The following is a 288,358-nucleotide window of genomic DNA, read 5'->3' as shown; positions in this document are numbered from 1 at the left end:
TAGTCTTTTTAACAAATGGTGCTGGCATAACTGGATATCCATTTGCAAAAAAATGAAACAGGACCCATACCTCACACCATGCACAAAAACTAACTCCAAGTGGATCAAAGACCTAAAGACTAAAACGATAAAGATCATGGAAGAAAAAATAGGGACAACCCTAGGAGCCCTAATACAAGGCATAAACAGAATACAAAACATTACCAAAAATGATGAAGAGAAACCAGATAACTGGGAGCTCCTGAAAATCAAACACCTATGCTCATCTAAAGACTTCACCAAAAGAGTAAAAAGACCACCTACAGACTGGGAAAGAATTTTCAGCTATGACATCTCCGACCAGCGCCTGATCTCTAAAATCTTCATGATTCTGTCAAAACTCAACCACAAAAAGACAAACAACCCAATCAAGAAGTGGGCAAAGGATATGAACATACACTTCACTAAAGAAGATATTCAGGCTAACAGATACATGAGGAAATGCTCTCGATCATTAGCCATTAGAGAAATGCAAATTGAAACCACGATGAGATTCCATCTCACTCCAACAATGCTGGCATTAATCCAAAAAACACAAAATAATAAATGTTGGAGAGGCTGCGGAGAGATTGGAACTCTTACATACTGCTGGTGGGAATGTAAAATGGTACAACCACTTTGGAAATCTATCTGGCGTTATCTTAAACAGTTAGAAATAGAACTACCATACAACCCAGAAATCCCACTCCTAGGAATATACCCTAGAGAAGCAAGAGCCTTCACACAAACAGATATATGCACACCCATGTTTATTGCAGCTCTGTTTACAATAGCAAAAAGCTGGAAGCAACCAAGGTGTCCATCAACGGATGAATGGTTAAATAAATTGTGGTATATTCACACAATGGAATACTACGCATCGATAGAGAACAGTGACGAATCTGTGAAACATTTCATAACATGGAGGAACCTGGAAGGCATTATGCTGAGCGAAATTAGTCAGAGGCAAAAGGACAAATATTGTATAAGACCACTATTATAAGATCTTGAGAAATAGTATAAACTGAGAGGAATACATACTTTTGTGGTTACGAGGGGGGAGGGAGGGAGGGTGGGAGAGGGTTTTTTACTGATTAGTTATTAGATAAGAACTACTTTAGGTGAAAAAAAAAATTTAGGTGAAGGGAAGGGCAATACTCAATACACAGAAAGTCAGCTCAAATGGACTGGACCAAAAGCAAAGAAGTTTCCAGGATAAACTGAATGCTTCAAAGGTCAACGAAGCAAGGGTGGGGGTTTGGGGACTATGGCTTAAGGGGACTTCTAAGTCAATTGGCAAAATAATTCTATTATGAAAACATTCTGCATCCTACTTTGAAATGTGACATCTGAGGTCTTAAATGCTAACAAGCATCCATCTAAGATGCATCAATTGGTCTCAACTCACCTGGATCAAAGGAGAATGAAGAACACCAAGGTCACACGACAACTATGAGCCCAAGAGACAGAAAGGGCCACATGAACCAGAGACCTACATCATTCTGAGACCAGGAGAACTAGATGGTGTCCGGCCACAACTGATGACTGCCCTGACAGGGAGCACAGCAGAGAACCCCTGAGGGAGCAGGAGATCAGTGGGATGCAGACCCCAAATTCTCATAAAAAGACCAGACTTAATGGTCTGACTGAGACTAGAGGAATCCCAGCGGTCATGGTCCCCAAACCTTCTGTTGGCCCAGGACAGGAACCATTCCGGAAGACAACTCATCAGTCATGGAAGGGACTGGAGAATGGGTTGGAGAGAGATGTTGATGAAGAGTGAGCTACTTGTATCAGGTGGACACTTGAGATTGTGTTGGCATCTCCTGTCTGGAGGGGAGATGGGAGGGTAGAGAGGGTTAGAAACTGGCAAAATTGTCATGAAAGGAGAGACCGGAAGGGCTGACTCATTAGGGGGAGAGTAAGTGGGAGTATGGAGTAAGGTGTATATAAGCTTATACGTGGCAGGCTGACTTCATTTGTAAACATTCACTTAAAGCTCAATAAAAATTATTAAAAAAAAAAAAAACCATTAACCCTACAATTCAAACAAATAGAGACCAGGAAAACAAGCCCACAACCACCAGAAGAAAGGAAATTGTAAAGATTAGAGCAGAAATAAATGAAATAGAGAACAGAAAAACAATAGATAGAATCAACAAGGCCAAAAGTTGGCTCTTTGATAAAATCAACAAATTATGGGCCAAATTGATGAAAGTAAAACAGGAGAGGAAGAAAATGACCCAAATAAAAACAATTTGAGAGACATTAAAACAGGCCCAGCTGAACTAGAAAGGATCACAACAGAATACTAAGAAAAATTGTACTCCATCAAATTGAGGAACCTAGAGGAAACGGACAAATTTCTAGAAATGCACTACCTACCTAAACTAACACAAACAGATGAAAAAATCGGAAGAAATATATAACAAGAGAAGAAATTGAAGATGTAAAAAAAAAAAAAAAAAAAAACTCCCAACTAAAAAAGCCTTGGCCCGGATGGCTTCACTAGAGAATTCTACAAAACATTCGATGAAAAGTTCACGCCAGTACTACTCAAACAACTTCAGAGCATAAAAAAGGAAGGTATACTCCTGAATTCATTGTATGAACTCAGCATACCCTGTTACTAAAGCCGGGCAAAGACACCACTAAAGAAAAGAAAATTAAACACCAAAATCTCTCATGAATACAAATGAAAAAATTCTTAACTAGCCTACAGAATTCAGCATCATATTAAAAAAATAATACACCACCACCAAGTGGGATACATACCAGGTATGCAAGGATGTTTCAACATTAGAAAATCAATCATCGTAACCCATCACATAGATAAAACAAAGAAAAGAATCACATCAACATCTCAGTTGACGTAGAAAAGGAATCTGATAAAGTCCAACAACAATTCCTTTTAAAAACTCAGAGCAAAACAGGAATAGAAGGGGATCTTCTCAACATAATAAATAGCATCTATACAAAATCAATAGCCAAATTCATTCTCCATGGAGAGAGGCTGAAAATATTTCCCCTGAGAATAGGAACAAGACAAGGATGCCCTTTATCACCACTCCTACTTAACATTGTACTGGAAGTCCTAGCTAGAGCAATAAGGCAAGAAAAAGAAATAAAGGGCATACAAATTGGAAAGAAAGAAGTAAAATTATCCCTATTCATAGATGATATGATACTATACATACAGAACCCCAAATATTGCACAAGAAAATTACTGGAACTAATAGATTCAGCATAGTTTCAGGATACAAGACAAACATAAAAATCAGTTTGATTCCCATACACCAACAAAGATAAGTCCAAAAAGGAAATCAAGAAAACAATACCATTTATAATCAACCCTAAAAAATGAAATACATAGGAATAAATCTGACCAGGGACATACAAGACCTATACAAAGAAAACTACAAAATATTATTGCAAGAAACCAAAAGAGAACTACATAAATGGAAAAACATACCATGCTCATGGATAGGTAGATTTAACATTGTGAAAATGTCAATTCTACCCAAAGCAATCTACAAATATAATGCAATCCTGATCCAAATACAAACAGCATTCTTTGACAAGACAGAAAACTAATCACTAACTTTATATGAAAAGGAAAAAGGCCCCAGGTAAGTACAGATTACTGAAAAAGAAAAACAAAGTAGGAGGCCTCACACTACCTGATCCCAGAGCCAACTGTACAGCCACAGTAGCTGAATAGCCTAGTAATGGTACAGCGACAGACACACAGACCAATGGAACAGAACTGACAACCCAGGCATAAATCCTTCCACTTACAGTCAGCTGATCTTTGACAAAGGCCCAAATTCCATTAAGTGGGGAAAAGACAATCTCTTTAACAAATGGTACTGGCAAAATGGGATGTCCATCTGTAAAAAAAAAAAAAAAAAAAAATGAAACAGGACCCATACCTCATACCATAAACAAAAACTAATTCAAAATGGATCAAAACAAAATGTAAAACCTAAAACTATAAAGATCATGGAAGAAACAATAGGGACAACCTTAGGGATCTTAATAAACAGCATAAATAGGATACAAATCATAACTAAAAATGCACAAGCACCAGAAGATAAACTATATAACTAAGAGCTTCTAAAAATTAAAACTTACGCTCATCAAAAGACTTCACCAAAAGAGTAAAAAAAGAGCCTACAGACCGAAAAAAAAATTTTCACTATGACATATCTGACAAGTGTCTAAAATCTACAAGATACTGCAACAACTAAACAACAAAAAGACAAATAATCCAATTAAAAAATGGGCAAAGCATATGAATAGACACTTCACCAAAGAAGACATTCAGTCAGCTAACAGACACATGAGGAAATGCTTGCAATCATTGGCCATTAAAGAAATGCAAATCAAAATTACATTGAGACAACATCTTACCTGGACATTACTGGCACTAATAAAAAAAAGAGAAAATAACAAGTGTTGGAACTCCTGCACTGCTGTGGGAATGTAAAATGGTGCAACCAATATGGAAAACACTATTGTGCTTCCTTAAAAAGCTAGAAATACCATAGAATCCAGCAATCCCACTCCTAGGAATATATGTTAGAAAATAAGAGTTGTCACAGGAAAAGGCATATGAACACCCATGTTCATTGCAGCGTTAGTCACAATTGCAAACAGTTGAAAACAACCTAAGTGCCTATAAACAGATGAATGGATAAACAAATTATGGTACATATATACAATGGAATACTATGCAACAATGAAGAATGATGATGAACCTGCAAAACTTCTCAAAACATGGATGAATCTGGAAGGCCTTAAGCTGAGTGAAATAAGGACAAACACTGTATGAGACCACTGTAATAAAAACCATAAAAAGGTTTACACACAGGAAGAAACAACCTACAATGGTTATGAGGGAGAGGAGGGGTGGGAAGGGAAAAACACAAACTAAATAATAGATAAGTGGTAACTTTGGTGAAGGGTAGAACGGTGGACAACACTGTAAAATTCAGCACAACTTGACCAAGGCAAAGTCATAGACACATCCAAACTCCCTGAGGGACTGAATTACTGGGCTGAGGGCAGGGGACCGTGGTCTCAGGGGACATCTAGCTCAATTGGCATAACGTAGTTTATAAAGAAAATGTTCTACATGCTACGTTGGTGAGTATCATCTAGTGCCTTAAAAGCTCGTGAGTGGCCATCTAAGATACTCCACTGGTCCCACCCCATCTGGAGCAAGGGAGAATGAAGAAAACCAAAGACACAAGGGAAAGATTAGACCAAAGGACTTATGGACCACAACTACCACAGCCTCCACTAGACTAAGTCTAGCACAACTGGATGGTGCCCAGCTACCACCACCAACTACTCTGACAAGGATCACAATAGACAGTCCCTGACAGGGCAGGAGAAAAATGTAGAACAAAATTCAAATTCACACACAAAAAAAAAAAAGACCAAACTTGCTGGTCTGAGAGAGACTGCAAGAATCCCCAAGACTTTGGCCCCTGGACACCCTTTTTTATTTTACTTTATTTTATTATTAATGTGCTTTAGGTGAAAGTTTACAGAGCAAATTAGTTTCTCATTAACCAGTTAATACACATATTGTTTTGTGCCATTAGTTGCCAGCCCCATAACATGTCAACACTCTCCCATTCTCCATTTGGGTTCCCCATTTCCATTGTCCAGCTTTCCTATTCCCTCCTGCCTTCTCTTCCTTGCCCCTGGGCTTGTGCCCATGTAGTCTCAAATACACGGTTGAACTACCTGTGTTATTGTTTGTTTTATGGGCCTATCTAATCTTTGGCTGAAAGCTGAACTTCAGGAGTGACATCAGTACTGAGTTAAAAGGGTGTCTAGGGGCCCTACTCTCAGGATTTCTCCAGTTTCTGTCAGTCCAGTAAGTCCGGTCTCTTTTTTTTTTTTTTTTTTGACTTTGGTTTTTGTTCTACATTTTTCTCCTGCTCTGTCTGGAACCTTCTATTGTTATCCCTGTCAGAGCACTTGGTGGTGATAGCCAGGCACCATCTGGTTGTGCTGGACTCAGTCTGGTAGAGGCTGTGGTAGTTGTGGTCCATGAGTCCTTTGGACTAATCTTTCCTTCGTGTCTTTGGTTTTCTTCATTTTCCCTTGCTCCAGATGGAGTAGGAACAGTGGAGTATCTTAGATGGCCACTCACAAGCTTTAAAGGACCCAGATGCTACCCACCACAGTAGAATGTAGAACATTTTGTTTATAAATTAAGTTTCGCCAATTGAGCTAAATGTCCCTCAAGGCCATAGTCCCCAGCCCTCAGCCCAGTAATTTGGTCCCTCAGGGAAACTGGATGTGTCTATGGAACTTCAATGATTTTGCCTTGGTCAAGTTATTCTGACTTCCCCAGTATTGTCCACTGCCTTACCCTTCACAGAAGTTACCACTTATCTGTTATCTAGTTAGCATTTTTCCCTCCCCACCCCTCCTCTCCCTCATAACCATCCTAGGTTGTTTCTTTCTGTGTGTTAACCTTTCATGAGTTTTTATAATAGTGGTCTCATACAGTATTTGTCCTTTTGTGATTGACTTATTTCACTCAGCTTAATGCCCTCCAGATCCATCCATGTCGTGAGATGTTTCACGGATTCATCACTGTTCTTCACTGTTGCATAGTATTCCATTGTGCGTATCCACCATAGTTTGTTTATCCATTCATCTGTTTGCTATTGTGAATAATGCTGCAATGAACATGAATGTGCATATATCTATTCGTGTGATGGCTCTTATTTCTCTAGGAGATATTCCTAGGATTGGCAGATACCTTTTAACTCAGAGCTGAAGCCACTCCTGAAATTCACTCTTCAACCAAAGTTTAGACATATCTATAAAACAAACAATGACACAAGTGAGAAAGGTACTTCTTAGTTCAATCACGTATACAAGATCAAAAGGGCAACATCTGCCCAAAAGCAAAGATGAGAAGGTAGGAAGGAACAGGAAAAACTGACAGATGGAAGTGGGTTATGGGGTGTGGAAGGGGAGAGCGTCGACACATTGTGGGGATTGCAATCAATGCCGCAAAACAATTTGTGTATAAATTGTTGAATGAGAAACCAAATTGCTCTGTAAAGTTTCACCTAAAGCACAATCAGAAAAAAAAAAAAAAAATGACATGTTGCATTGGGCAAATCTGCTACAGAAGATCTTTTTAAAGTGTTAGAAAGCAAAGATGTCAGGTGCACCTGACCCAAGCCATTGTATTTTCAGTCACCTCATATGCACGCTAAAGCTGGACAATGAATAAGGAAGACTGTTATGATTTGAATTGTGGCTCCAAAAAATGTGTGTCAACTTGGCTAGGCCATGATTTCCAGTATTATGTGATTGTCCACCATTTTGTGTCTGATGTGATTCTCCTATGTTTTGTAAATCCTAACTCTATGATGTTAAAGAGGTGCGATTAGTGGCAGTTATGTTAATAAGGCAGGCCTCAATCTACAAGTTCAGCTTGTGTCTTAGAATCAATCTCTTCTGAGATATAAAAGAGATAAGCAAACAGAGAGTCAGGGAGACTCATACCACCAAGAAACAAGAGCCAGGAGAATAGCACGTCCTTTGGACCCAGGGTCCCTGCACTGAGAAGAACCTCAGCCAGGGAAGATTGATAACAAGGCCCCCCCGTCCCAGAACCCACAGAGAGAAAAAGTTTCCCTGGAGCTGACACCCAAAATTCGGACTTCTAGCCTTCTAGGCTGTGAGAGAATAAATTTCTCTTTTTTAAAGCCATCTATTTTTGGTATCCTGTTATAGTAGCAATAGATAACTACGAAAGACTGAAGAAGAAATGGTGCCTTTGAATTATGGTCTTGGCAAAGAATATTGCCAATATCATGGACTCCCAGAAGAATGAACAAATCTGTCTTGGAAGAAGTACAACCTGAATGCTCCTTAGAAGTGAGAATGGCTAGACTTCGTCTCACATACTTTGGACATGTCATCAGGGGGAACCAGTCCCTGGAGGACATCACACTTGGTAAAGTAGAGAGAAGGTCAGTGAAAATGAGGAAGATCTTTAATGAGATAGATTGACACAGTGTCCTCAACCATGGGCTCAAACATAGCAATGATTGTGAGGATGTGCAGGACCAGGCAGTGTTTCATTCTGTTGTACATATGGTCACTATGAGTCAGAATCGACTTGACGGCACCAAAAAAAAAAACAATATATGTCTACTGTTATATCAACACCAAGATGTTTTGATTATTTTAGCTGTATAATATGTTTTAAAATAAAAAAGTGTGAGTCCTCCTATTTTGTTCTTCTCTTTCAACATTGTTTTAGCTATTCAGGACCACCTGTTATTCCATACAAAGTTGAAGATTGATTTTTCCATTTCTGTAAAGAATGTTGTCTGCTGCAAAAGACCTCTTTAAAGTGTTAAAAAGCAAAGATGTAGCTTTGAGAACTAAGGCGCAGCTGACCCAAGCCATGATATTTCCAATTGCCTCATATGCATGTGAAAGCTGGACAATGAATAAAGAAGACCAAAGAAGAATTGATTCCTTTGAATTATGGTGTTGGCAAAGGATATTGAATATACCATGGACTACCAGAAGAATGAACAAGTCTGTCTTGGAGGAAATACAGCCAGAGTTCTCCTTGGAAGCAAGGATGGTGAGACTTCATCTCACGTACTTTGAACATGTTATCCGGAAGGACCAGTCCATGGAGAAGGACATCATGCTTAGTAAAGTAGTGGGTCAGAAAACAAGAGGAAGGTCCTCAACAAGATGGATTGACATAGTGGCTGCAACAATGGGCTCAACCATAACAATGATTGTGAGGGTGGCACAGGTCCAGGCAGTGTTTCATTCTGTTGCACATAGAGTCGCTATGAGTCAGAACTGACTCAACCCGTACCTAAAAACAACAACAAAAGAATGATGTTGGAATTTTTATTGGGATTGCATCGAATCTATAGTTTGCTTTGGGTAGTATTGACATTTAACAACATTAAGTCTTTCAATCCACGAACACGGAGCATCTTTCCATTTAAGTTTTCTTTAATCACTTTCAGTAGATTTTTATGATTTCATTGTACAAGGCTTTCACACCCCTAGTCAAATTTATTCATAGATATTTTATTCTCTTAGATGCTGTTTTAAATGGAATCATTTCCCTAATTTCCCTTTCAGATTTCTCATTGTTTGTATATAGAAACCCAACAGATTTTTGTTTGTTGGCCCTGTCCCCAAAACTTTGCTAAACTCCTCTATTAGCTTTAGAAGCTTTCTTGCAGACTTTTTGGGATTTTCTGTATATAGGATCATCTCATCCACGAATAGAGATAATTTTACTTCTACTTTTTCAGTCTGGATACCTTTTATTTCTTGTCCTATTTTTCTGGCTAAGACTTCTACTACAATGTTAAATAGAAGTGGTGAGAGAAGGCACACTTATCTTGTTCCTGATTTCAAAGGGAAAACTCTCACTCTCTCTCCTTTAATATGTTTGCCATTGGCTTTTCATACGTGCCCTGAATCATATTGTGCAACTTCCCTTCTTTTCCAATCTTCTTGAGGATTTCGATCAAGAAAAGGTGTTGGGTTTTATCAAACGCTTTTTCTGCATCCATAGAGATGATCATGTGGTTCTTTTCCTCTGTTCTATTGATGCAGCACATTATGTTGATTGATTTTCTAATGCTGAACCATCCCTACCCTCTTCGAATAAATCCCATTTGATTGTGGTATATGACTTTTAATATGCTGTTGAATTCTGTTCACTGGTATTTTGTTGAGGATTTTTGCATCTATATTCATAAGGGATATTAGCATGTAGTTTTCTTTTCTTTTGGTGTCATTTTCTGGTTTTGGTACCAGGGTTGTTTACTTCATAGAATGAATTAGGGAGTATTCCTTATTTCTCTATCTTTTGGGAAGGTTTAAACAGGTTGGTGTCAATTCTTCTCTAAATGTTTAGTAGAATTCCCCAGTGAATCCATCTGATCCAGGACTTTTTTTTTGTTGGTAGGTTTTTAATCGTTGATTTGATTTCTCCACTTCTTATGGGTATGTTGAGACTTTCTATTTCCTCTGGAGTCAGTTTGGGTAGGTCGTGTTCTTCTAGAAATTTTTCCTTTTCATCTAGGTTATGGAGATTGTTGCTGTACAGTTCATAATATTGTCTTAATTCTCTATCAGGTCATTTGCAATGTATCCTCCTTCATATATTATTTTGGTTATTTACATCTTTTCTCTTTTTTTTTTTGTAAGTATAGCTAAAGGTTTGTCAATTTTATTGATCATTTCAAGGAACCAACTTCTGGGTTTTTTATTATTATTATTATTCTATTTTGTTGTTGTTTGCTTGTTTTTCGCTATTATTTATTTCTGCTCTGATCTTTGTTACTCCCTTTCTTCTGGTAGGTTTAGGCTTAGTTTGTTCTTCTCTTTCTAGTTTCTCAACTCGTCAAGTCAGATTGTTGATTCGAGATCTTTTGTCCTTTTTCTCGTAGGCATTTCCACGTTTCCCTCTAATTACCACCTCTGCTGTGACCCATAGCTTTGGTATGTTGTGCTCTCATTTTCATTTGACTCTAAGAAATTTGTGATTTTTTTTTTAATTTCTTCCTTGACCCATTGGTAGTTCAATAGTGTGTTGTGTAATTTCTGTATGTTTATTTCCCAGCATTTTTTCTGTTTTTTATTTCTAGTTTCATTTCATTATGGTCAGAGAAAATACTCTATATGATTTTAATCTTTTTACTGGAGAATAATTCATGTGCACTGGAGTAGAACTTATATTGTTCTGTTGTTGAGTGAGGTATTCTATATATGCCTGTTAAGCCTAATTGGTCTATAGTGTCATTCAGGTCCTCTGTTTCCTTTTGATCTTTCTAGATGTTCTGTCCAGTACTGAAAGTGGTGTATTGAAGTCTGCAGCTATTACTGTAGTGGTATTTCTCCCTTCAATTATATCAGTGTTTGCTTTGCATATTTAGGTGCTTCAATGTTGGGTGCATATATATTTATGGTTGTTAAATCTTCTTGATTATTTGACCCTTTTATCACTCTTTAATGTTCATCTTTATCTCTTCTGACAGATTTTGTCTTAAAGTCTGCTTTGTCTGATATTAGGATTGCCACCCCAGCCCTCTTTTGGTTATTATTTGCATGAAATATTTTTTTCGTCCTTGCACTCTTGACCTATTTTTGTCTTTGGGTCTAAGATGTGTCTCTTGTAAACAGCATGTAGTTGGATCATGTTTTTATCCATTCTGCAAATCTCTGCCTTTTGATTAGAGCATTTAGTCCTTTTACAGCCACTGTAATTACCAACAAGAAGTGACTTCTGCAATTTTGTTATTTGTTTTTTGTGTATCTTAAGCCTTCTTTGTCTTTTTTTCTTTTACTACTGCTTGCTTTTGTGTTTGTAGATTCATTATCGTGAGTCATTTTGATTCCCTTCTCTTTTCCTTTTGTGTAGGGTTTTTAGATATTTCTTAGTGGTTACCACAACTATTACATTTCATAGCTTGTGTTTATAACATTCTAAGGTAAGTAGGTTCCAACTTAACTTCAGTAACATACAAGAAATTCTATACCTATACCATTCTTCCCTCCCATTGTGTTGTTGTTACTACTAATTACACCTTTATATTCCATGTGCTCTGCAACATAATTTTACCCTTGATTTTTATACATTTGCCATTAAAAAGCATGAAGGACAAAATAATTAGAATTACCAAGCATAAATACACCTTATTACTAGACCTAATACTTGTGCATTCAGTTCTCTTTATTAGGTGTCTTTCTTTTTATATATGGCTTTGAATTGCTTTCTAGTGTCTTTTCCATTCCATCTTCAGAACTCCCATTAGCATTTTTCATAGGGCTGGTCTGGTAGATATGAACTCTCTTAGGTTCTGTTTGCCCAGGAATGTTTTAATTTCAACCTACCTCACTCTTGAAGGAGAGTTTCACAGGGTATAGTATTCTTTGTTGACAGTTTTTTTTTTTCCTTTCAGCACTTTAAATATATTATTCCACTGCCTTCTGGCCACCAATGTTTCTGAGGAAAAACAGACACTTAATTTTATTGGAGATTCTTTGTATGCAACTGTTTGCTTCTCTCTCACTTCTTTCAGGATTCTTTCTTTATCATAACTTTTTGAGAGCCTGACTATGACGTGTCTTGGTGTAGATCACCTTGGGTCTATCCTGCTTTGAGTTGAGCATCTTGGATTTGTTAATTCATGTTCTTCCTTAGATTGGGGAAATCTGTCATTATTTACTCAAATGGTCTTTCTGTTCCTTTCTGTCTCTCATCTCCTTCTGAAATTCCCACGATGCATATATTAGGTCTCTTGACATTGTCCTATAATTTCATTAAACTGTGCTCAGCCTTCTTGGGCCTCCCTTCTTTTTGCTCTTCAACCTCTGTAATTTTACTATCTTATCCTCTAATTCACGATTCTTTCTTCAGCCTAATTAAATCTTCCATTGTGTTTCTCATTTCAGTTATTGTCCCTCTCAGTTGTAATATTTCTGTTTGTTTCTTTTTTTTTTAGATCATCATTTTGTTCATGCATTGTTTTCTTTATTTCTTTTAGATCTTTGTCTGTGTTTTCCTTTAATTCTTTAATTATGTTTAAGATTGTTGTATTATATTCTTCCCTTCTTTCATTATTTGGTCTTCCATAGATGCACTTTTGCTCTCCTCATCAAGTTCATCTGAATGGGCCATCACTTCTTTTTCCTTTGTGTGTCTTGTAATTTTTTTGTTGGGGCATTGGAATTTTCAGGGGTGTTAACTTTCTCAGGTCTCCCTGGTATTTGGTGCTTTTGCTTGCATTATTTTCTGCAAAAAAAAAAAAAAAAAAAAACTCTCAGGCAGCAGAATTTTCAGCCCTTGCTTACCATTTCCTCTCCTCTCTGTGATAGCTCTTTCTCCGTCAATGGTTTAATTAGGATTCAAAAGTTCCAGATCTCAGCTTTTGACTTTCAATGCCTCTCAAAATGCTTCAGAGAATAGTCTGTGATCAATTTGTTCACCAGCAGACACTGCCACTTAGGTGAAATATCACACACTAATCAATCTGTCCACCAGAGGGCGAGGTCCTCTCTCTCAATTTCTGGTTGCTCCCTGCCCTTCTCTGTTTCTGGAACCACGTTTTCAATCAGAAAATCCACACCCAGTGAGCCCACTTCAGGGCCACATGTTGACCCCTGTTTTTTCCCAAGGTTCCCTTCCCTGCTCTGTGGGAGCTTCTTACATCTGAGCTGGCATTCATGGAAAGCAAAGGCAGCCTTTCCTCTATTTCAGGAGGAGTATGGGCTGATGCTCCTCAAAAGAACTTCCAAGAGATCTGTCTTATTGGTTTCAGACCCCCAGAGGCCCTGTGGTCATAGGGGAAGCAGTCTCCATTTTGGTGATTCACCTCCTGGCTCCACTATAGGTAACTTTCTGTAAGAGTTTATACCAGTTCAGCAGCTGACAGTTACCAGGTGGAGAGGGGTTGTGACACTCTGAATGGACCCTCAGGTGGGGTCTGCCTTGATGCTATCAGAGCTCTCCCATATTATGTTGGCTTTTGGTGTAGCCTCCATTCAAGATATCTGTTTCCTAGCACACAGTGGCCTCAGTCAGCAGTCCTCAGTGCTCATAAAAAGTGGGAGCAGACAGACCCAAACTGACTCACAAGGAGGTCTGTCCTGTCAGCTTCAGAGTCCTGAGCTATGGGGCATGCATGGAGGCAGGTAGAGTGCTGACTATGGGAGCAGAGTCCACTACAGGGCACCTTCTGCTAGAATCAGAAGCCTGAGCTATGAGGTGCACGGGGAGGCAGCTAGAGTGTTGACTACAGAGTAGACTCCACTCCAATTTGCAGCAGCTTTGCAGCCAACAGTGTCCAGACTGCTGAGGTGCTGGCACACTCCAAACGGACCCCCAGGGAGGTCTGTCTTGTTAATTTTTGAACAGAAGCTTGGGGTCCTCTGTCTTGGTACAGGCAGGGGGTGTGATGGCCAGGGAAGCAGGCTATTTAGCTGGGGTTGCTTCCCCAATTCACAGTAGCCAGCAGTGCATGTGACTGGGGGGAGGAGCAGGGACAGAGAGAGAGGCAATTTTCCTACCATATGACTCACAGTTGATTTGTTGGTTCTTTCCTGTCTGCAGTTCCCTGCTGCTGTCCTTTGCTCCCCAGTTCAGAGTCCCTCAAGGCCAAGCACCATTTCCTTGTTGTACTTCTTGTTGTATTTGTGGGGGAGGGGGCAGAACAATGGTCTGTTTACACTGCCATCTTCCGAGAATTCCTAATTGCATAGTTTTAAAACCCCACAAGACATCATTATTATACTTTTACAATATAATTAATGGTCATTTAGATTCATCCACATATTTACCACCATCTTTACCCTCCTAGTCTTGATTACCATTGCTTTTTAGTAAGTTTTGAAATTAGGAATATACATTCTTCTACTTTGTTCTTTTTCAGGATTGTTTTTCCTATTCTGGGTTCTCTGAAATTCCATATGAATTTTAGAATCAGCTTGTCAATTTGTACAAAGAAGTCAGCTGGAATTCTTATGGAGATTGTGTTGAGCTTGTAGATCAGTTTGGGGAGTATTGCCATCTTAACAGTTCTGTCTTTCAATCTGTAAGCATGGACTGTCTTTCCATTTATTTAGATTCCTTAATTTCTTTCAACAATTTTAGTAGCTTTTAGAGCATAAATTTTGTACTTCTTTTGTTAAATTTATCCCTAAGTATGTTACTCTTTTTTATGCTATTGTGAGTGGAATTATTTTCTCAACTCCATTTTCAGGGTGTTCAGTATTAGTGTATAGATATGCAACTAATTTTTTATATTGATCTTATATCCTGCAACCCTGTTGAATTGCTTTATTTTCAAGAATATACAGTGAATTCCTCAGGATTTTCTACATACAAGATCATGTCATCTGCAAATACAGATAGTTTTACTTCTTCCTTTCCAATCTGGATACCTTTTATTTCTTTTTTGTTTTATTTTGCCTAATTTCCTTGTCTAGACCCTCCTCTACAGTGTTAAACAGAAGTTGTGAGAGTTGACATTCTTCTTTTGTTCCTAATACCAGGGTGAAAGCATTCAGTGTCACTCTTAACAATATCCAGTTTGTTACTGAATTTTTTAAGCTCAGATCTTATCTCCATGAACATAGTAAAAATAGGAGTTTTATAGTCCATATCTGATAATTCTAATATCTGATGTCCTTGTGGGTCCATTTTCCTGCTGGTTCTGTTTTATATTACCTCTTGGTGAATCTCATTGTATCTGATTGTTTTCAGGCCATTTTTAAATTGCTTATAGAAATAACTTGAGGCTTAAGATAGTGTTATCTTCATTCAGAGAGGAAATTTTCCTTCTACCAGGTACCTGAGGGCTCTAGCTGTTGAGACTAAGGTTTGAGGTTTTATAAATCACCGAGATGACCCACCAAGTATTGTCCATATCTTCATTCCCAGAGCACATCTCTTTCAGGTCTGAATCATGAGCAGGGAGTGTTTCAACTGTTTTTTCACTTTCAGAGTGTGCTGGACTCCAATCTTTGTCTCTGTCAAAAGTGTAGCTCAACCTTTCAGTATTTTATCTGGAGTGTAAAAAACCCCCAAGGCAAAAATGTTTGAATGGTGTAGCTCTTGAGGATCTCAACCTCCTGACTCCAATTTTTGTCTTCTTCCCACACTAAATTCCCAAAAGCATAGCTCTGTCCCAACAGTTGAACACCCCCAGGACAGAAGCAGCTGAAACTCCTCCCTGCAATCTCTGTCTCAAGCTGATCTCAACCCTGGTAATGTTTCAATATTGTTTTCCTTCACTGATGCTTTTAAGATGTTTTTTTTCTATCCAGGTTTTTAGTTGTTTTCAGTGACAGGATTATTAACAAAGCCAGAAGTTTCTAATTTTTATTTTAGTAAAGCATTGCTCTCCAAATAGTAGATATGGGGATATTTCTCTTCATAGATGTAGTCCAACTAATTAATGGAAAAGGAATGACAGAATTTGAATATCATTATTTTGCAATCCCTAATGAAGTAAGGGTCTAGGCATTGAATCAATAGCTGTTAATATCACAAAAAGAGGAAACCAGACATTAAAAAAAAAAAAAAAACTACTTAATGGAAAAACACAATGCTACCTATGAAGTGGTCATCCCCCCCCAAAAAATAAAATCAAACCTGAATCTAATGAAGTCTCTAGATCCATCTATCAACCTGCAGGAAACACTGAGGACAAATGGACATTTTAAAATATACCATGGGTATAAAAAAAATATCCAGATTGTGAACACTCCAGAAAAGCAATTCAATTTATTTAACAAATAAATTACAAGGAAAAAAAGAGGAGAGGAAAGCCTAGAGATTAAAATAAATTTATGAGATGTATCAACCAATCACAATGCATATTATGTGGGTCCTGACTTTTTAAAAACTGTTAAAAGTTTATGATAAAATCGCTAATTTAAACACTGACTCAAAAATATTTGATGACATTAAATATCTATGTTATTAATGCTTTAAGTGTGATAATGTTATGTTACATTTATCAAAAAGGAGAGAGTAGGAAGTGGGTGGGGTTGTGGATACATTTAAAAATGTCTATTGTATGGAGGATAGGTGAATGGATTATTGGGGAGCAAGAATGCAGACAAGGAGACCATTTAGGAGTTTTTGTAGTGTCCAGGTGAGTAGTGATGGTGGCCTGGACTAAAATGATAATGCAAAATGCAAGGATTTGGGGCATGTTTGGAGGTGGCTGTGATGAGGAATTGGATGTCTAATTAAGGAAAAGGAAGATCAAAAGTGACTTCTACATTTCCAGTTTGAATAACTGGGTAGATGCGGTGTCACTTACTGAGACAGAGGAAACTCAGTGATGGGAGCCAGGAAGGACAGGTTAGGAGGGATGGTTACTGAAGGTTTCTGTTGACATTTTTGACATTTTGACCTTGAGGTTTCTGAGATATGTATGAATGTGTGAGATATCACTTGTGACAAAATTATATTGATGAAAAGATGATTTTTAAATCTAGCAGGATTCATGAGCTAAGTCAAGAAGAGTATGTAGAGGCAATATATATTGAACCCTAATATAGCAAGTGTAGTCACTGGGTGGTGCAAATATTTAACTATCTCAGCTGCTAACCAAAAGGTTGGAGGTTCAAGTCTACCCAGAGATGCCTCAGGAGAAATCTACTACTGGAAAATCAGACATTGAAAACCCTGTGGGGTTACAGAATTGTATAAGATTTGTTGGCAGAAAACTTCCCTGGTATCTATTCAAGATGCTCATCGAGCCGCACAAGTTAGATCCCAAAAGAAATTCATCAAGACATATTATAATCAGACTTGCCAAAATCAAAGACAAAGAGAGAATTTTAAGAGTGGCTACCAACCCCTGAGGGAGCAGGAGATCAGTGGGATGCAGACCCCAAATTTGCATAAAAAGACCATACTTAATGGTCTGACTGAGACTAGAGGAATCCCGGCGGTCATGGTCCCCAAACCTTCTGTTGGCACAGGACAGGAACCATCCCTGAAGACAACTCATCAGACATGAAAGGGACTGGACAGTGGGTAGGTGAGAGATGCTGATGAAAAGTGAGCTAATTATATCAAGTGGTCACTTGAGACGGTGCTGGCATCTCCTGTCTGGAGGGGGGATGGGAGGATAGAGAGAGTTGGAAGCTGGCAAAATTGTCACGAAAGGAGAGACTGGAAGGGCTGACTCATTAGGGGGAGAGCAAGCGGGAGTACGGAGTAAGGTGTATATAAACTTATATGTGACAGTCTGACTTGATTTGTAAACGTTCACTTGAAGCTCAATAAAAGTTAATAAAAAAAAAAAAAGAGTGGCTAGGGATAAAAGAAAATTCACCTACAAAAGAGAGTCAATAAGAAAACCCTGTGGGTTACAGTTCTAGTATGATACACATGGGGTCACCATGAGTTGAAATCAACTTGATGGCAACTGTTTTTGTTGTTGTTGTTTTGTTTTTTATTTTAATATATCAGACACACTATAGAAGGAGAATACAAACAAGTCAATGGTAAATTCTGTGATAAAACGTGGGCAAAGTAGTATGGCGGGAGGAAGGATCCCTCTCTATCCTAGCTCTCCAGCCAGTAACAGAGGACAGACTATGAATAAAAATTTAAAATTTACACTGAATGATGCCTGAATATTGTCAGAAAGTGACAAAGAATGCCAGCATTTTTATTGATAACATCATTTTTCCTGCCTCATCTTCTCAAAGACTGGATTTAAGGAGCTTCAGACACTGAGTAAAATGCAATGTCCAGCATTTGGGTGCCCTCAGTATAAGGAATAGATTGGGCCTGAAGCTACCAGTCACAGCAGCCGTGAGTGAACTAGGCTTCAATTTTCCCTGGTCGAGGGGAGCTGAAACAGCCAAGCAGTCTGAAGGGAAAGGCCTGACTGAGAGTACATTCTCCCTGGTTCACAAGGCATGTTTGTGCAGCCCTCCAAGCCCTTCAAGTTTTCTCCCACCCTGAAAGCACAGGCTGTAAGTGAGCTCTAGTTTATAGGCACAGCTGATTCCAATCTTTTACTTGTCATGTTCTAATGTTTTATGATGTGCTGAGAAAGCCCCTGGCAAAAAGACTCTGTATAAATGCCTTTTATTATTTTCTTGTTTGTGATGTGTTGGGCTAGAGGATGTGTGTAATCTGATCAACCCAGTAAAATTTTTAATCCTTTCTATTTTTATGGCCTTCCAGGAAAAGTTCCATTTAGGTGAAAAGTACTGTACAAATATATAAATATATTCATATATATAATAAAGCACATTGGTAATGACTTTTAGAACTAATTCTTAAACATCTTACCAACATGTTACCAAAAATGGAGCCCAGCCCTGTCAGGGATCTCAACCCCTTTAAAAGTTTTCTTAATAATTTTTGTTTGGAAAGTCATGAGTTCGAATATTGGGAAACAGGGGTTTGGGCAGTGGAGGAAATGAGAGAGTCCAGGACAGTGTGTGTCTGTGTGTGGGTGAGATGGGAGAAAATACTTATTGTTAAGGGCATTCTAGTATGCCGTTAAGATGTCAATACTATGTGAAGCAATCTATAGATATAATGCAACCCTGATCCAAACTTCAACATTCTTTACTGAAATGGAAAACAAAACATATCACCAACTTTAAGTGGAAAGGAAGAGGCCTCAAATAGCCAAAGCAATACTGAAGAAGAAAAACAAAGTAGGAGGCCTCACACTCCCTAATCTCAAAACATACTACATGGTCACAGTCTGGTACCTGGTACCAATTCAATAACAGACACATAGACCAATAGAAGAGAACTGAGAACCCAGAAGTAATCTATCCATCTATGCACAGCGATTTTCAACAAGGGGTCAAAGCCCGTTCAGTGCGAGAAAGTCCATTCATCTTTAACAAATGGTGCTGGCAAAACTGGATATCCATTTGCAGAAAAATGAAACAGCATCCATACCTAATACCACATACACAAAAACTAACTCAAAATGGATCAAAGACCTAAAAGTTAAAGCTAAAATTATAAAGTTCCTGAAAGATAATATATGGACAAAACTACAGGACCTAATTTTTTTTTTCAGTAATAGAATACCAAACACAACTACAAATGCATGAGCAACAGAAAGCAAATTAGATAATTGGGACCTCCAAAAAATTAAATATTTATGCTCATCAAAAGACTAAGAGAGTTTAAAAACAACCTACAGATTGGAAAAAAAAATCTTTGGGAATGATATATCTGATAAGGGTCTAATCTCTAAAATAAAGAAAGCTTCAACAACTCAACAACAATAAGACACACAATCCAATTAAAAAATGGAGAAAGGACATGAACAGACACTTCACCAAAGAGGACATTCAAGCAGCCAACCAACGCATGAACAGATGCTTACGATCATTAACCATTAGAGAGAGGCAAATCAAAACTACAAGGAGATACCAACTCACCCCTGCAAAAATGGCACTGATTAAAAAAAAAAAAAAACCGGAAAACAACAAACTGCTGGTGAGGTTGTAGGGAGATTAGAACCCTTCTACACTGCTGGTGGGATTGTAAAATAGTACAACCACTATGAAAAATGGTATGGTGCTTCCTCAAAAAGCTATAAATAAAAATACCTTATGACCCAGCAATCCCACTCCTAGATATATACCCTAGAGATCTAATAGCAGTGTCACAAATAGACATATGCATGCCTATGTTCATTGCAGCATTATTCACGATAGCAAAAGATGGAAACAACCTAAGTGCCAATCAGTGGAGGAATGGATAAGCAAAATGTGGTATATATATATATACAATGGAATCTACACAGCTATAAAGAATAATGATGAGTTAGCAAAACATCTTATAACATGGATGAATCTGGAGGACTTTATGCCAAATGAAATAATTAAAGCAGAAAAGGACAAATATTGTATAACACCACTTTTAATAAAAGAAAAAATAGGTAGACATACAGAAATCAACTTACTTTGATGGGTACCAGGGATGGGAGGGTGAGGGAGTTGGAATCACTCTCTAGACAGCAGACACTTGTTATTTTTGGTGATGGGAAAGGCAACACTGAAGTGGGTGAAGTGTGCACAATTTAACCAAGGTAAATGATGACAATAAGAAATACACAAGATTAAGAGGCCTTATTGGTAAATGCTGTAACACATACAATTTGGCAACAACAGGAGTAACAACCAAAAAATATGTTAGTGGTTACATAGGTAGATATATATATATATGAATTTATGTGCATAGCAAGGTACATGTGTGCCTATCTGTGGGCATAGCTATATACATGTTTATGTATGTATAATATATATATATATATTCACATATATAATAAAGCACATAGGAGGCACAGTTACAGATACCTCCCAGAGATAGCCAAACACCTCACAAGTTTGGTTTACTGAGTTTGAAGGCTTTAGGCCCATAGTCTCAGGGAATATCTAGTTTGGCAAGTAGCATTTGGGGTCTTAAAAGCTTGTGAGTAGCCATCTAAGATAAAACTATTGGTCTCTTATTTATCTGGAGCAAAAGAGAAAGAAGGAAACCAAAGTCTCAGAGAAGAAACTAGTCTACAGGGCGATTGCCTACACGAACCATGGCCTCACCAGAAGAACTAGATGGTGCCCAGCTACCACTACTGACCATTCTGGTGGGCGCCACAATAGACAGAATGGGAGAAAATTTTAGAACAAAAGGGCCAGGCTTACTGGACCAGTGGAGACTAGAGGAGCTCTCAAGACTATCATCCTGAGGTACCCTTTAAGCTTTCAACTGAAACTACTCTCAGAGGTCACCTTTCAGCTAAACAAGAGATTGGCTCATAAAATAAACAATATCACCCATGAGTACTGTGATGCTATAAAAAAAAAATCTATATGAGACCAAATGGTCAACATTTACCCTAAAGCAAAGAAGATTAGGCAGTGCAAGAAACGTGAATTAATGGAAGCGAAACAACCAGAACTGAAATAATGAAAATGTTAACACAATGTGGAAAATGTAACCAATGTCACTGAACAATATGCATAGAAATTGTTAAATGGAAATGTATTTTGCTGGGTAAACTTATGCCAAAAACTCAATTAAAAAAAACTTTAAAGATGTTATTTTCCAAGGTCGTTAAGCCCACTAAAACTACACGAAGACTTTGGTCTTCATTCTCCTTTGTTCTGGTTGGGATGGGACCAATAGATGCATCTTAGATGGCAGCTCAAAAGCTTTTAAGGCCCCAGACACTACTCACCAGAGACTTTACCAGCCTGAGACAGAAGAATTAGATGGTGCCAATCTACTACCAACTACCACTCAGACAGGGATCACAACAGAAAGTCCCAGACAGAGCTGGAGAAAAGTATAGAACAGAACTCAACCAAAAGTGATCTATAGATAAAATGCAATTTGGATCTAAATTCCAACATTTTTTAATGAGATGGAGAAACAAATCACTAACTTCCTATGGAAGAGGAAGAGGAACTGGACAAGTAACCCATTACTGAAAAAGAACAAAGTGGGAGCCCTCACACTACCTGATTTTAGAATATATTATACTACCACAGTAGTCAAAAAAGCCTGGTATTGGCGCAACAACAGATACATAGACCAATGGAACAGAATTGAGAATCCAGACACAAATCCATCACATACAAGCAGCTGATATTTCACAAAGGCCTAAAGTCAGTTAAATGGGGAGAAGACAGTGTCTTTAACAAATGGTACTGGCATAACTGGATATCCACCTGCGAAAAAATGAAACAAGACCATACTTTACACTATGCACAAAAACTAACTCAAAATGGATCAAAGACCTAAATATAAAATCTAAAATGATAAAGATCATGGAAGAAAAAATAGGGACAATGCTAGGAGCCCTAATACATGGCATAAACAGTATACAAAACATTACAAATTTTAACAATCCACAAACACCAGAAGAGAAACTAGATAGCTGGGAGCTCCAAAAAATCAAAGATCTATGCGCATCCAAAGACTTCACCAAAAGAGTAAAAAGATTACCTACAGACTGGGAAAAAGTTTTTAGCTATGACATTTCCGATCAGTGTCTGATATCTAAAATCCACATGGTCCTTCAAAAACTCAACTACAAAAGGACAAATAACTCAGTTGAAAATGGGAAAATGCTCACAATCATTAGCCATTAGAGAAATGCAAATAAAAACTACAATGAGATACCATCTCACTCCCACAAGGCTGGCATTAATCCAAAAAACACAAAATAATAAATGTTGAAGAGGTTGTGGAGAGAATGGAACACTTATACACTGCTGGTGGGAATGTCAAATGGTGCAACTACTTTGGAAATCGATTAGGCACTTCCTTAAAAAGCTAGAAATAGAACTATACGATCCAGCAGTCTCACTCCTTGGAATATACCCAAGAGAAATAAGAGCCTTCACACAAACAGATATATGCACACCCATGTTTATTGCAGCACTGTTTAGAATAGCAAAAAGATGGAAGCAACCAAGGTGCCCATCAATGGATGAATAGATAAATAAATTATGGTATAGTCACACAGTGGAATATAAGCATCGAAAAAGAACAGTGATGAATCTGTGAAACATTTCATAACATGGAGGAATCTGGAAGGCATTATGCTGAGTTGCAAAAGGACAAGTATTATATAAGACCACTATTATAAGAACTCAAGAAATAGTTTAAACAGAGAAGAAAATATTCTTTGATGGTGCTGAGAGTAGGGAAGGAGGGAGGGAGAGAGGTATTCACCAATTAGATAACAGACAAGAACTATTTGATGTGAAGGGAAAGACAACACACAATACAGGAGAGGTCAACACAACTGGACTAAACCAAAAGCAAAGAAAGAAGTTTCCTGAATAAACCAAATGCTTTGAAGGCCAGCGTAGCAGGGGTGGAGGTTTGGGGACCATGGTTTCAGGGGACATCTAGGTCAACTGGCGTAATAAAATTTATTAAGAAAACATTCTGCATCCCACTTTGGAGAGGGGTGTCTGGGGTCTTAAACGTTAGCAAGAAGCCATCTAAGATGCATCAATTGGTCTCAACCCACCTGGACCAAAGGAGAATGAAGGACACCAAAGACACAATGTAATTATGAGCCCAACAGACAGAAAGTGCCACATAAATCAGAGACTACATCAGCCTGAGACCAGAAGAAGTAGATGGTGCCAAGCTACAACCTATGCCTGCCCTGACAGGGGACACAACAGAGAATCTCTGAAGGACCAGGAGAGCAGGAGAGTGGGATGCAGACCTCAAATTCTCATAAAAAGACCAGACTTAATGATCTGACCGAAACTAGAAGGACCTTGGAGGTCATGGTCCCCAGACTTTCTGTTAGCCCAAGACAGGAACCATTCCCAAAGCCAACTCTTCAGACAGAGATTGGACTGGACTATAAGAAAACGATACTGGTGAGGAGTGGGCTTCTTGGATCAAGTAGACACATGAGACTATGTGGGCAGCTCCTGTCTGGAGCGGAGATGAGAAGGCAGAGGGGAACAGAAGCTGGCTGAATGGACATGGAAATAGAGGGTAGAGAGAAGTGTGCTGTCTCATTAGGGGAAGAACAACTAGGAGTATATAGCAAAAAGGTGTATATAAATTTTTGTATGAGAGACTGACTTGATTTGTAAACTTTCACTTAAAGCACAATAAAAATTTATTTTAAAAACATAAAACAGAATTCAAATTCATTAAAAAAGACCAGACTTACTGGCCTGACAAAGACTGGAAGAACATCCGAAACTGTTGTCCCCAGACACTCTGCTAACCTAGAGCTGAAACCATTCCCAAAACCCACTTTTCAGACAAAGATTAGACAGGCCTATAAAACAAAAAATATATGAGACCAAATGGGTAACTCCTGTCCAAAAGCAAGATGAGAAGGCAGGAAGGAACTGAAACTGGATAAATAGACACAGGAAACCTGAGTCGGAAATGCGGAGCATGCTGGCACATTGTGAGGATCACAACCAATGTCACAAAACAATATGTGTATAAATTTTTGAGTGAGAAATTAACTTAAGCTGTAAACTTTGACCTAAAGTACAATAAAAAAAACTAAAGGTCTTGCTTGCCACCAGATCTCTTAAAATAGTAATCACAGCTAAACTCACAAACTCATTTGGTCCTCACAATAACCCTATGAAGTAGACACACCACATTTTAAAACCCTCACTTTACAGATAAGGGAACTAAGTTTGGGAGAAGTTAAGTGACTTGACCAGGGCCATGTAGCTCAGCGGGCAAAAGCTTTGACCTGGTTGCTTCTGACCTCCATGTCTACTTTGGCCTTGCCCTGTCCGTAGACTAAACTATCTCTCCAGCATAAAAGTTTGCTTCCATACATAAACATCCCACACTTCTATTCAAAGAGCTTGGGAACCAAAGGAGAGGGCTTTGGGAGTTGCAACACCCATCATGTATAGCATTCTCAATCTAGTTGCTTTCACCTTGTTTCCACCTCAATCCCATGACAGTTGATGTACACTTATTATCAGTATAGGAACACCTACTTCTTTCTCTCTCACTTAAAGAAAAGCATATCAGAATTCAAGTAAGTGACATTAAATCTGTTCTAATTTATTTTTGCATAAGTCATTCATAAAAAATTCATTATTAGTAATAATGAATTATTAATAGTGCAAATAACTTAAAATCTAGTGTCAAACTGTCACCAAAAGTAATACCTGTTGTTCCATCCCTATGATAACCACTATTCTTTCTCACACCTTAGACTGCTGTTACCAATCCATGACCACCAACACTCACCTCCATCTACCAACATCTCAGCATCTCATGGAGGTTAGGAGCGTAGGTCTTAGAGTCAGATATATTTGGGTTTGAACCCTGACTTTAACACTTATTAATTGGCCTTGGCAAGTTACTAAGCTTCTCTAAGACTCACTTTTTTCATCTGTAAAATGGAAATAATAATAGTATCTGCCTCATATGCTATTGTAAAAATTAAACGGAGATAGATGATAGATATAACTTACATATAAACATTATCACAATGTCTAGCACACATTAGTCACTGAATAATGTTAACCATATCTTTTATTACTTTATCCCTTATCTATCTACTCCACATCCTCCATCCCCCTTTCTGTCAAATTTTCATGGACCTGTATTTATGGTGGATAGTAACTTATATTCTGAGCTCACTGGTGAAGAAAGCAGTAAGATATTATAAACAGAAATAGAATGGGAGCCTGCTGAAATTACTTATATAACCTCTCCTGAAACCCTGCCATCCTAAATTAACTGAGTTTACCTTATGGATAAACACATGAGTAATAAAGACAGGTTGTAAGTTCATTCATCAGCATTCATTTTAGGCACTGTTGGTGCATTGGTTCCCAGTTGCATTTTCACAGAACGCTTATCCACAAGGACATCCACTGGGTTAGTCTTCTAGACTTTGGAAGGACTGCCCAGAAGCCAAAAGGCCAGGCCACACTGTTTCCTCTCCACTGACTAGCATCAGCACTTCAGTCCTGGGCTCAAACATTTGATGAGACACTGAGCAAGCAGAGAGTAGCTTCGCAATTTGATTAGTCAAGAACGCTAATCAAGGTCAGATCACACACCTGCCTTCAGATCATCCCCAAAAAGGAAAGAGAGGCCTATCCCCATTGAGAAGGATATGCAGACATGTGTCAGAGGAACTACAATGGTGAATGGCTCATAGACTGTGAATCCCATCACTGTAAAGGCAAATGTGTCAACAAGAGATAAATCAGTGATATACAAGGCAAAAGCCCAATGAAAAGTGAGGAAATCTCAGAAGCACATATTAGTGAGTCATCAAAAAGATTCATGAGACTCTGCCAGAAAGTTAGCTGTATCAGATCCATTTTTTTTTAAGGCTGATACTGATCCTCACTGCTCATTCAAAATCTATAGCAGTACCATACTGTTATACAAGGGGCTCCCTACCCAGTGTTACCCACATCAAAGATGAGGGTATGCTACCCAGCCTCAGCTGGCCCCCATGGCAGCTCTCCCACCATTTCACTCTCTTCCTTGGTTTACCTTGCAGCCCAGTTCCTACAATCATCACTCCAGTATTTTTTCACTCTCTTTAAGCCTTCATTTAGAAACCCACACCACACTCTTCTGCTTCCAAATTCACAGATGACTTATCCTCCTGTTAGGAAGTTTTATGAAGTCTGAAGCTTAAACAATTTGAGGAGAGGAGCTCTTTAAGGAAAAAGTATAAAATTATCAATACAAAGTTTTGTATTAATTAGAAATAATAAGGTACATTTTTTTTAAGCTATCAAATAACCGCAACAGCATAAAACACAGAAAAATGGCATGTTTTTAGTAATAAACTGTCTGACATGTTTCTGCAATGCTTTTTCTAATAAAATTTTTGCCTGCACCCTCTTTGATCATCTCTTCATATGACAATGACTTTATAGTATATTCTATGGAGGGAACAAATATAATTCGACTTTTCTTCTAGCATGGTTGATCAAAATTTGTGTTCTTTTAATTTACACACTTTTTAAATTTCTTTCAGATTCCCAATTCTATGATTGCTAATGTCATGAAGTCTTTGGGATTATTGTCAAATTTAGGAAACCTCTATTAAGCTACTGTCATAAATAATCTATAATATTTGAAAGAAGTTTCCATGCATTAGCTTTTGGCCCCATATTTTTCAAACCTTGTTTCTTCTCTATTACCCACACACTTATGACACCAGGCATTGTAGAAAATGTCCATGTAATGATATGACTGTTGGCCCTGTTCCTTCATGTCTTGACACCATGGTAAGTCAGCCCAGTTGGCAGTAGAATATTCTTCTACCATAACGGGGAGAAATGACTTAACTATACACAGAAATGACTGAGAACAAAATAAATATGTCCCATGATACCAAAATAAATATATCTCACTAAAACCAAATAATCCAAGAAGCCAGACTATCTGAAGAAGAATGCGGCATCAGGATTGGAAGAAGACTTATTAACAACCTGTGATACGCAGATGACACAATCTTTCTTGCTGAAAGTGAATAGGACATGACTCACTTGATGATGAAGATCAAAGACTACAGCCTTCAGTATAAATTACACTTCCTCAACATAAAGAAAAAAAAATTCTTACAGCTGGACCAATAAGAACCATCATGATAGAAAGAGAAAAGACTGAAGTTGTCAAGGGTTTCATCGATGCCCATGGAAGCAGCAGTCAAGAAATTAAACGACGTATTGCATTGGGCAAACCTGCTATAAAAGATCTCTTTAAAGTCTTAAGTTGGGCCTGACACAAGCCATGGTATTTTCAATCACTTCATATGGATGGAAAAGACCAAAGAACTGATGTCTTTGAACTACGGTGTTGAAGAATATTGAACCTTGGACGAAGTACAGCCAGAGTGTTCCTGGGAGGTGAGGATGGAAAGATTTTCTCTCACATAATTCAGAAATGTTATCCAGAGAAACCAGTACCTAGAGAAGGTCATCATGCTCGGTAAAGTAAAGGAAATCAAAAAACCAAACCCAGTGCCGTCGAGTCGATTTTGACTCATAGCGACTCAACAAAAAAGAGGAAGACCCTCAACGAGATGGATTGGTACAGTGGCTGCAACAATGGGCTCAAACATAGCAATAATTGTGAGGATGGTGCAGCACTGTTGTGCATAGGGTCGCTATGAGTTGGAACTGACTCTACGGCACGTAACGACAACAAACCCAAAATAAATATATCCCCAACTCAACTTTCCCTTAGCCAGATCCCCAAATTGTCCTCGCCACTCCACTGCCAACCCACATGAAGGAAAAGAGAAAGTTTGAATGAAAAGAGACAATAATCTTAACAAACTGCAGTTTAAATATCTACTTTTGCAAATGTTATTAAGAGCATATGACCATGTGAACACATTTCTAGGAAAGGAAGGGGCCCACGAAAGTAAAGGGCCACTAAAGATTTAAGTTTCATTAGCTTCACTTCTGTGAAGAAATTTGATGTCATCCTACATGAACTTCCTCGATTCCCCTCCCTTCTATTTCAAGTGTTCCTGTATCTTTAGCTACTCTCTGCCCCTTCATTTTTGTTTCTAGAGAAAAAGTATCCCAATTTCTTTTCATCACCAATTCTTCCATCCATATTTTTGCTTCCATTTTATCCCAGTCCTCTGAGATCTTGTCCTATCAGTTATCTCTTCTTTTTTATCCTTATCCTTTCTATCTCTGTTAGCTTCTTTGATTAAGCCTGAAAATATTCCAAAGCCCCAAAACACCTTAAGATGTTTAGATTGCTCTCATTATCTTAACCCCACACCTGCTCCTCCTTTGTGTTCTTTAATTTTATTATGATTCCCATCATTATCCCAGACCCCCAGACTAGAACACTTGATATCTTTTACTCCCGTGTCAATTCTTTTGCCAAATTTGGTCATTTCTACATCCGTTTCTCTCTCATCGGACCTTCCATTTTTAGATGGTCCATTGTAAATTAATTAGGTTCCCATCTTTAGTCTTTCCTCATTCTTACTCAACCAAACACTGCTGTCAATAGAGTGCACAGCTATTGTTTTTGTTTTCCCCACATCTACCCTACTTCCTTATTGTAAGTAGCAATACCCCAATTTTCTATTAAGGAACTACTCCTCCCACATTTTCAGCCCATCCATGGGCACAAACCCCAACATGAATAATTAGAGCATTCCATTTACCTGGTCACCATAATTGGTTCAAATATAGGTATATATTACCTAAGCCAGACCATTCTGAGTTTTTTTAATTTTAATTACAGGAAATGAGGAACCCAGTAATATCTTAATACTTCCCTCATTAATGCAATAAATAAAATCTTTGGCCATGTTCATTTTACATTTGTATTAGAGTCATGACTTTATCTCTTTTTTGAAAATTATCTTTTAGGAAGCCATCCACCAAGATGCCCGATGAATTCATCTGACAAGGCCAAGTAAACAGCATTGATAGGAAAGTGCACCCCATGGATGGCTTTAGCCTAGGCACAAATTTACTGGGGTCCCAGAGATGAACCCCGAATGACAATAGAACTTTAACTTTGCTGACTCTCTGTTTCTCTAATTTGTATTTTCTCTGTAATAACTCTGCGTGTACTCTGTGTGTGTGTACTCTGTGTGTGTGTGTGTGTGTGTGTGTGTGTGTGTGTGTGTGTGTGTTATATTTATGACTAGTAAATTATTCCCCATTGGCGGCAGCAAAGATTAGGAATTTCATTTTAAGGTATAATCATTTGGTGATCTTCAAAAAAAGGTTAATAGGTTATAGAGATTTATTTTTGTTAAATAAGAGAAAACAGAGAATTTGGTTACTCTTTTTTTGTTTGTTTCTCTATATGTCTAGGGCTCAGATCAGTCAAGATTTGCATGCCTGAGAGGTGGGGCCAAGATGGCAGAGTAGTCAGACGATTCTGGTGAATCCTCTTAAAACAAAGACCCAAAAAAACAAGTTAAATGATTACATTTATGACAAGCTAGGAGTGCCGAACATCAAAGGCAAAGTTAGAAATTGGACTGAGTGGCAGGGGGAGGGAGAGATGATTCAGAAGCAGAGAGGAATTGCTGGACCTGAATCACCGGGAACCCTCAGGCACCACTCCTGGAAGTGGCTGCAGTGGGCTGGTGGTAGCAGTCGGCCACAGTACCCTCAGGGAGAAAAAGCCAGCCACACTGCCTACTCACACGTCCAGAAACTGAGAAGAATGATGCTGTAAGCAAAAGCTAACTACTTCAGTATATTTAACTGCACCCCCAGCCCCTAAGCCAGCTTCACTGGCTGTCAATTTACCTCGGCCTGAGATAGGTCCTGCTGCACACTCTGAGCCATTCTCCCAGTCTTGAAAAAGAATAAATTCACAACTGGGGAAAAGATAAAGATTCTGCCAGCTACACTAACCTGGAGAACTCAGGGCAGAAGCAGCTCCTGCAGAGGCATATGTGGACTTTGAATGCCTTTCTCCCCTGCATGGACCTGCGTGGGCCTATTTCAGGAGAATAGACCCTTGTTGGAAGACTGCAACTGTTTCAGCTGTGCATTGGAGAGGTGGGCGTTTGATGTTTGACACTGCTTTGCCTATTAAACAGAGTCCTCACCTACCCACATCAGGGGACAAAGGACTGGTAGGTCCACTCAGGTCACCCAGCCACCCATGACAGGAGTCCAAGAATAACTGGTACCTCCAAGTCCTTACAACCAAAAGCATTGAGTGTCCATGGTCTGTCTGCAGAACACATCCACCTGTGCACTCTAGGGAACGGGGACATACTTTCCTGACAGACACTTGGGGAATTGTTGTCAGCCCCTATCTTGCTCAGAGTATGTCCCCCTACTGCAACCAGATACTGGTACCTACACCAATCACCCCTGCCCCTTTGACACTGTAGGGAAGAGCCTGTACCACACACTTGATGACCAACTACCTGGACACCTGAGCTGAAACCATACAAGAAAAGTGAATGGACTCCTAGGCTCATATACCTGGAAACAGATCCAGCAATCTGGTGACAGGACTTTATAGCTTCAAAGGTGAAAATAATCAAGCTACATCACTCTAGCAGCCTATTTGAATGTATCAAAACAAAACAAAGCAAGAAGCTAGGATACAGTAAGCAAACATAAAATAAACTAATGCAATAACTTATAGATGGCTCGGAGACAACAGTCAATATCAAATCACTTAAAGAAACAGACCATGATCGCTTCAACAAGCTCTCAAAACAAAGAATCAAGGGATCTTCTGGGTGAAGGTGCCTTCCTGGGCTTACCGGTTGCAGAATAAAAAAGATTAATATACAGAACACTTCGAGACATCTGGAAGGAGATAAGGCAATATGCAGAACAAACCAAGGAATACAGAGATAAAGCAGTTAAAGGAATTTAAAAGGTTATTCAAGAATATAATGAAAAATTTAATAAGGAAGAACCATAGAGAGACAACAATCAAAAATACAGAAGACTAAAAATAAAATTTCAGAAGTAGACAACTCAATAGAAAGTCAGAGGAGTAGAATTGAGCAAGTGGAAGGCACAATTGGTGAGCTTGAAGATAAAGCACTTGGCACCAATATATTTGAAGAAAAATCAGATAAAAGAATTTTAAAAAATGAAGAAACCCTAAGAATCATGTGGGACTCTATCAAGAGAAATAACATATGAATGATTGAGGTACCATAACAGGGAGGGATAACAAAAAATACAAAGAGAACTGTTGAAGATTTGTTGGCAGAAAACTTCTGTAATAATGTGAAAAATGGGAAGATATCTATCCAAGATACTCATTGAACTCCACATAGGTAGATGTTAAAAGAAAGTCATCAAGACATATTGTAATCAAACTTGCCAAAACCAAAGATAAAGAAATAAATTTAAGAGCAGCTAAGGATAAAAAAAAGTCACCTATAAAGGAGGATCAATAAGAATAAGCTTGGACTACTCAGCAGAAACTAGGCAGGCAAGAAGGGAATATAATGACTTATATAAAGCACTGAAGGAAAAAAATTGCCAGCCAAGATTCATATACCCAGCAAAACGGTCTCTCAAATATGAAGGCGATATTAGGACATTTCCAGATAAACAGAAGTTTAGGGAATTTGTAAAAACCAAGCCTGAACTACACGACATAATAAAGGCAGTTCTCTGGTTAGAAAATCAATAATATCAGGTATCTACCACAGACTAGAACACTGGACAGAGTAATCAGAAGTTAACCCAGATAGGGAAATCACAAAAACAAATCAAGACAAAAGAACACTCAAAACAGGGAAACAGTGATGTCATTATGCAAAAGATGACAACATTAAAACAATAAAGAGGGACTAAGAAATGTAGTCATAGATCATTCATATGGAGAAGAAGACAAGGCGATATAAAGAAATAAAAGTTAGGTTTAAACTTAAAATAATAGAGGTAAATATTAAGGTAACCACAAAGGAGACTAACAATCCTACTCATCAAAATAAAATACAAGAAAAGAATACTCAGCAGGAAAAAAAATCAACAAAAAAGAATAAGAGGAAAAGACGATATATAAAGATAAACTACTCAGCACAAAAAATTAAGTGGGAAAAAGAAAATGTCAATAACACACAAAAAAGAAATCAAAATGACACCACTAAACTCATACCTATCCATAATTACGCTGAATCTAAATGGACTAAATGCACCAATAAAGAGAAAGAAAGTGGCAGAATGTATTAAAAAAACACAATCTGTCTATGCTGACTACAAGAGTCACACCATAGACTTAGAAACACAAACAAACTAAATCTCAAAGGACAGAAAAAAATGTATCCAGCAAACAACAATCAAAAAAGAGCAGGAGTGGCAATATTAAGTTCTGACAAAATAGACTTTAAAGTTAAATCCACCAGAAAGGATAAGGAAGGATATATAATAATTAAAGGAACAATATCCCAGGAGGATATAACCTTATTAAATATTTATGCACCCAATGACAGGACTACAAGATACATAAAAGAAACTCTACCAGCATAGAAAAGTGAGATAGTGCCACAATTATAGCAGGAGGCTTCAACACACCACTTTTGGTGAAGGACAGAACATCCCGAAAGAAGCTAAATAAAGACAAAGAAGCTCTAAATGCAACAATCAATCAACTTGACCTCATAAACATATACACATTTTTTTTCACTCCACCCAACAACAGCCAAGTATACTTTTTTTCTAGTGTACATGGAACATTCTCTAGAATAGACCACATATTAGGTCATAAACCAAGCCTTAGCAGAATCCAAAACATTGAAATATTACAAAGCATCTTCTCTGATCATAAGGCCATAAAAGTAGAAATCAGTAACAGAAAAAGCAGGGAAAAGAAATCAAACACTTGGAAATTGAACAATACCCTGCTCGAAAATGACTCAGTTATACAAGACATGAAGGATGGCATAAAGACATTCATAGAAACCAATGAGAATCAAAACACATCTTTTTAGAACCTTTGGGACACAGCGAAAGCAGTGCACATAGGTCAGTTTAAACCAATAAATGCACACATACTAAAAGAAGAAAGGGCCAAAATCAAAGAATTGTCCCCAGAACTCGAACAAATAAAAACAGAACAACAAAAGAAACCCTTAGGCACCAGAAGAAAGCAAATAATAAAAATTAGAGCAGAATTAAATGAAATGGAGTACAGAAAAACAATTGAAAGAGCTACCAAGATCAAAAGATGGTTCTTTGAAAAAAATAACAAAATTGATAAACCATTGGCCAAACTGACTAAAGAAAAACAGGAAAGGAAGCAAAAAAGCCAAACAAGAAATGAGATGGGCGATATTGCAACAGACCCAATTGAAATTTAAAGAATCATAACAGATTACTAAAAAAATTATACTCCAACAAATTTGAAAACCTAGAAGAAATGGATGAATTCTTAGAAACACACTACCTACCTAAACTAACACAAATAGAGGTAGAACAACTAAATAGACCCATAACAAAAGAAGAGATTGAAAAGGTAATCAAAAAACTCCCAACCAAAAAAAAAAAAAAACCCTGGCCTGGACGACTTCGATGCAGAGTTCTACCAAACTTTCAGAGAAGAGTTAATACCACTACTACTAAAGGTATTTCAGAGCATAGAAAAGAACAGAATACTCCCAAACTCATCCCATGAAGCCAGCATATCCTTGATACCAAAACCAGGTAAAGACAACACAAAAAAAGAAAATTACAAACCTATATACCTCATGAACATAAATGCAAAAATCCTCAACAAAATTTTAGCCAATAGAATTCAACAATATATCAAAAAAATAATTCAATATTAGAAAAACAATTAATGGAATCCACCATATAAATAAAACAAAAGACAAGAACCACATAATCTTATCAATTAATGCAGAAAAGGCATTTGACAAAGTTCAAAACCCATTCCTGATAAAAACTCTCAGCAAAATAGGAATAGAAGGAAAATTCCTCAACATAATAAAGGGCATTTAGACAAAGACAACAGCCAACATCATCCTAAATGGAGAGAGTCTGAAAGCATTCCCCTTGAGATAGGGAATCAGACAAGGATGCCCTTTATCATCACTCTTATTCAATATTGTGCTGGAGGTCCTAGCCAAAGCAATTAGGCTAGATAAAGAAATATAGGACATACAGATTTGTAAGGAAGAAGTAAAAGTATCTCTATTTGTAGAGATCAGCATCTGATCTCTAAAACCTATGTGATACTGCAAAAACTCAACAACAAAAAGTCAAATAACCCAACTGAAAAATGGGAAAAGGATATGAACAGACACTTCACTAAAGAAGACATTCAGGTAGCTAAAAGATACATAAGGAAATAGTCATGATCATTAGCCATTAGAGAAATGCAAATCAAACTGCAATGAGATTCCATCTCACTCCAACGAGGATGGCATTAATCCAAAAAACATAAATTAATAAATATTGGAGAGGTTTTGGAGAGTCTGGAACACTTACACACTGCTGGTGGGAATGTAAAATGGCACAACCACTTTGGAAACCGATTTGGCACTTCCTTAAAAAGCTAGAAATAGAACTACCATACGATCCAGCAACCCCACTCCTTGGAATATATCCATGTTCATTGCAGAATTGTTTACAATAGCAAAAAGTTGGAAACAACCAAGGTACCCGTCAACAAATGAATGAATAAATAAATTATGATATATTCACACAACGGAATACTTGTTGTTGTCATTAGGTGCCGTCGAGTCGGTTCCAACCCATAGTGACCCCATGCGCAACAGAACAAAACACTGCCTGGTCCTGAGCCATCCTTACAATCATTGTTATGCTTGAGCTCATTGTTGCAGCCACTGCGTCAATCCACCTGGTTAAAGGTTTTTCTCTTTTCCACCAACCCTGTACTCTGCCAAGCTTGATGTCCTTCTCCAGAGACTGATCCTTCCTGACATGTCCAAAGTATGTAAGACACAGTCTCGCCATCCTTGCTTCTAAGGAGCATTCTGATTGTACTTCTTCTAAGACAGATTTGTTCGTTCTTTTGGCAATCCATGGTATATTCAGTGGAATACCATGCATTGATAAAGAACAATGACGAATCCGTGAAACATTTCATAACATGGAGGAACCTGGAAGGCATTATGCTGAGCGAAATTAGTCAGTTGTAAAAGGACAAATATTGTATGAGACCACTATTATAAGAATTCAAGGAATAGTTTAAACAGTTAAGAAAATATTCTTTGAATGTTACAAGAGTGGGGAGGGAGGGAGGGAGAGCTGCATTCACTAGTTAGTAGACAAGAACTATTTTAGGTGAAGGGAAAGACAACACACAATACAGAAAAAGTCACCACAACTGGACTAACCCAAAAGCAAAGAAGTTTCCTGAATAAACTGAATGCTTCGAAGGCCAGCACAGCAGGGGCGGGGTTTTTGAGACCATGTTTCAGGGGACATCTAAGTTAATTGGTATAATAAAATCTATTAAGAAAACACTCTGCATTCCACTTTGGAGAGTGGTGTCTGAGATCTTAAAAGCTAGCAAGCAGCTATCTAAGATGCATCACTTGATCTCAGCCCACCTGGAGCAAAGGAGAATGAAGAACACCAAAGACACTAGGCAATTATGAGCCCATTAGACAGAAAGGTCTACATAAACCAAAGACTACATCAGTCTGAGACCAGAAGAACTAGATGGCACCTAGCTACAACCAATGACTGCCCTGACAGGGAACACAACAGAGAAACCTTCAGGGAGCAGGAGAGCAGTGGGATGCAGATCTCAAATTCTCATAAGAAGACCAGACTTAATGGTCTGACTGAGACTAGAAGGACCCCAGTGGTCATGGTCCCCAGACCTTCAGTTAGCCCAAGATAGGAACCACTCCCAAAGCCAACTCTTCAAACAGGTATTGGACTGGACTATGGGATAGAAAATGATACTGGTGAAGAGTGAGCTTCTTGGATCAAGTAGACACATGAGGCTATGTGGGCAGCTCCTGTCTGGAGAGGAGATGAGAGGGCAGAGGGGGTCAGAAGCTGGCTGAATGGACACAAAAATAGAGTGGAGCAAAGCAGTGTGCTGTCTCATTAGAGAGCAAGTAGGAGTATATAGCAAGGTGTATATATATATAAGTTTTTGTATGAGAGAATGACTTGGTTTGTAAACTTTCACTTAAAGCACAATAAAAATTAAAAAAAAAGAATTTCATGCTCATTGGGAAGGAGAACATCTCTTTAATATCTAAATCAGAGTGTCTGGGTGTTTTGGTATTTACTCTTGGTCTGTAGTAGAAATCATAGAACTGAAGTTTCAAACTCTCTATGTGTCTGTATGTCTATGTCCCTCTAATTCGGAAAGGCTTATAACTCTCTTTGTGAGTATGTAATGTTTTTCTATCTCCAGATAGTACTAAGAAATTAGATCATAAAATCTCTTAAATTAAAGGAGCTCTGCTCTGATTAATTTATAGAAGAAAGAAATAAATAAATAAATGCTTATATAAATGGGCTATTTCTAAGGTTCCCAGAAAATTAGACATCTAATACTTTAAATACTTCATTTAATACTCAAGATGTATGGTTTTAAATAAAACTCTCACAGAAAATAACTCAGAAATGTTTTAAGAATTGAAATGCATATAATTATGCTAAACCTTTTATAAACAAGACTAGTTTGATTTTGATTTGATAAAAAACAGCTTTGCCTACTCTAATTTGTCACTTTACATACAAATATAAGCATTCTTTCTATTCTACTCGGGTGTAATTTTTCCTAAATGTATAAAGGTTACTGAAAATAAGATATCACCTGTAAAATCTAATTGTCATCAAGTTGACTGTAATTCATGGAGACCCCTTGTGTTTCAGAATAGAACTGTGCTCCATATGGTTTTCAAAGGTTGTGAACTTTCAGTAGATTGTGAGGCCTTTCTTCTGAGGCACCTCTGGGTGGATTTGAACCATAAACCTTTCAATTAAAAGCTGAGTGCTTAACAGGTTGCACCACTCAAGGAATCCAAGCTATCATTACATCTACATGATGTTTAAAATTATAAAAAATGTAAATATGTGTTCAGCTAAAGTGAACCATTCTGGCTAATTTCGTTCCAGGAGTAATTATGGTTTATAGTAAATCAACTTGAAATTAATTTCCAAGATCTCCAGTTAGTTTAAAACCATAAACTTATATTACCTTCAGACAAATAATGAATAATCATTGGAGCTTTATATAATATCTAAGTAAGATAGAATATGGAAATATTGATTACTAAGCATCTTACTCATCATCCTCTGATCTCCAATACTTGGAACATGAACCAGCAGCCTTCCATCTGTCCTGTTTATTTTGGGTTTGTCAGCCCCTTCAACCACATCAGTCAAGAGAAGCCTCCAGCCTGATGTCTGGCATGAACTTAGGACTTGCCAGCCTGCACATGTCTGTCAGTTTGTCATGCTGTGGCGGCTTGCGTATTGCTGTGATACTGGAAGCTTTGACACCAGCATTTCAAATACCAGTAGGGTCATCCTTGGTGGACAGGATTTAGCAGAGCTTCCAGACTAAGACAGACTAGGAAGAAAGACCTGGAAATCTACTTCTCAAAAAATTGGCCAGTAAAAACCTTACGAATAGCAGAGGAACATTATCTGGTACAGTGCGAGAAGATTAGCCCCACAGCTTGGAAAGCACTCAAAATATGACTGGGAAATGCTTGCCTCCTCAAAGGAAATTCGATATGGAGGGAGTCAAGCTTTCCAGACCTTCATCTGCTGATATGGCACACCTCAAAATGAGAACAAACAGTTGCAAACATTCATTAATAGTCACAACATGGAATGTACAAAGTATGAGCCTAGGAAAATTGGCAACCATCAAAAATAAAATGGAACACATACAGATTGATATCCTAGGCGTTAGTAACCTCAAATGGACTGGTATTGGCCATTTTGAATAAAACAATCATATGGTCTACTGCCCCAGGAATCACAAATTGAAGAAGAATGGCATTGCATTCATCATCAAAAGGAATATTTCAAGATCTATCCTGAAGTGACAGGTTAATATTGACACACCTACAAGGAAGACCAGTTAATACGACTATTATTCAAATTTATGCACCAACCACTAAGGTCAAAGATGAAGAAATTTAAGGTTTTCACAAACTTCTGCAGTATGAAATTTATGCAATCAAAATGAAGTGATAATTACTGGTGATTGGACTGCGAAAGTTGGAAACAAAGAAGAGAGATCAGTAGTTGGAAAATGCAGCCTTTGGTGATAGAAACAACACTGGAGATCACATGACAAATTTTGCAAGAACAATGACCTCTTCATTGCAAATGCCTTTTTTCAACAACGCAAACAGCAACTATACAGGAATCAAATCGACTACATCTGTGGAAGGAGATGAGGGAAAACGTCAATATCACCAGTCAGAACAAGGCCAGTGGCCAACTGTGGAACAGACTATCAACTGCCCATATGCAAATTCAAGCTGAATCAAACGAAAATTAAAACAAGTCTATGAGAGCCAAAGTATGACCTCAAGTATAACCCACCTGAATTTAGAGACCAACTAAAAAATAGGTTTGACCCATTGAACTCTAATGACCAAAGATCAGATGAGTGTGGAATGACGTCAAGGACATCATACATGAAGAAAGCAAGAGGTCATTAAAAAGACAAGAAAGAAAGACCAAAATGGATGTCAGAAGAGACTCTGAAACTTGCTCTTGAACATAGAATAGCTAAAGTGAATGGAAGAAATGATGAAGTAAAAGAGCTGAACAGAAACTTCAAAGGGTTGCTCAAGAAGACAAAGTATTATAATGAAATGTGCAAGACCTGGAGATAGAAAGCCTAAAGGGAGGAACGCACTCAGCATTTCTCAAGCCGAAAGAACTGAGGAAAAAATTCAAGCCTCGAGTTGCAATATTAAAGGATTCTATGGGAAAAACATTAAATGACAAAGGAAGCATCTGAAGAAGATGAAAGGAATACACAGAGTCAATGGACCAAAAAGAATTGGTCAAAGTTCAGCTATTACAGGAGGTGCATATAATCAAGAATCTATTGGTACTGAAGGAAGAAATCCAAGCTGCACTGAAGGCACTGGCGAAAAACAAAGCTCCATGAATTGATGGAATATCGATTGAGATGTTTCAACAAACGGATGCAGTGCTGGAAGCACTCACTCGTCTATGCAAAAAAAAATTGGAAGACAGCTACCTGGTAAACCAATTAGAAGCGATCCATATTTGTACCCATTCCAAAGGAAGATGATCCAACAGAATGTGGAAATTATCAAACAACATCATTAATATAACACACAAGTAAAATTTTGCTGACAATCATTCAATAGTGGTTGCTGCAGTATATCTACAGGGAACTGCCAGAAATTCAGGCTAGATTCAGAAGAGGATGTGGAACCAGGGATACCACTGCTGATGTCAGATGGATCCTGGCCGAAAGCAGAGAATACCAGAAGGATGTTTACCTATGTTTTCTTGACTGTGCAAAGGCATTCGACTGTGTGGATAATAACAAACTATGGATAACACTGTGAAGAATGGGAATTCCGGAACATTTAATTGTGCTCATGAGGAACCTTTACATAGGTCAAGAGGCAATTGTTTGGACAGAACAAGGGCATACTGATTGGTTTAAAATCAGGAAAGGTGTGTAGCAGGGTTGTAGTCTTTCACCATACCTATTCAATCAGTATGCTGAGCAAATAATATGAGAAGCTGGACTATATGAAGAAGAACGGGGCATCAGGATTGGAGGAAGACTCATTAACAACCTGCGTTATGCAGATGACACAACCTTGCTTGCTGAAAGTGAAGAGGACTTGAAGCACTTACTAATGAAGATCAAAGACCACAGCCTTCAGTATGGATTACACCTCAGCATAAAGAAAACAAAAATCCTCACAACCGGACCAATGAGCAACATCATGATAAATGGAGAAAAGATTGAAGTCGTCAAGGATTTCATTTGACTTGGATCCACAATCAACAGCCATGGAAGCAGCAGTCAAGAGATCAAAAGATGCATTGCATTGGGCAAATCTGCTGCAAAGGGCCTCTTCAAAGTGTTGAAGAGCAAAGATGTCACGCTGAAGACTGAGGTGCGCCTGACCCAAGCCATGGTATTTTCAAGTGCATCATATGCATATGAAAGCGGTACAATGAATAAGGAAGATTGAAGAAGAATTGACACCTTCGATTTGTGGTGTTTGTGAAGGATGTTGAATATACCGTGGACTGCCAAAAGAATGAACAAATCTGTCTTAGAAGAAGTACATCCAGAATGCTCCTTAGAGACAAGTGTGGCGAAACTGCATCTTACATACTTTGGACAGGTTTTTAGAGGGGGATCAGTCCCTGGAAAAGGACATCATGATTGGCAGAGTACAGGGTCAGTGGAAAAGAGGAAGACTCTCAACGAAGTGGATTGATACAGTAGCTGCAACAATGAGCTCAAGCATAACAACTGTAAGGATGGCTCAGGACTGGGCAGTGTTTCCTTGTGTTGTGCATAGGGTCACTATGAGTCGGAACCAACTCAACAGTACGTAACAACAACAACAGACAACAGATAAGTGGTAACTTTGGTGAAGGGTAAGACACTACACAATACTGGGGGAGCCAGCACAGCCTATACAAGGTAAGGTCATGGAAGCTCCATAGATAGATACATCCAAACTCCCTGAGAGACTGAATTGCTGGGCTGAGTGCTGTGGGGACCATGGTCTCCAGGAACATGTAGCTTAACTGGTACAACTCATTTTATAAAGAAAATGTTCTACATTCTACTTTGGTGAGTAGTGTCTAGGGCCTTAAAAGCCTGTGAGCAGCTATCTAAGATACTCCACTGGTCTCACCCTTTTGGGAGCAAGACAGAATGAAGAAAACTAAAGATACAAGGGAAAGATTAGTCCAAAGGAATAATGGGCCACATCTACCACAGCTTCCACCAGACTGAGTTCAGTAGAACTACATGATGCCCAGCTACCACCACTGACTGCTCTGACAGGATCAAAATAGAGGCTCCCGAACAGAGCTGGAGGAAAATGTAGAACAAAATTCTAACTCACAAAAAAAGACCAGACTTACTGGCCTCACAGAGAATGGAAAAACCCCGAGAGTATGGCCCCCAGACACCCTTTTAGCTCAGTAATGAAGTCACTGCCAAGTTTCACCTTTCAGCCAAAGATTAGACCGGCCCATAAAACAAAACAAGATTAAAGGGGCACAACAGCCCAGGGTCAAGGACAGGAAGGCAAGAGGGGACAGGAATGCTGGTAGTAGGGAACCCAAGGTAGAGAAGGGGGTGTTAACATGTCTTGGGGTTGTTAACCCATGTCATAAAACAATATGAATACTAACTGTTTAATGAGAAACTAGTTTGTTCTATAAATCTTCATCTAAAGTACAGTAAAAAAAAAAAAAATTGGATGCCAAAATGTTATCAACATTAAAAAAAAATAAAAAGAATAACCAGGAAATCCTGATAGAGAAGAGCAATGGGGGAGGGATAATTCTATCTGATATTAAAACAAAGTATCAGCAATTTAAAGAGTATTTTAATGATGCTTCTAAAAGAGACAGATAGACCAATGGATCAGGATACAGTGTCCAGAAATAAACTCAAACACATACAAAAATTTAGCTTATGATACACATGACAAATTTAGCATATGATAAGGCCAGTGGCACCACGGGTCTAGCGATCTTCTTCTGTAAACCCTACAGCCAAGAAAATCCTATGGAGTGGAGCAGTTCTACTCTGTAACTCATAAAGGTCATCATGAGTCTGAATTGACTCAACAGCACTGAGTATATATAATACATGTTATTGGCATTGTCAAGTGCCATTGAGTCAATTCCAACTTCTAGCAGCCTCACTGACAGAGTAGAAATGCCCCCAGAGGGTTTTCTTGGCTGTAATTTTTACAGAAGTCTAGCGCCAGACTTTCTCCCATGGAGCCGCTGGTTGTGTTTGAACCACATACCTTTCAGGATATCAGCCAAATGCTTAATTGTTGTATTACTAGGGCTCCTTATATATATTAAATATATTACATATATTATGTTGTTATTTTTAGGTGCTGCCAAGTCAGTTCTGACTCATAGTGACCCTATGAACAACAAAATGAAACACTGTCCTATCCTGCGCCATCCTCACAATCATTGCTATGTTTCAGCCCTTTGTTGCAGGCACTGTATCAATCCATCTCTTTGTGGGTCTTCCTCTTTTTCCCTGACCCTCTCCTTTATCAAGCATGATGCCCTTCTCCAGGGACTGGTCCCCCTGATGACACGTCCACAGCATGTAAGATGAAGTTTCACCATCCTTGCTTCTAAGGAGCATTCTGGCTGTTCTTCTTCCAAGACAGACTTGTTTGCTCTTCTGGCAGTCCATGGTATAGTCAATATTCTTTGCCAACACCATAATTCAAAGGCATCAATTCTTCCTTACTCACTGTCCAGCTTTCACATGCATATGAGATCACTGAAAACACCATGGCTTGTGCTGGGTGCACCTTAGTCTTCAAAGTAACATCTTTGCTTTTTAACACTTTAAAGGGATCTTTAAACAGATTTGTCTGATGCAAAATGTCGTTTGATTTCTCGTCTGTTGCTTCCATGGGTGTTGTTTGTGGATCCAAGTAAAATTAAATCCCTGACAACTTCAATATTTTCTCCATTTATCATGATGGTGCTTACAGGACGAGTTGTGAGGATTTTCGTTTTCTCTATGTTGAGATGTAATCGCTACCAAAGGCTGCAGTCTTTGATCTTCATCACTAAGAATTTCAAGTCTTCTTCTCTTTCAGCAGCAAGGTTGTACCATCTGCATATCACACATTGTGAATGAGTCTTCCTGCAATCCCCATTCCACCTTTTTCTTCATACAGTCCAGCTTCTCAGATTATTTGCTCAGCATATAGATTGAATAAGTACGGTTAAAAGATACAACCCTGACACACACATTTCCTGATTTTTAACCACACAGTATCCCCTTGTTCTGTTCAAATGACTGCATCTTGGTCTACGTACTGGTTCTGCATAAGCACAATTAAGTGTTCTGAAATTCCCATTCCTCAATGTTATCCATAATTTGTTATGATCCACACAGTCGAATGCCTTTGTCTTTGCTAGTCAATAAAACACAGGTAGGAGACAGAGCCAACATGGTGCTATAGACAGAAGCACCACGCTATCCCTCTACAGTAAAGACCCAAAAAACTAAGTAAAACAGATAAAAATGTCAGTCCTGGAACACTAAGCATCAAATGAAGGGATAAAGAACTAGATTAATCACGGATTTGAAGAAGAAACTGACAGAGGACATAGAATGAGGAGAGCTGCAGAGTAGAGATCCTCTGCCAGCTAACATGGCACAGCTTTGCCATCTTGGAGGACAGTCACCAAAGACCACAGACAGGGAGTTAAGGTTGGCAACTTCACAGAGCTCCCAACAGGAGACAGAGCACCCTCTAACCAGAGATACGCACTTTCCTACCCCTCACCTTCTGCCCTGTATACTACCTAAGCCACTCTCCAGCAGGACATGGTCACTCTGCGAGAGAGACACCGGCTCACTGCTGCCCTCAGTCCTCCCCGCCCCCACTAGCCATCTCCCTCAGGGCCATATACATATATTTTTATATTTCTTCTCTTTCCCTTTCTCTCTTTTCCTTCTCCCCCCACCAATATCCTGACCTGCCTCCACCCCTTCCTGATGGGACATGCCATGCTGCCTGGCAAGAAAGACACCAACCCTGTTCCACCCCACCAGCAATGGCCAGTTTCCTCAGTGCCATATTTTGTTTCTTCTCGCTCTTTTCCTTCCTTCCTGTCCTTTCTCCCCCTCCCCCACCTAGCCTTGAGCACCTCCTCCACCCCTTCTCAATAGGCTGTGCCACGCCACTCAGATAGAGAGCCTCCCCAGGTCTACCCTGCTCCCACCCACCGGCTTTCAAGGCACCATTTTCTTTTCTTTTGCTTTTGTTTCTCTCTTTTCCCTCCTTTATTCTCCCTCCCACCCTCCTCCACACATCACATTGTGTCCCTTCCCTTCTGCCTCTCTGCAATGCCCACATAGCACCACAGCTCTAACAGCAATGGAACAAACCTCTGGACTTCTGGACTCTGCTGCACGCCACTGCACAGCCCCATGCCACCAAGTGCAGCACTCCTGAGTGCCACCAGCACAGACCTCCAAACCACTGGACCCTGACTTCCAATGCAACCAGCCCCACCCCACTGAGCACCACGCCCCTGAGTAGCACTGGCACAGACCCACCAACCACAGGACCCAGAAATGGGCAATGTGATAAAAGGTCACAGGAGGAAATTTGAAACAATGGGAGACAGGATCAGCAAAAACAAGGACAAATCTATGGATATCACTTTGTTTGAGGAAAAATCAGAGAAAACCATGAAGAAAACCTAAGAACTATGTGGGATACAATCAAGAGGAAAATTTGCATGTGATCAGAGTTCCAGAACAGGCGGAGAAAACAGAAAACACAGAATCACTGAAGATTTGTTGACAGGAAATTTCCATAATATCATGAAAGATGAAAAGCTGATCACCTAAAAAAGCTCAGTGAATCCCATATAGGATAGACCCCAAGAGAATATCACCAAGACATATGATAATCACTTTTGCTAAAACCGAAAACAAAGAATCCTGAGAGCAACTCAAGAAAAACAAAAAGTCACATACACAGAGGAAACAATAAGACTAAGCTCTGATTATTTGGCAGAAACCATTCAGGCAAGAACACAATGGGATGACATATACAAAAATTTGAAAGAAAAAAATTGCCATTAAGAATAACATATCCTGAAAAATTCTCACTCAAATATGATGGCAAAATTAGGACATTTCCATATAAACAGAAATCAAGAGAATATGTAAAAACCAGAACAAATTTACAAGGATTATTAAAGGAAGTCTTTGAGTAGAGAATCAACATCAGACTACAACCTGAATCTAGGACATAAAACAGTACCACCCAGATACCTTCCTAGGTAATGAACTCTCAAGGATAAAACAAAATGAAAAGATTTAAAAAAGGGAATCAGAGACATCAATCTGTAAATGACAACAAATTCAGAACAATAAAAGGTGAAGTAAACAGTGTAGGTTTCCTTTCAAATGGAGAGGAAATCAAGGTGATATCAAGTAATAAAAGGCTCTTGTAAACTTAGGAAGATAGGGAAAAATTTCAAAGTAACCACTAAGAAAGTTAACAAACCTACTCATCAAAATAAAGAAGAAAAACATAAAGTCTTGGAAAAACCAAAATTTACAAAAAATGAAATTTCAAGAACAAAAGGAACACAGCTCAAGAGAGTAAAAGGAACAAACAAAATGTCAGCACCACAAAAAAGCTCTACGACTGGTCTGACAGAGACTGAAGAAACCCCAAGAGCATGGCCCCCAGACACCATTTTAGCTCAGTACCAAAATCACTCCTGAGGTTCACCCTTCAGCCAAAGATTAGACAGTCTCATAAAAAAAAAATGAGACTAAATGGGCACACAGCCCAAGAGCAAGACGAGAAGGCAGGAGGGCCAGGAAAGCTGGTAATGGGGAACTCACATTTGAGAAAAGGAGAGTGCTGACATGTTGTGGGGTTGACAACAAATGTCACAAAACAATACATGTACTAATTGTTCAATGAGAAGTTAGTTTGCTCTGTGAACCTTCATCTAAAGTGCAATATAAAAGAAAGAAAAGAATAAGGGACAATTTCAGTAAATGTTATAGTATACAATAAAAAATATGTGCATGGTTACATCAGTAGATATATATATATATACACATTCATGTGCATGTATAGGTGTATCCGTAGGCATATGTATATACATGTTCAAGTGTGCTGCATATATATTCACATATATAATAAAGCACATAGGAGGCACTGTTACAGAGAGTTCCTAGACACATCCAAACACCTCACAGGACTGGGTTACTGGGTTGAAAGGCTTAGGACCACAGCTTCATGGGACAACTTGGTCAATTGGCATAACACAGATCATAAAGATAATGTTTCACATCCTAGTTTGGTGAGTAGCTTCTAGGGTCTTAAAAGATTGCAAGTGGCCATCTAAGATGGAAATATTGGTCTCTACTCATCAGGAACAAAATAGAATGAAGGAAACCAAAGACTCAAAGAAAAAACTAGTCCACAAGATAAATAACCATGGCCTCATCAAGCCTGAGACTGGAAGAACTAAATGGTACCTGGCTGCATCTACTGACAGTTCTGACCAGGGACATAAGAGAAAGTCCTAGGTAGAATGGGAGAAAAATGTAGAATAAAGCCCAAATTCCTTAAAAACAAAACAAAAAAAGCCAGAATTAATGAAACGATCGAGAATAGAGGAACCTCTGAGACTATTCCCCTAAGACACCCTTTGAACGTGGAACTGAAGCCACACCCAGAGGAGATAACCTTTTACCCAAGTAATAGATTGGCTTATAAAATAAACAATATCACTCACGGGTACTATGCTCTCTTAAATAATCAACTATATGAGACCAAATGAACAACATTTACCCTAAAGCAAAGATGAGAAGGTAAAGATGGGCAGGGAAGCTAGATTGATGGAAACAGAACAAACAGAATGGAAATAATGAGAATGTTAACACATTAAAAAAAAAAAATGTAACCAACGTCATGGAACAATTTGTATAAAAATTGTTAAATGGGAATCTAACTTGCTGTGTAAACTTTCACCTAAAACACAATAAAACATTATTTAAAAAAAAAAGCACTACAAAGTGACAGCAATAAACTCACACCTATCAATAATCACGCTGAACATCAGTGGCTTAAATGCACCTGTAAAGAGACAGAGAGTGAGAGAATGGATTTAAAAAAAAAATGACCCATCAGTATGCTGTCCACAAGAGACACACCTTAGAAACAAAGACATAAATATATAAAAAATGAAAGGATGGAAAAAATATCAAAAAAACAGCAACCAAAAAAGAGCAGGAAAAGCAAATAACATAATCTCAAAGAACATAGACCTTAAGGCAAAAACAACAATAAAAGACAAGGAATGACATTACATGATGATTAAAGGGACAATCTGCCATGAGGGTGTAACCATAATAAATATCTACACACCCAACAACAGTGCTGCAAGGTACATAAAACAAATTCTAACCGCACTGAAAAGAGAAACTGGCAGTTCCACAATAACAGTAGGAGACTTCAACACATGACTCTTGGTAAAGGACAGAACATTTAGAAAGAAATTAATGAAGATACAGAAGATCTAAAGGCCACAATCAACCAACTTTATCTCATAGACATATATAGAACACTTCACCTGAAAGCACTAAAGTATACATTATTTTTCAAAACACACGGAACGTTCTCCAGAACAGACCACATCTTAGGCCACAAAGCAACCCTCAAGATCCAAAACACTGAGATAATACAAAGCATCTACTCTGATCACAAAGTCATAAAAGAAGAAATATAACAGGAAAAGCAAGGAAAAAAATAATCAAATACATGGAAACTGAATAACACCTTGCTTAAAAATCACTGAGCAATAGAAGAAATCAAAGATGGAATCAAAAAATTCCTAGAATCAAACAACAATGAAAACACACCATACCAAAACCTTTGGGACACAGCAAAGGCAGCGCTACTCAGAGGTCAATGCATTGCAATAGATGCACACGACAAAAAAGAAGAAAGGGATAAAATCAAAATGTTAGCTATACAACTCAAACAAATAGAAGGAGAACCACAAAAGAAGCCCACGGCCACCAGAAGAAAGGAAATAGTAATCATCAGAACAGAAATAAACAAAATAGAGAATAGAAAAACAATAAAAAAAAAAAATAGAATCGACAAAATCAGAAATTGGTTCTTTGAAAGGATCAACAAAACACTGGCCAAACTAACAAAAGTAAAACCGGAGAGGAAGCAAATAACTCAAATAAGAAATGAGACGGTGGACATTACAACAGACTCACCTGAAATAAAATTGATTATACCAGAGTACTATGAAAAACTGTACTTCAATAAATTTGAAAATCTAGAGGAAATGGACAAATTTTTAGAAACATACTATCTATCTAAACTAACACAAACTGAGGTAGAAAATATAAACAGACCCATAACAAGAGATTGAAAAGGTAACAACAACAACAACAAAAAAAATCCCAACAACAACAACAAAATCTCCTGGCCCAGGTGGGTTCAGCAGAGAATTCTACCAAACATTCAGAGAAGAGCACACACCAGTACCACTCAAACTATTTCAGAATATAGAAAAGGAAGGAATACTTCCAAATTCATTCTGTGAAGCCAGGATAACCCTGACAAAGACATAAACACACAAAAAAAATTACAGATCAATATCTCTCATGAATATAGATGCAAAAATTCTCCACAAAAATCTAGTCATCAGATTCCGGATCATAAATAATAATGATGCACCATGACCAAATGGGATTCATACCAGCTATGCAAAGATGGTTCAACATTAGAAAATCGATCAACATAACCCACCATACAAATGAAACAAAAGAAAAGAATCACATGACCATCTCAATCGACACAGAAAAATCATTTGATAAAGTCCAACACCCATTCCTGATTTTAAAAACTTTCAATAGTAGTAGAAAGGAAATTCCTCAACATAAGAAAGCGCGTCTACATAAAACCAACAGCCAACATCATGCTCAGTGGAGAGAGGCTGAAACATTCCCACTGATAATGGGAACAAGAAAGGATGCCCCTTACCATTACGCCTATTTAATATTGTGCTGGAAGTCTTAGCTAGAGCAATAAAGCAAGAAGAAGAAATAAAGGGCATCCAAATTGGTAAACCAGAAACCAAACCCATTGCTATCAACTCAACTCTGACTCATGGCAACCCTAAAGGACATAGTAGAACTGCACCATAGTGTTTCCGAGGAGTGGCTGTTGGATTTGAACTACCAACCTTTTGGCTAGCAGCCTGAGCTCTTAATCACTGTGTGAGGGTTCTCCAAATTGGTAAGGAAGAAGTAAAACTATCCCTATTTGCAGATGATATGATACTATACATACAGAACTCTAAAAATTCCACAAGAAAACTATTGGAACTTATAGAAAGATTCAGCAGATTAGCAAGATACAAGATAAATATACAAAACCTGGTTGGATCTCTATACACCAATAAAGAGAACTACAAAAAGGAAATCAGGAAAGCAATGCCATTTATGATCTCCCCTAAAAAAAATAAAATACTTAGGAAAAAATCTAACCAGGGATGCACAAAGAAAACTATAAAACACTATTGCAAGAAACCAAAAAAGACCTACCTAATGGAAAAACTTACCATGCTCAGGAATAGATAGACTCAACATTGTGAAAATGTCAATTCTACCCAAAAAACCCAAAGCAATCTATACCAAGAGCATTCTTTAAAGAGATGGATAAACTAATCATTAACTTTATATGGAAAGGAAAGAAGCCCTGGATAAGTAAAACACTATTGAGGAAGAAGAATAAAGTAGGAGGATTCACACTACCTGACTTCAGAACCTTCTATACAGCTAAGGTAGTCAAAACAGCCTGGTACTGGTACAATGACAGACACATCGACCAAAGGAACAGAATTAAGAACCAGAGGTAAGTCCATCCACCTATGGTCACCTGATCTTTGACAAAGGCCCAAAATCCATTAAGTGGGGAAAAAACAGTCGTTTTAACAAATGATGATGGCAGAACTGGATGTCCATCTGTAAAAACATTAAGACAACAGAAAAATGATCACTTTGTTAAAGTGTAAGTACACCATTCTCACAATCACTGTTATGTTTGAGCCTATTGTTGCAGCCACTGTGTCAATCGATCTCAAGGAGGGTTTTTCCCCTTTTCACTGGCCCTCTGCTTTACCAAGCATGATGTCCTTTTCTGGGGACTGGTTTCTCATGATAACATTTTCAAAGTACATGAGATGAAGTCTTGCCATTTTTGCTTCCAAGAAGCATTCTGGCTACATTTCTTCCAAAACAAACTTGCTTGTTCTTCTTCTCCAGAACCATCATTCAAAGGCATCAATTCTTCTTCGTTCTTCCTTATTCATTGTCCAACTTCCACATGCATATGAGGCGATTGAAAATATTATGGTCTTGGTGAGTCACATATTAGACCTCAAAACAACATCTTTCCTTTTGAACGATTTAAAGAGGTCTTTTTTGCAATAGATTTGCCCAATACCTCGTTTGGTTTCCTGAGTGCTGCTTCCATGGGCTCTGATTGTGAATCCAAGTAATACGAACTTCTTGGCAGTTTCAAATTTTCTCCCTTATATCATGATGTAGCTTATTGGTCCAGTTATAAAAACTTTTGTTTTCTTTATGTTGAGGTTAATCCATATTGAAGTCTGTAGTCTTTGATCTTCATCAGCAAGTGCTTCAAGTCCTTTTCACTTTCAGCAAGCAAGGTTGTGTCATTTGCATATCACAGGTTGTTAATGAGTCTTCCTCCATTCCTGATGCCATGTTCTTCTTCATATAGTCCAGGTTCTCTGATTATTTGCTCAGCATACAGATTGAATAAGTGAAAGGACACAACCCCGGCACATATCTTTCCTGATTTTAAACCATGGAGTATCCCTTTGCTTTGTTCGAATGACTGCCTCTTAGTCTATGTACAGGTTCCACATGAGCACAATTAAGTTTTCTGGAATTCTCACTCTTTGCAGTGTTATCCATAATTTGTTATGATCCGCAGAGTCGAATGCCTTTGCATAGTCAATAAAACACAGATAAACATCCTTCTGGTATTCTCTGCTTTCAGCCAAGATCCATCTGACGTTACCAATGATATTCCTCGTCCCACATCCTCTTCTGAATCCGGCTTGAATTTCTGGCATTTCCCTGTCGATATACTGCTGCTGCCACTTTTGAGTGATCTTCAGCAAAATTTTATTTGCATGTGATATTAATGATATTGTGCTATAATTTCCACATTCGGTTGGGTCACCTTTTTTGGGAATAGGAATAAATATGGATCTCTTCCAGTCAGTTGGCCAAGTAGCTGTCTTCCAAATTTCTTGGCAAGACAAATGAGCACCTCCAGCACTGGACCCATTTGCTGAAATATCTCAGTTGGTATTCCGTCATTTCCTGGAGTCTTGTTTTTTGCCAATGCCTTCAGTGAGGCTTGGACTTCTTCCTTCAGTACCATTGGTTCTTGATCATATGCTACCTCCTGAAATGGCTGAATGTCAACCAATTCTTTTTGGTACAGTGACTGTACATTCCTTCTATCTGCTTTTGATACTTCTGTCATTCAATATCTTGCCCATAGAATCCTTCAAAAACTGTAACTCAAACCTTGAATTTTTTCTTCAGTTCTTTCAGCTTGAGAAATGCCAAGCGTGTTCTTCCCTTTTGGAAAGAACTAACTCTAGATCTTTGCACATTTCATTATAATATTTTACTTTGTCTTCTTTAGCTGTCCTTTGAAATCTTCCATTCCACTCTTTAACTTCATCATTTTTTCCAACCACTTTAGCTACTCTATGTTCAAGAGTAAGTTTCAGAGTCTCTTCTGACATTTATTTTGTCTTTTCTCTCCTTCCTGTCTTTTAATGACCTTTTGCTTTCTTCATATATGATGTCCTTGATATCTTCCCACAACTTGTCTGGTCTTTGGCCATACTGTTTAATGCATCAAATATATTTTTGAGGTGTTCTCCAAATTCGGGTAGGATATACTCAAAGTCATATTTTGGCTCTCATGGACTTGTTTGAATTTTCTTCAGCTTCAACTTGAATTTGCACATGAGCAATTGATGGTTTGTTCCACAGTCAGTCCCTGATCTTGTTCTGACTGCTGAAATTGAGCTTTTCTATTGTCTGTTTCCACAAATGTAGTCAATTTGATACCTGCATTTTCCATCCAGTGAGACCATGCATATAGTTGCCATTTATGTTGTTGAAAAAAGTATTTGCAATGAAGAAGTATGCGGTCTCTGGTATTGTTTCTATGACCAAGGTCATATTTTCTGACTACCGATCCTTCTTCTTTGTTTCCGACTTTCACATTCCAATCACCAGTAATTATCTATGCATCTTGATTGCATGTTTGATCAATTTCAGACTGCAGAAACTGGTAAAATCATCAGTTTATTCATCTTTGGCATTAGAGGTTGTTGCGTAAATTTGAATAATACTTGTAGTAACTGGTCTTCCTTGTAGGCATATGGATATTATCCTATCACTGACAGCATTGTACTTCAGGATAGATCTTGAAATATTCTTTTTATAAAATTTTTTTTAACTTTAGATGAAGATTTACAGAACAAACTAGTTTCTCATCAAACAATTGGTTAACAACCCCCACGACATGTTAACATTCTCCCTTCTAAGCCCTGGGTTCCCTATTACCAGCTTCCCTGTTTCTTCCTGCCTTCCAGTCCCTACCCAAGGGCTGGTGTGCCACTTTAGTCTTGTTTTCTTCCACGGGCCTGTTCAATCTTTGGCTGAAGGGCGAACCTCAGGAGTGGCCTCATCACTGAGCTGAAAGGGTGTCCAGGGGCCATACTCTTAGGGTTTCTCCAATCTCTGTCAGGCCAGCAAATCTGGTCTTTCTTCTTGAGTTAGAGTCTCCAGCTCTGTCCAGGACCCTCTAATGTGATCCCTGTCAGAGCAATCAGTGGTGGTAGCCAGGCACCATCTCACTGTACTGGACTCAGTCTGGTGGGGGCCTTGGTAGATGTGATCCATTAGCCCTTTGGACTAATCTTTCCCTTGTGTCTTTAGTTTCCTTCATTCTTCCTTGCTCTGGAAGGGGTGAGCCCAGTGGTTTCCTAGATGGCCGCTCACAGGCTTTTAAGAACCCAGACACTACTCACCAAAGTAGAATGTAGAGCATTTTCTTTATAAACTTTTTTATGCCAATTGAGCTATATATTCCCAGAGACCACGATCCCCACAGCCCTCGGCCCAGCAATTTGATCCCTCAGGGAGTTTGGATGTGCCTGTGGAGCTACCATGGCCTTGCCTTGTACAGGTTGTGCTGGCTTCCCCAGTATTGCATACAGTCTCACCCTTCACCCAAGTTACTGCTTAACTATTGTCTCCCTGACTGGAGTCCAAGGTGGCGGATAGGTGCTGTGTTATACCGACGGTGCCTTTGTACGTATCTCTCCTTGCTCTCCATCCTCTGTCAGTTTCTTGTTCCATTCGGTGCTTGGCTGAATTTTCTATCCTTCATTTGGCACTTCAGGTTCCAGGAATGATGTTTGTCTCTGTTTTACTTAGTTTTTCAGGTCTTTGCTGTGGAGGGAAAGCATGGTACTTCTGTCTATGGCACCCTGTTAGCTGGAAGTCCAAAATGTTCTTTTTGATGATGAATGTGATACCGTTCCTCTTCAATTTGTCATTCCTGGCATAGTAGACAATATGATTGTCCAATTCAAAGTGGCCAATAACACTCTATTTCAGCTCACTAATGCCTAACCAAAACCAACCAACCCAATGCCTAGGATATTAATATTTATGCCTTCCATTTCATTTCGACAATTTCAAATTTTCCTAGAGTCATACTTCATACCATCTACATTCCAATTATTAATGGATGTTTTCAGCTGTTTCTTCTCATTTCATGTCGTGCCACCTTAGCAAATGGAGGTCTAAAAAGCTTGGCTCCATCAACTTCATTAAGGTCAACCCTACTTTGAGGAAGTAGCTCTTCCCAGTTGTATTTTGAGGGCCTTCCAACCTGAGGGGCTCATCTTTTGTCACTATATCAGGCAACGTTCCACTGCTATTCATAGGCCAATTTTTTTAGGCCTGCATCGCCAAGTCTTTCTTCCTAGTCTGTCTTAGTCCAGAAGCTCCACTGAAACTTGTCCGCCATTGATGTCCCTCCTGGTATTTAAAACATTAGTGCCATAACTTCTAGCATTATAGCAATATGAAAGACACCACAGTATGGCAAACTGACAGATGAGTAGTGGATGTATAATACACACACACACACAGAGGCACACACACACTGTATATACTGATATGCCTGTATTAATTTTGTGTGCTTCTATCTTACTGAATTATATTATTGTTTGGCACAGTTTTTAATTGATCTCATAATTTAAAAGTATAAAATTGTATTATCTCTATAATAATTTTATCTCCTCCTTCACAATTTCTATATCCCTAATATCTTTGCTTTCCTAATTACTTTGGCTAGTACTTCCAGCACATTGGAAAACAACAGTGGTGGTAACAGACACCTGTTCCTGATTTTAGCAGACATACTAAATGATGCCTATACTTGAGCAGCTATTTAATTTTTTATGTCAACAAAGTATCCACTGTTTCCCTATTTTATGCCTCTTGTTTATTAAAAATGTTTGTTGGTTTTCTAATAACATTTCATTGCATTCCTGGACCACATCCCACTTTGTCAAAATGCCTTTTTCTTTTAAGGGGCCCCTGGATTTTATTTATTAATTTCATTGATAGTTATAAATAAGATTAGTCTGAGATTTTTTCTTCTAATGTATGCTCCCTGTCATGGATTGAATTGTGTACCACCAAAAATGTGTGTATCAACTTGGTTAGGCCATGATTCCCAGTATTGTGTGGTTGTCCTCATTTTGTGATTGTAATTTTATGTTGAGAGGATTAGGGTGGGATTGTAACACCATCCTCACTCAGGTCACCTCCCTGATTCAAGGTAAAGGGAGTTTTCCTAGGGTGTAGCCTACACTGCCTTTTAACTCTTAAGAGGTAAAAGGAAAAGGAAGCAAAGAGAGAGTTGCAGACCTCTTACCACCAAGAAAGGAGCACCAGGAGCAGAGCTCATCCTTTGGACCTGGGGTCCCTGTGCCTTAGAAGCTCCTCGACCAGGAGAATATTGAGAACTAGGACCTTCCTCCATAGCTGACAGAGAGAGAAAGCCTTCCCCTGGGAGTGGAAGCCCTGAATTTAGACTTGTAACCTACTAGACGTTGAGAAGATAAATTTCCCTTGTTAAAGCCATCCACTTGTGGTATTTCTGTTATGGCTGCACTAGATAACTAAAACACTCCCTTTTTCAAGTTGTATTAATTATTATGTTCTCTTTAAGAATTTGTCATTTTTCCTTCTATTTGCTTGTTCTGGAACAGTTTAAATAGTATCAGAAGTATATGTTATTTGTGAAATCATTGAGCCAAATGCTTTATGAGAGTGTAGCTCTTTGTCATTTTTATTTCTTCTTCGAAACTGTTGTTGTTGCTGTTAGGTGCCGTGGAGTAGGTTCTGACTCATAGCGACCCTATGCACAACAGTACGAAACACTGCCCAGTCCTGCACCATCCTTACAATTGTGGCTATGCTTGAGCTCATTGTTGCAGCCACTGTGTCAATCCACCTTGTTGAAGGTCTTCCTCTTTTCCTCTGACCCTGTACTTTGCCAAGCATGATGTCCTTCTCCAGGGACTGATCCCCCCCTAACAACATGTCCAAAGTATGTAAGATGCAGTCTTGCCACTGTTGCTTCTAAGGAGCATTCTGGCCGTACTTCTTCCAAGACAGATTTGTTTGTTCTTTTGGCAGCCCGTAGTATATTCAATATTCTTCTTCAGCACTACAATTCAAATGCGTCAATTCTTCTTCAGTCTTCCTTATTCACTGTCCAGCTTTCACATGCATATAATGTAATTGAAAATACCATGGCTTGGGTCAGGTGCACCTTAGTCTTCAAGGTGACATTCTTTGCAGCAGATCTACACGATGCAATGTGTTATTTCATTTCTGGACTGCTGCTTCCATGGCTGTTGATTGTGGATCCAAGTAAAATGAAATCCTTGACAACTCTAATCTTATCTCCTTTCACCATGATGTTGCTCATTGGTCCAGTTGTAAAGATTTTTGTTTTCTTTACATTGAGCTGCAATCCATACTCAAGGCTTTGAAAATGAGTCTGCTTATATTTTCTACCTCTTTTAGTTTTTGTTAAAATATCCTTTCCTATAAAATCATCTATTTTATCCAGCTTTTCAAATTTATTTTCTTATGGTTGAGGAAGTATCCTATTACGATTCTTTTAATTTCCTTGGATTCTGTGATTATTTTCTCCTTCTCATTTTGTGTTGTGTATTTTTGCTTTCTCCCTTTCTTTCTTGATGAGGTTAGCCAGTATCTATTTAATTGGGCCTTTTTCTCAAAGAATTAATTTTCAAATTTATTAATACAACTGTTTTTCTGTTTCCTAATTCATTTTGCTCTTGTATTTATTAATTTCTTCCTTCTGTTTTCCACCAGTTTATTTCATTATTTTGAGTCTTTTAGATATGTTATCTTGAATCAAATAACTGATTCATTTCTTTTTGTTCTTTTTTCTTAATAGTAAAATATTTGGGGCTAAGAATTTTCCTCCAAATTTTACTTTAGTTAATACCATAAGTTTTGATATGTGTTTTTATTATGATTTTTCCCCAAATTTCTGTATATTGGGATTGTATTTCCCCTTTGACCCAAGAGATGTTTAAAAGATGAGACTTTTTTTTTTTTTTTTTTTAATTTCCAGGTAGAAAAGCCTTTTTGTTTTCTGATTTTATTATTCTATTCTAGGTTTATTGCATTGTAACCAAAGAAAGTTATCAGTACTCTTTATACTCTTTGGGCTTTATTAAGATTTTCTCCATGGCCAAAATATAGTTAGCTTTTGTGAGTATTTTGTAAGCACTTGAAAAAAAAAAAAAGCATGTTCATTAGGATTAAAGTTTAGAGTTTTAAATACATATGTTTAGTTATTCATAATATGTTTAGATATGTGTTACTGTTAGCTGCTGTCAAGTTGACTCTGACTTATGGTGACAAAAGAACAAAGTATTGCCCCGTCGTGTGGAATCTTCGCAATCATTGGTATGTTGAGTCCATTGTTGTAGCCATGGTGTATTTTGAGTTCCTTTCAACCTAGGGGGCTCATCTTCCAGCACTCTGTTCCACAATATTCTATTGTGATCGATAGAGTTTTCATTGGCTAATTTTTAGAAGTAGGCCTTTTTTCCTAGTCTTCCTTAGTCTGGAAGCTCTGCTGAAACCTATTTGCTATGGGTGACCCTGTTGGTATTTGAAATATCAATGGCATATCTTCCACCATCACAGCAACACACGAGCTACCAAAATATGAAAAACTGACAGATTGTTGGAAAATTTGATACATAGATATTCGTAACCAACAACTATTATTGTCTCATTAGAATTGCACCATTTAACATTATAAAGTTCTCTTTGTCTAATCAATAGTTTTTGGCTTGAATTCTACTTTTAAAAAAACATTATTTTTTAATTTTCAAAAGTTTATTGAGATATAATTTATATGCCATAAAGTTCACTCAATAATGTGTACAATACATTGGTTTTTACGTAATTATAGAGTTGTGTTACCATCACCATAATCTAATTCTAGAGTATTTTCATCACTCCAAAAAGAAATGTGTGCATAGGCAGTCATCTCCTATTCCCCTAACTCTTCACTTCACTCCATTGCCCCTCGACCTTCCACCAGCACCAGCTGCCGTTGAGTCATTTCTACTCATGGCAATCCCTCAACCTTAGGCGACTAGTAATCTATTTTCTGGCTTTATAAATTTCTCTGTTCTGAACATTTCATATTAATGATGTCATACAATATGTGGTCTTTTGTGACTGGCTTCTTTCACTTAGCATAATATTCATGATCATGATTTGGGGTTCATTCATGATGTATTAATACTTTATTCCTTTTTACTGTTAATATTTCATTGTATGGGCTGGTACTCATACAACAGGTACATAGACTAATGAAACGGAATTGAGAATCCAGACATAAATCCATCCACATATGAGCAGCTGATATTTGACAAAGTCCTGAAGTCAGTTAAATGGGGAAACGATAGTCTCTTTAACAAATGGTGCTGGCATAACTGGATCCATCTGCAAAAAAATAAAACAAGACCCTTACTTCACTCCATGCACAAAAACTAACTCAAAATGAGTCAAAAACCTAAATATAATATCTGAAATGCTACAGATCACAGAAAAAAATAGGGAAACACTGGGAGCCCTAATACATGGCAGAAACAGTATACTAAACACTACTAACAATGCACAAAAACCAGAAGAGAAACTAGACAACTGGGAGCTCCTAAAAATCAAACACCTATGCTCATCCAAAGACTTCACCAAAAGAGTAAAAAGATTACCTACAGACTGAGAAAAAGTTTTGAGCTATGACATTTCCGATCAGTGTCTGATCTCTAAAATCTACATGATACTGCAAAAACTTAACAACAAAAAGACAAATAACCCAATTAAAAAATGGGCAAAGGATATGAACAGACACTTCACTAAAGAAGATATTCAGGTAGCTAACAAATACATGAGGAAATGTTCACGATCATTAGCCATTAGAGAAATGCAAATCAAAACTACAATGAGATTCCATCTCACTCCAACAAGGCTGGCATTAATCCAAAAAACACAAAATAATAAATGTTGGAAAGATTGTGGTGAGACTGGAACACTTATACACTGCTGGTGGAATGTAAAATGGTAGAACCACTTTGGAAATTGATTTGGCACTTCCTTAAAAAGAACTACCATGTGATCCGGCAATCCCACTCCTTGGAATATATACTAGAGAAATAAGAACTTTTACACGAACAGATATATGGACACACTTGTTCATTGCAGTACTGTTTACAATAGCAAAAAATGGAAGCAACCAAGGTGCCCATCAACGGATGAATGGATAAACGAATTGTGGTATATTCACACAATGGAATACTACACATTGATAAAGAATAATGATGAATCCGTGAACTCATAACATGGAGGAATCTGGAAGGCATTATGCTGAGTGAAATTAGTCAGTTGCAAAAGGACAAATATTGTATGAGACCACTATTATAAGAACTCAAGAAATAGTCCAAATAGAGAAGAAAATATTCTTTGATGGTTACCAGAGTAGGGAGAGAGGGAGGAAAAGGGGTATTCACTAATTAGATAGTAGGCAAGAACTATTTTAGGTGAAGGGAAAGAAACACGCAATACAGGAGAGGTCAGCACAACTGGACTAAACCAAAAACAAAGAAGTTTCCTGAATAAACCGAGTGCTTCGAAGGCCAGAGTAGAAGGGGCAGGGGCTTGGGGACCATGGTTTCAAGGGACATCTAAATCAATTTGGCATAATAAAATCTATTAAGAAAACATTCTGCATCCCACTTTGGTAAGTGGTGTCTGGGGTCTTAAAAGCTAACAAGCGGCCATCTAAGATGCATCAATTGGTCTCAACCCACCTGGAGCAAAGGAAAATGAAGAACACCAAAGACACAAGGTAATTATGAGCCCAAGAGGCAGAAAGGGCCACATAAATCAGACACTATGTCAGCCTGAAACCAGAAGAACTAGATGGTGCCCAGCTATAACCGATGATTGCCCTGACAGGGAACACAACAGAGAATCCCTGATGGAGCAGGTGAGCAGTGGGATGCAGACCTCAAATTCTCGTAAAAAAGACCAGACTTAATGATCTGGCTGAGACTAGAAGAACCCTGGAAGTCATGGTCCCCGGACCTTCTGTTAGCCCAAGGCAGGAACCATTCCCAAAGCCAACTCTTCACACAGGAATTGGACTGGTCTAGAAGATAGAAAATTATACTGGTGAGGAGTGGGCTTCTTGGCCCAAGTAGACACATGAGACTATGTGGAGAGCTCCTGTCTGGATGGGAGATGAGAAGGTACCAGCAGCATAAGCTGCTGAATGGACATGGGGAGTACAGGGTGAAGAGAAGGAGTGTGCTGTCTCATTAGGGGGAGAGCAACTAGGAATACATAGCAAGGTATATATAAATTTTTGTATGAGGGTCTGACTTGATTTGTAAACTTTCACTTAAAGCACAAAAAAGAAACCAGTAAAAAGAAAACAAAATATTCCACTGTATGAATATGTGATAGTTTATTTATTCTTTCATCCATCAATGGATATTGGGTTATTTCCACGTTTTGGATATTACAAATAATGCCGTTATGAATATTTATGTAAAAATTTTTGTGTGGACAGTTGTTTTCATTCTCTTGGGTAGGTACATACCTAGGAGTGCAACTGCTGGGTCATAGGGTAACTCTGTGGCCCTAGTAGCCCAGTGGTTAAGTGTTTGGCTGCTAACCAAAAGGTCAGCAGTTTGAATCACAAGCCGCTCCTTGGAAACCCTATGGGACAATTCTATTCTGTCCAATAGGGTCACTATGAGTCAGAATCCACTCGATACCAATGGGTTTAGTTTTTTTGGTTTATGGTAACTCTGTGTTAAATATTTTGAGGAACTGCCAAACTGTTTTTGAAAGTAATGGCATCATTTTACATTCCCACAAGCAATGAATAAGAGTTCCATTTTTTCTGCATCCTCACAAACTGCATCTTGTTATTGTCTGTCTTTTTTATTATAGACATTCTAGTGGGTGGGATGGAAACCCTGGTGGTGCAGTGGTTAAGAGCTACAGCTGCTAACCAAAAGGTCGACAGTTCAAATCCACCAGGGGCTCCTTGAAAACTCTGTGGGGCAGTTCTACTCTGTCCTATAGGGTCACTATGAGTCTGAATTGACTCGATGGCAAAGGCTTTGGTTTTTGGTAGTGAGTGTGACGTGGTAGTTTATTATGGTTTTGATTGCATTTTCTGATGGGTAATGATGTTAACTATCTTTTCACGTGATTATTGGTCATTTGTATATCTTCTTTGGAGAAATAACTACTAAAATATTTTGTCCTTTTTTAAAATTTGGTTATAAGACTTCATATTATTGGGTTGTAAGGTTTCTTTACATATTCTGGATACCAGTCCCTTATCAGATACATGATTTACAAATATTTTCTTCCATTCTATGATTTGTCTTTTTACATTTTGATTATATCCTTTGAACTACAAAAGCTCTTAATTTTTATGATGTCCAAATTATCAATCTTCTTTTATCACTTGTACTTTTGGTATCATATCTAGGAAAGCCTTGGCTAATCCAAGATTATGAAGATTTACTCTTGTGTTTTCTTCTAAGAGTTTTATAGTTCTCACTATTAATATTTAGGTCTATGATCTACTTTGAGTTTATTCTTGTGGATTGTGTGAGATAGGGATCTAAATTCATACTTTTGCATGCAGATATCTGGTTATCCCAGGATCATTTGTTGAAAAGACTATTCTTTCTGCCATTGAATTATTTTGGCTGTTTAGTCAAAGATCAATTGACCATAAAAGTTAGGGCTAATTTCTGGATTCTCAGTCCTCTTCTATTCATCTATATGTCTTGATTACTGTAGCTTTTTAGTAAATTTTGAAATTGAAAGTGTGAGCCTCCAATTTTGTTGTTCTTTTCAAGATTGTTTTGGCTATTCTAGGCTATTCACATTTCAATATAAACTTTAAGATCAACTCAACAATTTCTACAAAAAAGCCAACTGGAATTTTGATACAGGTTGCGTTGAATCTGTAGATCAATTTAGAGTGTATTGTCATTTTAACATATTATCTTCCAATCCAACAATGTGAGATGTCTTTCCCTTTATCTTCTTGAGCTTATTTAATTTCTTTCAATAACATTTTGTAGATTTCAATATACAAATCTCACAATTCTTTTGTTAAAATTATTCCTAAGTATTTAATTCTTTTTGATGCTATTGCAAAAAAATTGTTTGATTTGAAATTCAGATCGCTTATTGCTAGTGTATAGAAATACAATTGATTTTTTATATTAATCTTGTATCCTGCAACCTTGTCAAAACTGTTTATTAGTTTGAGTAGGTTTTTAGTGGATACCTTGGGATTTTCTACATACAAGACCACAACATCTGCAAATAGATAATATTACTTCATTTCCAGTCTAAATGCCTTTTATTTCTTTTTCTTGCCCAATTACCTCTGGCTAGAGCACTAGTACAATGTTGAATAGTAGTGGTTAGAGTGGACTTCTTTTTCTTGTTCTCAATCTTGGAGGGAAAGCATTCGGTCTTGCACCATTACGTATGCTGGTAGCTGTAGGTATTACATAGATCACCTCTATAGGGTTGAGATAATTCACTTCTATTTTTGGTTTGTTGATTATCTTTATCATGAAAAGTATTGGGGTTTTTTCGTGAATTTTTGTGTGTGTCTATTGAAATAATCACTATTTTTGTCCTTTGTTAATGTGGTATATTAGTTGATTTTTAGATATTAAACCAATCTTGCATTCCTGGGGTAAATCCCACTTGATTATGGTATATAAACTTTTATATTTGTTGATAGATTTGGTTTGCTATTATTTTGTCGAGAATGATTTTGCATCTACATTCATAAGAGATTTTGGTCTGTAGGTTAGCTTTCCTGTGATGTCTTTTTCTAGTTTTGGTATCAGAGTAATACTAGCTTCAGAGAAAGAGTTAGGAAGTGCTCCCTCCCCTTTATTTTCTAAACAAATTTGTGAATTGAATTCTAATTTATCTGAAAATAAGATTAAAAACCTCACATTGTTTTGTTTGCCCATTATATTTCTAATCCTTTTGAAACACTTTGTTTTTAAAATGTCTCTCGTAAGAATATAGTAAAGTTTTGTTTTGTGATCCCAAATAAAAGTCATTTGTTATTAATGATAAGTAAAGGTTTAGGGCCATTTTGAACAAGATCTTCATCAACTCAATTCCACGTAGCACTGGCTGTAACATAAAGCACTAATTTGGGGAAGTAGAACTGGGATGGGCCCTGAATTATTTGTACGCAGCTTTCTGTGAATCTGATTATGCCACACAAATATGGAAGTGACCCAGAGAAAACTAGTGCTGAAGAAACTTGCAGAAAGAGGAGAGCAAGCTTGTGAGCTGGGTAGGAACAAAACAGGGAACGAGAAGGATAAGGCATTTACATTTGTGGTAAACCACCTTATGGTCAAATGCTTCAACTCATTGATTCATTTAATGCTCCTAACAATCTTCCCAGATAGTAATTACCATCCCTATTTTACAAATAAGAACAATAAGGCTTGGATAGTTTAAGTCCCTACCACTCAAAGTGTGATTCCCAGACCACCAGCATCAGCATCACCTGGGAGCTTGTTAAAATTTATCAGGCCTCACTGCACACCTACTGAATAAGAATCCACATTTTAACAAGATCCCCAGGTGATTTATATGCACATTAAGTTTGAGAATCACTAGTGATTTTCCAAAGGCCACAAATGTAATAAATAACAAAACCCAACTCCACAGCCTCTGCTTCTTGCTCTGTGGCTGCTCTAGAGCCAAGTCACTAGAGAGTCATAGATTAGACTCTTTGCTATAGCTGAATAGAGGAGTTCATGTTTTAACAACAGCCCTCAATTTTCTCATCTGTTGAAGAGTTAATTACCACCACAAAATGCATTCTATGTCTCTCAGAATAAAGAAGGTGCTTTGAATACCTAGAACAACAAATAAATTCTAAGGGAATAAAATTTTGTCATGTTGAATAAAAGTCACCAGCTTAAGTTTAAAATTCTCTAATTACATAAGAATTTATTTGTTGCAATGAAATCTAAGCTTATTTCTGAGATGTTAACAACTTTGTACACAAGCATGTCCATCCATGGTAGCCAGTCCATTCACATCGAAATGAGAACTCTATTGCACTTCTACCACTCATCTCTCAGTTTCTCATTCTCTGATGGTTTGCATGTTGCTATGATGTTGGAAGCTATGCCACTAATATTTTAAATACCAGCCACCCATGGTAGATCGGTTTCATTGGAGCTTCCAGACTAAGACAGACTAGGAAGAAAGGCCTGGTGATCTACATCCAAAAATCAGCAAATGAAAATCTTATGAATCACAACAGAACATGGCCCAACTTGCTTGCTTTGGGTACATCATAGGAGGGATCATCACTAGAGGAGGATATCATGTTTGGTGAAGTAGAGGGACAATGAGGGCAAGGGAGACCTTTGGTGAGATGGATTGGTACAATGGCCACAGCAATGGACTTGGACATGCCAGCGATCATGAAAATGACACAGGACTAGGCAACATTTTGTTCTGTTGTACATAAGGTCATCTTGAGTCAGAATTGACTGGATGGCAGCTATCTACTAATCTATCTCACCTATTGCCAAACTTAAGTGTGAATAACGAAGGAAATTCTTCCATAGAACATTGTAGTAACTCTTGGAGACCTTGACCTAGGCCTTTAAATGTGAATAAAATTAAAACAGATACTATTCACATTGAGTTCAAATTTTGAGTGAAAGTTCATTTCTTGCAAAATCCCAAATTGTCCTTCCTTCTTTGCCTGTTTCTCAGACTATTCCCTCCTGACTTTTCTTTTTCAATTTTAGAGGAAATATTATTTATTTACTTTTGTTTTGCTAAGAAAAAGTTGATGCACTTTTGATTTGGCCCTGGTGCTCTGAGATGGGCCAGCTTGTCCTGCTCTGTCAGGTTAAAAGAGCTTTTTAAAGAGCAAAACCATAAAATAATTCAGTATCATAACTGCTCCCAATGAGACCTCCTTACTTGAGAAGACTGGATCATTCATCTGAGAGAACCACGCTGTACTCTTCTTGCTTCCTTTGGAATTTTAAAAATTGAAGAGCACTTCACAATAAGGTTCATAGATAATTAATGCAGCTCTATTCATTTAGTTGCAAAAAAAAAAAAAAGCTTCAATTTTTGGTTATTTCATCCTCTTAGTCAGATGTAACTGTTTTTAAAACACAAGTTTTATGAGGACACACCGTACTTACTGATGTTACAGGGTGTTTTATATCTTTTTCCCAGCTGGCAAGATTCTTGTAACGACATCCTAGGGATGAGACAATAAGAGATAGATCACATCTCAGGATTTACATGGGAAATAATCTTTTAAATTAGTACTTACCAGGCCACGATACTTTTCTTCAAGGGAAAAAAAGGCAGGTAAATATAGTTGATAAAGTGCCTAACAGCTCTTAAATAAATCATATCTGGACTCTGATACTGACCCTGTCATTTACTATGTTGCTTTGCACAAATCCTAACACTTGTACAAGTTTCAGTTTTCTCACAAGGCTGTTGTGAGAACTGAGTGAGTTAATGGATGTTAAAGCGTGTGGCATTTAGCAAATATGTAACACATGGTTATTATTATAGTAAATAACTACCCTCCACAAGGTGGCAGAAGGAGGTGTGAAGTATAAAGACAAAGTAAAATAACTATTTTAGGTGAAGGGAAAGACAACACACAATACAGGAGAAGTCAGCACAATTGGATTAAACGAAAAGCAAAGAGTTTCCTGAATAAACTGAACTCTTAGAAGGCCAGTGTAGCAGGGGTGGCGGTTTGGAAACCACGGTTTTAGGGGACATCTAGGTCAATTGGCACAATAAAGTCTATTAAGAAAACATTCTGCATCCCACTTTGGTGAGTGGCACCTGGGGTCTTAAATGCTAGCAAGAAGCCATCTAAGATGCATCAATTGGTCTCAACCCACCTGGAACAAAGGAGAATGAAGAACACCAAAGACACAAGGTAATTATGAGCCCAGGAGACAGAAAGGACCAATAAACTAGAGACTACATCAGCCTGAGACCAAAGAACTAGAAGGTGCCCAGCTACAACCGATAACTGCCCTGACGGAACACAACAGAGAACCCCTGAGGGAGCAGGAGAACAGTAGGATGCAGACCTCAAATTCTCATAAAAAGACCAGACTTAATGGTCTGAGGCTAGAAGCACCCCGGAGGTCATGGTCCTCAGACGTCCTGTTAGCCCAAGATAGGACGTATTCCCAAAGCCAACTCTTCAGACAGGGATTGCACTGGAGTATGGGATAGAAAATAATACTGGTGAAGAGAGAGCTTCTTGGATCAAGTGGACACATGAGACTATGTGGGCAGCTCCTGTCTGGATGGGAGATGAGAGGGCATAGTGGGTCAGAATCTGGCTGAATGGACACAAAGATATGAGAGGAAGGAAGGAGTGTGCTGTCTCACTAGGGGGAGAGCAAGTAGGAGCATATAGCAAGGTATATATAAATTTTTATATGAGAGGCTGACTTGAAAAAGACAAAGTAAAAATCAAAAGCCAGAACAGAAGCATCTCTCTTTTGGAATACAACTTCTCCTCTCCTTTAATATTGAAGCCCAGACAACTCCCAGATAGAAAGCAGGCATTTAGAAGGCTAGCGAAGCCTGACTGTCATGGAGAGGACAACTGCCTGAACCAAGACTTGGAAAGTCCAGGTTGGAGCCCCCCATGGAGCTTGCCAACTCACATCTAGTGTCTTTCACTGTTACTATCCCATGACAAGATGACTGAACACTACAGCCTGGCTTTGCCACAGCACCGAAACTGCTGCCATGTGGAAGCACTGCTAAGGGCATGGGACAGTGCAAAAGAACTCAGACAGGTCACTCTCCTCGATACCGCCACCAAAACTTGTACATCAAAAGGAAGGAGACCTCTCTCATTCACACTCCAAAAGAAGGTATGATTGAACAATATGATGTACATAATGTCACTGAACTAAACATGTAAAGATTGTTAAAATGTCATACTTTTGTTACATATCTACCACAATTAAAAAAAAAAAATGGTACAGGGCAGAAGTAGCAAATAAAAAAAAAAAGCAAATAAGGGGAGATAAATTGATTTACACACAGCAGCAACTTACCTGCACCCTGAACTGTGTCAGCCCAGGTTGTACTTTCAGTAGGAGGGAAGGAAACTAAACAATCACTTATGAGTATTCTGGGCCAGGCACTCTGCCGTAGATCACTTCTGCCACTCCTTACCACATCTTTGTTCGTAAGGTAGGTACTATGGTCCCTCTGTTACAGAGGAGGAGAGGCTCAGAGAGACTAACAATGTGTATGAAGTCACATAGCTAACCAGAATTAGAATAGAGATTGGAACACAGGTCTATCTGACACCTTACAAATTGGTCAGTGTAGAATGTCGTATTTGGTATGTGGAGTTTTTGTAATTCTTAGCTTGAGTTTCGTTTTTCTGGTGAGTTGGTTGGTTTTTGTTCAGTTCTTGTTCTTCCTTAACCCTGTTTCCTGAAAACTGTTAACTTGTCATGGGTACAAAACCCAGCCCACTTTTTTCTAAAGACTTTGGATAAGATACTTTAACTGACCTAAATATTAAATCTGTCCTGGAAAGTCTTCAGATGTTAACAATCATTTCTTGATTACAGTAAGAAATTTAAACATTATAAGAAAGCAGAAGTTCTAACTCCACTGGGTTCATCTCCACATGTGCCTGGTTGGGGGTTTCGTTTTTGTGCTTTGTTGTTTTTAACAATATATTGCTCCATCAGAAATAATTTCTCCTTGGTGCCTTCATGTTATACAAATCCAAGAGCTGAGCAATCTTTAGAAATTACTATCAGGCTTTCTCAGGCAGGAGAAACAGGAAAGGCTGAAAGTCATCTCAAAGGGTCTGCAGCCAGGATACCCATTTGTATGTTTGTATGTAATTTACTTCTTTTTTTTTTTTTTTACTCTTGTTCTATGAAATCTGAGTATCCCTGGTGGCACAGTAGTTAAAGCACTCAGCTGCTAACCATAAGGTCAGCAGTTTGAACCCACCAGCCGCTCTATGGGAGAAAGATATGGCAGTCTGCTTCTGTAAAGATTTATAGCCTTGGAAACCCTATGGGGCCATTCTATTCCGCTGACAGTATATGAAATACTAACTGACTTCATTAAAAAAAAAAACCCAAACGCACTGCCAACTCAATGATAGTGGGTTTGGTTTTTGTTTTTGTTTTGTTTTGTTTTTGTTTGGTTCTCTGTGAAACTTTTAAAATTTCGCCCGTTTTATACCACACAGTGAGGGGTAAACTGCTACACCTCTTTAAAGACTCCCAGCGTTTCATGTGGTCTGAATTATGAAAACAGAAGATGCAGGTTCCAAGAAAATAATTATTTTGCTTTGTTGAGCTAGGTGAAGTTACATGTGAAATGGCTCCCATGTGCCAAGGATATCAGTTTAACTGAGGGTTTAGTTTTGTGCTTTGTTTTGTTTTTAACATTACACCATCAGAAACAACAGAATAGTAACCCACACAGTCTTGTGTTTGTTTGTTCTTTATCCCAGTGGAAATGTTCTTGAGCCCTGGAAAGACGGATTAACATTTACAGAAATAGTACCAAGCAAAAACACATTGTAGACCATACATTCTCATCTCTCATTAATCAGCAAGTGCTTTCAAAATACTGTGAGTTAGATGGGTCAATGTTGAGTAACCTGGCTAGAGTTTGAGATTCATCATCTAGACTTTATTTTCTGTTCTTTATTGTATTATTCCTTGTGCGGTAACCAATTTTATTTTAGTTGTTAGTCATTCATCCTTAATTTCCTAAAAACTGGCTCTATAACTTTGCCTACCTTCTGTTAGTTGTTCAAAGTTTTGGGGGGTTTCCAAAAAAAAAAAAGCATATAGATAATTGAAAGAGGGAGAGAGCATTTTACGAATCAGTTGGCATTTCATATGCTCTCAACAGAAATGTTCAATCTAATACTTAAGACATAAATCAAAGCCCAGCAACTCAGCACCTAATACAAAAGTTTTGCTAAGATTCATTGTTTTAGGAAAGCAAAGCTAACCTAGGCATATTAACTTAAATCCATTGTAGGATTCTGCTAAATACCTCTAGAAGGTGCTATGATTTGCAGTCGGTGTATGAAAACATATAAACAGCTTGTTTTTGTTGTCGTTGTTAGGTGACGAAACACTATCCCTTCCTGCGCCATCCTCAAAATCGTTGTTTGACCCCACCTTACCTATAAAAAATATGCTTTTTTTCCCAAATAAGTTGATTTTAAAACCCTAAGTTATTTTTCTTTGTGCTTTGATAGCTCTCCAAATGAATAAACCTGTTTGCAGAGGCAATTATTTCCATGGATAGGCTTAAACGCACATTGATGGTATCCGTGTGTTATAACATCGCAGTTAACTAGGATGGTGGATGAGAATCTGGATAATGGGATTTTATAACTAACTTCATTATAGAAGTTAAATGGAATGTTACAAGATTTGACACTAATAACTCTTTTAAAAATTCTCTTCTTTGGATTCCATGACATTCCCTCCTACTAATTATTTCCCTATGTGCTGGTCATTCCTCTGATCATTGCTGGTTTCTCTTATTCTTCAGCATCCCATAAACATTCCTCAAGTTTGTTTCCTCAGTAACTTTTGTCTGTACACATTCCTTGATGCCATCAGCCTTTCCCATACCTTCAACTATCAATTTATTAATATATGTACATAGTATTATCATCTCAAATTCTTTATGGTGGGCAGGTGAAGAAAGGAAATAAGAAGGGAAGAAGGGACAGAGAGGAAGGGATAATTTACTCCTACCTAAAATCTTTTTCCCCAGCTTTCCACCCTTTTCCAACTCCAAAGTGGACATGCCCACCTCAAACATTCAAACAGGAGTTGAAATCATTTTTTTTTTAGTAACAGTTTTACTGAGATATGTTGTTGTTGTTAGATGCCGTTGAGTTGGGTCCAACTCATAGTGACCCCACATACAACAGAAGGAAGTACTGCCCGGTCCTGTGGCATTCTCATAATCACTGTTATGCTTGAGCCCATTGTTGCAGCCACTGTGTCAGTCCATCTTGTTGAGGGTCTCTTTTTCCCTGACCCTCTGCTTTACCAAGCATGATGTCCTTCTCCAGGGAATGGTCCCTCCTGATAACATGTCCAAAGCACATGAGATGAGGTCTTGCCATCCTCACTTCTAAGGAGCATTCTAGCTGTACTTCTTCCAAGACAGATTTGTTCATTCTTCTGGCAGTCCATTGTATAGTCAATATTCTTTGCCAACACCATAATTTAAAGGTATCAACTCTTCTTTGGTCTTCCTTATTCATTGTCCAGCTTTCACATGTATATGAGGTGATTGAAAATACCATGGCCTTGATCAGGCCCACCTTAGTCCTCAAAGTGACATCTTTGTTTTTTAACACTTTAAAGAGGTCTTCTGGAGCAGATTTGTCCAAGGCACTACATCATTTGGTTTCTTGACTTTTGCTTCAGTTAGCATTGATTATGGATCCAAATAAAATAAAATCCTTGACAACTTCAATGTTTTCTTTGTTTTTCATGATATTGCTTGTTGGTCCAGTTGTGAGTATTTTTGTTTTCTTTATGTTGAGGTGTAATCCATAGCGAAGACTGCAGTCTTTGATCTTCATCATCAAGTGCTTCAAGTCCTCTTCAGTTCAGCAAGCAAACTGTGTCATCTGCATATCGCAGGTTGTTAATGAGTCTTCCTCCAATCCTGAGGTAGAATTGAGATATATATACTGAGATATAATTGCTATTAAATAAACTGTACATATTCTAATGTACAATTTATGAAGGTTTGACATCTATCTACTCCCACGGCACCATGACCACAATCAAGATAGTAAACATATGGATCACTAACAAAAGTTTCCTCATGATTCTTTGTAATGCCTTCCTCTTCAACCATTCTCTGCACTTCCACCCCTCTCTGCCCTTCCCCTCTCCAAATAAACTAAAGTGCTTTGTGTCACTATAGATTTTTTTGCATTTTTTAGAGTTTTATATAAATGGAATTAGGCAGTATGTTTTTTGGTTTTTAGTTTGACTTCTTTCACTCAGCACATTTATTTTGAGGTTTGCCCATGGTGCGAGTGTATTGGCAGTTCATTCCTTTTTGTTGCTGAGAAGTATTGCAATTAGATAGTTATATTATAATTTGTTTATGTATTCACCTGTTGTTGGAAACTTGGATTGCTAACAGTTTTGTGTTATAAACCTGTCATGAACATTTGTGTGTAAGTCTTTGTGTGAACATATGGTTCCTTTTCTTTTGGGTAAATACCTTGGAGTGAAATTACTGGAACACATGGTAGATGTATGTTTTCCTTGTTAAGTAACTGCCAAACTGTTTTACAAAAGGATTGTACCGTTTTACGTTCCCATCAGCAGTATATAAGAGTTCAGTTGCTCCACTCCTCACCAATACTTGGTATGGTTGGTAAATTTAATTTTAGCCATTCTTATATGTGTGTATCTCATTGTAGTTTTAATTTGCATTTTCCTCATAAATAAGGATACTGAACATCTTTCCTCATCTCTATATATTCTTTGGTGAAGTGTCTATTCATATATTTTGAATTCAAGTCCATTATCAAATATATGCTTTGCAAAGACTTTCTCTTACTCTGTGGCTTATCTTTTCATTCTCTTAACAATGTCTTTTGAAGAGCAAAAGTTTTAAATTTTGACCAAGTCCAAGTTATCAGCTTGTTCTTGTATTGATTGTGAGTTTGGTGTCTTACCTAAGAAATCTTTACCTAACCCAAGTTCACAAAGATTTTCTCCCATGTTTTTTGTTTGTTTTTCAGAAGTTTTATACTGAGGTATATGATCCATTTCGAGTTAGTTTTTGTATAGGGTGGAGTATTGAGCCAAGTTCTTTTCTTTTTTTTTTGCATATGGATATCCAATTTTTCAAGGACCATTTGTTGAAAAGGCTATCCTTTCTCCACTGCGTTGAATTGTGTCCTCTAAAAATATGTGTCATGCCTGTGGTTATAACCCCTTTGGAATGGGTTGTCTTTGTTATGTTACTGAGACAGGATTAGTGTGGGGTGTATCTTGAGTCAATCTCTTTTGAGATATAAAAGAGATTAAACAAGTAAGCTAGCAAGCAGAGATGGTGTAAGATAGATGCCAAGCCACCTGGAGAACTCTAAGGAACCAGAAGCTGAAGAGACAAGGACCTCCCTCCAGAGACAACAGAGACAGAAACTGTTCTCCCAGAGCCAGTGCTCTGAATTTGAACTTCTAGCCTCCTAAACTGCAAAAAAAAAAAAATTTCTGCTTGTTAAAGCCATCCATCCACTTGTGGTATTTCTGTTATAGCAACACTAGATAACTAAGACAGTGTGGGTCTATTTTAGAACTTTTTATTCTGTTCTACTGATCTGCTTATGTTCACACCAATACCACACTTTGTTGATTATTATAGCTTGGTGTGATGGTTAAGATTGTGTGTCAACTTGGTGGGCCATGATTCTCAGTGTTTATATGTAATCACTCTCATGATGGAATCTGCTGTGAGAAGCCAATCAGTTGAAAGGGAATTTCTTTGGGGGTTGTGGCTTGCATCCGAATATAAGCAGACATTCTGGGACTGCCTACTGTTCATCTGACCTCTGGTTCTTTGGACTTGAGCTATCAGCTTATCCACTGATCTTCACATTCATCCATCTTCACAGCCTGTGAGTAGAGCCCTGATCTCCAACCTGCTGATCTTGTGTTCACCAACGCCTGCAGCTACGTGAATCAGGAAAAGTCTCTATCCTAATCCACAGACTTGGAACATTCCAGCCTCTACAATCACGTGAGCCATTTCTTTGATATAAATCTCTCTATATATATGTATTTATACACTTTACTGATTTTGCTTCTCTAAAGAACCCAGCCTAAGACATTTGGTACTGAGAGTGGTTCTAGAGAAACATAATTATACGGATGAGTTTTCTAAAATTTTTCTCAAGTCTGGCTGCTCTTAAAGATGTTGATGGCTCTGCTTCCAGCAGTAAAGAGGGCACTGCTAATCCATGGCATGAGATGGCAATGAGACAGATAGGGTTAACTGTGGCAGTTGCTGAACAAAAGAGCTTTTAAAAGATTATCATCTAGAAGTTGGGTAAACAGGAAACATACCCTGTTGTGAGGCAGATAGGGTTAACTATGCTGGTGGAACAAAAGAGCTTTTAAAAAGATTACCATCTAGAAGTAGGGTAAACAGGAACCCACCCTGTCAACATGAGATAGGATTGGGGCAGCCTGTGAATTACTATCTCCTTCTTACTGTCTTTCTAGTCCCCTTCTCCTTTGAAGGCTCCGTATGCACAAAGGAGCAGAGTGTGATTGCTGTTTGACCTTCCCTAAGCCCTCCAAAGATGGCAATGTAGTGCCGAAAATCAAGTGTGCTTGCACTATATCCCATAATAAGTGATGCCAAGGGCTGCCCAGAGGACTCCAACTTGCATATCAGCAGGTTCCATCTTACATTCCAGATGTGTGTGGCAACATAATTAACATACACCACCATTCTGAGAAGTACCAACCCCTTGAAAGAATCCCACTAAATATTCATTACTGTCTCTACTGAACCCATATAAGCCCTAGCCTTGATTCCCTTTTTGAGTCAGTCTATTGGAGAGGTTTAGATCCCCACTGACTCCTTTTACTTGACTCAAGCAAAATAAAGCTTGCTGAAGATAAATTTTGTCATTTCCCTGTATTCTTACTCGGGAAAAGACAAGGACCCTTTGAGTCAGATTAGCAATTGGTAACAGCAATACAAATATGCAAAATATCACCACCAATAGATCAGGTATTGCTGAAAGGTGAGGCTCTGGATGCACATATATCTGATATCTTTCTACAGTTTTGTAAGAATGAGAAGTATAAGGAAGCTGATTGGCTGGCCCTACTTTTGATAGACAAACTGGTAAAAGAAGGAGGCGCACTCAGGGCTTTGAAGTAGAGAAAACATATTTTCTTTAGTGTTTTAGTATTGAAGTGAGAGAATATATTTTCTAATGTTTTAGTATAACTGTATAAGCTATTCTTTGAAACGTAATTACCTCCTCTGGAATCTGTTCGACAATTGTTCCTTTAAAGAAAAATAAGGTAATCAATTTTTAGTTGCTGATTTAACTATGTTCCTCTCCCAAGGAAAAAATACACAAAATCGAGGTAGCTGAACACAGCTTAGATCTATCTTGTGACAGAAACCAGGATGGCATGAAGAGACTTGCAGGACTTCAATAATATATCATTTTATCATTGTGCCTACCTCAAAGAAAAGCCAACATTTCTGAAAACCTCTAAACCCTGACCTTCCCCCTATAAAAACTCTCAAATAAGTCGTCTAGGTTTAGACAGAATTTGAGAGCAATTTAACCCTCTCTGTCTCTTGAATACCGGTGTTCAATAAAGCCCTCTTATTGCTTACCTCCTCCTGTCTCAGTATTGGCTTTGTGGCAAGTGGCACGAATCCACAATTTGCGGTAACAGCTTCAGAGCCAAAGCTCGAGTCCCTCATAAAGGACCTCAAAGTTTCTACTTGTGCTTTGAAAGAAAGCCTTATTTCTTATAGTAACAGAGCTGATATTGCCAAAAACCAAACCCAGAGTCTCACCGTAAAAGTGGCTGAATTACAACCCCAGCTCAATTACCAACCTCAAGAGGTGTGTGAAGTAAGGTCATTGATTGGGAAGAAACGAGATCCTGAAACTTGGGATGGGGACATATGGGCAGATAATCTGGAAGCTGGAGGCACTGAGCCCCTAAATTCCATTGAACCACTCCTGCCAGCAGAACTACTCCCATTTGAAGAGATTACTTCATGTTTGTCTGCTAACCCACCCTGCTGAGAAAAACCATTAGCCATCCACTCCCATCTAATGAGATTATCCCTAGCTCAGCTGCATCTAAGAAACCCTTGCCTGAGTCATTGCCTGGGGCATCACCTGAAGCAGATGCTTTACAAGACAATGCTGAATGTTCTCAAAGCAATTCCACACTACGTTCTGACTTCTAGACCTATAACTAAACTTAAGTCTCAGCAAGCCCCAAAAGGTGAAGTACAAAGTGTGATCCAGGAGGAGGTATGCTACAAACAGAAATATGGAGAATATGCATGGGTATGGCTATTAAGGGTGTGGGATAGTGGTTCAAGGAACATAAAGATGGATCAGTCTGAGTTTATTCATGTGGGTTCACTAAGCACAGATTCTTCATTCAATGTTTCCGCTCGAGAAATCAGGAAAAGAGCTAATAGTTTATTTGGTTGGGTTGCTGAAGCATGGATTACTAGGTGGCCTACACTAAATTAAGTTGAAGTACCAGAACTGCCTTGTTATACTGTAGAAGAAGGTATCAAAGGCTTAGAGAAATTGGCATGCTAGAGTGGGTTTATCAGGTTAGACCCACGGATCTACACATTAAGTGCCCAGGGGACACACCTTTTACCATATGGAGGTCATGTTATTAATGGAGCCTTGGCTCATGTCTGTCTCACAGTAGGTCCAGTGGGCCCCCAAACCCTTCCTGTAGTGATTTCCCCAGTACCAGAATGCATAATTGGAATAGATATACTCAGCAAACAGTAGAACCCCCGCACCGGATCTCTGACAAATAGAATAAGGGCTATTATGGTAGGAAAAGCCAATTGGAAGCCATTAGAATGGCCCCTACCTAGGAAAATAGCAAACCAGAAGTATTCCTGCAGGGACTGCAGAGATTACTGCCACCATAGAGGACTTGAAGGATGCAGTGGTAGTGATGCCTACCACATCCCCATTCAACTTGCCTATTTGGCCTATGCAAAAAACAGATGGATCTTGGACAATGACAGTAGATTATCAAAAACTTAACCAGGTGGTGACTCCAATTGCAGCCGCTATTCCAGATATAGTTTCATTGCTTGGGAAAATTAATACATCTCCTAGTACCTGGTATGTGGCTATTGATCTGGCTAATGGCTTTTTCTCCATACCTGTTTTGAAGGACCATCAGAAGCAGTTTGTCTTCAGCTGGCAAGGCCAGCAATACAACTTCACTTGCCTACCTCAGAGCTACATCAACTCTGCATCTCTCTGTCATAATTTAGTCCACAGGGAATTTGATCACCTTCCCTTTCCACGAGACGTCACACTGGCCCATTACATTGATGACATTATGCTGACTGCACCTAATAAGGAAGATGTGTCAATGACTCCAGACTTATTGGTAAAACGGTTGCATGCTAGAGGGTTGGAAATTAATACCCCAAAAATTCAGGCACCTTCCATCTCTGTGAAATTTCTAGGGGTCCAGCAGTGTGGGGCATGTCGAGATATTCCTTCTGAAGTGAAGGATACGTTATGGCATCTGGCTGCTCCACAACTAAAAAGGAGGCACAATGCTTAGTGGGCCCCTTTGGATTTTGGAGGTAACATACTCCTCATTTGGGTGTGCTACTCTGGCGTGTTTTTCAAGTGCCTCAAAAAGCTGCTAGTTTTGAGTGGGGCCTAGAAAAAGAGAAGGCTCTGCATCAGGTTCAGGCTGCTGTGCAAGCTGCTCTGCCACTTTGGCCATATGATCCAACTGACCCAATCCTGCTTGAAGTGTCAGTGGCAGATAGAGATGCTGTTTGGAGTCTTTGGTAGGCCCTATCAGTGAATCACAGCAGAGACCTTTAGGATTTTGGAGCAAAGCTCTGCCATCCTCTGCAGATAACTGCTTTCCTTTAGGGAAACAGCTTTTGGCTAGTTACTGGGCTTCCTAGAGACTGAACACTTAACCATGGGACACCAAATCACCATGTGGCCTGAGCTGCCTATCATGAACTGGGTGTTGTCTGATCCACAGAGTAATAAAGTTGGACATGCACAGCAGCATTCCATCATTAAATGGAAGTGGTATATATGAGATTGGGCCCGAGCAGGACCTAAAGGCACAAGTAAGTTGCATGAGGAAGTGGCCTAAATGTCCATGGTCTCCACTTCTGTCACATTATCTTCCATCTCCCACTCTGCATCTATGGCCTCATGGGGAGTTCCTTATGATCAGTTGACTGAAGAAGAGAAAACTTATGCCTGGTTTACAGATGGTTCTGCATGATATGCAGCACCACTCAAAAGTAGACAGCAGCAGCACTACAACCCTTCCCCGGGACCTCCCTGAAGGACATTGGTGAAGGGAAATTCTCTCAATTGGCAGAACTTCAACAGTGCGCCTGGTTGTTCACTTTGCTTGGAAGGAGAGATGACCAGATGTGCAAATGGTTTGGCTGGATGGTCAGGGACATGGAAGGAACATGATTGGAAAATTGGAGACAAGGATTTATGGGGAAGAGGTATGTGGATAGACCTCTCTGAATGGGCCAAAGAAGTGAAGATATTTGTGTCTAATGTGGATGTTCACCAAAGGGTGACCTCAGCAAAGGATGATTTTAACAATCAAATGGATAAGATGATGCATTCCATGGAAACCAGTCATCCTTTTTCCCCAGCTACTCTCATCATTGCTCAAATGGGCTCATTAACAAAGTGGCTGTGGTGGCATGGATGGAGGTTATGCATGGGCTCCAGCAACATGGACTTCCACTCACCAAGGCTGACTTGGCTACAGCGGCTGCTGAGGGCCCAATCTGCCAGCAGCAGAGACCAACACTGAGCCCCCAATATGGCACCATCCCTCGAGGTGATCAGCCAGCAACCTGGTGGCAAGTTGATTTCATTGGAACACTTCCATCATGGAAAGGGCAGTGTTTTGTCCTTACTGAAATAGACACTTACTCTGGATATGGACTTGCCTTCCCTGCACACAATGCTTCTGCCAAATTACCATCCATGGACTTACAGAATGCCTTCTCCATTGTCATGGTATCCCACACAGCAATGCCTCAGATCAAGGGACCCACTTCACAGCAAATGAAGTATAGCAGTGGGCCCATGCTCATGGAATTCACTGGTCTTACCATGTTCCCCATGATCCTGAAGCAGCTGGCTTAATAGAACAGTTATGGCACCAGGTAGTGGCAATACCTTGCAGGGTTGGGGCAATGTTCTCCATGAGGCTGTATGTGCTGTAAACTAGAGTCTAATATGTGGTGCTGTTTCTCCCATGCCAGGATTCATGGATCCAGGAATCAAGGGGTCAAAATGGGAGTGGCACCACTCACTATTACCCCTAGTGACCCACTCACAAGATTTTTGCTTCCTGTCCCCACGACCTTACGCTCTGCAGGTCAAGAGGTCTTAGTTCCAAAGGGAGGAATGCTCCCGCCTGGAAACACATCACTGATTCCATTGAACCGGAAGCTAAGAATGCCACCTGGCCACTTTGGACTCCATATGCCTCTGGATCAACAGGCAAAGAAGGGAGCCACCATACTGGCTGTTGTGATTGATCGTGGTTACCAAGAGAAAATCAGATTGATATTACATAATGGAGGTAAAGAAGAGTATGTCTGGAATGCAGGAGATCCCTTGGGGCATCTCTTAGTACTACCATGCCCTGTGATTAAAGTCAATGGAAAACTATAGCAATCCAATTCTGACATGACTGCTAATGACCCAGACCCTTCAGGAATGAAGGTTTGGGTCACCCCACCAGGCAAAGAAACACGACCAGCTAAGGTAGTTGCTGAGGGCAAAGGGAATATACAATGGGTGATGGAAGAAGGTAGTTCTAAATACCAGTTACAGCCACATGACCAGTTGTAGAAATGAGGAGCGTAATTTTTATGAGTATTTCTGCTTTGTATGCGTGCATCAAATATTTTTGTTTTCTTCACTTATAAATATAAGATATAAACAGGGCTAATGTGTTTTCAGTTGTACGTGTGTTAGTTGTATCATGTTAGGTGCAAGTATGACTTTATAATTTTGTTCAGAGATTATGTACAGTTTAAGGAGGTGCATACATGTGCCAAGTTGACAAGGGGTGGACATGGCTAGGCCATGATTCTTAGTGTTTATATGTAATCACTCCCATTATGGGATCTGCTGTTAGTAGCCAATCAGTTGAAAGCAAGTTCTTTGGGAGTGTGGCCTGCATCCAAATATCAGCAGGTATTCTGGTTTTTTGCTCACTCTGGATCCTGGGGCTGCCTCCTGTTCATCTGACCTCTGATTCTTGGGATTTGAGCTATCAGTGTATCAGCCAATCTTGGGATTCATCAATCTTCAGAGCCTGTGAGCAAGAGCCCTGCTCTCCAACCTGCCAATCTTGGATTCACCAGCCCCTGCGGCTATGTGAATCAGGAGAAGCCTCCATCCTAATCCACGGACTTGGAACATTCCAGCCTCTAAAATCGTGTGAGCCGTTTCTTTAATATAAATCTCTCTCTCTCTCTATATATATATATATGTATTTATATGCTTTACTGGTTTTGTTTCTCTAAAGAACCCAGACTAAGACACTCGGTTAAGGTAGTTGGCTGCTAACTGAAAGTTTGGCAGTTTGAATCCACACAGAGGCACCTCAGAAGAAAGTCCTGGAGATACACTTCTGAAAATTCAGCCATTGAAAACCCTATGGAGCACAGTTCTAGTCTGATGCACATGGGGTTGCCATGAGACAGAACTGACTCAATGGCAACTGTTTTTTTAATAGCTGGCATAATAATGCTTAAAATCAGATTGTGTGGCCCTCCAAATTTGTTCTTTTTCAAAGTTGCTTTGATTATTCTAGGTCCTTGACATTTCCACATGAATTTTAAAATCAGCTTTTCAATTTCTACAAAAAATCCTGCTGAGATTTTGATTAATCTATACATCAAATTGGGGAGAACTGACCTCTTAGCAATAGAGTCTTCTAACTCATGAACAAGGTATATCTCTCCATTCGTTGAGGCTTTGTTTAATTTCTGTCAACAATAAGTGTAGTTTCAAGTGTAAAATCTTTAACATCTTGGTCGAATTTATCCTAAGCATTTTTTTTGATGCTGCTATAAATGGTATTTTTTTTTTTCATTTCAATGTCTGATTACTCTAAGTGACAGTACATAAAAGAAGCCCTGGTTGCACAGTGGTTAAATATTTGTCTGCTAACAGTAAGGTCAGCAGTTTGAATCCACCAACGGCTCCTTGGAAACACTATGCAGCAGTTCTACTCTTTCCTATGGGGTCACTATGAGTCGGAAACGACTCGATGGCAAGGGGTTTTTTTTTTTTTTTTTTTTTTTTTGGTATATAGAAACACAATTGCCTGTCGTAAGTATTCAATTTATCTTAAATACCCAGAATATGTTAAAATTCTTAAAAGCCTGACATGTAGCAAGGGGTATATAAGTGTTTTGTTACAAGCTTCAGCAAAACTCGACGATGAATTAAATGGATCATGCGTGTGGCACGTGTGAGGGACAGCAAACATAAAAATAAAAGATAACTGAGATTTCTAGTTTGGATGACTTTGGTGGCCAGTGACCTAGTTAATGAAGATGGTGAAAATAGAAGAATGAGTGTACTTCACAGGGAAACACTCTTTGGAAAAATATCATTCTAAGTGACTCTAAGTAACAGAGAGTTATGACATCATGTCATGTATCAGTCCCCTGAATGCCCCCGAGTCCTGTACTTTGCCTGACTCATCATCCAAGATTTAAGTAGATAGGCTCAAACTCCATCCCACATATATTGGGAAACGTGGCACCACATCTAATATCTCTGGGTGCTTAGGGAGGTGGAATTAACATTTCAATTCTGAGTTCCTCTTCCACAAAATACTTCATATCTGTTCTGCATTTCACTTTCTACCTTGTGTCAAGCTGATGGACTTTTCTCAAAACTCTTACTTCCTGGAGCACCACCGACTCAAGGCAGAGGGTCTGTGGCAATGGAGAGAAGGTTACATCCTAATTTGGCACAGTTAACAAAAAAAAAAAAATGAAAGAAATTCCTGCTATTAAAAAGTACTCAACCATCCCTGCTTCCAGGAAATTTTCATTGGTTTTCTATTTAGGCTCAAGTTTCTCATGTTGCTGGGCCCCCTTTGTCTCTTCTCTGATTCATCCTTCCTAGCCCACCTCAACCTCAGCTATATCTTTGTCTCACTCTAGCATAACCAGCATGTCCTGAGGGTCAGTCTTTCCACAACCATGATAGCTAAACAAAATCAGCTCCCAGTAGTTCTCTCCCCTAAGCAGAACTCTGCCACCAAGACTGATTCTACAGCCTTTTATTTTTCCTGTTAAAATCTGAAGGCTACCATAGCTACACTGCTCTGATTCTCTTTCTTTCTGATATCTCTTTTCTCACATTAAATTTTCCCTCATAGGAAGGATCTGATGAGGTTAGTTGGTCACCATCCTATATAGAGGTCCTCTATCTGGCACATTTTTCCTCAGATATCTAATCCTCATTTAATCATCTCTGGCCAAGGTCAGAATTCATAATGCTACAATCCGTAAAGAACTGCTTGTTTTTCTCTGAAGGAAGAAGAAAGATATTTAAGAGAAGAGAATCAGAAAAATAATCAAAGTATACTGTTTGTTGGCACATTAAGGATAATTTAGTGCCAAATCCCACTAGCTTTAAGGGAAATATATTGAGCCCAGAGAATTCCAGTGACACATTCAAGGTCACAGAGGAACCGACAAAGTATTGACCAGAACCAAGGTCTCCTCTCTCCAAATTCACACACAATACTAGCTACCACCTGATAAACAGTAGCTTTCAAACTTTGTTGATCACAACTTACGGTAATAAATATATTTTACATCAGGACACAATATAAACATATATATATATATATATATAAATAACAATAATAGCTAACTAACATTTGGAGCCCTATAACTCTTACTGTGTGTGGGTAAGTGTCTTATAAATTGTAAGCTGTTTACATACATTAATTCTTTTTTTTCTTTTTTGGGGCTTTGACAAACAGAAATTTATTATCTCACAGTTTAGGAGGCTAGAGGTTTGAATTCGGGGCAGTCTCTAGCGGAAGGCTTTCTCTCCCTGTTAGCTCCGGGGAAATGTCCTTGTCTCTTGTCAGTTTCTCTTCCTCAGTTCCTTGGAGATCTCACGTGGCATGGCATCTATCTTCCACCATCGTGTTTCCTTGCTTCTGTGCCTAATCTGCTCTTTTTTTTTTTAATTGTGCTTTAGATGAAGGTTTACAGAGCAAATTGGTTTCTCATTAAACAATTAATACGCATATTGTTTTGTGACATTGGTTGCCAACCCCACAATGTGTCAACACTCTCTCCTTCTCAACCTTGGGTTCCCTATTACCAACTTTCCTGTCCCTTTCTGCCTTCTAGTCCTTGCCCCTGAGCTGGTGTGCCCATTTAGCCTCATTTTATTTTATGGGCCTGTCTAATCTCCAATCTCTGCCAGACCAGTAAGTCTGGTCTTTGTCAGTTTAAATTTTGTTCTACTTGTTTCTCCAGCTCTGTCCAGGATATGTTAATCCTCACAACATTCCTGTGAGATAAGTACTCTTATTATCCCCATTTTACAGATGAGTAACTTGTCCAAAGTTAGGATAAAATACTAGGATAGAGAGCTAAATAGTAAGCTAGGATTTGAATACAGATAGTGGGGCTTCAGAGTTCATGACCTTAATAATTATACATATTGTCTCTCATATGTCTTACACATTTAATAATATACTTATATATACATGTTTGTGTATAGTTTCATGAAATAATACCCGTACTTCGTATGATACACTCTCATATTTTCTATTCTGTTTCATTTCATTTTTCTTTAATTCACTGCAAACCACTAAATTCATTTATAACCCCTAGTTTGAAAAACACTGCTAGACTAACCAAGCCTTTTCTTTTTAGAAAAGAAGGAAGCTAACTTCAAAGACAGCTATAAATATATCATTAGATAAAAGAAAGAAACCTCCAAGTCTCTGCCCCATGGAAAGACAGTTATAATAGCTATCACTGGGGAAAGAAAAGAAAATTTGAAGAAAGTATTCTTGCATAATATTAGTAAGTAAATATGCCTGCAGGTCAAACACGAGGAAGCAATTCCTTAAACCTCAAGTACAGATATCACATTTATTACTACACATTTGACCTATTTTCAAATAAACCAATCCTGTCTACAAGAAATTAATTAAATTCAACAAAGATTTATAATAAAAAAAAAATAATGTAACCCCTCTTTATTTCTTACTATGTCAGGATTATTCTAAGCAATTTACATACGTGCTAAGTCACTTAAGCATCACAGTCCTCTAAGATGGGTGTTACTACTGAACGTAGTTTACTGATGAGAGCACTCAGGGCTTACCTAAGATCACACAGCTAGTAAGTGTGGTTTCAAACCTATACAACCTGCCTCCAGAGGCTGTGTTCTCTTAACCACAATTCTTGCCTCCCACCCAGTGTTTAAGCCATTGTGCTAGGTACTGCATGGTAACCTCGAAAGCAAAATAATTGATAAATTTTATTATAATTATTAAGTAATGCTTATAAGTGAGAGCTAGCACAGTGATCAGTCCAAATCAAATATTAATTCACTATTTAACAGTCAATAACATATTCCAAGGTAAGTGGATTCCTGCTTACCTAATTCATTATTTTAATAACTCTTCCCTTTAATGTCTGAATACTGTAGTATATTACAGAAAATTTACATTTATAACTATTATCAGTCTGATTTAACTCATGATTACAGTATAAATTCATTAACTGAGTAGATTCTATTAGATTACCTAGACACCTTTTGATGTTAGAATATCTATGCCATTATCTGTATCTACTACTTCCATTAACATTAGCAATAAAAATTTCTCCATTGCACTGCCTAGATAGTAGACAAGTTTTAACTTTGGTGAAGGGAAAGACAACACACAATATAGAGGAAGTCAGCACAACCTGACCAAGGCAAAGTCATAGAAGCTTGCTAGGCACATCCAAATTCCTTGAGGTACAGAGTTACTAGGGCTGAGGACCAGGGACCGTGGTCTCAGAGGACACCTAGGTCAACTGGCATAGTTCACAAAGAAAATGTTCTACATCCTACTTTGGTGAATAGCATCTGGGGCCTTAAAAGCTTGTGAGCGGCTATCTAAAATACATCTATTGGTTCCAGCACTTTCGAATCAAAGCAGAATAAAGAAAACCAAAGACACAAGGGAAATATTAGTCCTGGAGACTAATGGACCATATGAACAACATCCTCCACCAGCTGAGCCCAGAGTAGCTAGATAATGCTCAGCTACCATGACTGACCACCCTGACAGGGATCACAACAGAGGGTCCTGGGCAGAGCGGGAGAAAAATGTAGAACAAAATTCAAATTTACAAAAAAAGACTGGACTTACTGGTCTGACAGTGACAGGAGGAAATCCTGAGACTGTGGCCCCCAGACACCCTGCTAACTCAGAACTGAAGCTACTCCCAAAGTTCACCTTTCAGCCAAAGATTAGACAGACCTATAAAACAAACAATAACACATGTGAGGAACACGCTTCTTAGATCAATCAAGTATACGAGACCAAATGGGCAACACCTGCCTAAAAGCAAAGACGAGAAGGCGGGAAGGGACAGGAACACTGGATAAATGAACACTGAGAACCAGGGTGAAAAGGGAAAGGGGGGGAGTGTTGGTACTTTGCAACTAATATCACAAGAGAATTTATGTATGAAATTTTTTGAATATATGTTGAATGAAAAACTAATTTGCACTGTAAACTTTCACCTAAAACACAATAAAATTAAAAACAAAATTCATCATCGAAGCGTGTGTTATGTGTGTGTATATATATGTGTGTGTGTACACATACACACATCCATCACCCATCTGTCGCACTGTGGTGGCTTGTGTGTTGTTATGATGCTGGAAGCTATGCCACCAGTATTTCAAACACCAGCAGAGTCACCCATGGGGGACAGGTTTCAGTAGAGCTTCCAGACTAAGACGGATTAAGAAGAAAGGCCTGGTGATCTACTTCTGAAAATTAGTCAACGAACACTTTACAGACCATTACAGAATACTGTCCAGTATAGAGCTGAAAGATGCACCCCTAGGCTGAAAGGCACTGATAACACACAGTGGCCACAACAACAGACTCAACCATACCAACGATCATGAAGATGGTACAGGACCAGGCAGTGTTTGTTCTGTTATACCTAAGGTTGTCATGAGTTGGAGCTGACTCAATGGCAACTAACAACAACAACACAAATAGACACATGTATATCACACGCACGCACACACAAATATACTAAACACATGTAGCTAGTCCAATAAACTTATAGAGTTTTTTTCAAGTTTTTAAATATTTGCTTTATTTTCTGTTTCCTCTGCAGCCAAACTTATTATCTTGATATTAAAGGTTGAGGACTGCTGAATGAATTCCCCCAAGGGAGAAATTCTTAAATAGGAGGGAAATAATGGGACGTAGACTTAGTTGCCTATAAAGATTTGGTCTTAGTCTTGCCCAAGAGGTTTCATTAAAGTAATCAAATTATGGCAGCCCCAAAAGGGATCATGTTGTCTTTCCGATACTCCTTTTCAGTTGGTTAGGTGCACTTGAACCTATCCAACAAGCATTTATAGAGCAGCTTTTACTATTGGTGATCTCACGGAAGTAAAACTATTTACACACCTAGGATTTGAAGCAGGAGACCTGGGTTTAAATTCAATTCTGTCACTTACAGAATGATAATAAGCAACTCAGCTCATCTTACTCACAGTCTGTTTATTCATTTCCTCTGACTTTGTCTTTTACTATTTTTGCTCTTGGTCACTTCGTTCCAGTCACATTGGTCTCCATATTACAGTTCTTGAAAACACCAAGAAGCATTCTCTTTTCCAGACCTTTGTAATTGCTATTTCCTCTGCCTGCAAGTGCCTCCCTCCAGAATCTTTTACCCAAATGCCATCTCATTAGAAAGGTCTTTCTGACCACTCTACATAAAATAGCATTCATGCACACTTCTCATATTCCCTGTCCCTTACCCTGCTTAACTTTTCTCCATAGTATTGAGCACCATTTGATATCTAAATTTATTTTTTGTCTGTCTCTTCTCACTAGTGCATAATAAGCTCCCTGACAGTAGGGTCTTTGTTTGGGTTCACTATGTGTTCCCCATGTCTGTGGCAGAGTAGGGCAAAAAAATTGAAGATTGAGAGCAACTCAAGAATTTTGGGTCACAAGGTCGAGAAAGAGAGTGTTGGCATGTCGTGGGGTTGTTAACCAATGTCATAAAACAATATGTATACTAATTGTTTAATGAGAAATTAGTGTGTTCTGTAAACCTTCATCTAAAGTACAATAAAAACAAATAAATAATAAATTTATGAGTGAAAAAAAAGAATATGCAGATCATACCATTAATGTGCTTTTCTCTCTCCAGGGAATTGGTCTCCAAAAAATAAAAAAGAATTCTGGGTCAAGTATTCTCCTTTCTCTAATTTCTCTCTTATTCCATGACTACAAAGCAAGGATCCCATTTACCAAACATACAGAAAAATAAGAATGTCTTACATTTCAGTAAGGCCCTTTTAAAAATATGTATATTTCAAATGCCATTCTGATGACCCTGTGGAGTAACAAAGACAGGTATTAGCATTATCCACATGGTTTGTAAGTAAAAAGGCAAGATTTATTTACACTTCTTCCTAGAAAATGTCTCCAAGACATAAAGGCTACAAATGAGAAAAATACTGGCATTCTAGACAAAGATGAGATTGTTCTTAATTTCTGCTATACTGAGTTTACGGAGATAGCAGGAGCCAAACGGGGTAGGAGGCTCTCTTTTTTCAATAGCCTGCCAGGTTGAAAGATATTTGGTGCATAGTGGCCTAAGCTAGCACATTATTATATCCTTCTTTTGCAGGTTTAGGATTTTGATTTTCCCAGATCTGCTGAAGCTGAAGTATCTTTCTATTTCAAGGCATTTCAACTTGGATATGCTCTAAATAGAATCAGAGTAGGCATTTTTGAAGCACAATGCTGACACCTAGAGTATTGACTGATTTTTTTTTTAATTGTGCTTTAAGTGAAAGTTTCCAGCTCAATTTCTCATACAAAAATTTATACACATATTGTTATGCGACATGAGTTGTAGTTCCTATAATGTGACAGCACACTCCCTCTTTCCAGCCCAGGTTTCCTGCATCCAACCAGTTCCTTCTCTGTCTTCTCATCCCGCCTCCGGACAGGAGCTGCCCATTTAGTCTCATGAACTAAGAACCACACTCTTCATTACTGTTATTTTATATTTTATACTCCAGTCCAGTCTAATCTTTGCCTGAAGAGTCGGCTTTGGGAATGGTTTTAGTGCTGGGTTAACACAGAGTCCAGGGGCCATATCTTCTGGGGTTCCTCTAGTCTCAGTCGGACCACTGAGTCTGGTCTTTTTATGTCCCTGCTCCATCAGGGACTATCTGTTGTGTTCCCTGTCAGGGCAGCCTTTGGTGGTAGCTGAGCACCATCTAGTTCTTTGAGTCTCAGGCTGTTGGAGTTTCTGGTTTATGTGCCCCTTTTGTCTCTTGGGCTAATATTTCCCTTGCGTCTTTGGCGTTCTTCATTCTCCTTTGCTGCAAGTGGGTTGGGACCAATTGATGCATCATAGATGGTCACTCACAAGCTTTTAAGACCCCAGAAGCCACTCAACAAAGTGGGATGCAGAACATTTCTTAATATACTTTGCTATGCCAATTGACCTAGATGTCCCCCAAAACCATGGCCCCCAGGCCCCCGCCCCTGCTACTCTGTCCCTTGAAGTGTTTGGTTGTCTTCAGGAAAACACTTAGCATTTGGTTTAGTCCAGTTGTGCTGACTTCCCCTGCATTGTGTGTTGTCCTTCCCTTCACCTAAGATAATTCTTGTCTACTATCTAGTTAGTGAATTCCCCTCTCCTCCCTCCCCACCGTTGTAACCATCAAAGAATGTTTTCTTCTTTAACAAAGAGTGTTAAGCTTTTTCTTGAGTTCTCGTAATAGTGGTCTAATACAATATTTATCCTTTTGTGACTGACTAATCTCACCCAACGCAATGCCTTCCAGATATTTCGTGGATTCCTCCTTGTTCTTTATCGTTGCATAGTATTCCATCCTGTGAATAATTTGTTTTCCATTCGTCTGTTGATGGGCATCTAGGTTGTTTCCATCTTTTTGCTATTCTGAACAGTGCTGCAGTGAATATGGGTGTGCGTATACCTAGTCATGTGATGACTCATTTCTCTAGGATGTATTCCAAAGAGTAGAGTTGCTGGATCATGATACTTCTGTTTCTAGCTTTTTAAGGAAGCACCAAATCAATTTCCAAAGTGGTTGTATCATTTTAAGTTCCCACCAGCAGTGTATAAGTGTTCCAGCCTCTACACAACCTCTCCAACATTTACTATTTCTTGTTTTTTGGATTAATGCTAGCTTTTTGGGGGAGAGATGGTATCTCGTGGTAGTTTTGATTTGCATTTCTGTAATGGCTAACGATCGTGAGCATTTCCTCATGTATCTGTTAGCCGCCCAAATGCCTTCCTTGTTTTAGATTTTATATTTAGGTCTTCAATACATTTTAAGTTAATTTTTGTGCATGGTGTGAGGTATGGGTCTTGTTTCATTTTTTTGCAGATCTACTCTGTCCTATAGGGTCACCATGAGTCGGAATCGACTCGATGGCACTGGTTGCTCTTTGGATCCAGTTATGCCAGCACCATTTGTTTAAAAAAACTGTCTTTTCATCATTTAACACATTTTGGGCCTTTGTCAAATATCAGCTGCCCATAGGTAGATGAATTTACATCTGGATTCTCAATTCTGTTCAACTGGACTATGTATCTGTAGTTGTACCAGTATCAGGCTGTTTTGACTACCGTGGCTGTATAATAGTTTCAAAAATCAGGTAGTGTGAGGCCTCCCACTTTGTTCTTCTTCGTCAGTAATCCTTCCTTTCCATATGAAGTTGGTGATTTGTTTCTCCATCTCGTTAAAAAATGTCATTGGAATTTGGATCAGAATTGCATTGTATCTGTAGATCACTTTGGGTAGAATTGACATTTTCACTAGATTGAGTCTTCCTATCCAAAAGCAAGGTATGCTTTTCCACTTATGTAGGTCTCTTTTGGTTTCTTACCGTAGTGCCTTGTACTTTTCTTTATATAGGTCTTTTACATCTTTGGTTATATTTATTCCTAAATATTTTATCTTCTTGGAGGCTATTGTAAATGATACTGATTTGATTTCCTCTTCAAAGTTCTCTTTGTTGGTGTAGAGGAATCCAACTGATTCTTGCATGTTTATCTTGTATCCTGATGCTTTGCTGAACTCTTCCAATAGTTCCAGTAGCTTTCCTATGGATTCTTTGGGGATTTCTATGTATAAGATCATATCATCTGCAAATAGGGATACTTTTACTTCTTCCTTACCAATTTGGATGCCCTTTTTTATTTTTCTCACCTTATTGCTCTGGCTAGGACCTCCAGCACAATGTTGAATTAGAGTGATGATAAAGTGCATCCTTGTCTGGTTCCCGATCTCAAGGGGAATGCTTTCAGACTCTTCTATTAGGATAATGTGGGGTGTTTGCTTGTATAAATGCCCTTTATTATGTTGAGGAATATCCCCTCTATCCCTATTTTGCTGACAGTTTTTATCATGGATGGGTGTTGGACTTTGTCAAATGCCTTTTCTGCATCAATTGATAAGATCATGTGGTTCTTATCTTTTGTTTTATTTATGTGATAGATCACACTGATTGTTTTTCTAATGTTGAACCAACCCTGCATACCTGGTATGAATCCCACTTGGTCATGGTGAATTACTTTTTTGATATATTGTTGAATTCTACTGGCTAGAATTTTGTTGAGTATTTTCATGAGGGATATTGGTCCATTATTTTCTTCTTTGTGGTAACTTTACCTGGTTTTGGTATCAGGGTTATGCTGGCTTCATAGAATGACTTTGGGAGTATTCTATCCTTTTCTATGGTCTGAAATACATTTTGTAGTGGTGGCGTTAACTCTTCTCTGAAAGTTTTGTAGAATTCTCCAGTGAAGCTGTCAGGTCCAGGTTTTTTTGTTGTTGTTATTGTTGGGAGTTTTTTAATTACCTCTCCAATCTCTTCTTCTGTTATAGGTTTATTTACTTGTTCTACCTCTGTTTGTGTTAGTAGAGGTAGGTAGTGTGTTTCTAGAAATTTGTCCATTTCCTCTAAGTTTTCAAATGTATTGGAGTACAATTTTTCATAGTATTCTATTATGATTCTTTTAGTTTCAGTTGGGCCTGTTCTGATATCATCCGTTTCATTTCTTACTCAGGTTATTTGCTTCCTCACCTGTTTTTCTTTTGTCATTTTGGCCAGTGGTTTATTGATTTTGTTGATCAAAGAACCAGCTTTTGGACTTGTTAACTCTTTCAATTGTTTTTCTAATCTCTATTTCATTTAATTCTGCTCTAATTTTTAATATTTCCTTTCTTCTAGTGCTTATGGGCTTCCTTTGCTGCTCTCTTTCTATCTGTTTGAGTTGTAGGGTTAATGTTTTGATATTGGCCCTTTCTTTTTGGATATGTGCACTTATTGCTATAAGTTGATCTCTGAGCACTTCTTTGCTGTGTCCCAAGGGTTCTGGTAGGATATGTTTTCATTTTCATTTGATTCCGTGAATTGCTTTATTCCATCCGTGATTTCTCTTATAACTCAGTAGTTTTTGAGCAACGTTTGCATGTGTTTGACTTTTTTTTTTTTTCTTTCTTGCTTTTCCTGTTATTGATTCCTACTTTTATGGCTTTATTGTCAGAAAACATGCTTTGTAATATTTTGATGTTTTGGATTCTGTTAAGTCTTGCCTTGTGGCCTAACATGTGGTCTATTTTGGAGAATGTTCCATGTGCATTGGAAAAGAAAGTATAATCAGCTGCTGTTGGGTGGAATGTTCTGTATATGCCTATGAGGTCAAGCTGATTGATTGTGGCATTTAGATCTTCCATGTCTTTATTGAGTTTTTTTCCTGGATGTTCTATCCTTCACCAAAAGTGGTGTGTTGGAGCTATTTCTCTTTTCAGTGCTGTTAGAGTCTGTTTTATGTATTTTGGAGCCCTGTCATTGGGCATAAATATTTATCATGATTATGTCCTCCTGGTGTACTGACCCTTTAATCATTATCCTTTGTGGTGGATTTTACTTCAAAGTCTATGTTGCCACTCCTGCTCTTTTTTGATTGTTGTTTGCTTGATATATTTTTTCCATCCTTTGCATTTTAATTTGTGTCTTTGAGTCTAAGATGTGTCTCTTGTAGGCAGCATATAGATGGATCATGTTTTTTCATCCATTCTGCCACTCTGTCTCTTTATTGGTACATTTAGTCCATTTACTTTCAGCATAGTTATTGATAGGTATGTGTTTAGTGCTGTCATTTTGATGTATTTTGTGTGTGTGTGTTTTCGACAGTTTCTTTGTTCCCTTAATTTTCTGTGCTGAGTCTTTTTTCTTTATGTATTTTCTTTTTGTCTTTTTCATTGTGTTGATTTTGTATTAAATGAGACTTTATGTTTTTCTTCTTTTTATTTTGATGTGTAGGATTGTTAGTTTCCTTTGTGGTTACCTTAACATTCACCTCGATTTTTCTAAGTTTAAACATAGCTTTTATTTCTTGATATTGCCTTGACTTTCTTTCCATATGAAAGTTCTATGACTATATTATTTAGTCCCTCTTTTTTTTCTTACTGTTGTCATCTTTTACATATTGATGTCTCTGTTTCCCTATTTTCAGTGTTTTAGCTTTGATTTATTTTTGTGACTTCCCTATCTGGTTGATATGTGGTTGTTCTGTCCTTAGTCTAGTCTTGGGTTGTTAACTGATGTGACTGATTTCTAACTGGAGGACTCCCTTTAGTATTTCTTGTAATTTTTTTTTTTTTTTTTTTACGAATTCCCTTAACTTCTGTTTGTCTGGCAATGCCCTAATTTCACCATTGTATTTGATAGACAGTTTTGCTGGATATATGATTCTTGGCTGGCAATTTTTTTCCTTCAAGTCTTTATATATGTCATCCCACTGTCTTCTTGCCTGCATGGTTTCTGCTGAGTAGTCCAAGCTTAATCTTACTGACTTTCCTTTGTAGATGACTTTGAGTTTATTCCTAGCAGCTCTTAAAATTCTCTATTTTTGGTTTTGGCAAGTTTGATTATAATATGTCTTGGAGTCTTCCTTTTGGTATCTATCCTGTGTGGGGTTCAATGAGCTTCGTGGATAGATATCTTCTCTTCTTTCTCAAAATCAGGGAATTTTTCTGCCAATAAACCTTCAAGAATTCTCTCTGTATTTTCTGTTATCCCCACCACTCCCTCCCATTCTGGTACTCCAATCATTCATAGATTATTCCTTTTGATATATATAAAAAAAAATTATAGCCCCCCATAATTCTTAGGGTTTCTTCTCTTTTTTTTTTTTGTTCTTTTATCTGATTTTTCCTCAAATGGTGTCAAGTGCTTTTTCTTCAATCTCACTAATTCTGACTTCCAGTGCCTCAATTCTGCTGCTATGACTTTCTATTGAATTGTCTAATTCTGGAACTTTATTGTTAAGTCTTTTGGATTTCTGTTTGCTCTCTCCCTGTGGATTCTTGCAGCCCGTTAAATTTGTCATTATGCTCTTGTATAACCTTCTTAAGTTCCTCTGTTGCTTTGTCTGTGTGCTCCTTGGCTTGGCCTATGTTTCACCTTACCTCCTTCCTGATTTCTTGAACAGCTCTGTATATTAATCTTTTGAAGTCTACCTCCAGTAACTCCAAGACCTTATCTTCCTCCAGAAGGTTTCTTGGTTCTTTGTTTTGGTCACTTGCTGAAGCCATCATGGTCTGCCTCTTTATGTGATTTGATATTGACATCTCTGAGCCATCGATAAATTATTATATTTATTTATTTTATGTTTACTTACTGTGTCCTAGCTTCTTGTTTGCTTTTAATATGTCCAAATAGACTGGTCATGTGAGCTACTTTGATTATTGGCATCTTTGAAGCACACACATCCTGTTACTACGTGGTTAGAGCTGTTACTAAGTACGTAAGCCCAGGAGTCTGTTTACTTTTCTTGTGTGGATTCAGCTCAGGTGTCTACATCATCAGTCACCAAGTGTGTAGTGCAGGATCTCACCTACAGTCCTAGATGGGTAGGGCTGTGTAGGGGTGATTGGAGTAGGCACAGTAGGTGGTTATGTGCTGAGCACAGTAGGGGCTGATGGTTGCCCCTGAGTGCCTGGGTGGATGGTATGTCCCTGTTCCCTAGAGTGCATAGGTGGTAGATTTTGAAGCTGGACTTTGGGCACCCAATGCTGTTGGCTGTAAAGCCTAGGAGGCTGCACTTATTCTTGGACCCCTGTCATGGGTGGCTAGGTGGAGTAGGTGGAGCCACTAGTCCTCAGGCCCCTGATGTGGGTAGGTGAGAACTCTGGTTAATGGGCAGAGTGGTGTCAAGTGTCACAAATCTGCCACTTCCTCTTAGCTGTTGCAGTTAAAAATAGGCTTCAGGTATATACACTGTTGCATTGTGCTAATGAGGGCCCACACAGTTGAAAGGGGCCCTTAGAGGTCTAAGCAGTTGTGAAAGGCATTCAAAGTCTGTGGACCCTTTATGCCTGTTCCTAGACAAAGGGACTGTGCCTGCCCTGAGTTCCCAGCTTATGGGAGCTGGCAGATTATTTTTTCTTGTTTGTTAATTCACTCCATCTCCAAAGTTGGGAGAATGGCTCGAGGTCTGTGACAGGTCCCACTTCTGGCCCATGGGGCACGGCAATCACTGAAGCTGGACTGGGACCAGAGCAGAGTGGGGAGGGAGTGGGTATATGGGAGAGAAGTACTACCCAGAGGATGGAAGGATTTTTTTGATCCCATGAGGTAGGTTAGATGCTTACATGTAACTTTTGCAGCTTCAGCACCAAATCTCCCTGGCTCCAGAGGCTTGAGCAGACTCTCCACCACTCAGTTTCTGCCAGTGTGGAAAATGCATACTGAGTGCTACTGCTTGCCTCATATCATGCATACCAGCCGATCCAGCCTGCAGGGTGCTAGCAAGGTTAGGTCTGGCAAATCCTCACTGCTTTTGAACTGTCTCTCCCTCCCCCTGCTGCTAAGTTGGACTCCTCAACTTTGTCTTTCATTTGTTTTTAGGGTCTTTGTTGTAAGAGGGACCACAGGAAGCATCTGACTACTCCACCATCTTGGCCCCACCTCTTTCTTTTTTTTTTTAAGAATGGTTAAGATATAGTTAAAAATAGCAAAGATTTATGGAGAACTTACTACATGCCATGCACTATCCTAAGCGCTTTAAATTGATTATTTTATTTTTCCTCATTGACTCATGAACGATGCATTATTATCACCCCTATTTTGCAAACAATGGAAAAGAGCTTCAGAAAGTTTAATCTCTGTAATTGTGAAAGCCAAGATTCAAGCCCAGATCTGCCTGACCCAGGAGCACTTAATTGCTATTTTGAAAGGAATCAAGTAGGATTGTTTTATTAGATGCTAAATTTATTTATATATATTCACCTGAAGGACATGTTTGTACAAATTACTTCATGGCTGTTCTTAAGGGTACAGGTAGAAAATATGACAAACCTGAGACATTAAAGCAATAGGAGGACTGGTTCAAGGCTGCAGGCCTCAGAGTTATGCCCTCAGAGTCACCAAATTCCTTTTCCCTCTCATTCTTTTCTGAGGGCAGAGAAGAATCTCACAGAGTCTTCTGGGTAAGTGCTGGTTAATTCTGGATATTTCAAAAAGGAGAATGCTTGGGAAGGGCCAAGATGGTGAAATAGACAGATGCTTCTAGCGAGCCCTCTTACAACAAAGACCCCCCAAAAAACAAGTGAAATGAGTATAATTATGAAAAGCTAGGTGCCCTGAACATCAAAGGAAAATTTAGAAGACAAACTGAGGGGCATAGGAAGGAATGGACAGTTCAGAAGCAGAGGGGAGTTACCAGACCTGAAAAGCTGGGAGCCCTCAGGCACCATTCCGGGAGCAGCTGTGGTGGGTTGCTACTAGCATTCAGCTGCAGTTTTCTCAGGGAGAAGCATCCAGCTGCACTGCCTACTCACATCTCCAGAACCAGAGATAATGGTGATCTCGGTAAAAGCTAAGTACTTGCGTACATGTTACCGCGCCCCCCCCCCCCCCCCGGCCCAAGCCAGCTTCTGTGGCTGTTGATTTCTCTGGGCCTGAGATAGGCCATGTTGAGCACCTAGAGCCATCCTCCTGGCCCTGGAGAAGGAATAAAAACATAACTGGGGAAAAGGTAATTTGCCGACTCCACTAACCGAGGGAGCGCAGGACAGTAGCGGCTCCTGTCCAGGCATAAATGGTCCATAGACTTGGAGTACCTTTCCCCTCTGCGTGGACCTGTGTGGGCCTACTTCAGGATAATATGCCCTTCTTGGAAGACTGCAACTCTTTCAGCTGTGCAGCAGAGAAGTGAGTGTTTGATGTTTGACATTGCGATGCCTATTAAACAGGGTCCTTATCAGGGGCCCAAGGACTGGTGGCTCCACTCAGGTCGCCCAGCAGCCCGTGACAGGGGACCAAGGATAACAGGTACCCCCCAGTCCTTACAACCAAAAGCATTGGGTGCCCATGGTCCATCTGCAGAACCCACCTACCTGTATGCTCTAGAGAACAGGGACATGCTTTCCTCAGAGACACATGGGGGATGACTCAAAGCCCTCTGCCTTGTTCAGAGAGTGACCCCTGCTAAAACCAGAAACATGTACCTACACCAATCACCTCTGCTTTTCTAAGACTGTAGGACAGAGCCTATACCACATACTCAATAAGCAGCTACCTGGACACCTGAGCTAAATTCATACAAGAGAATTGAATGGGTTCCTAAGCTGAAATACCTGATAACAACTCTAACCATCTGGGAACAGGACGTCAAAGCTCCAAAGGCAAAAATAATCAAGCTAGCTCACTCAAACAACCCATTTGGGCATATCAAAACAAAGCAAGAAGCTATGACACAGTAAGCAAACATAAAATAAACTAATACACTAACTTACAGATAGGTCAGAGACAACAGTCAATATCAAGTCACATAAAGAAACAGAACATGACCGCCTCAACAAGCTCTCAAAACAAAGAATCCAGGGGTCTTCTAGAAGAAAGTTCATTCCTAGAATTACCAGGAAAAAAAAAAAGGCAGAATACAAAAAAATAATATAGAGAACCCTTCAAGACATCAGGAAGGAAATGAGGCAATATGCAGAACAAACCAAGCAACACACAGATAAAGCAATTAAAGGAATTGAAAAGATAATTCAGGAATGTAAAGAAAAATTTAATAAGTTGAAAAAATCCATAGACAGCAATCAGAAATTCAGAACATTAACAATAAAATTACAGAATTAGACAACTCAGCAGAAAGTCAGAGGAGCGGAAATGAGCAAGGTGAAGCCAGAATTTCAGAACTTGAACATAAAACACTTGGAACTAATATATTAGAAGAAAAATCAGATAAAAGACTTTTGAAAAATGAAGAAACCTTAAGAACCATGTGGGACTCTATCAAGAGAAATAACCTACAAATGACTGGAGTACCAGAACAGGGAGGGATAACAGAAAATACAGAGAGAATTGTTGAAGATTTGTTGGCAGAAAACTTCCCTGATATCGTGAAAGATGAGAAGATATCTATCCAAGACACTCATCGAACTCCGTATAAGGTAGATTTTAAAAGAAAGTCACCAAGACATATTACAAACAAACTTTCTAAAGTGAAAGCTGAAGAGAGAATTTTAAGAGCAGCTAGAGATAAGCAAAAAGTCACCTACAAAGGAGAGCCAATAACAATAAGCTGGGGCTACTCTACAGAAACCACGCAGGCAAGAAGGCAATGGGATGACTTATATAAAAAAACTGAGAGAAAAAAATTGCCAGCCAAGAATCTTATGTCCAGCAAAACTGTCTCTCAAATATGAAGGTGAAATTAGGATATTTCCAGATAAACAGAAGTTTAGGGAATTCATAAAAACCAAACCAAAACTACAAGAAATACTAAAGGGGGCTCTTTGGTAAAAAAATTAAATATTATCAGGTATCAACCCAAGACTAGAACACTGGGCAGAGCAATCGGAAGTCAACCCACACAGGGAAATCACAAAACTAAATCAAGATTTAAAAAAAACTCAAGACAGGGAAACAGTGATGTTATTATGTAAAAGAAGACATTAAAACAATAAAAAGGGACTAATAAATGCAGTCATAGATCTTCCATATGGAGAGGAAGACAAGGCAATACAGAGAAATAAAAGTTAGGTTTAAACTTAGAAAAATAGGGGTAGATAATACGGTAACCACAAAGGAGACAAACTATCCTACACATCAAAATAAAATACAAGAAAAAAACAGACTCAGCAGAAACAAAATCAACAACAACAAATATGAGGAAAGAACAATATATAAAGATAATCTACTCAGCACATAAAATTAAGTGGGAAAAAGAAACTGTCAACAACACACAAAAAAAGACATCAAAATGAAGGGACTAAATTCTTACCTATCCATAATTATGCTGAATGTAAATGGACTAAATGCACCAATAAAGAGACAGAGAGCAGCAGAACGGATTAAAAAACACGATCCGTCTAAATGCTGCCTACAAGAGACACACCTTAGACTTAGACACACAAACTAAAACTCAAAGGATGGAAACAAATATATCAAGCAAACAACAACCAAAAAAGAGCAGGAGTGGCAATATTAATTTCTGAAAAATAGACTTTAAAGTTAAATCCATCATAAATCATGTGGAATGACACTATACGATGATTAAAGAGACAATATACCAAGAAGATATAACCATATTAAATATTTATGCATCCAATGACAGGGCTGCAAGATACATAAAGCAAACTCTATGATCATTGAAAAGTGAGATAGACAACTCCACAATAATAGTAGCAGACTTCAACACACCACCTTTAGTGAAGGACAGGACATCCAGAAAGAAGCTCAATAAAGACACGGAAGATCTAAATGCCACAACCAACCAACTTGACCTCATAGACATATCCAGAACACTCCACCCTACAGCAGCCAAGTATATGTTCTTTTCTAGTGCACATGGAACATTCTCTAGGATAGACCACAAATTAGGTCATAAAGCCAGCCTTAGCAGAATCCAAAACACTGAAATACTAGAAAGCATCTTCTCTGACCATAAGGCCATAGAAGTAGAAATCAATAAGACAAAAAGCAGGGAAAGGAAATCAAACACTTGGAAACTCAACAATAAAAAAAAAATACCCTGCTCAAAAAAAGACTGGATTATAGAAGACATTAAGGATGGAATAAAGAAATTCAGAGAATCCAATGACAATGAAAATACTTCCTATCAGAACTTTTAGGACACGGCGAAAGCAGTGCTCAGGGGTCAATTTATACCAATACAAGCACACATACAAAAAGAAAAAAGGGCCAAAATCAAAGAATTATCTCTACAACTTGAACAAATAGAAAGAGAGCAACAAAAGAATCCTCAGGCACCAGAAGAAAACAAATAATAAAAATTAGAGCAGAAATAAATGAAATAGAAAACAGAAAAAAAATTGAAAGAATTAACAAGACCAAAAGCTGTTTCTTTGAAAAAGATCAATAAAATTGATAACCTATTGGCCAAATACACAAAAGAAAAACATGTGAGGAAGCAAAAAAACTGAATAAGAAATGAGATGGGCAATATTACAACAGGCCCAAGTGAACTTAAAAGAATCATATCAGATTACTACCAAAAACTGTAGTCTAACAAATTTGAAAACCTACAAGAAATGGATGAATTCCTAGAAACACACTACCTTCCTAAAGTAACACAGAGGCAGAACAACTAAATAGGCCCATAACAAAAGAAGAGCTTGAAAACACAATCAAAAAAACGCCAGCAAAAAAAAAGCCCTGGCCTGGATGGCTTCACTGCAGAGTTCTACCAAACTTTCAGAGAAGAGTTAACACCACTACTACAAAAGCTATTTTAGAGCATAGAAAAGAACGGAATACTACCAAACTCATTCTATGAAGCTACCATCTCCCTGATACCAAAACCAGGTAAAGACACCACAAAAAAAGAAAATTACAGACCTATATCCCTCATGAACTTAGATCCAAAAATCCTCAACAAAATTCTGGCCAAAAGAATTCAACAACGTATCAAAAAGATAATTCACCATGACAAAGGGAGATTCATACCAGGTATGCAGGGATGGTTCAACATAAGAGAAACAAATAATGTAACCCATCATATTAATAAAACAAAAGACAAGAACCACATGATTTTTCAATTGATGCAGAAATGTTATTTGACAAAGTTCAACACCAATTCATGATAAAAACTCTCAGCAAAATAGGAATAGAAGGAAAATTCCTCAACATAATAAAGGGCATGTATACAAAGCCAACAGCCAACATCATCCTAAATGGAGAGAGACTGAAAGCATTCCCCTTGAGATCGGAAACCAGACAAGGATGCCCTTTATCATCACTATTATTCAGCATTATGCTGGAGGTCCTAGCCAGAGCAATTATGCTAGATATAGAAATAAAGTGCATCCAGATTGACGAGGAAGAAGTAAAAGTATCCCTATTTGCAAATGACAGGACCTTATACACAGAAAACCCTAAGGAATCCTCCAGAAAACTACTAAGTAGTTCAGCAGAGTATTGGGATACAAGATAAACATACAAAAATCAGTTGAATTGCTCTACACCAACAAAAAGAACATCGAAGAGGAAACACCAAATCAATACCATTTACATTAGCTCCCAAGAAGACAAAATACTTAGGAATAAATCTTACCAAAGATGTAAAAGACTACAAAACTGTTCTGCAAGAAACCAAAAGAGACCTACATAAGTGGAAAAACATATCTTGCTCATGGATAGGAAGACTTAACATTATAAAAATGTCTCTTCTACCAAAAGCAATCTATACATTTAATGCAATCCCAACCCAAATTCCAACGACTTTTTTAATAAGATGGAGAAACAAATCACCAACTTCATATGGAAGGGCAAGAGGCCCCAGATAAGTAAAGCATTACTGAAAAAGAAGAACAAAGTGGGAGGCCATCCTCTACCTGATTTTAGAACTTATTGTATCACCACAGTAGTCACAACAGCCTGGTACTGGTGCAACAACATAGACCAATGAAACAGAATTGACAATCCAGACACAAATCCATCCACATATGAGCAGTTGATATTTGACAAAGGCCCCAAAGCAGTTAAACGGGGAAAAGACAATCTTTTTAACAAATGGTGCTGGCATAACTGGATATCCATTTGCAAAAAAATGAAACAAGACCCATACCTCACATCATGCACAAAAACCAACTCAAAATGGATCAAAGGCCTAAAAATAAAATCTGAAATGATAAAGATCATGGAAGAAAATAATAGGGACAACATTAGGAGCCCTAATACATGGCATAAACAGCATACAAAACATTACTAACAATGCAGAGGAAAAACTAGATAACTTGAAGCTCCTAAAAATCAAACACCTGAGCTTCCGGCGGGAAGCCGGGATCCTGCGGAGCGGTCTGACAGTGGATCCGGAAGCACCGGCGGCCGCGGACCGTGTCTTTCCAGGCGAAGCAGAACATGACCCGTCACCTGGAGATCGAGGCGGAGAACCACTACTGGCTGAGCATGCCCTACCTCACCGCGGAGCAGGAGCACGGCCATGCTGCAGTCCACAGGGCAGAGGCCTTCGCGGCCATCAAGGCAGCCAGCATTTCCAAGTTTCCCCCGCATAGATTTCTTGCAAACCAGCTCAACCATCTCAATGTCATCAAGAAATGGCCCTAACCCTGAGTCTCCACCCTTCGTTTTATAGATTGCAAGGCCCTCTTTTCACCTGATCCCGGAAATGAAAACCACTAGACAAATGTGAGCCGCCGAACCAGAGTTTTATTTAAAAAAAAGAAAATGAGCGTAGTGGTCCGCATGTAAATCACTGTGGTATTGTGTTTCATACTTCAGTCAATTAGGGAAATACCAGTGATTTCCCGGGTCACAGATGATATAAGACATTTTGAACGAACGCTGCAGTAAATCTACAAACTTTATGGTGTAGGGTCTGTTCTTAAAGATAGGATACTTGATGGGGGTTTGAAAATGCAATATTGGTGTGTTTATCTTCTGTCAAAATTAAGCTTAAGCGGAATTGTGAGCTTTTCCTTTAGACATACTGCTAAAAGTAGCATTTTCTACTGGGATTTGACTGCTAGAAGTGAACATTGTGTGTGTGTGTGTGTTAACTGTTTAATGAGAAACTAGAAGTGAACATTTAAATGAAGTAAAAGGTATTTTTCAGAAAAAAAAAAATCAAACACCTATGCTCACCTGAAGGCTTCACCAAAAGAGTAAAAAGATTACCTACACACTGGGAAAAAGTTTTTAGATATGACAATTCTGATCAGTGTCTGATCTCTAAAATCTACATGGTACTGCAAAAACTCAACTACAAAAAGACAAAAAACCTGATTAAAAAATGGGCAAAAGATATGAGCAGACACTTCACTAAAGCAGACCTTCAGGTAGCTAACAGATACAGGAGAAAATGTTCACGATCATTAGCCATTAGAGAAATGCAGATCAAAACTACAATGAGATTTCATCTCACTCCACCTAGGCTGGCATTAACCCAAAAAACACTAAACGATAAATGTTGGAGAGGCTGTGGAGAGATTGGAACACTTATACACTGCTGGTGGGAATGTAAAATGGTAAAACCACTTTGGAAATCAATTTGGCACTTCCTTAAAAAGCCAGAAATAGAAGTATCATACAATCCAGCAATCCCACTCCTTGAGAAATAACAGCCTTTACACGAACAGATACACACAGACCCATGCTCACTGTAGCACTGTTTACAATAGCAAAAAGATGGAAGGAACCATGGTGTCCACCAACAGATGAATGGATAAATAAATAAATTATGGTATATTCACACAATGGAATACTACACATCGATAAAGAACAGTGATGAATCTGTGAAACATTTCATAACATGGAGGAATCTGGAAGGCATTATGCTGAGTGAAATTAGTTGCAAAAGGACAAATATTGTATAAGAACATTATTATAAGAACTCAAGAAATAGTTTAAACAGAAGAAAATATTCTTTGATGGTTATGAGAGGGGGGAGGGAGGGAGGGTGGGAAGGTGGGAGATGGGTATTCACTAATTCGATAGCAGATAAGAACTACTTTAGGTGATGGGAAAGACAACACACAATACAGGTGAGGTCAGCACAACTGGACTAAACCAAAAGCAAAGAAGTTTCCTGAATAAACTGAATGCTTTGAAGGCCAAAGTAGCAGGGGCAGGGGTTTGGGGACCATGGTTTCAGGGGACATCTAAATCAATTGGCATAATAAAATTTATTAAGAAAACATTCTGCATCCCACTTTGGGGCGTGGAGTCTGGGGTCTTAAATGCTAGCAAGCAGCCATCTAAGATGCATCAGTTGGTCTCAACCCACCTAGACCAAAGGAGAATAAAGAACACCAAGGACACAAGGTAATTACAAGCCCAAGAGACAAAAAGGACCACATAAACCAGAGACTACATCAGCCTGAGACCAAAGAACTAGAAGGTGCCTGGCTACAACCAGTGACTACCCTGACAGGAAACACAACAGAGAAACCCCGAGGGAACAGGAGAGCGTGGGTTGCAGACCCCAAATTCTCGTAAAAAGACCAGACTTAATGGTCTGACTGAGACTAGAAGGACCCTGGTGGTCATGGCCCCCAGACCTTCCGTTGGCCCAGGATAGGAACCATTCCCAAAGCCAACTCTTCCGACAGGGATCGTGCTGGACAATGGGATGGAGAGGGATGCTGGTGAGGGGTGAGTTTCTTGGATTAGGTGGACACTTGAGACTATGTTGGCATCTCCAGCCCGGAGGGGAGATGAGAGGGTAGAGAGGGTCAGAAGCTGGTGAAATGGACATGAAAAGAGAGAGTGGAGGAAGGGAGTGGGCTGTCTCACTGGGGGAGAGCAGTTGGGGGTATGTAGTAAGGTGTATATGTTTTTGTGTGAGAGACTGACTTGATTTGTAAACTTTCACTTTAAGAACAATAAAAATAAAAAAAGAACTACTTTAGGTGAAAGGAAAGACAACTCACAATACAGGCTAGGTCAGCACAATTGGACTAAACAAAAAGCAAAGAAGTCTCCTGAATAAACTGAATGCTTTGAAGGCCAGCGTAGCAGGGGCGGGGGTTTGGGGACCGTGGTTTCAGGGGACAACTAGGTCAATTGGCATAATAAAATTTATTAAGAAAATATTCTGCATCCCACTTTGGAAAGCAGCGTCTGGGGTCTTAAACACCAGCAAAAGGCCATCTAAGACGCATCGATTGGTCTCAACCCACCTGGAACAAAGGAGAATGAAGAACACCAAAAACACAAGGTAATTACAAGCCTAAGAGACAGAAAGGGCCACATAAAGCAGAGACTACATCAGCCGCGACCAGAAGAACTAGATGGTGCCTGGCTACAACAGATGACTGCCCTGACAGGGAACACAACAGAGAACCCCTGAGGGAGAAGGAGAGCAATGGGATGCAGGCCCCAAATTCTCATAAAAAGACCAGACTTAATGGTCTGACTGAGACTAGAAGGACCCCGGTGGTCATGGCCCCCAGACCTTCTGTTAGCCCAGGACAGGAACCATTCCCAAAGCCAACTCTTCAGACAGGGATTGGACTGGAAATGGGATAGAAAAAGATGCTGGGGAAGAATGAGCTTCTTGGATCAAGTAGACGCTTGAGAGAGACTATGTTGGCATCTCCTATATGGAGAGGAGAGGAGAGGAGATGGCAGAGGGGTTTAGAAGCTGGTGGAATGGACATGAAGAGAGGATGGAGGGAAGGGATGGGCTGTCTCATTAGGGAGAGAGCAATTAGGAATATATAGCAGGTGCATATAAATTTTTGTATGAGAGACTGACTTGATTTGTAAACTTTCAATTAAAGCACAATAAAAATTAAAAAAAAAAAAAGAGAGAGAGAGAATGCTTACCCCAGAAGCAATGTGCATTACAGTGCAGTTCTCTGTGGGATGAGCCTACACTGCAGTTCTTTGTGGGGTGAGCCTATGTTTCCTCAAGTTACCTTATTTCCTCTTTTTGACTTGGTGCTCCTGGAAAGCTGAACATGTGCCTCAATCATTTTTTGAGGACACAATGCTTGGCACCTACTGGGTACTCAGAGGAATTGAATAAATTAACAAAAGGTTTAGAACCTCTTTTCTCAAGTTATTTTCTTTGCACCTTTTATTTAGAATATGTAGCTGTTTGGATACAGTTGCCTAGCACCTGGTGCGAAAAAGGCTATGGTGAGTACAGTCCTCAGGTGGTTTGCGTAGCTTCTCTCTGTTAGAAAACATGGCTCCCAAGGCCGGACAGTGACCCTCTGCTACTTCAAGGTCTCCATCCAAGGGCTCTTGCAGATGGGCTTCTCTTTTCCTGTCTCTTCTCCTATAGTTGTTGTTGTTAGGTGCCGTCAAGTCGGTTCCGACTCATAGCGACCCTATGCACAACAGAACGAAACACTGCCCGGTCCTGTGCCATCCTTAAAATCATTATGCTTGGTGGGGGGCCAAGATGGCGGACTAGGTGGACGCTACCGCGGATCCCTCTTGCAACAAAGACTCGGAAAAACAAGGGAATCGATCACATACATAACAATCTACGAACTCTGAACAACAAGCACAGACTTAGAGACGGAAAACGAACAAATACGGGCAGACAGCGACTGTTTTCAGAACTAGGAGCCAGCGCACCAGCTGACTACTTGGAAAATCTAGTTTCCCAGTGATGGCTCGGAGACAGCAGTCCATATCAAACCACATAAAGAAACAGACCATGACAGCTTCTCCAACCCCCCAAACAAAAGAATCAAAATCTTTCCCAAATGAAGATACAATCCTGGAATTATCAGATACAGAATATAAAAAACTAATTTACAGAATGCTTAAAGATATCACAAATGAAATTAGGATAAATGCAGAAAAAGCCAAGGAACACACTGATAAAACTGTTGAAGAACTCAAAAAGATTATTCAAGAACATAGTCGAAAAATTAACAAGTTGCAAGAATCCATAGAGAGACAGCATGTAGAAATCCAAAAGATTAACAATAAAATTACAGAATTTGACAACGCAATAGAAAGTCAGAGGAGCAGACTCGAGCAATTAGAATGTAGACTGGGACTTCTGGAGGACCAGGGAAACAACACCAACATAGCTGAAAAAAAATCAGATAAAAGAATTAAAAAAAATGAAGAAACCCTAAGAATCATGTGGGACTCTATCAAGAAGGATAACTTGCGAGTAATTGGAGTCCCAGAACAGGGAGGGGGGACAGAAAACACAGAGAAAATAGTTGAAGAACTCCTGACACAAAACTTCCCTGACATCATGAAAGAAGAAAGGATATCTATCCAAGATGCTCATCGAACCCCATTTAAGATTGATCCAAAAAGAAAAACACCAAGACATATCATCATCAAACTTGCCAAAACCAAAGACAAACAGAAAATTTTAAAAGCAGCCAGGGAGAAAAGAAAGGTTTCCTTCAAGGGAGAATCAATAAGAATAAGTTCAGACTACTCAGCAGAAACCATGCAGGCAAGAAGGGAATGGGACGACATATACAGAGCACTAAACGAGAAAAACTGCCAACCAAGGATCATATATCCAGCAAAACTCTCTCTGAAATATGAAGGAGAAATTAAGATATTTACAGATAAACACAAGTTTAGAGAATTTGCAAAAACTAAACCAAGACTGCAAGAAATGCTAAAGGAGATTGTTTGGCCGGATGACCAATAATATCAGCTACCAGCACAATACAAGGTCACAAAACAGAACGTCCTGATATCAACGCAACTCAAACAGGGAAAGCACAAAAACAAACAAATTAAGACTAATTCTAAAAAATAAATAAATAAACAAAATAATACACACAACAGGAAATCATGGAAATCAATAGCTAAACGATCAAAATAATCAAAAAGAGGGACTAAATATAGAAGACATTGAACTGCCAGATGGAGAGTGATACAAGGTGAAATAGAAGGATACAAGTTAGGTTTTTACTTAGAAAAATAGGGGTAAATAAAAAGGTAACCACAAAAAGGAATATCAATTCCATAACTCAAGAAAAAAGCCAAGAAAAACGTAACGACTCAATAAACACAAAGTTAAACATTATGAAAATGAGGATCTCACAAGCTACTAAGAAAAACGTCTCAGCACAAAAAAGCATGTGGAAAAATGAAATGGCCAACAACACACATGAAAAGGCATCAAAATGACAGCACTAAAAACTTAATTATCTATAATTATGCTGAATGTAAATGGACTAAATGCACCAATAAAGAGACAGAGAGTCACGGACTGGATAAAAAAACACGATCCATCTATATGCTGCCTACAAGAGACACACCTTAGACTTAGAGACACAAACAAACTAAAACTCAAAGGATGGAAAAAAATATATCAAGCAAACAATAAGCAAAAAAGAAGAGTAGCAATATTAATTTCTGACAAAATAGACTTTAGACTTAAATCCACCACAAAGGATAAAGAAGGACACTATATAATGATAAAAGGGACAATTGATCAGGAAGACATAACCATATTAAATATTTACGCACCTAATGACAGGGCTGCAAGATACATAAATCAAATTTTAACAGAATTGAAAAGTGAGATAGACACCTCCACGTATATAGTAGGAGACTTTAACACACCACTTTCGGAGAAGGACAGGACATCCAGTAAGAAGCTCAATAGAGACACGGAAGACCTACTTACAACAATCAACCAACTTGACCTCATTGACTTATACAGAACTCTCCACCCAACTGCTGCAAAATATACTTTTTTTTCTAGCGCACATGGAACATTCTCTAGAATAGACCACATATTAGGGCATAAAACAAATCTTTCCAGAATCCAAAACATCGAAATATTACAAAGCATCTTCTCAGACCACAAGGCAATGAAGCTAGAAATCAATAACAGAAAAACTAGGGAAAAGAAATCAAATACTTGGAAAATGAACAATACCATCCTGAAAAAAGACTGGGTTATAGAAGACATCAAGGAGGGAATAAGGAAATTCTTAGAAAGCAACGAGAATGAAAATACTTCCTATCAAAACCTCTGGGACACAGCAAAAGCAGTGCTCAGAGGCCAATTTATATCGATAAATGCACACATACAAAAAGAAGAAAGAGACAAAATCAGAGAACTGTCCCGACAACTTGAGCAAATAGAAAGTGAGCAACAAAAGAATCCATCAGGCACCCGAAGAAAACAAATAATAAAAATTAGAGCTGAACTAAATGAATTAGAGAACAGAAAAACAATTGAAAGAATTAACAAAGCCAAAAGCTGGTTCTTTGAAAAAATTAACAAAATTGATAAACCATTGGCTAGACTGACTAAAGAAAAACAGGAAAGGAAACAAATAACCCGAATAAGAAACGAGAAGGACCACATCACAACAGAACCAAATGAAATCAAAAGAATCATATCAGATTACTACATAAAATTGTACTCTAACAAATTTGAAAACCTAGAAGAAATGGATAAATTCTTGGAACAATACTACTTACCTAAACTAACACATTCAGAAGTAGAACAACTAAATAGACCCATAACAAAAAAAGAGATTGAAACGGTAATCAAAAAACTCCCAACAAAAAAAAGTCCTGGCCCAGATGGCTTCACTGCAGAGTTCTACCAAACCTTCAGGGAAGACTTAACACCATTACTATTGAAGGTATTTCAAAGTATAGAAAAAGACGGAATACTACCCAACTCATTCTATGAATCTACCATCTCCCTGATACCAAAACCAGGTAAAGACATGACAAAAAAAGAAAATTTTAGACCTATATCCCTCATGAACATAGATGCAAAAATCCTTAATAAAATTCTAGCCAATAGAATCCAACAACACATCAAAAAAATAATTCACCCTGATCAAGTGGGATTTATACCAGGTATGCAAGGCTGGTTTAATATCAGAAAAACCATTAATGTAATCCATCACATAAATAAAACAAAAGACAAAAACCACATGATCTTACCAATTGATGCAGAAAAGGCATTTGACAAAGTCCAACACCCATTTATGATAAAAACTCTCACCAAAATAGGAATTGAAGGAAAATTCCTCAACATAATAAAGGGCATATATGCAAAGCCGACGGCCAATATCACTCTAAATGGAGAGAACCTGAAAGCATTTCCCTTGAGAACGGGAACCAGACAAGGATGCCCTTTATCACCACTCTTATTCAACATCGTACTTGAAGTCCTAGCCAGAGCAATTAGGCTAGACAAAGAAATAAAGGGTATCCAGATTGGTAAGGAGGAAGTAAAGCTATCACTATTTGCAGATGACATGATCGTATACATGGAAAACCCTAAGAAATCCTCCAGAAAACTACTGAAACTAATAGAAGAGTTTGGAAGAGTCTCAGGATATAAAATAAACATACAAAAATCACTTGGATTCCTCTACATCAACAAAAAGAACACCGAAGAGGAAATAACCAAATCAATACCATTCACAGTAGCCCCCAAGAAGATAAAATACTTAGGAATAAATCTTACCAAGGATGTAAAAGACCTATACAAAGAAAACTATAAAACTCTGCTACAAGAAATTCAAAAGGACACACTTAAATGGAAAAACATACCCTGCTCATGGATAGGAAGACTTAACATAGTAAAAATGTCTATTCTACCAAAAGCCATTTATACATACAACGCACTTCCAATCCAAATACCAATGTCATACTTTAAGGGAATAGAGAAACAAATCACTAATTTCATATGGAAAGGAAAGAACCCCCGGATAAGCAAAACATTACTGAAAAAGAAGAAGAAAGTGGGAGGCCTCACTCTACCTGATTTCAGAACCTATTATATAGCTACAGTAGTCAAAACAGCCTGGTACTGGTACAACAACAGGCACATAGACCAATGGAACAGAATTGAGAATCCAGATATAAATCCATCCATTTATGAGCAGCTAATATTTGACAAAGGACCAGTGTCAGTCAATTGGGGAAATAATAGTCTTTTTAACAAATGGTGCTGGCATACCTGGATATCCATTTGCAAAAGAATGAAACAGGACCCATACCTCACACCATGCACAAAAACTAACTCCAAGTGGATCAAAGACCTAAACATAAAGACTAAAACGATAAAGATCATGGAAGAAAAAATAGGATCTACCCTAGGAGCCCTAATACAGGGCATAAACAGAATACAAAACATTGCCAAAAATGATGAAGAGAAACCAGATAACTGGGAGCTCCTAAAAATCAAACACCTATGCACATCTAAAGACTTCACCAAAAGAGTAAAAAGACCACCTACAGACTGGGAAAGAATATTCAGCTATGACATCTCAGACCAGCGCCTGATCTCTAAAATCTACATGATTCTGTCAAAACTCAACCACAAAAAGACAAACAACCCAATCAAGAAGTGGGCAAAGGATATGAACACACATTTCACTAAGGAAGATATTCAGGCAGCCAACAGATACATGAGAAAATGCTCTCGATCATTAGTCATTAGAGAAATGCAAATTAAAACTACGATGAGATTCCATCTGACACCAACTAGACTGGCATTAATTCAAAAAACACAAAATAATAAATGTTGGAGAGGCTGCGGAGAGACTGGAACTCTCATACACTGCTGGTGGGGTTGTAAAATGGTACAACCACTTTGGAAATCCATCTGGCGTTATCTTAAACAGTTAGAAATAGAACTACCATACAACCCAGAAATCCCACTCCTCGGAATATACCCTAAAAATACAAGACCCTTCACACAAACAGATATATGCACACCCATGTTTATTGCAGCTCTGTTTACAATAGCAAAAAGCTGGAAGCAAACAAGATGTCCATCAACGGACGAATGGGTAAATAAATTGTGGTATATTCACACAATGGAATACTACGCATCGATAAAGAACAGTGACGAATCTCTGAAACACTTCATAACATGGAGGAATCTGGAAGGCATTATGCTGAGCGAAATGAGTCAGTTGCAAAAGGACAAATATTGTATAAGACCACTATTATAAGATCTTGAGAAATAGAAAAAACGGAAAAGAACACATACTTTTGTGGTTACAAAGGGGGGAGGGAGGGAGGGAGAGAGGGAGAGGGCTTTTTATTGATCAATCTGTAGATGAGAACTGCTTTGGGTGAAGGGAAAGACAACACTCAAAACATGGAAGGTCAGCCTAATTGGACAGGATTAAAAGTAAAGAGGTTTCCGAGATAAAATGAAAGCTTCAAAGGATAGCGAAGCAGGGGCTGGGGTCTGGGGAACTTGGTTTGAGAGGACTTCTAAATCAATGGGCAAAACAATTCTATTATGAAAACACTCTGCATCCCACTTTGAATTGTGGCACCTGGGGTCCTAAATGCCAACAAGCAGCCATCTAAAATACATTAATTGGTCTCAACCCACCGGGAGCAAAGGCAAAGGAAGAACACCAAGGTCACACGACAACTAAGAACCCAAGAGACAGAAAGGGCCACTTGAACCAGAGACCTACAATATCCTGAGACCAGAAGAACTAGTTGGTGCCCGGCCACAATCGATGTCTGCCCTGTCAGGGAACACAACAGACAACTCCTGAGGGAGCAGGAGACCAATGGGATGCAGACCCCAAATTCTCATTAAAAGACCACACCTAATGGTATGATTGCGACTAGAGGAATCCCAGAGACAATGCTCCCCAGAACTTCTGATGGCACAGGACAGGAACCATCCCCGAAGACAAATCATCAGGCATGAAAAGGACTGGTCAGTGGGGGGGAGAGAGATACTGATGAAGAGTGAGCTAATTAAATCAGGTGGACACAGGAGAGTGTGTTGGCAACTCTTGACTGGAGGGGGGATGGGAAGATAGAGAGAGAGGGAAGAAGGTAAAATTGGCACGAAACGAGAGACAGTAAGGGCTGACTCAATAGGGGGAGAGCAAGTGGGAGAAGGGAGTAAGATGTATGTAAACCTACATGTGACAGACTGATTGGAATGGTAAATGTTCACTTGAAGCTTAATAAAAATTAAAAAAAAAAAAATCATTATGCTTGAGCTCATTGTTGCAGCCACTGTGTCAATCCACCTCGTTGAGGGTCTTCCTCGTTTCCGCTGACCCTGTACTCTGCCAAGCATGATGTCTTTCTCCAGGGACTGATCCCTCCTGACAACATGTCCAAAGTATGTAAGACGCAGTCTCGCCATGCTTGCCTCTAAGGAGCATTCTGGCCGCACTTCTTCCAAGGCAGATTTGTTCGTTCTTTTGGCAGTGCGTGGTATATTCAATATTCTTTGCCAACACCACAATTCAAAGGCGTCAACTGTTCTTCAGTCTTCCTTATTCACTGTCCAGCTTTCACATGCATATGATGCAATTGAAAATACCACGGCTTGGGTCAGGCGCACCTTAGTCTTCAGGGTGACATCTTTGCTCTACAACACTTTGAAGAGGTCCTTTGCAGCAGATTTGCCCAATACAATGAGTCTTTTGATTTCTTGACTGCTGCTTCCATGGCTGTTGATTGTGGATCCAAGTAAAATGAAATCCTTGACAACTTCAATTTTTTCTCCGTTTATCATGATGTTGCTCATTGGTCCGGTTGTGAGGATTTTTGTTTTCTTTATATTGAGGTGTAATCCATACTGAAGGCTGTGGTCTTTGATCTTCATTAGTAAGTGCTTCAAGTCCTCTTCACTTTCAGCAAGCAAGGTTGTGTCACCTGTATAACGCAGGTTGTTAATGAGTCTTCCTCCAATCCTGATGCCCCATTCTTCTTCATATAGTCCAGCTTCTCATATTATTTGCTCAGCATACTGATTGAGTAGGTATGGTGAAAGATTACAACCCTGCTACACACCTTTCCTGACTTTAAACCAATCAGTATGCCCTTGTTCTGCCCGAACAATTGCCGCTTGACCTAAGTAAAGGTTCCTCTTGAGCACAATTAAATGTTCTGGAATTCCCATTCTTCGCAGTGTTATCCATAGTTGGTTATGATCCACACAGTCGAATACCTTTGCATAGTCAATAAAACACAGGTAAACATCCTTCTGGTATTCTCTGCTTTCAGCCAGGATCCATCTGACATCAGCAATGATATCCCTGGTTCCACGTCCTCTTCTGAAACCGGCCTGAATTTCTGGCAATTCCCTGTCGATATACTGCTGCAGCCGTTTTTGAATGATCTTCAGCAAAATTTTGCTTGTGTGTGATATTAATGATATTGTTCTATAATTTCCACATTTGGTTGGATCACCTTTCTTGGGAATAGGCATAAATATGGATGTCTTCCAGTCAGTTGGCCAGGAAGCTGTCTTCCACATTTCTTGGCATAGATGAGTGAGCACCTCCAGTGCTGCATCTGTTTGTTGAAACATCTCAATTGATATTCCATCAATTCCTGGAGCCTTGTTTTTTGCCAATGCCTTCAGAGCAGCTTGGACTTCTTCCTTCAGTACCCTTGGTTCCTGATCATATGCCACCTCTTAAAATGGTTGAATATTGACTAATTCTTTTTGGTATAATGACTCTGTGTATTCCTTCCATCTTCTTTTGATGCTTCCTGCATCGTTTAATATTTTCCTCATGGAATCCTTCACTATTGCAACTCGAGGCTTGAATTTTTTCTTCAGTTCTTTTAGCTTGAGAAACACCGAGTGTGTTCTTCCCTTTTGGTTTTCCAACTCCAGCTCTTTGCACATGTCATTATAATACTTTACTTTGTCTTCTCGAGAGGCCTTGGAAATCTTCTGTTCAGTTCCTTTACTTCATCAATTCTTCCTTTTGCTTTAGCTGCTTGACGCTCAAGAGCAAGTTTCAGAGTCTCCTCTGACATCCATCTTGGTCTTTTCTTTCTTTTCAGTGACCTCTTGCTTTCTTCATGGATGATGTCTTTGATGTCATTCCACAACTCGTCTGGTCTTTGGTCACTAGTGTTTAATGCGTCAAATCTATGCTTCAGATGGTCTCTAAATTCAGGTGAGATATACTCAAGGTCATATTTTGGGTCTCGTGGACTTGCTCTGATTTTCTTCAGTTTCAGCTTGAACTTGCGTATGAGCAATTGATGGTCTGTTCCACAGTCGGCCTCTGGCCTTGTTCTGACTGATGATATTGAGCTTTTCCATCGTCTCTTTCCACAGATGTAGTCAATTTAATTTCTGTGTGTTCTGTCTGGCGAGGTCCATGTGCATAAAATAGTCACTGTTTATGTTGGTGAAAGAAGGTATTTGCAATGAAGTCGATTGGTCTTGCAAAATTCTATCATTCGCTCTCCGGCATTGTTTTTATCTCCTATAGTACCCTGCCCCAATTGGATGTTAAAATGCATCAACTGTTTTCATACTCACCCATTGCCATCGAGTCAATTCCAGCTCATAGAAAACCTGTAGGACAGAGTAGAACTGCCCTACAGGGTTCCCAAAGTTGTAATCTTTGTCCCACGGTGGAGCTGGTGGGTCCAAACCATAGGGTAGCAGATGAGCACTTCACCACTGTGTTAACAGTGAGGATAAAATCATTAGATACAAACAATATACAAAAGAGGTAAGTAACAAGCCCAATGTCATTGTCTCGTTAGTCTGATCAAGCATGACTCAGCTGCTTTCAGGGCTTTCTTTTTAATTTTCTTGGGTCAGCCTGTAATTCAACTTTTGTAATTAGATCTTAAAGAACCTATTAAAGTTCTTCTAGACTAGTTCACTTTTGCTCACCATTTCTAGCATTCAGTATACAATGGATTCTCAGTGAACATGGGTTTAGTATTAGAACAATAATAAAAGCTAACATTGATCAAATAATTGGCATATGCAACATCCCAGTCTAGCGCAGCACACACATTATGTCATTTCACAATAATAATAGAAAACTATTATTATTCTTTCAATTTTGAAATAGACTCAGAGAAATTACATAACTTGTCCAAGGTCAGGGTCCATATTAATATTTGACTCTAAAACCAACATTCTTCACAACTCCAAGTACAAAATTGTGGTTTATTTTACTCTTTTTGGTTGATAAAAGAAAGAGCCTTTTCCATCAGGGTACTAAGACTGTATTTCCATTCAAAAGTGTTCTCTTGGCAACCACTTGAAACTGGGTTCGGGTAGTGGTATACCTCTTTAGACTCAGTTTAAAAATGCCTCTCTTCTATTTTGGATGCAGAGCATTATGCAACCCCTCTCCTGGAAGTTATCTGTAATAAATGGACTCAAATTAAAAATTATGTGATTAATGACTTTTTTATATTTGTTTGGTTTTTCAGCTTTTTATGTGACATAGGAAGGAACTTAATAATTTCTACAAAAGTTGGACAAGCCCATAGTCAGAATTTTAAACTCCTTTTATGGAAAATCAGATACCATTTGTATCATTGGCTTACAGTCTGTTTCAGAAAAGTAAACTCCTTTGTTTGAAACTGCCCGTATTAAAAATAACTATGTAACATCTGGATAAACAGTAATTTTATCATACTCCCAACTGTATACATTTTCTAATTATTTTACTGTGTAAATTCACATAAGAAGTTTTCTAAAAGTTGGGACAACCTTTGAAAATTCTGACTTGATGGCTCAGTTTTAATAAGCATCTGAGGTAATTCTAATGCAAGAGGTCCTTGAACTACATTTTGAAAATTTTAATTTGAAATAAAAAATTCAAGTAAATATTTGAAAAATATTCCCCACTAATAAGTGAGAGAACATGGCCAAGGAAATTTAAGTATTTAGGGTAAGTAGGCACATCACTGCCCTCTGTGACAGCTTTTCGTCACTTTGTTCAGTCTTTTGAAAGACTTGCCCATTGTTTAATCCAACCAACAAGCCAAGAGTTTGTATGTTCCCAAAACTTGTCAGAAACAATGGCCTAATTATTTATCAGTGCAAAAAAATTAGAAGAGGCATCTGACAATGGCTTTAAGAATTTTTTTTTTTTTTTAATGGAAAAAGTCATTGCCTGAAGATGGACAAGAATCCTAAGGAATCTAAATTTCAGGGACATAGACAAAAAAAATACTGGCTGCATTTTAAACTATGTCCTTTAAACCTTGTGAGCTATGCATGTGCCTGACAATCTCTGCTGGCTCAGCAGCAGACTTACATTCTGATATTTCAGTGACAAAATCCATTCATTTACTTTTTTTTTAATCAGATATCCCACAAGGCAGCAATGTACTGTAGGGATTTGCGGTGGGGAGGTGGGGGGAAGGTAGCCAGATTAATTTTTGTGCTATATAGGTAGAATTGAAGTATAGACAAACTCTCGAGGCAGAAACTACAGAATTTGAAGGTAACAACACCAGAGAACCCACTTTACATTATTTCATTTATTGAAATCTTAAATTTATGAAGACTTGTTTTATTGCCCAGCTCATGGTCTATTTTGGTGAATGTTCCACGTGAGCTTGAAAAGAATATTCTGCTATTGTTGGGTGGAGTAAGCTATAAATGTCAGTTTGGTCAAGCTGATTTTTTCCCAACTAATTCTATCAATTATGATTAAGATAAAGAACATTTTGTTTTTAAAATTTTATTATGCTTTAAGTGAAAGTTTACAAATCAAGTCAGTCTCTCATACAAAAATTTGTATACACCTTGCTATGTACTCCACTTAACCCTGGTGGCATAGTGGTGAAGTGCTAATGTCTGCAAACCAAAAGGTCGCCAGATCGAATCCACCAGGTGCTCCCTGGAAACTCTCTGGGGGCAGTTCTTCTCTGTCCGATAGGATCACCATGAGGTGGAATCGACTCGACGGCAACAGGTTTTTTTAATGTACTCCTAGATGCTCTCCCCCTAATGAGAAGGCACATTACTTCTCTCCACCCTATATTTCTGTGTCCATCCAGCCACCTTCTGTCCCCTTCTGCCTTCTCATCTCCTCTCCAGACAGGAGCTCCCCACATCCTCTCATGTGTCTACTTGATCCAAGAAGCTCACTCCTCACCAATATCATTTTCTATCTTATAGTCCAGTCCAATATCTGTCTGAAGAGTTGGCTTGGGAATGGTTCCTGTCTTGGGCTAACAGAAGGTCTGGGGACAATGACCTCCCGGGCCTTTCTAGTCTCAGTCAGACCATTAAGTCTGATCTTTTTATGAGAATTTGAGATCTGCATCCCATTGCTCTCCTGCTCCTTCAGGGATTCTCTGTTGTGTTCCTTTTCAGGGCAGTCATCCATTGTAGACAGGCACCATCTAGTTCTGGCCTCAGGCTGATGTAGTCTCTGGTTTATGTGGTCCTTTCTGTCTCTTGGGCTCATAGTTACCTTGTGTCTTTGGTATTCTCCATTCTCCTTTTTTCCAGGTGGGTTGAGACCAATTGATGCATCTCAGATGGCCGCTTGCTAGTGTTTAAGACCCCAGATGCCACTCTCCAAAGTGGGACCCAGAATGTTTTCTTAAAAGATTTTATTATGCCAATTGACCTAGATGTCCCTTGAAACTATGGTCCCCAAACCCCAGTCCCTGCTATGCTGGCCTTCGAAGCATTCAGTTTATTCAGGAAACTGCTTTGCTTATGGTTTAGTCCAAGTGTGCTGACCTCTCCAGTATTGTGTGTTGTCTTTCCCGTCACCTAAAACAGTTCTTGCCTACTATGTAATTAGTGAATATCCCTCTCCCTTCCTCCCTCTCCACTCTTGTAACCATCAAAGAATATTTTCTTCTGTGCTTAAACTTTTTCTTGAGTTCTTCTGAAAGTGGTCTCATACAATATTTGTTCTTTTGCAACTGACTAATTTCACTCAGCATAATGCCTTTCACTCAGATTCCTCCATGTTGTGAAATGTTTCATGGATTCATCATGGTTCTTTATCGATGCACAGTATTCCATTTTGTGAATATACCATAATTTATCCATTCATCTGTTGATAAACACCTTGGTTGCTTCCATCTTTTTGCTATTGTAAACAGTGCTGCAAAGAAGATGGGTGTGCATTTATCAGTTTGTGGAAAGGCTCTTATTTCTCTGGGATATATTCAAAGGAGTGGGATTGCTGGATCATATGGTAGTTCTATTTCTAGCTTTTTAAGGAAATGCCAAATCGATTTCCAAAGTGGTTTTACAGTTTTTATTAGCAATGTTTTGTATACTGTTTATGCCATGTATCAGGCCTCCTAATGTTGTCCCTATTTTTTCTTCCATGATCATTATCGTTTTAGATTTTATACTTAGGTCTTTGATCCATTTTGAACTCGTTTTTGTGCATGGTGTGAAGTATGGGTCTTGTTTCTTTTTTTTTTGCAGATGGATATCCCGTTATGCCCCCACATGTCTGTCAGTTTGTCGTACTGAGGAGGCTTGTGTATTTCTGTGATGCTAGAAGTTATGCCACCAGTATTCAGATACCAGCAGGGTCACCCATGGAGGACAGGTTTCAGCTGAGCTTCCAGACTAAGACAGACTAGGAAGAAGGACCCGGCAGTCTACTTCTGAAAAGCATTAGCCAGTGAAAACCTTATGAATAGCAGCGGAACATTGTCTGATGTAGTGCTGGAAGATGAGCCCCCCAGGTTGGAAGGCACTCAAAAGATCACTGGGGAAGAGCTGCCTCCTCAAAGTAGAGTTGACCTTAATGACATGGATGGAGTGAAGCTTTCGGGACCTTCATTTGCTGATGTGGGATGACTCAAAATGAGAAGAAACAGCTGCAAACATCCACTAATAATCGGAACCTGGAATGTACAAAGTATGAATCTAGGAAAATTGGAAATTGTCAAAAATGAAATGGAACGCATAAACATCAATATCCTAGGCATTAGTGAGCTGAAATGGACTGGTATTGGCCATTTTGAACTGGACATATAGTCTATTATGCTGGGATGACAACTCAAAGAGGAATGCTGTTGCATTCATCATCAAAAAGAACATTTCAAGATCTATCCTGAAGTACAATGCTGTCAGTGATAGGATAATATCCATATGCCTACAAGGAAGACCAGTTAATACCACTAGTTTTCAAATTTACACACCAAACACGAGGGCCAAAGATGAAGAAGTAGAAGATTTTTCTCAGCTGCTGCAGTCTGAAATTCATCAAACATGCAATCAGGATGCATTGATAATTACTGGCAATTGGAAGGCGAAAGTTGGAAACAAACAAGAGGGATCAACAGTTGGAAAATATGGTCTTGGTGATAGAAACTTTGCCGGACATCAAATGATAGAATTTGCAAGACCAACAACTTCTTCATTGCAAATACCTTCTTTCACCAACATAAACAGCAACTATACACAGGGACCTCATCAGATTGATTTGATATACACAGAAATCAAATTGACTACATCTGTGGAAAGAGACGATGGAAAAGCTCAATATCATCAGTCAGAACAAGGCCAGAGGCCGACTGTGGAACAGACCATCAATTGCTCATATGCAAGTTCAAGCTGAAACTGAAGGAAATCAGAGCAAGTCCACAAGACCCAAAATATGACCTTGAGTATATCTCACCTGAATTTAGAGACCTTCTGAAGAATAGATTTGACGCATTAAACACTAGTGACCAAAGACCAGACGAGTTGTGGAATGACATCAAGGACATCATCCATGAAGAAAGCAAGAGGTCACTGAAAAGAAAGAAAAGACCAAGATGGATGTCAGAGGAGACTCTGAAACTTGCTCTTGAGCATCAAGCAGCTAAAGCAAAAGGAAGAATTGATGAAGTAAAAGAACTGAACAGAAGATTTCCAAGGGCCTCTCGAGAAGACAAAGTAAAGTATTATAATGACATGTGCAAAGAGCTGGAGTTGGAAAACCAAAAGGGAAGAACACACTCGGCGTTTCTCAAGCTGAAAGAACTGAAGAAAAAATTCAAGCCTCGAGTTGCAATAGTGAAGGATTCCATGAGGAAAATATTAAACGATGCAGGAAGCATCAAAAGAAGATGGAAGGAATACACAAAGTCATTATATCGAAAAGAATTAGTCAATATTCAACCATTTTAAGAGGTGGCATATGATCAGGAACCAAGGGTACTGAAGGAAGAAGTCCAAGCTGCTCTGAAGGCATTGGCAAAAAACAAGGCTCCAGGAATTGATGGAATATCAATTGAGATGTTTCAACAAACAGATGCAGCACTGGAGGTGCTCACTCATCTATGCCAAGAAATGTGGAAGACAGCTTCCTGGCCAACTGACTGGAAGACATCCATATTTATGCCTATTCCCAAGAAAGGTGATCCAACCAAATGTGGAAATTATAGAACAATATCATTAATATCACACACAAGCAAAATTTTGCTGAAGATCATTCAAAAACGGCTGCAGCAGTATATCGACAGGGAATTGCCAGAAATTCAGGCCGGTTTCAGAAGAGGACGTGGAACCAGGGATATCATTGCTGATGTCAGATGGATCCTGGCTGAAAGCAGAGAATACCAGAAGGATGTTTACCTGTGTTTTATTGACTATGCAAAGGTATTCGACTGTGTGGATCATAACCAACTATGGATAACACTGCGAAGAATGGGAATTCCAGAACATTTAATTGTGCTCAAGAGGAACCTTTACTTAGGTCAAGCGGCAATTGTTCGGGCAGAACAAGGGCATACTGATTGGTTTAAAGTCAGGAAAGGTGTGTAGCAGGGTTGTAATCTTTCACCATACCTACTCAATCAGTATGCTGAGCAAATAATATGAGAAGCTGGACTATATGAAGAAGAACGGGGCATCTGCGTTATGCAGATGACACAACCTTGCTTGCTGAAAGTGAAGAGGACTTGAAGCACTTACTAATGAAGATCAAAGACCACAGCCTTCAGTATGGATTACACCTCAACATAAAGAAAACAAAAATCCTCACAACTGGACCGATGAGCAACATCATGATAAATGGAGAAAAGATTGAAGTCGTGGAGGATTTCATTTTACTTCGATCCACCATCAACAGCCATGGAAGCAGCAGTCAAGAAATCAAAAGACTCATTGCATTGGGCAAATCTGCGGCAAAGGACCTCTTCAAAGTGTTGAAGAGTAAAGATGTCATCCTGAAGACTAAGGTGCGCCTGACCCAAGCCATGGTATTTTCAATCACATCATATGCATGTGAAAGCTGGATAATGAATAAGGAAGGCCTTTGAATTGTGGTGTTTGCAAGGAATATTGAGTATAGCATGGACTGCCAAAGGAATGAACAAATCTGTCTTGACAAAATGTTAGACAATCATACAATCATATAAGAGAGTCATGATCTAGCCAAGTTGACAGATATTTTGGGGGGACACAATTCAGTCCATGACAGTTACCAATTTGGATGCCCTTTATTTCTTTTTCTCGCCTTATGGCTCTAGCTAGGACTTCCAGCACAATGTTAAATAGCAGTGGTGATAAAAGGCATCCTTGTCTTGTTCCTGTTCTCAAGGGGAATGTTTTCAGCCTCTCTGCATTAAGAAATTGATGTTGATTGTTGGTTTTCTATAGATGCCTTCTATTATGTCAAGGAATTTCCCTTGTATACGTATTTTTTTGAGAGTTTTCATCAGGAATGGGTGTTGAACTTTGTTGAATGCCTTTTCTGCATCAGTTGAGATGATCATGTGACTCTTTTTATTTTATTTTATTTATGTGTTGGATTATGTTGATTGATTTTCTAGTATTGAACCATCCTTGCATATCTGGTATGAATCCCACTTGGTCATGGTGTATTTTTTTTCTTTTATTTGATGCTGAATTCTATTGGCTCGAATATTGTTGAAAAGTTTTTACATCTATGTTCATGAGAGATATTGGTCCGTAATTTTCTTTTTTTGTGGTGTCTTTACCTGGTTTTGGTATCATGATTATGCTGGCTTCATAGAATGAATTCAGAAGTATCCCTTCCTATTCTGTGATCTGAAATAATTTGAGTAGTACTGGTGTAAGCTCTTCTCTGAATGTTTGGTAGAATTCTCCAGTGAAGCCCTATAGACCAGAGCTTTTTTTGTTTTTTGGGAGTTTTTTTTTTTTTTAATTACCTTTTCAATCTCTTGTTATGGGTCTGTTCAGATTTTCAATTTCAGTTTGTGTTAGTTTGGGTAGGTGTTTCTAGAAATTTGTCCATTTCCTCTAGATTTTCAAATTTGTGGGAGTATAGTTTTCCTTAGTACTCTGTTATGATTCTTTTTATTTCAGTTGGGTCTACCATAATGGTCCCTATTTCATTTCTTCTCTGGGTAATTTGTGTCCTCTCCTGTTTCTCTTTTGTCAGTTTGGCCAATGGTTTGTCAATTTTATTCATCCTTTCAAAGAACCAACTTTTGGTTTTGTTGATTCTTTCATTTTTTTCTATTCTCTATTTCATTTATTTCCGCTCTGATCTTCATTATTTCCTTTCTCCTGGTGGCTATGGGCTTCTTTTGTTGTTCTATTCATTTGAGTTGTGTAGCTAATGTTTTGATTTTTTCCCTTTCTTCTTTTTTGATGTGTGCATCTATTGCTATAAATTGACCTCTGAGCACTGCCTTTGCTTTGTGATAAAGAACTTTTCGATCTAACGATTGTGAGTTTATCTGTTTTCCTCTTTCCATTCTATCAGTTTTTGTTTCGTGTATTTTGCAGTTTTGTTATTAGGTGCATACAGAGACAGGATCCTTATAACCTCTTGATAAATCGACACCTTTGTCATTATGAAGTATGTCTCCTTCCTGCTAATATTCTGTGTAGGCACTCTAGCATTTTTTTGGATTAGTGTTTGCATATAATCGGATCTTACTTTTTTTTATCCAATCTGACAATATCTACTTTTTAATTGTGATTTTTTGACCATTTTTATCTAATTATAGACATGGCTGAATTTAAAACTACCTTCTTTGTAGAAGTTTCTATTTGTCCTATGTGCTCTTTGCTCCTTTCTCTTTTCCTGACTTCTTTTGGGTTCACTGAGTTGTTTTTGTTTTTGTTTTTGTTTTTTTTATGATTTCATCTTATTGCTATTATTGGCTAATTAGCTAACTATACGTCTTTGGGTTTTGTTTTATTTTGTCTTATTGTTTGCCAGAGTTTAAAATATACAGTCTATGTTCAAATATCACTATACTACTTCACATGTATTGTAAAAATCTTACAAATGTATACTTCCTATTCTCCTTTCCTGTCCTTTGTACTATTATTTTCATTTTACTGTACACATGATATAAAACCAAAACCAAACCCATTGCTCTCAAGTTGATTTTGACTCATAGTGACCCTACAGGACAGAGTAGAACTGCCCCATTGTGTTTCCAAGGAGAACCTGGTAGATTCAAACTGCCAACCTTGCTGTTCGTAGCCATAGCTCTTAACCCCTATGCCACACGTGCTATAAACTCCCCAATATATTCTTCTTATTTTTTCTTTAAACAATAAATTATCTTTTAAGGAGAAAGAAACCCTGGTCATGTAGTGGTTAAGAAGTACGGCTCCTAACCACAGTTCAGCAGTTCAAATCCATCAGGTGCTCTTTGGAAACCCGATGGGGCAGTTCTACTCTGTCCTGTAGGGTCGCTATGAGTCAGAATCAACTTCACTGCAACAGGTTAGGTTTTCTTTATGTTAACAATGAGAAAAGACATCCTTCTTGTCTATCCAAATATTTACCATTTGCAGCATTCTTTGTTTCCAAATTTCCATCTCATATCATCTTCTTTCTGCTGGAAGAACTTCCTTTACTTTCCTTGTAGCATTGATCTGTTGAAAATGGATTGTCTCACCTTTTGTTTGTCTGAAAAAGTCTTTATTTCACCATTTTGAAAATTATTTTTTCTGGGTCAAAATTTTTAGGTTGACATATTTTTATTTTTCTTTCAATGCTTTGAAGACATACTTCTGCTTTGTTATAGCTTGCATAGTTTCTGGTGTGTAATCAGCTGTAATTCCTATCTTTCTGTCTTAGCTATCTAATGCTGCTATAACAGATATACCACAAGTGGATGGCTTTAACAAACAGAAATTTATTCTTTCACAGTCTAGGAGGCTAGAAGTCCAAATTCAGAGTGCCACCTCCAGGAGAAGGCTTTCTCTGTTCACTCTGGGGTAAAGTCTTTGTCATCAGTCCTTCCCTGGGTTTAGGATTTTCTCAGCATAGAGACCTCGAGTCCAAAGAATGCACTCTGCTCCTGGTTATTCCTGCTTGGTGGTAATGAGGTCTCTCTACTCTGCTCGATTTTCTCTTTTATATCTCAAAAGAGATTGACTGAAGATGCAACCTAATCCTACAGATTGAGTCCTGCCTCTTTAACATAATTGCCTCTAATCCTGGCTCATGAACATCACAGAGGTTAGAATTTACAACACATAGGATGATCATATCAGATCACAGAATGAAGGACAACCACACAATACTGGGGATCATGGCCTAGCCAAGTTGGCACACATTTTTGAGGGACACAGTTCAATCCCTAACACCTTCTATTAATTGATTTTTCTCCTGGTAATGGGTCATATTTTTCTGCTTCTTTGCATACTTGATAATTTTTTATTGGATGGGAGGCATTCTGACTCTTACATTGTTGAATACTGGATTTTGTTATATTTCTTTAAATATGGTTGGTTTTTTTTTCTGGCATGGTTATTTGGGATGTTAGATTCTTTGAATCTTGCTCTTAATTGTTGTAAGGACAGGTCAAGAACAAAATAGTCTAGGGCTGAGTTAACCCAACCACTGAGGATTCTACCCACATATTGTAAAGCCTTTCCACTCTGGTTGGTGGAAACATAAACTATTCCTAGCCCCATCAACTTTGAAAACCATTATGCCCACTCCTTTCTAGTCCTTCTTTTCCTAACCTCAGATAATTTCCTTTCAAAGATGCACAGATTAGTACTCAGCCAAAGGCTCGACATGACCCCTCTGCATATCTCTAGAGCCCTTTTTCTGTAAAGGAAACCTCCTCCCTGCTACTTTGCTCCACCTTGGCTTCCCCAAATTCTGATATGTTTCCTCTACTCTGCTCAACTTTTGTGCTATCTGATGTCCCTTCTATGCACTGAGGCCTAGAAATTGCTTCCAGGCAGTAGTCTGGTACAATCTTACGGTTGTCCTTATTTGTTTCCTTTCACTTATGCACTGTCAGTTGTCCAATGTCTGATAACTATTGTTATAAGTGCTTTATCCAGTTTTCTAGCCGTTTAAAGCAGAAGGGTAAATCCAGTCACTATTATGCCTTCCTTCTTGATTGGAGGAGAAAATTAGTATAATAGTTTCAAAGGACACCCTTGACTATAATACAGAACTTTCCGCTTATGTTTTAAGAGGTGAAATAAAAATATTTCAAGGGGTTAAAACTGAAATAATGATTTTATTCTTAAAAATGCACCCTAAGGATACAACTAGAAAAGCAGACAGGTATGTATAGTGACCGGAATACTGTTAATGTCTTTTTTAAAAAGGAAACAATCTAACTGTAGAAAAAAAAACTATTAAATAAATCATGGTACTATATGTGTTCTGGAATGTTAGGTGAAATAGTAACTGGTTTATTTTCTTTTCCTGTTGCTCCGCTGGCAGAACTAAAAACAAAACAAAATATGATCATAAAATTCTTGGCTATTAAATTGAAAAGTCATTATTTAAGTACAAGAGAGGAAATATCTGATAGATGTGATCAGGGAGAATTTATGTGCATAATTCACTAGCTGGATAAATTTCTTCAAGCTGTGAAGGAGAAGAATGGCAGCATGGTAAATGCAAAAGAAAGCAAGTGGGTGAGACACAGACATGAGTGGAGGAGGAAGACCGGTGCAGTATAATACTTTTCAACTCCTCAGACCTAATCCTAAGGGAAACTATAAAATTCCTTTAGAGTTTTGGGGTTTCCAGGGTACAGTAGGCAATTATTGTTTTCTATGCTGCTAACCAAAAGGTCACTATGAGTTGGAATCGACTCGACGGCAATGGGTTTTTTAACCAAAAGGTTGGCAGTTCAAACCCATCCAGTGGCTCCACAGGCAATCTGTTTCTGTAAAGATTAAAAACAGCCTAGAAAACCCTCTGGGGCAGTTCTACTCTGTTGCATGGGGTCACTATGAGTCAGAATTGATTCAATGGCATCTAACATACACACATAGAAACAGTAAGTTATGGAGAGAAACCCCAGGCCCCGAATGGTGCCAGAAATGTAGCCTCATGAGGGGTCCTGATAGCAAGCAAGGCCTACTCAGCTCTCAGCACAGTGAGGCAGGAGCAGAAATTAACATAGAGCTCCCAGTTACTCCAGGGTGCACGTGGAGAGGTTGGGGAAACGCAACACTGGATACCAAAAACAACCTAGATACGGCAGATGGAGAGGCAAATATCTTAGTAGAATGTCCACAGGGAGAGTAGTCACACCCAACCTCAAGCTGGAGGCAAAGAGGACCACATACTTCTAAAGCCTGGTTGTCACTTAAACTACCTTCGTACCCAAAAATCTCTGAGGAATAGTAGAAGGAAAAAATGAAATTGACTGAGAAAATTTTCTTGAACTAATTAAGGAAAACTGGAATTACCTATATTATTATTTTTTGCCATAAGGGGACATCAGAAAACCCCAGAGAAAAGCTGAGTTATAAAAATGGTTATTTTTTGTGTGAATTGTGACATGGCTCTCCTTTCCTACTCAATGGAATATCACACAGCTACAACTATATTTTGGGAATAATTTTAGTGAGTTGGAAAATTTTCTATGACGTTCAATGAAAAAAGCAGAATTCCTGTATTCATGGTAGGATTCCACTTTTTAAAAAAACACATGGTAGAGTTCTTCAAAAAGTTAAACACTGAATTATCATATGATCCAGTAATTCCACTCATGGGTATATATCTAAAAGAATTGGATGCAAACAGATACTTGCATACTAATGTTCATTACACATTATTCACAATAGCCAAAAGGTGAAACAACCCAAATTTCCATCAACAGAGAAACAAATAGCCAAAATGTTATACACATAAAATAAATTTTTTTTTTTTTTTACACATACAATGGATTATTCAGCCACAAAAGGAAACAGAGTTCTAATACATACTACAACATGGATGAACCTTGAAAACATTATGCTAAGTGAAATAAGCCAGACACAAAAAGACAAATATTGTATGATCCCACTTACAAAAATATCTAAAACTGGTAAATGCATAGAAACAGAATATAGATTAGTGGTTACTACGGGCTGAGGGGAGGGGAAATGGGAAATTAATGCTTAATGAGTAGAGATTGGGGCAAAGAAACATTTTGGAAACAAACAGTGGTGATGGTTGTACAACATTGTGAATGTGATTAATGCCACCAAATTTCACACTTGAAAAATGGCTTAAAATGGCAAATTTTATGTTGTGTATATTTTACCATTTTTAAAAAGGAAAAAGAGAGAACTTCTCCCTGTTTCCATCAAGTTGCCAAATTATTATTTGCAAATACGCTGAAATATGTCTAAAAAATATAGTAAATAAAAAAACACACACATATGTGCTCAAGAAATATTAATAGTGATTATCTCCAGAGCGTGGTACTCCAGGTGACTTTCTTATTTTCAATCCTTTTGTTTATGTGCTTACTTTTAAAATAAGTATATATTATTTGATTTTTCCTTGCAAAAGCTTATTTTAAAAAATTGTATGGGTCAGCACAGGGTGTGGACAAGGGGAACTTTTCGGCCTGTTGCATCAGATAGCATTGGGTGGGAAGGTAGCAAAGTCTCAGAACTCTTGAAGAATGCCCACAATTAACGGCCAGATATTTACATTCTCAGGAAGGAAAGGAGTGGGGGTGGGGAAGGAATTTGCAAGGATCACCATTTCTAAGTACCAAGTATCATGGTCACACTAAACCTGGCTTAAAGCATCCAGAGGAAGTTATTTGATGAGTTTTGTGATCAGCCTATGTCCTGGGGAAAGGATGAAGTTATTATTGATTCTATTATACATTGAATACAAGGCTAGGAGCTGTGGGGAATAATAAGAACATTAAACTTCCTGTGTCCAGGAAGTTTCTAATGTAGCTGAGAAAATAATTCACAAAAAGAAAGTAATCAGATGCTAAACTGCATGGGAAATGGGCTACAAAAATTCAGAGATGAGCATCAATTAAAGGAAGGAGGGAGCACTGGTTGGCAAATAAGCAACTTAATATGTCCCAAGAAAGGTAAGGGCACAAGTGACTGGAAAGTGAGGAGGAAAAGTGATTATGTCTTCTCAGACAGCAAAGTGAGAAAATATTTATGCTAGATTCAAGAACAAATTCCAAAATGTTCAGGGAAAAAGATGATCTAAATGAGCATTGGCTTTGGGCCAAGATAGGCCTGAGCTGAAATCCTAACCTATGAAAACATCTACCTTAAGATGGGATTATTGTGAAAATTAAGTACACACTGTAAGGTTGAATCACATGAAACTGAAGTTTTTAATAAGTAAAAAATAGTTGGAAAAAAAGCAATTTCATAAGGTTCACAAAGAACTGATAGTCTCTGTCATGTGGTAGGTAATCAATTTGTTGAGCTACACTCCACTCCATTTCATGAAGAAAATCTTCATGAAAAATCTTAAGAGGCACCATGTTTTCTATATACTACTTAAAGATCTGACTTCCTATCTTATTAGCAGAAGGACCTTAGTTACTTAACCTTTCTAAATTTCATTTTTCTTATGTGTAAAATGAAGATGCTTACCACCTCTTTATAGTTATTTTGAGGATTAAAAGACACTGGAACAGAGTAGGTTATCAGTAGATTGAAGCTATTACTAAGATTTGTAAATTGTATGTGACACAAACTGATGAGAAGAGAATCACAGAAGTTGACAACCCCTTGTGAGCTAAAACTTGAGAAAAATTAAGTCAACAACAAGATAGGTTCTCATAATCATCATCACAGGAAGAAAAACAAAAAAGATGTAGACCTTTGATTTGAAGGAGATAGTTTATATTTAATATGCATATGCTATGTCATATACATAATTTATATGTTTAAATATATTGCTGTGTTATTTAGAGAAAGCATATGTGCAATACAGCTATCTATTATACAAATGTGTATGTATTAAACCCTTTTTAAGCTCCAGGCACCCTCTTCCTCAAAAGAATGCTGTTCAAACTAAAAAGTACACCAAACATTATAGAAAGGTCACTGAAGATAGTTTTGGTTACAAGAAAACATATTGCTGCTTAAGTGTTGGATTGGTTGCGGTGAAAAACAAATGCCCTGCTATCAGACTCTGGCCTGCACCACCATCTATTCTCTGGAACACCTTTGAGCTGAGATTGACAAAGACAAGGGACAGTTTCCATGCAGGCAAGTGTTGAAACAGTTTTCCAGGCACTAGGGCTAGCAAATAAAAAGTCATGGCAATGCCGAATCATAATTTGGCATGGTTAGAGAGGAAGATGGGAGAGGTCAGAGAGTAGGCTAAACAGGTAAGCTCTTTGGCCTGGTAAAGGGATTTAGATTTTATCCCATGGATAATGAAAAGGCATCAAGGAATTTTAAACAGAGGAGTAGTACGATCAGATTTTCATATAACTCTAGTGCTGGTATGAAGAGATAGGAAAAGACTAGAGGCAGGATGATTACTGAAAAACTGTTCATAAAATCTATAAAGTGTGGTCAATGATATCTGCCATGTGTATTTCACTTGGGTTACTGAGATGACCAAATGAGAATATATGTGAAAAACCAACTCAAAACCAAACCCATTCCTGTTAAGTCTATTCCAACTCATAGAGACCCTGTAACACAGTGTAGAAGTGCCTCACAGAGTTTCCAAGGCTGTAGTCTTTATGGAAGCCAATCTCACCATCAGCGGCTGAGCGCTTAACTCCTGTGCCACCAGTGATCCTGTAAGTGAAAGTGTTTTGAAAACATGAAGGTACTAAACAAATGGTTATTATCTAGAGAAGCTGAGCCAACTATGCATATGATCTGAGACTCACTACTATTTTTAAAGAATCACAGAAAGCAGGACAGATGACAAAAGACCAGATATTGGTAATTATTCTTCAATTTTTCGAAAATAGAAGAGTGGAATTCCAGAAATTTAAGACTGGTAAAACTGACCTCAAGCCCCACTCCTACAAAATGCTCTGTTTTGGGAGGGACACTTAGGGCCGATACATGGGATGATCCAGGTTACCACTAAGAATAAATCTGAGTCTGCTTAAAGGTTATAAAAGGATGCACCTCAAATGCTGTATGGTAGGCAGCCTCTATATGATCCCATTAACCCCTACCTCTTGATAGTCAAGGCCTTGTATAATTCCTACCTCTTAAGTAACTTGCTTTAAACCAAGACCTTGACATTAAGGGGATAGCACTTCCATGACTAGATTACAAAAGATTCTGACATCCATCTTGCTAGCAGATTCTCTTCCTTGCTGGCTTTGATGAAGCAAGTTGTCATGTTAGAGAGGGCCACATGGCAAAAAACTGAGGTTAAAACTGAAGGAAGGCAACAATCCAAAGGAACTGAATCCTGGCAACAACCACTTAAGTGAGTTTGGAAGTGGAACCTTCTCCAGTCAAGCCTTCAGATGAGATCCCAGCTCTGGTTGACACTGATTAAACCCTCATGAGAGACCCTAAAGCAAAGGACCAACTGAGCCTGAGATAATAAATGTGTATTTTCTTAGGCCACTAAGTTTGTGGCAATTTTTTATGCAGCAATAGATAAGTAATGCATGCCAGTTGGATTACCTGGCATAAACACAGTGGCTGTAGAACATCCAACTGAGCCAATACTTATCCAGCAAACAGCAGTTGACCATCATGCAGGGTACTCTAGCCTTTCTTGGAGAAGACAAGTGTTACTGTCACGGCAACCTGAAGAAGTGGCCTTATTTTAGGAGCTAGATTAAAAAATGATGAAAGTAGCCTGAGTCAGAACTTCATTATAATACCATATTCCATTATCAAAGGATGATAAACAGCCCACAGAAAAATATTGAAGATGATTAAGTGGAAGTAGACACTGAGGAAAGATTTAAGAACAAGGATGAATTAGCCCAGAAGACAGTAGTTTGAGGCTGTTAGGTAAGGAAATAAAAATGTTTTCAAGCGCATAAGAAATGAACATATGAATAGTATTTGGTAAAGTTAGGAGGTTTCCTCTGGAGATTTTGAGGAAAGAACAATGGGTCTGAGGTCATTCCTACTTTAACGAAAGGCAATAAATAAGTTGGCCTCTCAAGATCCTTTATGAGGCTACTACATAGAAATGTTGTGATGGTCACTGGACAGAGGACTCTCTAGCATTATAAAAGGTCATATAACTTACCTGACCACAGCAATCAATCTGTATTTATAAAACACTTTATACATCACCATTTGAAAGGCACTATTTTTTTTATTATATCCCTATCTGCAATAAGGATATCTTTGAGACACATTCATATTCTCCAATACTTATCCAACAGCAAGTGATACTATATGATCAAATGACCTGCCGAAAGTCAGAGTAATAAGGAATAGTAAAATTTCATGCATATCTTAGAACTTGGAATTGAGTTAACAATACATATTTAAAGCTTTAAAATGATCAGACCATGGCAACTGTTTTAACATGTTTTCCCTCATTTATTGAAATTTGGTTAGTGTACTTCTGAATCATATTCTCCATAACACAGTCAAGCCACATACCACTTCAAAACACCACAATGATGTCACAAGTTTGAATACCCTAGTTTGGAGAAAAAATATGGAAAGTAGCAGCAATGAAGAAATATAGCCACGTGTCTAGAAAGGAAAAACTGTTACTCATGTAGACTGGTAGGGATTATAGTTTAGCAAGTGTAGTCATGCCTAACCACAGGAGTAGCAACAACAATGATCATTCCTGTTATTGCTACAATGGCTAGTTGTCTAAAAAGATATAAATATTCACTAATAGAATCGCGTGAATAAATGGTCATCATTCAACCCTTTAATATATCACTTCAAATTGCAGCAAATATACTGTGCTAGTATACCAACTGGTGTATTATAAAATACTAAGCTTTCCTCAGATCAAACCATTTCAACCAGAGTTTGGTCTGGATAATACGAAGAACTTGTTTCACTTTTTGATCAGGAGTAAAAGAGGCCTTATGAGTTGAAAAAGGGGCTATGGAAACAAAAACTACAGTGAAACTGGGTTCTTTAGTATTTTACATAGTTTCCTTCTTGATAACATATTTCATTCTAGATATGTCCCACACAAAGGACCTTAACTCTTTAGAGTTCTGAATAAATAAACAATGAAAATTACTTTCCATGCTTCCCGTACCCGCCTTCCCCCAACTATTCTTTGGTTGGGGACATGGCATAAATTGCCTCATAATCTATTCCTTAACACAGCTACATAACTTATTAAAAATAGACTTCACAGGTATAGGTGATCTGACAAGAGCCTAATGTAATTTCTCAAGTATCTCAACATGTTTCCTGTTCTTCTTAAGACATGTGATCACTGAAAAAAAAAAGTGCTGCAAGCTGTGAGGCAGTAACAGAAAGTGCCAAAGTACTCAAGGTCAGTATCTTCTGAATAGGTGTGGACAGCTGCCCAAAGTTACTTCCATAAGGGCCACAGCCATTTGTGTACATGAGTTCTGGTTAAGTTGGTGGAAGACAAAAGGTCTTGTTAGTTGATGTTGTTGTTAGGTGCCGTTGAGTCAGTTCTGACTCATAGTGACCCTAGGTACAACAGAAGGAAATACTGCCTGGTCCTGCACCATTCTCACAATCATTATGCTTGAGCCCATTGTTGCAGCCACTGTGTCGATCCATCGCACTGAGGGTCTTCCTCTTTTTCACAAACCCTCTACTTTACCAAGCATGATGTCCTTCTCCTGGGACTGGTTCCTCCTGATAACGTGTCCAAAGTACGTGAGATAAAGTCTCATTATCCTTACTTCTGAGGAGCACTCTGGCTGTAGACAGATCTTATTCAAGGGGATCACCACAGAACAGACCACCCAAATTCTCTTTTACTAAAAGCATACTGTTTGTATGCTGTTTGAATGTGTTGTTATGCAGGTTTTACTTTTAATACTGCTTTTTCTATGTTAGGATTTGGACCGTATTGTACCTACACTTGGACATTACAATGTTACATATTATTTTCAATACCTTAAGCATATAGTATACTCATGATGCTCATTAAATGCCATAAAAACAAAACTTCAAAATGTGGCATTTTAAAAGAAATTGTAATGTTGCCAAAAAAGAAGAGCTGTTTGATTACATTACTATTTAAAAAAATACTTAATACTTTAAAAATGACATTCCTGTCTTAGTTATCTAGTGCTGCTGTAACAGAAATACCACAAGTGGATGACTTTAACAAACAAATTTATTCTCTCACAGTCCAGCAGGCTAGAAATTCGAATTTAGGGCACCAGCTCCAGGGGAAGGCTTTTTCTCCCTGTTGGCTCTGGGGGAAGGTCCTTGTCATCAATCTTTCCCCGGTCAAGGAGCTTCTCAGCACAGGGACCCCACGACCAAAGAATGTGCTGTGCTCCAGGTGCTTCTCTCTTGGTGTTATGAGGTCCCCCTGTCTCTCTGTTCACTTCTCTCTTGTATATCTCAAAAGAGATTGGCTTAAGACACAACTTAACCTTGTGGACTGAGTCCTACCTCACCAACATAACTGTCACTAATCCCATCTCATTAACATCATAGAGACAGGATTCATGACACATAGGGTAATCACATCAGATGACAAAATGATGGACAATCACACAATATTGGGAATCATGGCCTAGCCAAGTTGACATATATTTTTGGGGGAAACAATTCAATCCATAACACTCCCTAAGATCTGAGTTGTAGATGCCTTTATTTCTGTGCCAAATTAAGGAACACCACAGTTCATTAGTGAAGGGGGTAAATCTAAAAGGACGTCAAACAGTTGTTTTAAATTTTAATGAACTGAAAGTTGAGACTTTCTTGTACTATATCAAAATAATTCAGATTCCCCCAGATTTCATGGTGGTTCTAAAGATTTTAGTTGTGTTACAAAAAAAATTTGAAACTTTGTATTTTCAAAGCCTGTACTATTACACAACTGGCCAATTTTCACTAAAATACCTAGAAGTTTCATGCACATATTCTCTGGTATTAATATAATTTGTAGTACGTGTTACATGGTCTAAGGCCAATCCATGAAGTTAAAATTCTGATCATCCTGCTTATATATTTTCTAATGTAAAAGTAATGATCCTAAAACCTTTCTTGTGAAGCATATTCTTGCTTCTCATTCCATCCCACATCCACAACACACACAGCAAAAGGACTTGCAGCATCACCCTCAATAATCAACTCTACAATCAGTTCCACCTTCGGCTAAAAGAAATCCCTAAAGGGCAAAATCTCTGAAACATTCCCTGGGTAGAATGGCATCTAAACCATTCCTGATCCAGTTATCTCCCCGTTTTCACCAAAAGTCCCCATGATTGTGTGCTCTGTTATGCTGCTGGTGCTGCAGGAGTTCAATTTCTTCCAGTCTCATTTATAGCTGTTTAAATCTAATTATTAAAACGAAAAGCTCTTCACTATCACATAGAACATGTGCCTTCTTATACCTAAAGTTATAGTCAACCGTGATCTCTTTCTACATGACTAATCAAATATGTTTTCTTAATTCTTTCTCAAATCCTATTTCTTCAAACCCTCGTTCATGTTTGCCCACTTACCTCTGAACTTTTTCTCCCCTTTCCATGTGTGGGGTCTAAACCAAGCATAAAAGTCTATAAAGACAGTGTTGAATACAATGTTTGAGAACTCTGCAAAATATTGTGTAAGAATGGTCATTCTACTCCCCGCAATGTATATATGATGCTTTATTGTAAGATCAGCAAGAGAACGGCAATCGGCAAAGTTCTTACTTCTAAAAGAGTTTTTTTTTTTTTTTTTCATTTGAGAACTTACTGATTTTGAAGAATGCCAGATGTCAGCCAAAAAAATGGCCATTAGTTTTTGCAGTGGTTTGGTAAATGTTCTTAGTCAACCAGTCTAGAGGCCTAGTTCACCCAAAAATAAAATTTAAAAATTAATGATTCTTTCTTAAAGGGAAAGCAAAGACCCTTGCAAAATGACAACAAAATGGAAAGGGTATATCCTACTTATGTCACACGATAAGAGGAACACAGACTGAAGAGTTCTGTTGAGCTTACAACATTTGCCCTACTAAACACAAAGGAACATCATTCAGGAATAAAAAAATTTTTTATTAATGATTTTGGAGAAGTAAAACAACATATTTACATACATGTTTACAAACAATTGCATTCAATATGTTTTCCTTTCCTTTTAAAAGATTTTTCATTTGACAAAAGATTAAAACATTATTTATCATAAGCAATAAACCTCATTTCTCTATAGACATTTCTTCACGCCTTTCCTTAAATTCAATATACTTACAATCACCTAAGCTGACACTGACATTTATGAGAATGAAATAACTTATAGTAATATTAACGACAAGACTACTCTGCTAGGAGATAAATCTAAAGTTATGAATGATAATTAAGAAGATGAAATACAGTAATTGCATATTTATAGGATCTTAATCTCCATAAAGTGTTTCAAGGAGAAGAGGGAGAAATAGAAAAGGGATAGTGAGTGAGAGGGACAAAGGGCAACAAGGAGGCTGGCTGCTTTTTTGGTGCATAAAGCAATCTAGGACACCACTACAAGGGAAGAATGTGCCCACCACTGTTTCTGTGCTCAAGCGTGGGGCCACTACATGAAAGGTATTAAATCTCCTGAGTTCCAATCTCTATATTAAAAAGTCATGGCTAAGAATAATGCAGAATGAACAGACTATCAACTACCAGAAACTACAGGCTTAGAACTAGCCTTAAAATGAAAACCTAAGTTCCTCCCAGGTAGCAGCAGCCTCTTTAGGACTACAGAAGCAGGTTTTGTTTTTCTTTCTTCCTTTTGTAATATATTGGGGGAAATACAACAGAGAGGCAAGGAGGATGGAAACATATCAGTGCCATTTATCTTCAGATCAGTATCTTTTATCTTAGAGGAAATGTGTTTTAAAATGTTAGGAAGTAATAAGCATTATAGAATGTAACCAGTAACACTACTATTGAGATGGATCTATCTTGGCATAGATAAACACTATGTATGAATACTTAGTGCTTTAGTCCTTATTGCATAGAAGAAACATTATCAGACTGAATAATTAAAACACAGTATCCCTTTTCTGGAAACCCTGGTGGTGTAGTGGTTAAATGCTACATCTGCTAACCAAAGGGATGGCAGTTCGAATCCACCAGGCGCTCCTTGGGAACTCTACGGGGTGGTTCTACTCTGTCCTATAGGGGCAATATGAGTTGCAATCGACTCAATGGCACTGGGTTTCTGGTTTTTTTATCCTTTTTCTAGGGACAACCTATTTAATGTATCTTAAGTAGAGTTTAGATTTTTCAAAAGTATTTCAGCTATTCATATTGATTTTTGTCATACATTTTCCATGTGTAGAACTCAATATCCATTTGACAGAACATTCTTCATCGAGTACGACAAAATTCCCATGCTTGAAAACCTCAACGTCTGTATTTCCTATACAATCCGTTACTTTCTTGAGGGTTATCCTAGGCTGAGCTGCAAATGAGTACAGAACGTAGTAAAGATTCTTCATTCCATTCTTTAAGAATATTGGGTACTGCAAGCTATAAGGAAGGGGAAGTAAAGTGTATTTCCTCATCATAGTACGCCTCAACTTGGGCAAAACTAAAATTTGTTGAAAATAACTCCACTTTCAAATGTCTGTCCTAAAATTTTCAAGATGATGGCGGCAATGTTAGTTGTTAAAAGGGGGGAGGAGGGATAGAAACTGACAGAAAAGAGCTAAAGATTCTTACCAGAAAGCCTTCTGTTAACTTGTAGCACTAAAATTACTATAAAACATGTGCTAAATATATATATGTATATGTTTTGTAAGCCATTTTACATTTTATAGCAGGAGTAACTTCTGTCATGAGTTGGGTACAGAAAACTTAAGCTATTATGGACACAAACACCCCTTCAGTTAAAGAGGTAAAATTTCAAAAAAAAAAAAAAGGTAATGTATAGTTTTATCACATAAAAGCTGGTATTATACATTGGAATAAAGTGCCTTTCCAGTAATAAATTAGTAATGACTTAAATACTGCAAATTTGTCTATATTTCCATTATTTAAAAAATTATTTAAAACACTATTTTAAAAAAAAGGAAGCCCTGGTGGCATAGTGGTTAAGAGCTACAGCTGCTAACCAAAAGGTCAGCAGTTGGAATTCACCAGGCGCTCCTTGGAAACCCTATGGGGCATTTTTATTCTGTCATATAGGGTTGCTATGAGTTGGAACTGACTCAATGGCAAGATGTTTGGTTTAGTTTTTTTAAACATAAAGCATACATGAAGTGTGGTAATAAATAAAACACTTGTTAATAATGCAAAATCCCTTTAAAATCAAGTAATTTTAAATCTAGTATTAGTGCTACTATTAAAAAAAAAAAAACACTGCTGTCGAGTCAATTCCAACTCATAGCGACCCTATAGGACAGAATAGAACTGCCCCACAGAGTTTCCAAGGAGAACCTGGTGGATTCGAACTGCCAACCTTTTGGTTGGCAGCCGTAGCTCTTAACCACTACACCACCAGAGTTTCCATTACTATTAATACCTGAGTGAAAAGTGATATCCTTTAGACACCAAGTCACAAACTTCACACAAAATACCAGACCTAAAATTCAACCTGTAGTACGAACAACAGGTGTAGACTTTTCCTATTCAAAAATGTAAGCATTTAGTTAAAAAACTGCTTTCGTTGAGAGAATAAATGTGAAGATTTTAAAAACTAAAAAAAAAGCAAAGCAGAGGCTAGATTACTGTAAAAAGGTACTATATTTTCCTAACACAAAGACAATTATGAGAACCAGAAATTACAAAATTATCTGTGGCAATTATGGAGATCTACTTTTTAAAATATAAATTTTAAAACATTTTAACTATCAAAACACTCATCGTTTCACTCATTTTCTCTGATGAATGCACCAAGCAGAATTTTCAGGAATTAATTAACCCTGTAAGATTCATCAAAATAACAAATATCCGCAGAGACAACATTGTCAAAAACAAGTACCTGACGTTAATAGAGAGCAGGGGAGCATTTCATGATGAAACATACATGAACTTTTCAAAGGAGATTCTTCACGCTTGGTTTACATCAAGTTATCATGAGGTTGTTCACAATTAAGAATTCAGCTTCAAGATAAAACTTTAAAAAGGACATTCCCCATTTTAAATCATTTTACCTAACATTCCCTATAAAAAGTGGTAAACCAATTACCTTTGAGTCGATGCCAATTCATGGTGACCTCACATGTGTCAGAGTAGAACTGTGCTTCACTGGGCTTTGGAAGGCTGATTTTTAGGAAGTAGACTGCTAGGCCTTTCTTCTGAGGGGCCTCTGGGTGGACCTGAACCGCCAACCTTTCGGTTAGCAGCTGTGTGCACTGTTTGTACCACCCAGAGACTCCCGTTTAAAAAAACAAAGTAGCAGTGTTCAGAAAATGGGTCAGCTTTCTGGACACATTTTTTTAAAAATCTCTGGTTCTTAACAGATTTTTCAACCTATCGTATTGAGATATTTGAAATGTTAAAAGCCTGGACTATGGATTTAGTTTGGACATGACATGTCTAAAAGGCAGTTTTTTTTTTTTTTTTAAATAAAAGAGCTTCTACTTACAAATGAATATTTACTTTTACAATCTAAATTTATTCCAATGCTGCCACTGTGGGGAATATTTTTGGGCTTCTACTTCAGAGCAGGTTGATGTGTTCCAGGAAAAAGGGAGACTCCTCCCTTTATAATTAGAATATTTCCCCTCTAAACCATATTATCCAATCTAATCACCCAAGTGATTTTTCATTTCTAAGAGACAAATTAACCTCAAAGGTCAAGATATATCCTGCCATACATTCAAATGGACATGGCAGAATCAGAAGGTATCACAAGGTAATTACATGGAGGAGAAAACTAACTACATTTTCTGGTATTTTTGTTGAAAAATATAGAGATGTTTAAAGATGCTACTTTATAAGCAAGATAACTAAACTATATTCTTTTAAATGTTTTGTTGGTCCTATGGGAAAATATTGGTGCATGTTAATCTTAGGATAGTTCTATAAACAGAATTATATGCTTACTTACATTTCATCTATGTTGCGTCTTATAAATCCAATCAAATACAGCATACATTTCAGACACATAAATCACAATTTTTACATGGGTAAGAAAGGTAACTGAACAAGCCCAATTTATAAATCCCATATTCCTTACTCCTTAATAAGATTACAAAAAATTTTGTCTTAAAAAAGATCATAGAATAATCTTTGCAGAAATGATCCAGGAATCAAATTCTTACAATCAATGTTAGGCAAAGCTAAACTTGGTCCCTGATTGTGAATAAGTGAGTCCTAGTAAGAAATGAGGAGCCCCGGTGGCACAATGGTTAAGAGGTCTGCTGCTAACCAAAAGGTCTGCAGTTCAAATCAACCAGCCACTCCTTGGAAACCCTATGGGGCAGTTCTACTCTGTCCCATAGGGTTGCTATTGTCGGCATCAACTCGACGGCAATGAGTTCGGTTTTTGGCTTAATGAGAAATAACAGTAGCCCTGATGGCGCAGTGGTTAAGTGCTAGGCTGCTAACTTAAAGGTTAACTGTCCGAACCCACCAGCTGCTCCACAGGAGAAAGATGTGGCAGTCTGCTTGCATAAGGATTATAGCCTTGGAAACCCTGTAGGCAGCTCTACTCTCTCCTATAGGGTCACTTTGAGTCAGAATATACTCCACGACAACAGGTTTGGTTTTGGTTTAGTAAGAAGTGAGGAACGTGGGTCCAAATAAAAAATAACGTATAATTTTGATTGAACCAAATTTATTGTTTTAATTCAATTTCTACCAAAACAGTTAACTTACTCTGTGTCCTGCTTAAGTCATTTGGATAACCTGTTGCCATCGAGTGGATCCTGACTCATAACTTTTTAGAAGAAAAAATATAACTGATAGGAATATTTCTACCTAAGATCTTTATCTTGAATTTCTACCTAAGATTTTCACCTTGAATCTTTTGTTATAAAATAAAACTAAGGAAATTAAATTGAACATGGATAATTATGAGACAAATGACAAACTAAAGTGGTCAAAATATTAAAATAATTGTTTTAGGCTTTGCCCAAAATAATTGTCTTTAAATCTTTCATATATAACAACGGCACTATTGAGGACTTATTTCTCAAAGTGAGTCTGTTTTTAGTTTGCCCCAGAAAGAGACTCTGAGACAAGGACTCAAGAACAAGAGACTTACTGGGGAGATGATCCCAGAAAACACTGATAAGGGAACTGGAAGTGAGGCAGAGAAGAGAAAAAATTTTAAAATACATATTTAACGGTTTTCCCCTGTGGGCAATGAAGTCCAGTTCCACTGGGAACTCTACCAGACAGCGCAGAGCATGCCTCAGAGTACCAAAAGTAGGGAGAAGCAGCTGGAATAATTATCCTCTAGCTTTCATCCATCACTGGCTGAGAGCTGCTCCCAGAGCATTGTCTTCCCAGCACTCCCAGCCTGCTCTGTATGCAGCTCAGGAATTACAAGGTACAGTCGCAGGTACTTGTAGGACATTTAATGCATGTTTGGAATGGTCAGAGTCAAGTGTCCACTATGAAGTCTCACCATCAGACTCACACCAAATAAATTTCATTTTTGTCACTGTTTCATTACAAGAAGCCATGCATTTTAATAATGTAATAAGCAATGGAGTAAAATTTCTGGTCTTAAGGTAAACCTTCCAGCAAAGAAAACAGAAGTTTGCAGAGTCCACCAAATCTATTTTTGTCTAAATCGATCAAAATTGCTATATATATGAAAGATTCCCATTTTTATTGAAGTTGCAAAACCCAATTACTATCTGAATTCACCATGACATCTTGAACACCCAGCACCAAAAACAAAATAACATGATAAATTAGAAGAACTGCATTCTTGTCCTAGCTATGATACTAACTAGCCATGTAGCTTAGGTAAGTCATGTAAATTTTATGTGCCTTGGGATCTGTATCAGGAAAATTAAGGTAATCAGTAATAAAAAAAATTTGTGAAACAGATTTTTAAAATTAAAAGTACCATAGATGAAATAATAAAGTATTTTATTATTGTCATAAAAAGTCAAAGGTAAAAAGGGCCTCAGAAGTCATATTATTCAATTCTAACTCACATAAATAATTAACCTCTGCCCTACAAAAGAGCAGAGATTTAATCCAGGAAATCAATAGTAACTCATTGGTGGAGCTGAAAATGGAGTCCAGTCCAGTGCTTCTAGCACTCCATCATGTCTTTCTCCTTTAGAGTTGTCTGAATATATCACTGGTCAAACAATTAAAGCACATTTTAATTAATTGTTTTTAAAAACTTTGAAACACCTTTGAAATAACTATAAATACCACATGATATTGCAAAATATGAGCTAGGAAATCATGGGCCAATGGTTTCAAATTACCAAATCACTTACATTACCATTCACTTAATCTGGCATCATCTATCAGGCCTAGGAATATTAAATCCTATCCTCTTATAAAATTAGTGACGAGACTGGTTTCCACAACCAAAAACGAAAACACACAATTAAAAGGTATTTCCAAAAGGTTTATGCTTTTCTGGCCTTTAGAAAACACTTCACATGAAGATTATCTTTTGTTCTCCTTGCTTTAAAATTTAGTTCAACAAACAACAATTTAATTCTACTATGTGCCTGATTCAAACAGATAAATTTTAAATGAAAAAAAAAAAACTTTTCAAAAAAAAAAATCCCCACTTATAAAAGTTAAAATTACTTTTATTAAATGTAATCCAACAGTCTGTTTAATTTTTAAAAACTCACAAAATTCGATCTGTCATTCATATCTCTAATGTTCAGTTTTCATACTTTTTACTTAAATTTATGTAACACATTCAATAAGTAATTCAGAATATCATGATCAGAAAAATTAAAATGTTTTCCAAAAGTTTAATTGACAGATTTAAAGACCAGAACTCAGGCTCTGCTTATAGCTGAATACACTTGACCTTTATTAGCTTCTAATAATATTTATATTCTCTTTGGTTTCATAATTAAGATGACAGGAAAAAATATGACCACAAGGAATAAAGTAATAAACCTCACTTTGCATTATGAAATGTGCATCTGAACATAACTTACAGCTTATAATGAAAAATCAATTGCATTACATTATGGCTTTCAAACCAGAGGAATTGGCGACTTTTAAAATTCTTCACATTTTTATATGGTGAGGGCCAAACCCTGCATTAGAATAAAATGTGCACACACACACACACACACACACACACAAACACACACAGAGTTAATGTGGTATATCCTGGGTATAAACAAAGCACAAGAGAATCCTTGAATAAGTGATAAATCTACCACTCTGAGGTTCTTCACACAGCACCCAACAAGCAGAATATGCAGTGAACTCATGAAGACAGGCAGGCAAACGAAATTCATCTGCAACAGTAACTTTAAAGAAGCAGAGGTCCTAGGTATCAGTGTTAGGTGAGGAAGCTGTTACAAACTATGTAAGATGGTTACTGATGACAGCCTGCATCCCACTCAGTAGTATTTGCAGGTAGGAGATGGGGGTGGAAGATGAGGACGTGGACAGGGAAAACTTATCTGCTAGCTGTTCCTAGTATTTTGACAGTAATAGGTATAAAAAGAGCAAGTTCCTCAATACCCTTTTCTGGTATGAATATGGCTCTATTTTAGATTCAAGAAGCACCTCTGTAAAAGAAAGATATGTCACTTACTCAAAGGCCAACTTATTTTAGGAAATAGTGAAACTTTACCTCGTATCTAATTGTTTTGACTAAAACAAAATAATTAGTCTAATGGCTGCTGTTCTACCAGTAACAATTAAGCAACAACATAATCTGTGTTTAAAGTTAGTGTTCTATGATCAAAATCAATCCTAATTTTAAAAAGATTTTCCTAAGCAGTTTTATACAATTAAGTTCCATTTTATTTGCACTAATGCCATTAGTTTTTTTTCACCTTTGTTATTAGTTCCCCTAGAGTCGATTCTGACTCACGGCAACCCATGTGTGCAGAGTAGAACTGCTCCTTAGGGTTTTCAAGGCTGTGACCTTTTGGAAGCAGATTGCTAGGCCTGCCTTTCAGGGCACCTCTGGGGTGGCTCGAACCGCCGATCTTTTGCCTAGTAGTTGAGGGCTTAACCATTTGAGCTGCCCAGGGAAACGTTTTTCAATGTGGTGATCCATAATTTTATCAACATCAGGTGAAGATGATGTTGATAGTCTAGGAGCCCTACTTTGAGAACTACTGATATAGATTTTATTTGAATACTTCCAATGATTTCAAGAGGCAGAGCCAATTTTCACTATTAGAAATTCTCACATAGAACAGTAAGTGTGGAATTAGAAACTTTCATTCCTTACTCCAAGTTTTTCTACTTAGAATAACAGAACAATTCTATTTATTCTTTCTTACACTCAAATATTTGAAGAAAACTCTCTCCTTAAAATGTCTCTTCTTCAAAATAAATAGCCCCAATTTCTTCAACTACTTCCATTCTCCACAGGATCTAATCCAGGCCTTTCATCATTCTAGTTGCCTCCCTATGAACACTATACTTCATAGTGTCCCTCTTAATATGTGGTACTTACATTTTAACACAGTAATACAAAAACTATAGTGTTCATAGCCAAGTGTATATGGTTTATTACATCTCCTAATCAATAGTATAATTTTATAACTGCATTAGTTCTTTCAGCAACTGTATCACACCACTTCCCAAATGCCAGTCTATGAGACTGATACTATTCCTTGATGAAGTTTTCACAGATCCAGAATAAATGAGAAAAGAACAGTAATTTTTTAAACGAATTAAAATTATTTAAGTTAAATACCTCTTTTATTCTGAGTTTATGTCTTTCCTAAATATGGGGAGTAATTTTTAAATGGATGGTAAAGAAAGATGGTAGTTATTTTACCAAAAGCCTCATATTTTACCAAAAAAAAAAAAAAAAATCAGTCTAGTGTCCTAGATAGTCAGGTAAACTTGCAAAAAGTTCACCTAATACATCCTCTACTATCAACTAGGTAGCAAGGCACTTAGAATAACTTATAACAATGGATCAAAACCTCCACTGATCATTCTTTTCGTTAACTTTTGGTAGCAAAGCAACAGTCTCCAGGCATAAAAGGCCTTGTATTTTAACACTAGCTATCAACAGTTCCTGGAACCCTGGTGGTACAGTGGTTAAGAGCTCTGCTGCTAACCAAAACGTCCGCAGTTCGAATCCACCAGGCGCTCCTTGGGAAGCCCATGGGGCAGTTTTACTCTGTCCTATAGTGTTGCTATGAGTTGGAATCAACTCAACAGCAACAGGTTTTTTTGGTTTTATCAACAGTTCCTAGTTTCCAATACCCACTTCCCACTTACCTGTATGACCCAAAATAACACCCAAACCCAGCCAACCAGACTACATCAAATTAAGAGAGAGCTGGAATAACAGAAATATACAACTACTTATTGTTGTAGTGTAAATTACCAGTCAATAATTAGAATTACAAGTTAATTATTTAGGGCAAAGGTCAGTAAACTACAGCCTGCAGGTCAAATCCAATTCATTGCCTATTTGTGTAAATAGTTTTATTGTAACACAGGTACACTATCATTTGGGTACATACTGTCTATGGCTGCTTTTGTGATACAAAGACAAAGTCTAATAGTTGTTACAGAAACCGTACAGCCTTCAAAGCCTAAAAGATTTACTATTTGGTCTTTTACAGAAAACATTTGCCAACCCCTAATTTAGGAATCGACTTGACGGCACTGGGTTTCTGGGTTTTTTAATTTAGGGGAATGAACTATTTGCTATCAAAGCAAATTCTGAAATCCCTCACAATAACCATTAACTAGCGCAGGACACTGACTATCTATGCTGGACATAAAAACAGTAAAATATATATAAAAAAGTCTTTTATCCTACTTTTATATGAAAATTTGTTGCCCACAAAAGACAAGCATTTACTTACCTGCTCAATGTGCTAATCTTAAATATACACTTCTTAAGGACTCACTTGGAAACCCTGGTCGCATAGTGGTTAAGTGCTACGGCTGCTAACCAAGAGGTCTTGGTCGGCAGTTTGAATCTGCCAGGCGCTCCTTGGAAACTCTATTGGGCAGTTCTATTCTCTCCTATAGGGTCACTATGAGTCGGAATCGACTCAACGCAGTGGGTTTTTAAGGACTCACTGAGTGTAGCGTGAAAAATCATGAATACGCTGCTCTGTGCAATTTAAGGTAAAAAAAAAAAAAGGTTTTGCCAATAACTCGAAAGTATATAATAAAGAAGTAATTCTATAGAACTACATAATAATTTTCCTTATATTTTCAATTCCAAATACGAAACACTTTTAAAGGCACTTAAAGGAAAGTTTAAGTTCAGCAATTTAGTAATGTTAACTGTATCAAATAATGCAAATTAATTCCTCTTTTGTGTTAATAACAACATTTTCATTTTTATGTATGTAGAGTTGAAATCAAAAGGAAACAGCTCCATCTAATTCAAGCATGTGGGTTTTTAACATCAGGAAGTGACACTAGAATCTTTAAAGAGTAAAATTATAACATTGAAGTACTTTCAAACTGGAAGATGCTTAAGAGATCACCTCTACATCGTACGGATGAAAAAGTTTCCGTAAGACATGAAATATCTAAGGTCAGACACCTCATCAGTGGAAAAGACAGAACTAGAATTCAACACTCAACTAATCTGTTCAGAACTTTGTATTTCATGATCAGTTATGAATGACAGGCTCATACACTTGGAGAGGGTGGGGTGACGTTGAAATATTCTACAGTTTTAAAAGTGCAGTAAACATACTCCAGGGCTACAATCCAACCAACCTAGGCACCCTCTTGTCTTTTTTTTTTAATGAATTGTAGATTTACAAAACCAGAAAAAGAGTCATTGTACAACAATTCCTATTAGAACGATCAAAGAAACAACCAATTAAACTGCTTAACAAATCGTCAAAGATCAGAAAAAAATAATACTGGTAAAGGTGCAGTATGATGGGTACTCAAGCACTGCCAATTTGGTAAAAACCTTCTGAAGGATAATCTGGCAGTATTTCAAAGAGCCTATGAAGTTGTCACTGTCTAAACCAATAATCCCATTTCCATGAATATATCCTAAATAACTAGTCTAACATAGAGTTCAAATTTTACATTCAAGTATGTCCATCCTACTATTATTGATAATTGTGAAAGATTAGAAGCAACCTAATATTCAAAGAGACAGCCGGTTAAATTACCATCTATTAATACAATGGAATATTAGCCAATCACTGAAAAAGCTCACATTTTCAATGACGAAGTGCTAATGATACGTGAAAATATAAAAAGGAACACAACAATATAATCTCAATTTTGTTACTACGCACAAACACATATACACACATTCACACATATATATAACATAGACAAAGACTGAAAGACAGCAAAATATTAACACTATTATCTGGTTAGTGAGACTGCAGTTCTTTATAATTTTTAGTATTTTTCAAATATTTTATAATAATCATGTATTAATTTTATACTCAAAACGTTAAAAATTCATTCTGTTGTAGTCAGTTTTGAAACTTGTATAGTCTATAAGGCAAACAATAAATTCTATAGTACTCAAAAGTATTTGTAAATTATGGGAAATAAATCACTAATATGTAAGAGTATAATTTCCAAACATGCAGATGGGTAATTTTGAATCAGAAAGGCGATTTTATTTTACCTCAATTCTTGAGTATAAAAAATTGATATCTGATAAATAAAAAAGGCAAATCTTTAAATAAAATTGGTGCAAGGCATCTAAAAGTTGTGCTATTCTGGCATATCACTGAAGATATAAATACTCTCCCATGTAATGGAGATATCCAGTGTTAGGTTAAAATAGTTATAATCTAGTACATGCAAGATGGTCAAATAATTAACAAAATGAATTAAAGGTTTTTGCCTAAGTGAATAGAATTGGTCTATGCTAAAGAAAGAAAGTAATACAACACTATACCATTATTTTAGTTGGAAGAGCCGCACCAAAAATCTTTGGGGAAAAAAAAAAATTTTTTTTTTTTTTTTTTGAGAATATAAGAAAACACAGTGGTTTTGTTTTTGTTAATGATTTCTTGGTAAATATTCAAGTAAAAGAGTCAAATTGCAAAAAGTGCTAGAAACCACAGCAGTGTATGGTCTGCAATGATTTGAAAAAGTCTAATAAGGACACTCTCCAGTGTCTTCTCATTTACAGACTACTGCCTACCAAGCGTAATCTTTAAAAGTGAAGAACTACATCTATGTTCTTTTACAATCTCCACTCCTGAATTTATATTCCATTACAATATAGTATCTGACACAAAGGGATATCACACATAAAAAGACAAACCAGGTCATTTTTAAATGTTAACTTTCAAATTATGATACTAGTTTTTGTGATTAAAAAAATCACTAAACATGTAAGATATAAAATACACCCCAAAAAATTTTTACGTTTAAGAGCTGAGGGTTACCATTTTTAACATAAAAATTCTGAGATGGGATTAACAAAAAAAAAACAATTTTAATATATACCACAGAGCAATAAGTTTAAATCAGACTATTTTGAGTTGTGTAGCCCTTTATTAGCAACTAAAATAGAAGGTATCTGTTGTACATGGGTAGTAATTGACTATAACTGGAGGTTTATTATATTCTAATACAGATCATTTATAAATGCAATTTCTTTATTAAAAAGCTTCCACCCCTTTTTTTGTTTGTTTGTATACAATTTGCAAAACTATTCTGAAAGCTGAATATATGTGCACAAGTCTGCAAAGAGTGCAAATTTAGGATATGGTAAATGCTTTACAAGTTGCTTTCAAAAAACTGTCTGCCACAATTGGGCCTTTACATTACCATCTTTTTTGACCAAAATATTTTGATGCCAGCCTTCTTTCCACTGCCCTAAACAACAAAGCATCTTTTAATGAGTTGAAATTAAGGAAGGACTACACCTACTAGAAAAGAAGAGAAGTTCTATTAGTTTGAGGTTTCAGAATTACCCCAAACCAGAAACAGTATCTTTGAAAGGGCTAGGCTGGGACCCCAGACAAAGTATGAGTATGTGCAGGTGGCATCCCTGAGGATTCAGAGCTTCAGTGGACCGTGAGTGCTCCAGCTGCATAACTCACTGAACTGTCTTGCCAGCTTCTACACTGGCTTGACTGGGCATAATTCAAAAAGGAAAAGCTCATATTCATTCCATTCTTTTGGAGCTCTGTGATAGCCTAGAAAAAGAAAATTTTGGTTATGACATACACCATACATAAAAATGAGCCCTCTAAATGTGTTAGTGGTCTAATTTTGTCCACTTCACTGATGAAGCCTAGATCTCTTAATACTTTTCACACATTTGTTTCCTGAAGTTCTGTTGTTGTAGTCTCATATTAAATAGAAAAAAGAGAAAATTCCTCATTTCTTTCAAAGAAATTCCCCATATCTAATTTCTTGATAAATATCAGTCATCTTTCACCCTACCTCTCCCTGTATTTAATAAGGCCACTTTAAAAAACAAACCAAAAAGATCTTCTAAGCCAAATCTTCACCGCTTCTGGCTTGATACCTGGGAGTCTTTTCTTTGTATGATTTTAACTAAATTTGAAGTGTATATAAATTAAGTCCTAGGTCTAAGGGGTATACTCGAGTTGTTCTTTCAATTGTGGACTGGCTCATCATTTATTTTATAAAAATTTTATTTAATTTTATTCAGATTTTAGGAAATTAGTACGATTTATTATAGTTTAAATTTCAGAGATCAGTTCAAGCCATTGACTGGCTTTTCTTCCAATCAATCAGTATTGCTTAACACAAAAGCCTTCCTAAAAACACACAACATACTATCCTTCAAATCACATTAAAATAACACGAGGCTTGAAGGCTCTGCCCTAGACTATTATGGACTACATGGCCTTCACCATTATTGCTCTGTCCCTCCTACCAATGAGCCTATTGCTACTTTTTCCTCTCATTCTTGAGTATATCCATTCTCTTCTTTCTTAAATAGTTTCACATTTTTCTTTCAGAAATTTCATATTGCTTTATTTATTAGAGGGAAAAAATAATACTATATTCCTTTCAAAAACCCAGCTCAAACAACAAGTGCTGGAGAGAGGCTAAGGATCTGTGAAATGGTGGGAGGCTACAGTGGGGTACACCTATACATCATTTCATTTGCATGGATTCAGCATAGTGTTTGGTGCACAGCAAATTCAAATTTTGCCTTTTGAAACTTTTTTTTTCCCTGAATATTTTTGAGCTGCGGCTGATTGAATGCGTGGATGCAGAACCCACGGATATAAAGGGCTGACTGTATATGCCATCTGTCTTGCTTTATTACGAACTTCTAAAGTTCAAGGGTTAAATGTGTCCATTTATTTATTTATTTTACAGCCTAGAACACTAAATAAAACCGAAAAATTAATAAGACCATATGTCTTGAAAGATCAATCTGATTGATATTTGTAAAACCAAATCCACTGCCCTCGAGTCGATTCCGACTCACAGCAACCCTATAGGACAGAGCAGAGCTGCCCTATAGGGTTTCCAAGCAAGAGCTGGTGAATGCAAACTGTTGACCTTTGGTTAGCAGCCAAGCTCTTAACCACTATGCCACTAGGGCTCCATTTGTAAAACGGCACATTAGAATTGGCTGAAAGTTAAGAGAAAATATGGGGTCTCTATTCTAAATAACTTTCTGTATTTAACAGAACATATTGAATTGTATTCCAATAATAAATAACTTTATTCAAGTATCTAAAACAATGGAAATCCACATTAACTTAAAGGTACTTGAGAAAGAAAACTGACTATATGTACATAAAACCAGGGATAACAAGGTATCACAGATGGTAACGTTTAAGATATTTTGAAACATCACAAGATCAAATGTTAAAAGTCAAGCCGTCATAAAGATACTCACATTTAATAACACCCCGATAGGATGTCTTCCACATATTGTATTATGGTATTTCTTCAAGTAATTGCTAAAAGATACAGGGTCTAATTGTTCTATAATACTCATGCCCTAAAAAAAAAAAATGAGAAAGAACATGAAAGAAAAGGAAAAAGAATATAATGTATTACTTACTAATTATATTTTAAAAATGTCAGAGGTAAGCATCATAATTTTTCAATTAAGGAGAAGTAAACACATTAAATAAACCTTGTGAAATATCAAACTCACTCATCAAATGTAATCTTAACTATTTCAACTCTCAATAATATATATGCTTCATTGACCAAAAAAACTTTGAATCCCCAGCTTATTTTTCTCTGACTTCCTGATATGTTTCTACACCATATTCACCAGCTGTCATTTAGCTTACAATTACACTTTCCACTGTTTTAGTTTCCTTAAATAATATTTATAAAAGTATATCTGCCATAATATTCATATGAAATCTAAATGAAATTTATTTATTGCTGTTTTTGTCTTTGTATTTCTCCCTGCCACTAGCATGAATAATCAAAATTTTATTGTAATTTAACTGCTTCACTAACATATACTTATATATTAACAGAGTATAACACATTTCAAATTATCAGCAATTATCTAAGTATAATACCAAAAACTAAGAAGATAGTTAACATATTTTTAATTAATCTAAATCCCATGAAAGACTGATAAAAGCTTAAGAAACATGGGTCTTTTATAACAAGTTTAAAAATGAGTTTTTCCCATCTCTTTATACTTTAAACAAGAATAATTTATTTTCAACATTTTAATCCAGAATCAGATTTAGTTATTGTTAAAATGACCACTTTTATACTTTAAACGAGAGTAACTTATTTTCAAGATTTTAATGCAGAATCAAATTTACTTATTGTTAAAATGACCACTTTTACACTTTAAACAAGAATAACTTATTTTCAAGATTTTAATGCAGAATCAAATTTATTTAATTATTGTTAAAATGACCACTATGATCTGGACACTCCAAATTCTACACTGTCAAATATATGTCAAATAATGTATTCATAATTCACTAATATATAGCAACTTTAATCATCTGAATCAGCCACTAAATCACTGAGTCTAATTCATTCAGCAATTACCTTATTTTGTTACTCAGCTAAAACACTTCACCCATGTGTTCAATAAAGCAGATTAATATCCTCTGTGAGAAATGTAAATGGTGGTTTAAATACAGACTTCATTGGTTTATTTTGTATAGCTTTATTATTATATTCCATGTGTTCTAACAAAATACACACCTATGGTAATCAGATGAACATCCATAATAAAAAAGTGATCTAAAACATGATAATAATCAGTAGATGGCATGCAAATTTTGCACTGACAGCATCAGAATTTGATTTTATAAAGAACCTTTCCTTAGAATATTCAAGTCCTTCATAAACATTATCACATTTTCTCACTGAATATATATCTTAATTGCTTGCACATAAATTAACCACTGTCAGATTTATCCACAATTTTTAACACTAAGTTGTTTTTCCCCTGCTAACTTAAGAGCCAAACCTAAGATAAACAATTAATATCATAATTTTGATGTAAAGAAATTCATAAAAAAGTAAAAAAAAAAAAAAAACACTTGTCCCTAAATTTCTAAATTTTCCCACTTAGTACCGGCTGTAGTAGAGTCAATTCCAACTCATGGTGACCCCCTGTGTGGTGTCACAGTAGAATTGTGCTCCCTAGGGCTTTCAATGGCTGATTTTTCAGAAGTAGATTGCCAGGTCTTTCTTCCAAAGCACCTCTGGGTAGGCTTGAACCTCCAAACTTCCAGTTAGCAGTCGAGCTTGTTAACCACTTACACCACCCAGGGACTCCTCTCTTCATTATAGTATAACAAGAGTCATTCTAATGATTCTTTTAACATCCTTGCATAACACAATTAAATACTGTAAGAGAACTTCTAATGCTCCTGACTGAAGTGGAGGACTTTACCTTAAAAAGAATTCTAACTCATTAATAAACTACGTGACATAGAGGTTCCAATGTACTGCTTAACGTTAAAATCACGAAGAACATTCGGAACAAACTTACCACATCTATATATCAACACATGATGAAAAAGCCAAAGAGGAGAAAACAAATGATCATATTTGTAAAAAGACAAATTAAAGAATTCAAAGTAACTGGCCAAGGAACTTTTATATGCAAAGATATATACTTATAAATGTAGAGAAGACACTACTAAACAAGAGTTCAAAATGAAAACACATGGGTTAAATTACAACAGAGAAAATTAAAAATTTGATGATGGATGTTAAGGGATTACTTTATTAAAATTTTCATTTGTTTTTATTTTAATTTACTAGGGTCTGGTATGTTGAGAATTTGTTCACATTAATCTGAAACATGAAATTGGTCACGTAAGATATAAACAAATTTAACAAAGTTTAATTAGTTATGAACTTTGATTCCCTAAAGTTTCTTATTTACCCAGGGCAAGAATCACTTCCACTATACTCAATTCTCTGACAAGTGTGATCAAGGTGTGCCTTTTTTATTAATGACAAAGAGGAAAACGTTAAGGCTTTTTTTTTTTTTTTTAACTAGGTAAACCCCTCCAAATGGACAGGTAAACGTTTCCATCAAAAAATTCATGGAGTATGCAAACAGAAGCAATAATGATAAAATTATATAACAGAATATCCATTTGCTAATACTGAATACTGGCAAATATGCTTTAATATATATTGATATTTTTATACTGAAATTATTATACCAAAATTCCAAGATGATGGAAATGCGAGTTCAATAAACTCCAAAAAGATCCAAAAGAGTCTCCCCAAATATGCCTAATTAACTTTTCTATTCCTTAAAATACTGAAGATATATCAGTGAGTCGAAAATCCAGGCAATGGAAAGCTTGCCTAGGGCCTACTGTATCAAAAATTTGATTGTTCGTGTGAACTTAATCTACTATGAAACAGTGAAATGCGTTAATACCCATTCATCTCTAAGATATTAAGCAGACATTAAAGTACCAAAAGCCAATTAATCACAATCTGTGTTTCTGAGGAACTTAGCAGCTTCAGCAAGTAATTCTAAAATTGAGAGCTAACACCTCCTACTACTGGGGGGGAAAATCTATTAGTGTGCTGGTTCTCCCAGTAATAAGTAAAAGCTTGTAATGTCAAAATCCCAAGTGGCGATCCTAAACTGAACAGGCAGTTTTAACTGACAGAGCCGCATAATCAGAGCTGATTTAAGACAACAAACATGAGCAAATATTTTCCCTTTAAAAATGAAGCTCATCTACATAAGTTATTTAAAATATTACCCAGAAATAAAACTTTCCCTAAAGTAACAAACACGAAAGAGTAGCAAAAAAAAGTTTGTAGAGACCTTTAAAAAATAAGAACTAGAATCATGTGTTTTAATCATTACCACACAATTAATAAACTAAATATTATAAAATCATTAGAACTCTGGTCTCACTTTTTAAAGGATAGACATTTATATCAAAGGGGTGGGTAAACATTTATGGGAACGGGTGAGAAAAGAAAATATTCTGTTTTCTTTAAGAGATTCTAAGATTAAATCCTATAGTGAAAGAAATTTTACTAAAAAAAATCCTAAAAATAGCAGCGCTAAGGAGCAATGTACTAACAAATGGCTATCATACAGATAATGACATAAAACCTACCAAAGACTATTAAAGAAGCTATGAGCCAAAGTTTGAGAGAAAGAAATATGAGTAGGAAAATATGAACAATTTTCATTTTCAAAAGAGTACAACGGAAGAAAGAAAAGTAGATGAAATTCAAATTAAATGAAGTTAGTCGCTACTGATAAATTTGGAGGGAAAAGAAGTTATAAAGAATGAACTACAGCGACATTTTCAGATTCTCTCCGCCAAATCCATAATTAAACACTGGTCTGCAGCAGAAAAAATGATAACATCTGACTATGTAATATTTATAAAACATAAGCATGGCTAATATTTCATGTAAGTAACCTAAAGTTCACAAAATCAATGTCTTAAAATGCTTTCTGTTTTGGTCATTGTAATTACTGAAACTGCAAAGTACTAATTAAAAAGTATATATATATGCTCCATAGTTGATATTATCACAAAAAGACTTTCAGAAGCTACATCTCCTATTACCTACAGTCACTTATTTTTTCCCAACTACACTATTTGAAAATTCTAATTTATTTTTCTTTCTTTATATGTTTTTATTATTTCCAAGACATTCAAATGTCAGGAAATCAAACATTTTGCAATAGAAACAGCTATTTTTCTTTTGCTTTTGGAACTTAGGAACAATTTTACTTAAGTTTTTTTTTTTAATAACAAAAAAGCATCAAAACATAATAAACACACTAATTTTGAAAGGTTAAATCCAAAATTTTATACTTAAAAATAATTTCTTTTTATGCTATAAAACTTTGAAAATGTACATTTTAATTCAGTATTGCCAACATTTTTGTAAGTTATACAAAAAACCAATCAACTATACTTGCTCTGAAAAGGTTGCATATAGAAATGAAAATATAGGTTCTCAAACGAATAAAATCTTATAAAATGATCTTGGAAAAGGAATATGCAAAAGGATATTTACCATCTGTTTATTTAAATCAAGACAACACATTATATGAGTCTGCCTGTGTGCATAGTCATACGTATACACGCATGTATGCATGAGTACATATATAACATATTTTGACCTGATTATTCTAACTCCTAGAATTGACTTATAAATTGAATTAACAGCATGCTAACAAAATAACAGAACATTTGTGAGCCCTTTAAAAATTCTACGTATAAACAGAATTGTAATAAAGACCAAAAAATCAACTCCAAGTCAAATGTTATATGAAATATTAAACTAAGAACATTAATGTGAAGCAAATATTCTATGTTTATTCAAAAACTGTAGTCTAGGCTATTTAATAAAAAATTTAAAGTCATGTTCTGGTAATTTTGGACACCTCAAGTAATCAAATATAAATTAAGAAGTCAACTTGAAGCTTACTGGTCCTACTGTCAAGGGAATATGATGATGTTTGACCTATAAACCTTATTGTTCTTTTAATTAACTTCTATCTTGAAAGACTCAGGAGACAGCAGAAAAGGCAACTGTCATAGTTATCTAGCGCTGCTATAATAGAAAAACCACAAGTGGATGGCTTTAACAAAGAGAAGTTTATTCTCTCACAGTCCAGTATGCTAGGAGTCCAAATGCAGGGCAACGGTTCCAGGGGAAGACTTTGTCTTTCTGTTGGCTCTGGAGGAAGGTCCTTGTCATCAGTCTTCCCTTGGTCTGGGAGGATCTCACTGCAGTAACCTCAGGTCCAAAGGATAAGCTCTGCTCCTGGCGCTGCTTTCTTGGTGGTATGAGGTCCCCCATCTCTCTGCTCACTTCTCTCTTTTATATCTCAAAGAGACTGGCTTAAGACACAATCTAATCTTGTAGATCTCATCAATATAACTGCCACTAATCCATCTCATTTCATCTAGTGGTAGGATTTACAACACATAGGGAAATCACATCAGAAGATAAAATGGTAGATAACAATATAATCATACAAGGGAATCACGACCTTGCCAAGTTGACAGATATTTTTGGCAGACAGAGTTCAATCCATGACAGCAACTATTTCGAAAGTTAATGAGAATCCTGCCAGTGGGTAACTGTTATTCTTTTTGCTTTGCTTCAAGGTGAGAAACCAATGTCCATTTATCTAGCTAATCACGTGCATCAAAAAAGACAAATAAAGCTAGTCCTCTTAATAGCTAACAGTGAACACACAGAAAAAAAGGTTAAAAGAATTGTTAAATATGAATGTCTATATAACAGAACAACAAAGAATATTAAATAAAGTATTTAAATGTGAAACAATTCCAGAGTTCCAAAGAATGATATCTTCAGTAACTGCAGAGCACCCAGTAAATCAAAGTTTTGGAGAAACCATCTCCCTTGAGTTAAAAGCATCGATTCACCAACTTACAAATTCTTACATTTGCAAACATTAAGCGTTGCTTGGCTTGCCTGATTAAAGTACAGAAATGATTTAAAGAGCTGAATGGAAAATGAGGGGAGGGAAGATAGATGTGAAATTTTTGTTTTACTTCTATAGTTCCAAGACCAGTAGTTCAGTAAGCCAGTGGTTCTCAGTACAAATTCACCTACAAAGCTATTTTAGGAGTAAGGATGTTGGGGCCCTTTCCATACTACTGAATGGGAATCTTCAGGAATGTGGTAGGGCCAATTCTATTTTGTAAAAACTCCACAGGTGATTCACTTGTAAAGACAGGGTTGAAGATTACTACAATAGACAATCTCATCTCTGTCCTGGCTTTAAGTACCATCTACATGTTGAGAGCTCCCAAACATACATCCCTAAGTCCAGACCTCTTTCTTCTCTGAGCTCCAAACCAATATAGCCAATCCATTAGATAAATTCTGTTGCCTCTGTTTATGAAAAAAAGCCTTTGCCATCAACTCGAATCTGACTCATAGCGACCCTACAGGAGAGAGAACTGCCCCATAGGGTTTCCAAGGAGCAGCTGGTGGATTCGCACTGCTGACCTTTTGCTTAGCAGCCACAGCTCTTAACCACTGTTTATGAAAGAGATCTCAAATTTATCATCTTCTTTATATCTCCACTCCCACCACTCCTGTTCAAGTCACTATCATCTCCCCTCTGGACTACTGCCAACGGCCCATGTTGCTACTGCTGTCTCCCCAATAGAATCCATTCTTCACACAACCAGAGTGCCTTTTTTAAAAATGTAAATAGTATCATTTCACTTCCCGTTGTACTTAACATCTAAATTTCTTACCCTGGACTACAAAACCCTACATTATGTGATCACTACCTACCCCTCTTACCACAAATCACACCACTCTTTCTCTTACTTCATTATACTCCTGAAACACTAGCCTTTTTTTCTCATCTTCTAACACACCCGCCTTTTTCCTAGTCTTTGCATGGGCAGTTCTTTCTACCTAGAATGCTCTTCCCTCTGATTCTCCCTTGGTTTGCTCCTTATCATTCAGATCAGACCTTAAATGACTCCTCAGAGACTTTCTCTAAGAAGTCTTTCTACAACCCCTCAAAGTAGTGTCAAATCATTTAATACCTCAAAACCCTTTTATATTTTTTGCATAATGTACATAACACTATTTGGAACTAATTTATATATTAACTTTTATTTAATGCTTATCTCTTCCCATTAGAATAAAAGCTCCACGAGAGCAGAAGGCATGTCTGCTTCTTCGCTGCCGTATCTTTACCAGTAGCTAGGACCGCAGATGCACTCAAAAATAGTTGGCAAGATCAAAATCCAAATACCTACTTAATTGAGATCTCCACTTTTATGTCTTGGAGAAAGAAGTTTAACATACCCTTAAGAGAATTTATGATCTCCCTTCCTCAAAAACAAACAGTAACAAGAAAAAAACTGGTCCTCTCTTCTTGTGCTTCTTACCTAAGCGAATAGTACAACCACCCATCCAGCAGCATAAGGTAGAAACTTAGGAGTTAATTCTGACACATCTTTCACCTTCCAAATTTAATCCATCTCCAAATCCTGTCATCAATTTGTCTCCTGAATATACTAAATACAACTACTTCTGTCCCTCTCTTCCACCATCACTACCCCATTCACTGTCTAAATTACCATCATTTTTCACTTGGTTTACCCAGCTGGTCTCTGCATATCTCCTCTCTCCTCCCTCCAACCCATCTGCTATACTGCAGCCATATGATCTATTCAAATAAAATCTGATCTTATTACTTCCTTAATTCAAATAGCCTGTTCTAGGTTCTCTAGCTTCATCTTTCACCACTCCTATTCATTCACCCATTTACCCATTAATTCATTCACATATTCATTCATTCAACATGAGTGAGAGAGATAGAGCCCACTCACAGGCCCTGGGATGCAAAATTGACAAAGTCCCTTGTTCTCATGAACATTCTAATAGTAGAGGTTGTCACCAAACAAATCAACAAATAGATAAGTTACATAGAAATAGCACTAATAAGAAAAATGAAATACAGTAAGCTCAAAGAACTGTTCACCATAGGGGCATAATGGAAAATTATGGGTAAATTTTTGGTTGTTCAAATAATTAGAAGATGCTATTGAGATTCGACGGCACTGGTTTTTTTTTTTTTTATTGAGATTCACTAGGTTACCTTTTCTCCTTCATATTACACTTAAGGTATTTTTTTTTAATTATGTGTATAGGGACATTATATGCATTAATTCTTTCATCCAAAATTACATTTATTGAGAACCTACTTATGTTCTAGGCACTTTGGATACATCACTTAACAAATATCCTGACTAACAAAAATGCAGTACATAACTCAATTAGTTTGTTCAAAGAAAAAGTGGAGCAGTGTAAGGAGGACTGCGAATGCTGGGGGGGTGGGGATGCAGGATGCGAAATTAAATAAGGTGGTCAGTAGGCCTTACTGGAAGATGAGAGCTGAGCAGAGACTTGAGATAAGGTGACACAAGTCAAGTGTGAACTGAGCAAAAGCCCTAAATTGGGAAAGTCTATGGCATTTTCAAGGAACAATAAGGAACCCAGTGTGTCCCCAACAGAGTGAATGAAGAGAGATAATGAGCCAGCAAACTGTGCTGGTCCTGATAGCCTATTATAAGCACTTTGGCTTTCACTCTGAATGAGATGGGGCACTATTACAGAGGGTTTGGAGTAGACAGTGACATGACTCACCTTAAAAGGATTGCGCTGCTTTCTACTTTAAGCTACTTGAGACTAAAGAAGACCACTTAGGAACCTGCCATCAACTGAAATGGGAATGTCTATGAATACATTTTTGTGCGGAGAAAATCAGGAGTTCAGTTTTGGGTATGTTTAGTTTCAGATCTTTTATTAGACATCCAAGCGGAGATATCAAGCAAGTAGCTGGGTAAGTGTGGAGTTTGAGAGCATGATCCTGGCTGAAGTTATTCTTACTGATTTTGATGGGAATAGCATTACTTTTTCATAAAACTTAGTTCAACAATGTCAAAACCCACCGTCCAGGAGGAAGACTATATTTACTTTGTGACTTCTCAGTACAGTGATACCTTTTAAAATTATTTTCAGTAAGATCAATAAATCAAAATAAAGATAATTTTAATGAGAAGGAAAAATTTATACACCCACTCCTCACTTATCAACATGGTTAGGTTCCAAAGACCAAGTCATTATGCAAAAATCAGTGTTATGTGCAAATGGAGGATTTTTTTTCTTTTTTAGAAAAAAAATTTTCTAAAATTTATTTAGAAAATACGATCATAGAAATATTAACAGCTAAGATTTACTGATGTGCTCATCACTATGCTGACTCCAGTTATGGATTATTCCTCTGTGGAGAAGGAGGCTTGGAGGAGACAAAGCTACATAAAGCCAAATTTTGTGGCTGGGGGGCCCATGGATTAACCACTTCACCTTCCTCTTCTACTGGGTCAGAGATTCCCTTGCGGAGGTACCTACAGGGCTCTACTTCTACTCCTGTAACCCCTGCATTCATGATCCCAGGACCTGCTCTGCTCTCTGGGTCTGGAGAGTCACCAAGGCTCAGGGCTTCATGCAAGGACACCGGGAGCTTGGCCATGCACCCAGCACCCGGCCCCACCAAGGCAGAGGTTTCATGCCCAGTTTGGCTCACTTTGAGATGTCACTGAACTGGCACGCATTTCTTCGAAACACTCTCTCTGATGCCTCTTTCTTTACTCCCTTTCCATCCCAAAGCAATTTTGAGCTGCTGAGCCTCAGGATGCATAGGAGCTCGGAAACCAGAACAGATGTCCCCGGGCTAGGTGCTGCTGCCGATGCATCCACTTGGATGCCATGACCATGGCGGAAGCAGCTGGACGCGGCAGCCATGCACAGAAGGGAGAGGAGAGCACGGCCCAGCTTCCTGGAGGCCACACAGAAGTAGGTATACACATACCACTAATAATTTATATTTCACATACACAAGCCTTAATTCTTCAAAGACATTTTCAAAAAATTTTTATTGTGCTTTAAGTGAAAGTTTACAAATCAAATCAGTCTCTCATACAAAAATTTATATACACCCTGCTATATATTCCTAGTTGCTCTCCCCGTAATGAGACAGCAGACTCCTTCCCTTCACCCTCTATTTTCGAGTCCATTCGGCCAGCTTCTGACCCTCTCTGCCTTCTCATCTCCCCTCCAGACAGGAGCTGCCCCCATAGTGTCGTGTCTACTTGATCCAAGAAGTTCACTCCTCACCAATATCATCTTCTATCCTATAGTCCAGTCCAATCCCTGACCCAAGAGTTGGCTTTGGGAATGATTCCTGTCTTGGGCTAACAGAAGGTCTGGGGACCATGACCTCCTGGGTCCTTCTAGTGTCAGTCAGACCATTAAGTCTGGTCTTTTCATGGGAATTTGAGGTCTGCATCCCACTGCTCTCCTGCTCCCTCAGGGGTTCTCTATTATGTTCCCTGTCAGAGCTGTCATAGGTTGCAGTCGGGCACCATCCAGTTCCTCCGGCCTCAGGCTGATGTAGTCTTTGACTTATGTGACCCTTTCTGTCTCTTGGGCTCATAACTACATTGTGTCTTTGGTATTCTTCATTCTCCTTTGCACCGGGTGGGTTGAGACCAACTGATGCATCTTAGATGGCCACTTGCTAGCATTTAAGACCCCAGATGTCACTCTCCAACGTGGGATGCAGAATGTTTTCTTAATAGATTTTATTATGCCAATTGACTTAGATGTCCCTAGAAACCATAGTCCCCAAACCCCCGCCCCTGCTACGCTGGCCTTCGAAGCGTTTGGTTTATTCAGGAAACTTCTTTGCTTTTGGTTTAGATCAGTTGTGCTGACCTCACCTGTATTGCGTGTTGTCTTTCCCTCACCTAAAATAGTTCTTGTTTACTGTCTAATTAGTGACTACCCCCTCCCTTCCTCCCCACTCTTGTAACCATCAAAGAATATTTTCTTCTCTGTTTAAACTATTTCTTGAGTTCTTACGATAGTGGTCTCATACAATATTTGTTCTTTTGCAACTGACTGATTTCATTCAGCATAATGCCTTTCAGTTGCCTCCATGTTAGGAAATGTTTCATGGATTCATCGTTGTTCTTTATTGATGCATAGTATTCCATTGTGTGAATATACCATAATTGAGTTATCCGTTCACCCGTTGATGGGCACCCTGGTTACTTCCATCATTTTGCTATTGTAAACAGTGCTGCAATGAACATGGGTGTGAATTTATCTGTTCATGTAAAGGCTCTTGTTTCTCTAGGATATATTCCAAAGAGTGGAATAGCTGCATCATATGGTAGCTCTATTTCTAGCTTTTTAAGGTAGCGACAAATCAATTTCCAAAGTGGCTCTACCATTTTACATTTCCACCAGCAGTGTATGACTGTTCCAGTCTCTCTACAACCTCTCCAACATTTATTATTTTGTGTTTTTTTGGATTAATGCCAGCCTTGTTGGAGTGAGATGGAATCTCAATGTAGTTTTGATTTACATTTCTCTAATAGCTAATGATCCTGAGCATTTCCTCATGTATCTGTTAGCTGCCTGAACATCTTTAGTGAAGTGCCTGTTCATATCCTTTGCCCATTTTTTAATTGGGTTATTTGTCTTTTTGTTGTTGAGTTTTTGCAGTATCACGTAGATTTCAGAGATAAGACGCTGATCGGAAATGTCATAGCTAAAAACATTTTCCCAGTCTGTAGGTAATCTTTTTACTCTTCTGGTGAAGTCTTTGGATGAGCATAGGTGTTTGATTTTTAGGAGCTCCCAGTCATCTAGTTTCTTTTCTGGTGTTTGTGCATTGTTAGTAATGTTTAGTATACTGTTTATGCCATGTATTAGGGTTCCTAGCATTGTCCTTATTTTTTCTTCCATAATCTTTATAGTTTTAGATTTCATATTTAGGTCTTTGGTCCATTTTGAGCTCATTTTTGTGCATGGTGTGAGGTATGGGTCTTGTTTCATCTTTTTGCAGATGGATATCCAGTTATGCCAGCATCATTTGTTAAAGAGACTGTCTTTTCCCCATTTAACTGACTTTGGGCCTTTGTCAAATATCAGCTGCTCATGTGTAGATGGATTTATGCCTAGGTTCTCAATTCTGTTCCATTGGTCTATGTATCTGTTGTTGTACCAGTACCAGGCTGTTTTGACTACTGTGGCTATATAATAGGTTCTAAAATCAGGTAGTGTGAGGCCTCCCACTTTGTTCTTCTTTTTCAGTAATACTTTACTTATCTGGGGCCTCTTTTCCTTCCATATGAGGTTGGTGATTTGTTTCTCCTTCTAATTAAAAAATGTCATTGAAATTTGGATCAGAACTGCATTGTATCTGTAGATGGCTTTTGGTGGAGTAGACATTTTTACGGTGTTAAGTCTTCTTATCCATGAGCAAAGTATGTGTTTCCACTTACGTAGGTCTCTTTTGGTTTCTTGTAGTAGTGTCTTGTAGTTCTCTTTGTATAGGTCTTTTACATCTCTGGTAAGATTTATTCCTAAGTATTTTATCTTCTTGAGGGCTAATGTAAATGGTATTGATTTGGTGAGTTCCTCTTTGATGTTCTTTTTCTTGGTGTAGAGGAATCCAACTGATTTTTCTATGTTTATCTTGTATTGTGATACTCTGCTGAACTCTTTTATTAGTTCCTGTAATTTTCTTGAGGATTCTTTAGGGTTTTCTGTGTATAAGATCATGTCATCTGCAAATAGAGATACTTTTACTTCTTCCTTACCAATCTTGATGCCCTTTATTTCTTTATCTAGCCTATTTGCTCTGGCTAATTGCTCTGTAAAGACATTCTTTCCTAAATGGAAAAAAAAGGAAATTCAAGGAAGCAAGCCAGAGCAGAAATGGAAATCATACAGCTGCTATGTCTTTGAAAGTCAAGTCTTTCAAGACCTAAATTTAGGGACTAAAATTTCTGGGGCTTTTGAAGCTGATCTCAGTTTTCATCTTTAAAAAAATCTTCTTTGACTAGCTTTGTTGAATCCCCTCACCCACTGTGATCGTTAATTTTACATGTCAATTTGATTAGGCTATGGTGCCCAGTTGTTGAGTTAAACCCTAGCCTAGACTCCGTTATAAAGTAGTAGTAGTTATTTTTGTAACTTATCACTAAGCTGACTCCAACTCATGGCAACCTTATGTATAACTGAACAAAACACTGTTCAGTCTGTGCCGTCTTCATGATTATTTATATGTTTGAGATCATTGTTGCATCTATTGTATCAATCCATCTAATTGAAGGTTTTCCTCATTTTCATTGGCCCTCTACTTTACCAAACATGATGTCCTTTTCCAGCGACTGGTCTTTCCTAACGAAGTGTCCAAAGTAAGCAAGTCAAAGTCTCACAATTCTCACTTCTAAGGAGCATACTGGTTGTATTATTCTAAGACTGCTTTGTTCGTTCTCTGACACTTCAAAGTACATTCTTCACCAACACCACAGTTTGAAAACATTAATTCTTTCTGTTTTCCTTTTTCATTATCCAACTTTCACATGCATATGAGTTGACTGAAAAGACCATGGCTTGGATCTGATTCACCTTAGTCATCAAAATGACTTCTGCTTTTTAAAATTTTAATCTTTTACAGCAGATTTGGCCAATATGTCATTTGATTTCTTGATTGCTGCTTCCATGTACAAGAAGCAGTTAAATGTGATTAAATCAGGTGGCTTAAGTAAAGCAGATTATACTCCATAATATGGTTGGGCCTCATCCATTCAGTTGAAGGCCTTAAGCAAAAAGGGTGTTTTCTCTAGAGTGTATTCTGCCTTCAGGCTATAAACAGACATTTTGCTCTTCCCAACACCTAACTTACAGTTTTGGACACAACACTGCAGTAATCTCCAGCCTATAGGCTGATTTACAATCAAAACCAAACCCATTGCCATTGAGTTGATTCCAACTCATAATGACCCTACAGAACAGAGTAGAACTGCCCCATACGGTTTCCAAGGACTGCCTGGTGGATTCGAACTGCCGACCTTTTGGTTAGCAGACATAGCTCTTAATCACTATGCTACCAGGGTTTCCACTCACAATCAAAGATATTATCAATTCATGTTATAATAAAGATAAAATATTATTGAAGTATCTTTTTTTTTTTTATAATTTTGTTGGTAGTTGCCATCAAGTCGATTCTGACTCAGGGCGACTTCATGTGTGCAGAGTAGAACTGCTTCCTAGGGTTTTCAAGGCTGTGACCTTTCAGGAGCAGATTGCCAGGCCAGTCTTTTGAGGCACCTCTGGGTAGGTTTGAACCACTGACCTTTCAGGTAGTAGTCGAGTACTTAACTGTTTGTGCCATCTAGGGACTTTTTTTATACTAAGATTTTGAAATCCAGTGCATATTTTACACTTACAGAATATTCAATTTGGACTACCCACATTTGAAATACTCAATAAATGCAGATGGCTTAGTGGCTACAGTATTACAGTGCTGTTCCAACATACTTACAAACACCATGTCTAAAATTGAACTCATTATTGTTTACCTTAAATCTGACCCTAATACCTTTCCTGTACTGGTGAATAACAACATCTACATAAATATGGTACACAGACATCATTTCAGACTTCTTCAAACCTTACCTGCTATAGCCATTTGTATTAGTTACCTAGTGCTGCAATAACACAAATACCACAAGTGGATGGCTTTAAAGAACACAAATTTATTTTCTCACATTTCTGGAGGCTAAAAGTCCAAATCAGGGTCTTCACTGTGTTGATTCCTTACTTGTCGGTAGCATTCCTCAGTTCCTTGATGTTCCTTGTCTGCCCCCATGTGTCTCTGTGTCTATTCTAGTCTTTTCATAACTCAGAAGTGATTAGGTTTGAGATCCACCCTGCACTGGTATGGCTTTATTAACATTAAAAAAAAAACCCTATTTCCAAACAGGATTACATCCAGAGGTACAGAGGCCAGGAATTGAACACAGAATTTTGGAGGGGATGCAGTTCAAGCCATAACATTCCACTCTTTGCCCCACCACCCAAATTCATGTCCTTCCCACATGTAAAAACATATTCACCATATCACATCATCCCCAAAAGTCTTAACTCATTCAGTATCAGCTCAAGTTCCAAAATCTCATCTTTTGTATCATCTAAATCTAGAATGGGTGATACTCTGGGTACGTTCCATCCTAATGCAAAATTCCTCTACATCTTTGGACCGCTGAAATCTAGCATACAAATTATCTGCTTCCAAAGTACAATGGTGGAACAGGCACAAGGTAGTCACTTTCAGCCCAAAAAGGATAAACTAGAGGGAAGGAGGAGATCATGGGCAATAACCAAGTCCAAAACTCGGCAGGGCAAATCTCATTACCTCCTGAGGCTTGAAAATAATCCTCTATATTCCAGGCACTTACGGGCAATAATCCAACCTCCAGACTCTGGGCATTGGCCATACTCTTTGGATTCTAGCCATGGCCCTAGGTATCAGCCCTGCTATCCAGGCCTAATGCTACAGTGATACCACCCCCTCAGCCCTGGGATGCCCTGTTCTCCTGACCCACCAGCATGGAAGCCCCTCCCCCTCAACTTTGGGCAGTAGCCCTATTCTCCCAGTTCACATGAATGGCAACCACACACACCCTCTGGAACCGAGGTGATGACAACCCCACTCTTTGAAACTAACAGGCAGTGACTTTACCCTTTGAGATCCCGAAGGTGGTGGCTCCACCTTTAGAAACTGAGGAAGTGGCAGCCCTGCTCTCCATGCTCCTTCTGACAGTCCAGCTGGTCTGCAAACTGCTCTGGGGATCGTTTCTTCATTTTCTTAGAGGACAACAGATGTTCGCAACCAAGTAGCTCCACTGGCCCATCTCCTGCCTGTAGAATTCCAGGAGGCAGACAGCTTTCCATCATTTTGTCCTGTCTCTGTCCCTTTCACTCTAGGCTGACAAGATTTCTACTGAGGTTGTTGACTAGATACACCAGTCATAGGCCTAATCTCTTTAGTAAACGGCTATTTAGCCATACCTTGGTGTCCTTTCCAGGGCATGCTTTCTTAGTTTTCACAATAGATTTTCTAAATCTTTAAGTTCTAGTTTCTTTTTGCACAGTTCATCTCTAAATCTATCTCATTCCTCCCACATTTCACTCTATGTGACAAAAAGAAACCATTGCCAAATATTGCTTAGAAATCTCAGAGAAATATCAAACTTCATCACTTATAAGCTCTAAACCAAAACAACAACAACAACAAAAGAAACCCATTGCCACTGAGTCGATTCCAACTCCTAGTGGCCCTATAGGACAGACCAGAACTGCCCCAAAGGGGTTTCAAGGCTATAAATCTTTACAGAAGCAGACTGCTACATCTTTCTCCCATAGAGCAGGCTGATGGGTTTGAACCTTCGACCTTTTGGTCAGCAGCTGAGCACTTAACCACTACATCACCAGGGATCTCAAGCTCTACTTCCCACAAAACAAACATAATTCAGAAAAGTTGTCTGCCAATTTGTAACAAGAATCACCTTTCCTCCAGTGTCCAATAACATGCTCATCATTTCCTTTTAAAGCCTCACCAGAAGCACATTTAACATCCACATTTCTAGTAACACTCTGTTCATTATTACAGAAGCATTTCCCAGAGCTCTCAGTTTTTTCCAGCTGTCATCAGAATCGCCCTTAATGTCCATAATTCTACCAAGTTTTTTCAAAGCAATCTAGGTTCTTACTATCAAGTACACCAAAAGTCTTCCAGCCTCTACCCATTACCCAATCCTAAAGCTCTTTCCACATTTTAGGTATTTGTTAGCAAGCACCCAAATGCTCTGGTACCAAATTCTGTCTCCATTACTTAGTGCTGCTATAACACAAATAACTCAAGTGGGTGGCTTTAGAGAATAGTAATGTAATGTCTCACAGTTGTGGAAGCTTAAAGTCCAAATGAGGGTCTCAGCTGTGTAGATTTCTTCCTTGTTGGTGGTCCTGGGCATTCCTTTGTTTCTTGGCTTGTAGGTGAAACTCACATGACCCCTGTCTTCTGTGTGTCTCTGTGATTATTCTGGTCTTTTACAACTCAGAAGTGATTAGGTTTAGCATCCACCCTACACCTGTATGACATCACTAACATAGCAAAAGAAAAACCCTATTTCCAAATAGGACCGCACCCACAAGTACACAAACCAGGAATTCAACATACATTTTCGGGGGACCCAATTCAATCCATAACACTAATCAATTGCTAATGTCTTGCTCATTCTACCTCCTAAATATCTCTTACAATTCTATACAGGTTTGGCTTGTTTGTCACTCTGTTTGATCACTAAACTCTAAGTTCCATTAACTCAGGGAACATATTTTTTTCTTTTTGTGTCTTACACAGTACCAGACATTAAACATTTGCTATATGAAGAAAATAAATGACGGAAGAATCAAAAAAGTTTCTGTGGCAACTGAGAGCTAAATCTCAGAAAAGTGTGAGTACAGAATTAGAAGTCAAAAGAATTAAACTATAGAAATGACAACATCATAACGCCAAAAGCCACTAAATTAAAATCCAAATAAAATTCTAAAGATAAAAATTATTAGACAATAATTACATGTAAAGTAACAATCAAGATAAATGTAAATATGTCAAAATGTCATAAGTAACCAAATTTCCATTCATTCCATTTGGTTTTTAATAGGATATACTATAGTGTATATTCTACCTTTACATTCAGATTCCTTAATAAAATGTTTTACTTATTTTATACTAAACAATCTTCTTTGATAACATACACATAAAGCTTCATATGTTGGTAAAGTTTATTTTAACAGATCACAGTCTTATTGGCTAATAGATTTTAAAGACAACTTAGATCATCTAGTCCAATTCCCTCACCTTACAGATGAGAAACTGAGGACTGGAGAATTGAAGTGATTTATCAAAGGTCACAGAAGCAAGTTAGTGATAGATCTGCTATAATAATACTCTGTTTATGAGCAGATACTACAATGATTTGTGATTTTTTTTAATTAAAACAGTTGCTATGACTACCATAATACTTCAATGAAAACGTCAGCAGGAGCAATGTCTACTGTACTCCTAAGCTATGTAAGAATACAATCATATTTAAAAATTCTACACCTAAAACAACATATCGAAATTCCATTTAATAAAAATCCAAATAGCCAAAAAATAAATAAGCAAGAATCTGTAGGAAGAGCAAAGGATAAAGAGGACAGAGAAAGGCAAATTATTTGCACTTACAAAAGTAATTTGGTTTCCTTGACGTTTTTAAAACTCTTTTAATTGACAAAGTCTGCAGATCATTGAAATTTAAAGCTAAAGTCTTAAGTTTAAGAACAATCAGAAATGAAAATCGAAACAAAAATACAATTAGATACATAACAATCTGATTTATAACAGATTTTAAAGAAATATACCAGTGGTACAAATTTATTGTTTAAAATTATTAATTTCACTAAAGTTCATTTTAAGAGGTTCTAAAAAATATGAAGAAAATCAAGTCATTCCAAAATAAACATGCCTGATAATTTAAAAATTAAAATTAATTATATCTAAAAATCCTGTTAGCACAGCACTCAAGATTTAAACCAAACCAAACCCACTGCCGTCAAGTCGATTCCGGCTCATAATGACCCTAAAGGGCAGAGTAGAACTGCCCCCATAGGGCTTCCAAGGAGCACCTGGTAGATTCAATATTAAATGTATACTGGAATTTCTGCAAACTGTCATTATAGGCTATAATGTCATTATTTCTGGGAGTAAAAAGTAGTAACTAAAAAAATATTTTCAATCAAATGTTTTAAACTTTTAGGTTAGACTTCAGATCTACACATATTTTTCCCTCATAGAACATAGATTTTTATTAGGGTCTAATTCACAAAATTTTCAGCACTACTCAAGAATAGTAGTTGGCTTGCTATCAAACCTAAAGACACACTAAGTTAATATATTGCAAGAAATAACAGCACAGTTCAGAAAGAGTTAAAACATATATTTTAAGCTATTGAATAAATAGGCTTTAGAGTCAAGGTATCCATTATCTGCCACTGTTGTTTCTGCTTAACAGTAAATAAAGACGTTAGTATTCTATTGCCCTAAAACTAAGATTCTCCCCCCAAAACTATTTTAAGTTCCCTATGTAATCTTAAATGTTCACCTTAATCAAATGAAATTAAGATGAAAAAAATTTCTACTGGCAGAATAGGGATTATTCTTATAATCAATTATCATATAATTACAAATTACACTTTGCACATTTAGTTAAAAGTTGGGAAAGAATTATCAGTCCATTGTGTATAATTCAACATACTAAGTTTTGAATCACTAATCTAAAATTAATGAAAAGGTTTTACAGCATTAAAACCCCACACCTGAAAGACTTACCATTTTATCTAGATGTTCAATGGATCTATAAATCTCCCCCTGGGATTCATCATAGTAACTGTAACGGAACCTTTGACCTTGAAACAAATATCATGTACAAAATAAAATAGGGAAAAATTAGAAGCTAAAAGAAAGCAACTGCTTACCAAATAATTTCAGTTCTCATGAAAGGCAAAGCATAGCTTAAGCCTCTGAGAGAATCATTCCCAGGAGCCCTTGTATATAAAGGCATATTTGGAAAGGTAATAAGGAAAATTATCTATCACCACAGTGTTTGATGTTTTATGTTAAAAACTATTTCAAGTTGTAGAACCTTAAAGTTATCAGCAATACAAGAGATTAAGGAAACAAAACAGCTTAAAAAGTTAGAAGCATTGTTAAACATTATTATATCAGTCTATAATGGAAAGTAAAATCAAAGAATATGATTCAAGAAAATTTGTCTCAAGGAAACTATCTCAACAAATCATCGCAAGTTTAACTTCTGCTGTACAGATGCAAAGATCTGGTCTTTCTTACAGAGAAAATGAGTAGGTCAAGGATAAGCGTGAATTGTGTGATTTTTAAGACGCTGATATAAAAAATTAATCTTTTTGGCAAAACTTTCTTTTTGGAAAAGGATAAGTACAACCACCATATGTGGTATGAAGAGGATGCACAAAAGGATAAATATAATAGTCCTGCCCTGAGATAAAATCTTGATAAGAGTACAAATACAGAATATCCAATATTTAGTTGTTCTGCCAAGAACAGAAAGGGTAAAATGGAGGAAAGCTTAAAAAGAAGACAGAGAAATCAAAAGGCTCATAAAATAAATCCTGTTTCTTACTACAGTCATATGAAACCAAAAATTAAACATATTCATAAGTGATTATGAATTGTTATTGAACAAAGATGTATTTCAGATAGACCTAATCCTGTCTTTTAGCAATGCTTTTTTCCCAAGAACTCATTACTTTTATATTTTCTAACTTTTTAAGTTTCACCAAAACCCGTTTCTAAAGGTATTAGAATACATCGATCATGTACACACAGAATGTGTCTTGTGCTTCATGTTTACAGCAATGTTCATATATCTAAATCATTATCCTCACACATCTAAGTAAATGGGTTTCTTTGACTAGATAATTAGGATCCTTAAGTTTTTTATTCATCTTACTAAAAAATATTATCTTATAAAATACTTCTTCAAGTCCTTTTGAAAAAACCCATGTATCACAGAACTTTATTCATTTGTTGATGCTGATCATTCTTTGATGGTCATTTTTCTAAAATATACCATATTTCCTTGACTTTCACATTTCAACTTTCCATATTCAATTAATAATATACAATTACTCAATGTTAAAACTCAATGTGGCAGGTCTTATTTTCCCTCCAAGCGCCATTATTAACTCAGCATCGCATCTTACAGTTGGTGGTATCCTAGAGTCAAGCAATAGGGTTCTGAGGCTACCTCTGCTTTCTGAATATATTTAACTTCTTTTGTAAACATTGTAAATTACTGCATGTTTTCATAGCTATGAGATCCATTACAGTCCTTGAACTAAAAAAACTGTAAGAGATGACAGTGACAATCACTCAATCCCCACAAATAAATAATTCATGAGAGATTCCTTTCTTTCAAAATATAGTTAGGTATAGCTTTGTTCTTCCTTAACAAACATATTACATAGGTATATACTTCTTTCAACTGAATAAAGAGAACTATATAATTGATGCTATTTTTCCCTGTATGCCATGACTGCCAGGAGGCTCAAAACCAAATCTAAAGTTCTATCACAGCAACTTATTGACTCAATTCATTGATACTGAATTTCTACTTCTATTTCAAAGTTCTTTTGATAAAAGTTATCCAAAATCTTTTGTGAAGTAAATGAACAATTAAATGAATCACCTTAGACAAGAAAATTCTAACTCACTGTCACTGTAGTGCTGTACTAAGAGTAATATCCTTGGAAGAAATCAAGATGTATATTTTTGAACCTGCTTTGGGTTCATACTAATATATTCTCTTTTCCCTGCTTCTGGAAACAAATGTTAGTTTAGTTACTTTGAATAAGCCCTATGCTTAGGACACAACTGTCTTATTTGAAAATTGCTACTCCCAGGTGCAGAGAAAAGTTCATATACCTTGTGATAGCCATTTGCTACTCAAAAATCCTTTCAGCTTATTTCCAAGTTCAAAGCTGCTGTTTCAAATGGTTGAGGTTGGTCAAGTCTGCCTCAATAGTAAGTGAAAAGTGTAACTATATTTTAAAATGGTATATTGTTCACATGGACCATTTCAGTGCAACTTTCACTAAAAAACACTTCTGAAGGAAAGTCATACGGACTTTTTGAGTTTTCAGATTATGAAATGGCTAAAATACTTTAAAATACTGAATCAAACTGTGATTTAATAAGAATAACAAAATACACAGAAAGTCAATTTAAGCAAATGTTTAATATTTTGCTATGTACTTTTTGCTACTCTTCAGTATTTACCTCACATTTAGCAGCAGAACTGAGTATAAATATCTGTAACAACGTATCTGTTAAGCTAACTGCATACTAAATATAACTACTATAGCAACGAATATTTTACTTATAACAGCTCACTGTCTCACGATAATTTAAAAAATTGTACAAATATTTAAAAATTCCTTGAGCAATTAGTTGTTCAATATACACCCAGAAAGCACCTAATTTGAAGTAAATAGTTGTCATCATCCTAGTCACAAACACACACGCACGTACACATACACAACTTCAGTTAAACACCACTTGGAACTGGAGTTCAAAAGATTTGTTTCTCTTACTAGTAAAAAAATAACTATCACTACTTTATTTAATAAGAAGGGAAATGACAGAACTAGCACAATATACCGATCATAAATGTAATCTCAATTAAATATTTATTATCAATTTAAAATAAATTATTTCATGTATCTCATAGGCAGATATAATTTGCTTTATAAGTTTTTATATTTCTAATATTCAGTAAAACTTATGAATCTAAACTATGAACAAACAGTTGCCTTAGTACCTGGAGAACTGGACTTATATATTTTTATAAGTATGAATAAAGCATATCACATAGTAAGAGAAAATTACTTACCTGAAACTTATCCTTTCAGAAGGTACACTGGGAAAATGGATTCTCTGAGCCCCTGTTTCAACTCCAAGTATGAGTTTTCTAGCTTTAAGAGCCACTGACACTGCCCCTCGGGACAGTACAAGCTTTGGACTCCCCTAGTGAGTATCAGTAGTTTCTTCAGGTGCCTTCCCTCAGTTCTTTTCAAATTCAAAAGATAAGAGGAAAAATAACCCAAGAAAAAAAATCCTGTAAAGTAGAAACCTTACTCTTTGAAGAAAGGAGGGTAGCTCATTTGTGAATCCATTCCAGAGCACGCTTTCTGAGAAAAAGAAATACAGGTAAGTAATTTTCCCATCTCCAAAGGTGACTGGTGATTAATGAGTGGATTCACAGAGTTTGGAGAATAAGCTCCAGGGATGTCTGTTTAACACACAACAATCAACTAATGAGGACAAACAACAATGAATGGTACAAGAACCAACACTACTTTTTAAGTACCTCCAAAAAGTTTTTAAAAATATTAAAATACTTCAACACTAAGCTATCTACTGGATTGCAGAAATAAACAATAAGCTTGAAAGTTGATTTATAAAGTCCTCGAAAGACCGATAAGACAGATTTTCAGACAAATGTCTAGTAAAAATTACACTGTTACATATTTCTGTAGGATTTTATGTTTATATGTGAAAGCACCTTCAAATATTTGAGTTAACCTCACAACTAATTTTCAGATAGGATGTTAGACCATACTAGAGCCAAACTAAGAACTGGGGACATTCACAACCGAAATCACTACCAAAGAGAAAAGGTATTTCATAAAGAAAATATCTAAGTAGTATGAAATTAGGTAATCATTTTTATAAACAAAATACTGTAGTCCTTTTATTCTGCAGTCTTACTCTTAAACTTGCAACAGATCAAAAACCTGATTATATGAGATCAGTATGTACAAATATTTGAGAAAAATATGAAGGCTTGGATAAAATATATTTTAGGAATTAGCTAACTTGCATTCAAACCAATATATATATTTAGAAAATAGTAATAGCACTGTTCACAACAGTTTAAGAAAAAGGAAGACTATGCATAAATAATCACTTGTTAATATAAATTTTAAAAGAAATCTAAATAGCTGAGGTATAAATTTCACAAATATTTAGAGCAAAATGCCATTTTTAACAACTGTCACATATTTATAAACAGGAAATCATGTAAACCTAGATAAATGGAAGTTTATGGATCAAAATTCAAAATTGCTGAAGAGACTATAGTAAATTTTACTCATATTTTAACAAAACAGTATAATGTGTCCTAAGTATTTATCAAGTAAATTTGTTGAAATTAATTTGGACTTAAAACCACCATAAATGGAAAATCAAGTAAAAGTATGAGTCAACTTTTAATGAATCAACTTCTGTTAGATCCAGTTTCATTTAGAATCTTCTTAGAAGTTAACTGAAAATTATGTTAATGAAAGCTGCCAATAATATAAATTTGGAAATATACATTTCTGGGAGATCAGAAAACCACAAATATTAATACTATATATGGAGAAAGGAAAGCCTGGTGACATAGTGGTTAAGAGCTACGGCTGCTAACCAGTTCAAATCCACCAGGCGCTCCTTGGAAACCCTATGGGACAGTTCCTCTCTGCCCTATAGGATCGCTATGAGTCAGAATCGACTCGACGGCAATGGGCTTGGGCTTGGCATATGGAGAAAAGCAAAAATGAAACTTAACGAAAATTCTACTAATTAGAAATTCACTTATATGGAGCCATCCTATAGGATGCAGAACTTGGTAAGTACACAAAATATTGGGACATTACTTAACCATGGTAAAAATAAACTAGCAGCAAATGTCCTTTCACTTATTCTATTTTCTTGCTAGTAGCAGGAGGAGAGAAGGGTTACCTGGAAAATATCATCCGACTGGGTTAACTCAAGCATTTCCCTCTATATAACATGGATAAAATAAAAGATAGGAACTGAAATGCAGGATTTCCTTTTGGGGAGCTCAGATGAGGGGACAGAAAAAAGATAGCACATAGAATCTAGGTTCCTGTCTCTCATTTGAGTTTATCTCACCCCAAAGGAAAACTTAAAAGAGAATTTTAGTTTTTCTACCTTTACCTGTTTACGTCTCTTTTCAAATCTAAATAAAAGCTAATTGGGTCCAGAAAGATGAACATCTTTAAAGTAAAATACATTAAAAAAAAAAAAAGTCATTCTTGCCATGGATATTGGCTAACAAACAAGGTCAATAAGGCAAAAATCCCTTAAATTTACATACAGAACTTCCAACTGCCTTTATCACCAGGTTTCTCACTTTCTTTTTTACTGAAGATAGACAAAATATGAGAACAAATGACTAGAAATAAAAAATGTGGTCACTGCCAGTAATCTGCTATAATATTACTCAACAAAAACAAAGGAACTTCCACTGTATATATGAGTCATTTGTCAAATGTGCCATAATCGATTAAGTGATTTTTATTTAAAACTTAGCTATTAAGAAATGTGGAGTTGTGTTAAGAACCTAACTCGATGAGCCTTTTCAGGTCTCTGCATGCTTAGAAAACTGAGCCCTTCCTCTGTACTGATTTAGAATTCAGTGTTATGATTAGTTTGGTATGGTATCTTTTAAAAAAAGAAAGAAAGAAATAAAAGCACCCCTAGATATTATCTTCATGAAAAAAGCTAGATTTTTGAGATGGAAATCTAGCACTCTTCCTAATTCAGGAAAGATACCCCAGTGCCACTACAGTTTGAATTTGAGAAAAATGAAACTTAATTCCTAAATTAAGATAGTTTAATCCATAGCTAGTCAATTATTCATATTACTTCAATAGGTATGTAAAATAGAGAGTGAATCTTACTTTACAAGAATGACAGTTACTATTACTATGGTAGTAAGGAGACAAATAATTTTGCAATAGTACACAACTTCCCATTACTTCCCAAACCTATTGCTGTCGAGTCTATTTTGACTCATAATGACCCTATAGGACAGAGTAGAACTGCCCCATAGGGTTTCCAAGGAGCAGCTGGTAGATTTGAACTGCTGATCGTCTGGTTAGCAGCCAAGCTCTTAACCACTGCACCACAAGGGCACCAGCCCCTTCCCTCCCAACAACTACCAAATTTCCTACCAAGAACAAGCACAGTACCTTCTGTAAGTACAAAGTAAGCACTTAATGAGTATTTTTAGTGATGATGACACACTGAAATGAACATTTGGAAAAATTCTGTTATGTAATCACCAAATGTAAATATAAATACGTTTTAGTTCCGAACAATTCTCATAGCTAACATTTATCAACCTTCTAAAAATTTAGGTTCTTTTTTGTAAATATAACATAGTAATCCTACCTTACTATTTAAATGCTAAGATTTTCAAGAAATCAGGGGAGATCATGACCTAACCAATTTTCTGAAAATGTGGGTAGAACATATGACAGAATTCATTTTTCTTTCTCTATCTTTGTACTTAAAGATAGTCAAGGACTAAAGTTTGCTTGCATTGGAATTATTAAAAAATCCCTGATATGTCAGATTATCTCTTCATGAATGAGATGAAAAAAAAAAAAAGATAATTCCACAGAAGATAGTAATATTAGGACACCTACTAATGTTCAATGTGAATTTATGCTGTGGTTGCACATGGTGCCAATCTGGACAAAGATTTCAGACTCTGAACAACAGTATCAGGGAAACTAAAATCAAGTCGTTCACAACAGCCTTAAAAATGAAAAAGGACAGAGCACAGCTTTGAGGATCTTTTAATTTCCAAAACATGTTTTGTTACCAAAGCAAATTCACAATGCTAAGAAAAATAGCCCTTTTAACAGTAATGATACTCCCTAGGTTAAGATCAACCATTACTAAATTTCAGAATACCAAAGAAATTAAAAAAAATAAAAGCCCTTTTAAGCATCTAGTATCTAGCCCTCAAATCCAAGAAGAATGTACATATATATATATTCATAAAAAAAAAACTTCCATGTAACACAATAACTATCCAATAGAATTAGTTATTAAGGAACCTTGAGAGCTTCTTTGTGAATCTGGCAAGGAAGCTCAGCCATCTGCATATCCTAAACCAGGGTTTCTTAACCTCAGCACTATTATGTTTTTGGACCAGATAATTCTTTGATGTAGGGGGGCTGTCCTTTGCACTGTAAGATGTTCAGTAGCAACCCCGGCCTCTACCCACTAGATGTCAGTACCACACCCCTTTTCCCCTACTTGTGATGACCAAAAATATCCCCAGACATTGCCAAATACCCCACAGGAAGCAAAAAATGCCCCCAGTTGAGAACCACTGCCTTAAACAAAAAACTATACCATTAGGAACAACAGTTCTCTTCAATGAGATCATGCCTTTAAGAAAGCCACTCAGTGTGGGAGGTAAGAGAAGATACAAGCCTAACCAGGCCAGATATACTGAATCAACTCTGGTAATCAATGGGTAAGACATGTAAAAGCCAGGGCTCCCTACGTCTCATTAAGGAAGTTTTTCTGGCCATACTAACAATATAATCAAAGAACTAGATGATGAATGAACAGATATTGGCATCCTTAAACAATGAATGAATGAGTCAAAGAGATGTCCTAAAGGGAACGGAACTCATAAATATGCTGGGATAGTACTGGGTAAATGAGTGCAAACTATATCCAAAGAATCCAAAAAACAAAGTTTACTAAAGAAGCATCCACAAAAGCTTTACTTCCTCTATGATATATTATTACTCTTTAAATTCACAAAAATAATTTAAGAGTTCCTACCGTTATAAACTACTACCAATGCAATGTGCTATCTTTGGAGGGTAAATCTAAACTGATGGCAACTGTGAGCAAAAATTAAGCACTGAGGAGAAAAAAGGCTAATTACAAAAAAAAGGAGATGTACAAAAGGACTAGCATAGCATATAGTGCTCTTCTATATTCTAATGAAGAACGTTTGTTTTATCCACCACAGAACCAACTACAGAGAATCTACAATGCATACTGTAGCTGGAAACAGGGTTAAAAAGATCTTAACTCCACTAACATTAAGTACCTAAGCAAGGATGCCCTCACAGTGTGAATCCAATTATACCAGTCGCCTTTGGAAATGCAAACATAATCTACTATTATAGTCTGATCTTTTTTAAATGACCAAAAGACTTTTTTATTCACTTTTAAACATTGTTCTTAAAAGTAAAACTTCCCAAAGAAAGTGATAAAGAACTGAAAATCAGAATTTAGAATGAAAAGATACCTTTAACCACAAGTATACCATGGTATGTTAAAATCTAGAACTTACCCCAATGGCAGAAATCAGAAGAAACCACAAAGAGATTACTAGGATCCGCTAGGTATTTACTGAAGAGTTTTCCGAATTCCTGTTCTTTTGACTCACTCAGAGCTCCAACCAGTACAGGAATAATGGTAAACTCATCCTTATGGCTTAAAGAAAACAGAAGGAAAAAAAAAAGTCATTAAGATGTTTAAGGATAAAAACAGTTTTCCAAATATGTTGGCACTAGAAAGTGGAATGTTTATTAACAGCGGTAAGGATAACATATATAAAGTTACTGTTGATTTTAAAATCTAAAAATTGAATGTTTAAAGAGGACCATTTAAAAGTATAAAACATATAGAATACTAAAAACATCAATTTAAATTATATAAATGTACACTACTTCTTTAGGTAAACAAAACTATTTCACTACCAGGTATAATAATATCCTCGAAAATAAAAATAGGCCAATCAGACCATCACCAACTCAAATCTTCTCAAGTCTACCCATCAGGGCTCTAATCATCTGTCTAATGCTTCTGCAACTTTAAAAGAGTATCAAACTCTTCCTTGCCTATTTTAATTGTATCCTACTATAAATACCATCATTTCTGACATTTGTTCTATAAACCTGCTAAGTGAGAACTATAAAACTGATTAATCTTGGCTCCCCTAAGACTCACCAACTGTACTTTTATACTTATCCTAATGAACAGATATACAGGACAGTCTGCAGATATAACTCAAATTTCATTGGCATGTAGGGTAGATACAGAATTCAAGGAAGCCAGTAATAATTTCTACCAGCAAGAAAAAAGACACCACACCCACCCACAATTTTCATGGTATATCCATAAATCCCTTTTTCACTCTACAGTTTGATGGATACATGGAAAAGGAACAGAGCAGATTAATAGAGCAACCCTGGTGGCATAATGATTAAGCCTTATGGACGCTAACCAAAAGGTCAGCAGTTCAAATCCACCAGGCACTTCTTAGAAACTCTATGGGGCAGGTCTACTCTGTCTTATAGGGTCACTATGAGTCGGAATCGACTCGATGGCAAAAGGTTTTTTCTTTTTTTTTTTTAATTTATTATGGGTTATAGAAATAGTTATCAAAAATCTTTCTAAAATTTTAATTATAGTGAAATTTTACTTATATTCAGTATATGCTAAATGACTCCAGATTTAGAATTTTTAGAAGCATAACTCAAGTTTATATGACTTTTTTGAACAGAACTTTAAAAAAAATCACTATTACAATAAATGCTTTTTAATATGATAATCTGACACTTAACTACTGTAGGACAAACAATTCATAGAAGGGTTTTTAAAAATACTAAGCTTAAGAATCCCAAAATAAATATTACTCCAGCTGCACAAAGCTAAATTCAGGGCACCCAAGCGCCTCCCCCAAAAAGGCCCCCTTACCCTTGTCAATTGCGAAATAAACAGATCATACAGATCTCCAGTCCCTCTGCAATGCAGGGGCTTCTTGGGCAGAATCTGCATCTATGGAGTAAGAAAAAAAGAGGAAGCTGGCAGAGGAAGCTGCCATGGGACATCTCCTTCTATGACTCTTACCAGTTTGCTTAATAACTGCCTGAATGAACAGGGACTCTTCAGTGAGTTAAGAACGATTATCATTTGGGGGGAAAAGAAAGAATTTGAGCTCCTAGCAAAAATTTAGGAAGATTGTTGTGAACTGTTCCAATCTCAAGTACTATTTACACAAATAAATACACTAAGATCATCAAGGAATCTTCAAGTAATTATGACATGGCAGAGAAAGGAAAGCAGTTATATAGAATATAAAGAACAAGAAGTCAGAAGACATGGGATTAAGTCCCGTCTCTACCACGTACACATGTTGAGAGCAAGGGTAAGTCCCTAAACTGAGAATTTGTTTCCTTATCTGTAAAATAATAATTATAATACCTATTTCATAAAATTGTTATGAAGCAAGGTATATTATAAAGAAAATTATTTGTCCCTCTGAAGAAACAACACATGTTGTTCCAGGAGAGCCACCAAACCCTTCAACCAACCTCAGTTTGAGCTCACAAATCTACGTATACACAGGTAAACGTCTCGTACTATTTAGAACTCTAAGACTTAATCACGGTTCATCCATTCACTCCTCTTTGTTATTTATTTCTCTCTTTTAAAAAATTACTTGTTCTCTTATTATAGCGTCACAGTAGCCAAAACAGCCTGGTACCTGTACAACAGCAGATACATAGACCAATGGAACAGAATTGAGAATACAGACATAAATCCATCCACATATGAGCAGCTGATATTTGACAAAGGCACAGAGTCAGTTAAATAGGGAAAAGAGTCTCTTTAACAAATAGTGCTGGCATAACTGGATATCCATCTGCAAAAAAATGAAACAAGACCCATACCTCACGCCATGCACAAAAACTAACCCAAAATGGATCAGACCTAAATATAAAATCTAAAATGATAAAGACCATGGAAGAAAAAATTGGGACAATGCTAGGAGCCCTAATACATGACATAAACCGTATACTAAACATTACTAACAATGCACAAACACCAGAAAAGAAACTAGGTAACTGGGAGCTCAAAAAATCAAACACCTATGCTCATCCAAAGACTTCACCAAAAGAGTAAAAAGATTACCTACAGACTGGGAAAAAGTTTTTAGCTATGATATTTCTAATCAGCATCTGATCTCTAAAATCTACACGATACTGCAAAAGCTCAACAAGAAAAAGACAACCCATTTAAAAAATGAGTAAAGGATATGAACAGGCACTTCACTAAAGAAGGCATTCAGGCAGCTAACAGATACATGAGGAAATGCTCACGATCATTAGCCATTAGAGAAATGCAAATCAAAACTACAATGAGATACCATCACACTCCAAAAAAAAAAAAGAAAAAACTCCAAAAAGGCTGGCATTAATCCAAAAAACACAAAATAATAAATGTTGGAGAGGTTGTGGAGAGACTGAACACTTTATACTACTGGTGAGAATGTAAAATGGTACAACCACCTTGGAAATTGATTTGGTGCTTCCTTAAAAAGCTAGAAATAGAACTAACATATGATCCAGCAATCCCACGCCTTGGAACATATCCTAGAGAAATAAGAGCCATCACACAAATAGACATATTTACACCCATGTTCACTGCAGCACTGTTCACAATATCAAAAAGATGGAAGTAACCAAGGTACCCATCAACGGATTAATGGATAAATAAATTATGGCATATTCACACAGTGGAATACTACACATTGATAAAGAACAATGATGAATCCATGAAACATTTCCTAACATGGAGGAGTCTGGAAGGCATTATGCTAAGTGATTAGTAAGCTGCAAAGGGACAAATACTGTATGAGACTACTATTACAAGAACTCAAGAAATAGTTTAAACACAGAAGAAAATATTCTTTGGTTGTTATGAGGGTGGGGACAGAGGGAGGGAGGGGGCATTCATTAATAAGATAGTAGACAAGAACTATTTTAGGTGAAGCTAAAAACAACACACAATACAGGAGAGGTCAGCACAACTGGACTAAACCAAAAGGAAAGAAGAGGAGAGGAGTGGGATGCAAACCTCAAATTCTTGTAAAAAGACCAGACTTAATGGTCTGACTGAGACTAGAAGGACTCCAGATGTCATGGTCCTCAGACCGTCCGTTAGCCCAAGACTGGGACCATTCCCAAAGCCAACTCTTCAGACAGGCATTAGACTGGACTATAAGATAGAAAATTATACTGGTGAGGCATGTAGACACATGAGACTACGTGGGCAGCTCCTGTCTGGAGGGGAGATGAGAAGGCAGAGGGGGACAGAAGCTGGCTGAATGGGCACTGGGAATACAGGGTGGAGAGGAGGAGTGTGCTGTCTCATTAGGGCGAGAGCAACTAGGAGTACACAGAAGGTGTATACAAATTTTTGTATGAGAGACTGACTTGATTTGTAAACTTCCACTTAAAGCACACACACACAAAAAAATTACCTGTTCTCTATCCCCACAAAAAAGGTAGCACGAATTAAGGGAAAAAGCATTCGTCTTTGAAGACTATGTACTATACCTGGGTTTTAAAATTTGCATTCTGAAGTGGGCCTCCCTCTAGTGGAGGAGTACAAAATCTCTCCCCAAAAGAACAACTATAAAACTTGAAAAAGCTACCAAAACAACCATTTCTGGGTTCTGAAAGCCAACTAAAGGCAAAATACAAATGAGAAGAATTTACTGTTAAAAAACATCTGGACTTCTGGTAAGAATAGTGAAGACTGGTGTCTTGCCAGTGGCTGCCTCTATCCCCTTCCCTACTCCTTTGACCTGGTAGCTCCACCTGGGTAAGGTTGGCTATGAAAACCAATAGTTTCATTGCTGAAGGCGAATGACTTTGATTTGGAAAAGAGGGCAGAAAACACACACCCAGCTGGAAACAGAAAAGCGTACAGTTCTCTTAGCCTGAGATTGTTGTACCAGCTGGGGCAAGCTGCTACCTGAGGACTAGCTAGAAATTCAACAGAGAAATCTTGGAAATGACAGAGCCACAGAAAGTCTTGATAAATCCTCCACAAATCTCTGAGGAGAGGCCTATGCAGTCCATACAATCCTGGCTGACTAAGAGATTGCACATACAAGCATAGGAGACCATAAGTTCCCTCATAAAATGTCCGCTAATTGGGGAGACTTGACAGAAACCAAGCTCTTCACACATTCCTAGCTGACTGGGAATCTGGGTGCACACACATGAGTGACTTAAGAGAATCCAATGGAAAGTAAAAGAGCCAACCTTGAAAATGGCCTGAATTTTAAATGTGCTTCCCAGCACACACACAATCCACTGGCAGGGTGAAAGCACAATCTCCAACTAATCATTAGACAAGCACTAAGCTATGCAGGCACAGAGGTGAACTCTAGGAAGCAATCTTAAAAATGAAAACTAGAATTAAAAAAAAGCTGAGGGGACAGACAGCAATCATGAGGAACACAAATTCCACAGACTAAGACCAAGCAAGTTGCTTTAAAAAAGTACATAATAACAACCTGTAGGGAAAACATGAATAAAATCAGAATCCAGAGTTGCTATATTATATGAATTATGAATCATATACCAAGGAACAGGAAATTGTGACCCATACTTAGGGGAAAAAAAAGTAACCACTAAAAACTGTATTCGAACGGGACAAGATACTGGATTTGGCAAAGACTTCAAAACAGTTATTATAAATTTTCAAAGAATTAAAGGAAGTCATGCTTAAAGAAATAAAGAAAATACAATGCCCATGAGTAAACAGATAAGAATGTCAATAAAGAGCCATGAAAAGGAACCAAATGGAAATTTTAGAGTTGAGAAATACAAAACCAAAATGAAAATTCCTAAATGGTCTGAAGTGCACATGTGGTATTATAGGAGAAAAAAATCAGTGAAAGTGAAGATAAAATATTAGAAATTATCCAAGCTGAGGAACAGAGGGAAAAAAAGGTTAAAGAAAATTGAATAGCACATTGGAGACTTACAGACAGCAAGTATACCAGCATACACATAATAGGAATCTCAAACAGAGAAAAGAGAGAAAGGAGACAGGAAAAAAAAACCTAGAATAGCTGAAAACTTTCCAAATTTGATGAAAAACAATCTACAGATCCAAGAGACTCAATAAACCCAAAGTAGGATAAATACAAAGAGATTCTCACCTAGATATACCATAATCAAACTCCTGAAAATCAAAAACAAGGAGAAAATCTTGAAAGCAGAAAAAAAAAAAAGACTCATTACATACAGGATAATCTGTTCAACAAATGGTGGTGGGACAACTGCATATCCATATCCCAAGAAACAAACTTAGACCTTTATCTCATACCATACACAAAAATTAAATCTGAACATAGGCCTAACAATTCTAGTTAAAACTTTAAGACTCCTAGAACAGAGATCAGCAAACAACGTATGAAAGAGGTCATAAAGTAAATATTTATGTTATGTTGGCTATAAAGTCTGTCATAACTATTCAACTCTGTCATTAGAGCAGGAAAGCAACCACAGACAATTTGTAAATGCATGGGTGTAGCTATGTTTTAATCCAACTTTATTTACAAAAACATGCAGCGGGACAAACGTGGTTCTCGGTTTGTAGTTTACCAATTCCTGTTCAAGAAGAAAACAAGAGAAAATCTTTGTGACCTTGGATTAGGCAAATATTTCTTAAATATGACACCAATAGCTGTATCCATATAGGAAAACAACAGATAAAATGAAGCTAATCAAAATTAAAAACTTTTGCTCTTCAATAGACACCATTAAGAAAATGAAAACTCAAATCAGAATGGGAAGGAATCTTTACAAATCACGTATTTGATAAAGAACTTGTATCTAGAATATATAAAAATCTCTTACAACTCAGTAATAACATAAATCACCCAAATAAAAATTGGGCAAAATATGTGAATACATATTTCACAAAAGAAGATATACAAATGACTAATAAGCACAGAAAAAAATACTCAACATTATTAACATAATAAGAGCTCACTGCACTTCCGTCATAACGGCTGTAATCAAAAAGTCTGACGACAGCAGGTACTGGCCAGGATGTGAAGAAACTGGTGGCCCTGTGCACTGCTCATGAATGTAAAACAGTATAGTCACTCTGGAAATTAGTTTAGCAGTTTCTGAAAAAGTTAAAGCATAGACTTATCATTGACCCACCAATTCTACTCCTAATACTTATCCAAAAGAAATGAAAATATGTTCACACAAAGACTTGTACAAGAATGTTCACAGGAATGTTAAATAGCCAAAAACTGTAAATGATTCAAATGATCACTAACTGGTGAATGAACAAAATGTGATACATCTACATATAGAAATACCATTTGGCAAGAAAAAAGAATAAGCTACTGATATATGCATGCTAGCACATGGATGAACCTCAAGATACACTAAGTGAAAAAGGACAGCCACAACAGATTACACCTTGTAGAATTTCCATTCATCCCAGAAAATGCAAATCTATAGGAATAGAAAGCACATCAGTGGTTACCTGAGACTGAAAGTAGAAGCAGGGACTCAAATGGACAGAAGGATTCTTTTTGAAGGTGATAAAATGTTTTAAAACTGATTGTGGGCATGGTTGTGCAACTCCACAAATTTACTAAAAATCATTGAGTTGTACTCTTACAAAGGGTGACGTTTACATGCAATTAAAGTAAAGCTGTTAAAAAAAATCTACCTTTTCTATTTACAAGCTATGTCACCTGCAACAGGTTACTTAAAACTATATCAATTTCCTCATCTGTAAACAAACAAGTAATAATATTTACAGGGCTCTTGAGAGCACCTGAGTAATGTAGAGGGAAGTTTATCCCTTCCCTTTCTGTTCTATAGCTTAAACCATGCCGTGGAAAATTTATACATATCTAAGATGTGTAACAGAAAAAATGAGTTGAAATTCCAGCATCAACAGTGGAGCACGCTCTTTAAAAACAAACAATACCACTGTGTCACCAATCCCTTCAATGGCATAGAGTATAAAAAGTCTAAATTCTAATATAAAACCTCCAATTCTAATGTAAATTCTAAGTGATAAGAAAACAATTGGGAATTTTTTTCTTTATTAGTAGTACACAAATAAGTGAAGTTTGAAAATTTATGACATCTTAGATGAAATACTATACACAAATACTTATTTGCTTATTCTTCCCCTGACATTAATTTGAATATCTCTCCTCTGAAGAACATGGATAAATATGAGATTTTTCTTTCCTATACAAATTCTCCAATTTCCCAAAGATTCTAGAAGCAGTCCTGAGCTTTTCAAGATCTGGTAAGAATTAAAGCATAACAAAGACAGCTACAGTTGTTCAAGAGGGAAATTATCCTTATCCTTAAGGTGCCAAGGTTGTTGCCACTGTAATATCACTTTGTGATTTATTCTCTCCTCCTCTTTTAGTTAGAATGCATTCATAGGAGCAAAGGGGACATAATACAGGCAGGTAAATAGAAAAAAATCTTTACTCTGATAAAAGTAAAATATATTCTAATCTTCTCAAATGTTTTATTATCTCTCGTTCATCCTTCCCATAGTCATAGAAACTGAAATTATTCCATTACTACCAACAAAGAATTTTCACCTATAATTCCATGTTCCATAAATTCTAAAAAATGCTCTCAGGCTAAGTACAGACAGTATTCACAGGGAACCAATATATAGCAAAAGGGAAACTCAGAAACAAATATATAAAGATCATGTTTCTTCTAACCTCAACAACAATAATGATTTAACTGCAAGATATATCCAGAAATACACAAAAAACCATGAGTATAAACGTCACAGAATAAGACATCTGAAAAATGCACTGCTCCTGGGGCTGTCATTTAAGCTGGGAAGAGGTTGAGAATCTCAGGCTTTTTTTTTTTTTTTAGTGTCTGAAGAGATAAGCCATTCCACTTTGTTTTAAGAGCAGGCCATACTTTTCTCTCACCATTTCTTATATTTGTAGTCTTGACAGAGACTACAATCAGAAAGCAAAGTAAAATCTTAAGATACAGTATAAACCTAAACTATATTAAGGGTTAGGATGGCATCTAAGTGAGTCAAAGATCCAGGAAGTTGGAATGGCAACATCGTAACCTGGAATTGGGAAAAAGGAATGGGTGAGTTAACATAGCAAGCCTGCTGTCTTTGGAAGGGTTGGCTTGCAGGGTTAGCCCTTGGCTGGGTCTAGCAACCTGAATTTAGAGTGTCAGTGTTCCTTATTTTGGTAAGGTTGTTTTACTTACTTGGGCTCTGAATACTGCTTTGCCAGCTTGCCTAGATTTTATAAACAATATGTAATTTACGGCAAACACCTGGTTTTATTCTGGGAATCTGGAATTTTGATAGCTGTAGCTAGTTACATTGGCAGAGAGTACCTATGTAACCAGCACCCAATAAAAACTCTGGACTTTGATTCATAAAGCAGGCTTCCCTGGACAGAAACATTGCGCACAGGTTACACTGCTGGAGGAAAAAGTCCATTCTATGTAGCCCATCCCTCTGGGAGGGAAAATGTTGAAGGCCTGTACCTGGATTGCTCCAGCCTCTGCCTGATGTGTCTTTTTCCCTTGCTAGTCTTGCTGTTTTTGGTTTTTTTTTTTTTTTTTTTTTTGGTAGTCTTGCTGTGTATTTTATCCTTCCCCTACTGAACAACAGCCTTGAGTCCAAATGCCTCTTAAGCTCTGTGAGTCACTGAATGTGAAGATGGTTGTGGGACCCTCAAAACAGGTTAATCCTAAAAGCAGAGCTGTAGGGAGCCCTATAAGGAAGAATTTCTCTCACATTGATCAAATTCACCTTCAAGCCACAGAGGCATACTTAGAGAGTTCATTCAAAATACCCTTGATTTATCGTGAGAAAGAACAAACTACAAAGATCCCGAAAGCATTACGCAAAGCCAAAGAACTGGTGGGGGGAAGGACTCAGCTGTCAATGACTTAACATTTAAGTCATTATAAATCTTTACTATTTAGACAGTTAAGTGAATCTAAAGAGATTCCCGAAATTAGTCCCAAAGGTTGTTTCTGTCTTAATTTTCACTCAAGTAGGTTTATTGATAAGAAAGGTTTTCCAAGGAAGGACATATTTCAGTTAGTAGAAAGTCCTGAAGCTCTCTGAGAGGCACAAATGGCTAAGTGTATGATTACTAGCAGAAAGGTTTGTAGTTCAAACCCACCAACAGGCACCTTGGAAGACAGGCTTGGAGATCTGCTTCCAAAAGGACACAGCCTTGAAAACCCTCAGCAGTTCTACTCTGCATACATGGGGTCACTATGAGTCGGAATCAATATGACAGCAACTAACCACAACAGAGAGCCATACTAAACTCTACTTTGGAAACACAATTATTTGAAGCTACTATGAAGCAATACAGTCCTATCATAAATGGGCCAAATCTGGCTTCAGATTATAAATCCTGTATTTTGTTAAAAAATAAGACAACATTTCTATATCCTACGTTCTCTTAAGCTTACCACTATTACTATCTCTGATGATGACAATATTTATAGGGCTTAAGCTTTTGCCTTATCTTCAAATCATCTTACTCCCCCATATAGAAACATTTACAAATCCTGTTGATTCTAACCCTTAAATGTCTCCCAAATAACTACCTCAATCAGTTACTACCTTGGTTGAAAGCCCACATGATTCCTTTACTATTTCTGTGAGTCTCTTCCAACTCTAATCCACCTTCACAACGCCATCACACCATCAAAGAATAATATTAACATAGCCCAGTTCTAATCATGTCCCTCATTTACTAAGGAACTTTTACTAGTTCTTCACTGATCACAGAATAAAATCCAGATACCTTAAAACGGCATTCAATATCCTCCATGATCTTGTCACAATCTTCCAACTTCCTGAATCCTACCCATTACACTAAGCCTCTACAGATCACGTACTCAAATGCCTCCAGCCCCTAGACTGGCACCATAAACGGTGTGAAAAAGCACGTAAGGTATGAGATGACATGGAGTGGTGGAGCCAATGTCCAATTAAAAACACTCATATAAATGAAGATAACTCTATACAGGCCAAACAGGAAACATCTACAGACAGAAGTCAGTTGCTGGTCAAGCCTTTTGCAATCCCTGCAAGCTAAACCAAGTAATTTTCTCCCTTTAAAAATAAGCCCTGGGATTTCCTACCTCCATAGCTGTTTTTTCTTTGTTTACGATGCTCCCTTTTCTGCAAAAACCTTATTCCTCATTCTATGAAAATCACAGCCATCTTCAAAGTTCAATCAAATGCTACCTCCTTTATGAAGTCTTCCCAGCTATTCTCTCTCTGCTCTCACATCCCATTTTCTGCTCCCATAAACTCTTCTATTGTACTTATTACATTTGCATTTGCCTGGGTTTTTTTATATTACATTTAGATATATTTCTTCTCTCTCCTACCAGGCAATAAGCTGTCTGAGGAAACACAATGTTTGCTTATTTTTGTATTTCCTATAATTCCTTGCTCAGAGATTAGTATAATTAGGTGACTCTACAACATATAAAAAATTCAGTTTAACCAACATTTTAAATTTTTGAAAGTGGATGTCATCTCAAAAACAATCTTATTTTTGCATAGCATTAATTAGTAAAATGTGAAGGTGAAAAATTACCATTTGAGGGCTAAAATGAGTTTTACTTAATAGCTGACTTCTTTGCTATAATACATTATTCTTAATTTGTGATTAAAACAGATGTTAGAAAGCAGCCTCAATTTTTTGTATTTATGAGAAAGAGATAAAGTCGAAGGAAAATAAATACTCATTCTAACCACCTCAAAATAGCAAATTTTAAATGGTGAAATCAGAGATATAAACTGACAAAGAATTACAGGATACTTGGGTCATTAAATAATTCACTTAAGATGAGGCAGTTTTCTTTGAGAAAATGGAAAAAGTTTTACTGATTTGGAAATATATATCCTTTTTTTAGGCTACTTCTCTATTCTTGGAAACCCTGGTAGCATAGTGGTTAAGAGCTATGTTTGCTGACAAAAGGCTGGCAGTTCGAATCCACCAGGTGCTCCCTGGAAACTCTATGAGGCAGTTCTACTCTGCCCAGTAGAGTTGCTATGAGTCGGAATCGACTCATCGGCAACGAGTTTGATTTTGTTTGGTTCTCCATTATTGGCCTTCTCTTTTTAACTCCACTCCTAACCCCCAAATTGTTTGAAGTAACTATCTACAGAATGCAATGACTCGATCACTAAAAATGAAAAAAGTGACAAAAAGACATGCTAGCTTTCAGCAAACTTAAAACTTTCTCCCATATAGAAAGAAGGTAAAAAAGAGTGAAAAGGAATATCCTGAAGATAAAATAGATAGTTATGTTTGGATTTTGTCAGACATATTCATGGTTTCTTTTATTGTCTGGGACTCCTAGAACCTATCACCAATGAAAGATATAATTCCTGAAAAGTCACAGAACTGTGATTGTATCTGAAGCTTCTCACAAATACATCAATTTATAAATTTTAGAACTGTAATCTAATCTGCAGAAATGTTTAACATCAAGCTTAACCATCAGAAGAAACATAACTCTTAAACAATAATTTTAATTCTAAAATTAACCCTTTATAAACTATCCCCTAAGGTCACCTTTTAGTGAAATAAGTGTGACACACAAAGAATACCCATGAGTATGGGGCTCCATTAAAAAACCACCTATATGAGACCAAAAGGACAACAATTACTCTAAAGCAAAGATGAGAAAACAAAGGGAGCAGAGAAACGACAATACTAGAAATGGAACCATGAGAACACAATTAATGAGAATGCTGACACATTGTGAAAAATGCAGCTAATGTCACTGAACAACTTGTATAGAAACTGTCAAATGGGAACCTAATTTGCTACGTAAACACAATAAAGTATTATTTAAGAAAATAACCCTTTAATTCTTCAAAATTTAATAGAATTTTAATACCATACAAAGGCATCTGATTATAATGTTCTCACTCAGTGAATTAAAAAATATAGTCAATATGGATAAAAAGAAAAATAACAAAAATGCATTAAGCTTAACTATCTTGATAAACTATGTAAAAACAATTTTCTTGGTAACTGTCTAGGTACCCCAAGAATGAACATGATGGGTGTCATTTATGGTACCAATCTTGCACATCTCCCAAGAATTATCAAATCTTAGACATAATGAATTTATAAGATTGAATTGAACTCAAAGAAGAAGATGGAACAGATTTAAATAGACTGTACTGTGCTTTTTCAGTTACCCATGTTCCAAAATACTGGCAATACAAAAATAATATATAGCTAAGAAAATAATAATAATTTTACAGTGAACATTAACAGTTTTGAAGTGCCCTATTTTGCAATCAAACATTTTCAAACTTACTGTAATATCCTGTTAATTCTACACATTTTGGTGAACAAAAAGCAGTGATTACAGCAAAGAAATTGTTTAGACTGTGGTGATGGATATATGACTATGCACTTCTCAAAAGTCACAGAGCTGCACATCACAAAGAGTGAATTTTACTGTACATAAATTAGAAAAAATTAAAATTTTAAGCTGTTAAAAAAAACAGCAGTTGAGGATGACCTAGCGACAAGGGGTAAAAGGAAAAAGGGTAACTGAATAGAACAAACTGAAAAGAAAAAGAGTTGTGGCTCAATGTTGTTAATTTTAAGAATTAACTGATTTTTTTTTCAAGATAGACATTTCTGAATATCCTAACTTAACCTTAAACTTTCTCAAATATAGGTGATAGTAAAAATTACTCTGAATTTAAAAAAAGATAATACATGGAAAAGCAGAACAGAATAAAGTACATGAAACATGAACTCTTGTTTACATGTTTTAATGTAAATGAATAAACATGTGTTTGTGTATATATATATTATATAAACACAAACTTATATACACATAAAAAAACATACACATACACACACATTATATACAGTGAATGCAGTAAAACAATTGTCACTAGGGGGCTCTGGAGAGGCTTTCACTATTCATTTTGTCCTTGATACCTGCCTACACTTGCAAACTAGGTATATGTATTTTTTTTCAGTCAGTAGGGTTACCTGGGCAATAGGATTATGGATTATTTTATGCTTTCTTCTTTATACTACTCATTACAAAAAATAAAAAAAATAAATAAATGGCATTTAAAAAGTCTAAGATAACACATAGAATTATAATAGCTTAGATATTTAATTTTAAAGACAAAACAAAACCTTGTAATGACTGTTTATAATAGTAAAAAGCTAGTGGAAAAGTTAAATGTCCAAGAATTGATGAAAATATTACATAGATATACTAGAAAGTCCTATGTATAACCAAATAAAATGGAGTAAACAAATGGCATAGAAATGAACAGTTCACGATATGAAAGGCAGTAACACAAAAGAATGTTTGATTCTATTTTTGTAAAAATATTTAATAAAAGCATTGAAAATGGAATGAAAGTTATTAGTTCATTCAACAATTACTGAATGCATTCTCTGTACCAGGTACTGTGCTGGGCAAAGGAAAACAGAAGACTAGCTACCCACAGGAGCCCTGGTAGCACAGTGGTTAAGAACTTGGCTGCTAACCAAAAGGTCAGCAGTTCGAACCCGCCAGCAACTCCCTAGAAATCCCATGAGGAAGTTCTACCCTGTCCCATACGGTCACTATGAGTCAGAATCTACTTGACAGCAATGGGTTTTTTGGTTTAGCTATCCTCAGGGAACTAACAGATCAGGGAACTATCAGGGATGGTAGACAGCCATTACACAAGCAATTACATGAAAAGCTATTTAACTACAGTGGTAGCATGGCAGCCTGTCTGCATAGAAACAACCACCAAAAATTCCTCCCACTTCTGAATGCTCCTGCCACTCCTCCAATCAAAAGTGGAGTATTTTTCTCCCTCCACTTGAATCTAGCCTTATAAATTGCTTTGATCAGTAGAAAGCAGCAGAAGTATGAAGCCTGGAAGTTTCTACTTTTGCTCTCTTGCTACCCTGAGCTGCCATGTAAAGAACTCCAGGCACTCCTGCTGGACAGAAAGAGAACCATGTTCAGAAAGAAGCCTGGAAGGATGAGTGAAGAACACATGAGGAGATAGAGAGGACCAAGATGAACAGAAATTAGGCACCTCGAATGACAACCAGCACCATGGCCCCAAGACATGTAAGTGAAATGACTTGGGAGCCTTCAGCTTAAGTGGACATGCCCCAAATGGCAGCATATGAAACAGAGATGAATTGTTTCCACTGACTCCTAGCCAAATTTCTGACCACAGAATCATAAAGAAAAATAATAGCCCTTTAAGGGTGATAGTTTAATGCTGCAAGAGATAACTGAAACAAAAAATGCTGAAGTGGGGAGTAACAGAAACCCAAAACATGTGACATGGCTTTTGGGACTTGGAGGCAGGGAGAAGGTGAAAGGGCAGCAAGAAGACTGTGGAGACAGACAGGGCAGTGAGGAAACTGCTCTGGGATGCCAGAAGACGAGTGACCCATATTATATACCGGCAGGACAATTAATAAAACTGTCACATGAAATAACTTAGAAGATTGAAAATATACCTAATGAACGCTGGATCTAAGGAGATTTTCAGCAGAATGTTCAAAATGTCAACGGCTTCTTTATAGCAATCCAGAAAATGTACAAGAAAAAAATGATAAACTGAAGAATGAACTGCTTAGCTTGCAAGCAGAATTTAAAGGAAATTATTTCTATCCAGAAGTTGCTATGTTGGAAAATAACTTTCTCAACAGCCTCTGCAGCTAGCAAAAGACTGTCCAAAAAAAGCGGGGGGGAAGACATGTATCAGATTGTGAGCGCACTTCATAAGACACACAGTGAACACACAGAGAGATGGAGAGAACCGAGATGAGAGAAGTTAGGTACCACAATCAACAACTGGCACCATGGCCCCAGATATGTGATACACTTGACCAGAGCACTGGCAGTAAAACCTGTTACCCGTTGCTGTCGAGCTGATTCCAACTCACAGCAACCCTACAGAACAGAGTAGAACTGCACCATAGGGTTTCCAAGAAGTGCCTGGTGAATTCGAACTGCCGACCTTTTGGTTAGCAGCTGTAGCTCTTTACCACTACACCACCAGGGTTTCCTGACAGTAAAACAGTGCCTCATAATCATCAAGCATTCCCCTGTAAGAACCTTTGTTAAGACTACAGAAAGATTTAAGGCAGTGCTTGTGTACCCTCTGAGAAACACAAAAGGACTTCTAAGAAACTTACAGTACCCTAACTTGGGATTCAAAGTAGAGAAAGGTCTCTCTCAGAAAGAACTGTGGATGTGATGTTTGTCTAATAGAGGGTACTTATAACCTGATACATAGAAAACCCACAATGGATTTTGATGGAGTTTTATAAATTTGGAATAAAAGAAACACTGTTACAAATGAAAAGAGGTCTCTAGGCTCCCAAAGTGTTACATATATGAGACTGCCGCACCTTTCTCCTCCTGTGGAGCAGCTGGAGAGTTCCAACCACCAACCTTTCAGTTAGCAGCCAAGTACGTTAACCACTGTAGCACCAGGGCTTCTTTACATATAGGAAGAAGCCTGAGAATGTTGGTGCAAATAAGGCCCATTTCTCATGGAAAAGAAAGGTTGACTAAGAGAGCTAAACAGGACCCAGGCAAGAGCTGAGGAAAACAATGAATTATAAAGCCACTCACAGAAGGCAGAATCAAACCTTAATCAAAGAATTTTCTCTGCCCCCTTGTTAGATTTCAGAATTGTTTTAGATCAGAGACTGCTATATGAATCTCATTCTTTCACTGTTGAATGGAAGTGTCTATTGTGGTTAACTGCCCCTGTTTCAAAATTATATATTGAGGGGAAAACAGGAGGGAACAGATAATTTTTCTTACTTCACAGGTCTCCAGATAAAGAGCAGCCAGACCCAAAAAGCTCATCCACAGCATAACCTGATCTGCGTCACGCAGATCATGAGATAACGGACTTTGAACATGAGGTCATAACTAGATGAAATTTCTGGGAGAGCTGGGTGTATACTGCATGTTGGAAAGATGTGAATTCTTCATCAGGGGGAGGATTATAGAAGACTGTCTGCAAAGACAGCTGCTGACAATTCCTAGTATTGAGCACACATGCTACTCTTCCCCCTGTGAGGTGGAATCTACTTCCCCCTCCCTTAAATCTTGACTGATCTTGTGATTTGCTATGAAAAACAGAATGCTTTGGAAATGATGTTGTGTAGTTTCAGATCTAGGCTTTAGGAGGACTGGAAACTTCAGTTTAGCTATCCTGGGTTGCCATGTAAGGAAGTCCAGGCAATCATTCTAGAAAGAGGGCCCAAGAACAGAAAAAAGCCCTGGACGATAAAAAAAAAAAGTCAGGCTAGCTGGAGAATAACTGAGGTACCTCAACTAAAAGCCAGAATTAAGGCCCAAGGCACACGAGTGAGGACATCTTGGATTCTCTAGCCCCATTTGAGCCATCTCAGTTGACATCGTGTTGATCACAGCAAGGTGTCCCCTGCCCAAAACCTGACCTGAAAATTATGAGCAATAAAACTGTTATGACTGTAAGTCACTAAGTTTTGGGGTAATTTGTTACTCAGTGATAACATACTGGTAGTAAGTTCAGCAAATGCTACAAAGGAAAAGTACTAGGTGCTACATAAGAGTCAGTATTAGGGGACAGTTCTACTCTGTCCTGTAGAGTTGCTATGAGTCAGAATCGACTTGATGGCACACAACCACCACCACTACCACGTCATCTGGGAGACGGGAAGTTTTTGAGAAGTGATATATTTAACAGTAGTTATTATTTAACACTATTTAACAGAGGTGGAATTATAAATGGAAATTTTATTGATTTTTAGCATCTACACTCTTAAATTTCCCACAATACATGTTCTACTTTGAAATAACAACCAAAAAAGTTATTTTGAAAACCTCCTTGAGGACCTTATTAGCAGCTTATCGGTTCTACCTTATTGAAATTTATTAAGCATATATATGCAAATAAATACACATATAAATATGCAAACATTTCAGTAAACAACAGAAATGAAGAATGGGATATTCTGATTACACCAATATTCTGGGAAATAAGCAATACATAAGATTTAACAATTTCTGAAGAATTAGAATGAACTGAAACACACCTAACCTAAAAAAATATTGCTCATCATTTAATATCACTCTGACCTTTGCAACCATCTTTAGGATTATATAACTCCTCATGGTTATATCTATAAACATATGGGGACAAAAAGACTAAAAGGAGTAAACAATACTTTGAATGCAGAATTAAATGAAAATGATCCAAAAAAAGACTATAATAATGGACTAAAATCAACAAGAAAAATTAGAAACAATTGAAGGGACATATACAATTAGGGTTAAAAAGAAATCAATCATGAAAGCACAAGAGGTGAAAATAATCTGTCTTAGTATGAAAAGGCCTTGGGTTTTAGTTGAACACAAGTAGAACATTAGCCAACAGTAAGACGTAATCTTCATTAATACATGTGATCAACAAAAATATTTACTGAGAACTTACAAGTACCAGGTATATTACTAAGAGAACACGGTATTCAGATCCATGTAAGAAATAATCCCACCATGTTTAGAACTAGCCAGGCTATGTATGAAATACTAAGTTCTTATAAAAGGTGAAATGATTAGAGAAATATAACCTAAAGAAAAGAAGATATTTTGAATGCTGCCCTTTACAGGAGAAAGTAAATTCTTGAAACAATTTTTTCATTTCATCAAAATAAATTGATAACTAATGTGTGTTGGGCATTAGGCTAGGCACTGGTAGATATTAATGGAGACCAAAATAGATGTTATCATTATCCTCACTCTAGTCTACTGAGTACTTTCTAGTGAGTACCCCATTACTGGTAAACCTTTTAAAAAAAAAAACCAAACCGCATTGCCATCGAGTCGATTCCAACTCATAGTGACACTACAGGACAGAGCAGAATTGCCCCATAAGGTTTCCAAGGAACGGCTGGTGGATTTGAACTGCTGACATTTTGGTTAGCAGCCAAACTCTTAACTACTCTGCCACCAGGGCCCCAGGAAAACCTTTAGCAGGTACCAAATAATAATCTGTCCAGCATATTATAAAAGAGATCCATGTACTTTGAGATAAAAAAATTGAAATAAATGACCTCTGGAGTTACTTCCGAATTTAAAATTTTATGATTAAATAGCACTGTAACATAAAAGAAGGTAATGATCATTCTGAGATAGACTTATCTACTGAATAAAATACCAGGCAAACCCAAACAGAGGGGATTTTTTTTTTTTCTATCCTTTTTTTTTTTTTTTTTTTTAAATACAACAACCACAGTGACTCATGTGTTCAGGCTTCATAGGCAAACTAATTTCCATCCACATTAAGAAATTCCAATCTTATATTTTGTTTCATTTCAAAATAAAAAATATGTATTTTTACCCTTTTTACCCTAATGATTACCTTACTCTAGTAAATAATTCCAAAGAAATTAATATCTGTGATTTCTCTGTAATTTCCTACATAATCAATATACCTTTCCATGGCTTTAGCTGTATAAGGCAAATGCATTTCAATACTGTGTTCATCTTCATCTGTCTGCAGAGACATGCGTTCAAACATTCCTGTCTTCCATAGTTCTCCGTAAACTAGAGATTTCAAAATATATGAAAACAAATATATTAAAGTATATCCTTATTCTGTGAGATTCCACCCAGTAACATAAAACTACATGCTTTGGCAAAAGACAGGAGCACCATGTAAGTATTCTTTTATCTTTATCTGGAAAAAAATAAGTGAAAAAGTAGCTTTTTATGCATAGACAAAACAATATTATATGCAATGGCTTACTCAGCATTTGTATATGTTACACAGTTATATAATAATATATTAAGTTAAAATTTTTATCAGCTCCTTCATTATTTCTATAATCACCTCTAAGGCTTTTTCTTGACTTCCAATCACCACATGTTAGCAACAACACAGTTGAGTAGATGAACTTCTACTGAAATATGGAAAAACAACTGGTATATTTATCCATGAGGCTAATAAATTTTTTGAGGGTTTTTCATTTCTTATTTCTTTAATAAAATATATGGAATTATTATCTCAATACCTCAGGTTCCCACCATTCCCACTAAGAATGCTAGTTTCCTCAGAATTCAAAATGAAGCTCATGAGAGATCAACATAAATTCACTACAATATCATGCCAGCTTAAAATGACCTACTATTTCAATCCCTTTTGATGAACTATACTTAAAACTGAATATTGCATAGCAAAAGGATACAATTTGATATCCAAAAAAAAAAAAAAAACATGATTTAAGAATGTATTTTATCATAGCACAAAACCAACATTTTAATAACTAGATTCGTAAATGTGTTTACCAATATTGATGAACGAAACCTGGTGGTATGACCTCTTTGCCACAAAATTATACCTGGTTAAATGTCCTCCATTCCTTCACTGGGAGGCTATCCAAAACTAAAATTATCTGAACGTCCCAACAAAGTTTTAAAAAGGTGTGTTTCAAAAATTATCTCAGGGAGTAAGGCTAGTTATACTCCAGCTTCATTATTAAGATGTATTATAACAAAAAACTGCTAATACTCTTATGATACTTAAAGCTCCAGATTATGAAAATGCAGGCCTAAAAAAATAAGGAAAGGAAGTGATCATTTCCTTCGCAAAGGATTCTTTCATTCTACAAAAGTGTTTGAGAATTTCTTGAACAAAAGCATCCCTAACATACGCAAAATCTGATGAACTTTAAGATACACACCAAGTTCCTGAAGGTGGTTAGTTCTGGGAATGTAAGTTGAGTTCAGGATAAGAGAAAAATTCTGAATCAATTGTGGATGATAAGTACACAAGCATTTATTACATTGTTCTCTGTATACTTCTATATTTTAAAAATTCTGCTCCCTTGTCCTCCCAAAAATACTTTAAAGTCCAAAAATTTTACTGTACATATTTATTGTATAACAAGACATCTAAATAAAAACTGTGATTTCTGGAACCCTATGAAAAAGGAACAACAAAATAATAGACCTGTTTTTAAAATGATTATTAGTATCTTTCAGAGTTTCACAATTTTTTCCCATAAAAATCATCTGAGAGGAAATAAAGGCATAATCACCATTGTGTATTGACAGTGAGGAAAGTGATAAAACTTTCATCACGTTGGTACAGGTACTAATCTTTTGTTTCATGGTACAATGTTTTCATATTTCTTCTGAGTATAAATGTAACCAAAACAGTCTGGAGACTTAAGTGGATCTAACAGATTTCTGTGGCTTGCAGGAAAGCTCTGTCTTTTGTAGCTATGATTTTTTTTTTTTTTTTTTTTAGTTTTATTTGTTTTTTCAGGTTAGTTCTAATACGTATTATATAAAAATTGAGGTCTGACTTATAATATTCACATTTTAATTTTAAATTAGCTTATAATCCTACTAAAAAACTTCAGTATTTAAAAGCTATAAGTTTTCTATATACTTACTTTTTTGGTCAATACGAAGGTCATACAGAGGAGTTCTATATATATCCACACTGGAAAGTGCACATCGAGAGAGGGGCACGTGATGAGAAGGCCCGAGGATGAATATTCTCCGGCTAGGAGAAATGTGACAAAAAACACAGAACAACTGCACTTTTATATAAATCTCATTAAATAAAAGGAAAAAAAGTAATTAAAAACTATAGAGTTCATGTTTTTCTTCTTGATTGACTTCATTACCAACTAATGACTGGCTTCTTAGTTAATTAAGTTCAATTCCTTATCTCTGTCCTTATGTTAAAGAAAAAACAAAACAGTTGCCATCCAGTAGATTCTGAATCGTGGCCGCGCCATGTGTGTCAGAAGACGATTCTGCGCCACAGGGTTTTCAATGGCTGATTTCCTCGGAAGTGAATCGTCGATCCTTTCTCCCAAGGCTCATCTGGGTGAACTCGAACCTCCGACCTTTCAGTTTGCAGATGCATTAACCGTATGCACCACCCAAGGACTCTGCCTTTATGTTAAAAGCCTTGAAAAGAACCATCTTCAATTTCTGAAAACATCAGCTATTGATTACCTACAGTAAACCAACAAGCTATGCATAAGTCATCTCTATATTCACAATATGTATAATATAGAAGGGTCTCAATATCTATGTTTTATTAATTGAATTGTAAACATTTTGGCTATTAAAATCTTAACGTTCTAAAATCACCTTCTAAGCTTCACTACAACTTTAATAAAAATACATAATAGTATAAAATTCTTAAAAAACTCTATACAAGGGAAGGGTGGGAGGGAACAACACTAAATAGAAAATAGATAGGTGGGAACTTTGGTGACAGGTAAGACAGTATACAATACTGGGGAAGCCAGCACAACCTGTACAAGGCAAGGTCACGGAAGCTCCATAGACACATCCAAATTCCACAAGGGATCAAATTACTGGGCTGAGGGCTGTGGGGACCATGGTCTCGGGGAACATCTAGCACAACAGGCACAGCATAGTTTACAAAGAAAATATTCTACATTCTACTTTGGTGAGTAGCGTCTGGGGTCTTAAAACCATGTCAGTGGCCATCTAAGATACTCCACTGGTGTCACCTCGTCTGGAGCAAGGGAGAATGAAGAAAACCAAAGACACAAGGGAAAGATTAGTCCAGAGGAGTAATGGACCACGACTACCACAGCCTCCACCAGACTGAGTCCAGCATAACTAGATGGTGCCCAGCTACCACCACCAACTCCTCTGACAGGGATCACGATAGAGGGTTCCAGACAGAGCTGGAGAAAAATGTACAACAAAATCCTAACTCACACACACACAAAAAAAGACCAGGCTTACTGGTCGGACAGAGACTGGACAAACCCCAAGAGTATGGCCCCGGACACACTTATAGCTCAGTAATGAAGTCACTCTTGAGGTTCACCCTTCCACCAAAGTTAGACAGGTCCATAAAACAAAATGAGACTAAATGGGCACACCCGCCCAGGGGAAAGGACGAGAAGGCAGGAAAGGCAAGAAAGCTGGTAATGGGGAGCCCAAGGTTGAGAAGGGGAGAATGTTGACATGTCGTGGGTTGGTAATCAATGTGACAAAACAATATGTGTATTAATTGTCTAATGAGAAACTAGTTTGCCCTGTAAACCTTCGTCTAAAGTACAAGAAAAAAAAACCTCCATACAAAATATCATCACAAAAAAAGCATTCTGTATAACAAAGCTAGTTCTATGTTTCTTCCCACAGCAGACAGAAAAAAACATCTTGTTGAGAAGAATTGTATGTAATAAACTTTCTCAGTTCCCATACAAGTAGAAGTCAATATCAAAAACAGAGAAATCTGATGTGCTTTTTGCACTGTAGTCCAAAGAAAAAAACTGGGCTAAACTTCATCTTAAATCTTCATAATCCCTTTGTCTGATATCAAGAGCAAAATTAACTTCCTCTCATTTTATCTGAAACACCCAAACCAGTCCTACAATCTAAATTCCAAAACTACTCATCTTCTCTCTTCTCCCAGATTCACATGAGCCAACTTTCCTCCACCACACACACATACACAAAAATTCAGACCCAAAAATCAAAACTGTGCAAAAGAAAAAAATATATGATAGGCTATATACCTACAGAAGCCCTGGTGGCGCAGCAGTTAAGAGCTCGGCTGCTAACCAAAGGATATCAGTTCGAAACCATCAGCCAGTCCTTGGACATCCTATGGGGCAGTTCTACTCTGTCCTATAGGGTAGCTATGATTCAGAATTGACTCGATGGCAATAGGTTTGGTTTTTTTTTTTACTACTTAGAAAATTAAGTACCATTCATTACTCAATTCTTGGACACAGACTGAGATTTTGCAGGTCATGTACGGTGTATTTATTTTGATAAAATTCTATCAAACTAAGAAAATTAACCTATTGCTTGCTTTATGTTACTTTCTACACTGGGTGGGAGTTGAGGTGGGTGGATAGGCGAGGTATAAATAAGAAACAAGTGTTTCTCAGTTTTAGAGTTCGGAAACCTCCTCTATAGTTTCCTAAATGAACAAAACTAAGAGCTACTTACTCTGTTCTCCCATCTTAATAGCACAGAAATGTCAAGACAATATTTTTAAACTAAAGTTTAATGTGGGACACAAATAACAGTAACTCAGAGTGACCAGGTGACTTGCCTAAGGCCAAGTATAATATGAATCAAGTATGAAAAGGGACATTTCTTCTAATACAGGAATGTCCTTCATATGAAGGAAACAGTATTTAAAATCGGTATTTATATGAAGACAGAAGGATAGAGTACTTAAAAGCAGAACACTCCTTGAAAATCTAGGACACATAGTTAAAATATAAAATGATTTTTAAAATACCGATCTAGACTCAAAGCATAAATAAACTTCACAGGTAAGTGTAACAAAGTTTCAACAGTAGCAAAGGATGGCCCTTACTCCAGAAGTAAGTACCCTAGGTTTGCTGGTAAGCAAAATGATGAGTATACTTTGTGTACCCAATAAGTTGCCAGGATGTCTGTCCTCATAAACATTTATTTAACTACTTATTCCAAATAATGGAACAGAAGTAATTTTTTATAGGCATTCCACGAAAAGTGGATAACTTTTAACTAAAAAATAAAACATCATATGGCCCCAAAGAAGATTACATTTTGCTTTTTTTCTATCCCTGCATGGGTTTCTAAAAGATACGAATCAAAATCAAAGTTACTACCTAAGCATATGCTGAATTCTGGGTTGCTAATTAAAGTTTGAATAATATTCACGAAAAAGCTTTGCAACTATCAATATGGGAGAGAACTTTTCAACTTTGATGTTAATTAAATATATCATTTTTTTTAAAAATCCCTTAAACAGCCAAAGTGGTATTTTTGAAACTTAAATCGGATCATGTATCACTTCCCTGCTTAAAGGCTTTCGACAGCTTTTTATGGTCATAGGAAAAAATACAAATCCTTAATATGGCTTCTAAAGTCATATATGAACTGTGCTCTTCTCGTATTATTCCCCGCCCCCCGGTTGATCACTACACTTTATACACACTGGCCCTCTTGCAGTTTCTCAATGACACCAGTAACTTTAACTACTCTAGAGTTGCCATGAGTCGGAATCGAATCGACGGCACTGGGTTTTTTATTGCTTCCTTTGGTTGGCTGGCTTGGCTTAAAAGTCAATTCCCACCAACAAAGTGAACAGACAACCTACAGATAGTTAGAAAAGTTGGGTGAACCATATTATCTGATCAGGGTTTAATATGCAGAATATATAAATAACTCTTACAATGTAATAAAAAGAAAAACAACCCAATCGAAAAAACAGGCAAAGGACTTAAATAGACATGTCATCAAAGAACATATGCAAATGGCAAACAAGCACATGAAAAGATGTTCAACATCATTGGTCACTGTCGTTGTTGTTAGGTGTCATCGAGTTGATGTTGACCCACAGTGACCCCATGTGACGGAGCAGAACTGCTCCAAAGGGTTTTCTAGGCCGTAATCTTTATGAAAGCAGATTGCCACGTCTTTCTCCCATGGAGCCGCTGGGTAGGTCAAACCTCCAACCTTTCTGTTAGCACCTGGTACTTAACCACTGAGTCACCAGGGCTCTTTCATTGGTCATTAGGGAAAAGCAAATCAAAACTACAATGAGACTTGACTCCCACTAGGATGGCTATGATCAAAACACAGTAAACGAGGTGCTGGGAAGGATGTGGAGATATTATACCCCCTGACCCATTGCTGGTAGGACTGTAAAATGTGCAGCTGCTATGGCAACAGCTGGGCAGTTACTCAAAACCCTGAACACTGAATTACCATATGATCCAGCAATTCTACTCCTGGGTACATACCCAGAACAACTGAAAGCAGGAATGCAAATACTTATATATTAATGTTCACAAAAGCCAAAAGATAGAAACCACCTAAGTGTTCATCAACAGATGAATGGATCAACAAAATGTGGTATATAGATATAATGGAATATTACTTAGTCATAAAGAGAAATGAAGTCCTGATACATGGTAGGACATGAATGAACCTTGAAAATATTATGCTGACTGAAATAAGTCAGTTACAAAAGGACAAATATTGTATGATGTCACTTATATGACATATCTAGAACAGACACATGTATAGAGACCAAAGGTCATTAGTGGTTACCATGGACAGGATGGTGGGCGGGAGGATAAGTTGTTACCTAGAGAACACTGAATTTCTGTTAAGGGTGATGAAAAAATATGGACACAGATAGTGGTGATGTTGCACAACATAATGAGCATAGTCGATGTACACGTAAAAAATGTTGAAATAGCAAATGTTTTGTTATGTATATTTTTACCACAATCAAAAAAAAAAAAATCAATTCCTCAGAGATCTCTTCTCTATCTCTTCCCACAATCTAAATCAAATCACCCTCTTGTGGTCTATCACAGCAGTTCTCAAAGTGTAAACTATGAACTCCTAGGATACCTGAAGACTCTTTCAAGGATTCCACAAAACAAAACTATCTTCATAATACAAGTAAGTGATTTGCCTTTATCACTGTGCTGACATTTGCACTTGGGTACAAAAGCAACACTGGATAAAACTGCTGGCACATTAGAACAAGGATCAAGGTAGTGGAACCAAATAGCACTAGTAGGTATTGTATCCTTCACCTATACCCACATCAGTGTCTTTTTAAAAAGACCAGTTTCACTTAATTTCATTAAATCTTGACCCTTGAGTACATGTCTTTTTAATATTCTGTACAACGAAATGCATTCAGTCTGTTGTGGTAAGTGCATAAAGCACTTCTGCTGCATATCTTAGTACAAGGGTTGTATGAAGGAAAAGCACTTGTGTGATTGTGAGTGGTGAGCTGAACTAACCACTTTTCCATGGAACACAGTTTCTACCTCAAAGAATGGAAGAATAACTTTGATTACTCCGATTTGGATATCTGGAAGAATTTTTCTCAAAAATGAACTAAGTGAGCCTGCCACTTCAAGGAAAGCAATTGACATATTAGTTGCCAGTGATAAAATTCAAGTTTTCAAGTGAAAATCAGACTTCTGCAAAACTTCCATGACTATGAGCTTGGCTGCTTCCCAATAATTATTTTTCTGATGAAACTGGTGGTAATATTAACAAATGTAATTTTTGATGTTGCACGACAAAATGTCAACGTTTGAAAAATCTATATAATTTAATAAAAACAAAATTTCCACGTTCAATGCATGATGTTAACAGAATCATGCAAAGCAAAAGAGCTACTCAGAGTGCAAGATAGACAATGAATTTTAACTAAGTGTAGAAGGTTTACTGATAAAGTTTCTGATTTCACATCATAACAAACCTTTAAGAAACTAGCACTTGTGGACATCTGGTGTAGCATCAAAGAAAAATATCCACGATACCTGAAAACACTATTACAATACTCCTGTTCCTTTTCCAATTACAGATCTGTGTGAGGCTGGACCATTTTCAATCAGAACAATTTATCACAACAGACTGAAAGCAAATATAAATATGAGAATATAGTTGTCTTTTATTAAAAAGAGACTTATAAAAATGCAAAATAATGCCACTCTGACTGACATCTTTTCTGCTGTTTAGAAAAGGTAGCTATTTTCATTTTTTAAATTAACATTAAAATGTTATGTGTGAATTTGTAATGGATTTATTATTAAAATTATTTTAATTTTTCATTTTAATTTCTGATCTGATAAACAGTGAGAGATGTAATTCACATAAACAAAAGTTCTTTGGTGTCCAATAACTTAGAGTAAAAAGGGTTCCTGAGACCAAGAAGTTTCAGAACCGTTATATTTTACTTTGATACACCTTATCATAATTTTTATTTAGGTATCTATGATGTACTTAATGTCCATTTCATTCACCAGTTTATAAGTGTCACAGAGCTGGAACCATGTCTGTTTTATTAATTACTGTGTCTCTTATCACTACCATAGCACCTGGCTCATAGCAGCACTTAATATTTTTTTTTTTTTTTTTAAGTAAAAATGCTTTAATTTATTCATCCTTTTCCCTTCGAGATCAGCACTTGAATTTCATTGCTAGCAACTATTTGTAGACTTGGATCAGGCAAGCTTGCTTGCAAACAAACTTGGTTATCACTTTCCATGCCCTCTCACACTCCCTATTAAATTGTAAATGGTTACTATGAAATCTTGTTAGGCTCTACCTAACCAGTTGTATTAAAAATCAAAGAGCCATTTTATCAGTTCAAAACTATTTAGTCCTCTTATATTTTTAAGATTTATAATTTTTTCACTATTAAAGTAATATATCCATTTTCCATAAGAGAAAACATACACATAAAATTTCATCACCCATGCCAAATCAGTCATCATCAAGTTGATTCTTCGATTCTAACTCTGGTGACCCCATGTGTTGCAGAGTAGAACTGTGTTCCACGGTGTTTTCAGATCTTTCAAAAGTAGATCACCAAACCTTTTTTCTGGTGTCTCTGGGTGGATTTAAACCACCAACCTTTTGGTTAACAGCAAAATGCTTAACCATTTGCACCACTCAGGGACCCCTCATCCGTACATAACGACTTTGCCACAGTTTTTTTTTTTTTCCAGGATTTTTAAATAATAACTTACTTAACCTAATACATTATATATTCTTTATACAACTTTGCACTATTTAAGCTTTTTTTCCCATTTGATATAGTATAAACACTTTCCAAATTACTATAAAGCCTTCAAAACCATCATTTTTAACGGCTACATAATATCCACAGAGTAAGCTGTCATGTTTATGTAATTAACTCACTGTTAGAAATTTGGCCTCTTTTTTTAAAAAAAAAAAAAAAGGCTGCTGTGAAAATCTCATCACATTTATCTTTTTTCACTTTGGGCCTTATTAAGATAGATCTTAGAAACCGAATTCCTAAGTCAACAACTATAAATATCCTAACATATTAACAAATTGCTTCTGTAAAATGATATATAATAACCATAGACATGTACTATTTTTCAAAAAACTAATTTCAAAAAAAATTAATTTCTCCATAATCTAGCTAGTCCTAAATTATATTGTATTTTTTTAAGTTGTTGATTTAAATTGGTACCTCACTACTGTTTTTATTTATATTTCTTTACTACAGAAGTAGAGCATACTTCCATTCCTCTTTTATTAGTCATGTTTACTTTTTTGTAATTTCAGTTAATATTCTTTGGCCACTTAGCAACTAAGCTCTACAAGTCTTGTTATTGATACTATAAATCTTTCGTGTGTCTTTTTTTGACAAATATTTTCCCTATTCTATTAATTGTTTATTTTGGCTACATTATGACATAGGAGTTACTTTTAATGTGATCTAATCTGTTTTTCTATTAATAATTTCTTCAATCACAAGCAGTTGGATATATTTTGTTCCAAATTACCTCTGGCTCAAAATTTTCTTCCATTAGTTTAACTCCTTTATCTAGCTGGTATTTGTTTTGATATATGGTGCTAGTAGAGCGTCTAAGCTGACTGCTTTTTTCAAACTGACAGTATTTCAATATTATTTTTTAATTAATTTTTCACCTGTTATTTGTAATGCCTTTTTAAAGTCATATTTGTAGCACACAACTTGTAAGTACTGGGAATGACATCACTTGTATTTTAAAAAGATGATTTTGGCTTTCATATAAAGAATGGGTTATATGTAGAGGGCAAGAATAGAAGCTGATAGTACAAAATTTAATCCTCTCTCTTGGACCAACTGTAATTTTTTTAATATACTTCTAAAGGTTCCCCAAAGGGTATTCTTTCTCTATTTTCTCAAAGAACTCTGAAGACAGTGCAACCCACAAGGGAGGCTACTTTCAAGAGAAAGTAAATTATTATTTTTACACTTAGACCTTCAAATTTATTTATCTAGAATTCAATTAGTATGTATTAATTACAAAAATAAGTTGATCAGGTCATCATCCATCATTTTATCTCTTTTTCCATTGGTTTGCTTTATCTTCCTCCTCTTAGTTCCTTTACTCTCTTCCCTGCTTTCCTCTTTTCCTTCCATTCTCTACAATGCCTTAGTTAACCCAAGCTTTTCCACTTCTACCAATACAGACTGTATATTTCTCTACATAGTCCTAGGCCAAATTTAATTCTGAGGTATACTTTCAGCACACATCATTAATAAAATTAATAAAAATTCTGCCAAATAGAGAAAGGTTTAGAAAAAGCTGTTCTAAAAACTAACCTTAATTATAGCGGGTGTATCAGCCCAGGGTCAAATGAAGGTAGCTTCTGAAAAGCTTTCCAATCTAATTTCAATTTGCTCTTATTTATTAAATAAAGTAATTAGTTAAGATTGCATATTACCTATGGACCAAAAAACAATTAAAAGGCTCTCCCCAAAACATTATACACAAGGCAAACCACTAAATTTTATTCATTATTAAACATATGCTAAAAATAACTTTCATACTGCAGAAAGCTAAGAAGGAGTTGTTTTTTTTTTTTTTTAATTTGAACAAATAGCTCAGAGGCAAAGCAGTAGGCTGTTCTTTTAAATAACTATGCTACACCACTACTACTACAGGATTACCTAACAATCAACATCTGATAGAATTATGAAATGAACATTTCATCTATTCATACAAAGCATCACATATGACAATACACACTGGAGCATGATATTGGCTCATATATAGTAAATAAACTATTTTAAATTAAATGCTGGTCAGCAAGCTAATAATTTCAATGGCTACTTTCAGCAGAAGTTTTTATAAGTTCTACAGCAACTATAGTATATACTACAGCATACTACTGTCTAAATTGAGAAACTTGTGAACTTGCTACTACAGAGGCCCTGGTGGCATAGTGGTTAAGCGTTTGGCTATTAACCAAAAAGGTCAGCTATTCAAATCCAGTTCAAATCCACTCCTTGGAAACGCTATGGGGCGGTTCTTCCTGTTCTACAGGGTCACTAAGAGTTGGAATCGACATGATGGCAATGGGATTATGCTACTACAGGGTCGCTATGAGTCAGAATTAACTTGATGGCAGTGGTATACTACTTAATCACCTTCAATCTGCCACGAAGTTTTTTTTTTTTAAGCTAATTTCTAAGCTGTCATTGAATTATTAAGAGTTAATATGCTTCAAACTCCATATTAAATTCAATGTCAGATTCTAACATATTTCAGATACCTTACCCTATCAATGAGAAATTATTCTTTTTTTCACTATCTACAATTTAACAACTACAATAAAGAATTTTAAATTTCGAAATGATTAAAATAGAACAAAAGACTGCAATTTTTCTTTAAAATGCTCATCTCTTTTTGAGGAAAAATTAAAAAACAAAATATTTAACCTTTCTAACATTTTACAAACCAAAGGAAAAATAAAAACCACATGTTCAGACAATGAGAAATAGTACTAAAGCTCTTCATAACTTATGTCTTATAATCAGATTCATAAAAATCTGATTCATTAAAAGACTGGCAAAAATATGGCATTATATATACATACATATATATATATAAGTATATATATATAATGCCCAAACTTCTCCCCCCTCCCACTTAAAACTGTATCTAACTATATTACTTACGTAATAGATGGATCCACTTGTTTGTAAGCATGGGCAGCACAAGACCCACAGTACGTATATCCTGCATGGCTACAAAAAAATATATATTTATTTTTAAAAAATTAATCATCAAATTCAGGATTAAAATATTCTAGAAAAAAATACTTCTGAAAGAAATATAATAATTATGGTAAACATAATAGAATTGATGTATACACTAAAAGGCAATGAAGGTAATGATGCAAATTCTGGAAAATAGGGAATATATGATTTTCTACACTGTGCTCCAATTTTATACATTAAAAATATTTGGAAATTTTTTTGTCTGAAGGACAATTAAATTTGGAGAAGTTCATGGCTAACTTGAAGTTTTTAATATAACATTAATAATACATGAGTTTTCATACTCTTCTTCAATACCACTGGCAGATTATTACAGAAAAATAAAACCCACAAAAAGTCAAATCAGCCCAAACCAAACACCCTAGAAGTAAGAATTCACTTCCTTCCGTGTCTTCAGTGGTATGGCAATTGACCTGGCCTTCTTTTTTTTTTTTCTATGTTTTACCTTTCATTTTGTCTTCCTATTATTCTTCCCTTTCATTGTCTCTTCTCAGCATTTGGTTAGTGCTCTTATCACCTGTACAACTTTGCTTCCTGATCTCATTTTACTTTCTTGACTCATTCTAGTTTCATGAGCCTAGAGACATTTCCCTTGGTGCTTATCAGTGAGATAAAATGTATATGTATTACATAATTTACAAATGGTAAGATATATGATACTTTTTTATTGTAAGTTTCATACAGCCAATTAATTATCACAGAGAGCTTTCAATGATTTTTGCTCAATTTTTGTTCATGACTGCAACTATGGTTGCAACTGACAAGCAAGTAAAACAATGAAGACATATGCCTGAGATTCACTCATTAGTCAGTAACCTGAACAACTTTTTTGAACAAGATAATAGTTTTTGAATACTAGAAAGGCTATTTCCGCATCTTTTTTTTATGTGTGCTATTCATAATGTAAAGGCTACAGAAAACACATGACATAATTTTAAATTTAATTTGCATTATTATTAACATTTTCTCCACTACTTTCCTAAGTATAAACAGTCAATGGACAATAAATCAAGACCTGATTTATAGCATTTGCTGATTTCTGTGGAGTAAATCATTCCCACTCCAGCCAATATCAAGCTACAACATGACAGCACTGAATGCAGAGTTGGGAAGAGATGCACAGTAAATTGAAAAGATAAAACACAGACTGAGAGAAAACATTTGTAAAGCACATATCTGATAAAGGATTTATATCTGAAAATATAAAGAATGCTCAATAAGAGAACAACCCAATATTTAAAAAATAGATAAAGGATGTGAACAGACACTTCACCAAAGTATAAATTGTGGTGGCAAATAAGCACACGAAGAGATGCTTAACATTATTAAATCATTAAAAAAAAAACCAAACCCACTGCCATCAAGTCAATTTCGACTCATAGCGACCCTATAGGACAGAGTAGAACTCCCCCATAGGGTTTCCAAGGAGCGCCTGGTGGATCTGAACTGCCAACCTTTTGGTTAACAGCCGTAGTAGCACTTAACCACTATGCCACCAGGGTTTCCAATTTAATCATAAGAGAAATGTAAAATTAAAACTACAATGAGCTATCAATATACATCCACTAGAATACCTAAAATTAAAGAATGACCATACCAAGTGTGGTTGTTGTTGTTAGGTGCCATCGAGTCGGTTCCAACTCATAGCAGCCCTATGCACAAAAGAACAAAACACTGCCCAATCCTGTGCCAATCCTTACAATCGTCACTATGCTTGAGCTCATTGTTGCAGCCACTGTGTCAATCCACTTCATGGAGGGTCTTACTCTTTTCCGCTGACCCTGTACTTTGCCAAGCATGATGTCCTTCTCCAGGGACTGATCCCTTCTGACAACATGTCCAGTATGTAAGAGGCAGTCTCACCATCCTTGCTTCTAAGGAGCATTCTGGCTGTACTTCTTCCAAGATAGATTTGTTTGTTCTTTTGGCAGTCCGTGGTATATTCAATATTCTTCGCCAACACCACAATTCAAAGGTGTCAATCTTCTTCGGTCTTCCTTATTCATTGTTCAGCTTTCACATGCATATGATGCGATTGAAAATACCATGGCTTGGGTCGGGCACACCTTAGTCTTCAAGGTGACATCCCTGCTTTTCAACACTTTAAAGACGTCCTTTGTAGCAGATTAACCCAATGCAATGCGTTGTTTGATTCTTGACTGCTGCTTCCATGGCTGTTGATTGTGGATCCAAATAAAATGAAATCCAAGTGTGGTGAGGATGTGGAAAAACTTAAACTCCCATACAGTGCCTGTGGAATTGTAAAATGCTACAACTATTTTGGAAATCAGGCAACTTCTTAAAAAGTTAAACATATTCCTACCATATGATCCAGCCATTCCACTCCTAAGTAGTTACCCAAGACAAATGAAACATTATGTCTACACAAAGATTTATATACAAATGTGCATCACAAATTTATATGTAATAGTCAAAAACCGTAAACAACCATTTAGACATCAATAGGTGAACAAATAAACAAATTGTGGTATATTCATGGAATGGAATACTCTTCAGCAATAAAAAACGAATGAACTATTGATACACTCAAAATAATTATGCTCAGTGAAAGAAGCCAGACAGGAGCACATATGATATGATTCCTCTTATATAAAACTCTAGAAAATGCAAACTATAGGGACAAAGTAAATCAGTAAATGTGAGAAGAGAGGGAGGGCAAAAGAGGAGCAGGAAGAAAGAATAATAAAAGGGCATAAAGCAACTTTTGGGAGTGATGAATATGTTCACTGTCCATTATCTCTGCAGTGGTGACAGTTTCACAGGTGTATACATATGTCGAAATTTATCAAATTATATACTTTAAATGTATGCAGTTTGTTATGTATTAATTACAACACAATGCAGCTTTTTTTTTTTTAAATGGTCCTCATCTCAACTAGCTAAAAACATGAGTTGAGAGACTCACATAAGCAAATCACAGCAATAAAAGAAAGTGGTGTATTTAATCAAGAGCTAAATGATATGGGACATATACTAACAAGCACAATGAAATCACTGAAGGCTTTACTGTTGGATTAATGGTAGTCCTTCTATTGCCATATCTCTAGCAAGGGAGCCTATTAAGTCACCTCAAAATAGTTAATATTCTCACAACACCATTTTGATCTTAGCCAGAAGGAAATATGAGTAGTTCTTGGCTCAGCACACTCAGTTTTGCTGTCATCCTGTACTGATCTTGATACCCTGCCCTCATTAGAGGCTCTATTTTATCCCCTATGTTCTTAGTCTCCCAATGCCTAAGATTCCAATACAATGCCTCAGATTCCTAACAACTGTTTCTGATCTTAACATTACTGGCTCCTTTTGTCAGTTCAGAAGTATGTTATCTTGCCTATCCATGTGGACCTTAAAAACCACCTAGTCCATCTGGCTCCCCTCAAACCTGTGTGAATCTCAGATTTTCAATACTGCTGTGTCACTCATATCCCATACCCCCACCACCCAATCCTTATACTTTAAACTGGTCCTTCCATCTTTGATACACCCTTTGGATTTTAGTCCCTATTTGCCATTCTGGAACTTAAAAGCCCTGACCCCTAATCCATACTCGGATGTCTAAATCTACTTGTCTTTAAAGACTGAGTCTGTCCTAGTTTTACCAAACCTGTTTCTGTCCAAGCTCAGTTCTTAATTGAGAAAGGTTTCTTAGTAAATCCAGAAAGCCTTCTTAGAAAAGTTGGATTCTTGAAGTATGGGTAGGATATAAATAGTACAGATAGAAGTGAAAGGGCAATCTATGCTGAAGGAAGAACATGAGCAAATGCCCAAGTGTAGATGGGAAAATGCAAGGCTGGCCTGAGTGGAACAAGACAGTAATGCTAAACTGGAGTCAGACAAACAAGTCTGGGCTTGATAAAACAAGATCAAAAAAAAAAAAAAATTCTGTAGGCTCTTGAGCAGAGGAATGACAATATAAAACTGTTATTAGTCTGGCACTAAAAAGCATTAGCACATAGTATAGGTTAGAGGCCAGGAGAGTGTCAAGAAAAGCTCTTTTGGGTTTGTGGCAGTGATTACCCAAGCATGAAGTAATAATGTCATGGTCTAAAATGGCGTCAGTGCCAGTGAGAAATGAGAAATAAATACTGTAGAGTCTAAAAAAGGAACCAACTGACAGATCTTAGCAACAGGGGATAATGATGACAATGGCGAGGAGAAGGAGGAGGAGGATGGTGACTTACTGAGTGCCCCCTAAGTATCAGATACTCTTCTAAATACTTTAAAGTACCAACTCACTCAGTCCTCAAACCAACTCTGTAAGATAGGAATTATTATTTTTCTCATCCTGTAGATAAATAAACTGAAACGGAAAGGCTAAGATACTTGCTCAAAGTCACAAAGGTAGTAAGTGGCCACGCTAGGACTTAAAGCCAGGCAACAGAACTCCAAAGCCCACACTCTTAATGACCATAACAGACTTTCACATGTTTGAAGAAAGAAGAGAAAGAGTACATGAAGTAGGAAAAGTGACAAGCTTAAAAACTGAAAGAATATTTAGTCATATATCCTCTAAGATTACAGCAAAAGATAACAGGTTTGAAAACACAATTAACTGAGGCAAATATATGACGGAACTACAATTTCATGGTTTCAATCCTTTCTGAAGTAAAAAACCTGTAAGTCTACTTGAAGTAAAGAAAAAACTGTTGCAAGGAGAAATGGAGAGCTAAAAAAAGATGAAGAAGGACAGGTCTAAAAGGACTTGGATAGAGAATACATTCCAAAAAAAATTTTTTTTTAAATCACTGTGAGCACCATCCCTCTTCTTCGTCACCTAGTGCTGCCATAACAGAAATACCATAAGCAGATGGCTTTAATAAAGAGAAATTTATTTCCTCACAGTAAAGTAGGCTAAAAGTTCAAATTCAAGGCGTCAGCTCCAGGGAAAGGCTTTCTCTCTCTGTCAGCTCTGGAAGGTCCTTGTCCTCAATCTTCCCATGGTCGAGGAGCTTCTCAGGCACAGGGACCCCGGGTCCAAAGGACGCGCTCTGCTCCTGGTGCTGCTTTGTTGGTGGCATGAGGTCCCCAACTCTGTGCTTGCTTCCCTTTCCTTTCATGTCTTCAGAGATAAAAGGTGGTACAGGCCACACCCCAGTGAAACTCCCTTTACCTTGAATCAGGGAGGTGACCTGAATGAGGGTGGTATTACATAAAATTACAGTCAAAATGGAGGACCACCATACAATACTTAGAATCATGGCCTAACCAAGTTGATACACACATTTTTGGGGGGACATAATTCAATCCGTGACACCTCTTAACTCCCATCATGAAGAACTTTACTTCATAAAGGAAGTAAGATCATAGTCAAAAAAGAGAATCTCTAATATTTTCTTATTCCTGGCCCAAATACATGGTAATGGAGAAAGCCATAGCAATAACCATCACATCTTGCCACTGGCCCTCTGTTCCTACGTTCTCTCTTGCGAATAGAATATATGATTCTGAGACAGATAGGGTTAACTGTGCTGGCGGAACAAAAGAGCTGTTAAAAGATTACCATCTATAAGTAGGGTAAAGAGGAACCATACCCTGTCAATCTAAGACTGAAACAACCCATGAATTACTATCTCCTTCTTAGTGTTTTTCTAGTCCCTTCCTCCTTTACAGGCTCCCCACACGCTCAGAACAAAGTGTGACCTCTATTTAACCTTCCTTAGCCCTCCAAAGACGGCAACGTAGTGCCGAAGATCAAATGTACTTGCACTATGTGCCATAATAAGTGATGCCAAAATAAAGTTTGCTGAAGATAAAGTTTGTCTTTCGCGTGTATTCTTACTCAGGAAAAGACAAGGACCCTTTGCGCCAGATTGGCGATTGGTAACAATTCTACGTGTATCTGGAAATAAGGTTTCATCAAGGGCTCACCTATAATAATAATAATAATAAAGCAGGCTTCATTAAGGAAACGTAGGCTGTTTCTATAGTGCATAATATTGAGGAAAACAATGAAAATTTGAGCTCTACAGATACGTAAATATACACTGTGAAGTGTGTCCCACTCCAGTCTTTTACAAGCTCTTAAAATCCTTAATGCTAAAAGTCATGCCTGTCAGCTTGTCCAAGTCACTCGAGTTCCCAACATATCTTCTAATGAAAGCAAACACAAAATTATACTATAATACCTGTAGTCTGTGTCATTAGGCTAAAAGCATGCCTCTAAAAACGGTTCCTTCTTTTAACAGGGAGTACTTTTGCTTCTCCCTTTACTCCCACACAGCACATTCTTCACCTCAGCAAGGCCAGCTCCTGACCCTTCAGAACTGGTTTCCCCGCACAGATCAGCAATCAAAGGATGATGCAAGGCCACTGCCAATGATCATTCACTGGTTAAGTAATGATTTCCCACATAGCAACCCCGTAGTGTGGCTATAATTCAAATTCCTTCCTGAGGAAAATTACCAATTACTACATGACATGGACTTTCACGTGTTCATTCTGAGACCTTCAAAGTCATAGGTGAATAGCATAAACTGTGAATCCAAGAGTCTACCACACATTCTATGAGACGTTTTTCATCAAAGAGGATATACGGAATAATGAAAGAATACTTAGCTAGGATTTCCGAAAATCAGGTTCTAGTAGGCTCAGTCCTACTTAGTAATAGCAATAATGCAAAAATAAAAAGATTAAGCTAGATGAAATAAGAATATTGGACCCAACGAAATGAGAACATCTCCAGTAATAAAAGTCTATAATTCAAAAAATAAATGAAAAAATAAAAAGTCTATAATCCATGATCTACTTGAGCCAAGTTAAGATCTAACTAAAACCAAACCCACTGCTGTCGAGTAGTGACACTACAGGACAGAGTAGAGCTGCCCCATAACGTTTCCAAGGAGTGCCTGGTGGATTCGAACCGCAGGCCTTTTGGTTAGCAGCCGTAGCTCTTAACCACTACGCCACCAGGTAATCTTTCTAGGTAAGATTTAGAAAGTTAGAAATTGAGTTCTAAAACACTTGTTAACAGATAAGATAAACTTGACTGACAACTGGTCCTAAACAATTTGCAGAGCAGCAGCCTCCACTTTGCCTTTCTCAACTTGATCTTGCTGTACTTTTTTATTCTTTTCTTTCATAGGCAATGCTCAATGGCCCTCATGATTCCAGCTTCAATAAAGAATAATAGGTGTTTATGTCCAATGAATCATCCAAGTTAGGTAGTCATTACTCAGAGTATTTTATTTTTACAAAATGGAATCTCACAAATATTACATAAACAATACTATGAACTAAGGAAAGCTATTACAGCTATTCAAGTCAAATAAGAATTAACTACAATGTTGCATATCGAGATTTCTTTCACTGCTAAGAATATATAGCATTCAAGATACTGCCATGAATATCCTACTGCCTCTTATAGATAAGAATTAGTTATAAACAAAGTGTGTATCCCTAGTAAGTAACTTAAATAACTACATAATTTCTGAAGATCCATCATCTCATGATATACATTGGTAGAGCTCTACAGGTATACTTCACTATACATAAACTGGTTTTCTATATAAATGATTTTTAGCTTTTAAAAATTTTAAACTAGTTTTTATTTTTAAAGTAATACATGCACACAATAAAAAAATAAAGGGTATGCAATAAGAAGTCAAAGTATCCTTTCTCCCATACTATTCCTACTAGGTTAACTACTGACAAATCAAACTATTTGAAATATATGAGGGGGGGATGGCTTCGATATTCCCAGCATCTGTTTTATAGTAAAAGATAATTTTATCATGTAAATAAGCCCCTTCCCCAATTACCTGATAATGTTTTTATATTCTATAAGCGGTTTCTTAAGTAATGCATACCTGTACTGCCCCATTCTAAGGATGTGTGAGAGATTCGTGCATACTGTAAGACAAACAGCACTGGCATCAAGGCGTTTTACAGACAAGGTAGGGAGGCCTTTGGAACTCCTAGTTCATGAGATCATTTCAATATATATCCCTGGGCCACATACTGTTTCCAGAGCCTCATGTAAGACAGTTCTAAAATCAACCACTGGACATTTTTTAAGCAAATTAAATTTTTTAAATACTCCACGCCTATGCGTCATACAGATTAAAATCTATTAGGATTCATCAATAGTTAACTTATGGTTCAATATTGTTAATTATATTTATCCTATTTAATCTATAGCAATATAAAAATGAGCAATCTCTTAACCACTTTCAAAAGTGTGTTAATTTTCACACACCCTGCTTGATTACAAATATATCTAGGTGCTTAGTTTTAAAGGCTTTAAACTAGCTCGATAAAGGTAAAGTCTAAGAAAGGCTTAACCCAGAAAACTAGATTTTATCAAATTTAAATTGTTTTTCATAGGCTTTATTTGAAATAAAAGAAATCTTGAAATAAGTTTTCTAATTACAAGTACTATATGAGCATGTCATTATGATAAAGACCTCTGTGTACTATATAACAACGAAATGCTTGTTGTATCTTGTCACTCTTCTGCTCGAAATGTCTCATGATTTGCCATCTCAGAATAAAAACTAAAGTCCTTATGATAATCTACAAAGCTTCTTCATGATCCAGGCCCCTGCTGCCAATCTCATCTACCCCTTGCACACACTCCACCTGCACTGGTTTCCTTGCTTTTCCTCAAACATACTAGGTATATCCTTTTATGCTTGCTGTTTCTCAGCCTGAAACCCTCTTTCCCCAGATAGCTGCATAACTTGCTCTCTCACATCATTCAGGCTCAACTGTTGTCTCATCAGAGAGGCCTTTCCTACAATTTTACATAAAATACTAACTCCCTACCCATACTGTCACTCTCTATCCTCTCTTTTCTGCCTAATTTTTCTTCTTAGCACCCATCACAACATGATATAGAATATAACTATTTGTTTGCTGTCTATCTTCCCCAAGTATTAAAATGAAAACACCATGAGAGTAGGAACTTTGATTTATTCAAAATGCAGCACTAAGAAGAACACCTGACATTTAGCCTGGTACATACTTGCTAAATGATATAACACATAACAGCAAAGCCTTGTACATGTTTTATACAGGTCTGGTCATTTAATCCTTAAGAAAAAAAAACTGTAAGGAGTTACTATTATTATTCCAACTTTATCAATAATAACATGAAGACACAAGAGATTAAATAACCTGTATGTCACACAGCCTGTAAGCAGTGGAGCTAGTCTCCTGTATCTATTAAGTAAGATTGTACAAATGAAGTATTTAACAAAATGCTTCATGCATAAAACAGCTAACATTTATGGAATACATATTACTTGCCAAACATTAAACTCTTTAGATGTATTTACTCATTTAGTACTCATATTAATTATTTAATAAGTGGTTACTATTATTATTTTTTATCACGGTACCAACCTTAACTCAATAGGTCACATAAAAGATGCTGCTGTGACAGAGATGGCACAAACTCCAACCTTCACTCTTCTCAGAAAAATGCTAACATGATATAATAACGTGTTTTGAAGGTTAGCACTGGGAACTAAATTAAAACTAACTGAACCCATACACAGATACACATATCATTAATTGTGTACATGCTGTCCTCACCACATGGAACACACAGGAATCAAACTGACTACATCTGTGGAAAGAGACGTTGGAAAAGCTCGATATCATCAGTCAGAACAAGGACGGGGCCAACTGTGGAACAGACCACCAACTGCTCATATGCAAGTTCAAACTGAAACTGAAGAAAATCAGAGCAAGTCCACAAGAGCCAAAATATGACCTTGAGTATATCCCACCTGAATTTAGAGACCATCTCAAGAATAGATTTGATGCACTAAACACTAGTGACTGAAGACCACACGAGTTGTGGAATGACATCAAGGACATGATACATGAAGAAAGCAAGAGCTGAAAAGACAGGAAAGAAAGGAAAGATCAAAATGGATGTCAGAGGAGACTCTGAAACTTGCTCACGAGCATCAAGCAGCTAAAGCAAAAGGAAGAAATGAGATGAAGGAAAAGAACTGAACAGAAGATTTCAAAGGGTAGCTTGAGAAGACAAAGTAAAGTATTACAATGACATGTGCAAAGAGCTGGAAATAGAAAGCCAAAAAGGAAGAACACGCTCAGCTTTTCTCAAGCTGAAAGAACTGAAGAAAAAATTCAAGCCTTGAGTTGCAATAGTGAAGGATTCCATGGGGAAAATATTAAACGACACAGGAAGCATCAAAAGAAGATGGAAGGAATACAGAGTCATTATGCCAAAAAGAATTAGTAGATGTTCATCCATTTCAAGAGGTAGCATATGACCAGTAACTGATAGTACTGAAGAAAGAAGTCCAAGCTGCTCTGAAAGCACTGGCGAAAAACAAAGCTCCAGGAATTGATGGAATATCAATTGAGATGTTTCAACAAACGGATGCAGTGTTGGAGGTGCTCACTGATCTATGCCAAGAAATATGGAAGTCAGCTTCCTGGCCAACTGACCGGAAGAGATCCATATTTATGCCTATTCCCAAGAAAGGCGATCCAACTGAATGTGGAAATTATAGAACAATATCATTAATAACACACACAAGGAAAATTTTGCTGAAGATCACTCAAAAATGGCTACAGTAGTGTATCGACAGGGAACTGCCAGAAATTCAGGCTGGTTTCAGAAGAGGATGTGGAAGCAGGGATATCATGGCTGATGTCAGATGGATCCTGGCTGAAAGCAGAGAATGCCAGAAGGATGTCTACCCATGTTTTATCGACTATGCAAAGGCATTTGACTGTGTGGATCATAACAAATTATGGATAACATTGTGAAGAATGGGAATTCCAGACCACTTAATTGTGCTCATAAGGAACCTTTACATAGATCAAGAGGCAGTTGTTCGGACAGAACAAGGGGATACTGATTGTTTTAAAGTCAGGAACGGTGTATGTCAGGGCTGTATACTTTCACCATACCTATTCTATCTGTATGCTGAGCAAATAATCCGAGAAGCTAGGCTGTATGAAGAAGGGGGGGCATCAGGACTGGAGGAAGACTCATTAACAACCTGGTTATGCAGATGATACAACCTTGCTTGCTGAAAGTAAAAAGGACTTGAAGCACTTAGTAATGAAGATCAAAGACCACAGCCTTCAGTATAGACTGCACCTGAACATAAAGAAAACAGAAATCCTCACAACTGGAGCAAAAAGCAATGTCATGATAAATAGAGAAAAGAATGAAGTTGTCAAGGACTTCATTTTACTTGGATCCACAATCAACAGCCATGAAAGCAGCAGTCAAGAAATCAAAAGATGCATTGCATTGGGTAAATCTGCTGCAGAGGACCTCTTTAAAGTGTTGAAAAGCAAAGATGTTACCTTGAAGACTAAGGTACACCTGACCCAAGCCATGGTATTTTCAATCGCATCATATGCATGTGAAAGCTGGACAGTGAATAAGGAAGGTCGAAGAAGAATTAACACCTTTGAACTGTGGTGCTGGTGAAGAATATTGAATATACCATGGACTCCCGAAAGAACAAACAAATCTGTCTTGGAAGAAGTACAGCCAAGAATGCTCCTTAGAAGCAAGGATGGCGAGACTGCCTCTTATATACTTTGGACATGTTGTCAGGAGGGCTCAGTCCCTAGAGAAGGACATCATGCCTGGCAAAGTACAGGGTCAGTGGAAAAGAGGAAGACCCTCAACGAGGCGAACTGACACAGTGGCTGCATCAGTGAGCTCAAGCATAACAACAATTGTGAGGATGGTAGGACCGGGCAGTGTTTCATTCTGTTGTGCATGGAGTCCCTATGAGTCGGAACCGACTCGGCAGCACATAACAACAAACATGTCCACTAAAAAGTGGACGCTCTAACACTCAAAGCAAGATAATCACAGGTTTCTCTTATTTAAAAAACAAATCTACCCCTCCCCAAAGATCTGGGTATTGCTCCATTTTGCATCCTGTTATGCTTAACGCATCTTTTTCATTTTAAATTAAAAATTACCTGGATTAAAGTAGATCTTTTTAATGGTTAAAATAGAACTTATTTATACCAATTACTACTGAAATCATCAAGTTTACCTAATCTAAACAACCTCTGATTTAAAAGTCCGTTCTATTACCAAAAAGTAAGTTTTGAAATAACTTCATCTGAGGAAATAAAGTAACCAATTTCTTTATTCTTAAATTAAAGGGAAAGCCACTGGAATTAGGAAAATTAGTGACTATAATTTCTTCAGATCAATAGCATTTGGTTTTTACTTTTTAATTCAATCTGCAGATGCTCGTTCTTTACTAATAATAAACATATGAAAGATTCTGGATAAAGACCCTTAAAACTTACGGTGCAATAATTGCTCTAGCAGGTCTTTTTGTAGACTGTACTTGTGAAAGCCAACCTTCTAGCTGTGCATTCAGTTGAGGTCCTGTAAAAAGAAAAAGGGGAAATTGGAGTCAGCAAAGCAATGTGCTACAGATAACCATACATGGCACAAAGCCCTCGCTGGACATATTTGGGATTAAAATAGCTTGGTGGGCAGTGGAATCATCAGTTTGGATATTAATGTTTAAACTTACCAACTACAAGGTCTATAGAAAGCCATATATGTTAAGGCACACTACTGATTCAACAATATTTGCTTTTATCTATTATTAATTTATTACCACCTTTATTCAAGAACAATACCATCTACAATTTGAGGAAGTGTTTAAACAAAATAAAATGGGAAGCAGAAGACTACAAGCATGGAGAAAAAAATAACTGAGTGAATATTTTTAGAGCAGCCATATCACCTTACTTAATCACTGAAATCGCATCCATGGAGGCAATCACTCCCACAGTCGATGGCTTTTTTCTTCCAACCTACTTCAGCCTCCTACTTCTCCCATGATCTTAGCAACTACCAATACATCACCCCAACAATTTCAATTTCAAACATCCCACCCTCTTCACTTCTTTTCTTTCCAGTTCACTTCCAGAAATTTGTTGATTCTAACAGGCCCCACCATTTTTTACACAGTTCTTCATTTCTTACCCAGCCTCAGACTTACCAATCTATCACTAGAATCATTCCCTTGTGTATAGCCTTACTCCTTTGTTCCCCCCTCCCTTCATCACAGTTAAACCCTATGTAAAGTCAGCTTCACACTTAAGTCAGTGTCTCCACCTGAACAGCTGAGTGGAACTGAAGAGAAACGCAACCATATGAACTGGTTTCACTTTGAAGTTATAATCAGAAATTTCAGCAGACCTCTAACAATGCTAAAAAAATTCTATCACGCAGTGGGATGCGGACCCTAAATTCTCCTAAGACCAGACTTTATGGTCTGACTGAGACTAGAAGGACCCCAGTGGTCATGGCCCCCAGACCTTCTGTTGGCCTAGGACAGGAACCATTCCCGAAGCCAACTCTTCAGACATGGATTGGACTGGACAATGGGCTGGAGAGGGATGCTGGTGAGGAGTGAGCTTCTTGGATCAGGTGGACACTTGAGACTATGTTGGCATCTCCTGCCTGGAGGGGAGATGAGAGGGTGGAGGGGGTTAGAAGCTGGTGAAATAGACACGAAAAGAAGAGAGTGGAGGGAGAGAGCAGGCTGTCTCAGTAGTGGGAGAGTAACTGGGAGTGTGTAGCAAGGTATATACAGGTTTTTGTGTGAGAGACTGACTGGATTTGTAAACTTTCACTTAAAGCACAATAAAAATTATTTAAAAAAAAAAAAAAAAACTCTATCACATTACCCTAGTCAATTTGCTTTCCCATCTTTAAGACAGAGAATTGCCTCGCAGCTCCTCCTTTCACCTTAAACCTCAAATACATCGCCTTCACCCCCTTCTCACTCCTAGCAGAAAATTGTGTTTTTTATTTCATCACTGAAAACTAGGGTGACCAACCATCCAGTTTGCCTAGGATTTTCCCAGTTGTGGCACTTGGAAGTCCTACATTCTGGGAAACCCCTCACTCTTAGGCAAACCTGGACACTGTTGTCGTTGTTGTTAGGTACCATCGAGTAGGATCTGACTCATAGCAACCCTATGTACAATAGAACGAAACGCTGCCCAGTCCTGCACCATCCTTACAATCGTTATGCTCGAGCACACTGTTGCAGCCAGTGTTACAGACCATCTTGTTGAAGGTATTCCTCTTTTTTACTGATCTTCTACTTTACCAACCATGATGCCCTTCTCCAGGGACTGATCCCTTCTGATAATATATCCAAAGTATACGAGGCATAGTCTCACCATCCCTGCTTCTAAGGAGCATTCTGGTTGTACTTCTTCCAAGATTTGTTCATTCTTTCGGCAGTCCATGGTATATTAAATATTCTTCACCAACACCACAATTCAAAGGCGTCAATTTTTCTTCAGTCTTCCTTATTCATCATTCAGCTTTTGCATGCATATGAAGTAATTGAAAAACACCATGGTTTGAGTCAGGTGCACCTTAGACTTAAAAGTAACGTATTTGCTTTTTAACACTTTCAAGAGGTCTTTTGCAACAGATTTGCCCAATGCAATGCGTCTTTTGATTACCTGACTGCTGGTTCCACGGGTGTGGATTATGGATTCAAGTAAAATGAAATCCTCAGCAACTTCAATCTTTTCTTCATTTATCAAGATGTTGCTTGTTCGTCCAGTTGTGAGGATTCTCGTTTTCTTTACATTGAGGTATAATCCATACTGAAGGCTATGGTCTTTGATCTTCATCAGTAAGTACCTCAAGTCCTTTTCTCTTTTAGCAAACAAGGCTGTGTCATCTGCACACTACAGATTGTTAGTGAGTCTTTCACCAATCCTGATGTCATGTTCTTCTTCATACAGTCCAGTTTCTCAGATTATTTGGTCAGTATACAGATTGAATAGGTATAACCCTGACATACACCTTTTCTGACTTTAAACCACGCAATATCCCCTTGTTCTGTTTGAATGATTGCCTCTTGATCTTTGTACAAGTTCCTCATGAGCACCATTAAGTGTTCTGGAATTCCCATTCTTCATAATGTTATCCGTCATGTGTTTTGATCCACACAGTTGAATGCCTTTGCATAGTCAATAAAACACATGTAAACATCTTTCTGATATTCTCTGCTTTCAGCCAAAATCCACCTGACATCAGCTGATATCCCTGCTTCCATATCTTCTGAACCTGGCTTGAATTTCTGGCAGTTCCCTGTAGATATACTGCTGCAGCCACTTTTCAATGATCTTCCGCAAAAATTTTACTTGGTGTGATATTAATGATAGTGTTTGATAATTTCCACATTCAGATGGATCACTTTTCTTAACCTGGACATTGGTCACCCTGAGTTCAGAAGAGAACTACTTCATCTTTCCAATACTTTTTCTGCCCTCCCTCCTGTTTCAACTGTCCTTGTTCCTACCAAAAGCTAAACACTCCACTTCAGCACAGGATCCCATCCTGTTTTTCCTACTAAAGGACTCAGCTCCTGAATCAACTTATACCTTTTTACTTGATCGTTACTGTTTTAGGCTAGGTTCTCTAGGGAAGCAAAACCAGTAAAGCATATAAATATATATAGAGATTTATATCAAGGAAACAGCTCATGCAATTGTAGGGGCTAGAACATTCCAAGTCCTTGGATCAGGACAGAGGCCTTTCCTAATTCACGGAGCCACAGAAGCTGGTGAACCCAAGATGACCAGGCTGGACAGCAAGGCTCCTGGTCACAGGCTATGAAGGTCAAGGAATTCCCAAGGCTGCCAGTCAAGACCGCAAGCTTTCTCCTGATTCACATAGCTGCAGTGGACGGAGAACTCAAGATAGGCAGGTCGGGGAGCAGGACTCTTGCCCACAGGCCATGAAGGTCGACAAATCCCAAGATGGACAGGTAAGCTGCTAGCTCCAGTCCCAAGAACAGGAGGTCAGAAAAGAGACAGCTGCTGGATCCAGAACAAGGCAACAACCTTTGCAAGGTGAGCCGGAAGGACCTAGGTGGTGGAAGGCGGAGAGATGAAAGCTGAGGGGGTGGTGAGCCTCCACATGCCCCACCCCCACCAGTACCACTCAACAGATTCCATCATGAGGGTGATCACATATCAAATTCAACAGGTTAGTGATTACAGCTGCCAGAACACCGAGAATCATGGCCCAGCAAAGTTGACACTAATCTTAACCATCACAGTATGTTATACTAGTACTAAAGGATTTTCCTGCTACCACTCCTTTTCCTGTCACCTTTACAACAAAGCTCCTTGAAGAGACGTCAGTAGCCCTTACCCCCTCCTCTCTCATCATTCATTCTCTCTCTTTTTGTAGTTTTATTCATGAAAGAAAAAAAAAAAGAATCAAGGTAGCAAGGCAACAAACAACTATATACCCACAGTTGATCTCATTACACACCTTCTTCCTCAGAGGTAACCACTTTCTAATTGTGGTGTTTATCATCCCATAATGCTTTACAATGTATGTATCAGTAAGTAATAAGGACATACATTATATGGTAATGCTCTGCAGGTGTCTTATGTATAGACACTATATAAAAAAACTATATATGTCCTTCTGCAACTTGTTTTAGTGACTCAACATTTTTAAAATTCACTCATGTTGCTATGTTGTTGTTAGCTGCCATCAAGTGGGCCCCCAACTCATGGCAACACTGTGCACAACGGAACTGGACCACTGTGATTCACAGGGTTTTCAATGGCTAATTTTTAAGAAGCAGATTGCCAGGCCTTTCCTCCTAGTCTGTCTTAGTCTGGAAACTCCACTGAAGCCTGTTGTAGCTCTAATTCATTCATTTTTTGAAGCTGTAGAGTATTGTACTATATGACTACACCAAAATTTAATCTATTAATTCTCCTGTTCACAGACATTTTGGTTGTTTCCAATGATTCACTATCTTAAAAGGCTACAAGTCTCTTATGCACATATGTTAAGAGTTTCTATGCCAAAAATTTCAACAGCCTTCTTTACAGAAATGGAAAAAAAATCCTCAACTTTATATGGAATGGCAAGAGGCCCCAAATAGCTAAAGCACTGCTAAAAGAGAAGAACAAAGTAGGAGGACTCACATTTCCTGATTTTAAAACATAATACACAGCTACAGTAATCAAAACAGTCTGATACTGGTAAAACAACAGACATATGGATCAAGAAAATAGAATTGAGAGTCTAGAGATAAACCCACACATTATGGTCAACTGATTTTTGATAAGGGTGCTAAGTTCATTTGATGGGGAAAGAAGGCTTTTCAATAAATGGTGTTGGCAAAATTGAATTGCCAAGTACAGAAATATGACAAAATCCATGCCTTACACCATGCACAAAAACAAATTCAAAACAGATTAAGGACACAAATGTGTAAACTAAAGCCATAAAATTCTTAGAAGAAAATGCAGGTGCAATGCTGTCGGGCTTAGCTTTTAACAATGGATTGTCTAATGTAATAAAAAAGCACAAACAGCAAAACACAGAATAAATAAGCGACACCTCATAAAAACTAAAAACTCTGCTCGTCAGAAGACTTTACCAAAAATGTAGAAAGAAAAGCTACTGACTCTGAGGGTATCTTTGGAAACCATATATCCAGTAAGAATCTAACAACAAAAATATATTTAAACTTTCACAACTTAACAACAAAAAGACAACCCAAACATAAAATGGGCAAAGGACTTGAAAGACATTTCCCCAAAGAGGCCAACGAACACATTAAAAGATGATCAACACGTCATTAGCCACGAGAGAGATGCAAATCAAAACCACAGTGAGACACCATTTCACTCTTACTAGGATGGCTAAGATTAAAAAAAAAGAAAATAACAAATGTTGGCGAAGATGTGGGGATACTGAAACCTTTATCCATTGCTGGTGGGAATGCAAAATGGTACAGCCACTGTGGAAAACAGTGTGGCAGTTCCTCAAAAAACTAAAAATACAACTACCATAGGAATACACCCAGAACACTTGAAAGCAGAGACTCAAACAGAAATTGTACACCAATGTTCATTGTAGTACTATTCATAACAGTCAATAGGCGGAAACAACCTAAATATCCATCAACAAACAAACAGATAAACAAAACATGGTACATACATACAATGGAATACTACTCAGCCAGTAGGAGAAATGAAGTCTTGATTCATGCGACGATATGGATGGATCTCGAAGACATTATGCTGAGCGAAATAAGTCAATTACAAAGGTACAAATATCGTATGACCTCACTTACATAAAAAGACAAGAAAAGGCAAATGTATATACAGATAAAAGTTTATTAGTGGTTGCCAGGGGAGGGAGGGAGGAGGAAAGCAGAGGGGTTACTGCTTATGGGCTACTACGTTTCAGTTTACAGTGATGGAAAAATCACATTGATTAAGGGAAGGGTTGCACAGTTGAATACTGTAAGTGCTGTCAATAAGTTTTACACCTGTAAAAAGTTGAATTGGCAAAAGTTGTATGATAGATTCACAACAACAACAAAGAGGGTAGATGCTGAGGCTGTTTATGCAGGAAAAAAACACCTCATGGGATCTAATAATTGAATTGGAGGTTTAGGGTCATGGTTTCACAGGACATCCCAGGTAACTGGCCTAATAACATGTTCAGTGCTTCTGTCCTACCTCTGAGCTCACTGTGTTGTGCCTGGGGTCTTAAAAGCTTGCAAGCAGCCAATCAAGGTACAACAATTTGTCTCTATTTGCCTGGAGCAACAGAAGAAGGAAGAAAGGCAGGAATAGAAGAAAGGAAAGGGACTGTGTGGTTAATTGCCTCCAAGAACAACTGCCTCCATTAGCCATGACATCAGAAGAACTGGATGGTGCTGGATACCATTACTGAGCTTTTTGATCAAGGATTCTACAGAAGAAACCTGATCAGAAGGGGAAAAGGAAGAACAGAATTTCAAATTCTCATGGAATCTCATGGCTTTCTAGCGCCATGGAGGCTGGAGGAACCCCTGAAACTATTGCCCTGGGACAATCTATAAACCTTAACCCACAAATACAACTTAAAGTCTTCTTAAAACCAAACAAGTTTAGCTTAACTAGTCAAGAATGTTTGCCTTATTTGAAAAAGTCCAACATCCATTCCTGATAAAAACTCTTAATAAAATAGGTATAGAAGGGAAATTCCTCAACATAATAAAGGGCTTCTATACAAAACCAGAAAACCATGGTGGTGTAGTGATTAAGAGCTACAACTGCTAACCAAAAGACTTGCAGTTTGAATCACCAGGCACTCTGTAGAAATCCTATGGGGCAGTTCTACTTCTCCTATACGGTTGCGATGACTTGAAATCAGCTAGACAGCAACGGGTTTGGTTTTTAGTTTATACAAAACCAACAGCCAACAGCATTCTTAACAGAGAGAGGCTGAAAACATTCCCTCTGAGAACAAGAACAAGAAAAGGAAATCCTTTATCACCACTCCTATTTAACATTGTGCTGGAATACCTAGCTAGAGCAATAAGGCAAGAAAAAGAAATACAGGGCAACTGAACATGTAAGGGAGATATAAAACTATCCCTATTTGCAAATGATATTATGTTATACACAGAGAACCAAAAGGACTGCACAAGAAAACTAGTGGAACTAATAGATTCAGCAGAGTAGCCATATACAAGATAAACATACAAAAATCAGTTAGATTTCCACACACCAGTGAACAGAACTACAAAAAGGAAATCAGGAAAACAATATCATTTATAACAACCCCTAAAAAACTAAAATACTTACGAATAAATCTCACCATGGACATAAAAGAACTACACAAAGGAAACTATGAAACCCTATTGCAAGAAACCAAAAGATATCTACATAAATGGAAAAACATACCATCCTCATGGACAGGTAGACACAACAATGTAAAAATGTCAATTCCACTCAAAGCAATCTACAAATCCAATGCAATCTCGATCTAAATACCAACAGCATTCTTTAACGACATGGAAAAACTAATTCTTAACTTTATACGGAAAGGAAAGAGACCTTAGATAAGTAAAGGATTATGGAAGCAGAACAAAGTAGGAGGCCACACACCACCTGACCTCAAAACCTACTACACAGCTACGGTAGTCAAAAGAGCCTGCTACCGGTATGACGACACACACCGACCAATGGAACAGAATTGAAAACAAAGATGTAAATCCAAAGTCAGTTAAATGGGGAAAAGATAGACTTTTTAACAACTGGTGCTGGCATAACTGGATATCCATCTGCAAAAAAAAATGAAACAAGAACCATACCTCACACCATGCACAAAAACTAACTCAAAATGGACCAAAGATATAAATATAACATCTAAAACGATAAAGATCATGGAAGAAAAAATAATAACAACGTTAGGAGCCCTAATACATGGCATAAACAGTATACAAAACATTACTAACAATGCAGAAGAAAACTAGATAACTGGGAGCTCCTAAAAATCAAATACCCATGCTCATCCAAACTTCACCAAAAGAGTAAAAAGACTAACTATAGACTGGGAAAAAGTTTTGAGCTATGACGTTTCCAATCAGCGCCTGATCTCTAAAACCTACGTGATACTGCAAAAATTCAACTATAAAAAGACAAATAACCCAATTAAAACCTGTGCAAAATATATGAACAGGCACTTCAGTAAAGAAGACATTCAGATAGCTAACAGATACACGAGGAAATGCTCACGATCATTAGCCACTAGAGAAATGCAAATCGAAACTACAATGAGATTCCATCTCATTCCAACAAGGCTGGGATTAATCCAAAAAACACAAAATAAGAAATGGTGGAGAGACTGTGGAGAGAATGGAACACTTATCAACTGCTGGTGGGACTGTAAAATGGTACAACCACTTTGGAAGTCAATTAGGCACTTCCTTAAAAAGCTAGAAACAAGACTACCATACAATGCAGCAATCCCACTCTTTGCAATATATCCTAGAGAAATAAGAGCCTTTACACCAACAGATACATGCACACATATGCTCACTACAGCACTGTTTACAAAAGCAAAAAGATGGAAGCAACCAAAGTGCCCATCAACAGATGAATGGATAAATAAATTATGGTATATTCACACAACGGAATACTACGCATTGATAAAGAACAGTGAAGAATCTGTGAAACATTTCATAACATGGAGGAATCTGGAAGGCATTATGCTGAGTGAAATTAGTCAGTTGCAAAAGGACAAATATTGTATAAGACCACTATTATAAGAACTTGAGAAACAGTTTAAACAGAGAAGAAAATATACTTTGATGGTTACGAGCGAGGGGGAGGGGATATTCACTAATTAGATAGTAGATAAGAACTATTTTAGGTGAAGGGAAAGACAACACACAATACAGGGGAGGTCAGCACAACTGGACTAAACCAAAAGCAAAGAAGTTTCTGGAATAAACTGAATGCTTTGAAGGCCAGCGTAGCAGAGACGGGGGTTTAGGTACCATAGTTTCAGTGGGCATCTAAGTCAATTGGCATAATGAAATCTATTAAGAAAACATCCTGCATCCCACTTTGGAGAGTGGTGTCTGGGGTCTTAAACGCTAGCAAGCGGCCATCTAAGATGCATCAATTGGTTTCAACCCACCTGGAACAAAGGAAAATGAAGAATACGAAAGACACAAGGTAATCATGAGCCCAAGAGACCAAAAAAAAAAAAGAGAGACAGACAGAAAGGGCCACATAATCCAGGGACTACATCAGCCTAAGACCAGAAGAACTAGATGGTATCTGGCTACAACTGATGACTGCCCTGACAGGGAACACAACAGAGAACCCCTGAGGGAGCAGGAGAGCAGTGGGATGCAGACTTCAAATTCTCATAATAAGACCAGACTTAATGGTCTGACTGAGACTAGGAGCACCCTGGTGGTCATGGTCCCCAGACCTGTTAGCCCAAGACAGGAACCATTCCCAAAGCCAACTCTTCAGACAGGGATTGGACTGGACTATGGGATAGAAAATGATACTCATGAAGAATGAGCTTCTTGGATCACGTAGACACATAAGACTATGTTGGCATCTCCTATCTGGAGAAGAGATGAGAGGGCAGAGGGGGTCAGAAGCTGGCAGAATGGACACAAAAAGAGAGAGTTGAGGGAAGGAGTATGCTGTCTCATTAGTGGGAGAACAATTAGGAGTATATAGCAAGGTGTATCTAAATTTTTCTATGAGAGACTGACTTAATTTGTAAATGTTCACTTAAAGCACAATGAAAATTAAAAAAAAAAAAGCTTCACCAAAAGAGTAAAGAGAAATTAGAGACTGGGGAAAAATTGGTGGCTACAACATATTCAACAAAGGTCTAATCTCTAAAATCTATAGAAAAACCAAACATCTATATAACAAAAAGATAATCCATTTAAAAAATGGGCAAAGGATATGAACAGACACTTCACCAAAGAAGACATTCAGGAGGCTAACAGAGATATGAGGAAATGCTTGCGATCACTAGCCATTAGGGAAATGCAAATCAAAACTACAAGGGGACACCATCTCACCCTGACATTACTGGCATTGATCAGAAAATAACAAATGTTGGAGAGGTTACATGGAGATTGCAATTCATGCACTGTTGGTGAGAATGCAAAATGGTACAATCATTTTGGAAAACAATATGGTGCTTCCTTAAAAAGCTAGACTAGAAATACTATACGATTCAGCAATCCCACTCCTAGGAATATTAAAAAATAAATAAATAAATAAGAGCCATCACATTAATACACATCTGCACACCCATGTTCACTGCAGCATTATTCACAATAGCAAAAAGATGCGAACAACCTAAGTGCCTATCAACAGATAAATGGATAAACAAACTATGGTACATACAGTGGAATACTCTGCAATGATGAAGAACAATGATTAATCTGTGAAATATTTCACAAGATGGAGGAATCTAGAGGACGTTATGCTGAGTGAAATAAGTCAATCACAAAAGGAAAAACACGATATGAGACCACTATTGTAAAAACTCAAGCAAAGGTTCACACACAGAAAGAAAAAATCTTTGATAGCTATAAGGGAGAGGTGGAGAGGAAAAAATACTAAGCAGACAGTAGATAAGTGGTAACTCTGGTGAAGGGTAAGACAGTACACAACTGGGGAAGTTGGCACAACTTGACCAAGACAAAGTCATAGAAGCTACAACACAGACACATCCAAACTCCCTAAGGAACTGAGCTACTGGGCTGAGGGCCAAGGATCATGGGCTCAGGAAGCAACTGGCTCAAATGGCATAACATAGTTTATAAAGAAAATATTCCACATCTGAATGTGATGAGTATCATCTGGGTCTTAACAGCCTCTGAGTGGGCATCTAAGATACATCTACTAGTCCCATCCTGGCTGGAGCAAGGGAGAATGAAGAAAATCAAAGACACGAGGGAAAGATTAGTCCAAAGGACTAAGGCACCACAACTACCATAACCTCCACCAGACTGAGCCAAGAAAAAACTAGATGGTGCCACCAATTGCTCTGACAGGAAACACATGAGAGAGTCACAGACAAGAGTGGGAGAAAAAATAGCACAACAACAAAAAAGACCTGACTTATTGGTCTGACAGAGACTGGAGAAACCTTAAAGTATGGACCCTGGACACGCTTTTAACTCAGTACTGAAGTCACACCCAAGGTTCACCCTTCAGCCAAAGATAAGACAGGTCTATAAGGCAAACAGTAACACACGTAGATGCTCTTATGTTTATAAAGGGTATAAAACCAATATGCTGGCAGTGGTTATCTTTGGGTGTCAAAATACGGACACTTTTTTTTGACCATTTCCATACTTTTTAATTTTTTTTTTCCTATAATAAACAATTACGTTTTAATAGAAAAGAAGCAGTGTATAAACAGGATAAATAGGACCCAAATCTATAAAGGAAAGCTAAGACTGAAACAGTAACGCATACTTGTTTTCTGGTTATTGACATAATTTCATTAAATAAAAATTGCTGTGTAAGAGATGTTAATAGGTCCCAATCATTTAGCAGTCAATCAATAGGCACTATTTTTAACAGCAATACCATTTCCATATAAGTATTGATACATTATTTTAAATGTGTAGTAATCCTTAGTGAAAGATTTATCAAATTTGGGTTGTTGTTTACGTAGTTAAAGAGTACCAAAACAGTTATTATGAAATTACTGTTCTGACCTCTATTCCCAAATATTATCTTGGAGAGCCCACCACCCATCTGATAGTTCGTCATACTGTGGTGGATTTCATGCTGTTGTGATGCTGGAAGCTTGGCCACCAGTATCTCAAATATCAGCAGCGCCACACTTGGTGGCAAAGCTTCAGAGGAGCTTCCAGATTAAGACTGACTAGTAAGAAGGACCTGGCAGTCTAATTCTGAAAAAATTTGCCAGTAAAAACCTTATGAATAGCAGTGAAATATTGTCCGGTATAGTGCCAGAAGATGAGCCCCCTCACATTGGAAGGCACTCAAAATACGACTAGGGAAGAGCTACCTCCTCAAAGTAGTCGACCTTAATGAGGTGAAATGAAGCCTTCAGAACCTTCATCTCCTGATGTAGGATGACACAAAATGAGAAGAAACAGCTGCAAACATCCACTAATAATCAAAATTTGGAATGCACGAAGTACGAATCGAGGAAAATTGGAAGTCTCCAAAAATGAAATGGAATGCATAAACATTGATATCCTAGGCATTAGCGAACTGAAACGGACTGGTATTTGCCATTTTGAATCAGACAATCATATGCCGAGAATGATTAAGTGATGAGGAGTGGCGGTGAGTTCATTCTGAAAAGGTACATGTAAAGATCTACCCTGAACTACAACACTATCAGTGCTAGGATAATATCTATACGCCTACAAGAAGACCAGTTAACATGACTATTATTCAAATTTATGCACCAACCACTAGGCCAAAATGAGGAAATTGAAGATTTTTACCACATTCTGCAGTCTGAAATTGATCAAACATGCAATCAGGATACACTGATAATTACTAATGATTGGAATGAGAAGTTGGAAATGAAGAAGGACTTGTAGTTGGAAAATACGGCCTTGGTGACAGAAAGAACACCGGAGATCACATGGTAGAATTTTGCAAGACCAACGACTTCTTCACTGCAAATACCTTTTTTCAACAACATAAATGGCGAGTATACAAGTGGACCTCACTGGATGGAAGCCACAGGAATCAAATCGACTACATTTATGGAAAGAGACAATGGAAAAGCTCAATGTCATCAGTCAGAACAAGGCCAGGAACTGAATACAGAACAGACCATCAATTGCTCATATGCAAGTTCAAGCTGAAGCTGAAGAAAATGAAAACAAGTCCATAAGAGCCAAAATATGACCTATACAACAAAAAGGCAAATAATCCAATTAAACAATGGGCAAAGGATATGAACAGACACTTCACCAAAGAAGACATTCAGGTAGCTAACAGACACATGGGGAAATACTTGAGATCACTAGACATTAAAAAAAAAAACCAAACCCAGTGCCGTCGAGTCGATTCCAACTTATAGAGACCCTATAGGACAGAGTAGAAATGCCCCATAGAGTTTCCAAGGAGCGCCTGCGGGATATGAACTGCCGACCCTTTGGTTAGCAGCCACAGCACTTACCCACTAGACAACCAGGGTCTCCTCACTAGCCATTAGAGAAATGCAAATCAAAACTACAACGAGATGCCAATGCACCCCAACGTTACTGGTACGAATCAAAAACACAGAAAATAACAAATGTTGGAGACGCTGTGGGGAGATCAGAACCCTTATGAACTGCTAGTGGGAATGTGAAATGGTATAACTATTTTGGGAAAAGATACGGCACTTCTTTTAAAAGCTAGAAATAGAAATACCATATGATCCGGCAATCCCACTCCTAGGAATATATCTTAGAGAAATAAAAGCCATCACATGAATAGACATATGCACACCCATGTTCACTGCATTATTTATAATAGCAAAAGATGGAAACAATCTAAGTGTACATCAACAGATGAATGGATAAATAAACCATGCTTCATACACGCAATGGAATACTACGCAACAATAAAGAACAATGATGAATCTGCAAAACATCTCACAACACGGATGAACCTGGATGGCATTATGCTAAGTGAAATAAGTCAATCACAGAAGGACAAATATTGTATGAGACCACTATTATAAAAACTCAGTTTACACACAAAAAGAAACAATCTTTGATGATTACAAGGGAGGGGAGAGGTGGGGGATGAAAAACAATAAATAGACAATAGATAATCGGTAACTGTGCTGAAGGGAAATACGATACACGATAATGCACAAGCCACCACAACTTGAGAAAGGCAAGGTCACGGAAACTTCATAGACACACCCAAACTCCTTTAGGGACTGAATTACTGGGCTGAGGGCTGGGGACCATGATCTTAGGGGACATCTAGCTCAACTGGCATAATATAGCTTATGAAGAAAATGTTCTACATTCTACTCTGGTAAGAAGCATCTGAGGTCTTAAAAGCTTGTGAGCAGTCATCTAAGATACTCCACTTATTCCACTCCATCTGGACCAAGGGAGAATGAAGAAAACAAAGACACATGGGAAAGATTAGTCTAATGGACTAACAGACCTAAGCTATCACAGCCTCCACATGACTGAGTCCAGCAGAACTAGATGGTACCCAGATACTACCACCAGCTACTCTGACAGGGATCATAATAGAGGGTCCTGGACAGAGCTGGAGAAAAATGTAGAACAAAATTCTAACTCACAAAAATAGATCAAAAACGTTCACTTGAAGCTCAATAAAAGTTAATAAAAAAAAAAAAATAGATCAGACTATTTTTTTACTGCCCTGATGGAGACTGGAGAAACCCCAAGAGTATGGCTCCCATACTCCCTTTTAGCTCAGTAATGAAGCCACTTCTGAGGTCATCCTTCAGCCAAAGATTAGACAGGCCCATAACACAAAACAAGACTAAAGGGTACACCAGCCCAGGGGCAGGGACTAGAAGGCAAGACGGGACAGGAAAGCTGGTAATAGGGAACCCAAGGTCGATAAGGGAGTGTGTTGACATGTCGTGGAGCTGGTAACCAATATCACAAAAACAACGTGTACTAACCCTTTAATGAGAAGCTAGTTTGTTTTGTAAACCTTCATCTGAAGTAGAATAATAAAGTTTTTTTTAATTCAAATTTAGACAACCCAATAGCAAGTCATAAGAGCAGAACTGAGGAAATGGAAGTCTGAATTAGTAAGAATGAAAAAAAGTACTTGACACCAATTTATTTGAGGAAAAATCAGATAAAAGAATTTTTTTTTAATGAAGAAATCCTAGGAATTATGTGGGACTCTATCAAGAGGAATAACTTACGAGTGATTGGAGTACCAGAACAGGGAGTAATAACAGAAAATTCAGAGAGAATTGTTGAAGATTTGCTGGCAGAAAACTTCCCTAACATAGAGAAAAACAAGAAGATAGCTATCCAAGAACCTCACTGAACCCCACACAGGGTAGGCTTCAAAAGAAAGTCACCAAGACATATTATAATCAAACTTGTTAAAGCCAAAAATAGAGGATTTTAAGAGCAGCTAGGGATAAATGAAAAGTCACCTACTAAGGAGAGTCAATAAGACTGAGCTTGGACTACTCAGCAGAAACATGCAGGCAAGAAGGCAATGGGATAACATATATAAAGCCTTCAAGGAAAAAATTGCCAGCCAATAATTATATATCCAGTAAAACTGTCTTTCAAATACAATGTCGAAATTAGGACATTTTCAGAAAAACAGAAGTTAAAGAGAATTTGAAAAAAACAAACCAAAATTACAAGAAATACTAAAGGGAATCCTTCAGTTAGAAAATCAATAACATCAGATAACAAACCAAGACTAGAATACAGGACAAAACAACCAGATACCAACCCAGACAGGGATGTCACAAAAATAAGTCAAAGCTAAAATACTAAAATAGGGAAACAGAGACATCGATATGTAAAAGATGACAGTATTACAATAAAAGAAGGACTAAATAATATAGTCATAGAATACGGCAATAAAGTCAAGGTGATATCAAGAAACAAGACTGGTTTAAACTTAGAAAAATACAGGTAAATTTTAAGGTAACCATGAAGGAAACTAATACATCTACCCATCGAAATAAAAAAGAAGAAAAACATAAAGTCTCAGCAAATACAAAATCGACAACAATGAAAAAGATGGAAAAAATGCATAAAGAAAAACGCCTCAGCACAGAAAATTAAGTGGAACAAAGAAACTGTCAATGCCAAAAAAATATAAATTAAGTGGAACAAAGAAACTGTCAATACCAAAAAAATATCAATATGAAAGCACTAAACTCATACCTATCCATAATTATGCTGAATGTAAATGGACTAAATGCACCAATAAAGAGACAGAGAATGGCAGAATGGATTAAAAAAAAAAACATGATCCATCTACATGCTGCCTACAAGAGACACATCTTAGACTCAAAGACACAAGCAAATTAAAACTCAAAGGATGGGGAAAAAATATATCAAGCAAACAACAATCAAAAAAGAGCAGGAGCGGCAATATTCACCTCTGACAAAATACACTTTAAAGCAAAATCCACCACAAAGAATAAGGAAAGACACTATATAATGATTAAAGGGTCAATACACCAGGGGGACATAACCATAATAAATATTTACATACCCAACAACAGGGCTCCAAAATACATAAAACAAACTCTAACAACACTGAAAAGGGAAATGGACAGCTCCACAATATTAGCAGGAGACTTTAACACACCACTTTTGGTGAAGGACAGAACATCTAGAAAGATGCTCAGTAAAGACATGGAAGATCTAAATGCCACAATCAACCTACTTGACCTCATAGATATACACAGAACACTCCACCCAATGGCAGCCAAGTATACTTTCTTTTCCAATGCACATGCAACACTCTCCAGAATAGGCCACATATTAGGCCACAAAGCAAGCCTTAACAGAATTCAAAACATCAAAATATTAAAAGCATCTGTTCTTACTATAAAGCTGTAACAGTAAAAATCAGTAATAGAAAAAGCAAGAAAAAAAATTCAAATACATGGAAACTGAACAACACTTACTCAAAAACAACTGGGTTATAGAAGAAATCAAGGAAGGAATAAAGAAATTCATAGAATCAAATGAGAATGAAAACATGTCCTACCAGAACTTTCGGAATACAGCAAATGCAGTGCTCAGAGGTCAATTTAACGTAATAAATGCACACATCCAAAAAGAAGGAAGGGCCAAAACCAAAACATTCACCCTACAACTTTCTTGCAATAGTGTTTTGTAGCATTATGCTGAGTGAAATAGGTCAGTCACAAAAGGACAAATATTGTATAAGGCCACTATTATAAAAACTCAAGAAAAGATTTAAACATAGACAAAAGGTTTAAGCATTCTTTGATGGTTACGAGAGTAGGGAGGGAGGAGGAGGGGAAATCACTAGATAGTAGACAAGGATCAACTTTGGTGAAGGGAAGAACAATACGCAACACACGGGAAGTCAGCACAACTGGACCAAACAAAATTAAAAAAGTTTCCTGGAAATATCCAAACACTTTGAGAGACAGAGTAGTTTGGGCTGGGGCCTGGGGACCATAGTTTTGGGACGAAAACTAGGTCAACTGGCATAACATAGTTTATAAAGAAAATGTTCTACATCCCACTTTAGTGAGTGGCTCTGGGGTCTTAAAAGCTTGCGAGCAGCCATCTAAGATGCATCAACTGGTCCCATCCCACTTGGAGCAAAGGAGAATGAAGAAAACCAAATACACAAGGAAGACACTAGCCCAAAAGACCAAAGGACCAAATGAAAATCAGAGACTCCACCAGTCTGAGACCAGAGGAACTACATGTTCCCTGAAAAAATACCAGAGTTAATGGTCTGACAGAGACTGGGGGAACCCCCAAAACTACACCCCCCCCCCCGCAGATGCACTGTTAACCCATAACTGAAACCATTCCTGAAGCCCACTCTTCAAAGATTAGACAGGACTATAAAACAAAAAATAATACACATGAGTAGTGTGCTTAATTCAATCAGGCACACGAGACCAAATGGGCAGCTCCTGTCCAAAAGCAGAACGAGAAGGCAGGAAGGGACAGGAACTGGTTGAATGGACACAGGGAAACCAGGGTGTAAAAGGGGGAGTGTGCTGTCACATTGTGGGGATTACCAACTAATGTCACAAAACCATACGTGCATAATTTTTGAGTGACAAATTAACTTGAGCTGTAGATTTTCACCTAAAGTCTAAGAATGAAAAGAGAGTAAAAAAGAGAGAAAGAAAGAAAGAACAGTCTCTTCAACCAATGGTGCTGGGACAACTGGATGTCTACATGCAAAAGAATGAAGTTGGACCCCTACCATATATCATATTCAAAAATTAATTCAAAATAAATCAGTAACCTAAATGTAAGAATTAAAGCTATAATAGTCTTAGAAGAAAACATAGTGATAAATCTTCATGACCTTGGGTTTAGCAATAAATTCTTAGATAGGACACCAAAAACAAAAGCACAAAAGAAAAAATAAACTTCATCAAAATTTAAAACTTTGTTCATCAGAGGACAATATCAAAGAGTAAAAAGACAACCTATACAAGATATTTGAAGATCATATATCTGATAAATGTATCCAGAATATATAAAGAATTACTATGACTCAACAACAAAAAACCACCCAATTTAAAAAATGGGCAAAAGATCTGAACAGACATTTCTCCAAAGAAGATATACAAATGGTAACTAAGCACATAAAAAAATGCTCAACGAAGGCCCCTGGGTGGTGCAAATAGTTTGCACTCAGCTGGTAGCCAAAAGGTTGGCAGTTTGAACCCTCCCAGTGGCACCTCAGAAGAAACAGAACTGGCAATCCGCTTCCATAAGATTAAGGCCAAGAAAACCCTATGTGCAGTTGTACTCTATAACACGTGGAGACTCCAAAGTCACAAACCAACAACAAAAAACAAAATTAACAACAAAAGATGCTCCCTATCATTAGTCAATAGGGAAATGTAAATCAAAACCACAATAAGATACCAACTAGGATGTCTATAATTTAAAAAAGAAAATTACAAGTGTTGACCAGTATGTAGAGGAATTTGAACCCTCATACATTGCTGCTGCGAATGTAAAACGGTGTAGCAGCTGCAGAAAACTGTTAAACACAGAATTACCATATGACCCAGCCAATTCCATCCTTAGTTATTGTCATGGATTGAATTGTGTCCCCTAAAAAATGTGTATATCAATTTGGCTACATCACGATTCTCAGTATTGTATGACTGTCTACCATTTTGTCATCAGATGTGATTTCCCTATGTGTTGTAAATCCTATCACTATGATGTTAATGAGATGGATTAGTGGCAGTTACACTGATGAGATCTACAAGATTAGATAGTGTCTTAAGCCAATCTCTTTTGAGATATAAGAGAAAGAAAGCAGAGAGACATGGGGACCTCATGCCACCAAGAAAGCAGCACCAGGAGCAGAATGTGTCCTTTGGACCCAAGGTTCCTGCACAGAGAAGCTTCTAGACCACAGGAAGACTGATGACAAGAACCTTCCTCCACAGTCAACAGAGAGAAGAAAGCGTTCCCCTGGAGCTGGCACCCTCAATTTGGACTTCTAGCCTACTGAGCTGTGAGAGATAAATGTCTGTTTGTTAAAGCCATCCACTTGTGGTATTTCTGTTATAGCAGCACTAGATAACCAAGACAGTTATGTACCCAAAAGAATTTAAAACAAGAACTCAAACAAGTACCTGTACTCGAACATTCACAGCACTACTATTCACAATAGCCAAAAACATGGAAAGAACCCAAATGTCAATCAACATGTGAACAGATAAATAAAGCCTGGTATGTACATACACTGGAATATTACTCAGCCATAAAAGAGAATGAAGTAGTGATACTTGCTGCAATGTTAATGAACGTTATGTTAAATGAAAGAAGCCAGACACAAAGGTCACATATTACATGATTCCGTTTATAAGAAATATCCAGAATAGGTAAACCCAGAGAGACAGAAGGCAGTTTAGTGATTGCCAGGGGCTGGGATAAGGGAAGAAAGGACAGTGACTGCTTAACTGGTACGAGGTTTTCTTTTGGGGCGTGAAAATGTTTTGGAACTTGCTCTAGCCCTGTGGTGGTTGTACAACATGTGACTGTACTAAATGCCACTGAAATGACTTTGAAATGGTTAATTTTATATACTACGTGAATTTCACCTCAATAAATAAAATGGGGAAAAAAACCTATTTAGACAAATCTTAAGTTTATGAAAGTTCATTCCATAAAACTCATTGTCATCGAGTTGAGTTGGACTCATGGCAACTCTATAAGAGAGTAGAACTGCCCCATAGGGTTTCTAAGGCTGTAATCTTTATGGATGCAAACTGTCACATCTTTCTCCCATGGAGCAGCTGGCGTGTTCACAATGCCGACCTTTTGGTTAGCAGCCGAGCACTTAACCACTGCACCACCAGGGCTCCTTATGAAAGTTCACAAGTATGATAGAAATGGAAAACCAGTTAAAGCAGAAACTGCTCATTGTTCTCTCTTCCTCAACCTCCAAATTTTGTATCTCCTTGATGAATATTAATAAAACATACTAGCTTGCCCCCCATTATTAAAATACGGGCAGTTTACCCTCCAGGTTTTTACCTGATTCCCGTAACAAAGAAGCTAGGTCATTTTATTACACTATTTTCAGTCAACAATTTGAACATGTAAAAGTTAATTTCAATTTATTTAACAAGCTGGTTGGAAAACCATAATCTGTTTTTATACTCAAAGCACAATTTTTTCTGGGAAACCACATTGCATATGCAACAAGATACCTAACGAGATAATTTTATGCAATGGATTAGGGTATTATATTCTTTTCCAATAACACAAATTTTTTCTAAGTAAAAATTAAACATATGCACATGCGTTTTTTTCCCCCATGGCTTCAAACATTTCTGAAAATTCAGCATCTCTAACCAGAAAACACCAATAAACTTAGGAAACATCTATTGACAGAGAACGCCTCTTGATATATAGTACCAAAAGCAAAAGCAACTGAATCTTACAACTCTGCACACCACACAGAGAGAAACAAAACAGTGGCCATGAGTAATGGAAACAGGTAGTTAAATCACACAAGTTCCAGAAGATACTATATTGGTTTTTCTTAAGCAAGAAGGGGAATATCATGAGAAGTAAGGTTTCTATTTAAACAGTCTGTAATATAAAAGCAAAACTAATATTTAAAAAACTAAAAAATATTTAAAATTTTAAAAAAATACTGCACATACCAGTTTCCAACGTACTGCTGTTGCTGTTGTTAGCTACTGCTGAGTTGGCCCTCGACTCATGCAGACACTATGCACAACGATCCTATGCCCTTTCCACGATCAGCTGATGATCAGGCTATTATGCTCCATAAGGGGTTTCTGTTGTTGTTGTTTTAAAATTTTATTTTGTTGTTATTGCTGAGAATATACACAGCAAAACACACTAATTTAACCATTTCTACATGTACAATTCAGCGACACTGATTACATTAGAGTTGTGCGACCATTCTCACCTTCCTTTTCTGAGTTGTTCTTCCCCCACCAGGTTTTCATCAGCTGAATTTCAGAAACATATCACCAGGCATTTCTTCCCAGTCCATCTTACTCTGGAAGCTCTGCTGACACCTGTTCAGCATCATCACACGTACCACTGACTGACTGGTGGTGATTGCACATGGGGTGCATTGGCAAATCCAGTCTCCATCATGGAAGGTGAGAACTCTACCAGTGAACCACTGCCCCCAAACCAGTTGCCATCAAGTCAATTCCACCTCATGGTGACCCCATAACGTCAGAGTAGAACTGTGCTCCATAGGATTTTCAATGGCTGATTTTTCTTCAGGAGTAGATTATCAAGCCTTTCTTCTGAAGTGCCTCTGGGTAGACTCAAACTTCCAACCTTTTGGTTAGCAGCCAAGCATGTCAGCTTTTTACACCACCTGTCTTAGTCATCTGGTGCTGCTATAACAGAAATACCACAAGTGGATGGCTTTAACAAGGAGGAATTTATTTCTTCACAGTAAAATAGGCTAAAAGTCCAAATTCAGGTCATCAGCTCCAGGGGAAGGTTTTCTCTCTCTGTCATTCTCATCAATATTCCCCCAACCTAGAAGCTTCTTCATGCAAGGACCCAGGGTCCAAATGATGCACTCTGCTCCCAGCACTGCTTTTTTGGTGGTATGAGGTTCCCCTGTCTTTCTGCTTGCTTCTATCTTTTATACCTCAAGAGATTGCCTCAAGACACAAACCAAACCTATAGGTTGAGCCCTGCCTCACTAACACAACTGCAGCCCATTAACATCATCTAAAAAACCATTAACATCAAATCGAGGCAGGATTTACAACATATAGGAAAATCACACAATACAGGGAATCATGGCCCAGCCCATTTGATACACACGTTTTTGGGGGGACATAAACTCAATCCATGACACTACCCAAGGATTCCTTAGAAAGTATTCCTTTAACTATACGAAGCTGGAGTTTGAGGAAAATTCTCATTTCCAGATCTATGTGACAAGAAGGGGAATCAGCAGGCAATGTACAAACAGGATCTTATTAGACCTAGTTAAGTAAAGGCCTTCACTACTAAATCCTTCCCCATCTCCTAGATACGTGAAAAGGTGCCACCTAGATCTCGAGCGTACTTAGCTTACACATCCTTTATTGGGTATCTGAAAAAAGGCAGTAGTATCCTAGCTTTATTTCTTCCCACTCCATGTGGGCTGAGTTCTAAAAACAAATAGTCCTCACCTAAAAACAAACTGTCTCTGGAGAGAAAGAATGCAAGGAAGCAAGTACGCTGCAATGATTAGCTGAGAAAGGAGACAAAACTCAAAAAACACAGTGAAACATGGCAAAAACCAAGAATGCTGAAAATGATGTCAAAATACATACATTAAGTAGTCACTAACAGTCACATCTCTAAAAATTATTAAAAATACATATCAAAAACACAGGCAATTAAAAAACACAAACCCACAACACACAAAGAGTAGGATTATACATACGAATCACTTTGTATTCAAATGGTCCATAAATTTCAATTCATTTTAATATATGTGTCTCCTGAAATTAGTGCTCAACAACTAAACACGAATGGGAGAAATATAAAGTGGCAGATGGAGAAGCAAATTCTCATGCAGCTTAAATTTTTTAAATAAAGTTCAAAGTAGAAAAAACTAATCAATAGCACAAGCAGGCTGAACTTAAAAAGTTTTCCCCATGTTCATTCCAAACATAGAAAATACAAGCCAGATCTATAAGGAATATGTTTTCAAAATCAATATAAGGTATTAAAGAAAATTACTGTGCAATATGGATAATTAAATATAAGGTTTTTTTTCTAATTGTACTTTAGATGAAGGTGTACAGAACTAGCTGCTCATTAAACAATTAGTACACATACTCTTTTGTGACATTGGTTTCCAAAGCCACGACATGTTAACACTCTCCCCTTCTTGACCTTGGGTTCCTTTGTTACTAGCTTTCCTGTCCCCTCCTGCCTTCCAGTTCTTGCTCCTGGTTAGGTGTGCCCCTTTAGTTTTATGCACCTATCTAATCTTTGGCTGAAAGAGAACCTTAGGAGTGACTCCATTACTGAGCTACAAGGGTGTCCGGGAGCCATACTCTCAGGGTGTCATGGATTGAATTATGTCCCCCCAAAAATGTGTGTATCAACTTGATTCCCAGTATTGTGCGGTTGTCCTCCGTTTTGTGATTGTAATTTTATGTTGAGAGAATTAGGGTGGCATTGTAATATCACCCTTACTCAGGACACCTCCCTGATCCAGTGTAAAGGGAGTTTCCCTGGGGTGTGGCCTGTACTACCTTTTATCTTTCAAGAGGTAAAAGGAAAGGGAAGCAAGCAGAGAGTGGGGGACCTCATGCCACCAGCAAACAGCAACAGGAGCAGAGCACATCCTTTGGACTCATGGTTCCTGTGCCTGAGAAGCTCCTCGACCATGGCAAGATTGAGGACAAGGACTTTCTTCCAGAGCCAACAGAGAGAGAAAGCCTTCCCCTGGAGCTGACCCCTTGAATTTGGACTTTTAGCCTACTTTACTGTGAAGAAATAAATTTCTCTTTGTTAAAGCCATGCACTTGTGGTATTTCTGTTATAGCAGCACTAGATGACTAAGACACAGGGTTTCTCCAGCCTCGGCCAGACCGGTAAGTCTGGTCTTTTTTTGTGAGGCAGAATTTTGTTCCACATTTTTTCCCAGCTCTGTCCGGGACCTTCTATCGCGATCTCTGTAGAGCCGTCACTGGTGGTATCCAGGCACCATCTAGAAGTGCTGGACTCAGTCTGGCGGAGGCTGTTGCAGTCGTGGTCCATTAGTCCTCTGGACTAATTTTTCCCTTGTGTCTTTGGTTTCATTCATTTTCCCTTGCTCCAGATGGGGTGAGACCAGTGGAGTGTCTTAGATGGCCACTGATAAGCTTTTAAGACCCAAGAAACTACTCACCAGAGTAGAATGCAGAATGCCAATTGAGCTAGATCTCCCCCTAGACCGTGGTCTCCACAGCACTCAGCCCAGAAATTTGGTCCCTCAGGGAGTTTGGATGTGTCCATGGAGCTTCCATGACCTTGCCTTGGACAAGCTGTGCTGGCTTCTCCACTATTGTGTACTGTCCTACCTTTTACCACAGTTACCACTTACCTATTATATATTTAGATTTATTGCATCTCTACCACCCCCCGTGTAGCCATCAAAGATTGTTTGTTTTTGTGCATAAACATTTTCATGAGTTTTTATAGTAATGGTCTCATACAATATTTGTCTTTTTTGTGATTGGCTGATTTCACTCAGCATAATGCCCTCCAGATTCATCCATGTTGTGAGATGCTTCACAGATTCATTGTTGTTCTTTATTGTTGCGTGGTACTCCATTGTGTGTATATACCATAGTTTGTTTATCCATTTATCTGCTGATGGACATCTATGTTGTTTCCATCTTTTTGCTATTGTGAATAACGCTCCAGTGAACATGGGTGTGCAAATGTGTATTCATGATGGCTCTTATCTCTCTAAGATATATTCCTAGGAGTGGGATTGCTGGATCACATGCTATTTCTATTTCTAGCTTCCAAAGGAAGCACCGTATCATTTCCCCAAATGGCTGTACCATTTTGCATTCCCACCAGCAGCGCATAAGAGTTCCACTCTCCCCACAGCCTCTCCAACATTTGTTATTTCCTGTTTTTTTGATTTGTCCCAGTAATGCTGAGGTGAGATGGTATCTCATTGTAGTTTTCATCTGCACTTCTCTAATGGCTAGTGATTTCGAGAATTTCCTCATGTGTATGTTAGCCGCTTGAGTATCTTCTTTGAAGTCTCTGTTCATTTTAAATATAAGGTATTTTTAAGGTCAAATGTCAAGGAATATCCGTTCCTAAAATCTCACAGTATTAACTATTATTACAATCATAAATTCTTTCAATTTATGAAGATCAACACCAAACACAGGTTTTTTGTTTTTTTTTTTTCCCTTTTAGAGCTCAAACCCTTCGTTTTCTAATGAAAATAAACACCAAAATCTCCTATGGGAATGTATATTTATATGAGACAGGATGAACAAAATGAAAATAGTTATTAAAAAACATTGCTTTCAATAAGTTGCACACCTGTAAAAAGTTGAATTGGCAAGAGTTATATGATAGATTTACAACAATAACAAACAAACAAGAGTAGCCAATAAGGATGCTTCTGCACAAACACCTCATGGGATTTAGTTCCTTGGTTTGGAGGTTTAGGGTCATAGTTTCATGGGGGATCCCAGTTAATTGGCCTAATAAAATATTTAGCGCTTCTGTTCTACCTCCTAGCTCCTTACATACTGCCAGGATTCTTAAAAGCTGTGGGCAGCCATCCAAGGTTCAACAATCGTTCTCTGTTCACCTGGAACAACAGAGGAAGGAGAGTCAGGAAGAGGAGGAAGATATGGAATGTGCGGCTAACTGCTCCATAAACAACTGTCTCCTTTGCCCTGAGACCAGAAGAGGTGGATGGTGCCCGGCTACCATACGCTGAACCTTTTGATCAAAGATTCTAGAAAAGAGACCTGATCAAAAAGAGGGGAAAGCTGAAAAACAGAATTTCAACTTCTCATGGACTCCAGACTTTCTGGAGGCATGAAGGTTGGATAAACCTCTGAAACTATCACCCTGAGATAATCTTTAAACCTTAAACTGAAAATATCCTCTGAAACCAAAAAACCAAACCCATTGTCGCCGAGTCGATTCCAACTCATGGCGACCCTATAGGATAGAGTAGAACTGCCCCACAGAGTTTCCAAGGAGCACCTGGTGGATTCGAACTGCCAACCTTTTGGTTAGCAGACATAGCTCTTAACCACTACACCACCAGGGTTTCCATATCCTCTGAAGTCACCATAAAACCACACAATAATTTAGCTTAACTAGTAAAAAATGTCTGCCTTGAGCATTATGCTCTTTTAAGAATTATCTACAGGGTCTCTATGAGTCGGAATCAATTCAAGGGCAACAGGTATGGTTTTCGGTTTTTATATATGGGATCCAATTGATAACAGCATCTCAAAAGATTAGATATGAACCTTAGAGGGCAGTGAATTTGTTAACGAGGGAGGAACAACTCAGAAAAGGAGGGTGAGAATGATTGTACAACTCAAAGAATGCATTCAATGTCACTAAATGCTACATGTAGAAACTGTTGAATTGGTATACATTTTGCTGTGTATACTCTCAACAATGGCAAAATAAAATAAAATTTTTCTATTACTGACATCGCATATATGTTTTCAATTCTCTTTTTCATCAGTAAGCAATTACTGAGCTCCTGATATACATAGGAAGGTCTCTGGATTGTGTAAGCAATTTGCGATTGGCTGCTAACCTAAAGGTACGTGGTTTGAACCCACCTAATGGAAGAAAGGCCTGGTGATATGCTTCTATAAAGATTACAGCCAAGAAAACAATATGGAGTTCAGTTCTCATCTGTGACACATGAAGCTGCCATGAGTAAGAATCAGCTCAAGGGCAACAGGCTTTGGCTTGGTATGTACAGAACGCTAAATATGAAAAACGTATCTGTGACAGCCATTTCCATTCAAGAGGCTTACCTAGTTGGAGGAACAGCTAAATAAAACAAGACAGGGCATACAGAGTGTCTAATGAGGGGTTCAGAATTCAGAGGAAGGGAAAATGTTACAAAGAAAAGGGCCTTAAACTACACTAGGTCCTAAAGTAGAAAGTAGAACCAGAGAAGACAATGGCAGGGCACTGCAAACAAAGGGAAGAAAAGTAAAGTAGAAATGACAATTACAGCATGGAACAAAAGCCAACATAGTTGACAAGGGGAGAGCTGGAATAAGTAACCCCATAAAGCCTAGACTAAGGAGTTTGCTTCTTTTTCATTTAGAAAGACAACAGAGAAGGTTTAGGGACTGCTTATGCATGAAAAATGTTTTACTTACAAGAGCAACATACTGAACCATATACACTATATAACTTATGCAACATGCATCACTAAGAATCTTCAGCTTGCATCAACTGGTCTCAACCCACCTGGAGCAAAGGAGAATGAAGAACACCAAAGACACAAGGTAATTATGAGCCCAACAGACAAAAAGGGCCACATAAACCTGAGACTATATCAGCCCGAGACCAGAAGAACTAGATGGTGCCTGGCTACAACCGATGGCTGCCCTGACAGGGAACACAACAGAGAACCCCTGAGGGAGCAGGAGAGCAGTGGGATGCAGACCTCAAATTCTCGTAAAAAGATCAGACTTAATGGTCTGACTGAGACAAGAAGGACCCCGGAGGTCATGCTCCCCAGACTTTGTTAGCCCAAGAAAAGAACCATACCCAAAGCCAACTCTTCAGACAGGGATTGGACTGGACTATGGGATAGAAAATGATACTCGTGAAGAATACGCTTCTTGGATCACATAGACACATAAGACTATGTTGGCATCTCCTATCTGGAGGGGAGATGAGAGGGCGGACAGGGTCAGAAGCTGGCGGAATGGACACAAAAAGAGAGAGTGGAGAGAAGGAGCATGTTGTCTCATTAATGGGAGAACAATCAGGCATATACAGCAAAAAAAAAAAAAGCAAGGTGTATCTAAATTTTTATATGAGAGACTGACTTGATTTGTAAACTTGCACTTGAAGCACAATAAAAACTAAATTAAAAAATCTTCAATTGTACACATTTGGGAATATTTTATGATTAACTTGCTTTTATCTTACACTATATAACTCCACAAAATAAAATGTTTTACAAGTTAAATGATTTTCTAATATTATATTTTCAAGTAAATAAATATGTTTATTATATTTGTTATAATTAATTTTTTGGTTAATATTTATTTAATATTAAATAAGTATGTATGTTTAATAACCTAAACTATTAAGCTGTACGGAAAGCAATAAGGAATGGTGGCTAAGAGCTCCAACTGTGGAGTAAGCTGCCTGGAACACCAGCACAGACTGTGTGGCCATGAAGAATTTAAGCCTCAGTTTTTTCATATGGTTGTCATATTAAATGTCTCCCTGTGACTCAGCATCTTTTTTCTTAAGAAATACATTTTACCAAACAACATCTATTACACCTATTAACCTCTATTACGGCCCAACTTCACACATTAAATATGGTTCTGAAAGCTTTTTATAATAATTGACCTTCAGGATCATACTTTCCCAGATCTTGCCATTCTAGAGAATGATTACCTGTTTTTTTAAAGTCTTGATAGTTCTGGAGCCATTGAGGCTGGAAGACCCCAAAACTATTGCCCCGTGGAAATCTATAAGCTTTAAACACAAACTATCACCTGAAGTCATCTTTAAACCAAACAATAAATCCCCAAAAACACCAAACCTGTTGCCATGGAGTCATTTCCTACTCATAGCAACCCTACAGGACAGAGTAGAACTGCCCCATAGAGTTTCTGGTGAGTGCCTGGTGGATTCAAACCGCCAGCCTTTTGGTTGGCAACCATAGCTGTTAAACACTACACCACGAGAGTTTCTAAACCAAACAATAATTTAGATTAATTAGCAAAGAATGTTTGCCTTGAGTACTGGCCTCTTTCGAAGAACTATATATATGTGATCAAACTGACAACAGTGGCTCTAAAGCTTAGATAAGAAGCTTAAAGGGCAGTGACTTTAGATTAATGGTGGTGAAATAATTTGGAAAACAATATGGTGGCACAACTTGAATGCAAAGAATGTCAGTGAGTAGTACATGCTGAAATTGTTTAACTTGTATGCTTTGTTGTATATATTTTCACCAAATAAATGGTCTTCATACTGTGACATAATAATAATCATGTACAACAAATATCAGCATTTAATGTAAGAGTTGTCACTAAAGTTCATTATATTCTATGCTGTCATTACAAGTTTATTGATAAGGGGCAGGGCAAAAACAGTGGAGTAGTCAGATGCTTACAGTGGTCCCTCTTACAACAAAGACCTAAAAAAAAATAAGTGTATCAATTATATATGACAATCTAGGAGCCCTGAACATCAAAGGCAAAGCTGAGGAATTGGACTGAGTAGCAGGAGGAGGGAAAGATTGTTCAGAAGCAGCAAGGAGTTGCCAGACCTGACCCAGCGGGAACCAGGACCCTGCAGGCCTGATCCTCTGGCATAAGCACGGTGAGAAAAGTAGTGGCATTTGGGATGCATTTTCCACATCTGTAGTGACTGAGTGGTGGAGAGTTCACTCATGTTTGCAGAATCAGTGTAAAGGGGCGCTCTTGACAAAAGATAAGTACTTGCATCTAATCTACCATGCAGACCAAAAAACACCCCTTTGGAAAAAACTTGCTCCCATTTAACTGACCCCTCCCTACTCTGCGCCAGACCCCGAGCCAGCTTCAGTGACAGCTACTTTCCCTGGGCTGGAAGTACGACTTGTCCCGTACCCTAAGCAATCCTCCCAGCCTTGGAGAAGGAATAAATTAACAAACAGAGGGAAAAGTTAATCTGCTGGGTCCCCTAAACTGGGAACTCAGGGCAGAAACAGCTCCTTTGCAAAGGCACAGACATAAGTGGTCCATGGACTCTGAATGCCTTTCATCCCTGCATAGACCTGTGTGGGCCCAATTCAACAGTAGGCCCTCATTAGGACAGTACGACAGGGTATACACCTGAAGTCTAACTTCAACTGTTTCAGCTATATGGTGGAAAGACAGGTTCGCAACATTTGACGCGGGCTGCCTATTAATTGGTGTCCTCACCTACCCACATCAGGAGCCTGAGGACTGGTGGCTTCACGCACATCATCTAGTTACCCTCGACAAGCATCCAAGTATAAGTAGTGACTCCCAGTTCTTACAGCCAACAGCACTGGGTGCCCACAGTCCAGTTGCAAAACCCACCCACCAAGGCGCTCTAGGGAACAGGGACGCCCTTTCCTCACAGACACTCAGGGGTGGTTATCATTCACCTGCCTTGCTCAGCGCATAACCATCTACTGCAGCCAGATACCTCTGCCTATACCAATCACTCCTGCTTGTCTAAGACTGTAGGTGAGAGCCTGCAACACACACTGGGTGACCGACTACCTGGATACCTGAGCTGAATCCATACAAGAAAAGTGAACAGACTCCTGGGCTCATATACCTAGTAACAGCTCTAACAACCTGGTGACAGGACATTAGAGCTTCAAAGGCACCCATAATCAAACTACCTCACTTGAGCAGCATATTTGAGCATATCAAAACAAGAGGCTAGGACACAGTAAGTAAACATAAAATCAATAAATGCAATAACTTATTGATGGCTCAGAGACAACAGTCAATATCAAATCACATAAAGAGGCAGACCCTGATGGCTTCAGCAAGATCTCAAAACAAAGAATCAAGATATCCTCCGGATGAAGAGAACTCCCTGCAACTACCAGAGGTAGAATACAAAAGGATTAATATACAGAACTCTTCAAGAGATCAGGATGGGGATAAAGCAAAACTCAGAACATGCCAAGAAATCCACAGACATAGCATTAGAGGAACTTAAGAACATTAGGGAAACCCTAGCGGTGTGGCGGTTACTTTATGAGGCAGTTCTACTCTGTCCTATAGGCTCGATGTGAGTCGGAATTGACTCAACAGCAACGGGTTTGGTTTTTTTTCTTAAGAAGATTAGAGAAGAACATAATGACAAATAGGCTAGAAGAATCCATAGACAGCAAATAGAAATTCAGAAGATAAACAATAAAATTTCAGAATTAGAAAACTCAACAGAAAGTCATATGAGTAGCACTGAGGAAATGGAAGAAACGATTAGTGAGACTGAAGATAAAGCACTTGACACCACCATATTTCAGGAAAAATCAGATAAAAGAATTAAAAAAAGAAATAAACACAAGATTATGTGGGACTCTTAACAAAAGAAATAACCTACGAGTGACTGGAGTACCAGAACGAGGTCAAGGGGGCTACAGAAAATACAGAGAGAATTGTTGAAGATTTAGTGGCAGAAAACTTCGCAGATATCATGAAAGATGATGAAGATATCTATCCAAGTGGCTCACTGAAACCCGCAAAGGTAGATCCCAAAAAAAAGCCACCAAGACATATCATAATCAAACTTGACAAAACCAAAGATAGAGAATTTTAAGAGTAAATAGGGATAAATGAAGAGTAACCTCCAAAGGAGAGTCAGTAAGACTAAGCTCAGAATACTCAGCAGAAACTATGCAGGCAAGAAGGCAATGGGAGGATATATACAAAGCCTTGAAGGAAAAAAATTGCCAGCCAAGAATTATACATCCAGCAAAACTGTCTCTCAAATATGAAGGCAAAATTAGAACATTTCCAGATAAACAGAAGTTCAGGGAATTGCAAAAATCAAACCAAAATTATAATACTAAAGGGAGTCCTCCAGTTAGAAAGTCAGTAACATCAGATAAAAACCCAAAACTAGAACACAGGACAGAGCAACCAGATATCGACCCAGACAGCAAAATCACAAAAATAAATCAAAGCCACAACACTCAAAACACAGAAAAAGAGATATCATTATGTAAAAGATGACAACATTAAATCAAAAAAGAGGGACTAAAAAATGCAGTCATACATCTTTCATATGGAGAAGTCAAGGCAATTTAAAGAAAAGTCTGGTTTAAACTTAGAGAAATAGGAGTAAGTATTAACGGAACCACAAAGAAAACTAACAACCCTACCTGTCAAAATAAAAAAAATAAAAATTTAGCAAATACAAAAGCAACAACAATGAAAAAGAGAAGAAAATACATAAACTACTCAGCCCAAAAAATTAAATAGAAAAAAGAAACTGTCAACAACACACACACAAAAAGACATCAAAATGACTGCAATAACTCACACCTATCAATAATTATGCTGGACGTAAACAGGCTAAATGCACCAATAAAGAGACAGAGAGTGGCAGAATGTATAAAAAAAGCAAGATCCATCTATATGCTGCCTACAAGAGACACATCTTAAACTTAAAAACACAAACGAAAACTCAAAAGGATAGAAAAAAAATGTATCATGCTAACAATAACCAAAAAGAGCATAAGTGGCCCTATTAATTTCAGACAAAACAGACTTTAAAGTTAAATTCACCACAAAGGATAAGCAAAGACACTATATGATTAAAGGGTCAATATACTGAGAAGATACAACTATAATAAATATTTACGTACCCAACAACAGGGCTCCAAATACATAAAACAAACTCAAACAGCATTGAAAAGAGATAGCTAGCTCCACAATAATAGTAGTAGACTTCAACACACCACATTTGGTGAAGGACAGAACATCTAGAAAAAAGCTCAATAAAGACATGGAAGATCTGAATACCACAATCAACCAACTTGGCCTCACAGACATATACAGAACATTCCACCCAACAGCAACCAAGTACGCTTTCTTTTCCAGTGCACGTGGAACACTCCCCAGAACAGACCACTTATTAGGTTATAAAGCAAGCCTTAACAGAGTCCAAAATATCAAAATATTACAAAACATCTTTTCTGACCATAAAGCCATAAAAGTAGAAAGCAAGGGAAAAAAATCAAACACGTGGAAACTGAGCAACACCTTGCTCAAACACTAGTGGGTTATAAAAGAAATTAAAGACAGAATAAAGAATTCACAGAATCAAATGAGAATGAAAACAATTCCTACCAGAAACTTTGGGACACAGCAAACGCAGTGCTCAGAGGTCAATTTATAGCAATAAATACACATATCCGAAAAGGAGAAAGGGCCAAAATCAAAGAATTACCCCTATATCTCAAATAGAAAGAGAGCACCAAAAGAAGCCCTCAGGCACCAAAAAGCAAGTAATAAAAATTAGAGCAGAAATAAATGAAATAGAGAACAAAAAAACAATTGAAAGAGTTAACAAGACCAAAAGCTGGTTCTTTGAAAACTTGAACAAAATCGATAAACTACTGACCAAAATGACAAAAGAAAAACAGGAGAGGAGGCAAATAATCCACATAAGAAATTAAATGGGCAATATCACAACAGACCCAACTGAAATTAAAAGAGTCATAACAGAATATTATGAAAAATTATACTCTAACAAATTCGAAAACCTACAGGAAATGGACGAATTTCTAGAAACACACCACATACCTAAATAACACAAACAGATAGAACAACTAAATAAACCTGTAACAAAGAAAAGACTGAAAGGGTAATTTTAAAACTCCCAACAAAAAAAGCCCTGGCTCTGACGGCTTCACTGGAAAATTCCACCAAACTTTCACAGAAGAATTAACAGCACTAGTACTAAAGGTTATTTCACACCATAGAAAAGAATGGAATGCTCCCAAACTCATTCTATGAAGTCAGCATACCCCGATACCAAAATCAGACAAAGGCAACACAAAAAAAGAAAATTACAGACCAATATCCCTCATGAACTCTGACGCAAAAATCCTCACAAAATTCTAGCCAATAGAATTCAACAACATATCAAAAAATAATTCACCATGACCAAGTGTGATACATACCGTGTATGCCGGGATGGTTCAACATTAGAAAAACAATCAATGTAATCCATCACATAAATAAAATGAAAGACAAGAATGTCAGGATCTTATGAACTGATGCAGGAAAGGCATTTGACAAAGTCCAACACCCATTCATGATAAAAACTCTCAGCAAAATAGGAATAGAAGGAAAATTTCTCAGCATAATAAAGGGCATTTATACAAAGCCAAGAGCCAACATCATCCTAAATGGAGACAGTCTAAAAGCATTCAGACTGGAGAAACCAGACAAGGATGCCCTTTATCACCATTCTTACTCAATTTTGTGCAGGAGGTCCTAGCCAGAGCAATTAGACTAGAAAAAGAAATTAAGGGCATCCAAATTGGTAATGAAGAAGTAAAAGTATCTGTATTTGCAGATGATGTGATCTTATACACAGAAAACCCTAAAGAATCCACAAGAAAACTACTGGAACTAATAGAAGAGTTGAGCCAAGTATCAGGATACAAGATAAACATGCAAAATTCAGTTGAATTCCTTCACACCAACAAAGAGGAAATCACCAACTCCATACCATTTACAATAGCCTACAAGAGGATAAAATACTTAGGAATAAATCTACCCTGAGGCCTAAAAGGCCCATAGAAAGAAAACTATAGGACACTAAAACAAGAAACCAAGACAGACCTACACAAGTAGAAAAACATACCTTACTCATGGATAGGAAGACTCAACATTGTGAAAATGTCTACTGTACCCAAAGCAATCTATAGATACAATGCAATCCCGATTCAAATTGCACCGGCATTTTTTCGTGAGATGGAGAAACAAATCACCAACTTCACATGGAAAGGGACGATGTCCCGGATAAGTAAAGCATTATTGAAAAATAAGAACAAAGTGGGAGGCCTTACTCTACCTGATTTTAGAACCTATTATACTGCCACAAAAGTCAAAACAACCTGATACTGATACAACAACAGATACATAGACCAATGGAACAGAATGGAGAATCCTGATGTAAATTCACCCACCTATGAGCAGCTCATATTTGACAAAGGCCCAATGTCCATTAAATGGGGAAAAGACAGTCTCTTCAACAAATGGTGCTGGCGTAACTAAATATTCATCTGCAAAAAAATGAAACAAGACCCATACCTCACACCATGCACAAAAACTAACTCAAAATGGATCAAAGACCTAATATAAAATCTAAAACAAAAAAGATTATGGAAGAAAAAATAGGGACAAGGCTAGGAGCCCTATTACATAGCACAAACAGTATACAAAACACTACTAAAAATGCAGAAACGCCAGAAGAGAAACTAGATAACTGTGAGCTCCTAAAAATGATACACTTGTACTCATCCAAAGACTTCACCAAAAAGTAAAAACACAACCTACAAGCTGGGAAAAAAATTTTGGCTATGACAAATCAGATCAATGTCTAAACTCTAAAATCTTCAAGATACTGCAAAACCTCAAGAGCAAAAGACAAACCAGTTAAAACACAGGCAAAGGATATGAACAGACACTTCACCGAAGAAGACATTCAGGCGGATAACAAATAGATACATGAGGAAATGCTCACGATCATTAGCCATTAGAGAAATGCAAATCAAAATACAACGAGATAGTATCTCACCCCAACGAAGCTGGCATTAATCCAAAAAACACAAAATAATAAATGTTGGAGAGGTTGTGGAGAGACTGGAACACTTATGCACTGCTGATGGGAATGTAAAATGGTACAACCACTTTGAAAACTGATTTCGCACTTCCTTAAAAAGCTAGAAATAGAAGTACCATATGATCCAGGAATCTCGCCCCCTGGAATATATCCTAGAGAAGAGCTCTCACAAGATTAGATAGATGCATACCCATGTTCATTGCAGCATTGTTTACAATAGCAAAAAGATGGAAACAATCAAGGTGCCCTTCAACGGATGAATGGATAAACAAATCATGCTATATTCACACAAGAGAATACTACGCAACAGTAAAGAACAACGATATATCCATGAAACATAACATGGAAAAATCTGGAAGGCACTATGCTGAGTGAAATTAGTCTGCTGCTCAAGGACAAATATTGTATGAACCACTATTATAAGAACTCAAGAAAAGGTTTAAACACAGAAGAAAACATTCTTTGATGGTTACAAGGGTGGGGAGGGAAGGAGAGGGGTATTCATTAATCAGATAGTAGACAAGAATTATTTTAGGTGAAGGGAAGGACAACACACAATACACGGGAAGTCAGCACAACTGGACTAAACCAAAAGCTACGGAGTTTTCTAACTACAACCAAACACTTCAAGGGACAGAGTAGCAGGGGCAGGGGTCTGGGGACCACGGTTTCAGGGGATATCTAGGTCAACTGGCGTAACAAAGTATACTAAGAAAACATTCTGCACCCCACTTTGGTGAGTGGTGTCTGGGGTCTTAAAAGCCAGCAAGCCGCCATCTAAGATTCATCAATTGTTCTCAACCCACCGGGAGCAAAGGAGAATGAAAAACACCAAAGACACAAGGAAAATATGAGCCCAAGAGACAGAAAGCGCCACATAAACCAGAGGCTCTATCAACCTGAGACCAGTAGAACTAAATGGTACCTGGCTAAAACCAATGGCTGCCCTGAAGGGAACACAATACAGAATCCATGATGGAGTAGGAAAAAAGTGGGATGCAGACCTCAAATTCTAGTAAGAAGACCAGACTTAAGGTCTAACTGAGACTGGACAGACCCCAGAGGTCACAGCCCCCGGACTCTCTGTTAGCCCAAAACTAAAACGATTCCCGAAGTCTACTCTTCAAAAGATTAGACTGGACTATAAGACATAAAATGATACTAGTGAGGAGTATACTTCTTAACTCAAATAGACACATGAGACTATGTGGGCAGCTCCTGTCTGGAGGTTACATGAGAAGGCAGAGGGGGACAGAAGCTGGTTGAATGAACATGGGAAATACAGGGTGGAGAGAAGGAGTATGCTGTCACACTGTAGGGAGAGCAACTAGGGTCACGTAACAATGTGTGTATAAGTTTTTGTATGAGAAACTGACTTGAATTGTAAACTTTCACTTAAAGCACACAAAAAAAAATGTGTTGTCTTCATAGCAAAAAAAAAGTTTATTAATAATAAGTAATCTTTACATGAGGTTTCACTTATATAAACTATGTCACATATTTAATTCCTACTTTTCAGGAAATCACCAAACACTGTGAATCTGAATTTATAATATAAAAAGCAAGGTAAAAACACTGTAGAATTTGAAAGCCATGTCTTGACTGTAACTTTTGTCAGCAAGATAGTAATTTGAAAATGGATGTTGCATAAAGCTCCACCATATAGTATATATACAAAACCAACCAAAGTCATTGCCATCGAGTCAATTCCGACTCATAGTGACCCTATAGGACAGAGTAGAACTGCTCCACAGGGTTTCCAAGGAGGGGCTGCTAGGTTCAAGCTGCTAACCTTTTGGTTAGCAGCCAAGCTCTTAAACACTGCACCACCAGGGCTCCATAATATAGCACTATAAAAAAACCAAACCAAACCCACTGCCATTGAGTCAATTCCAACTCATAGCAACCCTATAGGACAGAGCAGAACTGCCCCATACAGTTTCCAAGGAGCATCTGGTGGATTCGAACTGCCAATCTCTTGGTTAGCAGCCGCAGCACTTAACCACTACTCCACCAGGGTTTCCAATAGCACACGATATACTGGTAATTCACTAGAAGTCTGTTCATCCGAGCTTTGGTGGGGAATCTGATTGTAGGGCCCCCGTGATCTATCATTATGCATAGCCTCCTATTGAGAATCACTGTATTGAGGTATGAGCAAAGGATACTTGCTGCTAAGAGGGTGTCATGGATTGAATTATGCCCCCCAAAAATGTGTGTATCAATTTGGCTGGGCCATGATTCCCAGTATTGTGTGGTTGTCCTCCATTTTGTGATTGTAATTTTGTGTTAAAGAGGATTAGGGTGGTATTTTAACACCCTTTTCTTTTTTTTACCCAGGTCATATCCCTGATCTAATGTAAAGGCAGTTTCCCTGGGGTGTGGCCTGCACCACCTTTTATCTCTCAAGTGACAGAAAGGAAAGGGAAGTGAGCAGAAAGGGAGGACCTCATACCACCAAGAAAACAGTGCTGGGAGCAGAGCAAGTCCTTTGGACCTGAGGTTGATGTGCTGAGATACTCCGAGACCAAAGGAAGACTGATGACAAGGACCTTCTTCCAGAGCTGACAGAGAGAAAGCTTTTCTCTGGAGCTGGCACCCTGAATTCAGAATTCTAGCCCACTGAACTGTGAGAGAATAAATTTTTCTTTGTTAAAGCCATCCATCTGTGGTATTTCAGTTATAGCAGCACTAGATGACTAAGACAAAGGGTAACCAGATAAACCAGTAGTTAGAGCTCCCTGGTTTCCTAAAAAGGAGCCCTGGTGGCACAGTGGTTAAGTGCTTGGTTACTAACTGAAAGGTAGGTGATTTGAACCTATCAGCCGCTCTACAGGAGAAACATGTGGTAGTCTGCCTTGTTATACCGTCGTATAGGGTCACTAGGAGTCGGAATCAACTCCAAGGCAATTAGGTTTTTATTTGTTTCCTAAATGATTGCCTGTTTTCTCAACCACACTCTAGTCTTCCTTGCTATGCAGCAATTGAGATTTGTGTTCCTTACTTTCCCATAATAAATCTCCTAAACCTATTTCTGTAACTTGTAAGTTAAGCAATACACTATTTCAACTGCCCTGTAAAAGCCATGTATCCAGATGTTAAGAATAATCACCAGAGAGATGTTTTTCTTCACCTCACTTGGCTCATTTTCCAAAATACTACAATACCTTATCAATCTTTCACTCAAACTTCAGTTTTACCGACTGCAACTGCAATTAAGAATCAATGACCACACTTCCATTAAAATGGCTACGATCAAAAACACGGAAACGAGGTTGCTGAGAAACTGGAACCCTCATCCACTGTTGGTGGGAATGTAAAATGGTACAACCACTGTGGAAAACATTTTGGCGGTTCCTCAAAAAGTTAAACATAGAACTACCATATGGCTCAACAATCTCAATCCTAGGCATATACCCAGAAGAAGTAAAAGCAGGACACAAACAGAAATTGTACAGCAATATTCACTGCAGCACTTTTCATAATAGCCAAAAGGTAGAAACAACCATAACATCTATCCACAGCTGAATGGATAAACAAAATGTAGTACATACATACAATGGAATATTACTCAGTCATAAAGAGAAACAACGTCCTGATGTATGCCACAGCATGAACAAACCTTAAAAACATTATGTTGAGCGAAGTAAGTCAGACAAAAAAGGACAAATATTGTATGGTCTCGCTTATATGAAATAGGTAGATATATAGAAACCAAAGATTATTGTGCTTACCAAGGATGGGAGGGAGGGGGGGAAAGGGGAGTTTCTGCTTAGGGGGCATTGAGTTTATGTTAATGGTGGTGGAATAATTTGGAAAAGGTATCAAGAATAGTTGCACAACACGAAGAATGTAATCAAAGTCACTGAATCATACACATAGAAACTGTGGAATCAGTGAATGCTGTTTTGTATATGTTCACCACAATTAAAAAAAAAGAACGAAAGGAGAAAAGCATCTGCATTGACAATACCAGTGTCCAAAGTCCATATCTTAAACTCATGCTTTTTAACTCCCAGGAAAGTTCCCTAGAATTTAATTCAAGCATTATTTCACTCAATTCTAACAAATTTATTCTGCAAGAACCAAGAGATGAGAATCAACAGCTAAGGAGGGGGACAGAGACTAACTGCTACAAATAGGCACAATGACATCTACAAGAAATTACACACAATTTTTTTTAATAAACTTTATGCATTTGTCAAAACCCCAAGAACTGAAATCATAAAGAGTTAAATGTATGCAAATTAAAAAAAAAAATCAACCAGTACATCTGGATACCCCAGGATGGAATACAGACTGTGACAAATGAATCTAACTGTATTACAAATGCATGACACAACTTCACTGAACAGGGTGAGGGGAAAGGCAGCTGGAAAGTTTAGTAACTTCCCAGTTACTTAACACTGGAAACCAATGCTTTGTCTAGAAATTGTAAGGCTAATAACAAAAAGAACTGTCCATATAGTACACTCTAGTTGGTAAATTTGTTTCACACAGGGCTATGGGCTATGGGGCTAACAATTCTAAACCTGCTTTGACATGTATGCCAAAAAACTTATTGCCATTGAGTCAATTCTGACTCATAGTCACCCTATGGTTTCCAAGGCTGTAGTCTTTATGGAAGCAGACTGTCACGTCTTTCTCCCGTGGAACGGCTGGTGGATTTGAACAGCTAACTTTTCAGTTAGCGGCCAAGCGTTTAACTACTGCTCCACCAAGGCTCCTTTTTAACTTGTATACTGGGGTTGAATAAATAAATAAATAAATAAATGGTGGATGATGGGTAGAAGCCAGGTTTCTCAGGACAGAAAAGTTAAAATAAGCAAGGGGAAGCCCAGAATGACTCCTGTGGTATGAATTAGAGTTGCAGACATGAATATAAACTCATATTTAGCTTAATATATACACAGATGGATACAGAAATAATTATAAATATGCGTGTGTCCACGGGTTAGTATACATATATTTCCTTGGAAACTCTATGAGGCAGTTCTACTCTGTTCTATAGGGTCACTATGAGTCGGAATCGATTTGACGGCACTGGGTATCCACAGGTACAGTCTACAAGCAGTGACACCCAGTAGCAATGAACACAGCACGCAGATCTTAGTTTCCAAATACTATTTCCCAACAAGAGGAAGTAAGACTCCTTGGAGAAATGGTTGACTCAAGGGCTGGGGCAGGGGAAATACAAGATGAGCTTGGCACATGTTGTAGAGCCAAAAAGCAAGGAAGTGCTCAAAAATCAAAAAGGTAGGCATATAAAAGGGATGCAGGAGCCAACTTGAGAAAGCTCCCAATGATTAAAGCTGGAAAAAGTTAAAACAACAAAATAATGTAACATTGCATTACTTCCCAAAATATAAAATAAATATACATGAGCCCATACTGGTTGTCTTAGTTATCTAGTGCTGCTGTAACAAATACCACAAGTGAACAGCTTTAACAAACAAATTTATTTTCTCACAGTTTAGGAGGAGCCTAGAAGTCTGAATTCAGAGCACCAGCTACCTTTCTCTGTCAGCTCTGAAGGAAGATCCACGCTGATCAGGACAGCCTCTTGTCCGCTGTGTCCACAGGAAGGCTTCTCTCTGACCCTCAGCCCCTCGGCCCAACCTCTGCCCTGCTCGGACAAGAGTTAACGAAGCTCTTTAGCTCTGCTGATAAGTGCCCAGAGGCACCCCACTCCACCAGGAAGCCTTCGGCCCAAAGGCATGCAGCTCTCTCAGCACTCTCTCACTCCGTGGGTCGGCTTCCATGCCATCTCACGCCACTCTCCTGCTTCTACTGCCACCCTCTCTGCTGCAGCTTCTCGTCATCTTCCACCATTTCCGGTGTTACAGCTCTCTGTTTCCCAGTTCTAGGGGGTTCTCCAAATGACGCACTCCGCTCCCATCTCTTTCTTCTTGGTGGTACTGAGGTCCCTATCTCTGCTAGCTTCTCTTTCCTTTTATTTCTCGTAAGATAAAAGGTGTGACTCAAGTAAAGGCATGACTTGAATAAGGGTGGCAAAGTGGTGGCTGGACTAAGGGTGGTATCTTAGTCATCTAGTGCCACTGTAACAGAAATACAAGTGGAAGGCTTTAACAAAGAGAAATTTATTCTTTCACAGTCTAGGAGACTAGATGTCCAAATTCAGAGTGCCAGCTCTACGGGAAGGCTTTCTCGGTCAGTTCTGGAGGAAGTCCCTGTCATCAATCTTCCCTTGCTCTAGCAGCTTCTCTGTGCAGGAACCTCAGGTCCAGAGGACACGCTCTGCTCCGGGCACTACTTTCTTGGTGGTATGAGGTCCCCATGTTTCCCTGCTTGTTTTTCCCTTTTATATCTCAAAAGAGATTGGTTCAAGATACAATATAATCTTGTTGTTTGAGTCCTGTCTCATTAACATAAGTGCCTCTAATCCCATCTCATCAACGTCATAGAGATAGGATTTATAACATACAGGAAAATCACATCAGATGACAAAATGGTAGACAATCACATAATACTGGGAACCATGGCCTAGCCAAGTTGATACACATATTTTGGGGGGACACAATTCAATCCATAACTGGTAGTGACTTGAGTCACACCCTTCAGTAAGACAGTGACTCAAGATTCATCCTACCCTAATCCTGCCTCGTTAACATAACAGACAACATGCTCACAACTGGGACTATAACCACAGGCATAGAGGCTAGGATTTTTAACACATCAAAAAATGGAGGATAATTACATCAGATGACAAAACGAAAGGCAAACACATAACACTGGGCATTATGGCCTAGCCAAAATTACACATATTTTAGGGGGACACAATTCAGTCCATAACACTGGTATAAATATGTGGTTGAATAAATAAATACGTGGAGGAAAAGGACAAATCTTCCTTAGAAAAGACCTCCAAATAATTTAAGTAGGTACCTCCCCCTCCAAGACTAGAGCTCAGATCTCCACCCACCAATCCACCCCACCCCTTGAGTGTAGACTGGACTTTGGTGACTTACATCCAAAGAACATAATGTGAAAATAGTAAGTCTGCAATGGAGAAACCTGGCAAACAGTACTGTAACCAAACTATAAAGGTTAACATCACCAAGGTTAACATCAGGTATAAAAATAAAAAGTTGTCATTGAGTCAATTACAGTTCACAGCAACCGCACATTTCAGAGTAGAACTGTGCTCCATAGGGTTTTCAATGGCTATCATCTTTCAGAAGTAGATTACCAGGCCTTTCTTCTGAGGCACCTCTGGGTGAACTGAAACAGCCAACCTTTCAGTTAGTAGCATTTAATAGTTTGTACCACCCAGGAACTCCTAAGGTCATGTAATCCCTGATATACCAGGATGATGAGGTCATTTCACTTCCCCAAAACCCAGAACCCCAGTCTAATCATGAGAAGAACATCAGACAAACCCAAATTGAGGAACATTCTACAAAATACCTGACAATATTCCTCAAAAATGTCAAAGCCATGAAAAACAAGGAAAGACTAAGAACCTGTCACTAATCAGACTAAATGCAATGTGGATCCTACAATAGAAAAAGTATATTAGTGTAAAATTGGTGAAATCTGAATACAGTCTGGAGTTTAATTAACAGTAATGGCCAAATACTATTCTTAGTTTTGACAAATGTATCATGGTAATGTATGGTGTTAACATTAGGGGAAACTGAATGAGGGATATTCAGAAACTCTGTATTATCTCTACAACTTTTCAGTAAATCTAAAATACCAACGAAACTCCTCAGCAAACCTTGAGGGTGTTACTATTTTCCAACACAGTAAAATATGGTCTCCAATGGCTGTTTAAGAAAAGAGAAATATGCCATGTCTTTTTTAAAAGGTTTTTCCAAATCCCTAAAATAAAAGATGTAACACTGAGAGTGGTAATTTATCTAAAATACTTAGCAATCCAAAATGATATCTTCTTCTTCAATGGCTATAAATAGCAAAGGCTTTATCTTACTTACTATTTTTCACCAGAAATCAGTGTTCCTCTCCCTTATTCTGGTTTCAACAACTGTTTAGAATCATATTTTTCATTTATAAATAGAAAAATCTATATTTTACAGGCAAATTTATAAACCAGAAACTCTAGCCTGTATGTAATGTTTAACTTAATCTAATAGAACAAAGTTATTTATGTTAAGGCCTTCAATTTTTAATAATATAATCATTAACCTTTATTCACTAACTTTAAGATTGTTACTGAGTAACCAAAATAATTTTTTCCATATATTTCTTTCAATCATTCATTCACCTATTTACATATTAAGTTAATAAATTTTATAAAATTTTACAAAATGTTTATTATATGCCAGGACTTTTTCTGGTAGTAGGGATACAACAGTAAACAAGACGGAAAGGTCTTTGCTCTCACAGGGTATATATTCTAGAGAGGGTAGACAGGCAGTAAATAAGTAAAAAAATAATTTCTAATCATGACAGTGCTGTGAAAGAAATAAACAACTATTTATTTATGGCCATTCCATCTGCAGCAGAGAGAGACTACTTCAAAAAAAGTAGACAAGAAAGGTACCTTAATAACTAAATTGAGACCTGAAGGATAAGAAAAGAGCCAACAAAAGAGCCTGGTGAAGAAATTTCTAGAGACAGAGAATAGCAAGTGCAATAGTCCTAAGGTGAGGAGCTTAAAATGTTGAAGGCACTGGTTAGGAAAAAAGACTGAAACGTCATGAATCCAAAAACATGGTGAACAAGACGCAGAATGACAAAAGATGAGGTAGAGTAGGCAAGCATAGGCCAAATCATGTAGGCTGTGCAGAAGCTTAAGTACAATAGAAAGTCACTGAAATTTAAGCAGAACAGTCACATTAACTGGTTTACATTTTTTTTAAACTTCTAAAAATTACACTTGGTAAAGTAGACACACTAAGAAATATTATTTAATAAATAAGTTAAGTCTAATTTTATGATTATCTATTTGGAAAATTGGTGTCAAACAAGTAACATTGTAATCTAGTAAGATTCAATCACTCTACAGCATTTAGTGAGCTTCTGCTCTGTGCCAGACACTTCTCTGGGTGCTGGAAATACAAAGATGATAGCAGTGATTTCACCTTCTACTCTGAACAATCCAGATATCATCCTCAAGGCTCAAGCAGTGGTTCTCGAACTGTGCTGTGCAACAGAACCACCTTTGGTGTATGTTAAACATGCAAATATCTGAGTCCCACCAATCAGCAATTCTAATTCAACAGATTTCCAATTGTCCCTCGCCACATTTAATCAGCTGTGATTTATAAATTACACCTCTCCATTTTCTTCTTGAGAATCACGTCATAATGATCCACTATAGTTAATGAAGTAAGTACACGGTATATATATACCACGGATTGTCCTGGGTATGTGTGTGTGCAGATATAAGTAGAGAAAGAAGGGAAAAATTGAGATTGATAAACACTAGAGAGTTCTTGGTTTCTTTTTTTTTCCATTTATAATTACCACAGAAGAAAGGACTTCTGAAGACTAGTGCTTCTCAAAGTGACACCCAGAGCCCCCCAAGAATCCATGACAACCTTTCAGAAGATCAACCAAGTCAAAACCATTTTCATGATAATACTAAGATATTATTTGGCTGTTTCACTCTATTAGTACCTGCCCTGATGGCTCAAAAGCAAAAATGGGTAAAACTGCTGACAGCTTATTAGCAGTGACACCAAATTGTACTCGTGGTCATTACACTCTTTACCACTAAAAAAATCAAACCAAATCCTTTGCTCTGAGCCGAGGGACAGAGATGGTACAAAATGTAGGAAAGCTGCCTGCCACCTGGAATTCTACAAGCAGAAAATGAGTCAACGGAGTGACTTGTTTGCAAACATCTGTTGTCCTCCAAGAAAAGGAAGGCACCATCCCGGAAAGTTCTGATCAACAGACTGTGAGAGAGACCATGGGTAAAAACTGCCTTCGAGGTTTCAGAGAGTCTATCTCCTACATCCTGGTTCCGGAGTGGGGGTGCCATTTAGGTGAGCCAAGAGGATGAGGCCATTGTTAAGCTTAAAAACCTTATCCTAAGTGAAATAAGCCAGAAACAAAAGGACAAATCTTGTATAATTCCAATTATATGGAATATTTAAAATAGGCAAATTCATAGAAACACAAAGTAGTAAAAGGTTACCAGGAGCTGGGGGAAGGTAAAATGTTGAGTTATTGCTTACCTTGCATAGAGTTTCTGTTTGGCGTGATGAAAAAGTTTTGGAAACAGATAGTGATGATGGCTGCACAGCAGTGTAAATATAACTAACGCCACTGAATTGTACATTATAAAATTTTAAGATGGTAAATGTTACGTTATACATATTTTATTACAATAAATTTTTAAAGGTACAAAGAAAAGGATATTCTATATCAAAATAAAAAGTACAAAGAATTTTTAAAAATCCATTGGTCTGGCTGACAAAAAAAAAAAAAAAAGGTTAGTATAGCCCCATTTTAAAGATGAGAAAACTGAGGATAAGAACAGTATTTTATACAGTCCCATCAACAGTACTGTTAATATAAAGTACAAGTAAGGCACAAAACCCATTGCTCTGACTCAAAATCTGGGACTTTTTCTACTAAATGGTGTTTCTTGAACAAAAAAAAAGAAGTCTGAATGTGATTCTAAGTGTGATGGACGGGTTTTCAAAAAAGGATATTATGATCTGATTCACATTTCTAAAAATCTCTCTGCTGTGTAAAGAACAAAATAAAAACTGGGGACCAGTTAGGAAGCTCTGGCAGCAGTGTAAGAGATGGCAAGACCAGAGTGCCTTAGACCAGTCTTACATGTATTTATCAAAAACAAAACACCCAGGCAAATCTATATAGTGTTGAGATGCATTTTCTTTCTTGGATCCCACATTCTCCTCCTTGTAAAATGTTTAATCTCAGTCTTCTTTGCAGGATCTCCCTTTATTTCCCCAATCTCTTCATGCTGGAAATGTTCTAAGACTCAGTCATCGAACCTCTTCCTCCTAGCTACTCTTATTCCTGTGATTTCATATCATCTACATGATGACCATTTCCAAATTTGTATTTCCAGTCTGGACCTCTCCCCTTAACTCCAGACTCACTCTGTGTAACTGCCATCCCCAACTTAATAAAACAAAACTGGGCTCCAGACCTTTCCCCTTAGCAACTCCATCACTGCAATTGCTCAGGGCTAAACCTTAAGAGATAACCATGCCTCCTCTTTCTCTCACACTCTACTTCAGATATGTCAGGAAATTCTCTCAGCTGTACCTCAAAATACATCCAGAAACCAACCACTTCTCATCATCTCTGCTTCTATTACTCAGTCTAAGCCACCGTATCTCTGACTTGGATTACTGTTTTCTTCCTAACTGTTCTCCCTGGTTCTGCTCTTACCACCTCCCTCACCACTCCCCCATTCTTAATCTACTCTCAACATGGACCCAAGTGATTCTATTAAAACTAAGTTAGACCATGTTATCAACTGCTCGGGGGCAGTGGTGATTCAGTGGCAGAACTCTTGCCTTCCATGCTCAAACCCTGGAGCCATAGTGACACAGTGGTTAAGAGCTTAGGCTGCTAACCAAAGGGTCAGCAGTTCGAATCCACCAGCTGCTCCTTGGAAACCCTATGGAGAAGATCTACTCTGTCCTATAGGGTCACTATGAATCAGAATCAACTCAACGACAACAGTTTTGTTTAACGGGTACGGTCAAACCCAGATTCGATTTCCGGCCAATGCACCTCAAGTGCAGCCACCACCCGTCTTTCATTGAAGGCTTTCGTGTTGCTATGATGAAGAACAGGTTTCAGCAGAGCTTTCAGATTAAGACAGACCAAGAAAGGACTAGTGATCTACTTCCGAAAAAACAGCAGTGAAAATCCCATGGATCACAATGGTTTGATTCTGTTGTGCATGGGGTAGCCAGGAGCTGGGGGCCAACTAAACGGCAGCTAACAACATTAACTGCTCAAAACCTTTCAATGGCTATTTTGCTCAGAGAAAAATTCAAAGTTCTAACAATGACCTTCAAGACCTAACATTATCTGACTACAATCCCTTTGTGTCCCCGCTCCCGCCACTTACCTCTTGACCTCATCCCATACTATTCTCCCCCAGTTCCCTCCATTTCACACACAATGGCCTTTTTTCTGTTCCTCAAATATTCCAGGTCTGCTCTAGTCTCAGGGCCTTCAAACTTGCTATACCCTCTGTCTAAGATTATCTTGTGAAAAGGTAAGCAAAGTGACAAAAAAATCTAAAGATAATCAAGCAATAATATCAACCAATCAAGCAACCATACAATATGCAAGACCTGTTTCTTTCACCTACTTCAGAAGTCTTTACTCAAATGTCACCTTCTCAGTGAAGTCCTCTCTTTCTAACCTATTTAAAACTACAATTATCCCTTTCCAGTCTTTAACTTTCCTTAAGTGCTTGCTGTCCTATATTATTCGCCATTTACCTCTAACACACTGTGTATCTTACTTGTCTGTCTTCCCCAACTAGAATAGAAACTCTAAGAATTTCTGTCCGTTATATCCCTTGCTATTATACACCTAGTCCCTAGAGTAGTACCTTTCACATAAAACTCAATTTGTTCAGTGTTGAATTACTAATGTTAAATAGAGCCTCTCCAGAAGTGACAAATTTTGTTGGGCCAAATTCAAATTTTGGGTCTAGCCCTAATTAAAACATACCAATTCTTTTGTCATTATTCATATTATAAAATCAATATTCACATTTGTAAGTATATTATAATTATGCTTTTATTATTTTGTCATCTAAGATATTTACTGATTCCAAACAGTTCAACCTGTTACTTACTCTGGTATTACTGTATAATAAAAAGAACAGTAGGTTTCAATCAGAAGTCCTGGGTTCAAATTCTAGCTCCACCACTTCCTAGTTTTATGACTCAGGCAGGTTAGCTTTCGCCAAGTCTTACTTTCCCATCTATAAAATGGCATGATGGGGGTAAAGACCTGCCTGCCTTACTTATTATAGAATTATTTTGAAAATCAAATAAAAATTATAAGAAAATGCTTTATAAATTATTAATGATATACAGTGTAGTTAAATGTACATGCTGTAGTCTGGAAAAAAACCCGATATGGGACAGAAAAGGTTCAGTGTTTAGGGCCGGACATCTCAAGATATCTCCCTGCCCCTAATACTAAACTCTGGCTTTGCAGTCAGACTGGCTTTTCCACTTACTCGCTATACCTTAAACAAGTTACTCAACCTCTTAGAGTCCTGATTTCCTCATCCATAAATGGAGATAATACCAACCCTGTAGCATCCTTTTGCGGATTAGAATTTATATGTAACGTACCTATCAACCCAAAAAAACACCCAGTGCCGTCGAGTCGATTCCAACTCATAGCAACCCAAAAGGACAGGATGTAACTGCCTCATAGAGTTTCCAAAGAGCGCCTGGTAGATCTGAACTGCTGACCCTATAGAATATACTTAATGAAAGACACTTTTATTTTTTGCAGTTTTTATCTTCATTCAAAGGGACAAAAACCCAAAAGCAGATAATACAAACCACACCATGCAGGTAGGAAAGGAGATGATTTTGACTTAGCAACTGAATATGAAAGAACAAGAAGTGAGAAAAAAGAAAAAAAACTATAAGTAATCAAGGAATAATCTCAACAGTTTGCCTATTAAATTTGTTCTTTCCCTCTTGCCCTTCCCCAACGTAAAATAATAGAATGAGATGCAAAGACAAATCAGGATACAGAAAACCATATTTAGTAACCTACAAGAGTTCATTTTAAAACTAGTCTTTTCAAGAAAAACACTTTTATTAGAATTTTTCAATTCCTCACACATCGAAGTATTTTATTTTGACCCAGTAGAACTCAAGGTACATGCCAAAAAACGTGTAACAATTGCAGTTTTCCAGCTACAAAATCTTGATATAATTTTATTGAATATGCTTAGAAATATAGCAGAACGAATGAAAGCACCTTAAAAAATAAAACCGCATTTAAGATACATATCATAGACATTTGAAGAATGCTCTCTGAAAATCATTTGACTTTGATATATTTCCTAAATTTTATGACACCACTAATTATAAGATATATCATCAATATAACAACGTGACAACCATTTTTCAGGAAAAAAACAAACCTCTCACATTAAATACACACTTAGATATAAAACATCCCAAGTTCAGAAAACATTAAAATATAATGCATCCCTCTGGAATGCTAAAAATGTTCTATTTCTTCATCTGTGTCCTCATTACATAGGTATGTTAAATCTGAGTATTCAAGGTACATGCTTGATCTATATGTATATTTATTACATCAACAAAGAAGTTTTTAATATAATGTACCACTACTTATTAAAAAAAAAACCCACTTACTACTTACTACACTTACTACTTACTTACTACACAAACAAAAATCAACCAAATGAACTGTGGGTCCATGTATGAAAGGTAAAAGTAGTAACTTCATGACCTCGAAGTAGGTAGAGATTTCACAAATGGAAACAAAAAAGCACTAACAAATTGATAAACTGGATTTCTTAAATTTAAGAACTTTAATTTACCAAGATGCCAAGAAAATGAAAGGACTAGCTACAGAGTAGAAGACATTTGCAACACATAAACTAACAAAGAACTGTATTCAAAACATATAAAAAAAGTACAAATCAATATGAAAAATAAAAAGTCCAATAGAAAAATGGGCAAAAGACTTAACAGATACTTCACCATAGCAGATATCTAAATGGCCAATAAACATGAGGTCCCTAAAATGTGCTCAACTTCATTAATTATCAGAGAAATACAAATTAAAACTACAATGCGCTATCACTACACACCCTTCCAGAATAACTAAAGATGAAAAGACTGACAATATCAAGTGTTAGCAAGGATGTGGAGCAACTGGAACTCTCATACACAGCTGGTAGGAGTATAAATTTATAAAACCACTTTGGAAAATGTTAGCAGAATCTACAAAAACCATGACATAAGCCATGACCTAGTAATTCCACTCTAAGGGTTATATCCAACAGAAATGCACCTATATGTTCATCCCTCCAAAAAAAAAGTTCATGTCAACAAAACTGTAAAAAAACAAAACACACACAGAAATGCCCATCAACAGTAAAATGGATGAACTGTGGTATATTCCTGTAATAAAATATAAGACAGCAAACAATGTGTATTGTTTAATGAGAAACTAATTTGCTCTATAAATCTTCATCGAAAGCACAATATATATATATTTATGTACATATAACTATATATATATACAAAAGAGCAACAAGAATGAACAAAGTACAATAAACACAACATGGATTAATCTCACAAACGTAATGTTGAGTTAAAGAGGCTATATTCAAAGAATATGCAGTACCTTTATGCAAATAATGTGCATGTTATACTCTTTTTCCAACTGTGCCCTCCCCCTGCAAGGTATTTTCATGAGTGCATTACACTCACTTTTTTTTTTTGCATGTTATTGTAAAAAAAAATTAGTACAGTGCACTTGTGAAATTATTTCATGCGGGAGGGCACAGTTGGCAAAAAATGTGTAACGGGCACATTATTTGCACAAAGATACAATATATGTATGACTCCACTTTTATGGAGTTCAAAAACAGAACTTTTCTATGGTGTTAGAATACATGGAATCCAAGTGGCGCTGGGGGTCTTGATCCTGTTATTTTTCTTGAGATGGGTGCTGATCACATGAATGTGCTAATTTAGTGAAAATTCATGTAGCTGTACACTGTCTTTTATCTATGTCATACCTCATTAAAAATCTTAAGTTAAAAAGGGTTCCCAACTGCTAGATTAGGATTTCTAATCTTACTACCAAGATTCATCAGCTTTACTATGCTCAGGGACTTGACTGTCAGCAGACCTACATCACCCACACTGCTCTTCAGGATTTAAACATCAAGATCTCTGTTCATATGCTACCAACAGCTACCACTTGCTAATTATCTACCAGAAGCCAAACATTTGAACATTCATTTATTCAAATATTTACTAAGTATCTACTATGCACCAAAAAAAAATGGTCCCTGGCTTCAAGGAGTTCAAAATCTTACAGAAGACTACATATACAAATAAGATAAATGTATAGGGATATGTACAGGAAATTACAGGAGTACAAAGGAACATCAAACACAGCATGGGGGGGCAGGGCATCAGGGTAGGCTTTTTAGAGGTGGAAACACCAAAAAAAAAAAAAAAAAACCAAACCCACTGCCGTCGAGTCAATTCCGACTCATAGCGACCCTATAGGACAGAGTAGAACTGCCCCATAGCGTTTCCAAGGAGCACCTGGCGGATCTGAACTGCCGACCTCTTGGTTAGCAACCGTAGCACTTAACCACTATCTTTAAAAGAGGTCTTTAAAGTAGTAATTATCCTGGCAAAGTACTGCAACAGAGGGAACAGCCTGGGCAAAAGCAGAGTGATCAGAAACAGCATAATATATTTAAACTAACAATGAACAGATGCTAGATGTTTCTTGAGGGTGGTAAAGGCAAGAACTGAGATGAGGTGGTGGAAGTGACACCAAACAGATAGGAAGAGGCCAAGTCATAAACAGACTTATCCAACAGGCAATGGGTCAGTGAGGTTTTAAGCACAGGAATGGTGTAGTCAGATAGATCATTCTAGCAGCAGTGTGGAGGATGGACTTAAGGGTGATAAGACCGGCAGCAAGGCGGCCAGTTAGGAGACAGTTTTAACTGTACTGACATAAGGTGACAATGGCTTAAAATAAGAAAATGAAAGCTATAACAAACCTGGAGCAGAGAATACATATAGATACATTATGCTGCTGGTCCAGAGATGACATTTTGAAAACCACCGACCTACACTAGAGGTCGACAATCTTTTTCTGAAAAAGGCCAAATAGTAAATACTTCAGGCATTGCGCATCACATATGATCTCTGCTGCATTTCTGTTTTTTTTTTTTTTTTTTTTACAACCCTTTAAAAATGTAAAAACTGTTCTTAGCTTACGGACCTTACCAAAAAAGGCGGCAGCCAGCTTTGGCCTGTGGGCCTAGTAAGTTTGCTCACCCCTGCTATACACCCATAAAGAAGTGATTATTAGCGCCCCAGTGAGATTAATTTTCCTAAAATGCTACTTACATCATATTAGTCCCCTACTTAGAAATTTCTCCATTGGTTCTCACTGCCTACTGAGTAAGTCAAATTCCTTGGCTAAGCATTCATAAGCATCTATAATCTAGTGTGAATTGTGTGAACCCTCTATTTTTATCAAACTAGCCTATTTACATTTACCTGTCTCTGCATCTTTGTGGTGGTCCCCAATTCTTTCCTCCAGCTCCAAAGCTACCCAAATACCATTCCTTCAAAGCACAATTCAAATTCTCCCTAGAAGTGATTCCTCCCTCCTCAGAACTCCTAAAAACACTTATCTCAACATATCTGAAATTTATTTGAACACCCATTTATTCAAATATTTGAGTATCTACTACGCACAAAACAATGAATAAAACACAGTCCTTGGATTCAAGGAATTCGTAATACGTTGAGCTACTACTTACTTCAAATAAACTATAAATTCCATAAGGACAGGGAACTACTACTGTACTCTCTATTCTATCAATGGATCTACTATATAACGAGTAAATAAAAATAAAGATATATATTACGTATATATACTTTTTTTTTTACGGAACAGCTAAATAATTGAAACAAATGTGATTTAACTCATATCAGTAACTGAATGTTGTTAGGTGCCGTGGAGTCAGTTTCAACTCACAGCAACCCTATACACAATAGAATGAAACAATGCCCAGTCCTACACCATCCTCACAATTATTGCTATGTTTGAGCCCATTATTGTAGCCACTGTGTCAATCCATCTCATTGAGGGTCTTCCTCTTTTTCACTGACCCTCTACTTTACCAAGCATTATGACCTTCTCCAGGGACTGGTCCCTCCTGATGACATGTCCAAAGTACATGAGACAAAGTCTCAACACCCTCGCTTTTAAGGAGCATTCTAGCTGTACGTCTTCCAAGATAGATTTGTTCTTTCTCTCAGTCCTTAATCTATTCAATATTCTTCACCAACACCAAAATTCAAAGGCATCAATTCTTCTTCAGTCTTCCTTATTCATTGTCCAGCTTTCACATGGATGAGGTGACTGAAAATACCGTGGCTTAAGTCAGGCGTACCTTAATCCTCAAAGTGACATCTTTGCTTTTTAACACTTTAAGTAGGTCTTTTGCAGCAGATTTGCAATACGTCCTTTGATTTCTTGACTGCTGCTTCCATGGGCGTTAATTGTGGATCCAAGTAAAACGAAATCTTGACAACTTGGATATTTTCTCCATTTATCGTGATGTTGCTTATCATTCCAGTTGTGAGCATTTTTGTTTTCTTTATGTAGAGATGTAATCCTATGGACGCAGCCTGAATGGTACAGGAATCACAGAATACTGGATTGTGGGAGAAGTAGACAAATACATCTGTCTACTATTCCTTACAATAACAATACTAGTAGAATTTTCTCAATGGTAATGTTTTCAGTATGGGTAAACTGGCATACTACTAAATTCAGAAGTTGCTAGACCAACTGAAAGTTTACTTGCCTATACATTTACTTCACTTATTCTAAAAGTATAAAATAAGCTTTTACAACTAAATTGCTTTAAATTCATCCTCAGTTATTCTCAAGTTTACAAAGTCACACAAAGCCTGGATCTTTTTTTAATAAGGTTCTCTGACAATTCACGCTACCAAAATGACATTATTGATTTCACTCAGAATTTCAGAAAATACAGATGTTTAAAATTTTAATAGTTAATTTTAGCTTACTGCTTAGAAATAGCTATATCACAGAATTTTCTGAACTGGAAACAACCTTAAAGGATTCATCTTATATTTGAGAAGATATACTAAAGAAGACTTTTCAAGTCCAAAGTGTTATTTATGCCTTATTTTACTACCCCAAAAAATGTTCAAGAATCTATAAAAATGCCTCTAAAATCATTTGCCCACATTTCAATGCAAACTCAAAAAAAAGTTTAAAACATTTATGGAAAGGTTCAGAAAACTAATACAAAAATAAACCAAAAGACAGCATCAAAGTGAAAACTAAATAACAAAGCATGGAAGAAAAAGCTTAGTAACTTACAGCCCAGAAAGACTATTACACTGACAAACTGAGTATTAATAAGACACTAGCCTGGTGATTGGAGGATAAACCCAAGAGCAAGGGACTCCCATTTCTCAACTGCTGTTCTGACACTGTTTTAGTATAGACATTGTCTTGGGCACATTATTGAACTTCTCTACATGTTTCTCTATAAGTTTAACCAGAATAGCTTAACTAATATCCTCAGGTTGTGAGAACTGATTAAATGCTTATGAAGTACTTTAGGATCATGAAGGGTATTTCCTGTACCCATAAAAAAAAAAAAAATAGTACTTGTTTAATACAAAACTATAGCTAACTGTAAGAATTATAAATCCAACCATGACAATACTTTTGTGTTTTCCTGACACAGCATATCTTCAGCAAGTAAGGTGTGTATATTTAAGAGCCAGTTTAGCAACCTCAGAGAAATTAATTTTCTTCCAAATCTTAGTTTTCTCACAAATAGAAGCACTATCCAACCCAATTATTTGCAATGGGAACACGATCTGATTCAACATTAAGAAGTTAGGTCTAGTTGTTGATAAACCAGTTCCAAATGACTGAAGACTTGGGAATCACAGTGGAACTTTCTTTTTTAACATACCAGAATATGTGACTCCTAAAAATAATCCCAGAAAACAGTCGTTCTAACAAGAGCTTTTTAAAAGGGAAAGCCATACACTCTTATATAAGGAACTCTAAAATGTATGTAAACAGTTGTTAAACTAGTTCCTTACGTAGTTCCAGCAGCTGCTTGGTGTTGAACGACTAGACACTGGGGAGGCTGCTCTGGAAAAGTGCTGATGCCATTTCCAGCTGCCCCGTTCGTGAATGACAGTAACAATGAAAACACTAACAAAGAGCTGGGAGGCCACCCAAAGCCTCTCTCAGCAGTACTTCTGCACTACCCCAACATACAAAGCTACAAATCCCGAAGAATGCTCTTCTTTTACAGAGCTCACACGCTGAGACCTTGTCTAGTCGAGTACGTGAAAAAGTACTATCCTTCACTCCCAGCCTTTCAAGAGCGCGGAGCACCTTGGTGCCTCTCTTTCCAAACTGTCAGAGGAAAAAGGAGAAAAGACTTCCTCTCACGTTAAGGGGTGAAGAGAACCAGGTGTGCAGATGGAGACAACACCCTCTTGGTCGAGGGCGCCTCAGGCTTCGCCGGCGGGAGGAAAGGAGAGCAAGTCCCTCGCTCGGCAGAGGGCGGAGGGTCGCCCTCCTCTGGTGTGGGAGAAGCGGGACTCCTTCCCCGGGTGGGGGTGGCGGCCGCCTACTTCCCGGGAGCCAGAGGAACCAAAGCCCCTCCGTGGAGAGGTGACAAGTACACTCGGGTCGGGAAGCACAGGGAACATTCCTTCCTCGAACCTGGCCCCGGGCAGGAGGAGACTGCCGAGGCGGCAACTCGCCCAACTCTGGGGCGAGCTTGAGGGCGGCCGACCCAGGCTGCCCGCGCCGGACGCCGCCCGAGTGGGGGAGGCGGCGAGGCCGTCCTCCGGCCCGCTCCCTTCCTACGCGGACCGTGGCCGGCGGCCCGTCCGCACCCTCGTCCCAGCCTGTCCCCTGGGGGCCAGGCCGCCGACCTCCGCCGGCCGGGCGCGGGGCCAGGCGGCGGCGGCGGCGGCGGGCCGACCAACCGGCCGGCCGGCCTGGGGCCCTACCTGAGGCTGTGTACCAGCTCCCAGCGTGACTGGCTTCCCGGCAGACCACTCGGTTGGACATCTTGGTGCCTGTGCCGCCTATGGTGCACGAGGATGAATGAGGAGAGGCGACGGCAGCAGGAGCGGCTCTGCTAGGGGACGAGACACCGCGGCCCGGCCCAGGAGGCGGCGGCAGTGGGGAGGGGATCGGCCCGGCCCAGGAGGAGGAGGAAGAGGAGGAGGCGGCGGCCCAGGAGGAGGAGATGGCAGCCGGGGCGGCGGCGGTGACACCAACAATCACCACAAACTCCGCAAGCGCCGGAAGATGGGGCCCTCGGCGGCTTCGCCGAAGCCCGGAAAGCCCTGGCCCGGGCCCCCGGACTCGCCGCTGCTCCCCAACCGGGGCTGGTTCCCCGGGGCCGCCCCCACGGCCCCTCCCCTCCTAGTCGGCTGTTCCGAACCACAGCCGGTGACCCCACCCCCGTGACTCCGTGCCCGCCCCTCCCCCCACCCCCACGGGGCTCCCTGCACCCACCCCCACCCCGGGCAGGGCCCTTCTGCCTGCTGGCCCGCCCGCCCGCCCGCCGGCCCCGCCCCGTCCGCTCCGCCTCCCGGCCGGGCTACTAGTTTAACGGCGGACACCGGACAGGCCACACAGCATTTAAGGTCCGGAAGCCGTGCGAGGAGGCCGCGGTGGTGGCTGCAGCTCCGCACACACAAAAGCCCAGGGTTGGGGCCTGAACCGGGGAAAACAGCCGGAAAAGAGCCAACGCTTCCTTACTCGCCACTCTACCGGGTCCTGCCCACTGAGCATGCCCAGCAGCCGCTGCCAGGCACACCGAGGAATCTCAACGTGCACGCTCCGCTTTCCGGGGTTTAGCGGCAGCAGAGGCTGGGAGGGTGAGGACACGGGGTGTAGGATGTAGCCACAAGGCCAGCCCCCTTCCCCCCCCCCCCCCGCCAACTTCCTTAAATGGAGAGCACCTAGGGCACTCAGACTGGACGGTGCATGTGCAGCACGTAACCCCCACCGTCCACAGAATCCTTTCTGGGTTCGCGCCCCCAAGGTGTCAATCCTATGAATACAACTGTGTGGCCACCTCAAGAAGTTAATTTGTTGAGGCAAGCATGTAGTAAAGGGGTCCTGTACATGCTAATACTTGCTTCACAGGGCCACTCATAGCACCTAATCGTGGCTTTTACACTGTAAACATTTATCTTGTCTCACGTTATATTTATGTTGGTGTGTGTCTTATCTCCCTAAGTAAAGTGTGATATAGCTAGCCTCAGTTATTCTCATCCATAAAAAGGGGATAACAGTACTCCAGGAGTGTACCTAGGATTATAAGAGTCGATGAATGTAAAGAGCTTGACAAGTAAGACATAAAACATTATTTCTACCCCTCCCTTATTACAAATTCCAGTATTACACATAATTATAAAATAATCACAACGAAGTAGGGTTATCTTGGTTCTCTGCAAAAGTGTTATGAAGTAGACCATTCCGAAACCAGTTAGAGAAGTTGCTATATCCTCAATAAAAGATTTCGGGTTAAAACTATGAAACTCTTACAACTAAGTTTCACAATAAACAGGACCCTGGTAGAGACAAAAGGAGACTAGTGGCTATTCAAGCTTAGGTTTCCCTAGTGCTTAGGAAATAATTTTTTTAGGGACTGTTATGTACTAAATTGTGTCCCCCAAGAATGTGTCAACTTGGCTAGGCCACGATTCCCAGTATTGTGTGGTTGTACACCATTCTGTGATCTGAAGTGATTACCCTATGTGTTGTAAATCTAACCTCTATGATGATAATCGAAAACCCTGGTGGCGCAGTGGTTAAGAGCTATGGCTGCTATCCAAAAGGTCTGTAGTTCAAATCCACCAGGCACTCCGTGGAAACCCTGTGGGGCAGTTCTACTCTGTCCAATAGGGTCGCTATAAGTTGGAATCAACTCAATGGCAATGGGTTTTGGGTATGATGATAATGAGGCAGTGTTAGAGGCAGTTATGTTGATGAAGCAGAACTCAATCTACAGGATTAGGATATATCCTGAGTCAGTCTCTTTTGAGATATAAAAGAGAGAAACAAGCAGAGGGGAGAGGGGGGTCATACTACCAAGAAAGGAACACAGGGAGAAGAGCGTATCTTTGGAACCGGGGTCCCTGTGCTGAGAAACTCCTAGACCAGGGGAGGACTGATGACAAGGACCTTCCCCCTGAGCCAACAGAGGGAGAAAGCCTTCCCCTGAAGCTGGTGCCCTGAATTCAGACTTCCAGACTCCCAAACATGGAGAGAATAAATATATGATTGTTAAAGCCCTCCACTTGTGGTATTTCTATTATAGCAGCAGTAGATAACTAAGACAGAGGCTATTCTCAACTCTGTTCCCTCCTTCTCACTTTTTTTACCGTCGAGCCCTAGGAGTTTGTGTGAAAGCCCAGACCTAAAGCCTAGTCAATTTCTGGAACACTCCTTCACACCATTTTCTACATTGTTATTAGGCTAAAATTTCCACTTTCATTTTTTACTCAACCTTTACCATCTCACTTCACTACTATCCTGTCCAAATATTAAGGTAGTATGCTGAAAAAAAGATTTCAAACGGCAGCTCGAGAAGACAAAATAAAGTATTATAATGACATGTGCAAAGACCTGGAGTTAGAAAATCAAAAGAGAAGAACACGCTCAGCATTTCTGAAGCTGAAAGAACTGAAGAAAAAATTCAAACCTCAAATTGCAATAATGAAGTATCCTACAGGGAAAATATTAAACAACACAGAAAGCATCAAAAGAAGACGGAAGGAATACAGAGTCACTACACCAAAAAGAATTGGTCGACATTCAGCCATTTCAGGAGGTAACATATGATCAGGAACGGAAGATACTGAAAGAAAAAGTCCAAGCTGTACTGAAGGCACTGGTGAAAAATAAGGCTCCAGGAACTGACAGTATACCAATTGAGATGTTTCAACAAATGGATGCAGCGCTGGAAATGCTCACTCGTCTATGCAAAGAAATTTGGAAAACAGCCAACCAACTGGAAGAGATCCACATTTATGCCTATTCCAAAGAAAGGTGATCCAACCAAATGCAGAAATTATCGAACAATATCATTAAAATTACACACAAGTAAAATCCTGCTGAAGATTATTCAAAAGCAGCTGCAGCAGTACATCAACAGGGAACTGCCAGAAATTCAAGCCAGATTCAGAGGAGGACGTACAACCAGGAATATCATTTCTGATGTCAGACCAATCATGCCTGAAAGCAGAGAATACCAGAAAGATGTTTTCTGTGTTTTATTAACCATGCAAAGGCATTCGACTGTGTGAATCATAAAAAATTATAGATAACATTGTGAAGAATGGGAATCTCAGAACACTTAATTGTGCTCATGAGGAACCTATACATAGGTCAAGAGGCAGTCATTCGAACAGAACAAGGGGATACTAAATGGTTTAAAGTCTGGAAAGGTGTGCGTCAGGGTTGTATCCTTTCACCATACCTATTTAATCTGTATGCTAAGTAAATAATCTGAGGAGCTGGACTCTGTGAAGAAGAACAGGGCATTAAGATTGGAGGCAGACTCATTAACAATCTGTGATATGCAGATGACACAACCTTGCTTGCTGAAAGTGAAGAGGACTTGAAGCACTTACTAATGAAGATCAAAGACCACAGCTTTCAGTATGGATTACACCTCAACATAAAGAAAACAGAAATCCTTACAAATGGACCAATAAGCAAAGTAATGATAAATGGAGAAAAGATTGAAGTTGACAAGGATTTCATTTTACTTAGATCCACAATTTAAACACCCATGGAAGCGGCAGTCAAGAAATCAAACGATGCATTGCATTGGCCGAATCTGCTGCAAAAGACCTCTTTAAAGTGTTAAAAAGCAAAGATGTCATTTTGAGGACTAAGGTGCACCTGACTCAAGCCATGTTGTTTTCAGTCACCTCATGTGCATGCGAAAGCTAGAAAATGAATCAGGAAGACAGAAGAACTGACGCCTTTGAATTATGGTGTTGGCAAAGAATATTTAATATATCATGGACTGCTAAAAGAATGAACAAATCTGTGTTAGAAGTACAGTCAGAATGCTCCTTAGAAGCAAGGATGTTGAGACTACATCTCACATACTTTGGACATGTTATCAGGAGGGATCAGTCCCTAGAGAAGGAAGGACATCATGCTTGGTAAAGGATCAGTGAAGAAATGGAAGACCCTCGATAAGATGGACTGACACAATGCCTCCATGGGCTCGAGCATAACAAGACTGTGAGGATGGCACAGGACCAGGCAGTGTTTTCTCCCGTCGTACACAGAGTACATAGGGTTACTCAGTCTGAACCAACTCGGCAGTACCTAACAACATGCAAAAAAATAATAAATGAATATGCCATTTAGGAATTCCAGAAAAAGTAGGACTGAAGCTCTGATTCCATAGGACTGTTCCTGGAGTACTAAAATTCAGTGATAATTGGTGGAACAGTAAATATTTCAACCACTGTAAAGTTTAAGAAAAGAAAATATCAGAACTGTTGATATAGTGACTGCTCTTGTAGTTAATTATTGCAAATTTTGTTCCTGGGGGTTTGAGGGGACTAGATATAATGAAAGCTTCTTATTTCAAGCCCTTCAAGTCAGAAAAGCACATTTGAGTCCTGGCTCTGTCACTTATAAACTGTATGACCCTGCGCATCTAGTAATTTAATCTTTTCAAGCTTCAGTTTTCTCATCTGTCAAACACAAGCAAGCTTGCCGTAAGAATCATTTAGTATGGTATGTGAAAATTCTTTATAAGCTATTCTTTATAACTATGTGTTATCATTATCCTCTGCTATTGTAGCAACAATAGTAGGTCTCATTCCAACCTAGTAATCTAATTTAAAATTAAGCCTCCTCCCTATTAAAATGCTCAGTTACACACTTCTTTCCCCAGAGGAATTTTCTTACTGCTCAAACTCTGCAAAGACAATATCAATTAAAGTAGAAGGTTAGAGAATCTTCCATTGTCTCTTTAGAAAGCTCTGAGTATATACCAGCAATATTCCCCACGTCTACCCTATTTTGGCTACCTTATTCAAGGATGTTTACACTGGCTAATGCTTTTCAGAAGTAGGCTGCCAGGTACTGGCCATTTTGAATCAGACAATCATATAGTCTACTATGCTGGGAATGACAACTCGAAGAAGAATGGTATTGCATTTATCATCAAAAAGAACGTTTCAAGATCTATCCTGAAGTAGAACGCTGTCAGTGATAGGATAATACCTATACACCTACAAGGAAGAGCAGTTAATACGACTATTATTCAAATTTACGCACCAACCACAAGGGCCAAAGATGAAGAAATAGAAGATTTTTATCAGCTGCTGCAGTGTGAAATTGATCGAACATGCAATCAAGATGCATTGATAATTACTGGAGATTGGAATGCAAAAGTTGGAAACAAAGAAGAAGAATCAGTAGTTGGAAAATATGGCCTTGGTGATAGAAACAATGCCAGAGATCGAATGATAGAATTTTGCAAGACCAACGACTTCTTCATCGCAAATACCTACTTTCACCAACATAAACGGCAACTATACACATGGACCTCACCACATGGAACACACAGAAATCAAACTGACTACATCTGTGGGAAGAGACAATGGAAAAGCTGAATATCATGAGTCAGAACAAGGCCAGGGGCCGTGTAGAACAGACCATCAATTGCTCATATGCAAGTTCAAGCTGAAACTGAAGAAAATCAGAGCAAGTCCACGAGACCCAAAATAGGACCTTAAGTATATCCCACCTGAATTTAGGGACCATCTTAAGAACAGATTTGACACAATGAACACTAGTGACCGAAGACCAGACAAGTTGTGGAATGACATCAAGGACATCATCCATGAAAACAGCAAGAAGTCACTGAAAAGACAGGAAAGAAAGAAAAGACCAAGATGGATGTCAGAGGAGACTCTGAAACTTGCTCTTGAGCATTAAGCAGCTAAAGCAAAAGGAAGAATTGATGAAGTAAAAGAACTAAACAGAAGACTTCAAAGGGCCTTTCGAGAAGACAAAGTATTATGATGACATGTGCAAAGAGCTGGAGATGGAAAACCAAAGGGAAGAACACGCTCGGTGTTTCTCAAGCTGAAAGAACTGAAGAAGTAATTCAAGCATCGAGTCGCAATAGTGAAGGATTCTATTGGGAGAATATTAAACGATGCAGGAAGCATCAAAAGAAGATGGAAGGAATACACAGAGTCATTATACCAAAAAGAATTCTCAATATTCAACCATTTCAAGAGGTGGCATATGATCAGGAACCGATGGTACTCAAGGAAGAAGTCCAAGCTGCTCTGAAAGCATTGACGAAAAACAGGACTCCAGGAATTGATGGAATATCAACTGAGATGTTTCAACAAAGAGATGCAGCGCTGGAGGTGCTCACTCGTCTATGCCAAGAAATATGGAAGACAGCTTCCTAGCCAACTGACTGGAAGAGTTCCATATTTATGCCTATTCCCAAGAAAGGTGATCCAATCAAATGTGGAAATTATAGAACAGTATCATTAATATCACACACAAGCAAAATTTTGCTGAAGATCATTCAAAAGCGGCTGCAGCAGTATATCGACAGGGTACTGCCAGAAATTCAGGCCAGTTTCAGGAGAGGACATGCAACCAGGGATATCATTGCTGATGTCAAATGGATCCTGGCTGAAAGCACAGAATACCAGAAGGATGTTTACCTGTGTTTCACTGACTATGCAAAGGCATTCAATTGTGTGGATCATAACAAACACCGCGAAGAATAGGAATTTCAGAACACTTAATTGTGCTCATGAGGAACCTTTACATAGATCAAGAGGCAGTTGTTCGGACAGAACAAGGGGATACTGATTGGTTTAAAGTCAGGAAAGGTGTGCATCAGGGCTGTATCCTTTCAGCATACCTATTTAATCTGTATGCTGAGCAAATAATACGAGAAGCTGGACTATATGAAGAAGAACGGGCCATCAGGATTGGAGAAAAACTCGTTAACAACCTGCGTTATGCAGATGACACAACCTTGCTTGCTGAAAGTGAAGAGGACTTGAAGCACTTACTCATGAAGATCAAAGACCACAGCCTTCAGTATGGATTGCACCTCAACATAAAACAAAGATCCTCACAACTGGACCAATGAGCAACATCATGATAAATGGAGAAAAGATTGAAGTTGTCAAGGATTTCATTTGACTTGGATCCACAATCAGCAGCCATGGAAGCAGCAGTCAAGAAATCAAAAGACGTATTGCATTGGGCAAATCTGCTGCAAAGGACCTCTTCAAAGTGTTGAAGAGCAAAGATGTCACCCTGAAGGCTAAGGTGCCCCTGACCCAACTCATGGTATTTTCAATCGCATCATATGCATGTGAAAGCTGGACAATGAATAAGGAAGACCGAAGAAGGGTTGATGCCTTTGAATTGTGGTGTTGGAGAAGAATATTGAATATACCGTGGACTCCCAAAAGAACGAACAAATCTGTCTTGGAGGAAGCGCGGCCAGAATGCTCCTTAGAGGCAAGGATGGCGAGACTGCGTCTTACATACTTTGGACATGTCGTCAGGAGGGATCCGTCCCTGGAGAAGGACATCACGCTTGGCAGACTACAGGGTCAGTGGAAAAGAGGAAGACCCTCAACGAGGTGGATTGACACAGCCGCTACAACGATGAGCTCAAGCATAACAACGATTGTAAGGATGGCGCAGGACTGCGCACTGTTTCGTTCTGTTGTGCGTAGGGTCGCTATGAGCCGGAACTGACTCAATGGCACCTAACGACAATAACAACATTCAAGGATAAACTCTTAAAAGAAATTAGTTGAAGCTATTCTCTTACCCTTCTCCCTAAATAAGAGCAGATCCACATAATGTAAAGTATTTACTCTATATCCCAAAAGAAACTTATTTGGCAATACTGTACGATATTCATGTTATTTTAACAATCTCCATTATATTCACCAGTGTGATTCAGGTTTGACATTCCATAAACATTCATGGTAGGAAGCAAGGAAAAAATTTTCATTAAGAGACAGTCCTTATGAAGTACAGCTTCAAGAAATAAGAAGGCATCACTAGTCCCTGAACCCAGCATTAATGCACATACACTCTGAAACAGCATGTCAGCTATTCACTGCAGCAGTCTGTACTAGCAAAAGACTAAAAACAAACCAAACTGTCCATCAATATGAGACTTACTAAATTAGGCCACAGCTATCCATATAGACTCATTAAAAAGTACACGATATGGAAAGAGCTCCAAAGTACATTAAGTGAAAAAAGCAAATTGCAGAACAATATGTAAAGTATGCTACCATTTGTATAAAAATGAATAATTATATTTGCATGCACTTATATTCTCATACAATTATTATTTAGGAGTGTTAGAAATGAAATGAGGCAAAAATATAAAGTTTTTGTTAAAGGGTGACAAGAATTTTTTAAAAAGGCAATTCTTTTTCATTACCAACTGCCCCTTTTATCTCTGGTGACCTATTTTCTGCTACTATATTGCTTTTCTTCTTTCCTGATTTAAATGCAGAGATTTTTAAACAAGTAGATTCTCAGTCATAGCCACCTATGGCTCTCATCTCTTGTCCCTCTTTCTACAACTTAATAATATGTGTCAGATCTCCAATTTAGTAATGCCTTTTTGGAATTCAGCCCAGGGAAATATCTGGTTATGGTATTTTATGCTATCCTATTTCTAACAGGAAGTTATCAATCTTAAAGTCCCACTTCACCTACATGAAATTGAAACAAAGGTTCAATATCCTTCTCATTGAATCATCAGAATCACATAGTTCTATCCAAACTATTTTTCTCTATTTTTGAATTCAAAGTCTCTATTTCCTCTAGGAATCTAGGTAGTCTCCAGCTTACAACATATTCACGTTACGACAAAACGCACTTAACGGTCATCCTTCTTTTTTTGTACATCTTATCGTTAGTAGTAGCTACTAAGTACAATGTTGCAGCACATAATTTGCTGATGTTATTCTCAGATGTTTACTCACAGATGTTCAAAACCAAAGATTGGATTTATAAATATGCTGATAATAAAAGGCAATAATAATGAAAACTAAAGAAAAAAAAAGGGGGGGGAGTATTCGACTTACATCAGAACTGACTTATGACAAAGTCGTCTGGGACAGAATCCCGTCATTAAGTCAGGACTACCTGCATTTCCGATTTACTCTAGTGGTCCTCCCACCAACCCACACCTGACCATGATTCAAGAACTCAGTTCAATATAGTACTTTTCACTCTATTTCTATATTTGTAGACTAAACAATATCTTACCTTCCCCATTAAATTAGTGGTCAAAGGGTAGAAATTGTTTCTGTAGTCGCTAGCTCACATAAATTATCTCACTTACCAAAGTACAGTAGAAGCCTTCTTAACTCATTTCCGTTTAACCACCTTACTGGAATAAGTGCCTTCATAAAATACACTGAAAAATGCCCACCACAGGCAAAACTCTTAAAGCTAGTAGACTACTCTTTTTAGGAAACTCATACTACTGCTCTCTCCTCTCAGTGTGATATGGGTAATAAAGGTCAATTGTGTTCTCAAACCTATTTATACCAGTTGAACTATGTATTGCCATTATATAATTCAATTAAATATTACACAAACCAATGATACACAAACACATGATGAAAAAGGTGTTTGTACAAAAAAACAGGTTGAATGCTTTGGAAAGACAATAAAAATAACTGAAATCAGAGGCAAACAAGATGATTGAAAACTGGATTAAAAAAATCACAAGAACAACCTAGGATTCTACAAATTACTTCTTAAATGTCTAAGATCGTGCTCCACTTTTCAAAATATCTGAAACTGAAATTTGTAGACCATGCAGTATAGGTGTGGTTGGTGGAAGAATGACAATGCAGAATTCCAATCAAGGAAAACATACCCCAAAAAGACAAATAAAATTACTACCTATATAGTGTCCTTTAAGTTAAAAAAAATTGTTTATAATGTGTTCTTTATGATTCCCTACTTTGACACATTTTTTCAATTACCAGCCATGTAAGGCAGCTTCTACTACACACACATAAGGACAAACTGAAATTTTCCACACACTTGAGAGGTAATAAATATCACATTAAGCAGAGTGTCCACACAAGCAGGAGCTCCTGGTTGGGGCAAACGGTTAACACGCTTGGCTGCTGTTAACTGAAAGGCTGGAGGTTCAAGTTCACCCAGAGGCACCTTGTAAGAAAAGCCTGAAGATCTACTTCCAAAAAATCAGCGATTGAAAGCCCTATGGTGAGATCAAATTGACAAAAGCAACTCAAAAGATTAGAAAGGAAACTTAGACAGCAGTGAGTTTATGTTAATAAGGGAGGAACAATTCAAAAAAGGAGGGTGAGAACAGTTGCACAACTCGAAGAATGTAATCAATGTCACTAAATTGTACATGTAGAAATTATCGAATTGGTGTATGTTCTGCTGTGTATATTCTCAACAACAAAAATAAATAAAAGACAGAAAACCCTAAAGAGCAGAGTTCTACCCTGAAATACATGGGGTCGCCGTGAGTCAGCATCTTCTCGATGACAACTAGTTTTCTACACAAGCAGGCTGGGTTTAAATCCCTGTCCCTAATTTGCTACCTCTGTAAATTAACCAAATCTCAGCTTCCTCATCTAAAAATGGTTGTGAGGATTAAATGACAATCCATGTAAAGTATTTAACATGGTGCCTGGCACATGGTATGTACTCAGTAAGTGGCATGTGGACTGCCAGCAAAAGACATGCCTATTCTCAGCCCTTACTTCAAAAAGTATCAAATTCAGGACTGAGTAAAATTAAGCCCTATGTCGGAAATAACTCAATAGAATGTTAGAAGTAATGCAGCACTAAGTAGATTGCCACATACTTATACCTCCAAAACTAAAATTATAAATAATGGTTCGTGGTTCAAACCTACCCAGAGGGGCCTCAGAAGGTCTGGCAATCTGCTTCTGAAAGGTCATAGAACTGAAAATCCTGTAGAGCACTGTTCTACTCTGACACACGTGGGATTGCCATGAGTCAGAATCAACTTGATGGCAACTGGTTGTTTTTTCTTTAAGTGGTCCGTAACCACAACTGTGTATCAGAATGCCTTAGAGCTTTTGCCTAATTCACCAGCCCCGGCTCTATCCCAAGTTCAATCAGGCTTTCAGGGACCAGGTATGTGTGTATTATGTGTTATCTATATAAAAACAAAACCCATTGCCTTCAAGTCAATTTCGACTCATAGCGACCCTATAGGACAGAGCAGAACTGCCCCATAGTTTCCAAGGAGCATTTTTTTTTTTTTTTTTTAATCTGGTGGATTTGAACTGCCAATCTTTTTGGTTAGCAGGCCTGGTTCTTAACTACTACGCCACCAGGATTTCCCTATATAATTAATAAGAGATTACCTAACTAGTACTTATCCAGATATTAAAATATCACCAAAAAGACTGGAGTGGATTAACTTATGAGACAGCCAAGCTCTTAACCAATATGCCACCAGGACTCCCCGAATAGGCCCAGGTTTTTACTAAATACATAGATCTGCAATATAAAAACTATTAATATCACCTCCCCAAGAGTCAATCCTATTGAAGTAAATTTTTACTGACATAAAGAGAACTGTAAGACATAACTCATCAGCACTAAATTCTTAATTTCTAACTTTACAAAGGCATTAATATTTTTAGCTTGGAGACAAGTCTTTAGTATGCTTCTAATGCAGGGGTTCTCAACCTTGGCACTACTGACATTTTGAGCTGGATAATTATTGGGGCAGGGAGCTGTCAAGTGTGCTTTTAACACGTTTAGCAACCTCTCT

General features: G+C 37.7%; 1 protein-coding gene and 1 pseudogene across 3 annotated transcripts; one reads left to right on the top strand and one right to left on the bottom strand.

Moving 5' to 3' along the window:
* Positions 1-66,902: 66,902 nt before the first annotated feature.
* On the top strand, positions 66,903-78,806 carry LOC126067934 (uncharacterized; annotated as a pseudogene).
* Positions 78,807-146,646: 67,840 nt separating this feature from the next.
* Positions 146,647-277,391, bottom strand: MEMO1 (mediator of cell motility 1). 3 transcript variants are annotated; one of them, XM_049870408.1, is made up of 10 exons: positions 277,261-277,391; positions 276,501-276,578; positions 220,379-220,460; positions 207,989-208,057; positions 197,928-198,040; positions 195,963-196,074; positions 176,928-177,070; positions 168,542-168,618; positions 149,141-149,245; positions 146,649-147,449 (listed from the first exon to the last, which is right to left on the bottom strand). In XM_049870408.1, the coding sequence occupies exons 2-10, from the start codon at positions 276,559-276,561 to the stop codon at positions 147,318-147,320; spliced, it is 894 nt and encodes a 297-aa protein (XP_049726365.1). In that variant the 5' UTR covers positions 276,562-276,578; positions 277,261-277,391; the 3' UTR covers positions 146,649-147,317. The 3 variants fall into 3 exon arrangements, with proteins under 3 accessions (XP_049726367.1, XP_049726365.1, XP_049726368.1); XM_049870411.1 differs by lacking the exon at positions 277,261-277,391 and having other exon boundaries at positions 146,651-147,449; positions 276,501-276,908; XM_049870410.1 differs by lacking the exons at positions 207,989-208,057; positions 277,261-277,391 and having other exon boundaries at positions 146,647-147,449; positions 276,501-276,662.
* Between the last annotated feature and the right edge of the window lie 10,967 nt (positions 277,392-288,358).

Source organism: Elephas maximus, chromosome 26 (assembly GCF_024166365.1).
Source record: "Elephas maximus indicus isolate mEleMax1 chromosome 26, mEleMax1 primary haplotype, whole genome shotgun sequence".
NCBI classification, from domain to species: domain Eukaryota; kingdom Metazoa; phylum Chordata; class Mammalia; order Proboscidea; family Elephantidae; genus Elephas; species Elephas maximus.
Note: the sequence above shows the minus strand (reverse complement) of the source record. Positions and strands in the feature narration are given on the sequence as shown.

Bases quoted from the DNA above. Each gene is read 5' to 3' on its own strand.
- MEMO1 (XM_049870408.1), bottom strand. From the start codon at position 276,561: ATGTCCAACCGAGTGGTCTGCCGGGAAGCCAGTCACGCTGGGAGCTGG. The intron at 220,461-276,500 runs GTAGGGCCCCAG...TTCTTTTTACAG, and splicing joins GAGCTGGTACACAGCCTCAG to GACCTCAACTGAATGCACAG. The intron at 147,450-149,140 runs GTGAGTATCTTT...TTCTTTTTCTAG, and splicing joins CTATCGGGGTGTTATTAAAT to GCTATCACAGAGCTCCAAAA.